Below are 250587 nucleotides of genomic sequence, written 5' to 3'. Positions count from 1 at the left end.
AAAAGGAGTAAAGATAAATCATCATTCTCATCACACAGTTTATCCTTTAGAAATTCAATCATCTTCTTGTTGTTAGTACAATTTTTTTTTCTCTCTCAAAAGTTATCGATAATAATTGACTCAATGCTCGGGGCTCAAGTTCGTTACTGGGAGCGTAAAAGGCACCCTGAACGCTATGGACCAGGCGATAGTGAATCTCATCAATCATATTTCGTCCCTCGTCTATCCAAAGATGGTCAACGTTACCTATTAATCTTTATACTGACCAGTCATCTTCTCACATTACCTCTATTCCATTATCTTGCCTCGAAGTCGTTTAATTTTGTCGACATACTTTTCAATTGGTTAACCTATGACATTCTTGTCCATGAAATCGCCCTTTCGATTGGTCTATTTGGTTCAATTACGGCCAAATGGAAGCCTTTAATTATCGCTATATTCCTTTTAATGGTCGCCATTTTATGTGACATCGCTGTTACCCGTTTTTGGACTCAATGGAATGCCAATGCCGCTGTTTCCATCTTCATGTGGGCTCTTATAGCTCTTGAAATCGCTTTAGCTCATTCGCTGGCTAAACATTATAAAAGAATTGAGGAAATGCCTCGAGAACCTTTGAATGGTCCAAGAAAAGGTAACCAAGCTTACCATTATGGTTGAACAAATGCCCCTCAGGCAAAATGTTACATGAAAAATGGATTTTGATTACATTCTAACTTGACCAAAAATAACAATTCTAATAATAATAATAATCCGTAACAATTTTAACGATAACAAAAAGGGATGAATGATAAAGATGAGGATGGAGATGGAGATGATGATGATGATGATGATGGTGATATGTTCATGGAATCAAAATCAACAGAGGAAATTAAGTGTAAAAGTGAAATGTAAACAATATCAAGAGTGTAAAAGTTAATAACAATCAAGAGGATAAATGGAAAAGTCAAAAGATCAACAAGCCCAAAAGCCAATAACGGAAAACTTGGATTCATTTATTGTTATGAAAATAAGACCAAATTTATATTATTATTATTATTATATAAGAATGAGAATTGAAATTGAAAAATTTATATATGTTATCATTGTTATGGTGATGATAGATGATAAAGGTGATGATAAACATGATAAATTATCATGATAAAAGAGTGAAAAAGGTAAAAGCATAAAAAATGTCAAATGGAACCAGAATGATAATTTAAATCGTGACAAAGTAACAATTTAATGGGTAGAAAACGCGATTCCCTTAATTGCCATCAATCAGTTAGCTAATTTTTTCCTCCTACAATTGTGATGATTTTGCACGCGAATGAGATGTTATAATATTATCATGGAATCACCATGTTGATTAAGACAACAAAAAGTTACCCAATTGTCATGAAAAATAAATAACTAAATGAGAAGACCAAAGTTTCAATAATCATCCTCATCATGTACAATCAATATTTTCAATTTACTTATCTTCTAATATCATCATCACATAATTTACTGTAATTTTATTAACCATTGGTGCCATCCAAATATTTATCCTGTTTTATCATCATCATTATTATTATTATTATCTTGATGATAATCATCATCAGCATCATCCATTAATCCAATGATCATCAAAATCAACACCATCAACAAGCAAAAGTAAACATTAAACTGACAATTTCCTCCAGCAATCAACCATCAACTGTAATCTTATTCAATTTTCTGGTTTATTGGTAATTATTATCCATGGCTTTTAATCATCTCAATCACACCACAGTTTGTTTATCCATCATCCAAGATGATCATCCTCATCCTTTCATCCTCATCACACACACACATAATCAACCAAACCATTGGATGGATTAAATTTAATTGTTTACCTTTAACCACAAATACAAATACAAACAACAACAACAACAAAGATAAATAATCGGGTATCAATGTCAATGATGGTGAATAATGAAATTGATTGAGGATAAATTCACTCTTGATTGAAATCTAACTATGATAAAATTCAATATCATGTTCATCATCATTGTTCATCATCATCATGGTAGATATATAAAAATGTTACTCTCCTTTCTTATATTAAAACCACCGTCACATTTTTTCATGTATTTATAGAGTTGAATATGAATTATATTTACATAGAGATACAAGTTAACATAAAGAGATAGAGAAAAAGTAAAAAAAAAAAGATGAAGAAGAAAAATAAAATCCAACTCAGAATTGGATGAATGAAATGTTAATAACAGTTTTTAGAAAGAGATAGAGAGAGAGAAAAAAAATAACAAAGTATATTACAATTCTTGGTGGGTATTCATGGTGAATGGATGATGAAAAGATAATAATTATAATAACATATCAACATCGCAACAGTTTCCATGAAGCTTTAGCTAAAGTGATGCTTGTCAAGTGCCATTACCTTTGCTTCACAAATTCTGATCATTTCCTTGTATTATCATCATGATTATAATCATTTCCACTCTTCCCTTAAATTTAATCACATTTAATCATCATGATTAACTGGCAGAGAGAGAGAGGAACACAATTTGGTAACAATTAAATCTCAGATGACAATTAATCACAGTATTTTGGATAATATTACTTTTCCCAATTTGCTTATTTCTGTTCATCTCTCATTTGTAATTAATCAATAATTGATGATAATTATTTATGTGAACCATACAAAAAGGGTAAATGATTAATTACCAACAATTTACACAGTAACAATTAACACAATATCTTAATCATGTCTTAACTTTAATATCATAATCAAAGGTAATTAATCAAAGCAAAAAAAATAGTGTTAAGTTTGTTGTCTTTATTGTTTTCATTTAACCTTTTGTTTACTTGACCTTAATTGTTGATTAAGGTTAATTGTAATAGATTAATATTCATTTTCATCATCATCATCATCATTGCTTTTAATTTTCCTTGTTTAATTGTCCTAATTCAAATATTGTTATTAATTGTCCATTGGAAATTATTATTATGTGATGTAAAAACCAAAGTAAATCATTTGTTACCATTACTAAATTTAATTGAAATCAAAGTTAATCAAGTTAATCTGATTAACAGTTAATCATCTCCTCTTGGTGCTAATCATCTCATACCAACCCAAACCTTTAGAATCCAATGATGATACAGAATTGAGATAAACTTTCCCGATAATTAATCTGCTTGATAATCCAATTAGTAAATTATATTATATTGGAAGAGATTAAATCTTTCCTTACAATCAAGACAAACAATTAACTGTAATAATGAATATTAAACAAGTTCCGTCGATGTTAAATTTTCCTAATTCAAGATTAACCAAAAGTTAATTGTTAACTCTAACCAAGTCTTCCGACACTTAATTAATAAGCTAATCAAATAATTATTACTTAATAATATTAGTTAATTGAAGTATTGCATCACTAGTGTTAGGTTAATTATCAACATTGATTATAATTGTAATCGATGAGGATAACAAAAAAAAAACCAAACTTCTCAGTTGTAATGATGTTGAAAATGAAATTATAACTCAATTAGGTAATTAGGAAATGATTCAGTTAACATGAGATAATAACAATGATAATGATAATTTTATATTCACCAATTGAAATCAACAATTGACTTCCAAGATTAGATTGATATTCACTGAGAATACTCAACAAAAAAAAAGTAAATCTTTCTCCCAGTGAATATTAACTGTTGAGTTAATATTTTCTGCTGACGATATAAGTGATTCAGCTGATTATCATTTTCAGAATTATCATCATTCCTCTTTCTTTATATTCAATTTATCATCTTCTCTCTCTCTCTCTCTCTCCCTGTTTATATCCTCAGACAAATTGAAACCAGAATCTAAACAGAATCTAATTGAATTCTCTATTCAATTATCATATATATATTTTCTGTTGGTTTTTTTTCCGTTTTTTTTTTCTTCATGTTGTTTTCAATTGTTTCCAATCCTTTTTCCTCATTGATAAATCACCTTCACCACAATACTCAAAGTTCAATTTAAATACATATACATACATGAATATCTATACATACACACAGAGAAAATGTATTAATACTCTGTAATTTAATGTTCCTAATCAATTCTTGTGAATATTTCAATGTAAATGTTTTGCTTTGTCTTTTCTGTTTCAATTTGCAATTCGATATTTTTCCGTTTCTATCCGATATCATACTTATTGTGTACTCTAATTAATACAATAAAACGTCTCCTCATCTGATTATCGTATTCTAACTGATTCAATTTCATATTCCATTGAATTTTTTTTTCTTCGAATAATCTTTCAAATCGGTATAATCTTTATACGGATTATTGTTTTTCTCAGTTGATATTTTCCTTTGTCTCTTGATAACTTTTCTTTTATACATTTTAATTTATTTTCATTGATAAGTTAATTACTTATTCACTTGATTAGATTGGTTCTATTCATCGAGTTGATTAAGGTTGATTTCCATTGAAACTTTTTAGAACAATTGGATTTTCGATCTTCTTTTTTTTCTTCTTGTTCTTTTCTTTCTTTTTTTCGAACTCTTTGTTTGTTTATGTTACTTGTTGTTTTTAATGTTCTACTGAATTAGATTGGCCTATTCAGAGGAGAAACTTTGATTATTCTGCCAACAGATTGAATTATCATTCCAGGGTAATCTGAATTCGTTTCCATTGTCTTTTTATAAGATCCAATTACCCTGAAAATGAAAAATCTCAGTTAATTACATGAATATTGGTTCCAAGTTAATTTTGTTCCTATTCTGGCTTATGTATCTTTTGTTTTGTTCACACTGGTTAATATTGAGAGAGAGAGAGAGGGGAGGGAGAGATATAATAACTTCATCTCTGTGTAAATAAAGGTGAGATTCACATGCGATATGATTAAATAATAACCTCATATTCGTGATTGAACCTCATTCATGTTTATCATGTCATTTATATAAAATAAAAGATTGAATCATGAATAATAACCCAATGGAAAATCATTGTTTACATTGAATGTGTTCAATCTGAGTGTTCATGTTGAAACCCATGAACAAGAAGGTAACACAACATGATTTGGTTTCCACCCAAACTTGAACCTGGAATCTTTTTTTCTTTCATCTTTTTCATCTTTTTCATCTCTCTCTCTCTCTCTCTCTCTCTCTCTCTCTCTCTCTCTCTCTCTCTTCATCTTCTCCATATTGATTTTGGCTTCACATCAACAACCATTAGAACATTGTGTTCACAGCACGAAGATAGATTAAGATGAATATATGAAAGGGTGAGAGAGAGAGAGAGAGAGAGAGAGATAATAAACTAAGAGCACAAGGATAAATTATTCTTAATTTAGTTACCATGATATTCAAAAGTAAATCAAGCTCAACGTGAAAATTGAGCATTTTATTGTAAAATTTTCTAGAATTCAAGTAATTATGTGTTGGAAGAGACAATTACGATTGACGCAACAATTTGATTAAGAAATTAGGGAAAGTGTAATATCTAAACTTTGGAATGATCATCAGATGATAATATAATTCAATTGTTTACATTAACTTTTCGATTTGGAAACAAAATCCAATGTAAACAAAGAATCAGATTAAAAGTAACAGTTAGTTCATGTTGATTTCTATTAGGAAAACAGATTAAAAGTCAACCGATTAAAGGAATCAAACTAAATAAACAAATCTCAGTTTCTTATTCAATCTCTTGTTTACCATAAAACTTTCAATCATTTTCATTCATCATTCTTATCTGATCATATTGGCTCGAAATCATTGAAATTTTTTCCATGATAATGAAAACTCTCTCATCGATCGTAACCATAATTTGGCACTTTTAATATTATTCAAAATTTAGAAGAAAAAAAAATTCGAAAATTCGAACTTTAGTAATTTTCTCATCCAATAGATGTCGTTAGTATGAACGAAATCCAAGTTCGTTCTTTTATAACAAATAAATACAATTACAAATTCTAATGATTAACAATCAAGACGAATCTTCATCAATCATGGAAATTGTTAAAGGTAAATATCAATTATCTTCATGAGAATCATTTGAATCTATGGTTCGTAACGAGAGAGAGAAAGATGAAGAGAATCAACTAATTACTATTGTAAGTCCAACAATTAGAACTTACAACTTTAATTGTGAGATTAATTCAGTTGTATGAGGCTCATCAGAGATTCTTCAATTGAATTGATTGGTGGTAATTGAAGAAACTGGTGAAAAGATTATATTTAATTTCTGATTTACATAAAATTCAACTTAAAAATAGTAAATGAAAGAAACAACAATTTATTTGATAATTAGATTACTTTCGTTGTACCAAATCAACCCAAGGTAATGATTAGCGATTGAAAGAAAATTAAACCAAAGTAATTAAGAAAAATAAAAAATTAGAGAATTGATTTAATAATGGAAGGCTCAGTTTTCTGTACGAAGAGCAAGAGAAAAGTTATCATAAGTTAATCAATCAGTTGATTAACTTGATCATTAAAGTTTTTTTTTTCCAACAGAAATTAATGATTTTGATTATGTATGTTTACTAATAATATATAAGATAATCAATTGTAACTATTAACTGATCATTAGTTGAAAATGATTAAATGTTTCAATGTGACTTAATATGTTTATTTGTTGAGTTGAATTAACCATTAATTGTTGAGATTTAAATTGTTAATCAAATCATGTAAATCACATTAATCTATCAATTGATAAATAAGGAGAAAACTTTTTCTTTCTGATTATCTGGTTAACCATTTGATACACATTATTAAATTGTGACGGTTTAAAATCATTGATTGTAGTGATTAACTGGTGATAACTATCAATTTTGTTTTTAATTTCTTAAAGTTAATCAATTAATTAAATTGGATGAGCTGATATATTATTTAGCAAACACACTAACTGTCAAGTTGATTAAGTGATTTGTGACTTTCACTGAGGATTAATTTTCTCGTATGTGTTTATTATTATGAGATTAAATATTTAGACACAATTTAAAATTAACCAGTAAACTAATTGCCCATCAAATGAATTAACACTGAGAAATAATTAGTAAACACAATTAAAGAGCCACAAATTAACAATCGAGACACCAAATCAGTGGCGATACAATTGACCGGTCAAATTAATGGTTTCAATTTAAATTGTGATTAGCCAATTATATTAATATTTAGGGAATCAGAGGAAAATCAAAAGCAAAAAATTAATATCAAAAATCAATTGAAATAATTTAAACGTTAACTTTAACAATTTGGTTACCTGTTTATATTTTTAATCAGCTAACAACAACAATTTAGCTACACTGGTGATACATAACAACAATTACACAGGAGATGGATCTTGATTGTTAACTATTTTTATGTAACAATCTAATTGTTAGAAAAGGAAACCCAGAAATTAAATATTGATTATGGTAAATATTATTTTCATCTCTAGAGGATTTTCATTTGGTGTAATCGTATGGACCTCATGCTAATATTAATTCACATTTCTGTCAATGAGAAATACAGAAAGTTATAAATATAATATTTTTTTTATGTATTCTCAAACCCCCATGAACCGGATGAACATTGAATTACAATTTTCTATTCATGATGGTTTCACTTTCAAAACGATAAACTGAACAAGAATAATGATCAGATTGTAATTATGTTAATTGTTATCATCGAAAGTAACTCTAAAGAGACTCTGTAATTATCATGAATTTTTTTTTCCTATTAGAATGAGAATTAAGTAATAATAATTTGAAATCAGAATTTCATCCGATAATTTCATTACGAGATTATCAGAGTTCCAATAAGTCTTATTGATTAGCAGATTATTGATTGTAAATGATCAAGTGTTGATCAATCAAATTGATTACGAATCATTGATTACTTTTTATTTTCATTGGTGTTTTAACCTCAAGCTTTTTGTTTTCACTTGACAGTTAAAAACTAATTGTAATTGTGTTTACTCATAATAATAAACGCACATGAAAACACGTACTATCCAAATGATGTAATAATAATGATGAAATTGAATTGATCTCATGCTGAGTTGACATTCCCTGTTGAGTAACCGATGACATTACCTATTTGACTGATGTGAACCATCAGCTAACATAAATGATAATAGTTAATTTGGTTTTGTTTTAGAATATGATTATGATTAGTTGGCTAATTAACAATTAGTAACAAGGGTACAGGTAAATTATTATCATGTATCATGTTGACTCGTGGCGTTTTGACGTTTACAAACAATATTGAGGAAACAAAAGTAGCAATGGTTAATTAATTTGTTTCAAATCAATCTAATTGTAAGTTGATTGATCACTTTGGGTCAATATTGAATGAATCAACAATCAGATTGGATAGTTTTCCAAGAACAGCAAATAATAATAATAATAATAATAATAAGATGAACGATGTATTGAGATGAAGATTAAGAATGAAATTGATGAGAAGTTGAGAAAGATATGAAAGGTAAGAAAGGAAGAGGAATAAAGGATGAGGATGATAAGGATGATAAAGAATCAGGTAAATAACAAAGGAAGACATAGAAATATGTAAATCTACCTGGAAGGAGCCGAAAGTTGTAAAGGTAAGAAGATGATGAGGATAAAGTTATTATTAATACGATTCAATCTATTTCTATAAATATATCATCGTCATCTCCATCTCTATCTCTATCTCCATCCTCATCCTCATCTTCATCTTCATCTTCATCTTCATCCTCTGTCTTTAACCAGGTTCAATAAATTTGAATGTAATTTGATTAAAATTTTGGTTAAATTAAAACGAGTTGTGGTTCCTTGATTATTACCTTTTTTTTAATCGTTTAAGTTGTGATTAAGGTACTTTTCTTAATCATACTCTTAACTAGAGTAACAATTAAAGGTTTCAAGCAATTTAGCTGATTAGTTAACTGGTGCCTCTGAGATAATAACCTGACATTTAATGATAACCATTAACTTGCTCATTTTATTATCAAATGAATTAAGATTCTGATATGAGAATCAGGATTTTGTTTTTGTCTTTTACACTTACCAAACTTATAATTGTTACAATTAAGAGTTTAATTTGATTTAATCTTACATAAAGTATCACCTTTTTGTTATGATTTGTTTACTTATTTTAATATCTTTAATTTGACAATAATCACAATTTAATGTACAATTATAATATCCAATAGGATTTACCTTTGATAATACAATCCGATTTTCAATTTGTTGTTATTATTATTTATAAATTGTAATTAGTAAGTAAATAATTAAATTAAAATAATCTTAATGATCAACCACAATAAGGCTTAAGGCTAATTATTAATTTAAATGAATTTAAATTTCAACCTTGATCACCAAATGTCCAGTTTGCTTTTGGATATCACAACAATTAGCGAAATTTAATTTAGTTATTAAATTTAACAAAAGTTTCGAGCAGTTTTTTACCTACAAATTGAACCTTCAACCTCCCACCACCTCCACATCATCATCGTCATCATTGATGAGGAAGATGATGATGATGTTCATCATCATTATCATTATCATCATCTTCTTATGGGAAGGGCGACCAAAATGACAGCCTTTTGGTTAGTTAATTGTTGGATTGATTTCTGAGAACACAAAACTTTGATGATTAACTTTGATTAGTCCGATGGCCTCACATGGGATTATTATTGATCATTTCAAATGATTATCTTTGTTGAATATTAATCAACAGAATCAATGTCCATTACCGTAGTTAATTTGAATAAATATTAGATTCAATTTATGCAAGAATTTAATTTGACCTGTAATTTAAATGATTATCATCATGTAACCATAATTACAATTAGCCAACAATCAACTATACAGCATCTGGCTCTACAATTATTATTAATAATCGTAATTACAATCAACGATTATCCAATTTTAATCATCATCATCATTGACTTGCAATCAAAAATTGATTTAAACAGAAAGTTAGGAAACTTTTTTATTTTTATTTTCGAGGAGAAAAAAAATTCTCATACTCACAATTAACTTAATTGTGAACTATTAACATTGACTATCATTTGTTACAATTAACTTTGCAGCAACTAATTACTCAAAAAATTGAATAGTAATCAGATTATTATGATTGGTTATTAACTTAATCCATCAATTGATTTGGTTTCAAAGTTTGATTAATTTGAACAATTTACTTGAATAATAATGATAATATTAATCTAATCACAATCCATCATTTAAATAGAAATGATTAGCAAATTAAATTCACAATCAAGGTTAACCACAAATTAGTTAATTGTGATGATGATAAGAAAACAAAATTATCGATGAGTTGTTAAAATGAGAAGATGATTAAAAAAAAGATGAGGATGAAGATGATATTGATGATGATGATGATGATGATGATAAAAGTGAGATTGAATTGATTTGCCTTAAGCATAAACGTGACAATCTAATTTTGATTTTTACACCAAATTGATTTAAATTAAGTTAATTGTTAACTGAACAAAAATTAAAATAGTTGATGGAGTAGGTAGAGTTGTTGAATTGTGATACAATTAAGACACGAGCCTTGAGGACAATTTGATTTGCCTTCAGCAATTTACTCGCAATTCATTCATTACTTTTTTTTTCTTTAATCTTGTTAATCATCTTCATCTTCACCATCATCATCATCATCATCATCATCATCTTGTGTCACCTGAGATAAAAACCCTTGCAGCTATTTGACAACATAAAATTAATTTAATTTTCATGGTTCTCAATTTCCGACAATCAATAATTTAAATGTGATTAAAAGGTGTGGTTTTAACTGTGATTAAATTGCGGTGACAATTTATTTTAACTGATTATCAAATAATCAACGCCTTATTGATTTACCTTTTCATTTTAATTTTCTCGCGGTGACAAAATTAACAAACTCAATTAATTGATTGATAATCTGATTCAGTTTAAGTTATCAAACAATAAACATGATCGGAAACAAATCAAATCATATTAACTGTTAACGAAAATGATTTTAATCGTTTGAATTGATTGTTAGAATACAATTAATCAACCAATTAATTGAAGTTCCAATGGCATGCAATTAGTAAATGATTAGTTAATTGCGAGACAAAATTGGAAACAAACTTGAGATGAATATTTAAAAATCTAATTGCCTAATAAATTGGTTTAAATTGTAAAGTAATCAATTGTTAGACATCAAATGATAAACAAGAGAGGAAACAATTAAATGATAAACACTAATTAAACCTTAATTGTTAGTTGTAAATCATTTTAACCATGAAAATAATGATTGGTAAAACATTTAACTGAATCCGTTGTCAAATATTAACGGTTGATTGTTAATAAGTAACATTTTTTTTTGGTGATTATGTTGATTATGATTAAGATGATGATTTCTGATTGATTCTGTAAATGCCAATCAATGAGTAAACCAATTGATGGACAAGGGAAACAAGTTAATTGTCAGGTTAACTCAGTGTGAACAATTCATTGATTGTAAAAGGAGAAAGAAATTTTTTTTTCTTATTACCTTAATCAACGATAACAACAAGATGATGAGGATGCTCTTGAAGAGATGAAGATGATTGTAGGTTTGGGAAACATTGTGTCCATCAATAATACCATAAACACAATTAACAATTACACTGATTGTTATTATCGAGTGGAAAAGGTATCATCAACTATTGGTTTTAATTGTTTCGTTGAAACGAACCACAAGAACAAATTGTTTCCAAACTGGTCAAAACAAATCATCTAATCATTAATCCTCTAAGAGCATCTCATCCTCATCCTCATCCTCATCCTCATCTCTATCATTATAATCATTCATCTTAATCTCTGAGGTTTCTTCTTGTTTTATCATATTGATCATCTTTTGATCATTTACCTGAAATAATTCACAATTTAACTAATTATTATTAGTATCATATTTTTTTGTACTTTTTTCCCTGTTTCAATTGAGTTAATTATGTTGAAATACTTTGTCACAATCAAAGGTAATCAAAGTAAATTTAATTTTCTTCCAGCAATTAGATGCAATTATTAACTTTTCTCAATGTTCATTGGTTATAATGATAATAATCATTTAAATGCTTACAGCGAATCTAAATTGTTGATATGAAATACACACACAATTAAACTGAATTTGTGTTGCTTTCTTTTTATTAAATTGTTCTGTAATTACTTTTAATTCAACTAATTACAATCATTCATCAAACAATTTACTAGTAAATATCAAGGAAAATTGAACAACTATTAATATCTAATACATTTGTGTTTTTGGATCCACAATCAAATTAATAATTTAAGTTTTTGGGGCAAAAATTACAACAAATTAAATGATGGAAAGACAATTAAATTACCAAGTTAATTGTGACAATTAGAATAATTTTCTGTAATTATATAAAGTATTTATTTCTATGTGATCGTTAATTGTGATCAATAGAGGAACCAAAATGTGTAAACAATTTAATTGAAAAAGTTTCTCCTCCGATGAATAAAAACAAAATCAGTTCCAAGTTTCATCTAATTTCATTTAAATTCTGATGATTAGTTAATCGTTATGATCAACAATTAATCCAATTGATCTCATCAAGTATTTGATTCCATTCTTGAAATCTTTACCTTAGATAATAATTAAGAGAAACAATTGATTTTAATCATCAAATCTTTAATCATAATTAACATCAACGTGATTATTTAAAAAACTAAAATGATGAATAAAAAATATCTTAAAATTAAGCTAATCCATCATTTAATTTAATCAATCATCATGATCATCACAATTAAAGAAAACAGATTAAATCAACTGACCTAATTAACATTGAATCAAATCATTTGTATAAATCTAATTGTTAGTAATAATTTACTTCCGACAGTTTAAATTTGTTTACAATGATTTATATCCATGGCAACTTGATGTCAATCAGTTTAATTGTTAACAGTGATTAAAAATAAACTGACAATCAGTATATACACCCAATGTTAATATAAACCGAGAGTGAAAAAACAAATGAGTTTAATTATCAAATTAAAAGTAAGCAAGTAAGAAAATGAAACAATTTGTTGGTTTAATTGAGATCTTCTCATTGACACAATTTAACTAAATTAGTAATAATTTACTCGTCTCACAATCGCGGTGAGGATTCAGCAGTTAAACGCGCAGTCAAAACAAAAATGAGTAAGGTAACTTATCAGTGGTGTTGTCAGTAACTTAGTGTGTAAATTTATTGTAAAGAGTTTCGTTTAAATAGAGAAAAGAAAACATGTCCATAATTGGTCACTTTCGTGTTATTGGTCGACTCATAATTAGTGGCAGTTGAAGTGACCTGGAAGCGATCAATGGACTCAGGATTATCAAGCTCATTAAGGACAATAAAAATAAAGAAGAAAAAGAAAGAGGATTAACTCGGAGACGAAGAGGTTGGAGCACAAAGAGAAGCGAGAGAATTGGATGGTCGCAATGGACGAGGAAAGGAGGACAAGTGACCATCATATGGATACCATTCAAAAGGATTACAATTAAGGAGCTTAAACAATTATAATCAAGATGAGAAAGAGTGAAAAAGCCAAAGGGAAAAGATGAAAAGATGAAAAGATGAAATTGGTAAATTAAGGTAATTGGTCCAAACGTTTGTGTCCATATCTCGGTAAGTAATTTACTTAGAGTTTTAATTTATATATATTTAGATTAAGCTAATCAAGGTCTTTCTAATGATATATAACTTTCGTGTGAATATAAACTAATTCACTAAAATTAGTGTCGGTCCCAATGGTTCACTTGGACCAGAAAAATGGGTAAAAAATTAATGTTTTTAGTTAATTGCTGCTCAACCAATTTACCGATTAATTTGGTTTATATATTAATCGAACCTACTAAACAAGACCTTTGATTTAGTATAAAACAATCTAACTGTTAATTGTTGTTAATCAAAAAGTTGACCGATTTCAATGAATCTCAATGTTAACTCTATGGGGAAAACCAGATATGTTGTTGTTGTTTCCCAATGGGACTAAAGTTGTAGTCGCGGCTTCTTTAGTAGTAGAATCATGAACTGAACTCGAGCTAATGATTGATTCAAACCAACACCTTCCCTTGCTCCAATCTCGGGTTAATCAATATTAAGGTAATTACAACATTTTCTTAATGACGGTGAACAAAGTGGCTTAGTAAACATATCTGCCGGTTGTTTCTCTGTTGGGATAAACTGAACATCAATTTGATTCTTTTCTTGATGATCTCTGATGAAATGGTAACGAACTTCAATGTGTTTAGTTCGTTTGTGAAAAACACTATTTTTTGATAATTTGATTGCTCCTTGATTATCACTCATAATTTTCGTTGGTAGGTTAATGGACACTTTTAAATCTTTTAATAATTGTTGATACCATAAAGTGTCTTTAGTACAATCAGCAATTGCCATGTATTCGGCTTCAGTAGTTGACAGAGCGACACTTTTCTGTAACTTCGATGACCATGAAACTGGTGAATCTCCTAAAGTGACCACAAATCCAGAGGTAGACTTTCTCGAGACTAAATCTCCTGCATGATCGGCATCACAATAACCAATTAATTGTAAATTTTCGGGTGTAGATGAGTAGGTAATGCCAATATCGATTGTACCTTTGAGAAATCGAAATATTCGTTTCACTGATTTCCAATGTTGTTCATTGTAACAACAATTAAATTGTGATGATTTGTTTACTTGATAAGTAATATCAGGTCGACTGATTATTGAAAGGTAAAGTAGAGCACCAACAGCTTCTTGATATGGATATTTTGTATCGGGAGGTTCAGGTGATGAAATTAATTTAACATTGGTGTCTCCGGGTGTCAACACAGGTTTACACTCTTCCATTTTGAATCGTTTAAGAAGCTCTTTGATAAATGTTGATTGTTTAATTTTGATTGTTGACCTGTCAGGGCTTTGATAAATTTCCATACCAACAAACACTTCCGGTTGGTGGACTTTAACTTGAAATTTTCTTTTCAAATCATTGATTAGTTGATTCATTTGTTGTACATTTTCACTTGCAATTAATCCATCGTCCACATAAATAACGCAAACAGTTAATCCATTGTTGAAATTGACAAAAATACATTGATCAGCTTGTGATTGTTGATAACCATGATCGGTGAAAAATTGAACAACTTTTTCATTCCATCGACGAGGAGATTGTTTCAAGCCATAAAGGCCTTTCTTTAATAATAATACACGATCAGTACCATCTTCTAATCCTGGTGGTTGTTCCATGAAGATTTCTTCCTTTAGTTCACCATATAAAAATGCAGTTTTAATATCGAATTGCATCAAGTGCATTCTACGAGCTGAACTGATGGCCAATATCGCACGGATGGAATCGTATCTCGCAACTGGACTGAAGGTCTCAAAATAATCGATTCCAGATTTTTGCGAGTAACCTTTGGCAACTAATCTTGCCTTGTACCTGTTGATTGAACCATCGGTGTTTCTTTTAATCTTAAAAATCCAACGACAAGAAATCAATCGTTTTCCTGGTGGTAACTTGGTGAGAACGTAAGTATTATTTTCTTTAATTGATTTCATTTCTTCCGCGATTGCTTTCATCCAATTATCTTTACTTTCACTATTAACAGCTTCTTCATAGGTTAATGGCTCGCAATTGGTCACGATCGCCTGGAAAATAATAGCGTTTATCGAGGAAGACCAATCAACTGATTCTGGAGGATTATCAATTATTTCTGAGGTATCACTTGCAGCATCATCAACATCATCATCAAAATCTTCATTATCATCATCTCTAAGCAAATCTTTTAGATTTTCTTCATTGTCAGCATCTTCTTCATCATTTACTTGGTTAATTGCTTTTTCAGCATCACAATCAGTTTCATTGAATTTAATATTTGTTGTAATGAAGATGCGACCAGTAATTGGATCGTAAACACGATAATTGTTAATTGTTTTGGAATAACCAACAAAGATCACTTTCTTTGCTTTAGGATCAAATTTCTTCCGTCCAATATCAGGAATTTTGGAGTAACAAACACAACCAAAGACCTTCAAATGTGAGTATCTTGGTTTTTCCTTCGCGAACAGTTCCAATGGAGTCATTTCAGTTTGACCTTTACCTGGAATTAAATTCAATACATACACAGCGGTGTTCATAGCTTCTGCCCATAGAAATTCAGGTAAGTTACTGTTTAACATCATTGTTCGCGCTAATTCTGAAATTGTTCTATTTTCTCTTTCAATTCGTCCATTTTGTTGAGGGACATAAGGGGCACTCAATTCATGATTAATATTTTTATTCTTAAGTAAATCAGTCACTCTAGAGTCAATGAATTCTTTTCCATTATCGGATCTTAACATTTTCACTTTATTTCCTGTTAATTTCTCAGCTTCATTTATGAATTTATCTAAATTCTCAAAAGTATCCGATTTAAATTTTTGAAAGTAAATTGATCGATAAGAACTTGATTCATCTTTGATTACCAATGCATATTTGTTACCATTGATCGAAGGCTTAGGCATTGGACCCTGTAGGTCACAATGAATCGCTTCACCTACTTCGACTTTTCGAGTAGGAACTGTTTTGAAGCTTCTCGAGCACATTTTGCCCTTCACACACCCTTCACAAAAGAAATTTTCGGGTTCATAATCAATTCTAATTTTAGGTAACAATCCATCTCTTGACATCTTGATTATTTTATGAACATTGATGTGAGCTAATCTTTTGTGCCATTCACTTAAAGTAGCACCTTTAGTAACAAGAGCAAATTTATCGTTCAATTTTCTTGGTCTTATCATTAATTTAAATGAGTTCCCTATTTTATTTGCGATTATTACTTTTCTATTGCTCTCAATGTGATAAATTTCGGTGGTCAATGATGTTGACTTCAGGCCATAGCCTTTGGCAACAGTTTGAGCCCATGAGAAAAGATTGAAATCGCCCAACTGAGGGACAAATAAAACATTGGTCAATCGACATTGTAACCAATTGGTACCATTGTAACACTCAACTAAAATGTCACCTTTCGCTATTGCTTCAATCTTCTTACCATCTCCAATTGTAAGTAAAATTGGTTCATTCAATTGTTGAAAATTTGAGAAACAATTAACATCACTGGTGAGATGATAACTAGCACCAGTATCTAATAACCACTGAGTTTGTTTTGATTCATTTTCATTTACTGTTAAACTGTAATCATCTTGATTATTAACAACAACTTGATTAACATTAGATTGATTATTTGATTGATACGAGTTGTTGTTATTGTTGTTGTACTGATTCTGATTATTTTGATTCATGTTGATCAAGTTTTGATTGTTCTGGTTATTCTGGTTATTTTGATTGTAATTGTTGTTCTGATTATTCTGGTGGTTGTAATTGTTTCTGTTGTTGAAGCGATTGTTGAAGTTTCTGTTGTTATTGAAGCGATTGTTTTTACCTTGGTAATTTTTATTATTGAAATTAACTTGATTGTTATTATTTTGCTGTTGATTATGATTGTTTTGATTATTGAAATTGCCCTTTGACCTGCATTGATTAGCTAAATGACCTTCACGATTACATTTAAAACATCGTTTTGTATTCTTGTTGAATTGTTTAAAATTGTTACCTTTACTAATCAAAGCTTCACCTTGTTTATTTTCTTGATTGGTTTCTTTTTGTTTCTCGACAATTAATAATTGTGATTTTAAATCGTCTAACTTTAAATTGTAACCAGAAATCATTGCTAATTGAGTTGTTTCACGAAAAGATTGGAAAGTCAAAGGTAAATCAGAAAGTATCTTCACGATCAATTCATCTTCATCAATTTTCATTTCTAAATCACTCATTTGTTTAACAACTGAATCTAATTCGGACAGATAACTAACCACCGTGTGAGATGTAGTGAACTTAAGGTTGGTCAACTTACTTCTGATGTTCCATTTATTTGTTGTTGTCCGTTGTTCTTTATGGTTGACAATTTTTGTATACATCTCAAATGATGTTGAACAATTGATGATTAAATCGGCATTTGTTTTATTTAATGAATTGAATATTATCGTTCCAGCAAGAGCATCACTTGCTTCCCAATCAAGTATTTCTTTATTTCTTCGGTTGACTGCAGCAGCGGTTGGAGGTCCAGACTCATCGGCCTCAAGTGGAAGTGGACACGGCTGTTGACCATTGGCGATTCTCCACACATACTTGGCCTTTAAAGCGCAAGCGATAAACGTTTTCCATTGTAAATAGTTGTCGGTCGAAAGTTTTAAACTGTTGGAATCGGAGGTTTCCATGTTGATGAAAAAAGTTCAATGATAATTTAAATTATGACCCAAGTCAAACACACACTAATTGACACGCAGTCAAACACAAAATTGACACTCAGTCAAACACACACACAAATTGACAAAAATTGACACACAGTCGAATACAGAGATTAACACAGTCAATTGGAAGATGCTGAGCCCATAACCTGTTGGTTTAATTGAGATCTTCTCATTGACACAATTTAACTAAATTAGTAATAATTTACTCGTCTCACAATCGCGGTGAGGATTCAGCAGTTAAACGCGCAGTCAAAACAAAAATGAGTAAGGTAACTTATCAGTGGTGTTGTCAGTAACTTAGTGTGTAAATTTATTGTAAAGAGTTTCGTTTAAATAGAGAAAAGAAAACATGTCCATAATTGGTCACTTTCGTGTTATTGGTCGACTCATAATTAGTGGCAGTTGAAGTGACCTGGAAGCGATCAATGGACTCAGGATTATCAAGCTCATTAAGGACAATAAAAATAAAGAAGAAAAAGAAAGAGGATTAACTCGAGACGAAGAGGTTGGAGCACAAAGAGAAGCGAGAGAATGGATGGTCGCAATGGACGAGGAAAGGAGGACAAGTGACCATCATATGGATACCATTCAAAAGGATTACAATTAAGGAGCTTAAACAATTATAATCAAGATGAGAAAGAGTGAAAAAGCCAAAGGGAAAAGATGAAAAGATGAAAAGATGAAATTGGTAAATTAAGGTAATTGGTCCAAACGTTTGTGTCCATATCTCGGTAAGTAATTTACTTAGAGTTTTAATTTATATATATTTAGATTAAGCTAATCAAGGTCTTTCTAATGATATATAACTTTCGTGTGAATATAAACTAATTCACTAAAATTAGTGTCGGTCCCAATGGTTCACTTGGACCAGAAAAATGGGTAAAAAATTAATGTTTTTAGTTAATTGCTGCTCAACCAATTTACCGATTAATTTGGTTTATATATTAATCGAACCTACTAAACAAGACCTTTGATTTAGTATAAAACAATCTAACTGTTAATTGTTGTTAATCAAAAAGTTGACCGATTTCAATGAATCTCAATGTTAACTCTATGGGGAAAACCAGATATGTTGTTGTTGTTTCCCAATGGGACTAAAGTTGTAGTCGCGGCTTCTTTAGTAGTAGAATCATGAACTGAACTCGAGCTAATGATTGATTCAAACCAACACAATTATAATAATTACAATTAACTTGAATGTGACATCAATATTGTGCCAAGTTAATTGGTTGATTAACTCAATGATTATGAATTAAGATTCTGTTACCGATCAGTCATTTACTCCAGAGGGTTACAAGGGTGTGTTAAGATGATAATGATGAAGATGAGGATGAAAATGATGATCAAATCTCCCAATTACTTTGTTAGAGGATAAATGATCAACATCATCTCTTTTTGTTGATCAAAGTAAAGGGAATAATCATTAAATTGTTAGCAATCAACAATTTGAGAATATGGATAATTAAGGGAGAAGTTGATTCATGTAAATCATTATCTCCATGATTATGTTAATCATTATGATTAAGATGATTATCATGATGATTATACTGATCATCTTGGTGATGATGATGATAAATTTACAATTAATTTCTTTCTGGGAGAATTAATAATCTTTTAATAATCTTTTCTCTCTCTCTCTCTCTCTCTCAATGATTTAAATCTCCATTGACACCTATTGAAAATGATCAACTTGATTCTAAATTGTTGGTTAATCACTTTGAATTAACTGTTACTATTAATGTGTGTTGATTGTGTTGCAGTTTTACTTGATTTTCCCAATGATTCTTGTAATTGTTGATATAAAACTAAACTAATCAGCGGGAAATCAAATGATTATTATAATGAAACTAATCAGACAAATGATCACAATCAATTCCCTGTTGTGATGATTATCTGATAACAATTTACATGATAACCAACTGAGCGAGATCTTTATGAAACTTAATTGTTACAATTATTGTTACAATTAAAGTTTTCTCACCTTTTTATTTTAAATTTGTTTCTTCACAATCACAATTAAAGTTAATCATCATTATAATCACTTTCTCTCTACTTTTTGTTTCATCTTAATTATCTTCAACTGAATCAATAGAAACACTCATTTGAAAATTTATTATTATTTCCTTATTTTTATCAATACAGTTAATCAACTGGATTAGTTAATTGTAATTGTTATGATTTCATTTCTCTTTTCATTTGATTAAACTTTTCCTTCAAATTAAAACTAAAACTTTTCCAATTCTGAATAACAATTAGACGATTGTAACAATTAACATAACTAATAATCAACAAGAAGCTCATTGATTTTGATTTTGATTATTAATTCATTCGTTGAGTTAATTGTTATAACCTTTTAGTGATTTAAACTCTAATCATCATGATCAAATAAGCGATACTTTGATTAACCAATTTTACGATTTAATTTAATCAGAAAACAAACTTTTAATCAACTATTTGTTTTCTATCGTTAATTAACCTTACCTTTACCTCTCAACAATTTAGTTCATTTATTTTACCCGCCGGTTGATTGTAACAATTAAAAAAACAACAATCGAGTTTAATTGTAACCTTAAATCCATCTAATCAACTTTTTTTTTTACTTCTTACTTTTAATTGTTATTGGAATTAACTAATAAAGTTATCCTCATTTACTTAACTATTACAAGAAAATGCGATCAACTTTTAATCAACAACAATCAACAACTCGCTAATTATCACAGTTAACTAATTATGCAAACTTTTAATTTAATAATCTGATTTGGGTGAAGAAATAATTTAATAACAATTAATAATCAAAGTCAACAATTAATTGTTTTTAAAATATCTCGATTACCTTGTTATCATTAACTTAATGATTTTAATTTAGTTTAATCACTGTCAATCAACATTTTAATTGTAATCCTTTTTTTCAGCAATTAAAGCCAATTGTTAAGTGGATATTTGTAAATTGTTTTGATTAATTTTAGTATCTCAAGTTGATTATAATGGATAATTAACTGAATTAGATTTTTTTTAATTTGATTACTAAATTAACCCAAGTGATCAAAAGTTAATTGTAATTGTAATTGTAATTTTAATTGTTATAGGGTAAACTGTAGTTTCTTGATTGGTTGGAAAAGTTCATAATCAACCAATCATTTAACACTATGATTAAGTTGATTACAAGGAAATATCATAATGATTAAGCTAAATTGTAAACTGAATTAAGTTGATTGAATAGTCACGATTTAACCTTAAGCAAAGTTATCATTGAGAAACAAGATTTAAACTAAATTGTTACTAAATTGTGCTTGTTGATTAACATTGTTATAGGTTAGACAATTTGCTTAATCAGTTTACCTTTACAATCAACAATTAACAATGAAACTCACGAAATGCTAATTGGAATTAATTGTAAAGTTGATCAGCAATCTTTGTCTCTATTGATTTAATAATTCAATATCCATAAAGTTAATTAAGGAATCAATAATAACCCGTATTAAATAATAAAAAGTGAATTAAATTTGATTGTAAATAATTAAATGAATTGACCTTTTAAAAGTTATATCAACTAATTTGATTGTTAATCAGATGGGTCAAGCAATTTAACCTTACCCACATAGAGATCATTTTAATTGTGATTAGATTAACAAAAATTAGTTACTTATTGAAATGACAATTAGATTAACAATTTGAATTAATCTTTAATTTTGATTAAAAGTTTATGTTAAACAATTTAATGTTTGATTGTTATCGTTTAAAGTGATTGATGATTTACTAATTGTTGTTGTTGTTGTTGTTGTTGTTTTTTTTTTCATGATAAATCAATGAACTTGATTGAAAATGATTCTTAATTGTTGCAAACCAATAACTACAATTATATTTTATTGTAAATGTAACAATTTAATTGTTGATTTAATCAAACAAATGAAACAATTATTATTATAAATACACTTTGATTGTAATTAGTTTATGTGGTTTAAGGTTTGGTACTAGTTAATAATAAGATTCCGGGATTTTCAGGTAACAATTAAGTCCTATAAGTATCAACAATTTACTCAGAACCTCCTCTTAATTGTTAATTAACCACAACGGAAATTGAGTTTAATTAACAATTTATTTTTCCATCACAAATGTTGTAACATAAATTGTTAAAACCACAAGAGGTTAGAGGTTACAGATTTAAAGACAATCAGACCGTTGATTGTTGTGGTTGATTAGTTGATTAACCTTGCCCTCTTTAATCAACTAACTAACTTTTTAATTAAATTGTCCACAATCAATTTACTCATAGTGATTAACTTTTTTTTTCCTAATTACAAAAAAAAATTACACCAGTTTAACTTAAACTATTACTTTTAATTGTTTACCTTGATAACGAGAGAGATGAACATAACAATCAACAATTAAGGTTAGTACAAACTAAATTGATTGTTAATCATTAACAATTAATAGCTAATCTAAAGCAATAACGATAATCCTAATCAAATGATTAATAATATATGACAAAAACTGTTGGAAAATTTTGCAAACTTTTCAGTGATAAATTTGAATGAAAAACGTTAATTTAACTAACGGAAGTTGTGATTAACTAATCCAGGTAAGTCAATTTGATTAGATATCCGTTTGTTATGACAAATTGTAAGTCTATCACAATAGAAACTGATTCTTCCGTTGATTTAAAATATTAATTGTAGTTTAATCATCAGGAAATAGTTACTAATTTGTTGTTATTTCCTCAGACCAATTATCATCATCTAAAGGGTAGGTTTCAATGTAGGTGAGGTTATTGGTGACTTTTCATTATTCACTTGATTAAAGCTTTCACTTAATCATTAAAATGATATTGGGATTAAATTTGCCTAATGATTAACTTGATATTCATTGAAAAAAAAAATAAATAAAAGAGTCGGAAGTTATGATCGTGTGGTCGGGACAAAGTTGATCTAAAAGTGAAAGAAACTTTTCTTTAACGGAAGTTCAATTTTACCGCCAAATTACTCGAATCACTTTTAAGATTAACTTTTGGATAAAAGTCAAATCGGGAAAATCAAGATTATCTTATGAAAATGTGACATCTTAATATCTTTTAATATCTTATCGAGAGATTTTCTATCAATGAGAGTTTGCTGTAATCAGAGTGTTAATTTAGTTTAACGATAGTTAATCATCGGTTGGTTTGTTTGGGTTTCGTGATTTTTTGTTTCATTAAGCGTCTTGTGGTAAATGCTGTTGAGTTAATTATGGAAGATGATGATAAGGATTAAGATTATCTTTGTTAATTTGGAAGAGAGAGAGAGAGATAAGTTATTCATTTTCACGGTTACAAATGAGATTTCGGCTCTGAACCTGTGTCAATAAATAGATGAACATGGAAATTGAAGTTCGATGAAAAGAAAGAGGTGATGGAGGTGGTGGATTAAAGAAGATGATGAAAGAGCGTAAACAATGTTTTCTAAATTAAAAGTAAACAATATTTCACACAAGTGAGAGAAAGAAAGAGAGAGAGAGAGAGAGAGAGAATAGAAAAAATCCTTGGTTATTTTTTCTTCTTCTTTGTTATCATTATTCTCGGCAAGTTAAATCCTCACTCGAAACAATTGATTATATTTCAATGATAGTTTTCTGTGTGTTGTTGTTGTTTAGATGATGGTCAAGTTGCTTGAGGCTCTAGTTGATGACGATCAACAATAACAACAACATTAACATGTTCCTTCTCACCTTCATCTTCATTTCTCGTCATCATCTTCTCTCTCTCTCTCTCTCTCTCTCTCTCTCTAAACTCTCAAAACAATCGATAATCGACTTAGTTGGTCAACACTTAGCAAAAAAAAAGAGAAGAAAAAACTTATGAAGATGATGAAAGTTTGAGTGTCCAGTTTGGAGTAAAAACTGACCTGGAGAGGATTGGATGGAGTATAAATGATAAGTCCGTGTGCGGCCTTAAGGGTATCGCTCTTAGTGGCCTTTTCGCTCGACCAGGGGGCTCATTGTATCCTCTCATATTCATTTAACTCTGTTTACCGAAGAGATTGGTTACGGCTTCAATTCTCTTCTCTTTTTCTCTTTTTCTCTTCTTCTTCTTCTTCTTAATTTAATTCCTTTCAAATGCCTTTTCTTTCCTTCTCATCTTTCTCTCCAAAAAAGATTGACCATCATCAACATCATCCACTTTCCAATGACCAGTCCAATTGTTCAATCATTTCCTATCATCATCTCTGACCGTTTATCAGCATAAATTTTCATCAACTTAACATTTACCTTACATTTTAATATTATCCCATTAATGCAAAGTAACAATTTCAACTTGACCATTTACTTGATAATTTCAAACTGACCATTGGACAGAAGAAGAAGAAGAAAAAAAAAAGTTTTCTCTATGTAAATTTTTCACTTAACCATCCCAACGACATTAATATCAAGAATCTAATGTAACAATTAAGATTATTATCAATTCGCTTAAATTATCCAATAACATTTCACTAGGCAACAATTGGATGCAAAAAAATTTAATTGCAATCATTTGGTAACAATTATCATTACAATTAAATCAATTTTTTGTTTTCTTTTTGTCTTAATCATCCGTTGATAGTCACGTAACCAATGTACTTGTGCCAATCAATATTTTAATTGTTCTGACAATCAACATGGTAAATATCATCTCACCCATAATGTGATTATATTTAATTGTAATTGTTGATGATCAATAAATTGTTTACAGTTTACGATTTCACGGTTATATTGATTTACTTTGTTAGCAAAAAAAAAACTGCGAGATGATTAAAGATTAAGAGTCAATATTTACAATTACAACAACAGTTAAAATAGACATCAAATGTTATCAGATTATCTTAATCATAATCTTAATCATCATTATAATAAAATCCTCTTGAATATCATGTTAATCATGATCAACAATGAAAACTATTTACACTTGACCTCAGTCTACCTTAAATTGTTAACAATTTACCTTAATCATAGATTTCATAATTTTAACTTGATTCATACATAATCATCATAATCAAATAATATTAATACAATCAACAGCAAGAAAAAAACAACAACAACAACAATTTGATGATCATGATGTTGATCATCATCGTTATTGTTATAACTTAATTTAATTCATTGAGGACAATTAAGTTTACACAGTTAAATATGATTAGGGATGCACGAGGTTAATTAACTATGTTATCCAACAATTAGTTAGGATTTTTCATCTGTTTAATTTAATGAACAAATGAATGGTTAATTTTTTGCTTTCCTTTGCCATCTTAATTGTTTTGTGTGGGTGTTGATTGTTGTTTCTGAACACAGCAATTAACAATTAACAATTAAACAATCATGGTAATAATAATTGAATAGGAAACACCATGAATACAAAAATACAAAGAGTAAATTAAAAACTAAACTTATGCTAATCCAAATTAAATCAACAATCAATTGTTACCATCAAGCTAATTAACATTTGAATAGTTGATTAGCCATTTACAATTAAAACTAATTACATAAATACAAGTTCATGTCTTATTTAAATCACAATCAATAGTCAAGATTTACAATTGAAAATCTGTTAATTGTGATTTAATCTGTAAATCCTATTATTTAAGTTACAATTTAATTGGTGAACATTAAATTACTTGTTGGTTATTGCTGATGATTAGGTAAATTAATCGGATATAAGTTAATCAGTTCGGGGAGTAAAAGTTTCAATGAATTAACAATTAACTTAATCACTTTTTGATCCTCAGATTATCGTTACCAGTGATTAGTATTTTTATCATTTGTAACACTTTGAACATAAAAAAACGCGAATTATTCAAATTAATCTGATTCCTTGTAATTCTGATTTTTAGATGTAAAGAAAAAGATTCAATTGAATTAAATCATAAATTGTTGATTATTCCAGTGGATTAACAATTTAAAAGCCAAAAGGTGATTAACTTGTCAGTTGGTTTTCATCAATGTGAAAACTTGTAAGATTATATGTTAACCTGAGAAGATGAAGATGAGGATAAAAGATGAAGATGATGATGGCGATGAAGAAAAGAAACTGTCATTTTCCCTCTCCCCTTCTTTGGAAGATGAGAAAGATGATGAAGAAGAGAGAAAGGTGATGAGAAAGGGTTGTACAGAGAGAGAGAGAGAGAGAGAGAGAGAGAGAGAGAGAGAGAGAGAGATGATGATGATAATGATGATAAAAAGATGCTGAAAATATCCCAAGATATTTGTGATAACGTTGACAAGAAGGAGTAACCAATTGATATTGTTAATTTTGATTGTTGGTCATTCACTTTTATTATTAACTGTGTATCTTTATGTTATTATTAATTTTGTTTTTCTTCCTTCCTTTAACTTGGTCACTTCCTCACTTTCTATGTAGTGACCAATACTTAAATCTCCCTTAAATTATATGTAAAGAGGCATGAGAGACTGACCTTTATAATGACTGATATTTGACCGATTAGAAATACTCTTGACCATCAAAAATGGAAACGGAAGAGACAAGAAAAAAAATATTTTGTTTGTGGTTTTGTATGTTTATTGTTGATCCAATTGATTCAACATATGTCAATACTGACCAATCCGTTACAACGTGTTTTTTATACTACCACTACTCACCAAACAAACTGACCATTGTCTTGACCTAAATATGTTATCATTATTATTGATTGAATGTTTCAATTTCCTCCAAGTACAATTAGGAAGAGAGAGAGAGAGAGAGAGAGAGAGAGAGAGAGAGACCTCTTCACGATTAGAACTTTTTTCTTCCATTTCGACAATCAATCCTTTTTTTTCTCAGATCGATCATAACTCCTTATCTTGACCATCTTATTGTGTCCACTTTCATATTGTACTTATTGATAATCATCATCGAGGAAAAAAAAATCTACCAATTGCAATTGTAACAATCAGGTAAAAAAACCTCGCAGCAATGATAAGGTAAGTAGCGAGTTGAATTAATCATCATCTGATTGATTATCAATTGCAATTTAAATGACAAAGTAATTAAGTTTCTTGAAGTAAATTTTAATGATAACAATAAAAAAAGAAGCAAGTTTAATGATTATCATCAATTAACTGTCACTACACAATTTCCGCATCAAGTAGTTACGGATTAAAATCATTGAAAATTGTAAGGTTGACATTAAAGTGTTTCCATTCAACTCTTATATCCACATTATACAAGTTAACCAAAGATAATAATGACCAATGGAATGACCCTTAAGCCATATGTGTACCCAGGTAAATGGTAGATATTGATACAGTGGCAATTGGAAAGGTAGCAAAGTCATAAAGCAATTGCGTGCCAAAGTGTTTTATCATTCATTCAATTCTGTTGATATAATAAATGTCTTCAATTCCTTGTTGTCATGAAATCGCCTTCATCCAACCTCCAAATACACAGTCAACATTTAAAATAATAAATAAAAACTTTTCTTTTTCTTTTGGCTCTTTTTTTTCCACTGGTCAATCTCTCGGTCAACCTATTATACTGCGGTGAACCGCAAACTTACAAACCCTTTACACCATTGGCACGTTAAAGTGTATGTCCTGAATATGGATAAGTTTTGGCTCGTTAACACCTTTTGTCTTGGTCAATACTTTGCATTCAAATGGGTTTTCTGCTCGTTCATTGACAGAAAATCCTTTCTTTTTCTTCAAACTGACCAATGCCAAATTTCAAATGTAAACAATGTTAACCTTCATTTTCACCTTATTTTTAATAGTTATTATCATTACTTAGCATTGAAATAATTTCTCAATGAAAGGTAATCAGTAAAAGGTGAAAAGTGAATCAATCATTTTTTATTCAATTGCCGTTGATTGTATTAAAATCGTATATAAATACATTGGAAATGAATGAATATATATATTACGATACAGTTTATTGATCTGTAATCTAATTGGTCAGTCTAATGGAAAGTCAATTGTTATCAATTGTTAAATTGTCAACAATTAAGATCCATTAAAGTAGAGAAAAGATTGAGAAAAACTATTGATTTTTGGTCAATTGTTTTCTATCAATTCAATGGAAAAAGAAAGTTTTTCTTATCAAATATTTTCTTCCAATAAAATATATTGATGACCAAAGGAATCAAAATAATTTCTGAAAACGGAAAGGTCAGTTTATGGGCGTTTCAGGCCAGTCCCATGAACATAAAGTCTCTATGACTTTCGACCATCTTTTCATTCTGTTCATCATCTTCTTCATCTTCATCATCACCAATTTCTATCTTCAAATACTGTCTTTGTATCTTTTCTGTTCATTTCTCTCTCTCTCTCTCTCTCTCTCTCTCTCTCTCTCTCTCTCTCTTGGCAAGTTGACTGGTTTTCTCTTCTTCTTTTTTCTCAAAATCTTCCAATTCAGGTAAGATTAACCCTGAGGCCTTTTTTAAGAGTTTACCTCAGCTTCTCAAGATACTCAATTGATAGTCCAAGACACTCCCAGAAATGATCTCTCTCTCTCTTTTTCATCATCTTCATCATCTTCTGTTCATCGCATCATTCACAAAAAAAGATATGATGTATATTTGAGATAACAAATGTATATTACATTGTGTTTCTCACATAAACATATCGACCTTTCATCCTCCTCTCAAAATCATCATCATCATAATGATTATCATCAGCAAGAGAAACAACAACAACAACATCCCTTTTATCATCTTCCTCATCATTTTTTTTTCATGATATTTTCTATATATGCTCATCTCTCTCATCATCATCATCTTACTCCTCCTCTACTCCCCCTCTCTCGTTGATTGTAACAACCTATCATTAGTTTAATTTGCTATCGATATGCATTCATCATTTGACATTCAATCCAAGGAAACTTACATAGATGATGATGATGATGATCAAGATAATCAAGATAATCAAGATGATGAAGATGATATAAAATCAAAGATATTGGGGAGGAGTTTTTCAGGGTAAGGCACATAAATGATACCAAACTGTTAATCATCACAATTAATGATCAACAATCAGTTGATAATAATTCACTTGGATTGAAGATCTATTAGCTAAACAAAAAATTTAGCCAATTCTTCAACAATCAACTAATTGTTATTACTTTTTCCCCATTTATCTGTAAATAGATTTAATTAGTCTTGATTTAATTTGGAAATTAAAAACAACAAACTGAATTAATAATGATATCATTTATATATATGATGGTGATGACCTGATTCCAATCAGATTTGAATTAATTTAATTCTTACAATAAAAATATTACCTATTTTGCTAATTGTTTGTTAATCATTAAATTGACCCTTTATAATTGTTTCTATTGTAAATTAATTAATTAACAGGTCAACTTGTTGATTTTCATTTACATTATCAAGTTTCCTCATTGTATTTTTAATTGTTCCAAGTAAAATAAAGTTAATTGTTGTTTATTAACTAACTGATCATCTTATTAAAAATATCATCTCAATTTATTCAGATTAATTTATCAACTTTTTTTTGTTCATCAAAACTTGTTTGAAACTTTTTGTTCATTCATTAATTTCAGATAAAGTTTCAATGATTAAGTAATGAAATCAGCATTACAATCACAGTTAACTAATCAGTAGTAAGTTAATTGTTGGAGAAACAGAAAAAAAATCAAAAATAAAACTGTTGACAATCAACTGAATAAAAGTAACGTTGTTGAAACATTAGTAACGAAATCGTTACAACGAAGTTAACATTTTAACGATTACTGATTCTGTTTTTGTTGTTGTTGTTTTTTTCTGGTAAATTGTTGTGACTTAATTTGATTAACTGTTGACTGATTGTAAGTTTAATTTGATTAAAACCAGTTAATCGCACCTTTAATCACTTTCATTTGAATTTGTTGAACGAGAAAAAAAAACAAATTTTTTTGGTTTTCACTATTACATTAATCTAATTGAACATAATTTAATTGTTGATGATTTAGGAGAGAAAACGTTTTACAAAGTGTTGACGCAATTAAGTGTTACAATTGTAAACAATTAACTGTGACAAATGATGGTTAATATAACAGTGAAAATTGGTAAAGGGAAACCTGTTGATTGTAAACAATAAGTATCAATGTTGTTAACAGTTTAAAGTTGATGATAAGGATGATGAAGATAAAGATGATGAGGATGATAAAAAAAAGAGCAGCAACAACACTGAACCTCATGCAGAGAGCTTGAATTCTGTGTGAGTTATTATCTATTACCAACGATTTACAATCACGATCATATCAAGAGGTGAAGTCACGATATTGCTTCTTGTTTTTAATTCTAGAACTTTTGGATTACCGATATTAAATATATCACGATCAATGAATCATATCAATCTTCATTTCTTTTCATCTTTATCATCTCTCGATATGAGTGATAAACACGATAAACTTTTATTTACTTTAGTTCGTGAGTAAAGTTACCAATCGTGTTCAAGCTTCCGTTCAAATGTTCAAACAATTACTCAACACCTTCAATTTTCAATTAACTAATCACTTTAATTGGCGATAATTAGTTTAATCTTAAATAACAGATAATTAATAATAATCTTTAGTTACTCTTTCATCATTAACTTTATTTGGCTCTACGTTGTATCATTGTAACTATTTTGTTTTTTTCATTGAAAAAAAACAAAATCATCCAAACTTTGATTATTGTAACAAGTTGGAAATATAATTAAGCTTCAAGATCATCTTATTAAATTTGATGAGAATGAAAGAGAAAACAAAATATATTAATGATTAAGATGATAATGATGATGATGATCATTATCATCTTCATCATAGATTAATGAATGTGACGATAAAGCCAAGCCCAAATCGAACCAGTTTTATCAATGGATTTTGTTTTATCATCAGAGATAAATGATCAGTTTAATTCCCGTAGAAATGAAATTCAAGTTAACAGAAAGAGAGGAAAAAAACTTTGTTATCATTTGAAAATGATTAACAATCATTGGGTTGGGGATGATTATTATTATTGTATTATCATTTACGATAAAATAATGCTAACAATCAGAGTGAATCTATGGTGAAATGGTTCAATAATATTACCATAGAAATGAATTGAAAGTTATCAAGTTGATTGAATATAATAATAGCAGGAGTGTATTAAGACAAAGATGATGTTAATGATGTTGATGATGATGATGATCAACAATTTAGAAATTAAAAGAAAAAACTAATTACAGGTAAAGGTAAAAATTTTGCGATAAATCACTTTCCATGTAAGAATATATTTTATCAGACTAAATTATAGCTTAAAACAATCTGAATATTATCAGGATTCTAACGATTAGTTATCATAAACTCTTGATGATGATGATGATGATCATCATCATCATCTCTCTGACTCCTCATCTTATTTGCATTTCAACCTCATTCCAGGTAAATTGCCTCAAGGACATTTGATGACTTAGAGGACTCATTATGATGATGTTTTGTTTGTTTCATTGAAAAATAACATATCCCATGGTTGTAACGTGCTAATAATAAACTATGTTATCTCAGGTAAAGGGCCAAACCTTTTTTTCATAATATGAATTAATTTTGAACCTGAATAGGAACAAAAAAATATCGATAACATGAAATTGACTGAATATAAGTTGATAAAAGTAAATTGTTTTCTCAGCTTCATGTAACTTATTAGATGTATCATCTTAAATATGAATAAGATAAGGTAGATTTTTCAGTTAAGATTATGCTCAAGCTAAAAGGAGTCTATGAAAGGTTAAGGTACCAAAAAATTCAGCTTAAAATCTTACAAAACGGAAAATTAGTCCCGATGGAATCTGAGCACCCATTCATGAAAAATTCAGATTCATATGCTAACGGTATTATTAATATCATGACACATATTTTAATTGTGATTATTGATCTTTAATCAACTGGATTTCAATTAGTTTGTATTGTCACTGATTAAATTGCTCTAAATTTCAACAGTCTATTCATATGATAATCTAACTCGTTTCGAGACTCGAATGTTATATTTTTTTTTGATTCTTTTGTGATAAATTCATTATTCCTCTTTTTTCACTGATTGAATCAATTAAATCTAATTGTTTCACTTTCTATCTGTTGATTTAATTCCAGAATAATTACTGTAAATAATTATTGCTTAATCCAATTGAATTAAAACCTTTTTCCAAATTCAATCGAAATGATTGATTTTCATTTATTGTTAAACTTTTCAATGTGATTAACTTTTTTCAGTCGTCACATTGTTTTCATGAGCATTTCATGTGATTAATGAATTTTTCACTTTAAATTGAATTTGAATTTGAAATTTCAACAATTGATTTCATCGCCACCATTGTTGTTACTCTTTCTGCTTTTATGATAATTTAAAATGAGAATTTAATTCAATCAGATTAGCTTGAATCTCTTACTGTTTTTACAATGATTTTTAGCGATAAAGATTCAGCAGATAATTTGGTAAATTTGTTCTCACCATCATTGACGATAATTTAGTATCTTCCATCTTCATCATCTTCTTACTCCTCATTCTCATCATCCTCCTTTTCTGTCATCATCATTGTCATCTTTTTCTCTTATTCTGTAATGGATTTTCTTGGTAAACCATTGGAACCTTAAGAAATCATGTAAACAAGAAATGCAATCAAAGCAAACTTTAGATCCTCATCCTTCTGGTCATCACTGGTCAGTCCAATCGATTCCATGCCAGTGAGTTAATGGATCAGCCCAATAACTGACAATGGATTAGTTTGTTTTTGATATTGTTTTTTTTTTCGTCAGAAATATTCATTCACCTAAATAACTTTTGATTAATTTTTCATTTTCACCGAAAAAAATTGTAACATTTTGAAAAAACTAATTAGAGAAAATGTTCAAAAATTGTCTTCGAAACCATTTTGATAATTTAACTAATTACTGTTTTTCTTTGCACATATAGATTAAAATCTAATTAATCAGTACCAATAACAACAAGAGATTAAGATAACAATGATACATATATAAGATATTAACAGTTTATCAATTGCTTGTTTACTTGATTATCTTAATCAACTTACCTCATTTACTTTCTTCTTATCATTAGTTTTTTATTTTGTGTTAATCATCAAATTGCAATTGTGATTAGTGTTTGTGGTTAATCATTTGAATGAACTTTTCATTTTCTCAACATTATCTATCAATCAAGGTGTAGATGATATATTTTTTTCTGGTTCTCTTTTTCATTCAACTGATCACAACAACAACAACAAATGAATCTATCAACATGATGAATAAAATGCCTGCATGGTTGTTGAGTAATTCAGAGAAATTGAATTTCTCTCATTTTGATTGATAAAACTAATTTAGATTGGCTAATGATTTGTTTAACTGATTGTTTCCATTTAACAATTATCATCATCATTCTGAATCTATCATTACAAGATAATGATGAATTTGATTTCATGAGAAATGAATGAAATAGTTATTGGAATCAACTAATCAATAATATTAATTGATAGTTAATCATTAGTAGTAAAAAAAATACAAAATAATGAGTGAAAATAATTGTGATTTAATTGTTTTGATTGACAATATTTCACCTTAATCGATATTTCTTGATTTTCAGATTCAAGGTGTGATCAGCAAATGTTAATATTTGTATTGGAATTTGATATTTCAGAAAATTTCAACAATTTTCATATTCTTTTATTTGTTTTCTTGGTGAAATTTGATCGATATTTATTATAATAATTCTCAGTAAATGATAAAAGTAATATCAGAACTCATGGAGCTCATCAGATCCAAGGTGTGCCCATGAAACAATGATAATAACGATTCCTAATGGTTAATCAACAAAAATTGAATCATCTTCTGGAAATCATAGATTTGGTAATCTTAACAATAAAATAATGACACAAACTAAATTAATTAATTTCATTCGAATATGTAATTGTTGACTTTTTGTACAAAGCGATTTTAGATCGGAAAGATTCAAACGAAATCTTTTTTCGAAAAAAATTCAATTCAATTCATCATTAATAGAGTGAAAAGAATCATTCACACTTAATTTTTGAATTAAATTGATAAATACGAATAGATTTCTAGTCAATGTTATTAATTTTCCGGTTTAACTTGTTACTTTTATCGACTAGGACGAAACTGTTGAGTCGCATATGGTTGTGGACTAGGACGCAACTGTTGAGCCAAGAGACTTCGTATAAGTGTTACAGCACTGGCCGAGTTAGACTGACTAACTCCTTGATCCTCGCGTACGCTGTTGCTTTGCTGCAATGAACTAGCCAATGGAATACTCACTGAAATGGTAAATGACACAAGCCCCATGAAACTTACGATGAACAAGAAACACTTGAAGCCCATTATTTTTATTGTAATAGATACTTTGAATTGCAATTAAATTAAAAAAAGTCACTTATTAAAGTTCAAATTGTACTCAATGGTTATTGATCATATACCTTTTATATGGTTTTCTCACAATAGCAATTTCTTGTTTCGACCTCGATAAAGTTACCTGAATAAACTCAAGAATGAATTTATTTATCTTCATGGTAATTGAATGTAAATAATTTACAAATGTCAACTATGATGCGTGATAAGTGATCCAGTTAAATTAACTGAAAATTAGTTTGCTAGTTGTTATAATTGAATTTAAATAGCTAATCAAACTCAAAACTTTTCACCAAGGTTGATGATATGTTGTTTTAACTACACACCTCGTATGAATACAATACTTTCAATGTTGTATGAATAATACCCAGAGTCTTGTTTATTATTATCAATTCATTGTCTATTAATCATATGAATCAATTTTTTTACTCTCCTTTTTAATTGTTAACGTGGGCGATTAGCTCAATCTTAATGATTAATAATAAGATTACCTCAGATTGATTAAATTGCTTCCAGGTTGTGAGTAATTAGAAGATGATATCACAATTATAAACCAGTGAAATCATATCATGAGTAAAGAAAAAATCATTAAATCATCACAATTTAATTGCTATCAAGATAATCATTGATTAGAAAACAAAAATCAACAAATCATTTGACATATTAACAGATTAATCTTAATCCAGATCAATCAAACCAATCGACCAATGAACTTTATTAGATAAATAATTTCTCAGCATTTCCATAGAAACGCTGAAGAGACTCTGAATTTCCGTTGAGAAAGTGCCAATGGATAAAAAAGAGATAATCTAATAGAAAATGATTAGAAAACTTTTTTCTCCATTAAGATATTGATCGAATTAAATAAATCCACTCGATCTCAGTGGGAGTGTTTCCGGTTTACCTTATTATCATTATAATCCATTCAGCGACTTCCGTAGTTGTTAAACCGAATCTTGTTTTTTTTCTGTACTTTCGATGAAAAATTTACCTTTACTTTTGAATATCATCGATAACGTGCTGATAATTTACCGGTTCATGTTGGTGTTTCTTTTTTTTTCATCATCTTAATCCAAATTGAAAGTTTTAACTTAATTAATCCTATGAAAGAGTAAACCTCACCTCTAAATCATTGGTTAATTTAGTTAATCAGAAGCTTAACCAAACCTTTCCTATGATTAACACACCTAAACATTACCATGAAAACTTTTACTTAAGTGAAACTTTTTTTCTGTTGATACATACAACCGGAAACCTTTAATTTCCCATTGAAAAAACGATGAATAGTAATACAATCAACTTATTATTGTTTTCAGTTAGTTAAACATTTTCGATTTCAGTTAATTTTGAAGTTCAAATTTTCGAACATTATTATTATGTAATTAACCAATACAAGGTTCAAAACAATTTTCGACTTTTCATCATTGATAGAGTACAACGAATCATTCAGACTTAATTGTTGAAATAAATTGATAGATACAAATAGATTTCTAGCCAATGTTATTAATTGTCCCGTTTAACTTGTTACTTGCATCGACTGGTGATACACTAGGACGAAACTGTTGAGTCGCGAGACTTAGTATGGAAGTTAAAGAACTGGCCGAGATGGACTGACTAGCTCTAACAACTTCTTGATCCTTGGGTACATTGTTGCTTTGCTGTAACAATGAAACAGCCAATGAAATATTCACTGAAATGGTAAATGACACAAGCCCCATGAAACTTAAGATGAACAAGAAACACTTGAAACCCATTGTTTTTATTGTAATAGACACTTTGAATTGCAATTAAATTGAAAAAAGTCACTTATTAAAGTTCAAATTTTACTCAATCGTTATTGATCATATATTAATACCTTTTATATGGTTTTCGCACAATAGCAATTTCTTGTTTCGACCTCGATAAAGTTACCTGAATAAACTCAAGAATAAATCTATTTATCTTCATGGTAATTGAATGTAAATAATCAACAAATGTCAACTATTATAAGTGATCCAGTTAAATTAACTGAAAATTAGTTTGCTAATTGTTATAATTGAATTTAAATAGCTAATCAAACTCAAAACTTTTCACCAAGGTTGTTTTAACTAATACATGTACCTTGTATGAATACAATACTTTCAATGTTGTATGAATAATACCCAGAGTCTTGTTTACTAATTTGTTTAATAACTATTGTGAACATATTATTGTTTTCAGTTAGTTCAACATTTTCGATTTCAGTTAATTTCGAAGTTCAAATTTTCGAAAAATTATTATTATGTTATTTCAAAGTTCGAATCTTTTCCCCTCTCAATATCGGCTGATGGAAATCAAATTAACTTTAATCTCTGTCATTAAATGTCATTGGTTATCAATTGATAATCAATCAATAGCTTTTGTTGAAAATTGTTGAGAAACAATTAACTAAATCAACTATTCACTGTAGATTGTGGTTAGATAATCAAATGTAAATTTTCAGATGATTATTATCCTTTGCTATTTGATCATTATTATCATTGGGCTGAATACTGATTGACCACAGATAGCCTGAAGGTGACCTTAAGCTGTAACTACAAATTAAAATGATCAAATAAAGAGATGGAAACTTAATTTAAATTGGAAACAAGTTACAATTAAAATTAATAAAGAAAAAGATAGAAACAAAACAAAACAGAAAATCAGCAAAGTTGATTATATGTTTGGTTTAAATTTTTCTTTCTCACAAATAATATAATAACCAACAATTAAGAACCATCAACGAATTGATTTAAAAGAAAGAGAGTGAAAAATGAAAACCTCACAATCGGTCAACAATTAACAATGATAATGATACAAATACAGTAATTGATACTAACCAATATTGTACTTAAAGGCCAAAACAATTAAAAGTAAATTGCAATTAAACTCAGAGAGAGAGAGAGAGAGAGAGAGAGAGAGAGAGAGAGAAATAAGAAATACAATTAAAAGGAGCAATTTCAAGTTCCAACAACAATTAATGAAATCTAATTGTAAAATTAACAATGAAGAGGAACAAGATGATGAAGAAAAAAACAATAAACAAGATGAGGATGAGGATGAAAAGATGAGGATGATAAGTTGAAAATCCTATAAATCGGGAAAACTAATTATCCTTTGGTTGATTAATTTGATTGTTAAACCATTTCAATTGGAATAGGTTTTGTTTGTTAGTTTCTTTTGCTTTTCCTTAATGAAAGTGTAATATTAAATGCACAATATAGGATTATGATACTGATGATGATGATGATGATTAGATGAAGATGATAATGATTATGATTATGATGATGATGAAAATGATGATTCCTAAGAATCCGGATCTATCTCTCACTCATTTGTTTTGATGGCCAAACCTTAAAGAGACCACGCAACAGTCTAATTACATTCCATTGGCATATACAACACCAAAGTGCCCAATACAACAGCCTCCAGGCACATTGGCACATCCCATTTATAAGTCACTTGTAACTTCACTCTCCATCATCACCATCATCCTCATCTTCATCTTCATCTTCATCATCTTTTTCACTTCTTTAACAATATATAATAAATATTTATCACAATTGTTTCAGCAACCAAACTGAATACAAAACCGATTCATATATATATCAATATAAAGACTCGTGTGTCCCATTATTGGTTATAAATGCTATAATATTTTGACCATCATTCGGTTAAATTATCGTTCTAATTGTTGATTTATTTATTTATTCACCTTAATTAAGAATCTAACAAACAAATAATAACAAGAGTTTAACCTTTGGAGTAAAACTTTTTCACCTTTTTCATTAGTTTCGATTATCATTTAATTGCTTTTCCTCTCTTACCTGTTTCTTGTTTGGATTTTTAAACGTTTATCAGGTAAACTGATTAACCTCTGGGTCGATGATTTAGTAATTGATTAGCCTGTTTAATGGTCACTTTGTGTGTAGTTTTGTGTGTGTGTGTATAAGTACAATTTACCTTGTTGATTAACTAATTGTAACAATCACTATGAGAAAATTGTTTCTTCAATATCTTTTTCTACGGGTTATTATGCGATTGTATTGATTTGTAATCTTTGCAATCACAAATCAACTGATTAACTTTTCTATTTATCTTTTCACGATTTACTAATTAATCAACAACTATAAGTATATATGAATTTCGTTGATATTTATTAAAGTAACTGAAATAATTTCCACATTTAGATTAATATAAATAGAGAAAAGTTTTAATAACATTTCGAGTTATGGAAAATCATTCAACTGTACCAATATTGTTACCAAATTGTTTCTCGATTTACCATCAATCATGTAAACATTAGTTTCACTTGCAAATTATGATCACAATTAACTTTAACAATCAATTTACTAACTAAAATGTTCATCATTATAATGATAATAACTATTGATGAATAATAATTTTCATATGAAACTTATTGTATTCCTATTCAGTTTATACTCTCATATATTGGTAATAGTAAATGTTACCTTTTTTTTATTGTTATTTATGACATTTTGTTTACAATTTATAGTAAATAATTTATTCATAATTTATTAAATTATCAATATGAATATATTTAAATTGTTTTCGTACCTTTGGATATATGAAGAAAAAAATAACTAAAATGAATGGACATCGTTTCATTGTCCACTTGATTGTTGGTTAGTTTCAGTTATGTATTTTGTTGTTGTTGTTCAGTTTGTTTTTTGCTTCTTACCTTTGCTCATAATACATGAGAGGAAACGTAGCGTGAAAAATGATTCATACATTTGGACATTAACTGGACACAGGTTGATTGTCATTGTGATTGACCATCGTCTCTACTGTCCACGAGTCTTCAAGCCTGTGATACTTTGTATTTTCAATTTTCGCTTAATTTTCTGTGATAAATTGAATTTCTAAGCTAAAATCATAAATGGTTGATTGTCACAATAGTTATAATAATAATAATGATCATAATTTTTGATAGTTTATTAATTGTTGGACAATTTTTTTCTATCAACCATTATGTTATTTTGGTTTCGTCCCTTTAACTGTATCAATAATTTGGATCTGATGGACTAACATATGAAATCGTTTCTATTTCTATGGATAATGTGATGACCGAAACTTTATCATTGAGATGACCATTACCGATTCTATCGACTAGAATAATTTGATTTTCTTAAGCTCAAAGGTAATTGATATTCGCCCCTTGGAATTGGAAACGTAGGAGGAAGTATAATAACTGATAAAAGTAGCATGAATTAAATGTTATCAATTTGATGAATTATTTAGTTTTCGTTTTCTATTAATATATTCATGATTCTAATCTTGTTCAAATCTCTGAGGTAAGATTAAGATTCATTTTTGAATTACGATAATTATCATTAGCATCGTTATGGTGGCGAAGATTATTATATTTACTCAGTGTTACTGTAAATATTAATAGATTTAGTTTCAAGTTGATAATTTAATTTAATGTGGTGATTAACTTGATTTTGTACATGAAATTGAATTTGCGTTTACGAACAATTTAAATTTTCAACTAAAACTTTTGAAAGAAAAAGAAAACTTTGAAAAACTATTGCAAGACCACCAATGAGAGACCTTAGGCCTTAAGATTTTACCTGAAGATGAGGATGAAGATGATGATGATGATGTCTATATGTGCGGGAGTAAAATAGGGATGATGATAAAGACGAAAAGCTGAAGAAAGATGAGAAATACTGATAAAGTGTCAAGTGAAAAAAAGTGATAAACCAACAAGTATTTATTACCTTTTCCATTGAGTTTAACATAGAGAGAGAGAGAGAGAGAGAGAGAGAGAGAAGGTCAATGAAGCAAATTAAAGGTATCAATGAGATGATGAAGATGAGGTTGACTAGAAAAAGACGCGTTCAACTATAAAACATTTATAATCCAAACGATTATCCCCGATTAACCAATGGATACCCAGCGGCCAAGCCCAGAATTCAACAGGTAAGATCCAGTCTCATATTTTGATCTACCCTGTTCAATGAGACGTGTGAGTAATGACATTAAATGCTCATAATAAACAAGGGAAACGGTAAAAAAAACTCCATAGGTAACCAAAGGTAACCCTAACTTGGAGCGACAAGAGTTTGTTGTCGAAACGATCTCTTATATTTATAATCCGTCTTAATAAGCGATTGCGATAAAATTAACCTTCAAATGAATGAACCGTTTGGTTAAAAATAAAGATAATCGGATAATCCTAATCCGAAGGGTGAAAAAAAAGAAACTTCTATTTCCCTAGTAGATTATGTTTCTCCATTAATTTACTCAATCTCGATTTTGTTATCCACCACAATTTATCATATTGAGTTTATTTGTTAATCCGATTCGCTAATCAATTGTGACTTTAAACTACCTTAAAATTTAATATCACCGGATTAACAGTTTTCTGCTTCTTACCTGATGAAAGTTTAACACCGATCAATGAATGTCAACAACACTTAACCTGTACGTCTAAGTCGCAAAGGAGGTAAGGTCAAAACTATTGGTCTTCGGTCCCGTTTTTACCTGGTGACCTTAACACCGGATACATTGATCAAATTTTGTTACGGCGTAAATCGTGTGCCTGTGTAATCATAATCATTTAATAACAGAGATTATCAATTCTCAAAGGTAACTATTAAATTATATTAGTTAATCATCAACCTTTTGTTGAAACTTGATTACAGGTTGTAGGTCAATCAACGTATCATCAATATTATTATTATCACAGTTAATAAAGTTAATATTGAATTGAAGTTTCCAATGTTACTCTTTGTTGGGTGAGAAGATTAAACCAAGATTAACTTCCGAAAGTTAATTTAATAATCTCTTTATTTATCTTATATTAATAGTTAATCTACTGGCAGAGTAATGATTAGTTAATAAACTGGAAACGGAAATCACGAATTAACCTTTTCTTTTACTTTTTTTCTAAGAATAACAAAATCTTTGGGTCAATCAGATCAAAACTTTCGGGATTTCATTTCCTTTGGGTCAAGAAAATTGAACAGTTTTAATTGTTGATTGTATAATATTGATTAATTGTTCACTATTCTTTATCACAATTGATATATTAATTTAATTTGTCGCAACAATTTAATCTTATTTTTCACACTCAACGGTTAGTATTCAAATCTAATGATTGTTGATTGTTGATTTAATTGTTGATTCTATTTCGTTTTGTCTGTTGGTCATTATTATTATTAAATCAGCAATTAAATTGCACGCTTATGATAAATTAAATATCTTTTCATTATTAAATATGATTACTTTTAATTCAACAATTTAATGATTAACATGATGATGATTTAATGATGATTACAAGGCACGAGCAAACTTTTTTTTTGAACTGGTTTAAATTTAGGTTATTTTTGAATTTAAATTCTAATATTAAATTGTGATGATTAACTTGTAAGATTTGTTTTCAACTAATTGGAAACAATTTAGTAAAACAATCAACCAATAATCAGTATGAAAAGTATATTACAACATGTAATTGTTTGATAAATTAAAATGAAAATCAGTTGATTGTTTGAAGAGTAATCAAAAATATTGTTGATATTGCCATTGATTAATTGTGTGACCTGACAATTAAATATCTTATATATAATATGTATGAGATTAGATGAAATTAACTCTTGTCAAGATAAATATTTGATGTATTATTATTATTTTTAATCATAACGATGATAAATAAACAACAATCAAGCAAATTGTTGGTATTAAATCAAGTTCAGGTTTGTAAAATAAAAACAACAACAAAAATTAAGGATAAAGTTGATTATGATTAAGTTAATGTATCAAAAATAATAGGAAGAGATGTCGTAAGAAAATTATTATTATACAATTGTTGTAATAATAATAATAATAAGGAGGCGGCTTCGGGTTGATTATGCTACGAAATGGGACTTACTTGCGATTCGGGGAGGAGCGAAAAGTAGCCTGACTAGAACGGCGGAGAGAAGGAGGAAGAGGAGGATGAAAGAAAGGAAAGAAAGAGATGATAAGAAGAAGAAGAAGATGAAAATGAAGAGAAGGGAAAGAGACGAGAGAGCGAGTTACAACGGCAAACGAAAAGTGACCTGGAAACTTGTTTCTCAGTTGCAAGTTTGATTATCTCGCATCAACAACACAAATTGCTCATTGAAAATTATACTCATCGAACTTGTAATTTACCTGTAAGTCAATTGGTAGCAAGTAGATCACTTTTTTTACCGCTCTCGCCCTTGGCTCTATGGATGTGCTAAGGTTACGATAGTAAAGTTATTAAATTATTAATCAATGTGCTAAGATTTTCGATCTGTTTTTTTTGATAAATTTTCGTGAAGTTTTTTTTCTTTCCTCCCTGTGACCATTTTTGGAAGTGATTTATATGTTATGGAAGTCGAACTTGATCGTCGATGTCCATCTAATCTAATTCCCGAGTGGACAGATAAACATCTATCCGCCGATATGCATTCACTTAATATTCAACAATCAATTAATTGTTTAACCGGTGCTGCGGTTCTACACCATCACCATCATCATCATCATCAAATCCATCGAAATGGTAGAACTTATTTAACCGATAATCGAAATGACTCTTCATACTTTGACCATTCATCGTCAGGAGGGTCAAATGGTACTTCGTCCAATGGTAACTCACAACATTCCCATTCGATTCATCCTCATCACCATTCTGCTCACCATGGACAGAATTCTCATTCTCACCATCCTCATCATCCTCATCATCCTCATGTTCCTCATCCTCATCACCCTTCATCATTAATGTTTGGACATCATTCACCATTCTCATCAATACCTCCCCCTCCACCTCCACCATCAACCTCAAGTCCAGGACTTAGTTCATCATCATCACCACCCTCATCAAACTCCCCCAACAGTTTCCGTGTCCCTGGAGGTGGCCTTAATCAGCCTCATTCTCACTCTCATCCTCATCATTCATCATTCCACCATAACCTAACCTCATCATCTTCATCCCCTTCCTCCATGGCCTCATCTTCAAGTCCAACCTCATCCCTTGTAAACGGAAATAATTACACCAATCTACTTGTACCATCAACTGATACCATGTGGGAAGATATCTCAGCAAGTATATGTAATGATTTCCCTGTTGAAGTGAAAAGTGAAACCGATAATATGAATCATGATCAACACCATAATCATCATCATCATTTATTAACAACAGCAACCAATCAGCATCAATACTCATTCCGTTCAAATCTCTCAGTCCCACTAATCCCAAGTCCTCCATCATCATCAACCTCATCAACCTCATCCTTTATCACTGCAACAAACAACAATAACAATGGTTCATCATTTACCACCACCACAAATAGTAATAATAATAACAGTAATTCCAATACCAATTCAAATTCTAATGTTCAAAATTTAAATGGACGACATCCCAACGGAAATATTAATTCATCGAGTGACAATTCTAGTGGATCAATATTTGGTAATCATGGGTCAAAGGGTAATTATCATCCATCGTCAACCACAACAACCTCATCATCTTCATCATCATCTTCAACTTCATCGACAAGTATGTTATCACCTTTACATGGACACAACCGAATGTTACTCTACATGCCACCCACTCCACCCAATTCCGAGCCCGGTTCACCTTCCAATCAACTTCACTTGGCCAATCATGGGAACACTGGACATCACTCACAACAACAACAACAACAACAACAGCAACAATTAAATACTCAAAGATGTGTAACACCAAACGGTGGCTCATCTACATCCGCCGCTGCCCCACCTCCACCTCCACCTTATAATCCGGCATCAGGACACCCGATGAACGGACCAATTGCAGGTTCTTCAGTACCTGGTCATCCTCATCTCTTATCCGGTCATCCTCATCATCCAATGCACACATCATTATGTACAACATTGGGAACATCATCATCATCCTCAACAACATCCTCATCTTCATCTTCATCACCATCAACAACAAATAGTCATGGTTTAATGGGTCATACAATGAATCCAGGTATTGGTGACGGACTGACCACAATAAATAATAATAATAATAATAATAATAGTACATCAACAAACACGGGTTCAATTATTTCACATCATCATAATCATCACTCAATGAATCACCATCATCCTCATCATCATAATCATCATCATCCTCAAGTAGATCTACATCTTCATCGACAACAACACTCACATCATCATCATCATCTTCTTCTTCACTGACTTCAGGTCAGTTAATTCTTGGCACACAAAAATATAATCGACGAAATAATCCCGAGCTTGAGAAGCGACGTATTCATCATTGTGATTATCAAGGTAAGTTGAAAATTTTCTCAAACAATCAAGAATAATTGTTGAAAACCACAAACAATCAACAGTTAGTTTAAGTTATCATATCAATTATCAAATTGTTTTGGTCAACATATATAAAGTTTTTAATTTAATTGTCGCACGAAAATTCAAATATAATAACAAGTTTCAAATCAAATCGCGTGCTCTCGTGTTTGATTAACATAAACATCCGTTGATTATAAACCATAACACTTTCAATTAATACGATTGACAATGAGCATAACTATTAACACGCAATTACAATTAAAAGTACAATTTGATTTGGTTTATTAAAGTGAAGAGTAGCAAAAACAAAATAAGAAAAAAATATTTTCATTTCTTTGGATATGAATGGAAATTCAAATTCAAATGAATATGATAAAACAAGGAAGATTTTTCTTGAAATGATGATGAGAGAGATGGTGGATAATGATGAGGATGAAGATGAAGATGAAGATGATGAAGGTGATGGAGATGGTGAACAAGTGAAAGAAAGTAAAGGAATCAAAGTTAGAGAAAAGAAAGATAAAAAGAAAGGGAGATAACCAATTAGAAAGACGCACCTTAAGGTGAAGTTTCTCTCTCTCTCTCTCTTTCCAAGAGAAACAAGAGTTTCTTTTTTAGTTTCAATATATTATTCAGTTAATTGGCCTCAGTCTTTTGCTAGGCCATTTTGTCGGACTCTTGGTTCCTCTAAGATAATCAACATAATCGTCGTCACCAGTATATCTTTTACCGACCGTTTTGTAGTTCAATTTCAAGCCTATTATAGGTGCTCAGTTTAAGTTTTTGACGAGTGTCTTTATCTGTGAGTGTGTTTGACCCTTGGTCAATCAAGCAATTTCATTGAGACTATTTCACTTTGATTTGTATCACACAATATAAATACACACTGTAAATCAATACAAGGATAACAAACTAAAGGTTATCCTATAAAAACAAGTTCTAGCCTCAGGGATAATTCAATTATTGAGTTAACAAGAGGAGTAAAGAGAGAGAGAGAGAGAGATAAAGAGAGAAGACAAAAGATGATGAGGATGAGGATGAGGTAGAAAAAAAGTCAAAGATAAAGCAAATTGTCAGGTAACAAAATGGTTTCCAGTTAATTGTTATTAAAGTTAAGGCATTAAAATAGTTTCTTAGTGTTTAGGACAATTAAATTTAAAAATTACCAATCAACATGATACCAAATTTGATGATGATGTTGACATTTGATCAGGTCAATGGACATAATATCTAAGTAATAATAATAATAATAAGTTACCTGGTGTAATATATTCATTTCCGGTTCCAGGTAAATGTAAAGACTAACAAAAAATATATTAAGAGAAACATGAACAGGTAACATGCAGTGAGAAATAAAAAAGTTTTTTTTTCTTTGAAGTAAAAGTGGAAAAAGTGAAGATTGAATTGATTATTTTAATGGAAGTTGAAATGGAAAAGGAAATAGTTAAATGAAAGAGAAAAAAAAAAGAAATGGTCAAGTGAAGGGAGTGAGAAAAGGAGTCAGAGGGTGGGAGTGAGAGAGGGTAATGGACACTAGTTAAGGTGAGCTAATTGTCTTGAGAGAGAGAGAGAGAGAGAGATGATGATGAAGATGCAATGATTACTTTTCCAATTTGATTGTTACCCATTGGTGAGATGGTTAAGCATTAACCTGTTAACAAATTACATGGTAAAGGAAAAGGTTTCAAGTGAGTGGATTATTAAATCAGATGATGATAATGATGATGATGATGATGGAGAACAAGGTAAAGGGTTAGAAATAAAAACATTTAAATGTTTGTGTAAGAAAAAAACTTGTTGATCTGCATCACAATTAAAAGTGAAGAAAATTGTTTTGAGACGAGTTCTTGTTGATTCCATCATCTTGACCGCACCTTAAACATCATCATTTCCAGTTTCGATTAAAATTGTTGACCATCAACATTCATTTCCCAGAGAAAGAGAAAGAAAGAAAGAAAGAAAGAAGTTAAATATAAAGATAGAGAGAGAGAGAGAGAATAAAAAATGATTACTAAATAAACAAAACTCATCTCATCTCATCACTGTAATTAATAATAATCAGATTAACTCCCAGGTCACGTGACAACTGCTAATCCTCATCAAGTTCAATTAGATTATGATTACAATAAGATTGTGATATAAGATTAACGTTAAGATCTTGTATTTGTGTATATTGATTGTGATTGTGATAAATGTTTCGTTGATTAAAATGATCTTGTTGATGTTGATTTTTTTTGTGTTGTTATTTTCTTAGATATTAATTGTATTCATGAAGGTGTGTTAACTTGAATCATTAATTGAACTGAATTAAACTGCTGTTTGAGAGCCGCTAGGCATGATTATCAAGAATCAACTAACTTTGTCTTCATCATCTTCATCTTTCTTCTTCTTCTTCTTCATCATCTTGTTTTCTGATGAACGAAAAGCCCAAGGACGTTTAGTAACGGAAAAACGTTGCAAGGTAATTGTAACGTGCGTACGTAGCATTGAACTAATAAGAATTGACTCTTTTTCTATTATATTCTTGATAGTTTCCATTGCCTTTTTGTTGTTTCTTTTTTCTTTCTTCTGTTGATACTTCCAAATGATGATAATGTTTACAAGAGAAACAAAAAAAGGGGAAATGACTCAGATGATGAGGATGGAGGAAAAGAGAAAGACAGAGAGAAGAAAAAAGAAACAAAATATAAAGGATAGTGAATGAACATGGAAAAAGAATAAGAAAACTTTTAAATCGTTAGAACGTAAAACATTAGTCTCATGGGACTGAAAGTCCACAGATTTCAACAGTATTATTATTCTGTGTTTTTTTGCTTAATAAATGAAAGTAGAGCTCAAAATGCTGAGAGAGAGAGAGAGAGATGAAGGTAATGATGATGAAAAGATCTCAAGAAGAAAGAAGAAAAAGAGAAAAAGAAAGAAAGAAACTGACAGAGTTGACAAATTAATCGTCCGCTGCGAAATAGCCTCATCTTTGTTTCTCTCTCATTCTTCTTTATCATCCTCATCCACCTTTTCCTCCTACTACTATTTTGCTCCTTGTTTAACTTTAACGATCCTATGAGATGATGATAATCGTTCATCTTCCTCCTCCTTTACCTCTTATTGTTTTCCTTTGATAATTAAGATGAACCTTAAAGACTCAGCATGAAACTTTGTTGAAATTTAGTTAATGATGAATTTTGATCCTCATTATCATCATAACTCATCAACAGGTATCATAATCATCATCATTACCAGTTGATTACAATTGTATCATTGAAACTTTCATTTACTTTCCATTGATCAATGAAATCTCACTCTCTCTCTCTCTCTCTCTCTCTCTCTCTCTCTCTCTCTTCCATCTCTGTATGTGAGTGTAATTCCTGACACTTTGAGATACTTGGGTGGTTCTTGAGGCGGGATTTTCGAGAGGCTTTTCCAAAGGGCTTAATGTGGTTCTTAATGAGTGAACCCGAAAGCTCAAAGGGTTAAAAACAAATACACAACAAAAAAAAACATTAACTTTCAACACATTAACTGAATATCAATTGATATCAACAGATAAAATCAAGTGTTTACATTGAAAACATGTAAACATTTTGTTTCTTACCTTGATAATCATTAATTGTTATTGAATATCAACGAGTTGATTCAATTCATGCAGAGCAGACTGTAAACAATTTCTCATCCAACAATTAAGCTTTTTACTACTTAATTAGTATCATGAACTGTTAACCATCTGCTTCCATTTAATTAACTTTAATTGATTGAAATATTAATTTGATTATCAGATAACAATGAAAACAAATAATAGCATATCAATGGATAAGAGTTGAAGGAAAATCAATTGAAAGTATTGGTAACAATTAGTAACCATAGAAACTAGAGAATTGGTTGAAAGTTGATTGTTTACTATGATTTAACATCAACAATCAATGGTTGATAAACATTAAGGTGAACAATTTATTTACAATCAAATCAAATTACAATGAAAATGATTTAGTGAAAACCTTTGGGTCAAACTTTTTGTATTAATTTTATTTTATTTTTTTTCCTTCTCAATGGGAAACAATAAGCTGACCAATGTTTTGAATAAATAAATCAACAGCAATTTATATATAACATGATAGTAAATATTTGACCAAATGATAATGATTAACAAACTGATTTAAATTTAATTGTTTGTTTACCTTTTAATTGTTAATTTTTGTACCAATTTTTCAATCTATTATTCAGGTTGCACCAAAGTGTACACAAAGAGTTCCCACCTTAAGGCTCACCAGAGGATCCACACAGGTAAATATATCGGTTAATCTAATTAATATTTAGTTAGACGTTGATAATAATAGTAATGATCAATTGATTGTTGTTGTAACAATTAGCTAACTAAGTTGAGTAAAAAATCCTATAAGTAAAATCAGGGTTGGTACTTAAGGTAAGTCAATGGATAAGTTGAAAGTCACGATTTAGTCTAAGGTGTTAAAGATTAGTAATTGTATATAAAGAGCTACTATTAGCACATGAAAGCAATTAAAGGTTAATTGTGTTTACAAAATGTTTCTAATTAGCACCTACGTATTAATTGTTCCCTTGTAAATTTCATTTCATTTCATTTTGCATGATGATGATGATTGCTAATTGTTTTCCATTCTCATGATGATCGTGATCATTTGTTTCCATTTCCGATTTTTTCTTCTTTCTATTTCCCTTTAATCGTTGCAACGATTTTCTTATTTTTCCATTTTTTTTTCTCTCTCTCCTTCTTTTTTTTCATATTCACCTTAATGTCTTGCTGATCACTTTTTGCTTCGTTATAATTTGGCTGCATGATTTTCGTTGTAATTGTTTACCTGCGACACACATTTCGATTGTTACATTAGGTGAGAAACCCTACAAATGTACCTGGTTGGAGTGCCAATGGCGATTCGCTCGTTCCGATGAGCTTACCCGACATTATCGTAAGCACACTGGAGCGAAACCTTTCAAGTGTAAAGTTTGCGAACGATCGTTCGCACGTTCAGACCATCTAGCACTTCACATGAAACGCCATTTACCCAAGAATCATAAATAATCGCCTTCACTATCATCCTCTTCATCATCACCATCATCATCATCACACTTTTTGCACGTCAACACGTAAAAGACAATCCAACAGAGTTTTTTTTCCTTGTCCCCTGTAGTAGCTCAATGAACATTTCCATTGGAAAAATCTTCTCACAAACTTCAGAGATTCAGCTTTGACCTGAGTGAATTCATTTTCCAGCCTGAAACTCCCGATTATTCAATTGGAATCATCTTCAACAGGATAGATACACCGAGAGAGCGAGAAAGACTGATAATGATAATTATAAGAAAATGTTTATCATCATCACCATCGTTTTCATATAATCATTAATTTCATGCTCATCAATTAATCCTAAAGTGAGATTAATGAACACAAAAAAAAAGATATTAAATAAAAAAAAAACAAATTCTGCTAACAGAGATTCCAATTCATTCAGAATTATATCATGACCACCTACATGTAAATATATATTAATAACTTACACCAACTCACATCATCAACAATCAGAAGCCAAGCTTGTCAATTAAATGATTATTTCAATTAAAATTAATCATAATTATCATGATACCATCATGTAGATATAATTAAATATCATCTCGATTCCCTAATCACAATAACCCAATGTAACCTTCATGTTTTTTTTTCAATCACACCAACACTTAATATCTTATTATTATTATCTTATATAATTTTAATAACATGATAATATTATTACTTGATTAATTGACTAATTGCTCGTGTGATTATTTCTCTATTATTGTGATTACAATTATCACGATGATGATTAACAAATGAAAAATGTGAATGATTTAAAATGAAAGGGAAAATAATCAACATCTCACTCGAAATACATACTTGATAGCATTTGCAATTAATTGATAACCATTAATTATTTGTCTTTTTCTCAAGTTAATTATTAATTGTTGGTTAATCATCGTCAATGAGAGAGCGTGTTAACAAAGTATAAATTATCTTGATTGATTAAATTGTTGACAATTAAGTATTAATCGATTGGTGAGAGGAAACATTAAGACAAGTCCTGAGATTAGAGATGAAGATGAAAGTGTTGATGATTATGTCGTGATTGAATAATTAAGTAAAAGGATTAAATTTGTTGCTCAACAAAATCTGATTATCTTAATTTTTTTTCTGGTTTTCTCAATGATTAACTAATGATTATTTGCTAAATTATTAATTGACATTAAACAGGTTCAGATTCAATTTAAACTTCCCCTTTGACTCGCAAGGGCCTCATCACCCTCTTCTCAGGTAATTCAATGAGTTACGGGTTTTGCAAGTTTAATATCAACGTTTAGATGGATTAAAACTGGATAAGGAATATGTTGTTTCTTTAATGGTTAGTTAATTAGTTAATTCTGAGAGAGAGAGATGATGATGATGAATAAGAAAGTGTGTCCTTCTCTTTGGCTATCTTCATCTTCCAGGTTAATTCAACCACGAAAAATAAGAGAGCAAAGAAAGAGATCTGAAAACCCTAAGGCAATTTCTTATTCCTTGTTACCCTGTAACTTACAGAGTATGTCACAGTGTGTAGTCCTTTAAATGCTGCTCTAATTTTGCTTTTTTTAGTCCAGGTAAATAACAGGTATCAATGTAAGAGAGAGAGAGAGAGAGAGACCTAGGGTATTGGGATAAGTTCAAAAATTGGACATAACTAATTAGCTCGAAACGTTTTCTGTTTTGAAAACGATTGCCGGCCTTAGGAAAACGTTGAGAGAGTGAGATGATAAATGATGAGGATGATGTTGTTGTTGTTACTCTTGATAATGATCAACTTCATCATCACCATCATTATGAATGATAGACGATATATTTCATCAAGTGTCCATCTAGTGATGATCAGATCAAAGACGGAAACATCCAAACGGATTTTGACCTTTGTTTGTTTAGCAAAAAAAAACCCAAAACTTGATAGTCAAAGTTTCAACTTCACATTGACTCTCACACTCTGGGTTTTTTTGACACTTCGATAGCATTATTATTATCATTATCCCAGTATTGACCATATCATGAAATCTTGACCCATATGTTTGCTTGGATAGGATCATCTTGTTATCATTGATGAAAATAATAATAATAATAATAACTGATCAAGATTAAGATAATCTTTTACCCTGATGGAAAGATTAACCCAGTTGATTTGGTAAACAAATGGACATGACATTTTTTTGATGGACACAACTGACACCTCAATTGTGTACACCTTTGACCCTTTGAAACCTTAAAACATGAACAGCAAACAAAAAGTAATAACCTTTTTCTCAATGTCCTCGAAAAGTTGAAGAAAGAAAATTATTATTATCGTGATAATTTTGTTCTGAACAATATTCAAAAAACATCGTCGAAACTGTTGATCCGTAAAAATAGTTTTTCATCTGTAACAATCAAGGTAAGTCAATTGATTTGATTCCGATTGTGTTGTTATCTTAATAACAATTTAAATCTAATCTTAACCCATTAAAGTTAATTCCTTTCAATTATGACAGATTCATATTTCTTGTTATTAACTTGATAGCTTATTATGATTTAGGATAATGATAACATCTGATTGATTAACTTGCTTTTTTCCTGATGATTAGATGATTATTAAGACGAAATTTAATTTGAATGGAATTGATTGTGATTAAAGCTCACAATTTAGTTAATAATTAAACGATATGTTTTAATAAATTGTTGGACTATCTCTTGTGATCATGATTATTTACCCGAGTTAATGATTAAGTTAATTGTGATAGTTTTTTTTATCTGATTTTGTTGAAACTTTTCAATATTATTGATCTTGTTGTTATTGATTTTAATCAATGAGTATTTGAACAATTAAGAGGATTAGTTTAAATATTAGTTGAATTTCAATGGAAATGTTAAAATCTCATTTTGATTGCTGACAAATGATTAGCTGATTATTGGAAAGTTAAATTGTTTTTCCCCATTAAAGATTAACGATAAGATTAATGATCCAGTGATTAAGATTATCAGTCATGGGTAATTGATGATTAAACACGTTTTTAGTATTTTTTTTCGGGAAAGAAAATCAGTTGATTGTGACCAAAGGAGAAAACAAATCAAATTAATCTGTGACCATTCAGTTGACCAGGTCAAAGGGTAAAAAGTAAACAAGAGAATGAGAAAGAAAGAAAAAAGATTGGTCAAGACTTAGGAAAAAAGTACATCGTACATGTCCAAGAAAGTAAAGGTCAGTGATGGTCAAGGGTAAAAGGTAAATTTGTGTGAGGGCTAAAAGGGAAACCATTTTAAAATTACAGGTTAGATTGACAAGGAATCATAGTGAAAATGAAAGACATTGAAATGGGTGAGAGAGGATCAACTATATGATGAAGATGAAGATGGAGATGAAGATGGAGATGAGGATGAGGATGAGGATGAGGATGCTTACATATTGGCATGTATGCTAATTGAATGGACCAGCATTCAAACTATTGACAGTCTATGGGAATTTGAAGATTGAATAAATTATTATAATTTATTATTGTTATATAATTATACGGGTTTATTATATTCAACGGGTATCCGGGTATTCATGTTGATTGAATTTGTTACAATTAACTAATTGTTTATATGTAATTTGTACTAATTGTATGTTAATTGTATTGGTAACTTGTTATGTTGGTGAAAAATGTTAAATAAAGTGAATTGATTTGAAAACACTTTTGGATTAGATTGTTGATTTGATAGTTAATCAATGAATAAATGTTTATTATTTTTATCTAATAGTTAATTGTGATGATTGTTAATTTGATTCAGTTAAAATCTCTTTGACCTTACATTTGATTATCATACTAATCAATTTAGTTAATTTTCATATCTATCAGTTGACCTTTTTAATTCAATTGGCTTTCGGCTATTGGTTAGTTTAATTAAATCATTTCTCAACTTGATTAATTTGATTCTCACTCTTTGAGAAGCAAAAAAAAAATATATTATCACAATTAACAAACTATCAATGAATATATTTGCAAGCAATTAAGCTCATTATTGAAATTAACGCGACGTTAGTTTTGTATTTTGATTGTTTGATTTAATTGTCACAATTAACCTAATTGATTCAAATTGTTATCATGTAACTCACGAGATATACTTAATTATTTCGTGTTAATCAAACAATTAAATTAACTTTTCACTTTCATCATTATCAAATAAACAATTAAAACATTCAATTTAGTCTAACAGTTAACTAGTTAATTAGTGGCTACCAGTTAATTAATTGTTTCAATTGTTAATTTAACCAGAAAATTTAATTTCCAACATGCAATCATCATGATTATCAAACAAATTTGCAATTAAAGTTAAACAATTAACCCGATACTAAAGTCAACACAATTTAATTGTGTCTGTGAACAATTTGTGATTTGTCATAATTGTTTAATTAAATTCTAGCAATTAACATTAATCATTTCATCACAATATTAACCAATTTAGTTTAATTAGTCAACAAATTAGATCAGTAAATTTACATTTTGACATCTTAATCTGAATGAATTGTGGCAAAAAGTTACAATTTAAATTGTTTCATAGACTTTTATTTTCGTTAATTTAATTAACAATTTAATTTGTGTTTCAAAACAAAACCAAAATTCATGCTGAGAAAAAGTAATCAGTACATCTTAATCACTGGTTAATTTAATTTAATGAATCAACAACAACAAATTAATCCAATTAATTGTCGTTACCAAGAGATGATGATGATAAAAAAATTAACTTGTTCAGGAAAAAAAACCTTGATTGTTGTTGTTTGTTAATTTATAGGTTCACAAGTTGATTAACTGATTGTTATTAATTAATTAGATTGATTTAAAGTGTGATTATGAGTTAGCATTCATTGAGTGTAATCGTCAAATTTAAGCGTCACAATTAAATTTATTATCACTGGTCAAGAGATTGAGTTTTACTCTCAATCACAATTAACTCATATGGTTATTGGCCTTTCCTTGTATTGCCAAAAGTTTGACAGGTTTTATCAAGGAAACCACAAATTTCTGATAATCTTCAGCATCCTCATCTTTAGACTCACTTTTTTATCATCATCATCATCATCAGTATCTCTTTCTCTCTGTCTATTTTATCATCATCTGCTTTCATCTTCTCTGTCGCACTTTTAAACTCATTCACTTAATAGGCACTTTAATAAGAAATCTCTTTCTACATTGACAGCGAAAGAAGAGAAAGAGCCAATCCCTTAGCCCGAAGAAAGAGGAAAAAAGTTTCATCTCACTTAGCATCTTTTCCTCATCTTCCTCCCTCTTATTTCTCTCTCTCTCTCTCTCCAAAGATTCCAAATTGGATAAATTAAAAGGCTCATTTTGATCGCGAATCAATGACAATTTTTATCTCCAACTCGACATCTCTAGACCTCCGAGAGTGAAGACAATCAAACACGTTACAATTACGATTCACGATTGAAATTGAAAAAAGTTCTGTCATTTGAAAGTTTGACTTCTTAACCAGGAAACAATTCAAGTTCCATCGTACTGAGTTTTATCAATAATTTCCAAAAATAATCTTTTAGGTTATCAAATTTTCGTTCAAGTTAATTTAAGACTAATGTTCAATGTAATAGTTTGTAGTTATTGAAGGTAAAGTTATTCATGTTAATTGTTATAATAACTTTTTCTTTTCACAACTTTACCTGAACATTTTAATTTGATCAGCTGTGATTATCATCATGAAATAGTCTCTTGTTTGTTGTTTTTCAAGGTCTGGTCACTTTACCTTGTCTCCTTTTTATCTTTGTCTTTGATAATAATTAAGTAATTACAACAGAGCAATAAAGTAATCAACTCACAATCATTTAACAATCAACTTAATTGACCTTACAAATTATGGTTAATATTACAATCTCAATGAATAAACAGTTCTATCAAAAAAGTGAATGATAATGTAATCATCCAGTTAATGATAAACTTTTTTAGTTTGTTTCTTTTGTTGATTGTTGATGATCAGCTGATCATCTTCCGCATTATCAATGAATTGGAAACTTATGATAAATGTTTTTTTCGTGATTTTTTCAGGTTATTTTAACTCTATTATCATTATAAATATCGTAAGGATGGGCAAGTCAATTAATTGAACAACATCAACAACAACAATTAAGATTATCCCTTAGATAGATTAAGGTTTTAATTATTATTACATTGAAAGGAATGAGAAAACAAAACGTTTTTATCATCAGAATATATTTGATAAGTTCATCAGTAAATCAGTTAATCGTTTACTTTTAAAATCATCAGACTGAAGATTATTAAATCAAGAAAAAGATAATCGATCGAATTGTTTAGAACTTTTTTTTTCTCTCTCTCTCTTTCTTTTGGAACTTACAATTTATGATGAAAATTTCGTTGATTGTTGCAAACTTTTAACGATGTTTCCTGTCATCAATATGATTACATATTTTCCCGCCTCCTCCTAAATGATCACCATCAACATGATGATGATGATGATCTTGATTGGGTTAAATGGCTTGAAGGCTCATTAAGATTTGATGGACTAATTAATGGTTCTTGTTCAAAGTAGGCTGAACCAGATCAATATCTTAACCTGTAATTGTTTATTATTGTACTTTGTTGTTCAGAGATACAAAACTGTACGAAAACAAATGATAACTTTGCTAGTTAATTGTAATGATCATGTTAATCATTTACCTGAAATAGTTGGTTACAAGTTCCGTTTACAAGTGAGTAACAATCTTCAAACAATAATAATAAACACCCCCAAGCCATTAATATATGTTATTATTTTTAAACTAATTTACTATTAACTTTGTAATGATAACTTTTCAAACAAAAAATAAACTACAAGTTCGAGAACGAAACTAATCAGAAGAAAAAAAAAGTTTTTATTTTTCGTTTTTTTTTACTTTACCTTTTACCATTATGATGATGATGATTATTATTATTACAATCAGCTAATTGTTTGTCAGTTACCAACAAATTGTTTCAAGTTAATTGTTCAATCATGTTCAGAATCGCCCACGAGTCAATTGAATTATTATTATTATTATTTATTTGAAACAATTATCATTGATTGACAAGTAAAAGGGTTGGACAAGAAACAAGAGTAACAATTAAAGGAACAATGAACAATTAATTATACCCATTGTCATTATATTGTAGCCAAATTAAATATTCATAGTTAACTAACTAATCGTTAATCAGTTGATTGACAATTTAACAACACTCAACTAATAATAATAACATAATCAACTAATCAAATGAGGAAAAATGTTCAATTTGATTTTTTTTTCTGATGCTTCATCATCATCATCATAAAGTAGCAATCAAAGTTTACTGAACAAACAACAATTTACTTTTTAATTGTTAATCATTACTCTTGATTGTTGTTGCGTACACTAATCATTATCATGAAATGATCAAATATTTAAAACTATTTATTACCATTATGACAATTAACTCATAGGTTTTACAATTGAAGTTTAATTTGATGTAATTTGAATAAATGATATTACAATTTTGCTGTGAGCTATTAATGTTATCTAGTAACTAAATCAAGGTTAGTCAAAAGATGATGATTAAGATGATGTTGATTATGATGAAGATGATGATGATAATGATGATGAGCAGTTATTTGTGTACAAAAAGCATGTAATTTCAATGTAAGAATCCTTAATCATATAAAGTGTATATTAATTGCCTCAGGTAATATGATAGATCTAAGGAGTGGTTAAGATTAACAATCAAAATAATCATAATAAAACAAAACAAAAATATGAGAAACTAATTATTTAACTAACGCTTTTTAATTCAATTGCAATTAAATTAAATATATACAATACATAGAGTACATAAAAGTAATCAAACAAAAGTAAAATAATATATTTTAGAGTAACAATCAACTGTCCATAGGAATTTAGATATTGCCGGAAGGTAAATTGATCTGAATTAACTTTAATTCAGTTCATTATTTACTTTTTTTTTCATACTCTTCCTTTAATTATCAATAAGATCCATGAATCTTAACAATTAACTAACTATTATATCAAGTTCATAATCAACTCCGTTGTAATATTTTCAACTTGATTCATTGTTAGCAATTTATATTGATAGGTTTAGTTAATTGTTTAGATTTGATTTTTCCAATTGAATTAATAACCGATGAACCAATTTAATTGTAAACTAATGAAATCAATAAATGAAATCACAGTCTAAATGATACGATTAAAGTTTTAATCCTTCATCCATATCAAGTGAATGGATTAACCATTAATCCTTTGAGTGTTTATCTCCATTGATTGTGATTAAGTTTAAAGATTCAATGAATTATAGTCAAGTTATTGTTAATATAATTTATGATTAACTAATTCTCTCTCTATGGTTAGTTAATTGTTACATTTAACTGATACAATATTGATCGATAATCAAATTTATGTAACAATTTGCTAAAGGAAAACTAATCATTTTTGATTTACCTTTTCCACTTAATCTTATGAGTGTCAAACAAAAGTTACAAGTTCATCTTTAAGGATAATCCTGAATAGATAATCTTTCACATGATAACTCTATTTGTCTTTAATTAACCATGATTATTGTTATTTATGACCAATTTAACTGATAAACTGTAATCTTAATCTACGTTTAAAGGTTTTCCAGTTTAAAACCTATTGGAAAACGTTGCGAAAAAAAAAGTTATTTACTCACAATTAACTTTCCAATTCTATGAACGTTTAACTAACCCAAGAATCTTGAGTTGTCAACATAAATTTTTCCTTGCAACAATCAAGGTTAATTCCTGTATCAATATCTGTATCAATTTACCTTTCATTTACCTTTTGAAAAGGTGCAAGAAAATTAACCAAATCTAAATGGTTCCAGGTAAATGGTTTCGATTTCAATCAACACATACAATCAATGGTAATACATTTCAACTGATTAACTTTTCTTCATTATGTTTGGATATGGACAGAGAAAACCTTTGGTCATCCTTTTGGTCATTGTTGATGTGTCGCTATTGAGTTTCTGACCTACTAACCAAGTTGATTATTATACTTTTTGGTTCTTATAATACTTGGTTAATCATTTTCGTCATTGTTAATTGTTGGTTATGATTGTTTATGCCGATTTAAAACATTCCAGTGTAATTTGATTACGATGTGTATGTGAGTTTCTTTAATCCGGTTACACTAATTTAACCGTTAAATTGTTGTAACAATATCAAGAATTGTATTTATGTGTACTGATTAGTAAAGTAAGTTTATTAATAGAATCAAATTTATGAATGAAAATAATTGAGACATCGATGTGAAAAGGATGAGGATGAAGATTGTATTTCTTATAATGATGCTAATTATGATTCGTGAGTATTATGTATATTGGATCAGTTAATTGTAATTGTAACTGATTAGCCAATTTAACTGTGTGTTTGTGTGTGTTATGTTAATTGTTGTTATCAAGTTGATTGTGAGAAAAAAAAATCGTTGAAAAATGTTTGATGGGAAACGGAAATTGTATTAAAAATGACAATGGTCAATGAAAGAAAAAAATGTCACAGGAATAAAGAAAGTACTTTTATATATTAATATAAGAAAGGAGAAGAAAAGAAAAAAAAAATGAAAGGGAAAAGGAAAAGGAAATGATGGGTTACATGATGATGATGATGATGACCAGAGTTGATGATGGAAAGGATGAAGATGATGATGATGATGATGAGACCAAAGTGAGGGTGGGTTATCAATATCATCATATCATTTACCTTTCTTTTAACATTCAACTTTGTCCATTACAATGTATTCTTTGACCTTAGCTCTTTCTCTTCCTGAGGTCAATTGGTCAGTTTTTTTTGTATTGACCTCTACCTATGATTAGCACATTTCAAGATTAACCTTTGACTTAAAATGATTTGAATTGTAAACTTGTGATTACATTTGAAGATTATTGATTAAGTCTGATAATAAATTTGATTTTTTGTTCAAAACTTAATTGTAATTGTTGTGATTAGTTGACTACATATTAATTATAAGACTTACATTGAATTATTAATACAATTAACCTGTTAATTAAATCAACAATCAACAAAAAATCTGAAAACTTTTTGTTGTTATTTTTTGATGAAAATCAGATTGAAGGTCAATGAGTTGATTTAATTTATACTATGACCTAAATAACCAGATTAATATTGAAAAGTTAATTACAATTGTGATTAATTTAATCATTAATATTGAGCGTTGATTTAATCAAGTAACTTGTAAATTGTGTTGAAAAAATCAAGTTAATCATTACCAATCTATTATTTACAAATAGAAATTAAAATTATCTCTAAAATTGTGGTTAAGTGATTGTTGTTATGTGATTAGTTAATTGTTGATACTCAAGTCACGTTAATTGTGGTTTCTTTTTTTTTATTACTCTACTAATTATGTCTAATCTTGTAGTAAATTTAAATTATCTTATTAAATTAAATGACCACAAAAAGGCATAGGTCAGTTATAGGTTAATTTCCGTTTCGTGATTAACAAATTTGATTTGGTTCCTTGGGGACTAATCATCATTATTTGGGATTAACAATCAAGGCAATAAGATGACCGGAAGTAAGAAAGTGATGAGGATTAAGGATGATGATGATGATGAAGGTGGAGGATGACGAGTAGGAGGAGAGGAAGGATGTTCATTATAATTCATTGTCCTTCGAGTTAATCAACCTGAAAATTTTCATTGTTAGTTAATTTTGTTAGTTAAAAGTTAATCACGATTTAATCATTGGGATAATAGTGAACACATAAGCCACAAATCCCTTAATCATCAAAATGATCAAGTTAATTGTTGATCGTGTTTGCTTTTATTAAATAATCATGGTTACTGTTATTGAGATGGAAAAACAATTTTCATTGTGATTAACTAATTTGGTTTTGTTTTTCTGATCACTGATTTAGTTTATTAAGTCAATTAAGGCTGATTGATTTTAATTGTTCAATCAAATTGATTATTCAAATCTTATTAGTTGTAACCAATAAGCTTAATCATAATATCACAAGGAAGTTAATTGAGATTAGATTTTGATATTTGAAAGTTAATTGTTCTGCTAATTGTTATGATTAACCTGGAAATGTCAAATTGTATTAATATATTAATATTTTTTTTTTCTCTCACTAAATGAAATTAAATTTAACACTTTGATTTGTTATTTTGATTATTTGTGAACGGAAATCAATTAACTGATTGTTAAAAGTTGTGAGAAAATGAGAATTGATATAAATCAAAGTTTAATTGTTGACAATTTTTAACCGGTTGATCAGTTGACCTTATTTTTCAATGTAAGTAAATGATAAACATTAAGATTTGTGGGAGTTTGTTTTGTAAATTGAAATAAATTTCATATTTATTCAATTATGATTATCACTCCTTCATTCATGAGATATTATGATTTATGTTCAGGTAAATGATAACAATGAATAATAATAGTAATGGAGGCCAATGAATACCCTTTAGCACCCAATGACTTTTGTTAATTTTGTGGGCGAAATTAAATTTACCAAGAATGAATTATTACCTGAGATTAATAGTGAAAGGTTTGAGCTTGTTAGGAGGATGAACAACAAGATGATGATAATGAAAATGATGAAGATGAAGATGAGAGAGAGAGAGAGAGAGAGAGAGAGAGATAATAGTGATGTTGAAGACGAAAGAGAAGATAGTAAAAGTTGAGAAAGATGTTGGTTATCATGAGAGAGAGAGGAAGATGAGGAAGATGAGGAAGATGAGGGATGATAAGAGTATGACAGACGAAAGGGCAGACCTAAATAGACAGAGAAATAGACAGAAAGGGAAGATGTTCTTAAAAATTTTCTTTTTTTTCTCTTCCTCTTTGATCATCTTTTTTAACTAAGATACCAATTTAAGTTTACCTGGTGTGAGGAGTTAACGTTTAATTGCAATATAAAAGTTAAGGTTAAGCCCAGTTGAGTCCATTGATCGTGGGTGTTTGATACCTGAGGCTATTTTTCAAGATCAACAGAAAGAGAGGGAAAAAAAGAGAGAGAATGAAAAAAAAACGTAAAGAAATGATTCATTTCATGTTATCAATAGCCAATGGTCACTTTGACGCTAATTTAATTCATTGATAACAATAAATTAGCCCAATAATGATAATGTCATACCGATGCTCATCTTCCTCTCCCTAATAATCATCATGACCATCGTCCAGTTGAATATAATCTTGAATAAAGTTGGTCAAGAATCAGATGAAAACAATGTTAACCCTTTTCATACTCTCTCTTTTTGTTTCATAAGTAAACATATTATTCAAATGATTGTTTACACTTTGTATTTGCAGATTTTCTGACCAATGGTCAGTTAAATTGTAATAAATATTACAAAAGGTAGAAAACAAGAAGAAGATAAAGAAAAAAAACAATATTCTATCATAGAAAAAGAGAGAAAATTTTCTTAATAAAAACTTTTTTTTTCTCCAACAAAGTTTTCTATTCTTTATATTTGAATGAACAACTTAGTTTACGTTTTTATTATTATGAGAATTACTATTTAGTATTTGATAGATTTCATGATGAATATTGAAAATCCGCTTAAATATGATAATCAGTTTTCTAACTGTTTAGATTTGTGGTCAAGATTGAAATTAGAATTAAACAATTGTTGTTGTTTGGGATCAACGTTAATCCCTTAATACAAGAGATACCAAAATGTAGTAAAGGTAAATTGTTATTAGTTCACAAATTGTTCTGTTTCCTTTATTACCTGGAAATTTTTTTCTCTCTCATTTTGTTTACACATCATTTTTGTTTTCTCGCCCTCCAAATTCAATAATAACAATCCTTTTGGCAGATTATCTCCTACGATTTGTTTTCACCATAATCAACATGATTAAAGGAGATTATCTCTTTCTCTCTCTCTATCTCTCTTTCTTTGCTTCTTTTCCTTTCACTATTTACTTTATCCTTTTGTTGATCGCAATCAATTTTATCAAAATATTATCATCACTGGTCAGTATGTTTATCGAGTTGTTGTTGTTGCTATTACATTTTTCTTGGTGCTATTGGTCAGTTTTGTTTTGTTCCCATTGCATTTTGATTATCTTCTTGATTCATTTCTTTTCAGATCATAACAATCAATTTATTGTATCCAATCTAATCATTTAAATTGTTAAGTTGACATTTAACTTGTTATTTATCTAAATTCATGTGAAATTATTATTATCCTTTTCCTTGGATTAGCTTATTATCCGAGCAGGGATTAAAGGTGATTCCTCATTGTTACTAATAATATTATTATTTTTATCATTTGGTTAATCGTAATAATAACAATGATACTTATCATCATTACGAGTTGGAATTTCAATTCAATTCATTTTCTTGCCATGTTATTCATGTTATGCTTGTCTAATATGCTTTAGATTATCATTTGATTAACGCGATTAACTATTATCCGTTTTTTTTATATCTCTCAATCCATTTTCTTGATATTATCTTCACCTAAATATTATTAAAGATGATGATGATGACCCATTTTTGCTGTTGTTGTTGATGATGATCAACTTATCTGGTCAACAAGCGATTCAAATTGTATTTAGAGTATAATCTTTGGTTCTGTGATTAAGTTGATCCATTTTGGTTAAATTATAAGCAATTGGTTTATTGGAATTGGATTAACGGGTTAATCGAGCTACGGAGTTTGTTGTTGTTGTTGGAAATTCTGTCCAGAAGTTATTGAAATTAATGAAGATTTTGTTGATCTTTGGTGATGTTGATTAGGATTCAAAGGTAAGAGATGAAATTGTTTCCAAGTTTCCGGTTAGATGATGATGATGATGATGAGATCGGTGGGAGGAAATATCAGTCATCGATGGTTTTATCAATTAAATTGATTCAATTGGATTGAAATGATTGATCAGATTCTCGGTTGATTGGTTAAACTTTTATGATGATCCATATGGTTAATTGTTACCTGTAGATGTTGATTGGGTGGGTTGATTATGTAAACCACCCACCACACAACAAGAGGGACAAACTTGTTAGGTGATATTGGTTAGTTGTGGGTAAAATTGCTGGTGAACAATCTTGTCAAATTGGTGTCAAAATTTGACAGGTTAAAGGTTAAACTGAATGGGTGTTGACAAGGGATCCGTTACATTTCATTGAATTTCCTTATATATTTTTACCTTTGTTTGTTTGTCAATCTTGTTAACAGATTTACAATGTTAACTTTTTTTTTATGTTGATTAACAGGTAATATTTTCACCTTCACACCAATGGTAAAGACAATTATCAGGATGATGGAGGAAGAAAACAAAATGATCAACAAGTAGCCTTAGAACTTAACTTTTTGATCAATCGTGAGGATCAATCACGAATTTCAGCTTCTCTTTAAAAATTGATAACTCGATCGGATAAGTTGACCTTAAGGTTGGCAAAGGTTAAATGGATCATCGTGATTACAATTTAGTGGAAAGATTTTATCAACATAGAGATAAAAAGAAAGAGAAACAAAATATCAACAGTAAATTAGTTGAAAGGTCAGAAAGTTAAACGAATCAACTGATTACCGATTAATTATAACAGTAATTATTCAAGGTAATCGGATCAACGAAAATTGAATTTCGGATTAAGGATTTTCATTGATTTTAATAGGTGGTTGTAGTTTTGATCTTCGTATTGGTGGTTGACAAATCTTTCGATTTTGTTAGTTACTCAAATTACAAGATCTTTTTTCTCGCTCCATTGTTATTGTGCACTTTTTGGAAGAACAAATTTAGATTATTGGAAGGTCACGAAAGGATCGAAGATCGAAGATCGTGGATCAAGGTAACACGGAACAAGGAACAAGGAAGTGAAGATGATGATTGAAAGGATGTTCCATAGGAGTGTTACCAAGATAGATGAGGGAGGTTTTCCCCTTGGCCGTCTTGTCCTTTTTTGACAAAATGTCAACGGATCATCGAGAAAATTGGCCTTGATCCATTGGACTCTTCTAACGACAAGGTAAGATATAAAGGTAATTGGTGAGAGAGAAGAAAATATCAGTCACAGATCATAGATAAACAGGTAGCTGATAGTCAACAACGGGAGATTTCATGAGAAACCCTAATGTAAATTGTTATTAACATTTTAGATAGAAAATGATTGTATCAAAAATTATCGATTAACATTATGATCGTAGCAAATCGGTTTTAGACCTTTTTTTTTGTTATCTATGTATCCGTGATTGTATTGACCTTACTGTCCACTCACTGACTTCACTGCCTTGACCACTCTATTGAGCTATTACAAAAAAAAGAGAAAGAAGAAAATAAAAGAAGAGGAAAAATAAGGAATCAGTTTCTCGTCAATTTTATTCAAAATTAGATTCGAAACTTTAACCCGTGAAGGGCAGAGAATGAGACATTTTTTAGAGTAGAGGGTCAAGTGTGGTTCCTTGTTCCTTGTTCCTTATTACCTTTCATCAATCGAACATAGAGAAAGGGAGAGAGAGAGAGAGACCGTTTCGATGATCGGACAGTCTGTCTTGACCAATACTCGATACCTGCCAATCATAAACAATTGTTACAATGTTATTCGTGTTCAACACATTTTTTTGCTCGAAAATCTTATTTTTTTTTGTTGTTTGCCAAAAAAAGCTCTTCCTGGTTCTAATCTTTTAACTCTCTCTCTCTCTCTCTCTCTCTCTCTCTCTCTCTCTCTTTGCAGATTGACCATTGGTCACTCTACATATGTCAATGTTGACGCGCGACGATGACCACTACAATATTTGGTTACAAGAAAATCACATTGATACACTGATTGGGAGTAATGACCAACAAATATACTTTATGTTACATTGACTTTTACTCTGGACTTTTGTAGTGGTCAAGATTTTTTTTTATCAAAAAAAATGAAGTATTGACCATGGAGATCTGATCGATTAATAATTTATCTCAATTGATCATATTTTTTGGATATCAACTAATTATACAAAACAAATTAAATTAATTTCTTTACTTTTACTATTATTAATAATATCATGTTCATTGATGAAAACTTGAATAACGATAAAAGTTTGGCAAGTCAATCGATTGACCCCTTGATTTGAAGTATCTCTCAAAGGTTAACTAGTTTGTCAGGTTAAATTGTAATCATGAATCAATTGATTTCCATGTTAAGAGAAAGAAGGAAAAAAAAAGAAATTGATAATTTGAATGATTCTAAGGTAAAGAGGAGGGTTGAGAGGAAAATTAAGTAATAATTTTGGCCTGGAGCGGGTGGAATCAAGTAAAGATGAGGAGAGTAGGACGATGAAGATGATAAAATAATGATGATGGGGAAGATGAATTGATGGCGATACTTTTGAAAATGTTCATTGATAAATTAGATTTACTATAGAGATTGAAATTAATAGATGAATGAAATTGATTGAGAAATTTTTTTCTAATTTTACCTTGGAGCGATTTTAATATTGTTGATGTTTTACCTTTTCCAATGATTTCCATTGATTTGATTCGCAATTTTCTAAAGATTATTTGATTTCTCTAGGTGATTGACAATTTGAATTTTTGAATTCAGTGAATTATCGGCAAAATAACATGAAGAATCCATCATGAGATTCAATTAAAATTCATCTCTCGCTTAAGGTGAACTTTTAATTTCTTGACATTTATCAAATTTTCAAGGTTAATTTAATTCCGAGAATTAAATTCTATGTGTAACCCTTTGCTAATTTAATCAACAATTTCATGTATCAAATTGATTGAACTTCAATCATTCTTGATTAATTACCTGATCATAAGATTATTCAATGATTATCTGTTTCTTTTCAATGATTTACTCATGTCAACATTTTCTCATTTAAATCTGAACTTTTCTCGTTTCTTTTTTCTTACCAAAGTTTGTATCAAATTCATCACTTTCTCAATTAATTACAATTAACTTTTTAATTTAATTCCATTTGGGATACAATCAACTAATCAACTGATTAATTCAATTTCAATACATTATCAAGGCAGTTCAAATACAAAGTCTCCATCTAGTGAGTAGATTTGTGGTAAATTTTGAATAGTTAATTGTTGACGATTAAGAGAAACAATTAATTTAATGTTTAGTTGAATTGGAAATGACAATTAGTACAATTAGTGAATTTAGCTTAACCAAATCAAGTGTACAAATAAACTGATTAATTAATCATTCATTTGAATATTATTTTCTCTCAATTAATAATATTTTTTGATTGATCAAAATTAATTTACAACTTAATTGTTGAATCAATGAATCAACAATTGTCATGTTTGTTTAATCAGTTGATTGTTTTTGCTGAATAAACATGAATCAATGAGTTCCAATTGAAACCATGATAAATTTTAATCCAATATAATGTGGGCATATTCCTGGTTACAATTAACTTTGTATTTCCATTGATTTTGATTATGATTAAGTGATTTGATGATTAATCAAAAGAAGGAAAAAAAATCAATCAAAATTGCAGAAAATGAGATTTAATTAAGTAAAGATTATCATCTAATAATAGACATGAAACAATTTCAATCAATTCCAATTGATCTTGAGAAATAATCATCATTATTTGATCATTTCTATTCACAATTGACTCTAATTAACACAATAAATGAACCAATTTACTCAAACAATTTAGAAGAAAAATTTTTCGAATCAGTTTCAATTTAAATTACGAAAAATTAACCGCGTTCACTTTTCGTTGGCTGGTACAAAGAGGTGACCACATTGTTTACATTTAAGAAAATCTTTTTCCAAGTGTACTTAATTGTTAGTTAATTGTGATAACCATGTTGTGATTAGCTCCATGTAAGTTGAATTTACTAATTAACTAATTGATTACCTGATTTGATTGAATGTCTCTGAATAAGATCAACAATTGACTCTATTGTTTCATCATCGCCTTTGTGGTTGATTCTTGTTGTTGATGTTGTTGTTACTCACCGATGGCTAATTGGTTGAGTTAATTGTTATCAACCTTGATCACTAATTGTGTGAATTTGTTTTCCATCACTTGATTGACTTGATTATGTTAATGTAAAATGTTAATCAAAGCTAATTTGTTTTCTTCCTTTTCCCTCCAATTTGTTTTTCTACCTTTTTAATGTTTTCTCTTTTGCTTTCTCAATGTTTATGTATTTAGACATTTAGATTACGTAGAGAGAGAATTAAATTATTGGCCATCATTGGAGTTTCCAAGCAGAATTAACAACAATTAACAACAAGGAAATGATGGAGCGAGTGGAGGTGTTACCAAAATTAAACGATGAAACTTGTAATAGCACAACAGTGGCTTCTTATAGTTCATTTATCAGTGATGACGATTCAGTTTCATGTGTAATTTATAAAATGAATTCAACAGATTCAAATGAACCGAATGGTTTCACAATTGGGATTAAGGGATTAGAAGATGGATCATCCATTAAATTGTATAAGAAGAGGTTTTTCATTCTCACTCTTTTCTGCCTTTACTCAGCTTCCAATGCATTCCAATGGTTACAATATTCAATCATTACCGGAAAAATTTCCACCTTCTACCAGATTGATGATCTATCAGTTAATTTAACTTCAATGATTTACATGTTTGTTTTTGTACCTGGAATGATTCCCGCCTCATGGTTTCTTGATCGTTTTGGCCTTCGATGGTCGGTTCTCCTTGGATCTACTGGAACATTTTTAGGATCACTGATCAAATGTGCAAGTTTAAATCCGAATCGATTCTGGTTAACGATGATTGGACAAACTGTGGTCGCTATTTGTAATCTTTTCGTATTGAATTTACCCCCAAGATTGGCCGCCGTTTGGTTCGGTGAACGGGAAGTGTCAACGGCCACGTCAATAGGTGTTTTCGGGAATCAATTGGGTGTTTGTTTTGGCTTTTTCTTACCTCCTTTAATTGTCACCGCATCGACTACCAATGGAATAGCTCAGCAACTTTCTTACGTTTATTATGGATTAGCGATTTTCACTGGACTATTACTTATCTTTATCTGTTTGTTTTTCGAGGATAAACCTAAAAAGTGTCCCAGTAACAGCGCCGCTCGAGCAAACGTTTATCAAGAAGACTTGAATTTCTTACAATCTGTGAAAACGCTAATCACTGATCTTGATATGATTCTGTTAACACTCAGTTATGGAATCAATGTCGGCGTATTTTATGCCATTTCTACCGTTCTCGATCAAATGATCTCTTCAGCATTTCCAGGCCAAGAATCTGCCGCTGGTAATATTGGTGCTGTTATAACGGTTGTTGGAACATTAGGTTCCATGGTGAGCGGTTACATTCTCGATAAAACTCATCGATACAAGGAAACTGTTTTCTCTCTTTACTTATTCTCGCTAATTGGCCTGATCGGTTTCACTATTTCGCTCAAATACAGCCTGGTTTTGGTCTTTATCGTCTCAGCTCTTCTCGGCTTCTTCATGACTGGTTACCTTCCCATCGGGTTTGAATATGCAGCTGAAATAACTTATCCCCAACCCGAAGGTAACTCAGCCGGTATACTAAACGCCTCAGCTCAGGTAACGCAACAATTTTCCACTTCCAATATTCAAATTAACTCCATAATCCAAACTAATTATTTTTTTTTCTTCGCAATTTCAGTTCTTTGGTATTATTCTGATCTTCTTATCAACGCTCACCGTCAATAAATTTGGACACACCGTTTGTAATGTAATGTTTTGTCTCTCCTTATTGATCGGCTTGATTCTTACCGCATTTACCAGTGGATCTCTTAAACGACGAGAGGCCACTTTAAAAAATTCTACAATTTAAATTAACCACCAAATGTGCCATCAAAACAATTGAATCAACTAATTGATTTTCTTACCGTCCTTCATTTACCTGCAACTAACCCACTGATTAATTCACCAATTTAGCAACTGTAAATGTCTCTCTGTGATGTGCAATGATGAAAAAAAAATCCCACCAGGAAAATCAACTAATTAACTTTCCCATTTATCATATTTAGGAAATTATTTTCTCAATTACCTTGACTAGTGTTGATCTTTAATTGTTCAAACAATCATTATTGTGTAATTATTGTCTTTATAATTAAGATTTTTTTAATAGAAGGGTTTAAATTTCTGGCTTCTACTGGTTTGATATGTATTAAGAATCTGATTTCAATCAAAATGATTTATTTCTCGAAGGAAAATTTTCAATTGTTACGTTGATGATTAATGCTCAATCAAAGTTAACTATCGTTATTATTGTTACTATTTTTCACTAATTGTTATATAAACTCAACACTTAATTGTTCAAAAACCTAAATTAACTAAATTTACACAATTAAATGAATCTCATCTCTTCCAATCGCCTAACCTTTAAATAACCTTTTGAATCTATTGTCAATTTATGGGAATCAATTACAATTAAAATGGGAAATCAATATAATCCAATTGAAAAAGTTAATAAATCAAATCCTTCAACAATTAACAAAAGTGAAACCAATCATTTAATCATACGATTTAATTGAAGTCGTTTCTTAGTTGACATTTGATTAAAATGTCCTTCCAAAAGTAAATAAAAAAATGGAATCAAATCCAAACAATTTAGTTCGTTTCATTAGAGATTTTAATCTCTACAATTGATTAACAATCGACAATAATCAAATTAGCTTAATCTTTGATAGGAAATCGAGTTGTATCATTTTCTTTTTAAATCAATGATTAGATTGTTACTGGTTGTTGATCCTCTCGATTAACAAAATGATCAATTGTCAGGAAAATAGATCGGCTTGAAAATCCAAAGGTCAGGGTGACCTTTGTGGACTAATTGGTCTCTTAGAGTGAAATTTGACCAAGAGAAAGGAGGAACATTATCGTAAGTTGGCCCACTAATTGCGAACATTTTCAACTTGTTGAACAGTTCAAATGAGGTCACTTTGGTATCGATCGCTGCTTCATTGATTACTCCTTGAGAGGGAATTGCATAAATTCCCGACGGATCGTTAAGGTCACCTCGACATGCGAGACTCATAGATGCTGAATAAGGTGGAGTACAATTACATTTAGATTCTGGATCTTGGGTGTAATTGTTGTAACGAAGCAATTGAAGAAGTGATTTATGATCAAAAGCTTCGATGTGCTTTCGTCTGAACAGTTTAGCACGAGGATTAAGTTCGTGGATATAAAAATCGCCATATTTGTTTACTAATTGAGGATAACCGGCAATGTGATAAGTTTTCTGGAAATAAGGAATATTGTAACTTGCCCAATAACCGTTAGTAATTAAGGTTGATGACATATCATCGTAGACGACGCTTCCGGGCATTTGTTCAATAATCCATAGGAGATCGGTGGGTCTTTTTGTCGATCCAGGTTGGAACTTGTTATAATCGACGACAATGAACTGATTATTGTAGGTTCCGCTGTTGAACTTTTCGAAATTTTTTGCCCAAGATTTACCATCACGAGCTAATCTATTAGCTACCATGGTTCGAATCATGGTTAGAACACAGTTCGTTGGGCGAAGTAGATCAAAACTTGTGGCGTTATGATTACCGTTCGTTGTCTCAGCGACTGCTAATCCAGATGAGATTAGATAGAAATCATCAATTGAGAAAATAATCCCTGGATAAGATGACATGGAAATCATTGATCCTGGTACAAGTTTACCTGCGGACGAAGTTGTTTTAAAATTGAACTCATACTTTTTCAATACACGTAACATGTAACCAAATTGTGTCCAAGTATTGTGACCAATTAGCAAATCATTTCCAGTGTAACGAACCAAAGAAGAGCAAAAAGACTGACCAACAGCAAGAGTTTTAACTGTCCGGTTAAGGGCACTTTCTAAATCCATTATATCGGCCACAGTGTTGACCAGATAAACTTTACCCGTTGTATTAACACGATAACCGGGATGGTAACTTGATCTCGAGTTAATTGCTTCTTCCATTCCAGTTAATTGGTCTAAAATCAGACCAACCTGATTCCAGTATGGATCAGTATCTCGGTTGGCGATCGCTTCTCGTTCAATGTAGGCCTCATTCTGAGCGAAAAAGTCAAAAGCTCGACGGCAAAAGGCCATTTCTCCGTTACAGTATTTTTCCCATAAATTGTCATAATGCATATTAATTAAATCCTTGGTTAGGTAGCCCTCAATGTAACCAGCCAAATAGGCCAGAGTTGAATCATTGTAATTAGATTGAGATTGAGTCCAAACGTGAAGTTTTGCCCATCTAAATTTTATTAATTGTGGTGGTAAATAGAGAGGAATTGATTAATTGTTACTGATTAAGATGTAAGACTTACCCTGTTTTATTGATTTGATTACTAAATGAAGCACAAACTGGATAAGAGCTTGTTAACCAATCCTCCTTAGCAATTGATGATACAGAAATTTTCTGATCATTTGCTAAATCAATACAAATTTCATCTGATTTAATGAGTTTAATTAAGCAAAATGTAAGAAAAATTAATTTAATTAGCATGTTCGTCTTGTTAATTGCTTGGAAAGCAAGTGAATAACTAAAAAAAATTGTCAATATAACAAATTGAATTCATCTTATCGTTCAATTGTTGCCACTTCAATTGTTGTTGATTAATTTGATTTCCAATCTTATTGATTATGAGACAAAAGTTGTTGATCTCATTGTGATCATTGACAATAATAAACACGATGATTAGTTGATTGTGATTAGTGTTTTGTGGGTTTTTTACCGATATTTATAGATTACTATTAGTTGATTAGTCCAAAGTGTTTAATTTGATTAAGAATCGATTAAGTTTATATACAGCTCAGAATTTATATTTCTTTTACTTGTATTTACACCGATGGAACTTTAATTGTTGGCTAATTGTCCAGTAATTAGTACCAACTATTCCCATATCGTCCACCAAATGTACTCGATCCTCCATATTGATTAAATCCACTGTAGGAACCAAAGTTCCGTCTCATTCCGTAGCCCGGAAAACCGAGGCCAATGTTGATCCAACGATCTGAATAACAATCAAATTAATAATTAGAACCAACAATTTGACAATTAACTAATTTCTACATACATCCTCTTCTTGAAAAGGATCTTTGTTGGTTATAATTATCATTAAATCCTCCACCATAGAATTGACTTTCCACACAATTAAAATAAACGATTAACGATAAGATAATCAAATGAAACACTAAACACAATTTAATTTGATCCATGGTGTTGATTAGATTGTTGTTATTGGAAATAAATTTAGTTTGTTGATCAATAGTTTACAGTAAATTGTTGATCATATGAAACAATTTCCAACTATTTATATTCAACAATTGATTTAGTTACAATCTCCTCATGAATTGTTAAGTTTATCGTTCCCGGAATTGATTAATTAAAACTTGACATTTTCATGATTAAAATTTTTCTCTGACCGTTAATGATAATCATTAATTAGCCGTTCAGTTAATTGTTTTCAATAGAAATCCTTTCAGTTTATTTAATTAGCCAAATCCAATTTAAGAATTAATATTTTTTTTTCATTATAACAATTTAATTGTTGATTGTTTATCTTTTATATTTAAAAAAATTGTAAACAAATAATTAATAAACAATTAACAAAAATACCTGAATAAACATTGAAACAATTTAATTTAATTGCTGGTGAAAAAAAACAAATAATTATCATTGAAATGAATCATCTAATTATGATATTAATCAATATGAAAACAGTTTCTTAGGAAAAAGTTAATTGTTAGCAATTAAATTTCAATGGAAAATCAAATTAATTGGAAGAAAAAAATTAACCCAAAGTTTTAAACTTTAACTTTAATTTTATTTTCATTAAAAAATAATTAACTCTCTTGATTAACTTAACAACATTGAACAATTAGTGTCCTTTAAAACTGTTGGAAAATCAACTAATTGTCAACAATTAGCTTAATTGTAACCATAACTTCCGTACATTCCGAATCTCCTCATTCCTCTGTAATTATTATAAGATGATCTTCCATAAGGCATTGACCCATAGCGATTTCCGTATCCGTAATTGGGTTGATATCCGTATCCATATCCACCATAACCTAACAATTAAGAATTAAAATTAATCAATGAACACCTTTGATCAGAAATTAGTTGATTTAGTTACCTCCAGCTCCATAGCCACCATTACCATAACCTCCGTAATCACCTTAACATGTAATCAAAATTAGAATTGATTGTTTGGTGTTTTCGAGTTGATTCATTTAATTAATTTACTTACCTGATCCATATGATCCCCATTGAGCTGAACAATAATCAATAATCATTGAAACAATTAATAAAACACCAATTTGAAAGATTAGATTGATTGAACTCATTGTTGTTTTTTGTTTTGATCAATAGATTTAATCAAGTGATTAAATTGTTGTCAATTGAAATATTAATTTGATGATAACAATTTGGAGTAAATTATTTAAGTGATTTAAATTGTCATATTAACCTCCTTTTTATACAAAGTCGATATTCAAAGTTAATTAAGCCACAACCAGATTTTTAATTATTTACAATTTAATTGTTTCCAATCAAATTGAACAAAATTTTTCTCATTCTAAAAACTTAATTGCTTTACAATTAAAGGATGTTTTTAGTTAAATTTTCTACAATTAAGGGCCATTCATAATTATAGAATTAATTTGATTATAATCTAATCTATGAGTTAATAAGATTCTCTGATTTTCTTTAAATTTAATTTGATTGTTTGATATTTTCTCTGATTTTAAATAATCAAGGATGACAATTAATTAATATTGCATTTTGTTTGCTTAACAATAACCTCGACAATTAACGATAATTACTTGATTGAAAACCTTGATTTTTTCGTTTTATTGACAAAAAAATTCCATTAATTACCAACTAATTATTCCTAAATAGTCTAGAACAATTTAATTTTCAATCGAATTACAATTAAACTTAATTTGTCGAGTTTTGCAAACAATTGACCGAATTTTCTTCCTGCAAGTAACTTTGAAGAATGAATTTTCCGTTAAGATGAACAAGAGACTTTGTTGAGTTTCTTGAATTCACTAATTAGTTGTTAATTAATTTAATTGAGACAATTTAAGTTTCGAAAATAAATTTTCATTGAAAAATTAGAGAAAAAAATTCTTAAACTGCGCCATCTATCGATTGTAGAAGTAACTGTTTAAAGAGAATAAATTTTGTTCTTTTTTTGAATTTTCTTTTCCAATCTGTTCAATTGTTGTCAAGTTAATTAGTTTAATTGTTATTTCTTTGTGCAAATTGAATTAAATGTCTTTTTCTTCTGAAAATATTGAATTAGAACTTGGTGATTATAAAATTCTTATTGACGAAGGTGATATCGTTGTTATTGGAATGAGACATGATGATGATGAAAATGATGAAAGAGTCAAAAGTGACAAAGGTTATGAAAGTGATCAAAGAGTCGAGATGGATCAAGGTGGTGGAGATGATGAAAGAGTCGAGAGTCACCAAATTACCGAGAATAATAGATGGGAAAAGTACCAGGATACCGAGGATGATCAAGGAGACGAAGATGATCAAGGTTCCCAAAATAGTGAAACATTGGAAAGTGATGTGAATCCTGAGCAACTTGTAGTGGTAAATGTTGATCAAGACAACGAAAGTGATCAAAATGATGACATGGAAACCGAAAACCTTAAACCGGAAAATCAATCAATCTATGGAAGTGACCAGGAAAATGAAATAATAGCTGTTCATAGTTATGAAGAAAAACTCTATGACTTCGAGATGGATTTAAGTGACGATAAAGAAAACCACGATAAATATGACAAATATTATAGATTGAAAAATCCCGTTCTACGATCCGGCCTATCGAAAAGCCAAAAACTAAAGAATCCTCTTCATAAATATTTATACAAACAAAACAGAAAAGAATCTACAAGAAACTTGTAAAAGTTGCTCTCCATGTAAAAGTGAATTCACCGAAAAGTCTAAAAAAAATCAAATGTACAAGATACACAAAGGAAAAACCTACGCAAATAGAAATTGTTGATTAAAAGAAAAAGGATATCAGGTAAAATACATTTCAATAACTTCTCTTCTTATTTATGAAGGTAAACGATCTTGATTAAATAAATTTAAAAAAATATCCATCGATGGTACAATAGAGACAGAGATAAACAGAGAGGAGGAAAAAGAAGAAGAAGAAAAGTAAGAAAAGGTAAGAGAAGGAGAAAAGAAACAGAAAAAAAAGAGAGAAAAGGTTAAAGCAAAAGAAGAAGTAAGAAAATGTGAGTTCGTGATGGTCAAGGGAAAATCGCCAATAATGTTTAATCCATTGAATCGTTTCCATTGACACTTTACAAGATCCATTTTCTTTTAAATTTTGTGTCTCCGATTTTATAGCAAAAATAAGAACTTTGAAAATGGTTCACGAACAGCTCATCATTGCGGATGTTTCAGGGAAATTTATTGTCGAATTGCTATAAAGAGCTGGTGCTTTCATTGAATCATTTATATCACGACGGAATAAAGATAAATTTTGGGTGAATCTGTGAGGAGAAATGAAGGAAAAACAAAACAAATGGATCAGAATAATTAACTTGGAAAATTGATTGGATCAATAAATTGTTTACCTGTCTCTGTTTTTGGTGAGAAGGTTTCTTTCAACTCCTCTCATTAGATTGTCAAACCATTGAGCCATCACTGGTTGTTTATCGGGTGGTTGTGAGGAGATTAATTGTTGTCTTAATTGTTGGAAATAATCTTCATTGAGTAAAATTAAACCCAACAAGGGTCTTGACATTGACCACTGATTCCTACAATCTTCAAACATAATAATATTCAAAATGGTGGCTAACATTTGCTGTAAGATTTCCGGGCTCATTTTTAAAACCTTAAGGCAAGTTTCTTGCTCTCTACCAACGGAACTATTCATCTTGGATAACAATTTAAATAAATACGACACAATGTAATCCAGTGTTGAACAACATCCAGTGCAAACCATAGTGTCAAGAGCATTAAGCCCTTCGGATATGGATGAAAGGATGTACAGGAAAATGTGTGGTTCTAAATGGGCAAGGAAGTTCATGTGATCTTGAGCAAGACATTCCAACAGAATGTAATAGGTTTGGCTTAACTTTGGATAGTTCTGAATGGATAAGAGAAATAGTTGGAAAAAAAAACGATTGTTAATAAAACGAAAGGTAAACTCAATGAGTGACCCATAGAGAAGCTTTTTCATGGTTGTTTGGTTCGCCAATTCAACTTACAAGTAGATCGGTTTGCGATATTGAAAGGAGTAATTTGATGAATATATTTAATGCATCATCCAAAGCTGCATCACCATAGATTCTGAAGACACCAAAATTAACATAACCACCACAAAGAGCGGATTTAAGCATGGAAAAACAGATAGAAACACCTTTCAATTTACGCTGGTAAATTTCATCTTGTGGAATCTCGCCCATGGTTAAGACTCGACTTCCAAAGTTGACTATCATTTTACTTGTTTCTCTGAATAAAAGAACACCATTTGGAGATGATACATCAAATTGGAGCCTTTGAGAGCGATTTTGAACAAGTTCAGCCATCAATTTAAGAACTGGTGTAGTGACCTGATGTAGATGATACCATAGATCGATGGCTCGGTGGAAAATGGGAGTGTAAGCAGGATAACTAGAATAGAATAAGAAAAATAATAATAATCATAATTAGGACAATTTACGAATTGGAATAAAAAAAAGATTTTTGAACAATTTTACTTACATCCAATTAAAGAACATCATATAATTGGTTTTGGTATTGAATGCATAGACAAGGCCACGAAGGTCTCTGGCTATTCCAATTAAAGCTTTCTGTAAATTAGATTGATATTGATTAATATTTACTGGAAGATCAATTGTAATGGTGAATTTACCTTTGCTTCCTCTGTATCATAGATTGAGGGATCAGGTGAAAGAAGCATTGATCCAAGAGCATCGAAGGCTGCGGTTAGAGGCCTCATGAAAACTTCAAATTTCTCCTCATCTTCACCGAGATCGATCATCAACAATCTACCCAATGATGTGTAAAATGTTGATCGACATCGCATCTGATTGATTGGAGCAGCGTTGCTCAGGAATGGGAAATGATCACTTGCATGGTTGCTTAGGATGAACTGAACTTCCTCTAGTTTGACCAGTTTTCGTACACTACTGTAGCCGACGGATAAATCATTGAGAATTTGTAAAGTTTTCGAGATGATCATTTCACTGACACCCCAATATTTTAGATTTGTGATTATCTTTCTAACAAATATGCTGAGAACTTGAGTTTCCTCGCTTAGTCCTAATACTTCTGATAGGCGACGATATACTTTTGATGTTTTCTGAACTTGATCTCCAATGTAAATTTTACGAAATTGTTCAAAAAAGCTGAGAATTGCCAACTCTAACTCCTCACAAAAGCCACCTTGAGCTAGCCGAGCATCAGTTAACTGCATCAACTGTAATACTCTGCAAGCCAATTCGCCATCCATTTGATCATGTTCTTCGGTGCTATTCAAAAAGACTCTACCCCCAATAGCAGCACCAATGATATAAACAAGCCATGTGAGTTGTCCTTCAGCAATTGTCACTTCAACTCTTGGTGATGGATTAGCACGTAACAACTCTTGGTATGTTTGTGCGGTTTGATCAAACAATTGAACGATGAGTGCACAAGTTTTTTCATATTCACAACGAGCTATGGTCGATAATTGCTCTAATTGCTGTTGAATCATTCCAATATCTTCAAAAGGACTTTCTAAACCTTCATTAACAATCCGAGCTACTGCATCTAATCTTGACGTAATGTAGGCTCGGGTCACTTCCGGTGTGTAAGTTTCAAGAAGATGCGGTTCTTGGGCCTTAACGTAAGGTACAGATGCCACCATTCTTTGCCAAAGATTCAACAAATAATGAATCGAATTGGGTGGACATTGGCACATCTGTAAACTTGTTACGGTGAATTTGGTGATAAGTGCGATTGTTTCAGCATAACCGTCGACCTTGACAAGCTCACTAAGCTGGAAATTGGATTTTAGACGAGCTAATAAGCGACAAAACTCATGATAACAACTTTGATCTGATAGTCCATTAGGATTTTCCAATATGTATCGAACACCATTGACTAACTGCATCAGAAATTTGGCACGTTCTTGATTGCTGAACAGTGATCGGCGGACTGAAGCAATTTGAACCAAGCAGGAGAGAGCCTATGAGATAATGAGATAACAATTAAATGGATTTAAATGACTTCATTCTTTTTTTTGATAATTAATCAAACAACTAATTAAACATCTAAGAAGATATTATAGCACAATTAACTTACTAAAGGTGATAAAGCTGACGGTAAGCACCGGTAGAGATCAAAAAAGAGTTGAAGAGTATTAAAATCCAGGAAAGCTGGTTTCCAGTTTGTTGGTATCTGGACCGTCGTAAGGTCATCAGAAGACTCATCAGGTGAGGTGCCAATGAAATCAAATATTAGACACGAAAGCGATAATCGGAGAAGTTGATGGATCAATGTTTTTTGATTTGTATCTTCAAAATTGGTATTTTTCCAAATTTCCAAGGCTCTTCTCAAAAAGTCATGAGATATTTGAAATATTTCATAAAGAAGTGTATCTCGAAAAGAAGAGGCTATTTTCCTTTGTTTTGCTATTGACCGACTTGCCTCATCTCCACTAATTTGATTAACTTCACATGTTAATTGAGATAATATTTGGACACCAATGATACAATATTCAACTGAATTTGATTCCTGGTTAAGAAGAAGAGAAAAAAAGAGAACCGAATGATTGTTTCGCTAAAGTAAAAATGTAAATGTGATGATTTAAATGACATAAGAATCTTACCTGTAGAAAGGGTCTTATCTGAGGTAAGACATTTTTAAAGACACATTCATCCTTGACACATTCAAACCAGCCTGTTTTGGTGATTCGCGCATATAACTGAACCAAAGCTTGGGTAACAAAATGAGCAAGTTTACCCCGAGTGGCTAGATAATTAAGGACATAGTTTCGGATATCTAATCGCTGTTGAGGGGACAGAGCACTGGGTGTTCGGCTGACAAGTTTTGTCAATGTCGTAGCAGCCAATAGTTGAGCATAAGAAGACTAATTATAAAAATCAAACATGAACCATGCCGATAAATTGTGACCAGTAAATTGTGAACAAAGGATCATGGTGTCAAATTGGGTGTTACACAGGTAATAATGATAATATTTTTCCACACATTGGATCATTTTTATAGGTGTATATATATAAAAGAATGAGAGAGAGAGAGAGAAAGAGAAAGAAAGAAAATGAGTCAAGTACCGGTAAATGTGAGATAGGCTTAAAAGAAAATGTAAAGAAATTAGTTAATTACCACTCCTCTTTCCAAAAGTAATTGACACTTGTTAAGACAATCAGGTGAATTGCTAAATGCGACCAGAGATGCTTCTGCTTTAGTTCGTTCCTCGGTGTTTGTCGCTTCGTATAATTGCTTACACATTATCTCTAATTGTGTTAGTTCCTGTTGGGGAGAGAGAGAGAGCAATCAAAAAAGAAAAGGTTACAAACTCAGATATTAGGGTGGATACCAAAGAAAAGGTTCCAAGATTAAATTGGAAGAACGGATAAATTGAACCATTAACAATATTCACATTGATTGTCATGTTGAAGGAGAGAAACGGAAGACAATGAATAGATCACAAAAGGAAAAGGCTCATTAAAGGTTTAGAGTAAACAAAAGAGGGTAAACCCTGAAATGAGCTCAGACTTTGAGACAGAATGACCTCTATAACTCACCTGTTCATCAGCCATTTTGTAATCAATTGTTTAACCAATTAGATATAAAACATTAGACGATTGACCAAGAAGATAGACCTGAATTAGAATTAAATCAATTGAGAAATAAAGACAGTATATTAGAAAAAAAAAGAAAATTTGGATGCAAGAGTGAGAGAGAAAGTGAGAAATGAGACAGAAGATGAAGGAAGAAAGAGAAAGCAAGTAGAAGAAAGAGAGAAAAGAGAGACAGAGAAAAAAAAAGTGACTGAAGAAAGAGGAAAAAAAAGGAAAGAAAGAAATGAAAAAGTAGAAAGAGAATTAACCAGTTTAAGAAAGAAATTGATTGTTGATGATTTTCGATTAGACCAAATAGAAAACTGTTCAAATGAAATATTAATCTGGAAGAAAATAATTAAACAATTAAGTTGACACAAAATTTAATTAAAACTTTTTTCTTGTTTAATGAAAAGTCACATGAGTTTTAACCGTATGGTTGTGGAAAGTTACATTTACTTCACAGAGATGGAGTTACGAAAATATTGAATCGAAATGATTAACAATTTAATGGAATTGATTTTAGATTCGAGCAATAAAATCAATTTTTAGTTTTTCGCTTGATGTAATATTTTTTGGGCTGCCGTTGAATAAAACTGAAAACAAATTCGATTATATCATTAGAAATACCATCGGATTGAAGACGATTAGAACGTTGGTTAACAACCACTTGTTTCCGATCTTTAGAAATAATATCGGCGGCGTAAAGGTGCTGATAATCAGAGGGAGCGATAGCCACTGTTGGAGTTTCACTCTTATGCATGAGATTGGCTCGTCTTCCCCTTTGATTTGGCTCCTCGACAGCTACTTGTTTCCGATCTTTAAAAATCGCATCGGCGGTGTAAAGGTGTTGATAATCTGAGGGAGCGATAGCGACAGTTGGCGTATCACTTTTCTTTCTTAAATCAGCTTGTTGACTTCTGCTCGCTCTTTTCGGCTCCTCAACAACCACTTGTTTCCGATCTTTAGAAACAGTATCAGCGGCGTAAAGGTGCTGATAGTCAGAGGGAGCGATAGCCACTGTTGGAGTGTCACTCTTATAAATAAGATTTGCTTGTCTACCAACTTGTCTCGACTTCCCTCCAACCACTTTTTTCGGCTCCTCGACAACCACTTGTTTCCGATCTTTAGAAATAGTATCGGCGTAAAGGTGCTGATAATCAGAGGAGCGATAGCCACTGTTGGAGTTTCACTCTTATGCATGAGATTGGCTCGTCTTCCCCTTTGATTTGGCTCCTCGACAGCTACTTGTTTCCGATCTTTAAAAATCGCATCGGCGGTGTAAAGGTGTTGATAGTCTGAGGGAGCGATAGCGACAGTTGGCGTATCACTTTTCTTTCTTAAATCAGCTTGTTGACTTCTGCTCGCTCTTTTCGGCTCCTCAACAGCCACTTGTTTCCGATCTTTAGAAATAGTATCAGCGGCGTAAAGGTGCTGATAGTCAGAAGGAGCGATAGCCACTGTTGGAGTGTCACTCTTATGCATGAGATTTGCTTGTTTACCAACTTGTCTCGACTTCCTCCAACCACTTTTTCGGCCTCGACAACCACTTGTTTCCGATCTTTAGAAATAATATCGGCGGCGTAAAGGTGCTGATAATCAGAGGGAGCGATAGCCACTGTTGGAGTTTCACTCTTATGCATGAGATTGGCTCGTCTTCCCCTTTGATTTGGCTCCTCGACAGCTACTTGTTTCCGATCTTTAAAAATCGCATCGGCGGTGTAAAGGTGTTGATAATCTGAGGGAGCGATAGCGACAGTTGGCGTATCACTTTTCTTTCTTAAATCAGCTTGTTGACTTCTGCTCGCTCTTTTCGGCTCCTCAACAACCACTTGTTTCCGATCTTTAGAAACAGTATCAGCGGCGTAAAGGTGCTGATAGTCAGAGGGAGCGATAGCCACTGTTGGAGTGTCACTCTTATAAATAAGATTTGCTTGTCTACCAACTTGTCTCGACTTCCCTCCAACCACTTTTTTCGGCTCCTCGACAACCACTTGTTTCCGATCTTTAGAAATAGTATCGGCGGCGTAAAGGTGCTGATAATCAGAGGGAGCGATAGCCACTGTTGGAGTTTCACTCTTACGAATAAGATTGGCTTGTTTTCCACTTTGATTTGGCTCCTCGACAACCACTTGTTTACCATTCTTAGAAATATCATCGGCGGCATAAAGGTGTTGATAATCAGACGGGGCGATAGCGACAGTCGGTGTATCACTTTTCTTTCTTAAATCAGCTTGTTGACTTCTGCTCGCTCTTTTCGGCTCCTCAATAGCCACTTGTTTCCGATCTTTAGAAATAGTATCAGCGGCGTAAAGGTGCTGATAGTCAGAAGGAGCGATGGCCACTGTTGGAGTGTCACTCTTATGAATAAGATTTGCTTGTCTACCAACTTGTCTCGACTTCCCTCCAACCACTTTTTTCGGCTCCTCGACAACCACTTGTTTCCGATCTTTAGAAATAGTATCGGCGGCGTAAAGGTGCTGATAATCAGAGGGAGCGATAGCCACTGTTGGAGTTTCACTCTTACGAATAAGATTTGCTTGTCTACCAACTTGTCTCGACTTCCCTCCAACCACTTTTTTCGGCTCCTCAACAGCAACTTGTTTACGATCCTTTGTAGTGCTACCGGCGGCGTAAAGATGTTGATAATCAGAAGGAGCGATAGCCACTGTTGGAGTGTCACTCTTATGCATGAGATTTGCTTGTTTACCAACTTGTCTCGACTTCCCTCCGACCATTTGTTTACCATTCTTAGAAATATCATCGGCGGCGTAAAGGTGTTGATAATCAGAAGGAGCAATAGCCACTGTTGGAGTGTCACTCTTTCGAAAAAGATTGGCTTGTCTTCCACTCTGTTTCGGCTCTTCGACAACCAATTGTTTACGATCCTTTGTAGTGCTACCACCGGCGTAAAGATGTTGATAATCAGATGGAGCGATGGCCACTGTTGGAGTATCACTTTTCCGTTCCAAATCAACTCGTTTCTTTGATTTATTCTTCATAATCAAAACAACTAAATAAATTGATCACTGGAATGAACAGTTTCGTTAAACAAAATAATTTATATTGAGAAGAAAAAGACTAACAGTCGCGAAATCATCAATGTCCAATTTATCATTGTTGGTGGTAAGTTTTTCTCTTTCGAATCCATTAATTTTTACAAATTAATTTTACTTTTCAAAATTTGTAGAGTTGGTAACTCGAAGTTTAAAGAATGGATTATCATAGGATTCGAAGAATCAGTTTTAACAGTTGATTGTTTGGAAAGGGACGAGGAAACAATTTTTGATTGATCAATCAAATTACTAAATATAAGTTGATTATTCTTCTTATATTTCAGAATTGACGATGAAATATGAGGTTCCATAATATGATAATCAAAAGGGTCAATCATATTTTGCAATTTCTCCTTAATTTCAATAGTTGATTGATCCAGAGAAGCCAATTCATTTATAAAGAGAATATCGAAATTCAATTGAATTATTTGTTTTTTTTGAATATTCTTTGGCACATCCACAACTATTCTCGCCAGCGTTTTGTCATAGAGATTGATGAGCTTCAACATGATCTCCATTAATACATTTTTGATGATTGTTTTGTTCATAGTATGAGCACCAACCGCATTGATTTCGCTGTTCAGCTTCCTTAATAATTGATATAGCGGATTGGAAGCTCGAACCGGAATTGTTGTTGAGACCATTTGGTCAATTGGAAGCTCTTCCCAATTGGAGTACATTTCCAAAAATTTTTCCAAGCTTATAAAATTCATTTGATCAGAAAAATCTTGGATTAAATCAGTTGATTGTTGAGAAAAATAATCAAAGAAAAGTTCATTGTAGGTCTTTTGTAATAGAAGGCGAGACCGACTCCAACCAATTTCATGATGAGACCATAAATTGTGGACATTTTTAAATTGAGCACATCCAAATACGAGAGTTCGATAAATATTGGCCATCACAAGTAACTTCGAATTTTCTTGACAAATATTCTTTCGTATGAATTCTTCCAGCTTTGATGTTAAAATTGAAGTGAAAAAAGATTGTAATCTCTGTTTGTCGTTACAAGGGATCAGTCCTTTTGGATGGATTAACGATAATTGATCCGAAATCATATTAATCTTTTCACCAAACGGTTGACATATTTTAATGTTCTCTTCGAAAAGAGCGAAAGCTTTCCGATCGAAATTTCCTTCTTTCCAAACCACATCGACTTTCAAACCTGTTTCTTTATCGATAGTAAATTGCGATTCAATCGATTTTTCCAGTGATGAATAAGCCTCGTTCAGACCAGAGGTGATTAAATTTTTCATCGCTTCCATGGTTACCTTTTTCAGGAAAAAGTTCCAAATGTTAATTTTATTATCAAATAAAATTTCGTTTATTTGCTCCCAGTTTCCATATTCCAGTCGAGAGTTGACACTATCCAAGGATCTCGTCAAGACGACTATTGAATTAACTTTATTCACAGTTTCATAGAATCGAGGCATAATATTTTTCACAATTCTTTCAATCCAATTGTTGACCATTTCCCTTAATTTACATAGAAAATCGGCCAGTTCCATGTCTTCAATGAACACTAAATAGGACAATCGGCAAGTATCGAAAATATTTCCAAAAAGATTGGCACAAGTCGATTCGAATTGATTATCGAACAATTTAACCAATTGTTGGAATCGTGTTTCCAAAAAAATTTCCAATAATTGTTCAGGTTTGAGAGAAAGTAAATTTGAACAACAAGTTAAATTTGATCGGATTTCGTGTTGATCACAAGGTGGGTCGACATATTCAATATTTCTGGTGATTCGTTCAACCAAAATGAAAGAGAAATTCTTGATAATTGTTCCATATTGAGCTATCTTGTTTGGCCCTTTTAATTGATTTTCGGAAATTTTCTCCAAATCTTCGAGAACCCAACATACTTGTGAATAGTGTCCAATTGCTGATTCTATTTTATTATTATCTAAATAATCCCAAATCTGTGAACAGAAAAGAAAACAATAAGAAAAAAAGAATGATGATTTGAGAAAGTGAAAGATCATTCTAACCTTGGATGGAGCTCTCAAAATCATTTTAGATTTGACCATTAAATCATATTCCAGTGTATGATTTTTGCGTTTGTGGTTTTCTCTTGATTTGAAATGATTGATCGCCTTATTCAGATTTTGTGATTTTTCAACAATATCACAGGTAAGAGCCATCACTTTTAAATTATCTGAGATTACAATCAAATCTTTATACTTTTCCCTGTGAGAAACCAAGAGAAAATATTGATCATATTAATGATTAAATATAAAAAAGATTTAAAACTAATTACTTACCCAAGAATCGACTTAAGATCATCTTTCTTTTTCTCTTTTTCTTTCAAAAGAGTATTTTTGGCCAAAACAATTTGATCGATTGGAGATCTTTCAAATAAGATCTCAATGTTTTCCATTTAAGTAATTACTAAATGATATTCAAAGACAAACAGATTAGAAAACGTAGATTTTGCTAATCAGACAAATGCCTACAAGATAAATTAAACTCTATCTAAATCACCAGCTGATTGTAAGTCAATACATTGAGCTGCTTTTGTCAGTTCAAGAGAAGCGGCTTTTTTGAAAAAGAATAAATAATTCCAAAGTTGACTATCATTTTACTTGTTTCTCTGAATAAAAGAACACCATTTGGAGATGATACATCAAATTGGAGCCTTTGAGAGCGATTTTGAACAAGTTCAGCCATCAATTTAAGAACTGGTGTAGTGACCTGATGTAGATGATACCATAGATCGATGGCTCGGTGGAAAATGGGAGTGTAAGCAGGATAACTAGAATAGAATAAGAAAAATAATAATAATCATAATTAGGACAATTTACGAATTGGAATAAAAAAAAGATTTTTGAACAATTTTACTTACATCCAATTAAAGAACATCATATAATTGGTTTTGGTATTGAATGCATAGACAAGGCCACGAAGGTCTCTGGCTATTCCAATTAAAGCTTTCTGTAAATTAGATTGATATTGATTAATATTTACTGGAAGATCAATTGTAATGGTGAATTTACCTTTGCTTCCTCTGTATCATAGATTGAGGGATCAGGTGAAAGAAGCATTGATCCAAGAGCATCGAAGGCTGCGGTTAGAGGCCTCATGAAAACTTCAAATTTCTCCTCATCTTCACCGAGATCGATCATCAACAATCTACCCAATGATGTGTAAAATGTTGATCGACATCGCATCTGATTGATTGGAGCAGCGTTGCTCAGGAATGGGAAATGATCACTTGCATGGTTGCTTAGGATGAACTGAACTTCCTCTAGTTTGACCAGTTTTCGTACACTACTGTAGCCGACGGATAAATCATTGAGAATTTGTAAAGTTTTCGAGATGATCATTTCACTGACACCCCAATATTTTAGATTTGTGATTATCTTTCTAACAAATATGCTGAGAACTTGAGTTTCCTCGCTTAGTCCTAATACTCTGATAGGCGACGATATACTTTTGATGTTTTCTGAACTTGATCTCCAATGTAAATTTTACGAAATTGTTCAAAAAAGCTGAGAATTGCCAACTCTAACTCCTCACAAAAGCCACCTTGAGCTAGCCGAGCATCAGTTAACTGCATCAACTGTAATACTCTGCAAGCCAATTCGCCATCCATTTGATCATGTTCTTCGGTGCTATTCAAAAAGACTCTACCCCCAATAGCAGCACCAATGATATAAACAAGCCATGTGAGTTGTCCTTCAGCAATTGTCACTTCAACTCTTGGTGATGGATTAGCACGTAACAACTCTTGGTATGTTTGTGCGGTTTGATCAAACAATTGAACGATGAGTGCACAAGTTTTTTCATATTCACAACGAGCTATGGTCGATAATTGCTCTAATTGCTGTTGAATCATTCCAATATCTTCAAAAGGACTTTCTAAACCTTCATTAACAATCCGAGCTACTGCATCTAATCTTGACGTAATGTAGGCTCGGGTCACTTCCGGTGTGTAAGTTTCAAGAAGATGCGGTTCTTGGGCCTTAACGTAAGGTACAGATGCCACCATTCTTTGCCAAAGATTCAACAAATAATGAATCGAATTGGGTGGACATTGGCACATCTGTAAACTTGTTACGGTGAATTTGGTGATAAGTGCGATTGTTTCAGCATAACCGTCGACCTTGACAAGCTCACTAAGCTGGAAATTGGATTTTAGACGAGCTAATAAGCGACAAAACTCATGATAACAACTTTGATCTGATAGTCCATTAGGATTTTCCAATATGTATCGAACACCATTGACTAACTGCATCAGAAATTTGGCACGTTCTTGATTGCTGAACAGTGATCGGCGGACTGAAGCAATTTGAACCAAGCAGGAGAGAGCCTATGAGATAATGAGATAACAATTAAATGGATTTAAATGACTTCATTCTTTTTTTTGATAATTAATCAAACAACTAATTAAACATCTAAGAAGATATTATAGCACAATTAACTTACTAAAGGTGATAAAGCTGACGGTAAGCACCGGTAGAGATCAAAAAAGAGTTGAAGAGTATTAAAATCCAGGAAAGCTGGTTTCCAGTTTGTTGGTATCTGGACCGTCGTAAGGTCATCAGAAGACTCATCAGGTGAGGTGCCAATGAAATCAAATATTAGACACGAAAGCGATAATCGGAGAAGTTGATGGATCAATGTTTTTTGATTTGTATCTTCAAAATTGGTATTTTTCCAAATTTCCAAGGCTCTTCTCAAAAAGTCATGAGATATTTGAAATATTTCATAAAGAAGTGTATCTCGAAAAGAAGAGGCTATTTTCCTTTGTTTTGCTATTGACCGACTTGCCTCATCTCCACTAATTTGATTAACTTCACATGTTAATTGAGATAATATTTGGACACCAATGATACAATATTCAACTGAATTTGATTCCATTTGATTGAATTTTTCCAAATTTCAAAAATGGGTAAAACAATAATTAATTAATATGAAGAGAGAGATAATGACAATGATTATTGTGGTGGTCAATTGATTATTCTTGATTGCTCAAAAAATCCTTATCACGTTTGTAGTTTGGTTCTTTGTGAAATATTATCTTGATGCAATGGAGAAAAGATATAACTTTAGCTCGTACAAAGTTGCTGTCTTCATTCGAAAATTCTTCATTCCTGGTGATTCTTTCTACCAAAATGAAAGAGAAATTCTTGATAATTTTTCCATATTGAGCTATCTTGTTTGGCCGTTTTAATTGATTTTCGATTTCTCTAAATCTTGAGAACCTAACATACTTGTGAATAGTGTCCAATTGCTGGTTCTATTTTATTATTATCATAATAATTTCAAATCTGTGAACAGAAAAGAAAACAATAAGAAAACAAGAATGATGATTTGAGAAAGTGAAAGATCATTCTCACCTTGGACGTAGCTTTCAAAATCATTCTAAATTTGACCATTAAATCGTATTCGAGTGTATGATCTTTGGGTCCATCTAATTTAATGACTGTCACTTGATTTTCTTTAAATTTGAAATGATTGAAAGATTCAGTCAGATTTTCTGATTTTCCAACAATATCACAGGTTTGAGCCAAAACTTTTGAATTGTCTGAAATAACAATCAAATCTTTATATTTTACCTTAATGAAATTTCGATGATGCATTTTTTGCGATTCTTTCAATTCAATTGTTGACATTTTTTTAATTTAGTTAGAAAATCGGCCAGTCCCATGTCTTCTATAAACACTAAATATGATAATCGGCAAGTATCGAAAATATTTCCAAAAAGATTTACACAGATCGATTCGAATTGATCATCAAATTATTTAACTAACTGTTGGAATCGTGTCTCCAAAAAATCTCCAAATAATGTCCAATTGCAGGTTCCATTTCATTATTATTTAAATAATCCTAAATCTGTGAACAGAAAAGAAAACAATAAGAAATCAGGAACACTCATTTTTGCAATCAAAATTAAATTAAATAATAAAATTATAATAATTAACAAAATGATCTTTGCGTTCATCTAATTTAACGATGGTGACTTGTTTTTACTTGATTTAAAATGATTGAAAGATACATTCAGATTTTGGGGTTTTCCAAAATATTTTTTGTGGGAATATTTTTGTGATTCTTGCTACAAAAATGAATGAGAAATTCTCGATAATTACTCGATATTGAGCTATCTTGTTTGGCCCTGAAAATTTTGAATGGATTAACGATAATTGATCAGAAATCGTTTTAATCTTTTCACCGAACGGTTGACATATTTTAATGTTCTCTTCGAAAAGAGCGAAAGCTTTCGAATCGAAATTTTCTTCTCTCCAAACCACATCGACTTTCGAACCACTCTGTTTATCAACAGCAAATTGCGATTCAATTGAATTTTCTAGTAATGAATAAGCCTCGTTCAGACCGAAGTCGATCAAATTTTCTATTACTTCCATGGTAATATCTTTCAGGAAAAAGTTCCAAATGTTAATTTTATTATCGAATAAAATTTCATTTGTTTGCTCCCAGTTTTCATATTCCAGTCGAGAGTTGACACTATCCAAGGATCTCGTCAAGACAACTATTGACTTCACTTTATTCACAGTTTCATAGAATCGAGGCATAATATTTTTCACAATTCTTTCAATCCAATTGTTGACCATTTCCCTTAATACAGTTGAAAAATCGGCCAGTTCCATGTCTTCAATGAACACTAAATAGGATAATCGGCAAGTATCCAAAATATTTCCAAACAGATTGGCACAAGTCGATTCGAATTGATTATCGAACAATTTAACCAATTGTTGGAATCGTGAACAGAAAAGAAAACAATAAGAAAACAATAACGATAATTTAAGAAATTAAAAGATCTCACCTTGGATGGAGCTCTCAAAATTATTTTAGATTTGACCATTAAATCATATTCCAGTGTATGATCTTTTCGTTCATCTATGACATTGACTTGGTTTTCTCTCGATTTAAAATGATTGACAGCCTTATTCAGATGTTGTGATTTTACAACAATATCACAGGTAAGAGCCATCACTTTTAAATTATCTGATATACCAATCAAATCCTTATACTTTTCCCTGTGAGAAACCAAAGAGAAAATATTGATCATAATGATGATGATTAATTAGAAAGAAAGAGAATAGAAAATCAAATTCCTTACCCAATAACTGCTTTAATATCATCTTTCTTTTTTTCTACTTCTTTTACGAGAGCATTTTTGGCCAAAATAATTTGATCGATTGAAGATCTTTCAAATAAGATTCCAATGTTTTCCATATAGATTTTAGACAATTATTGAATTCTCTTCATCCACAGTCCTACTCTAATTGTTACTCTAACCCTTCCCTATATGAAAACTTTGAAATTTCAAACTGTTCTCTTAAGCTTTAATATCGATGGTATTACTAATACTAATATTAGTAATAGCCAATAATAATAATTGTAATAATAATTGCTAGAATATCTTAAAAAGCAAAATTTTAGCAAACTGAATGAAATACATTTAATTAGAAAATTTTACCATTTTTTAAAATTTTTAATTACTTAATGAGTTGAACTCAATCTTCACACAAAAAAGGTTGAATTATCATAAAAATATTGAATTTCAACATAAATATTCATACAAAAATTTTAATGTCAAAAATGCATCTGCTTTTCTGGTATTTTTTTTTTATTTTATATGGTTAGTCTGATAACTTAATTGCTTTGAAAGCATATCATCTACATCAGGTCACTACACCAGTTCTTAAATTGATGGCTGAACTTGTTCAAAATCGCTCTCATCTCTCTCAGAACCATTTATTCTTTTTCAAAAAAGCCGCTCCTCTTGAGCTTACAAAATCATCTAAATGTATTGACTTATTAGCTTACAATCAGCTGGTGATTTAGATAGAGTTTAATTTATCTTGCTGGCATTTGTCTTAATAGTAAAAGTTACGTTTTCTAATCTGTTTTCTTTGATTATCAGTTAGTAACTATTCAAATGGAAAACATTGAGATATTATTTGAAAGATCGTCAATCCATCAAATTGTTTCGACCAAAAATACTCTTTCAAAAGAAGTAGAGAAAAAGAAAGATGATCTTAAAGCAGTTATTGGGTAAGGAATTTGATTTTCTATTCTCTTTCTTTCTAATTAATCATCATCATTATGATCAATATTTTCTCTTTGGTTTCTCACAGGGAAAAGTATAAAGATTTATTATCAAGATTTGAAGAAGTTTACAAGTGTGTATGGTTCTTCAAGATTTGGAGAAAATTTCCAAAAATCAAATGAACGGACCAAACAAGATAGCTCAATATGGAACAATTATCAAGAATTTCTCTTTCATTTTGGTTGAACGAATCACCAGAAATATTGAATATGTTGACCCACCTTGTGATCCACACGAAATAAGATCAAATTTAACCTGTTGTTCAAATTTACTTTCTCTCAAACCTGAACAATTATTGGAAATTTTTTTGGAGACACGATTCAAACAATTAGTTAAATTGTTCGATGACCAATTCGAATCGATCGCTATCAATCTGTTTGGAAATATTTGCCGATTATCGTATTTGGTGTTCATTGAAGACATGGAACTGGCCGATTTTCTAACTAAATTAAGGAAAATGGTCAACAATTGGATTGAAAGAATCGCGAAAAATATTATGCCTCTATTCTATGAAACTGTGGATAAAGTTGATTCAATAATTGTTCTATTGAGATCCGAGGACAGTGTAAACTCTCGTCTTAAATATTAAAGCTGGGAGCAAGTAAATGAACGTTTGAAAATTTGATCGACTTCGGTCTGAACGAGGCTTATTCATTACTAGAAAATTCAATTGAATCGCAATTTACTATCGATAAAGAAACAGGTTCGAAAGTCGATGTGGTTTGGAGAGAAGTGAATTTCGATCGCAAAGCTTTCGCTCTTTTCGAAGAGAACATTAAAATATGTCAACCATTCAGTGAAAAGATTTCTTTAATTATTTTTCTCAACAATTAACTGATTTAATCCAAGATTTTTCTGATCAAATGAATGGTTCTTTGAGTATTGATATTTCCTTTAATTAAAATTCAAGTTTTTTTGTTTAATTGACTTATTACTTCTACATTATCAAGTTCTTTGCATTTTTCATCTATCAAAAGCCACGAGCTGCCATTTCTTATTAAGAAAGTTACTTTAAGCTTGTTAATGAGAAGATTTACAAGATTTCTACAACTATAATCTTTTAAAGGGTGTGTACAGTAGTTTAAAAACTGAAATTAAGAGATAAGAAAATCACAAAGACAAAGGTAAGAAAAAAAGATAAGCTAACCTTTTACCAGTTATTTTCTTATCTCTAAATTTCAGTTTTTAAACTACACACCCTTTAATTTATTTGGTTCGATCAGTCAGGTAAACTTATGAATTTATTGAAACATTTATTTTCATAGCCATTTCTTATTGAATTTATAAACAAAATTTTTACGATTTATTGAACTTCATTCTTACATGATCCGAATCGTTATTTCCAGTTGGAGAGATTGACTCACGTTTGGTACGATTAACATAGCTAGTGCTTTGATCAAAACTATCAATAGATTTTTTGCTATTCGAAGTCATCTCTACAATGGTTTTTTTGGCTCAAATTCTGTCCAAATTTCAAAATTAGGCTTTCTGCAAACAACGAATTAGGATTAGTTGCATAAACAACCCCTTGAGGCGTGTGGTACATATAACCATTGCTAGTGGCGGTCTGGTTGGTACATAAAACAACATTACCTGTATAAATAAAATTGTCAAGTTAAAATATGATTAGTAAGAATCGACAATTTGATTACAATTCATTTACCAGTGTTGAACAGCGGCGATGTTAACTTAGATGATAACCTTTGATCGGACAATGAAGATGCCCCGAACTCAGGTATTTTATAAACTGTTGTTGAATTCATTGATCCATTCGATTCATGTGACTCTTGCGAGTTTGAATTCCTATTCGATAAAGTTGATTGAGGTAAAATCCCTCCTAATAATGAGATAAAAGTAATAGATGACATTTATTTAATGTTAATACAGTTGATTAAAAGTTGAAATCTCAATTCATTTCAATTGTTACGTTAAAGATAAGATTGTTCTAATTTACTTAAACCGTGGGTGAATTTTATTGTGGGTAGTTAATCAGAATAGCGAAAGTGTGATAACTAATGAGGATGTTTAACAGGAAAAAAACATCGATCTAGATGATCGCAAATCCTGTACGAGGGCGAATTAGTTAGAAATACATTAATGAAGGTTACTTATTATCATAAAGACTACGAGTGACTCGAAACGTTTAAGATCATGAATAAATCTATTGACCAGGAAAAGTTTTGACAGATCAATTATTAGTGATGAGATTACCCTTCGATAGGATGAAGTATAGATTAAATATAATCCTTAAGCTAATCAGTTGCACGGTTAATTGATCGAATCTTATATGATAATTATCTTGTGATTAAATTCTACTAACTATCAATATGTGACTGAGGTTTTAATCAAGAGTAAGGAGATTCTTTACTGTTCGCTTTCAATTTAATAAAATCAGCTTGATAATCAACGAATACAATTTTAATCAGTTCTAAGATGTGGATGAATTAACTTTCCAAGTTAATAGTGAATTTTAATTTTGTCTGACAATTTACTAATAGAAGATGACACAATTGAAAATTTTCTTGGATTCGGTTCAAGTAAACAAGTCATATTGTCTTAGAATCTGGTTCTTTAAATAATCAAAGATGAATGTATCTCCAATTGAATTAAGATGATCAATTAGAAGTTTCAATGATACCAACAGAAAATATAATAATTAGTCGATTCTAATTTATCAATTACCTAAAATAGCGGCAGTGAAAGTTGTTCCCGTGTTATTATCATTATGATTGTTGGACAATCCAATTGAACGGTTGATTGTGTTGGTTGAAGTAGTTAATTTAAGAGGTAAAGTCGTTGCTGGTTTTGAATCAATCAATGTAACTGTCGATGATAAATTGTGATTACTGGCTTGATTAGATGATTTGGTTGAACAATTGTTTGGCATAATAGATATTGAAGATAAACCTGATGGAGATGGACTTGAGGATGAGGATGAAGACGAAGATGAGTTGATACAATTGCCTTTGGTTGTTGTTAATGCAAGTGCAGTAGTTAATTGTTGCTTTCCTTGCTGTTGTTGATGATAAAGATTAGATAATGAGGACGAGGACTGATTATTGTGATTACTGTTGGATGAATTTGATGTTGTTCCAATGGCTCCTGTTGAAGATGAGAAAATACCTTGGGATGATGACGAATCCTCTTCATCCTGATGAGCAAAATGAATCAAAATCATGAGAAAAGAAAATGAATATCACAATTAATTATGTTTTGTGTCTGTTGTTTCACAATCATTTAAAACATGATTATAATTGTGCAACAATTGGATAACCCTGATTAAAATGTTTACTCAATCAAAGCCCATGATAATTAGGTTACAAAAATAAACAATTTGAAAATTTGTTTACATGGTAAAAGATTAGCATGAAAAGGGATAATTTCCCAACAGAAATTGAAAATCTAATCCTAATCCTAATCCAATTGATGTTATAAAGTAAATTAAAGCTCTTCTCTTGATTAAACTATTCTAATGTCAATCAATAATTATCATGATTTTTGCCACTTTTTTTTACATTGAAAGTTAACTTATATTTGAATCTCTGATTAAACGTATCGAGATTAAGATAATAACTAATTAAAGTCAAGTATGTATAAGATTATGATCAGGAATTGATTGAATCAGTCAGGAAATCTATGTGATCATGTTTTGATTTCCTCCTGAAAATGCAATTAATTAATTCAATCAAATGTTAAACACACCAATTAATAATTTAATTAGGTAATGATATGATAACTATTACCAAGGATTATCACCTTGATTCAATTAAACATTAAACACCAGATTATTATGGGGAGAAAACAATCAACTGATTAACGATAAATAAACAATTAAAATTTCATAACAATCAAAGTACAATTGAAAACAAAAAAAAATTCTCATCAAAGGAAGATTAATTAACCAAAATTTAGTCTGTAAAATGAATTTAAATTGAATCTAAATTGTCAATGCAGTTTCATACTCACAATAACAATCAACAAATGGATTTACAATTAATCACATTTTCTTAATTAACTAGGCCAGAATCTTATAGGTAAGGTATTAAGTATCATCATTAGTTAGGATTTTCATTTCAAATTGATTCTATAGGATTTTAATTGTAATCATGTTGTTATTTGTGTAGGTGAATTCAGGTTTGTCTTGATTTGAACTGGTTTACTTAACAATTTGATTGGTTAATTGTGATAGTGTGGGTGTGAGTGAAAGTTGTTGGTAGAAATTGAAATCATCAGGAAACAGAAAAAAACAACAAATTAATGATACAATCAAATTTTACGATTTAATTCAGTTCGATTGAATTGAAAAATCGAGGGAAACTTTTGTCTCCATTGAACATGTTACGTTAGGTTTACTTGATCATCGATAGTAAAACAAATTGATGGTAAATAATGTATTCTAATTGAATATGATTGTGTGAGAGAGAGAAAAAAAATTAATTTAATTAAGTAACATTTGATTAAAAGAGTGAAATTAACAGTTAACAATTGATTTATGAATGATGAATAAGTTTTGTTGATGATAAGCAATCATGCAATTGGGTTCCTTTTAAAGCTCTATCAAGGGTGTAGATTTAATTGTTGCAATTTGTTGTACGAATTAAATTAATTATTATCATGGTCAAGATATGTTTATTGTAGATTTAAATATCGATTATCGAGTTGGTCTAATATATTATATTATATTGCTTCTTGATTGAGATTAACAAATTAAAGATGAAAATGGATACGAGCATGTTAAATCATTTGTATTTGGAGCATCGGTTAATTGTGTTTCAGGTAAATCAATATTAATTGTTATCTGTTGATGTAAATTGTTATTCACAATATTGTGATGATTAAGTTGATTAGCTGGTTGCAGTTGGTCATGTTGATTGGAATGAGTTGATGAAAATGAATCAAGATGTGATGATGAGCTATTAACTGGTGAAAGATGATGCGGATGATTAAGATGATTAAGATGACAATCGTCGTCAGGATGATGATGATGATGATGATGATGACGGTTATTATTATTGTTATTACTATTGAAATGTGCTGTTAATTGATAGTTTTCATAATCATCGGTTGCTGGTCCTAGGAATGGATCGTTCCGAAGGGTGGTAAAGGAAGGTTTGTTGAGCTATTTATATTGACATTCATCGTTGAATTGTCACAATTTAAATTGTCCAAGATGTAAAGATAATTATTATTGGGATTTGAATTATGATGCAGTTCAGATGATGTTGAATCCGGGAATTGAATGCAAGCAGATAAATTATAATTCGATGTCGTTGATAACTGTTCTCAGGACAAAAGTCGAGGTGAAGGGAAAAGGGTTACCAAGGAAAAGAGGTTGCATAGGAATTATTATTATTATCGGCGGTGGAAAATCATTACACAGATCAGGTATCGTGCAACAGATATGATAGAAACAGGGTGAGATATGGATAAGTCGCCAATAGTTGATAACGTCGACAATCATGGGACAGGATGAGGAATAGGATATGACGGTTGATGAGAACAGATATTAAACATTGATCGAAAAAAAAAGAAAATAATGTGAATGAGTATATTTATTGGTCAGTTTTTATAACGAGAAAAACATTAATTGTGTTAATTTATTAGTTCGTAATTATTGTGTTAGTTAATATGAAAGTCACAAGTAAACTTTGGTAATGATGCTCGTCTTTTTTTATTATTTGTTATCCAACTGAATATCTCTCGTAATTGTATAATTATTTCAACTATTCTAATTAGATGACAATAAAAAAAAGCCTAATTATATAACAAAAATGTAATTAACTTGTGCGATTGATTTTATGATTTGACAATTCAACACCTACAAGTAGAAAAAACCTCAAACTAATTAACGTGTAGCAGCCTACGGTTTAAGGAATGGGTGTTGTTCAGAATTATTTTATCAACACAATTATATGAATTAACGGCCTATCGTAACTGTACTTTGCTTATCATTTAAACGAAACATGGATGCAGAAATTTATATTACAATCACCATTGTAAAAATCCTCTGATTGTTCATCATTTATTAGCGAGTTATGAATATTTTTTCTCGCTCTGTTCTTGACTATTATTCATTGATATCAGAATATCGAGAAGCAATTTGAGTTAATTAGAGAAATGATAACAGAAATACTCGAAAAACTTAAGAAAATCAGTTTCGAAAATGAAAGAATTATAAATAATTAAATGAATGAAAGTAAAAACTATATCTTAAATAGCCTACATATCGACACCTACGATTATATTTTTCGTTTCCGTTTTTTTTTCTCGCTAATTATTCACTTCGTCATTCATGATTTAACAACCTACGATTATTTGATTAACAATTAACTTACATGAGTACGTATCATGTTAACGTAGTAAGGCTTACGATAGAAAAGTTCGTAGTAATTACAATAAGTATAAAGAGAGTAAATTTTTTTTTCTCAATGAAAATTTAGGTAAAAAGGTGAAAGGAAAGCGAATCAAAATTTATAGTATATAACATATTGTAGTTGATTAATAAGATAAATGATAGAAAACCTGATTGTAAATCTTAATTCAGTTTACTATGTTCACCTTTTTGTTTTTAACCACATGGTAACTAAATTGTATTTAATTAGTCGTAGTTATTAACATTGAAAGTTTTGTTCCATATCAATCTATTAGTTTTGATAAAACAAATTAACTTATCGTAATTAAAATTATCTAACTGACCATTGGGGCTCGTTAATTGATCGGATTAACCTCGAATGGTCAAAATTGTTATTATTATCAAGTCAATAGATTTACTATAAGTGAGTAAACAGAAAACAAGACTCAACTAACAAGTTAGTCAAGGTTGGAGAGAAATCATCTTACCGATGAATCTGTTTAACTTTAAAAAAACGTTGATTACAATTAAATTGTGGACAAGTGAAAGTTTAGATGAGCCTTTTTATTATCGATTTACAATTGAGGTAATTTGATTAACTGGATTTCAAATACGAGTAAAATAAACTTTCATATGGACACAAATTAATAATAGACCTTTTCTATCTTGTAATATTTAGTTTAACTAATTTATATTTATATGTAAATTTGATTGGATTATCAATTGGGTTGATAATTTTGGATGGATTTGGTTTTAATTTAACAATAGAAAATAATTCTAATGCAATAGCATTTTAGAGATGGTGGGTTAGGTGGTTCGGTGGTGGTGGTGGTGGTGGATTAACAAGTGTAATTAGGTTGATAATTGTAATCATCGGTGGGGTTTTAATGCTTTGGCAGTGATTTGATTTTCGAAATCAGTTTTTTTTTATTATTATTATTGTTTGATTATCGTTAATCGAACACCCGAATCAGGTTGATTGTGATGTTAATTGATTGAGATTAGAGATTTGATTCTAAATTTTTGCTTTTCTAGTCTTGTGACCAGAGGTTTCAGGTCTTGGAGAAAAATATTCGACCTCTGAAATTCCAATTCCAGTTTTATTGAGAAATAGAGAGAGAGAGAGAGAGAGATAAAGTTCAGTTTCAGATATTCAGTGTTTTCTTTTCAACAGAGATAAGTTTCAATTCTCAAAACCAACCGAAGACTTCCAGATGAAGAAAAGATAGAAAAATGAGAAAGAGAGAGAGAGAGAGAAATTAAATAAAGGAAAATATTAATTAATTAGTTAGTTAGTTGATTAGTGAAGTTATATTGATAATAAAGGCGAGAACAATATGTTAAAGGTAAATCAGTGATACTCAATGACTTCCGATTATAACAATTTATTAAAACTCTTAGTTCTCAACAACTTGAGTCAACAAATTATTACATTAACATACTGTTCTCGTGGGATTAAAAGTAATAGATGAAGATTAAGGTGTTAATTGTTGTGTCATTAAATTATATGGAAAAATAGAGGTTGAATAAATAAATCAACCGGTAGGATTTTTGTTTTGTCTTTTTAATTGTCTGTTTGTTTTTAATTGTTCCACTCAAATCGCGAAATATGGGTTAAGGCTCACCTTTTCAGACGAATCATCGTTAACAGAATAACTTAATTCCGTCTCTTCGTAACCAGTTGATGACATTCTAGGATCGTAACCATTGGTCTGTGGTTCAGGTGAGAATAGGCAAGTCTTAATTAAGGCTTTACCTGTGTCACTGGTTATCATTGGTTTCAATTTTTTGGTTGCAAAGGTATAAACATGACCAGTTTCACTTGCTACCAAGAGCATGACTTGGGTTCCCGTTAGGGTTGATAGTTCGTAAGCCTGAAGACAAATGAATGACAAAGATGAAGAAGATGAAAAAGATTAGCAAGAGATGGTAAAAAACAAAATACGCTACAGTAGTTGACAAATTTTGCTTTCCTAAAAATGTGAACAAAAAAAAAATAAAGAGCCAAATGAATAAAAGTTTCAACAGTCAAGGATTATCCCGATTAAGATTTGTGACATTTTTACAACTTGGATCAACTTTTTTTTTTCTCAAAAAAAAAGTAATCATATTAATTTATTGTAATCCTGTTATTTTTCATTCATTGATAAGCTGAATTGATCATCAGAATGGTGATGATCCAGTTGATTATGTTCATATGGTTGTTGATGATATTGAGTGATAATGATGATCATCATCAACATCAACATGGGTCTTGGTGGATAAACAACTTTTTTTTGTTTCTTCTAATCATCAGCATCCTTATTTTTACCATCTTCATCTTCATCATCTTCTATCATGCAACGTTAGACACACCGGGAATTTGATGAGGTATTGGTAGTGGTAAGTTGTTGTATCGAGTTTCTGTTGTCAGTTTATCTTGAGAACACAGCCTATGGTATTTTTATCCATTTCATCTTCAACGAGCTTTTCGAAATTCTTGTTTTTCTTTTTTTTTCCTTAAGGAAACAAACTTGGAACTGATTCAAGTTTCACCACGAACTTTGGTGAGAGGCTTCAGTTTTAATTTTTTTTCTTCTTCTTTTTCTCGAACATGGAAGATACATGGAAAAAAAAGAAAACATCTAAGCTTAGCTCGTTCTCCTCTTCTTCCATTCTCTCTCACAATGAGCTATAATTGCTGCTTTAAGAGAAATATCTTCATCCTCATCATCTTCTAACTTTTACCCTCTTTGCAGAAACGATTTGTATAAATATCTTTAGCATTTCTGCCTACCTTACCTCATCATCTTCTTCCTCCTCTGTCTATTTTTTTTTTCTTGCTTCACTGGGTCTCTAGTCTATCAACAATTATAATCCAATTGCCCAATTGGATTAAAATTGTTGACAAAATGCTATTTAGCTTAGAGTTTTTTTTTCTTCCTCTCATCAACTGGCTGGCTGTGTGTGTGACTGTTAAATTAACTATCATTGGACAAATGAATTTAAAATGACAAAAACAAAAGTAGAAAAGTGGTTAAAGTGAATCTAGAAAATTTTCATTTACCTTTTTCATGATTCCTGATTTTCTTTTACTGAACGTAGTGTATCGTCTCAATTTATTATCAATAAACTCCATTTTGATCTTAACTCGACCTTTAGTCTTTTTACCATTGGTATGTAACTTTTTGGGCAGTGGTTCAGAACTACAAGTGTCATTGACGGAGCCATTTTCCGATATGTATTCGGTCAAGTAACGTTTAGTTATAGTTGGACTTTGTCTGGGATTAGAAACAGGGGATAAGGTGTCAGAATGTTGTTGTTGTTGTTGTTGTTGTTGTGATTGTTGTGATGATTGTTGTTGATGATGGTGTAATTGATGATGAACTAACGATAGTGTTGTTGACCCATTGGTCCACTCAGTTGACGATTGTTGTTGTTGTTGTTGTTGTTGTTGGGGTTGGGGTTGTTGATGTTGATGTTGTTGATGCTGATGTTGCTGTTGCTGTTGCTGTGATTGGCCATGATCAGGGATACACAAAAGATTGTTTTCTTGTGATAAATAAAAATCAACACTGTTTGTTGTCATTTCAAAATGAATCAAATACAAAATCCAATGTACTCACATATGAGAATAATTTAAAGTGATGATGAGGATGAAAAAAACCAAACCAACATCAAGAGCGTGTTGGTGATTCAAAACAAGAATTGAACGAACGCCACCTCGTGTCTGTCTACCGATTTATTTGCCATTTCTTTCGAAAAGAAAATTGAATGAAAAAAAAAAGAGTAACCCAAAAGTTACCATTAGAAAAAGAAAGAGCCAAACAGGATGATAAATTCTCTTTCTTTTCCTCATCTCTTTCTAATTCTCTTTCTTTTCATCATCTTCTTTTTCCTCTCTTAGGTTATGCTGTTTGTTATTTGTTATTCTCTGTGTTGAAATTTTGTTCACTTTTTGCAAGCAAGTTCAACGTTCATCCATTTACCTTTAATCTTCTTCTTCTTCTTTCTAATTATCTGATTTACTTTACAATTAATTCAATTGTTATTGACCATCACACTTAACCAATTATCACCTGTTCACCTTCAACCTCAATCAGAACTTAGATGTCATCTTGATTATCTCCTTTTACCGGTCATCATCACTTACATCAGAAGCACTTTGTTCATCTTGATTGGCAATTTGTTTTGTTTTTTTTTTCTAATTCTGTTGATAGACTTTTACAATCACAATGCCAGTTAATTTCGATAAATATCAACGAGATCTCGTTTCATCATGGAAGGAGGTTGTCAATGAAAAAAGTGATACTAGTTGGTAAGTGATTAGTTAATCATTTCTCTTTCAATTTAATCAATTTCTCTCTTCCCTTTCCTATCCGTTTGTATCTCTCTTGTAATAGTTTCTCTATTTATTATTACCTTTTATAGTCATCATCTGTTTTGTTTTGTTTCTATTCTAATCAATCTAAATTATTATTGTTATTTACCTGATGAGCAATTAAGCTAATCACTCACCTTTATTATCTTTTTTTAATTTTTTTTTTCTGCATCTAGGGCTGTGTATGGTTACGAGAATCAATCGGATTGTCTTGAATTGGTTGCAAGTGGAAATGGACTTGAAGATTTGGCTGATCAATTTTCCATTTCTCGGATCATGTATGCCTTCTGTAGATACCAATCAGCTAATTCAGATCTTCCAAAATACTTCATAATCAATTGGGTTGGTTTCTTATTCTGTCAATCAATTTACACTCATATTCTTTCAATACTTTCTCTTAATTCATTGGGTTTCTGATTTAATCTGTTGAAGCTTTTTTCTTACTCTCTCTCTCTCTCTCCTTCTTACTACCATGAAACCTTCATGGTCTATAACACCAATTACTTTAATTGTTGTTTATTTTATCTTCAGTTAAATAGTGAGTTTAGAATCACTTGTAGATTAATCTATTGATGATATTGTAAAGTGTTGAAGGATATGATTGTGTTTCTGATTCTCAAATGATTCAACGATTTTATATACTCTTTGGGCGTCGGCTCTGGTTGAACAAAATTTCGCTTAGTCATTTGTTTGTCCACGTATATTCAATTTAATCAATCTGTTGATGATTACCAGTTAATAGAAGATGAGATTTGTTTTGTCTCTGACCACATAGACGGTTTTATCTCTTGTCAAGATGATTAATCTTTTGTTTACTTTTTCCTCTCTCTCTCTCTCTTTCTCTCTCTTTGTTCATCTCCATTTAGCAAGGAGAAGGAGCTCAACCAGCTCGTAAAATGACCTGTGCCAATCATATCAACGATGTTGCCAAATTTTTCCGTGGAGCAAACATGACAATAGAGGCAAGAAATGAAGATGACGTTGAACCGACTAGTATAATCAAAAAATTGGAAAGAATTTCTATCCATTCATTTAACCTTAAGGAGAGATCGATTGTTGAGAATGTTAGTCCTGTCGGTACCAATTATAAAAGGATTCAACCACAGAAAGAGATCGATGTAGTCAAACGGGAAACTTTTTGGAGTAAAGTACAAGAAGAAGATAATAAAAGACGATTCGAGGAGAAAAAGCGACTTGAGGAAGAGAGATCAGCTCGAGAGAAAATACTTGTAGAAAGACAATTAGATGAAGCATCTGAAGAGAAAATCACTATAATCAGATCAACGAAAACTGAGATCAAAACGGAAAAAGACATCAGAAAGGAGTTTGATCGATCTAAAATAGGAATAAGAAGTGTCGCCGATAACCAATGGATTAAAGTGAAAGACGATGAAATCGCAAACGGTCAAAATAATGGATCAAACTCTGAAGAAGCCAAAGCTTCCAGTTATGTTAAAAGTCGAGTTGAAAGTTTCAAGAAAGCGTTCGAAGAAGGTAAACCCCCGATCATGGCCGAAAAACCTTTAAGAAAAATTCGAGATCCCCTAATATTATCTAAACAAAATTCTAACAATGAACCACAAGATATTAAAACTCAATCCATGCACAAAACCACCGAGTCCAGTGATCAACAACCTGCTCAAAATTCAGCCGATCAATTAAATGGTAAGTAAATGGCTAATCTATTCCAATCCAATACTGAACAATTTTGTTTTTTTTCTTTGTCACCAACAGATACATTTAAAGCGAAAGTTAAAATCATTGACGAAATTGACCAAGAAGTGAGTGAAAATAAAGAGATAAAAGATTTGATGAATGGAAAACAACCGTTGGAAAAAGAGACTCAAGTTTTGGAGACACTTAAAGTGGATAAAGAATCGACACCAAAATCAAATTTGCCTTCCAAAACTGAACAAACGCTCAACGTTGAATCAACTGTTATCACAACTCCATCTCCTGAACCTGGACTTGATCATGGTGAAGATAATCTGAACGCTGAAATTCATGAGACTGAAGAAGAGCTTAATGATAAGCAATCTGAAGATATACTTAATGCTGAAGAATTGGAAGATGAGGAGTTTGATGTATACAAAATGTGGAAACCAAGTGATTTAGTTTTCTCATCAACTAATCTTGAATCTGATGAGAATCATTATTTCACCGTTAAATCTTCATATCTGGACACTTTAGAAGATATTGCAGAAGAAGGTGAGGAAAATGCTGAAGAAGAAGAAGAAAAGCCAACTGAACACACGGAGGAACCTGAAGATGAATCAGAAGCAGAAAGAAAATTCCTCGAAGAAGCCGAGAAAAAGTTCCCTAAATCTGAGTATGGGCTACGTGCACGTGCTTTATACGATTACCAAGCAGCTGATGAAACCGAAATCACTTTTGATCCTGATGATATAATTACTCATATTGAACAAGTTGATGTTGGTTGGTGGCAGGGAATGGCTCCCGATGGAACCTATGGACTTTTTCCAGCTAATTATGTTCAACTAATCGAATAATTAATTGCCCATCTCAAAGTTCCTTTTCCTTAATTTGCTTTACCGATTGATCTTTCGTAACAAAACAATTTTCTCTATTATTTCTTTTCATCCTCATCTTGTTGCTCTCTCTCTCTCTCTCTCTCTCTCTCTCTCTCTCTCTCTTTCATCCCTTTTCCTGTTTTACTTAACAAAATCCTTCCTCTCTTATTTCTATTAATTTATTTGCTATTTTGTTTATAATTTAATCATATTCCTTTTTGCAGCGATCGTGGTGATTAATTGCTATTAGTTGAAAACAAACCACCACTTTGACAATTAGTCTTAAGCTGTTAGTTCCTTATCATCTCATATACTCAATCTAATCTTCTCCCTATCAAAAGTTTTTTTCAATCATTCGAAAACCTCAACTATATAATTTATCATATTTCACGCAATTCAATCAGAATAATAGAAGATTAATCCTGAAGATCTGAATGCTCCATAATCGAACCATGTCAATGATAAGTTTCGCACATTTTGCAATATTTGCTGCTCACTTGTTCCTTTCTCTATTTCTCTCTCAATCTTCCTAATCCTTATTTCATCCACAAATCAACTCTAATCTCACTTATCCATTTTTTAATTTCCATTATTTTCCTTTTCTTCCTCCCATGATTCACTTAATTAATCGTTTCCTTCGTCCTTTTTTTATCTATTGTATTTTGTTTTACTTGTTATCAATTTGCTTCATCCACCGATCAACTCGTTAAAACAAATCCATTCACCGATCAATTCGTTACTACAAAAAAAAAACAAAACTCATTCACTAAATCAGATTTGTTTTCTTTTTCAGGGTAAACTTGAAACTACTTGTTCCTTTGCAATAAAGTTTTACTCTGTTGAGGTAAAAATAAATTAATAATTGACAAGACGAAAAAAGTTGTAATAATGATTGGAAAACTAACTGTCAATCCCAGTAAATGGAAACTCTAATGACACTCATTCCTGGTTCTCAATTAGTAACCAATCAATTCACTTTGATATATTGATTAGATTGTAAATAACATTATCAATGATTTTACAGAATTTTTTATAACACAAAAATTAGTTTTACTTTTGTCAACTTTTCTCTCTTTAGAGATCAATTGATTGAGTGGACAATTTTGAAAAGGAATTCAAAATCTATTCCATCACCTTGTCACCATCTGAATAAGAACACTGAAAGTTTTGAGAATTTAATCAAACCAAATTAACGATCAACTGATTAAAGAAAATTAATTGGGTTTCTGCGCCATCTTCAGGTAATATTACTAATCAGTTGCTTCCAAATGGAAAGATGAAAGTGGCGACAATGTTGTCGAATCATTGAAACTGTTTCTCTTTCTTTTCTCTCTCTTTGCTCTTTAATTCTTATGTATTTTTATGTCATCAAACATTTAATTCAATTTGTTAGTTAATTTATCTTCTTGTTTTGATTAGTGATTTTTTCTTTTTCCAATGTAATTTATGATTCTGGTTCAATGGAATCAACATGTTTACCTTTTAGCTGAGAATCTTTTTCACTTTTTGTTTCATTTTCTCCATGAAAAAAGTGCTCAACTGAAAACCTTTACAATTCTTTCCTGTATTTATCCTCTTTCGCTTTCTCTTTCTATCTCAATCTTTTTCCTTTTTTACTCTTTCTTTTTTTTTCTTTTTTCTTCTTCTATTTTTTGTGTTGATTGAATTTCGTTTCTCTTTTTTTTTCTCTATCACCATCTCTCATTTCTCATGTAATCGACTGAACCAGCTCTCTCTCTTTTTCTTTCTCTTCTTCTCTCTCCCTCTTCCATTTTTCTCGCATCAACACGATTTATTTTCTTCACCGTTTTTTCCTGCTATTTTTGGATGACTCGTGATGAAAATTGTACGACAACCTCTAGGCCTGTTTACCAATTCAGTTGAACATTTAACTTCAATGTTCAATATTGAACATCTGTTTTTCCTTATATTCTATTCATTTTTTTCGTCAATTGACTGATTTCTGTTACTTTTACCTATTTTTTATCTTCTCTCTCACGTCATCTTCTTTTCTAACTCTCTGTTTACCAAATACCTTGTTTTTCTATCACCTTCATTTACTCTGATAATTTGTTGATCAACATTGGTTTTCGATTTATTACCAATGTCACATTCTCGCAATACAACTTCAGTTCAAAGTCAAACCGAACTGACCGATGAAGACTCTGATGATGATGGCGATCAAACTTCCGCTAGTAGAAAGATAAGAAGCCGTTTACCTAATAAAAAGTATGCTCAGGTTATCTTGCGACATAATAACAATCAGAATGGTGCAGATAAAGGTGATAATTCTGACAGTGTCCATGAAAGTCAAGCTGATTCATCATCTGATTCAGAAGAATCAACATCAGATTCAGAGTCTGAATCTTTTGATTCTGAAGGAGATTCAATGGAAGAAGAAGAAAATAACTCTGACAATTGTGATGATGATGATGATGATGATGACGATGACGATGGTGAAGTTAAATCCGACAACGAATCTAATTGTGAATTATGTTGCCAATCAAAGACTAATTTACGTAGTGCAAATGTTAGTCATTCAGAAATGATTCCCAATGGATCTTCATCATCAACTTCTCGATCAACAATAAGTTCATCAAATGCAACATCTAAATCAAATAACCAAGAGATTAGCAAAGTAGTTAATAAGTCTTTTGGAATGAAAAATGTGCGAAGTAATCAAGTGCAATCATATTTAAAGGATAATATCAAAAATTTAAATTCATATCCTGTTAAACACTGGATGAACATTGGTAAAACCGTTTTCGTAAGGTGGACAAATGGACTTTATTATCTGGGTGTAATTGAGAAGATTGAAGATGATAAAGGACTTTGTTTAATTCGTTACGAAGATGATTCAAGATATTGGACTCATTTTAAAGATATTCATACACAATTATCGGCCAATACGATTTTCTCTGATTCAGATATAATCTGCAGTGAATGTCGTGATGGCTCCTCTAAGTCACCCAATGAGATAGTCATTTGTGATGTGTGCAATCAAGGTTATCATCAATTATGCCATAAACCTCAAATACCTGATTCCGTATTGGAACCTGATGCCCCATGGACTTGCCGTACTTGTCTTTATGCCCTTGGTGCTCGAGAAGGTGGAGCAGAAAGGGATACAGCGGTTGGTGAAGCTATGAAATTAACGAAAACAGTTTTCCATTATGATTTAACAAAATTAACCTGGAACGATTATCATCAAGCTAATAGGGAAAATATTTATTGCTATTGCGGTGGACCTGGACGGTATCACTCTCGAATGCTTCAATGTCATAAATGTTTACAATGGTTCCATGAGGCTTGTATTCAAGAGATAGAATCACCTTTCCTGTATGGGGACCATTTTTATCAATTTACTTGTGGTGTTTGCAATAAAGGAGATGAAATTGTCGAGAGACTTTCAATGCATTGGAGTGATCTGGTTGCCATTATACTGAATAATTTAACTCTACAACATAGGAAGCGATTTTTTGACCTGTCAAGTGAAATTGTTCCATTTATTATTCGAAATAATTCAAAATTTAAAACCAAAGGATATAATCTGATGAAAATGGGTGAAGATGAACTATCTCAAAAGGTTCTCTCCGTTCTGATGAAGTACAAGAAAAAGTTCATTTGTGATCGAGATCGAGAGAAATTGACTCACTGGGCTTTACGAGTTCCTTGGCCTTTTCCATGGCCCCAATTTTATGCTCCTAAAACATTTTGGTCAAATTGTGATAAACGTGTAACTCAGACCATCAACAGCAACAACAACAACAACAATAATAATAATAATAATAATAATAATCTCCAGTCAATCAATTCTATTCGATCAAGGTCTCCACCCGCTTTTCCTCTTATCTATGGAGCTTGCAGGAAAGGGGCTTCCATATATCCAAAACCAGCAAGTATGAGACACTTAGTGAGACACAAGGAAAGAAAAAGATCTCGTCGTAAATCTCAGGAGAAAAGAAAATCAAAAATAAATCTGCCTGGTGTAGGTAATATTAATCATGATTCTACAGATAAAACATCTTCATCTACATGTAATATAAGTGCATTAAAAGAAATAGCGACAACATCATCTTCCACCAGTTTGCCAGGAAAAGATGCTTTGAATGATAGGAATAAAGAGCATCTTAGGACAAGGATCAAAATTACCACAAATTCTCGTTGGAAATGTAAGAGGCCACGATCAGAATTAAAAGATCAACACTCAGATGACGTAGATTTTGGTAATGATGGTTCATCTTCACAAGAAGATAGCACTGGAAATGATGATAATGATAATCATGATTTAGGGACAATCGACTCATGTCTCGAGAAAGTAATACCATTACCTGAAAATTTCGAAGGACATAATAATCCTTTTTTCGATATAAATGAGCAAAGTGAATCGTCAACTTCATCTATTGTTAACTCAGCTGATAAAGTTAATCAGTTATCTTCATCTCGTATCATTACTACCAATGATACAAATCACAATTCTAATCAACACGAGAGTGGCTACCAAATTATACGAAGTGGTACTTGCTCCAAATTAACTCTTAAAAGGATAACCGGACACCCAATGGATAAAGAATCTCCCAAGTCACCAATTAAATCACCTGAGGTGGAGGCTAAATCTCCTGTTCATGTGGAAACACCGAATGATTCAATTCCTCGAAAGTGTATAATTAAAGCGCAAAGGTTAACTGCTGATGGTAAACTTGAATATTTACTAGAATGGGAATAATAATTAATAATAATGTATAAATCAGATTTATTGGAAATTAAGGAAACAATAATTGAAAGCAAACCATTAATCAAATGATGACAATATACATCATGTATATAATATAAGCTTTCATCAAATCAACATCTCCAAAGACTTGAACATATTTAGTCCAACAAGACTTACGATGCCATCATGGAAGATTTTTAAAATTAACAATCAAGCAAATTTAGAGCCGATTAAACCAAGGGGCAATCTTACAATCAATCAGTAAATTGCTGAACTGAAAGTAAACCAACTCACCAAAAATATTTACCATTGTTCCTTCATGGATTTTTTATATCCAGGCGATAAATTATTATCTAAAAATCTATTGGCAATTTAGCTGCATTTCATTTTGACTTAATTAGAATCAAACCATTGGAATTTAATCAACCTTCAGATGAACAATTGATCAATCAAATGGATCACAATCAAATGAATTCACAAATAGGGTAAATAATTGGATTGCTGATGATCAATGTCATCAAGCAGCTTGTTAATAATCAACAACAAGATTTAAATTGACTATTAAACAACTATGGCAGAATCGACAATTTAAATTAACACCCTTCCTGGATATTGATGAATCTTAAGTTAATTATCATGAAACGCTTGAGGGTATGGCCAGTATAAAAATCCTGTGCAAATGATTAACATACAAAACTTTAATCATCTTTACTATGAAAAAAACGCAAATTATTGTTTGTAATTTAATTTAAAAAACAACATCAACAAAAGCTACAAAAAAAATCAATTGATTCACATCAACAATCAATGGAAATATTAATTTAAACTCATTGATTTCATATTCATACAAAAAAAAACGAATTACTGATCAAATCATATAGTTTAACATTCAAATATAAAATTGATCATAAATTGTAACTCTAATTGTGAAGTTTGCAATATCCTTTCAATTGTATTGATTGGAAAACTGTAAAGAGCAACCAAAATACGTAATCATGAAGCTCCCACTGAGTGGGTTCAGCTTTCATCTTCCTCCCCTTGTAACTCACCTTTTTCATCTCTAATGTTCATCAGATTGAATAAAAAACAAACTGAAACAATATCTTGTATAATTATCAACAATTAGTTTATTTTTTACAATACGAATTAAGGTTGAACGACAGTTTGATCAACTATTAATAGATCCAATGATCAGGTGTAAATCTACTTGATGTCATGGAAAAAAAACTAAAAAACAATCGGATTTGTTGAGAATCAAATAACAAACATGATTAGTGAGTGAAATTAATCAGCTGATCATCAAGTGATCGAAACGAGAACAAATTTAATTTCCTGATTTTATGCAATTCTATTAGTTATAATGAGCGAAAAACCAACTAAATTACTCTAAAGGAATTATCGAAAAAATTAACGACATGATCTCTTAATTTAGTACTAATTTCGTGATGAATGAACTTATTATCATTTCTCTCTCTCTCTCTCTCTCTCTCTCTCTCTCTCTCTCTCTCTCTCTCTCTCTCTCTCTCTCTCTCTCTCTCTCTCTCTCTCTCTCTCTCTCTCTCTCTCTGATCAATCTTAAACACGGTACGAATCAAGAGGAGACTAAATCGAAAAATCTTGAAAAGTTTTGTTCCTAATTTCAACTGGAACCTTTTTCTATTATGATCAATTCAGCAGTAAACTAAAAATTCCCCTTGGAAATTAACTGACAATTAAAAAACAAAATTTAATTGTCTAAACAAAAATCAGCTCTTTAAATTTGTTCTGTCATTCAAAACAATCAAAACAATCAATTAATTTCATTCTAAATTGATTAGATATTTGAATAAGAAACAATCTGAAACAATATCATCACAAAATATTAGGTTAATTTAATCTAAAATGATGTTGATTATTGTTGATTAGCTATTGACAAACGTAAAAAACAATCAGTTGTTAATCTGATTTTGCTATTGATCTAAAATGGTAAACAATTGATTTGTTGGTTAGCTTGAAATAAAATGACGATGTATTTTAATCAGAAAAAAAGATGACAATTTAACCAGATCTTATCCAGAGACGAAATTTTGCTCCGGGTGGACCAAAAAATCGAGGAAGTGGGTTCGGAGCCAAAGAGAGGCCAAAATTACCAAGAGATGAATTATTCGGTTGTAAAAAAAAAAAATTCGTTCTGTAATTAGTTCTAGGATTGGCTTTCACCAGGTCCACTCTGAAATTACTATAAAACTGATTATCGGGAAATGGAGAGCGATAATCCATGTATCTACTAATGTTGTTCGCCGAATTGACTGACAAATAATGAGGATTCGTAACATTACTACCGAATTCCAGCTCCGTCCATCTCAGCAAACTCCATAATTGGCTAGGCTCTAGAGTATTTCGTAACTGTAAATAAACGTAACCCAAGGGAATTATTCGTCCTAGAAACTCAGTATCGGTTAGTGGGCTAATTGGGTTCGATACAATATTGGAAAATATTTGATAATTTCTAGTGAATTGTCGTTGCATTTCCTCATTTTGTGTTTGAATAGTTGCACAATCAGATGACAATTGAGCGTCATTTCTATTGTAATTTTGCCATGAATTTATGCTATTTTCAATTGAAACGACACGTGTAGATAGAGGTAAGAAACTGTCTTTGATCCTTCGAACGAATAAAATATCTTGAGAAATCGCGGTCACTTCTTGTTGTAATCTTGCGCTCGTTGAGTTAATTGAAGAGTTTATTTGTCTGGCCAATATTTCGTATTGTTCAAAATCAGAGTTAATCTCTTCTTGAGAAGTAATTTTTTCAATTGTCGATGAAAGTGAATCAAATCTATGTTTAACCATTAGCATTAATCCTCCAATACTTGCAGTTAATATGACCAAAGAGAATCCAAGAGCTGCGAGAATCCAAATAGCTGTAGTTGGTAGAATCACGAATTTTTTTGATCTCCGTTTCCGTCGAGCTATTACTGATTTGAAAGACATTGGAGAAAAAGATAAACAATCCGATGAGAAATTAGTTGATTGTTTTCCTTGAGAAAATTAGAATCCTTTTTCATTTATATTAAGGATCAATGAGAAGTAAAGATTGAAGGTTCTAATTGTAATGCTGATTATCCAATTCTACAATTAGTAAAAGTATCAAAACGAGGGATAATAAACTTAGAACTCTTTGAAATTTGATAGCTTAGAATTCAAATTTGAATCGATGTTAGAAATAAGAGTCGAATAAAAAAAAAGTTCTATTAATTTAATTCGACTTTTAGTTCCACCACAATCGATAATAAATCGCCGATAAACTTGTAGATTAATGAATAGAATATCAGCTCGTTCGATTATTATTCTAAGATTCGAATTAATTCATAATCGAAAATCCCTATTAATTCATGATTCAATGGTGAGAAATTTTTCCAAGTATAATCAAAACAAAAACGAAATTAAAACAACAATTAACAAGATTTTGATCGAAACTCAATTGAAAAAAAAATGGAATACATGTAGCGACCCCTAAGACTGTGGATTCAAACTAAATTTCGGTTATATTTTCTCCTTTTCTTCATGACAAACCTGTGAATTTAAAATTAAAATTTTGTGTTATTATTATTCATCTTATTACATGGATCAAGTTGATACCAAAATTATGATAGATCAACAGTTATCTTAGTTTTTTCTTTGTTACCCTTAAAACTGAGCTATTATTGCGTCGTAATAACTTCAACCATTTTATTTTCTCTATCTCAAACTTATATTTTTTTTGAAAAGATTAAAATTCTAATTTTATTTTATTCTTTTCTCCTTTTTTTTATGAAAAATCTAATGAGTCAAACTATCATTGGAACTAATTTTCCCGTCAAACAAACGGCGACTATTTCAACTTTACCAAATAAGAAATTAAACTCAAATGAAATTCAAATTCAAATGAAATTAAAACTCAAATGAAATTAAACAAAACCTCAAAAACAAAAAAAAATTTCTGTTAATTGAAGTTCAGTTATTGAACGGTCAGTTCAGTGTCCGATCAGGACCTTCAGGTTATCCTGACTCAGGATTCCTGAGGAATAATGTACAATACATTCACCAGATGGCGCAAGAAAATGTTCAATTTGCTTTTCCAATTTCACTTTTTGTTTATCTTTACATTTGGATGTTGATTTTGTATTTTGATTTTTCCTTAATTGTCAATGTAATTTTTTGGACAACAATTGTTACTCAACTAGATTTGACTGTGATGGACAATCTTTGTGTTAAATAGTCTATATCCAAGTATAATTTACCTGGTTTATCATATCATTTTCCGTTCTGTCCTGGTCATATAAACGCCTCCTTGTTATTGTTTCAATTGATATTCATAAATAACTTGAATCAATAAATGGCTGCCAAAGAAGTGATTGGATCATTAATTAGTAAGTATTAATCATATCTACAATCTATAGTCTAAATATATTGATTGAAATGTATTCCTTTCTCCCTACTGTTGTGGCCTGTTTTCTAAAAACAATTTCTCTCTTCCAATTGCAGATGAATTAACTGATTCTGTCCTCCATAAATATGGATCATTTTTAAATGATTTTGATTGCAAACTAGAGGAGCTTCATAAAGTTAATTTACAATACACTTATAGTTCAATTGACTATGGACCTTACAATAATCCAGGCCTGGAAGAATCTGTTCATGAAAGAACTGAATTTATTGAGTTGTTACGTACCTGTGGTAACATGGAACTGAATCGAGTCTTATTGGTATTGTCATCTCTTTGCCGTGAAATGAGTGATTTATCACATATTGGATTGAAAGAATTCATTCAAATAATAGCTTTGTATGGAGAAGATAAGAAGAAGCAAAGTTGGAAAGAAGAAGATTCCAATTTAACCAAAGATTCCAAAGATGAAGCTGGTGAAGAGCTTTTTTCCATGTCAAGACTTTTACCGATTCTTTTCAAACTTCTCTGTTATATCAAGAGATGTTGCGAAGTAGTTCGTAATCTGACTATTCAAATGCAAGAACTTTTCACAAAGTAAGTACTCACCTCGAGATATACCAAAGGTGAACATCAAACGGAAGAAATTAATGTTTGTTTTCTCTCCTTATTCTTAGAAATGGTAAAAGAACTAATAACAAATCGAGTATCGAAGTCAATGATGTTCGATTTGATGCTTTATTCCAACATTTGGGACAATTAGCGGTTACTATTGTTAATATCGAGGAATTGTTATGTAATCAAACAGTATTACGTAAAGATTTTGTTAACTTTAAAAGGACTATGGAAATTATCACCGCCAAATATGATGAATTTCAACTGGAAGCTTATGATCATCAAAAGATGAAGATTCTTCATGCTTTAACCATTCAAATTGAGAAGGAAATAATTGATGGGAATATTTTCCGTCAACTAATTGAAGCAATTAACAGTGCAACCAGTGAACCAATACCCACTAATTTAATCATTTGTGATCATCTTGCTTTGTATATCAAAAATGCTGTTCAATTTCATGAAGGAGACACAAATCCAATCAAAGATGATAAAAAATGGTTAGCAATCAATACCCTGTTGATTATTTATATTCGAGTGGCTAAACGTGATGATAGAAAACTAATTAAAATGGTTTTCGAGTCTCAAAAGAAGATAAATTGTCTTTATATTCATCTGAAAGGAAATTGTACCATTTTTCCCGATAAACTAATGGCCAAACATCTCTCCAAAGCTCGAGTGGAAAAAAAGACAATCGATTATTTCAAACAGATGAGAGATAATACTCTGAAAATGAACCTCATTGATAAAGTAAAAACTCTCAACGTTCGGGTTAACCTTTGGATGGTAAAATTTGACGATCTATTGGGCGACGTTGAAGATTCAACGCAAGATTTTATCGAAGCCTTACACAAACAGTTCAAAGTGATCGAAGAAGGACTTGATTTGGCTCTTCAATGTTCATCAATTAGTAAAAATTTTATTCACCAGCACAATTATGCCAATAAATCATTTTCCAGATCAGATTTAAATTGTATTTGTAAACTAGTTGCCATTTTAAAAGGTATTGAGCTGACTTATTTACGGAGAAAAGGTGAAATCCTTCAAATTCTGGCTCGATCAACTCAATATAATTCCTACCTCATTCTTGGTGCTTTAACTTCATGTAAAAAGCGTCTGATTGGTGAAGTTAAAAAATACTCTGAGAAAAAATTGGACGTTCTTTCCGCGATCATTTTGGGCTCGAACTGTATCCATGGACCAATATTATGTTCTGAGAGACAAATTTTAGCATCACTATGTTTCTCAATGGCTAATCAATCGATGAATGAAAGTGAATTGGCCAAAGTTTATTCTGGTTTTAAGCTCATTCGAAGTTTTTGTTTAGTATTTAAAAGACTTCAAGATTGGACTAATTGTGATTTCATCTTTTTTAATCGCCATCATATTGGTAACTATTTCCGACACTCTGTCAACTATGAGCTTAACAATATTTTTGAACTTCGATATTTTTTCCAATCTTTTACTGATTTTGTGCCACTTATTGAAAACGCCTTTATCTATGATGACAAAAAGCGAGATGGATTAATGAAAAGTATCGATGATGAGCTATATTATTACTTTAAGACAAATTATTTGGATAAATTGTGCAGCCTATTGGAAGAGCAATTGCGAAATGAAGTTTCCGGAAATTGTCTTGGTGAAAATCGTACGAGCTTAGAGATGAATCCATTCAAAAATTCAATACCCAACTTATCTGTTCTCATCTCATGTGAACCTTTCAAAATTTTAACTCGAATGATCTCAATCAAAGAATATATCGAACAATATTTAAACGAAATGGCTTATAATAGTACTACTAATGCACTTTATGAATGTAAAACCTACGAATCAATGTTACTTTTGGCTCGACATAAATATCATTTGGATCTTTTAGAAAGTCAATTGCCGACACAAACATTGGAACAAGGACTGGATGTGCTTGAAGTTACTCGAAATATTCACATATTTGTTTCTCGATACCTTTATAATTTGAACAATCAAATGTTCATTGAAAAATCATCTGAAAAAATTCATCTCAATGTTTTACTGATTCGCCATGTTGCCAATTCAATACAAACCCATGGTTTTGGAATCATAAACACTGCTGTTAATTTTACTTATCAATTTCTCAAAAGGAAACTCTATTCATTTTCACAATTTCTTTTTGAAGATCCACTCAAATCAAGATTAATCAAAGATCTTAAACACTTTCGCCAATCAAAAGATGGTAAATTTCCTTACGAAAGAGCCGATGCTCTAGTTAAAGGTATTCGAAAATTGGGATTAACCCCTGAAGGTTACACGTTACTTGATCGATTTCGCCTTTTAATCACCGAGATTGGTAATGCTCTTGGATTCGTTCGGATGCTACGAAGTGGTGCCTTACATTGTAGCTCGGCTTCCGTTAGTTTTGTACCTGATCTGGAAGAATTGAATAGCATCTCTTTCAAATCAATGGTCCTAGAAGATGGTTTTGGAAATGAGTGTCTAAAATCCGCTCAGAATTTAGATAACATTTTACAAACATTGAATCGTAATTTCAGTGAATCAACTGATTACTACAGTCTTTTAGTCCAAGTTTTCCAAGAGATACTCAAAGGAAAGGACAATTATCACCTTCGAAAATTTTATGTCATTCTCCCAGCGCTAACATTAAATTATGTCGAAAACAGTATTATAAGCAAGGAGAAAATGACTCGAAAAAATAAAACTGGAGCTGCTTTTACCGACGACGGATTCCCAATGGGTGTCGCTTATATCCTAAAGCTTTTGGACCAACACTACGACTTTGATACTTTACAATGGTTCGCATCGGTTAACGGAAACATCAAGAAAGAAATGGACCAAGCGCTGAACGTGCGTTCATCAAATTCATCGGTTACAATTGACGATAAATTATCGCAAACATTGAAATTAACAGAGAAACGTTTAGATATGTTACAAAAGGAATTTAATATTTTGAATTATAGCTTAACCAGTTGTCGAATATTGTTCAAAGCCACTAATCATGGCACTCGAGATTAATTCTAATCGTGGGATCATCAAAGAGATTTTTATTTATCTATTGTTAACATTAATCAAGATTTCTATTCATTCAAATCTCTGTGATATTATTGGAAACAATTAACTCCATCAAAGTTGTCAATAAACTTGTAATGACAATTAAACGACTAAAATAAAAGTATTTCTTCAATTTAATTAAAAGTAGATAATTATCATCAATTTAATAGAGAAATCAATTTACATTTAATAAAGTAAATGCTTTTCCAATTGAAAATAATCAACAATTTATCGGATTCTCATTTGAGATGATTGATTTACTTGATTGAATTGAATTAATCAAAAACTAGATTGATATTTATGATTCAAGAATTTGGTAAAATAAATTAAGCCATTTAAATTAAAAGTTGATCTAATTAACTGATTATATTGTTCACACAAAAAAATCAATTTATTTTGAGAATGAATTTTTTTTGGTCAACAGTTAATTGTTCAGGTTGATTCAATTTTCATCTCATCAACTGAGTTGATAGTATTCAGTATGAGAAAGTTAATATTTCATATCAATTAAAGATCAGATCACATTTTCAGGGGACATTGAAATCAGTGGAAAGATGAACAACAATTATCACAGAATCAAGGAGTTTATCTAATTAAGGGTTCGATTGAGGATTAATTGGAATAAGTGGAAAACCCCAATTGGCATAATTGAAATGAGAAAATTTTAGTAGACTGAATTTTTGGTTTTTACTGTTCGATTTCTCGTTCCAAATTTTTGAGCAAAGTGATGAGCCATTGGCGACTTGTCTTATCGGCATCAAGTATCTCGGCGAATGTCTCATCCCTTAAGGGCATCGGTAAACAATTGCGAAGAGCCTCTCGAGCCCTTGGATTATCACTTAATCGTAAATAGCATCGGAGAACATGTTTCAAAAGTCTTGGCGACGATTCTTTGGCCAGTGCGATGACCATTTTTCCAAGTATCATGGCGACGTGGGAGAAACGATCATAAGTTTGACAAATGTAACTCAAGCCCATTTCATCGAGTAGAATCTTTTGTAAGATAAAAGTGGCCACAGTCTTACTGAGGTCACTTCCGTTTTCCATGATACGTAAACAAAGTGGGATAATTTCAGTTGTCAAAAGGAAACTGATAACTTGTTGTTCATCGGTTTTAACCAAAGCTCCGATAACACCCAAACTGGTAAGACGTAGATACTCAAAGGGCGAGTCTTGGAATTGGATGATGATGTGGCCTGAAGAAATGGATACAAATATAACGGGATATTAGCGGCCAGAAATTCACCTCGGGTTTCTTGGTGAGAGGCGACACATTGAAGTAAAGCAAGAGCGTTACAAACACGATTTGAATGATGAGGTGACAAAGTCGCCGGTGTAAGGGTCGGGTAAACACTGACTATTTCGGCGAGAAGAGCGGAAATGGCACCAAATGAATTCCATAACATGGTCGCCAGGTCAGGGACAATTTCCCGTTTCTTTCCCAATTCGAGTAATGCGTTTTCACGAGTCTCGACACTAGTTAATTGTGAGATCCATTGGAAAACAAGCTCCTTCTCAAGAGGTTGATTATCTTTACTTTCATCAATTGAAGGTTTTCCGTTGACTTTAGTCTCCATTGACCTCCGGTGATTATTGGAAAATAATTAAAACAATTAAAATTTAAAAGGAAAAAATAATAATTACAATAAATAAAAAAAAAGAAATGAAATCAATTTAATTTCACTGGAAGATTTTAACCAAATTAAAGACTAGATTTTTAAGATAATCGGAAAACTGAGTTTGAGACTGAAATTAAAAAGTTGAATTAATCTAATTGTGTTGATTAGTTTAATTTCAGGTAACCAATTCGTCTCACCTATTGTGTAAATAATTGGTTGATGGTTATTCAGCTGATGGAAAATCAATGGAGGGAAATTAAAACAATTAGAATCATTTAATTGTTGATTCGTTTTCTTCTTTGTTGTTGTTTCAATTTTTTTTTTTCTCTGGTCAATTTGATTGGAAAATGTTTAAGGTTGAAAAACGTAATTAATGGAAATTTGATTCTTTTAATTAAGTTTTATTCTTTTGATTTGTATGTATAATATTTATAGTATAATATTTATATCAGAGAAGTTCATCTACATTGTACATGTAATTACGTAGTTTATTAATTTGATTGTAATTAAATGTTTCGAATTTACTTTTGTTTTCGTCTTGTTAAATGTACATTCGACTGCAGTTGATCACTTTAGGTGGTTGAAGATTTATGCCTGAGTTAAATCAATTAAGAGATTAATTTAAAAATGAACATTATGAAAATGGATTGAATTAATTCAATTTAAAATGAAACTTAAGATAGAAGGAGGATAGAAGAGAGGACAAGAGAGGATTTGATAGAGAGAGAGAGAGAGAGAGAGAGAGAGAGAGAGAGAGAGAGAGAGAGAGAGAGAGAGAGAGAGAGAGAGAGATTGATAGACAGATATAGAGAATCATATTTCTCTAAATTAAGAAACTTTCATGATAAATTTGTTTTTCTCATGATCACATAGTCAGATTTTCATTGCTCAGCTTCTCGTTCCAAGTTTTTGAGCAAAGTGATGAGCCATTGGCGACTTGATTTCTCTGCATCAAGTATCTCGGCGAATGTCTCATCCCTTAAGGGCATCGGTAAACAATTGCGAAGAGCCTCTCGAGCCCTTGGATTATCACTTAATCGTAAATAGCATCGGAGAACATGTTTCAAAAGTCTTGGTGATGATTCTTTGGACAATGAGATGACCATTTTTCCAAGTATCATGGCGACGTGGGAGAAACGATCATAAGTTTGGCAGATATAGTTTAGGCCGGTTTCATCTAGCAAAATCTTTTGAAGGATAAAAGTGGCCACAGTCTTACTAAGGTCGCTACCATTTTCCATGATACGTAAACAAAGTGGGATAATTTCAGTTGTCAAAAGGAAATTGATAACTTGTTGTTCATCTGTTTTAACCAAAGCTCCGATAACACCCAAACTGGTAAGACGTAGATACTCAAAGGGTCGAGTCTTTGATGTGGATGTTGATTGAAGGAATGGATATAAAAATAATGGAATATTAGCTGCCAAAAATTCACTGCGAGTTTCAGGATGAGAGGCGACACATTGAAGTAAAGCGAGTGCATTACAAACACGATTGGATTGATGAGGTGACAAAGTAGCTGGATTAAGAGCAGGATAAACACTAACAATTTCCTGTAAAAGAGCAGATATAGCACCAAATGAGTGCCATAACATAGTTGCCAAATCAGGAACAATTTCCCGTTTCTTTCCCAATTCAAGTAAAGCGTTTTCTCGAGTTTCCATATTAATCAATTGGGTTATCCATTGATAAACCTTTTCTTTCTCAAAAGGTTGATTATCTTTACCATCATCTTTGATGGCCTTTCCTTTGGCTTTAGTTTCCATTGAGTTGATTAACTTTCTTTCCAAAACACTAGAACAATTAAAATTTAAAACAAAAAACAATTACAATTATCAATTAAAAACAAACAATTTTCTGGTATAGACAATAACAAATTAATGACTAATCAATCACTAAATTGGAAAAGTAAAACAATCCAAGACTCGATCCAAAGCTCTCCCATAGAAAACACCAGGATTCAAGAATAAAAGTCTCAGATTCGAATCTTAATTTTATTCTAAAACAAAGTAGCTCTACTTGCGCCATCTCTTGACTTGGAATTGAAGCTTTTTGACTTTTCACTTTGATAACATTAGTTGATTAACTTTGATTGTTGTCAACATCTTTCATTCAATTGATATTTTATTGTTTGGATAATGAAATTTACGAAACTTTGGAAAGTTAATTGTTACAACATTTGAAATAACTTTTCACATTTAAAAACTTATTCAAAGTAAACTTTTGGATTCTTATTGAATCGAGAAAAATTTTATTCCATTAATTAGTTGATGATTTTGTTTCTAATTTATTATGAATAAACATTAGTTTCTATGACTTAGTATAAACAAATAGAAAGAAATTAATTGATTTTTTTCTCAAAGTTACAAAAAGTTGATGATCGAAATACATATCGAGAGAGAGAGAGAGAGAGAGAGAGGTTTATACAAGTATTTACATTTTGATTGTTTCAATGAATAGAAAAAGTTTTTGTTTCAATTAATGATGTAATACAATTTGTCGTTTTGAAAATAATTATATTGATGATGATGATTATTAAGTTTATAATTTGATGGAGAAAAAAATGAGGTGAGCACAAGTCGTGATATCGGGTTTATGTCCAATTAGTCCCTGAGGTAGTAATTAAAGATAGATAAAAGTTGAAATTCTTTCTTGTTTGACTCGATTGTGTTGAGCTTTTTTCGTTTTCCTGAATTTTCATTTGATTTTGAAAAGTTGAGATGATTAATCAGTTTCATTCGAATTATTTCTGATTAAACCTTTAACTCTTTCCAGAACACAACTCGATGATATTCGAGCTTCGGCATCTTGATCCCAACATTCTTCGATTGTCTCACAGATCTCATTTAGTCCACGATAATTTCTCCAAATCGCTTTGATCTCTGGTCTCTTTTTCGCCTGACAAACGGCTTCCTGCATATCCTCAAGACTCGGATTCCCTCCGACCTCTTCTTCAAATGGAAGCATCAATTTACCAGGAATTAAAGTTCCATCTTCTCCCTTGCATCGAGATAATATTTCCCAAAGAACCAAACCACAAGCATACATGTCGATTCGAGTCAAAGAGTCCAGTGTAAAGTTCACCGCACCTTCGAGTACTTCTGGTGCCATATACCGACGAGTCCCGACCTGTCCTAATCCAGAGGGTAATCGATCAGGATAAAAGATGAGACAAAGTCCGAAATCAGCGATTCGTGGGGTTAGGTCACTTTTTAGAAGAACATTTTTCGACTTGAAGTCTCGATGAGCGATAGCGGGCTTATTATTGATACTTTTAGTCGACGGAATCTCATCATGAAGATGAGCCAATCCTCGAGCAATACCTTCACTTATCTTCAGCAACTCATTGAATCCGATGGTGTTATGCTTAAGGTAATCGTACAAAGAACCAAGTTCATGATATTCACTGATAATCCAATATTCAACACCGAAAGGGACTCCATCATTTTCTCGTTTCTCGAATCCCAAAAATGGAAGAATATTTTCATGTTCGAATTTTGGCAACATGAATACTTGTTGTTCTGCAAGCCAAGAGTTTTTCTCTTGCGAAGGAAATATTTTAACGGCCACCCATTTCTCGTCAATGAAACCATTTTCATTCGGTAATCGGGCTTTCCAAACGGCACCGAAACGACCTCTTGATCGCTCTTCAATCATCTCCAAATTTTTAAACCGATAAAACGACTGCTCGTTAATGGGAACCGATTCATCACTGTTACTCAATTGATCACTAAAAGCTCGTGACTTGTTCCGATGATACCAACTGATGATTAAAACGATTCCCAATAAGATGATTAAAGATGGGATAGCAACATAAATTGATAACCATAAGAGATTTGAATCGTAAGTTAATGTCGGTGTTGGTTGAGCAGGTGATTGTTCAATTTTACTCGCTTCCGGGACTGGTAAATGATGAACATCATAATTACAAAGGTTCGTTGAACAGCAGCAGAAATAATTACCATTAGAAGATTTTCGGTTTCTTTCAATGCACCGAGAATGATCTTCACAAACAATATCTTTACCAGAGATACAACCAGATGAACGCAGTTTTATACCTTGAGTTGTATTATTCCAAACAACATAACAATGACGAGGACCAACAGTATCATTAGGATTAGTACATTTCGTAGCTGTTCTATCAGCACACTCATCTCCTACACATCCACGTTTAGAAGAGAAACATTCGAGATCTTGTGTAGGTGATTCAGAAGATTGTGTAGTCAAGGAAGGAGATGAAATATACATTTTACAAAATGAACAAAAGAACAGAGAAACAAATTGAATATCAAAATGCGAAAGAAAAAGCAAATGGTGACTTATTTAAGGTAAACATTAACCAAATACAGAAAAGAAACATAGGAAACAAATGAACCATTAAAGTGAACTGAACACACTTATTGAGATGTAGTAGTAAATAGAGAGAGAGAGGAAGAGAGAGAGAGAGAACAAAAAAAATATTGAAAGAAATGAAATGAAAACGATTCAATGATAAAAGAAAAGGCTAATTGTCAATAGCCTGAACACACATTTAATCAACCACAAGTGACTAATGAACCAATTAATGAACACAATTTAAATTAAGTGTCACAAGTAACAGAATTTTTAATTCATTCAAAATCTGAATCTTGAATTTTTCAAAAACAATGAAAACAAAACAAAAACAAAGAGAAAACCAAAAAGAAAAACTGAGCTGCGCATGCGCAGAAAAGGTGTTATGTTTTTCTCTCTCATCTCATGAGCTCTGAAGTTCTTGTGATGATTTTTTTTTGTTTAATTTTGTCTTTTTCTTGATTAATCTGTTTTCTGTTGTCCATTTTCATGGAATCAATTAGTAAATCAAGTGAAGATGAATCACCATTAATCTATGGTTTGGAACATCAATCTCGAGCCTTATGCTCTCAATCTGTATCAACAATCGGTGCTGATGTTTCATTTGTAAGATTTTTAATTGGAACTCAATCACTTCAAACACCAAATCAAATTCATCTTGTTGAATATTCTGAAGAATCTAATAGTCATTGTAAAGCTATATTTAAACATGAAGATGGTGAAATTTGGTCAATCAATTGTTGCCCCAAGAATCCAAGATTAATTACTACCTGTTATTCACCAACATCTTCATCAAGAACTCGTGATTGTTTATGTTCATTATACCAACTACCAAATGATATTGTTGAAAGTCTTGCCGATAAAGATTACAGTTCACCATTACCATTAACTAAATTAAGTGATTTCAAATCAGGTAAAAAGTCAATTAAACCTTTTTTGTTAAAATTCATTTGTATACCAATAAGTACAGGTAATAATTTGCCTCTTCTTTAAATACTTAGGCCCTAATGTTGGACGAACCTCAATTTGGCAACCAGAAGATGGTAATCAATTAATGACGTTTGAAGAAAAGAAAATTATTCTCTGGGATATAGAAAGTAAACAATCAACTTGGTCCACAATAATTGATCCAATTTCTTCATCAAACAAAGCATCAAATAAATTGTCCAAAATAACGACAATTAGATGGAGTCCACATTCCAATTGTTCAATAATCGCTGCCGCTTTAGGTAACAATGTTTACGCTCGAGATATAAGATGTAAATCGTCAGCGTTTGCATTCAGTTTATCAGCCCATAGTCAACAAGTTCGAGATGTGGATTTCAATCCAAATGCTCAATACTATATGGCGACATGTGGGGACGATTGTGAGTACAAATTCTGGGATGTTCGTAAGCCAAATATTCCAGCGATAACTATGGCCAATCATTCCCATTGGGTTTGGTCAATTAGATACAATCAATTCCATGACCAATTAGTATTAACTTGTAGTAGTGATTCTCGAGTTAACTTGATTCGTATCAATAGTTTGGCCTCTCAACCTTTCGGTCAATTGGGTGATCCAGATGAAAGTGATCTCGGTGATACTCTTGACCAGAATACAGAAAAATCTGTCAACACTAGTCAGCATGTTAATCGTTTAGAAGATGAATTAATCTGTTCATTTGAAGAGCATGAAGATAGTGTTTATGCCGTTGAATGGTCATCTTCAGATCCATGGATATTTGCGTCATTAAGTTACGATGGTCGATTGGTAATTAACAAAGTTCCCAAGAAAGAAAAGTTTAGTTTACTTTTTTGATTGGAAAGAAAAAGAAGAAAACAAAACAATAATATTAATCTATTCACATTGTACTTTTTACATTTTAATTATTTTCCAAGATGAAATCATCAAAAGTAATTTATTCTACATATAAATTGATTAGATTAAATATCTAATATAATTTTCTCAAATTGATTGAAGTTAACATTTCAACAAGATGAATAATTATCAATGACTATCGACCGGTATCTCTAATCCTTGTGGACTATCTCACCGATGAATTTGATTGTTCATTTCTCTTGTTTTGCTTCTCGCCCATTAATTGTAATTCTTGGTCAATTCTTTCCTTAGCTCTTACTACCTGTAAAGAAATTAAGACAATGATTGATGGAAAACAGATAATTAGATATTTAATATTATACATATGTTTCAACGGGAATTGGTAATGGTTTCATTTCATGCCAGGCAATTGTCCTTTAAAATTTTCAGGTAAAACAGTTTTCAAAATGATGGAAATCAAGGAGGATGTTAATCCCCAAATTCTGGGCACTTTTCGCCCATCGAATACATCATCATGATAAACTGGTGTAATCCAACCACTTTTCCAGCGAGTGTAATTCCAATTATTGGCATCACATGCTTTCTCCAATGGTAATAAGATCACTTTTTCAACTTCGGAAGGATTAAAATTATTGAGAGTTTGTTTGGAGAAATCATTATTCAAATAGCCGAGGATTGGATAAACGGATGAATTTTGATTAGTTCTAATCAAAGGTTTAAGAGCACCATAGGTTTTCAATGATTCTCGATTAATACCAAGCTCTTCGATTGTCTCTCGAATTGCAGTTTCAACCATATCTCCGCCATCTTTCCGACTCTCTTTTCCACCAGGGAAACTCACCTCCCATTTATGGCTGATTAAATTGCTTGATCGCAATGTTACCAAGATACAAGGTTTTCGCTGTTCATTTAAGCAAAATGGTACAAAAACGGAAGCTCTTCGTAATTTGTCATCACCCTTTGAACCTTTACCTCGAGTTCTAGAGGATAAATCTAAGGCAGAGAGAAGCTGGAATGCTCGTTTTAAGCTTGAATCGGAAATAGCTTTAGTAAAGACATCCTCTTGTTCAGCGGGATTTGTTGAGTAATAGCGTTTGGGTGAATATGGAAACGACGAAACATCGACCAAATTGTACAATTTGTCAGAATTTGCATTGGCATAAAATCGAGGAAAACCTGAGGTCTCAAGTTCATAGCTCACCTTTGACTGAAGATAGAATGAGCCACCTTTACTTCTATCGTTAACCTCAAATAAATGATTATATTTACTCTCTATTTCTTCCTTATTAAGTTGTTTTTCAATATTCAATATTCTTGTTGCTTCCTAGAAAAGAAAATTGTAGAAAAAAAAAGACAAATCATTAGTTGAGAATTTAAAAACAAAGTCCAAGCTACAAAATAAATTGAGACAAACCTCTAAACTAATTCCGTGTCTAAGGTCTTGAGTTGCACTTTCTTGATTGGCTCCAGCTGAAGTAGCACGTCTTTGAGCTGCTTGTTGACTTGCTGAAAGACAAAACATCATAATTAACAATAAACAAAAAAGAAAAACAATTAATAATTTAATCACAATCAACGAAAAGGTTACCTTGCATTTCTTGCTTAAGAGCCCTAGCAAAAGCACGACCAACAATTTGAGTTCCAGTGACAATCATCTGGTAAATGAACTTTGCCTATTAACAAGTAATGAAAGTATCGAATCAATTAATCAAGATAATCATCCAATAATCCACAAAAAACTTACCATAATTAAAATTAATGACAATTTATGAAAACTACAAAATCAAAAAATGAAAATTTCATCAGAAAAACATGTGATCAATTCGGGGATCGTATTAAAATAACAGCGAGAAAAAAAATTCCAACAAATTTTTAATTTGTCAATTTAGAAATGAAAATTATTAATTTTGTTAATTTAATGAGTTACAATTACAGTCTAAGGTGATTGAAACAATTAAAAGTAATCAAATTACTTGGAAATATAATATATGACAAAATTGGGAAAACAAATGACAATTAATGAGTCAAATTAATCTGGTAAATCTCAACGATTCTGATGGTGAAAATTTATTAATAGCAATTAGTTAATCAGTTGCATGAAATGAAATAATAATAACCTATTGTCCTTATGATACTTTAACAATTAATAAATGGTGTATAATTTATTGATTGATTTAGGGTTTACAAGATTAGCAAGAGAAATGTCAACTTATTGTAAAAGTAATATAATAAATTGATTGTTGGTGAAAAATTAATGTCAATAGGAATTAGTGTTAAGCAGATTTAAACAATTACCAAACTAATACAATAAAGGGAAGAAAAAATTAAAGTCCAATTGTTTGACAGCAGATTGTTGATATTACAAGAATTAAATCAAGCTTATCGAGTTAACTTTTATCAACCATGAAAAACAACAATCAACTTATAATGATTAAGCTTTTAATCTGAATCATCGTCGTTTAATCATCAACCTCAGAGGTTTGTTAAGGTTGATTGTTGATTGCGACTCATATGCTGTCTCACCTTGATAGTGATATAAGTTAAATTGTAATTACCTTTCATTAACTAATTTAAGTTTTAGGTCGAGTAAATTGTTACGCTTATCAAGCAGAAACAAAATTTTTCCAATGGTTTTCATATGTTATTTTTTTTTCATCCAATGATTATTATGATTATATCATGATAATTATCATCATCTATCAATGCTAATCTCATGTCAGGTCAAAGGTGAGACATTTTTTTGAATGTTAATCCTGTTTCTCTGTAGGTCAATAGCCTGTTACGAGGTCAAGATACAACAGAAACAACAACAACAACAACAATCAATTCATTTCCTTGATTTGTCTATGTAATCAGGTAACAATTAACCTAAATAAAAAACTTTGTCCCAAATATTTAACAATTTAAATGATAAAAATATCAAAGATTCAAACTAATTGTCCAACTTTTCATGATTACCTTGTAACCCAATGAAATTAATTAATTGTAGCCCAACAGCCCAAACCTTTTGTTTATTATAACACAAATGAAACAATTAACTATTGTCCAGTTGATAAAATAAATTGTTAACCTTGAATTAAATTGTCTAAATCCGGAATTACGAGTGAGTAATTCATAATTAAAATGACAATTAAGACTTTTGTTTACTTTTTTTTTATTACCAAAGTTTTACCAACAAGAAATACAATGGAAAAGGTAAACAAACAAAAGGATAGAAAAACTTTTTTCGGGTGTTAATGATGATTAACTAAAGTAAACATGATAATAAATGACAACAATTGAAAAAAGTAATTTAATTTTGGAAACAATTTGATCAGTGATTAAAGTTAATCGGATAAAAAAAGAGAGATTCGTTCCTATTCCGATGAGAATCTCCCAAGAGTCTCGATTAAAATTCATTGGATGTAATCATCATGATTCAGAACTTTTGTTTTCTCGTAATCAAAACTGCAGAAAAAAAAAGTTAATCTTTCACAATTTGATTGATCAATCATTTAGATAACAATCAATTGATGTTAATTTCATTTCAAATTATGCTCATAAAATTGACATTGATTCTTAATTATTAATACAAAAGTCTAACAATATAAGTAGTATAACTTTTACAATGAATGGAACCAGAATGAAAAGTAAAGTAATCAAGGAAAGTGATGATGATGATCAACATGATGATGATTATTATGATTATCAGAATATCGTTTACAATATAAATATAATAATAAAAAGCGTGACTTTGCATGTGATAGTTTAATGTTCATCAGAATAGTAACAATTAGAGTCCAAACAATCAACTAATCACAAGCACCCATTAGAAAAGGTAAAAACATCCAACGGCCATTGCCTCTTAATCATTTCCATTATGTAGCATTTAAGATGCATTATTATCAAAATGATTAACTCATATTCACTATTTTCATCCTGATAATCATCATCATCATCATCATCATCCTGATGATGGACAGATGACCTTGTCATTTTCATCTTCATCTTAATAGTAAAAAACTGAATTCTGATTGAGATGAAAATTCAATGTGAGTTATTAGCTTTTTGTTTATTATCATTGTTACTTTCATTGAATTATACTTTCACTGATTGTTATTAACTTGACCATTAACTTGACCCAAGTCAATTAGCCTTTAATTTAATGATAACAAGTAAAAATTAAATGAATGATGAAAAAAAAACAAAATTTACTATCAACAACCTTGAATTTGATTACATTCCCGTTTTGATTGTTTGATTACAAATCGTTAATAATAATTGTTTATCAAATGAAAAGGTAACCAACAATTACCTAATCTTAATGATTTAATTCATTCAACCTTATCATTGTTAAGATTAACTAAAACGTAATCAAGTTAATCAATTCAATCTTGTGGTTTTGATACAATTAAATGAACAAAACAAAGCAAAAAAAAATTCCAAATTTCTTTTCAACAACAATCTCTCATTTGATGATTGTTTCTGTTGATTATCATTTCATCATTAAATTATCAAACTGTCATTTAATTAAACATTTTATCACAATTAGCAGACATGCAAAAAAACATCAACATTAAATGAAAGTAATCAACCCACGTTGATAACTCTATTAACTTTTGGTTGTAATAAAAAACAAAGTTAAACTTTTTTAGGTAAATATTATTAGATTATTCAACTTTCAGTTTTCATGATAGATTCAGAATCTGTCATGAATCAAATGAATAGAGAATGAAAAAACCAGAATTTAATGATTATACTTTTGTGTATTAAGTGATTATTATCTCTCTCTCTCTCTCTCTCTCTCTCTCTCTCAATGATATCATCATAGTGTTGAAGGAAAAATAATATCATATTCAGAGATGAATGGAAACTATGAATAAAATTACAATGTTACCATGAAGGGAATTTCAAATTTTGGTTTTGGCCTGATCGTTAGGTGTGTCTATTGAACGATAGACTAATTTGATTTGATTAGAAGCTATTGATTGATGAAATAATCTTGATTTAGTTGACTTTCTGGATGAAGGATTAAGTTGATTGGAAATGAATCTGATTGTTTATCATGGGGATGAGGATGATTTAATTTTGATAATTATAATTAGTGAACAAAGCTCGATATTCATGTTTGACTAATTTATGTTATTCTGTTGACAAATAATAACAATTATCTGTTGACGATTATTATCATAATTAAGATGGAACTATTATTAAACAATAAATTCCGTGAGATTTTATTGTTTTATGATAACAACAAATTAATATTAACAGTTAGTTGATTTAAATTGTTTACTGTTGGTATGATTATGATGAGTGAGAATTGTGGAAAAGTGGAAAACCATCATCCTCATCTTTAACTATCTTTAGCCTTGTTAACAATCAACCCAATTGTTTTCTCACCAAAAAGGTAAACTAATTATGATTGTTACTGTGCAAGTAGCTAAACTCAGGTAACATGAACATCATAAGATGATGCTGATGAGAGATAATGGTGATGGAGATGATGAAAAATAAACGTTGCATCAACAAAAATAACGGAAGAAGTAAATAAAGCGAAAAATTTGACCTCAAGCGATTTCAGGCCAACATTTAGTTTCTATCAACAGCTAAAAAAACTAACGGTTTTCAAGCTAAGAAACACACTCGATAATCATCCTCATCACTATCATCTTCATCTTCATCTTCATCTTCATCTTCATCATCACTTTTTCACTTAGTAAAACTTTTCATCATCTTCACTCTGATTTTTGATGACAAAAACTACGATAAAAAAGTTGTTTCAGTTTCATTTGAATTGGAAAAATTTTGATTAATCATTAATCCAATTTAGTTAATTTCGATGTAATTAAAATCAAGATAAATTGATTTTCTTTCGTAAACAATTTATTCAAGTAATTAAAATACAATATCAACTGGAAAGCTATTTAAAATTGATCGACAATCAAATTTTGTGATCAATTTGATTGATAAAAGTATCAGATAAACAAAAAAAAAAGATTCATAATCATTAAGTTAAGTAATTCATTATGCATATAATTAATTACCCTGATGATGATCATCATCATCGTAATCATGATGATGATGGTAATCACAACAATCAATTAACTGAACTAATCTATTTTCAAAACTAGATGTTTAAAGCTTAATTCCTAATCACTATTTACGCCCTTTGAATATGTAAAACTAATGATTAACTTTGATTCGTTTGTTTTAGTTTGATGAAAAACAAACACAATTTAATTGCTTGAAGGGAGTTGATTTCGTGTTAATAATCAAGTTACAGTTGGATTGATGTTACAATAACATGATTATCATCATGATTATGATTAGTATTACAATTACATGATGAATGGTGTTAATCAACAAGAAAGAAAATGTTGAAAAACAAATTTTGGATATAAAAAGTTGATTGATTTCAATTGATTCCCTTATTTGATGTTGATTACATTTTATCAAATTAGCGATGATTTTCATTTTAACTTAATTGTAACGAGCATTTTTCAATAATTTAATGAACAATTTAATCGTTAATCAGCTTCTGTGGACCCTTTTAATCAATGGGTTTGGTCAATGAAATTAAACTAAAATAAAATCAATAAAATTTGTTGTTTTTTTTTGTTGTTGTTCATTAATTAAGATTTGGGTTTGACTGATTGATTGATTTTCAATAATATTGAATTACAATTAAGTCAATTGTAAATTGCCCGGCAGCTTATTTGTTACAATTAAAACTTTCAATTTTCAACTTTCATCATCAGTGTCTCTTGTTAATCATATCAATGAAATTAAGTTAATTGTTCAATCAATTAAATGGCCTGAATTGGTTTAATTGTTAAACTGTTGAGAATTGTGAATTGATTAACAATTATGACATTAATTAGTTCATGGTCAATAACAGCAATTGATCAAAATTAAAGGTTAATCAGTTGATAATTTAATCACTGGAAGTTAATTCATTGACATGGTTATTTAATCTGATTAGATAATTATTATTAATATTGTATTATAATTAACAAAAGAACAATTAACAAACAATAAAACAGAATTAGATTAGATGATTAATCAAATATACTTAATCACGATCATTGATTAACTTTGTTGATTGTCAGATTTACTAATCAGATATGATAATTGTTAAACTTTTGATTGTTGTTAAATTTTGTTTTCACTTTTATTAATATTGGTTATTGATTAGTTAACTAATACACTTTGAATATAAGGAAAAATGATTAGCTAAAGAAAATAATTAACAAATAGCAAATTATTAACTCCTAATGGTCAAAATCAAGTTTCCTAATCAAAGTTAATTGTGATTAAGTATTTGACTTTTTTGGGTTCCAATCCAGTAAATTGTTGACTGATTATTGAATTAACGTTTAAATTGTAATGAAGAGAAACTATTTAAAAGGTGAAACCATTTAATCAGAAAACTAAATGATAAATCATGAACGAGATTAAATTGAATTTGGCTATCAAATCAATTGGATTTGTTAACAATTAACGGATTATGATTAAGGTAAACAACAGACAACAGGAAACAAGCAATGAAAGTTATGAATAAATTGTTAATTAACTGAAACAAAAAGTGATTAACTAATATGATTATCTCAAAGTAATAGTTTAATGTATCAATTGATTGATTTTAAATGAAACTCATGAAATTTGATAACATAAAATCAACTCATGAAACTAATGTACTAAATGTTATCTTGTCCTAATTACGCCTCGGGCTCTAGGTCATCAATATATTTTTAAGTGTATATTTTGTATCATCGTTTTCAGAATCATCAGGATTCGTTAAGATTATTATTATTATTATTATTTAAAGAAAATGTTCAAAACGAAAAATTAAACTCGAAGAATGGTCAATATTTTCTGATCGACCGATCATTTTAATTGCCGTTTAAACAGTTAACAACTGATCGGGTTCGTTGTCGTTTATTTTCAGGTAAATAATAATACGATTGATAATAAAATGGTCGTTATAATGACCATCGATCGGACCTAATCTTATCCTAACAAGTGATAAGGTAACTTAACGGTGATACGATTTATTTTAATATCGATGGCAAGTTGAACCTTTAAACTTTTTCTTTCTACCTGTAAACAGTTTCGTAAATCAATTTGTCATCTGATTTGTTATCAGCGAGAAAACAAAATTAACAGACTCAATTTTTCTCAACAAATCAATTTGGATCGACAATTAATCAGCTTTACAATTATTTCTGTCTCCATCATCATCATCATCATGGTTATCATGATATTATCTTCTTATATCACAGAATCAGGAGAGTTCAATTGATTGAGAAATTTAGATATGGTTCATCATTGAATCAGAATTAAAGAGATAATTATTTTTCTGTCTGAACGGTCCAACCAAAAGTGAACATATTTAAGACCCATTATTTCAGGTCAACTTTTTTTTCCGTTCATCTTAATGCTCACCAATCCTCGAAGAGTATTAAATGTTAGTGACATGGATATCATCTCTCTCTCTCACTCATTCACTTTATCTTCCTCCTGCTCCTCCTTTTATCCTATTAACTGGTCAGTTATCTCATCTGGCTATTTACTCCAATAATGCTAATTGAAAAGTGTGACAGCAAATACAATATAATATCAGTTGATTGTTTTCCTTGATTCTTTATCTTTATTATTATTAAATTCAGTTGTGATAAACTCACAATAAGATAATGAATTGAATTGATTTAACAACAGGTAAGAGAATTGAAATTTTAACAAATTTTCAGGTATTGATGAAAATGACCTTTTCTGTTAAAATAGATTCTGATTCTTGTGGACGGCGATTGAGTGATTACCATGAAATTAAAGTTTGACGCTGTAGAAAATTCTGGCTGCCCACCTTGTATTCAATTCTTTTCCTTTCACTGAATTTATTCAGTTCATCTACAGATGTAAAAAAAAGAAAGAGAGAAAATTCTTATGAATAGAATTTACTTTTTTTCTTTTTTTCTTTCTCTCTCTCTCTCTTTCTCTCACTATTTTCGTTTTGGTTCCAAGGTGAAAATCTTATTCTTCTTCATGAAATCAACTTGATCCACCTAAAATTCATCATCAGATTGATTTGAGTAGTTCTCTTGCATATTAACATCATGATATAAGTAAAACAAGAAGTGATACCGATGCTGATTCTTTGGGGAAAAAATTATCCATTGTTCAGTAAAGGTAATCACGGTTATCAGATGAAAAATTTCCGACAGATTAGGGCGAACTCATGCTGATTTATTTTTCTCCATGTAAAGATAATTATCTCTCACTTCTGAATAGCTGAGAATATCATGAAATGGATAAACGTATCAACGAAATGTTGAAAACAAGTTCCATGGTAAATTCATTGACAGGTAATAACAAGAGACTCAACACCAACATGAATTTTCATCAACCAAACTTTTGACACTTTTCCTGTTGATGGAAAACAAGTTATCATGTTGAGTTTACTTGATTATCTAAGTTAATTTAAATTTAAAATCATCTATTAGCCTGATACCATTAAATTTGATGGTTATTGTTATGATTATCACTCTATTTGGACATTTACCTCGAAAGTGTAATAATAACAGTCTGATGATTTTCCAAATCGATTCAAGAGCCTACAAAAGTATCTCCTCCATTCATGGTTATTGAAGATAAATGAAAAAGGAAATCAGATCCATCATTTAATCATAATTGTTGATTAGAAATTAATATTTAATATTTGATTGTTCAAGGTTCGACTTTAACGAAACGATCAAACTTTTCAAGTCTATCGACTTGATCTCGATTCAATTTCAATTCAACCAACGAAAAGTATTTGCAATTAGTAAATTTGATCTCTCTCTCTCTCTCTCTCTCTCTCTTTCTTTCTTTCTAATTCCATCAATAACTAATTAAGAATCATAATTATCAATTGATTTTCGATAACAAAGTGACAATTAATTGTATGAAAAGAAGAGTAAAAATCTTTTCCATCTTTTCACTTTTCACTTTTTCGTTTGATTATTGTTACATTCATTATCCTTTTTTTAACTCTTACCTGACAATTAACTAATCAGGTTGTTCATTAGTATGAGGAAGTTAATCAATTAAAATATTAATCAGGTAAATGATAAAATTCTCACTCACAATATAATATGTATAAGATTAAGTATCATCATCATCTCATCATCAACATTAATCATCAAGTTTTTTGTTGTTTATTTTGATTTTTTTTTCTTATTGTTAATATTTGTGAACAATTCACATTAATTGATTTACTACGATCAAGCTCATCAACAACAATCAATTCAATGATTAAACTTAATGGTTGATTGTGTCCAATAGGGTTGGGAAGTGATTATCTTATTCTGTATAATATATAAATTGTTATCTTTCAATATAATAAAAAGATTCACATTCTTATTGTTGATTATCATGTTTTCATATGATCAATACAACAACAACAAAAAAGGTAAGACAAGAAAAAGTTACATCAACAATAACAATTAACTAATCATTTGAAATGATATTAATGTTTGTATGTTTCAATGAATGGAAAACAATAATTTCTATTCATCATCTCCAATGAATCAGAAATTAGTGTGATAATTAACCTTAATTATGTTATATTATTATCACTTTATGTCTCTTACCTTTGATTATTTAATTACTACTGATGACAGAAGCAACAATTAACTATCTCATATGGTTAATCTTAAAAGTTGATTAAATAATTTGATAATTTCACATTTTATATTACCCTTTTGAAAACCCACGCCAATTACAATTAGTTAATTAGCACCACAATTGGTTATTAGGGCGTGAGAAATTAACTAATAATAATTTAAGATGATGATGATGATTAAGATTAATTTAACTTTTCTCTTCAAGATAATCAAACGCCTTTGACGATTATCTGAATTAATGATGATTCTGAATACACTCAATCGGAAATTATAACAAATTAGACAATCAATTTAAGGTAATTTATGATCTTTGTTTTAATTGTTGGTCATTAATTTACTTACATCGTAAGGATAACGTGTTTATCATGAGTAGGTGAAAGTTTTATCACTCGTTTAATTGTGATTAGTTTAAAAACGTGTTCAAGTTTAATTGTTGACGATATTAACTAAATAGATATGCTCATTATCATTATCATCAATCAACAAATCAAGGTACAAATATAATTAACAATTGTCAAGATGTTTAACTAACAATTAGAATCCGTCACAGTATTTAACTTAATTTATTGTAATGGTAAATTGTAATTTGCTTAATCATTTCACTTGATTATGTTAACTAACCAACAATCAACTTGAGGAAGGATATTTGATTAATTCAATATAATTAAAGGTATCTCAAGGATTGTAGACAGTAAATGATTACCTAATCATCATCAATAATCATCATTAGATGTGATTAGTTGTAAGCAAACAATTTATTGATTTAATGATAAGAAAATTAATTTGCTTTTTCAGTTAAACAATTGACCTTAACCATTGGAAGTGTAAAATTAATTATTGATTGTTGTTGATTACAATCAATAATTACTACCAATGGTTAATGGGAACCTTGTTGTTATGATTAAGATTTCGTGGATTTTGATCAAATGAAATTAATTTTAATCATTTGTTGATTTTACTTTTTGTATTATTTACCACAGAAATGATTTTAATTGTAATTAAATGATTGGCCTTTTCTGCTGTGTTTGAATATGAATGTTGATTACAATTAGTCATTTAATCACGATTCTTGATAATAAAAGTTAAATTAGTTGATTATTCTAGTTAATTTCAGGTCAGTTAATCACGATTTCAACTGTTTTAATCAATTCGTTTCTAACAATTACAATCAAATGATTAAGTTTTTGATTAATTTCTACAATCGATTTAATTGTTGCCACAAATACCTAGAAAATAAGTTAATTTTTTTTTAATTATCATGTTAATTGTTGAAGAGAAAGGTAAAACTAAACAGGGTAGCACAATTAATCGTTGAAAAATTAACACAATTTAATCACCAAAACAGTGAAACAATTAAACGTGATTCAATTTTGGGTGGAAAATTAAATAATAAATGATTAGTTTGATGATACTTTTAGGATCAATATCATTTTAATCATAACTTTAATTGTTGTTAGTTTAAATTGTTTCTCACCAATTTAATAATCTTCAAAGTTAATGATTCGTTTAAATAAACATCATCTTCTTGATTGTAATTTAAACACATAATCAGTTGGGAGAATCAGTTGAATGGGTTAACCAATAAGTTTTTTTTTTCTTTGCTTCTTCTTGATTGTTAATTCATCTTGATGATTATCATTACAATCAGTTAATAGTTATTATTAGTTAATCACAGGTTGAGAAAAAAACTTCCGGATCCATTTTTCTGGTAGCAATTAAGGCTCATCAGTTGACTGAATATCTAACAGTTAATCAGTAAATCAGTTGAATCGTTTCACGAATCAAGGTGAATCGTAACTGATTCTAATTGTTAATTCAACAATTTAAATTAATTGTAAGTTTACCTTTTGTTTTATTAAAATCACATAACCAAATAAAATGATTTAATCAACAAAGTAACATTGATTTTGGCTTGATTGTAATCGCGATTATCGTAATTGTTGCTTTAAATTGTAAAACTTTAGATTATAACAAATAACGGTAATTAAAAGGTAAATATAATCAGTGAAAAATTTAAATCATTACAGTTAATTGTTAATGAGAAGCAGCTTATTTATATTACCTTTTTATTAATAAACTTTTTTTTCTGCTCGAGTTAATTGTTGTTGTTGTTTGTTGTGTGGTATTCAAATTAACTAATCAAGTTTATTAGCAATTTAGTAAACATTAATGATTATGATTAAACGCCTTCAATGTAAACAATAATAGTAATATGATCAATTATGATTAAAAAAAGAGTGAATTAAAAATTTACTTTACAAGGATTTAATTGTTGCAAAAAAAAAACAATAACAAAACTGAAGCAATTAATAAGTTAATTACTATAAGTTTTTGATTTTCATTTAAATGGTTAAGAAATTTGCTTTTGCATAATTAGATTAAATCAATTACCTGAAGGTATTAATGATTAGGTGATAAAAAGTGATTATTATTAACATTTACCAGAATAGAATCAATTTTGATTTAGTTTGCGATTCTTGATTGGGAAATTGTATCAGGTGAAAATGAATGAATCGCTGAAAAGAAAACTAATCAATTAATCATCATGATAATTTCCATGATTGTCAAGAAGAAGATGAGGATGATGATGAGAAAGAAGAAGAAGACAAATGTCAACTCTTTAAGTTCTAAATTTTTGTTCTTTTTTCTTTTTTTCTTTTCTTTTCTTCTTATTTTCTTCTTAAATATTATCATCAGTTGGAATCAGTTTTCATCTTTTACCTGGAATTTCAATGTTATCTTGTTCATCATGAAATTAACTCTCAACAGGTAAGATGAATAAGAAACATAAACTAAATGAAAAGTGATCATCATCTTGATGATCACTATTTTACTTTTTCATCCTCATCTTCATTAGCATCATCATGGCCTTGGAAAAGTGAAATAAACACACATTCCAATTGAATTGAGGTAACAATTAGCAAAGAAAAGTCTAGTTTGTATATGTAGAGCACCTCGATGGCCCTAGAGGATGAAGAAGAAAGGAAAAGATGATGAGGATGATAATGATGAAGATAAAAAAACTGTTTATTCGTGAGGATGAAATAGTAAAAACAAGAGAGAGAGAGAGAGCAAAAGAAAGAGAAGATAAAAGATAGAGAGAGAGAGAGAGAGAGAGAGAGAGAGAGAGAGAGAGAGAGAGAGAGAGAGAGAGAGAGAGAGAGAATTAGTAACCACGCCAGTGACTCACCTTCTCGCTTTCATCTTCCTCTAACAATCAACATCATCATCTTTCCATCCCTTCCTCTTTTCTCCCTCAATAACTCAGCTCTCCTCTTCTCTCTCTTTCTCATCATCATCATCTCTTCTTTATTCATATTTATTCAGAAGGTAAACTGAATTAGACAAGTAAAATTTACCTGTAATATTTTCACTCATCTTTCAAATTCTAAACGTGGTTTATTACAACCAACGAATAACTTTCCAAACTGTTTGAAGAATTAAAGTTTTCTTTTCCTCTCCTTTTATTATAATAAAAACTTACCCTTTTTATCGTAAGTTTAAAAAAATTCATCTTCTCTCTTTCTCTCTCTTTTCCCTCCATCGTCCTTGGATCATTATTTCTCTTCATCTTCATCTTCATCTTCTCTCTCTCTCTTTCTCTCTCAGCTCTCTTGTAACGCACTCCCTTACCTGTTTCATTTCTCTTCTTGTGAACAACAAGCTAACATTTTGAGCGCGCCTTATATACTTAGTATATTTTCTTATACTTCTTCTTATATATTTTATCTTATACTTCATCATCATCATCATCATCATCATCATCTTCATCTTCATCTTCTTCTCTTGCTTCTTGTTGTGAGTAAATTCCTGTTTAAGGTCATTGGGAAATGGTTCTTGTGAAAATGTTGCTTTCCTTTTGATTTCACACACTCAATACAATCTACAAATTGTACAACAACAAACAAGTGAACGTCAACACATGTTAATTTATAGTATTTTCCTATGGACTCAATTTCTGTGTTTATGTTGACCAATAAGTGACCATTGAAAAGTGATTTTCGTGTATCGATCTCTCTGTGTGTTTTTTTTATTGATTAACTTGTTGATACATTTAAAGGAGAAACAAAGAGTGATCATGTCTTACCTTTACCATGGACGGAGCCCAACGTCCCGAGGACAATTTCCCATAATTGTGACCAAAGCTAAAAACATTTTACCCGCCAAAAGGACACCATCCACATCATCATCTTCTCGTCGATCTGGATTAAGCAAAAGTAAATCATCCAGATTAGCAAACATTGCAATCTTGAGTCAAATGAATAGTCATCATCATCATCATCATCATCATCTTAAAAGTAATTCATCAAGTCCAAGTAATGGAAAGGGAGCTTCAAATGGTTCACCAACCAGTGAAGTCTATGGAAGTGTTAATCGAAACGGTTCATCCGCTTCATATGGTTCATCTTATCGTGGAAGTGATAAAATGTATACACGAAATAATACCCGATATAAAAGTAATTTAAATGAGGAAATTAACCGGATGTATATTGAGGAAGGCCTTAAATCAGGTCTTTTGGAAAAGACTAAAATCAAGAAACCTGATGAAACTGGAAATGGTTCTAATGGTGTTGGTGGTTATAGTGAAACTGATGGTGCTTCTGATGGTACTGGTCGTTCAAATGGAAAGTTAATTAAGGGTAAATCATGTTCATCTAAATCAAAATCACAATCAAAGGGAAAAAAACGAACCTCCAAAGAGTTACAAACATTTATCATGAGACGAATCCTTTTATGTACAAACATAGTTACTCTGATTATCGGTATAACAACATTGGTCATCGCTGGAATCCTTGACCCACAACCTCTTCACCGAATCGGTACAACAGGAGGTCAAATTTCATTAGCATCGATATACATTATCTTTGTTTCCCTCGTTGGCCTCTATGGTTCTCGGTTGAAAAATTATCGTCTTCTATTCATTTTTGCTTACACTCTATTAACTGGATTAGTATTGAGGTCGTTTGCAGCTCTAATCTCCGTTTACATTTATCATAATGCTAATCGATTAATTTTCTCAATGCTTTTCGCTATCATTGAGGTCATTTTAATATTCATGGGACTTGCGGTTGCCATTGACCTGAAAGAGGAGCACATTCGTAAATTAACCCAATCAACGTCACCCAATTCGTTTAAAGTTTGAAAATTTGTTCGCAAAGTTTTTTTAACGACAATTTAAACTTTGTTGCGATTTTTTTTCTATACTTTTTTTCGTCCAAAATTCATCCATCATGTGCCATTGAGGAAAAATTGGAAATTCTATCCAGTTTTTTCTTTTTCTTCTTCTTCTCTTCATTTCTTACCTTTTCTATTCCCAATTCGATTCTAATCATCAGGAAAACCGAGTTACCTCAACCACGAACATACAACACAAATTCACGTCCTCATGGATCAGTCAATTCATTCGTCAATCATTTACCTGGTTGACATTTTTTTTCTCTTCTTCTTTTCTATTTCTGTCATTTGTTATTCTCTCTGCTCTTAATTTCCCTTCTCATGAATCAATATCTTCTACTTTTTTCCTTGTAACGATCGTTAGAACAATTTGTTGAATCTTCTTCGATTAATCGGTGTTTACTTTACACAGAACGTAAATATTACTTCCTTGTATTGGAAAGTTAAATTATATATTTTTCTTTCAATGATAAATCAACAATCGTCAACGAGAAATTGATCAAATATGAAAATTACCTCAAGGAAACAATTAAAGTCTGTCAACATAATGATCACTAAATTAGCAAAATTTATTAACATCTATCCGATCTCAACTAATTATCATCAGAATCATCATTCAATTACAATGCAATCGGAATAATGAGTTCAACTAATCAATTGGAAAGGTAATAATTTACCTATTCTTGGCTCTCTGTAAGTTAATCATCTTGATTTCTCTTGATTATACAATCAACTAATTAACTTTTTGTTTCTTCAACTTTTCCAGATAAATTAAAGTTCAAACAATTAACTTGATCGATTTAATTTTTCCATGACCATCGAATTGCTTAAAATCTGATCTGATCTCAGATCTGAATCGTTACAAATGAGCTGCTTAATTTGAACGATAATTAGGCCTGGTAAATTGCAATATTGATCTCCGACAATCAATTACAATCTCCAAAGGAGTAAAAAAATATCACACAATTAATCAACCACTTGATTAATCATAATTTAAATGATACAAATGATTCAATCTCTAAAAACATAGCATGTTAATCAACTTAAAGTCCAACATAATTTCATTGATTCTGCAAATTATAAAACCTTAATTAGAATTAAAAATGAAAAAAAAAACTGAATGATCAACTCACTACATTCATGATCCATTGATATTGTTAAATGAATGTAGTTAAATTAGTCAAGCCAACAATTAATTGAACAAATTATCAGCTAATATGTAAAATCGTAACATTGGAAAAACTTATTTTCATATTTGTTTTTTTGCTAATCAAATATTAAAAAACAATTAAGAGAAAAATTTTAATTTCATCAACTGTAAACAATTAAATTTTCATCTTCTCCTCTTGTATCATAATAATAACAACAATTAATGAAATTCTTATACTCAAGATTAAATTCACTATTAAAATATACTACCAAGTATCTCGGTTTCTATCAAATGATTAACAAACAACTTCGTCAACAATTTAACTCTAAATCGTTAAGCCTTTTGCTTGAGAAGTGATTAACTCTGTGGAGAGAAAAAAAATCTCATGATGAATTAAATTACCTGTTGATAGTTAGTCTCATGACCATGAATCTAATTTCCCTCCACTTTTTTTTTCAAGAATTAAATTGTTAACCTTGAATTATAATTATCGTTGTGTTGTAAAGGCGTTAGTCAAGTTTATAAATCAACAATTTCACTTGTTAATATTAGGAAACATAATTTGCAGATGATAATTTAAATAATACAATTACATTCATCTCATGATTAGGAAAACAATCAACAAAACCGAGATTGATTGTAAAAACTTTTCACCAATTTCAATTGATTGATTACATATGAAATTACCATTTTATCATCAGATGAGCTTAAATGATTGATTCAAATGGTAATTAAAATGAACGGTTAGGTTTGTTACTGTTTTACTTAATTTAGTGAATTAATATTACTAAATTAACAGGTTTGGTTTGGTCGGTTTGGAAACAGTTTTTAATTGAATTTCAACTGGACAAGGGAGAAAGTGATCAAAATAGATTTGATTAACACCGATTTTGAGGGGAGATCGTTTCAGTAATCGGGAAAATGATTAAGACGATACAGGTAAGCGTATCCTAGGTTGTTTGCTAGGGCGATATAACCGCTATTTGGTGAGATGTCAACTGCGTTTACCCGTCTAAGGTTGGAAAAGGAAACGGGAAAATTTGAGAAAATAGTACAACTTGGAAAGTGAACTAATTTAACACAATTATCGGCGTGACTTGATGATATAATGGCCAATTCTGAGCTGTTGTTAAATTTAATTGAGTTGATCGGTGTTTTCAGGTTGGTGAAATTTTTTATCGGCTTAGGATTCTGGTTGGTCATGACGTCTTCATATTTGTAACAATTGACAAGGCCCGATTGGTCTCCAGTGATAAAATATCCAGTATTTGGAGAAATTGATAAAGATTTACAGCTAATTGCACCATCATCGTAGAAACGGTGGAAACATCGCTTAGTTTGTCTCACATCATAGCAATAAATTAAACCTTCATCACCACCAGCAAATAGTTTAGTTGAATCGGGAGAGAAACATAAACTATGAACTTCATCATTTAACTGGAATGAGGTGATGATCTCTTTAGGTTTCATACTCATAAGGTAGAAACTATTTTTACGACCAGTGCTGGCGAGATATTGTCCATTGGGTGAGAGAGTAAAATCTTTCAATGCAAGCCGATCTTTACCCATTAATAGTGGTACTCGTGAATGAACACTGGTTCTCATATTGTAATTGTAAAAATAGCCAAAAGTTGTCTTGGATCCAATAATTATATCTTCTCCGTCAGTAGTGAAACAAGCTCGATGTAACTGGAAATTTTCAAGTAACACTGAGTTAAGTTTCTTATTATCGTCTCCATCTACATTTACAATATCGATTTGTCCATTCATCCCACTGATAAAGGTAACGTTTCTATCTGGATGAAACTGGACACTATTGGCAATAGTCTAAAAGGAATAGAAAAAAAACAGAGATCAATAAAGATATTTCAATGTGATTTTTAAACTGAATTTCTTACCGGTAATTTAGTCAAGTGAGTGCATTTAGAAAAACCAAGATTAGTCTTAGGAAGTCTCTTTCCATCAGTAATTAAATCTCCAGCCTCAGCAAGAACATCGAAATCTTCATCAGCAGATCGTTTGGCTGCAGCTCTAGTCGCCCAGTTGGGTCGACCATAGATGGTCTCAAATTTAGAGACTAAATAAGATCGATAGTCGGTGAATGGAGTTACTTTTCTAGGGAATTTAGAGCTAGGAAAACCTTCGACGGCACTGGAAAAGAAGAAAGGAATTGATTAGGTATCGGTGAATAATTGGATTTCCAATGGAATTACTTACATTATGTCGTCATCAGTATCAGCCCAAGCTGCTTTTCTCCAGCGCTTTGGTCGCTCATCTGTTTCTTCTCGTTGTTTCTTTTTACGAGGTTCACGAGGTTTTTGCGGCTCCACCAGTTCTAGAAGTCCCTTGTCCGGAAGAGTATCGATAGTGAAACCATCCATGATAAATGAAATTTGAATTATTTAAGCAAAAAAAAGAGAATAGGAGTAAAATATAAAGAGCCTCAAAGTTGAAATGGGTGAAAAACAGAGAGGTTATTAAGCAAATCAATTAAAGTTCCTTGGTATGATTTAATCTACCACGATGATTAAATGTATAAAAAGATGGCCGATTCTCTAATGTTTCACAAGTTTTTGATTTTAATTCACTTAGAGCTCGAATCTCTTTAAAACCATCACACAAAGAAACAATTCCAAATAGAGAAACAAAAAGACTAAACAAAGATTGGAAAATTATATCAATCGGTAAGAAACCATCAAATTCTTGGTCAATCAGTCTAAGGTGAGAACGATACTGGGCAGCAGAATAAGCACAATGAATAAGTGAAAGAATACCAGTAATAATTAACACTTTAGACATAATTAATTAATCAACAATCATAACAAACGTGCTCTCAACAATCAGCCTGTTCCAATGCTCATTAACCGAAAGGCCTTCAACATAGAAGGGACCGTATGCTAAGTACGAACCAAGAAAAAAAATTCTGATTCTTTTTTGGGTTAATTGAATTGTCTCAAGTTGAAGTTTAATTGTTTGTGAGAGATTTTTAATTTGGTTTGAGAAACGACAACAATCAGATTTAATGGTAATCGTTAATAGAGGACAGAACAGTACAGGTAAAGAAAATATTAAGATATTTAAATAATAAGAGATGATTGATCTTCTCATTTGAATACATTGAGCCTTCGTTATGATTTGGTTCACATTTGATTAACTTGAATTACCATGGAAATATTTATATTAATTGTTTATGGAGGACAAAATTAATTGTTTGATTATTTGATTCACTTTTGAAGAAACGGACACTTCCCAAAATGCAATAGGTTTTATAGGAAAATATTTACAGTCACACAGAAAATTAAGTTTTTTTTTGTTTGATATTCTGGTTAATTGGAATCTTCGAGAAAAATAGTTTCTTTAAAATTGATCATTGAAACGATAGAAATTGATTATTTTCAGGTTAATTAAGAGATGTTTTAAAAAGTTATGAAAGATTGTGGTTTAGATGAGCGATTTATGATTTATATCGGGTGGTAAACTTAATTTCTTGCTAAGAAATTGCGTCCAAGTTTAAAATATCGACGATACAATGACGATGTTTTTTTTTCCTTCAAGTTGATACCATTAATTGTGATTGACTAATTGAGAACTTTGATTCTTGAATATTGCAAATCGACGCTTTTTAAAAAGTTGAGATGATTAATCAGTTTCATTCGAATTATTTCTGATTAAACCTTTAACTCTTTCCAAAACACAACTCGATGATATTCGAGCTTCGGCATCTTGATCCCAACATTCTTCGATTGTCTCACAGATCTCATTTAGTCCACGATAATTTCTCCAAATCGCTTTGATCTCTGGTCTCTTTTTCGCCTGACAAACGGCCTCCTGCATATCCTCAAGACTCGGATTCCCTCCGACCTCTTCTTCAAATGGAAGCATCAATTTACCAGGAATTAAAGTTCCATCTTCTCCCTTGCATCGAGATAATATTTCCCAAAGAACCAAACCACAAGCATACATGTCGATTCGAGTCAAAGAGTCCAGTGTAAAGTTCACCGCACCTTCGAGTACTTCTGGTGCCATATACCGACGAGTCCCGACCTGTCCTAATCCAGAGGGTAATCGATCGGGATAAAAGATGAGACAGAGTCCGAAATCAGCGATTCGTGGGGTTAGGTCACTTTTTAGAAGAACATTTTTCGACTTGAAGTCTCGATGAGCGATAGCGGGCTTATTATTGATACTTTTAGTCGACGGAATCTCATCATGAAGATGAGCCAATCCTCGAGCAATACCTTCACTTATCTTCAGCAACTCATTGAATCCGATGGTATTATGCTTGAGGTAATCGTACAAAGAACCAAGTTCATGATATTCACTGATAATCCAATATTCAACACCGAAAGGGACTCCATCATTTTCTCGTTTCTCGAATCCCAAAAATGGAAGAATATTTTCATGTTCGAATTTTGGCAACATGAATACTTGTTGTTCTGCAAGCCAAGAGTTTTTCTCTTGCGAAGGAAATATTTTAACGGCCACCCATTTCTCGTCAATGAAACCATTTTCATTCGGTAATCGGGCTTTCCAAACGGCACCGAAACGACCTCTTGATCTCTCTTCAATCATCTCCAAATTTTTAAACCGATAAAACGACTGCTCGTTAATGGGAACCGATTCATCACTGTTACTCAATTGATCACTAAAAGCTCGTGACTTGTTCCGATGATACCAACTGATGATTAAAACGATTCCCAATAAGATGATTAATGATGGGATAGCAACATAAATTGATAACCATAAAAGATTTGAATCGTAAGTTAATGTCGGCGTTGGTTGAGCGGGTGATTGTTCAATTTTACTCGCTTCCGGGACTGGTAAATGATAAATATCATAATTACAAAGGTTCGTTGAACAGCAGCAGAAATAATAACCATTGGGAGATTTACGATCTCTTTCAATACACCGAGAATGGTCATCACAGGTAATCTCTTTACTTGGAATACAACCGGACAGTTTTACTTCAATTCCTTCAGTTGTATTGCTCCAAACGACGTAACAATGATGAGGTCCAGTTTCATTCGGATTGGATGAACATCTAATCACCTTTTCTTTAGGACAATCACCACCAAAACATCCAGATTTCGACCAGCATTCAAGATCATTTTTGTTGGATTCCAATGATGGTGTAGTAAGTGACGAGGTTGCAATGTACATTTCACACAATAGGATAGAGAAAGAAAATTACAATAGAATTAATTAAGTAAGAGAAACATAGAAAATGAAATTTTTTTTTTCTCGCTTGAAGTGAGTAAATCAGATAAGTAAAAGGTAAACTTTCAAAAGCATTCACAGAATAGGGAAAACATTGGATGATGATGATGATGATGAGGAGATGAGGAGATGGAGAGAAAGAGATAAAAAAAATATAGAGAGAATCTGAATGATTCAATGAGGGATTAAAGATACTGATCAATGGTCTCTATAGTGATTTAATCTACCACGATGATTAAATGTATAAAAAGATGGCCGATTCTCTAATGTTTCACAAGTTTTTGATTTTAATTCACTTAGAGCTCGAATCTCTTTAAAACCATCACACAAAGAAACAATTCCAAATAGAGAAACAAAAAGACTAAACAAAGATTGGAAAATTATATCAATCGGTAAGAAACCATCAAATTCTTGGTCAATCAGTCTAAGGTGAGAACGATACTGGGCAGCAGAATAAGCACAATGAATAAGTGAAAGAATACCAGTAATAATTAACACTTTAGACATAATTAAATTAATTACGACGAGAAAAAAAGATAAACATTGAAAAGTGAATTTAAATTCACTTTCTGTTTGTTTACATTTCAATGAACACGCATGTACATCTAATCCCATCTATGGGAAAATCAAAGCACCAAAATTAGAAACACAAAGTAATTAACATTTTTTTGCAATTTTCTAACAATTAAAGTACAATTAGTTAATTTTATTATCTTATTTATCTTTAAATCTAAACATTAACTTTAACGTTGACTGAGAAAAAGAAACAAATAAAATTATGTCCACCGGATTTACTTTAATTGTTTTGATGTTTTTTAAACTTACAAGGTTGTGATGGTCAGTTGATTAACTTAATCATTAAAAATTATTATTGCTATTGATCTGATTATAATTTCATGTTATCAATTAATTGATAATTAATCGTGATTGCAGTTTAATTGTGAAGCGGATTTCAGAAATTTATTATTGATTTTCTGTTGTAACAATTTAATTTAAAGTAAAGTTTGATTGAGCTAATGTGTTAATCAGTTTGGTAATTTGTTGTTGTTTTGTAACATAATTAAATCATTTATTAATCAAAATTATTGGCTCTTGTGATGTTTAAATTGCTTTTTTTGTTTGTTAATTAAATTGAATTAAGTGTTACAATCAATTGAATTATATTTACATCTTAAAATTGATCAAATTAATTGAAACAGAAAATCTTAATATGAGAGAAAGATGAGAAAATTGAAAGATTGTTAATTGTTGTGACAATTTAAGAAAATACTGATCATTTGATTATCGTAAAAATGTTGATTAGTTGATTATTTTGATCGTCGTTTACCAGAATATTTGTTTACGTAAGAGGCATAAGTCGAATCCCAATCGCGATAAAAGATATCGAGAACATCTTTACGAAGATTTCGGACTTTTTTCACTTCGGCGAAAGAAGCGACAAATGAAACTCCAGCGGTGTTGACGAAATAATCAGCTGACCAGTTCGAAGTTCCAATGTAAAGCAATTGGTCAGTTATCATGTATTTGTTGTGATTAACTCGAGCATAGGGAATCCGTTGTTGTTCATCGGTACCTGGAACGGTGAACAGTTTAACCGATAAAGCGCCTTTACCAGGATATCGACTGAGTTCATTAAGAGACTTGAGGAAAAGTACTGAAGTGTATTTTGTATGAGTCCAATTAGCGGCCAGAAATTTAACTTCAACACCTCTTTCGACTACTGCTTTACGAAGAGCGTCATCGATAACTGGCCAATATTCGGGTTTCGATCCATACAAAAAGGTTGGAGAATAGTCCATCACAGCGATGTAAACAAATCTTTTAGCGGTGTTAATGGCCTCAAGAACAGCTTCAATATCACCCGTTCGTCCTCTAGGACTGAATTGAGGTGGTGCACTGGCCATGAAAACCTTAGCTGTGTTACCTTCGAGTGTTAAATTAACGGGATTTTCGAGGTTAATTGATGTTGCCAAATTATTAGGCCATTGTTCAGGAATCGATGCATTTGATTGTCCAAGAGTCCAGTAAACATCAAAAACTTTAGCTAAATCACCTCCTAAGGTGGGACAATTTTGAATATAAACACCAAGCTCTTTAACGTGAGTCAACGAGCGCCAATCCATGTTAGCACTTCCCAAGTAAAAACTCATATTGTCAACGATAATAAACTTGGTATGTAAAATCCCAGCACCAATAAGCCGATCAAAGTCAAGGTTAGCAATTAGAGCACCAGCATTTTTGAGTAACTGTAAATCAGGATCAGCGGCAGTTTTATTATCATTCCCGTTAACAGCGATTCTCACAGTAACACCTCGATTAATTGCTTCTTTTAAAGCGTTAACAAAACTTTCACCGACTTGACAACTTTCTTTGATTGGATTTTCAACATCGCTACACATTAAAGTCCAATAATACGAACCAATATCGATTGATGATTTAGCGGAAGAGACAAGTTCAAGCCATGAAGATATCGTCGAGTTAAAAATTGGACCTTTGTAACTTGGGAAAACCAAACCAACGGGAATAGTTTCAACGATTTGACTTCGACAGCCCGTTATTTCCGTTGTACCATTGGTGACAACCGTTGGTTCACTCGCAATAATTGACGACAATGAACATAACAAAAGAGCAAAAGAAAACAAACCGAAAGATAAGTTTTCCATTTTATTTGGATAACTGGAAACGAGAAAATTGGAAACAATGTAACTAAATTAACGAAAGAAATTCGTATCACCAACTAACTCGAACAATTAAAACTTTAATCACTTTTATAATGAAGACAATTAACGCCACCCTTTTGATTGTCTTTTAGTTGATGAATGAAGAGATGACCTTCTGAACAGAAAAAAAGAAACAGAGACGATAAAATGAGAGAGAAAAACTAATAACTTTTTATCGGTTTTATTCCTTCAGCTTCTTATCGGCTAATTGATTAGATTAATTGTCGATTTCGATTCTTTCCCAATCAAAGTAATCAACACAAATATGATGCTCTTTGTTATTGATACTTTAATCATCAATCTATCCCAAGTGATGGTAAATTTGGCGATTAATCTAATTGTTAACTAACTAGACTTTGACTTTGATTGTTGTTGATCATCAGAAAAATTTACTAATCATGTTTTTGGAACCAAATATTTCAATATATTACAAACACACCTCCTAATTTAAATGATTATGATTAAAACTATTGTAACAAATTGTAATCAGCTAATCAAATCTATTACTTTAAATTGTCTCAATCAACAAGCTACTTTGATTATCTTTGTACTGACCAAAGGTTATATTGTTAGTGGACATTGATTAGGATTAATTAAATTAATTAGTGGATTCGTTTTCTGTTTTGTTTTTATTTTAATATAAAAAATCAATGGAAATCAATGAGATACAAATCAAAAGGTAAATATTAAATTGATAAACTACTTGTTGTGTTCCCATGTTGGTTGAGTGACACAATTTATTATGACAATTAGTGAATCAAAGTGAATTAAAAGCGTCTATTATATATGTCGATGAACAATTTAATTCCAATAATATCTTGATGATAATTATAACTCATAAATCAGCACGAGGTTAATTACGAGATGACGTTAATTGTATTATTGATTTCCGGTGTTTCAATCAATCAAGGTTGAATTAAGAAACAATTAAGACATAATTAGCTACTTGACAATAGTTAAGTTATTGATTTAATAACCATGATCATGATTGGGAACACATTAAGAGATAAAATTAGTAATAACAATCAGTAAATTATTAACTAATCCAGTTGATTTTGTTTTTCTCTTTCCGTTCAATTGTAAACTGAATTCAATTTTTTTTCCTTCTCAATTTGATTGACCATTTATTGTGATTTATTAAAATTGGTGATAAACATTAACATTAATCCAGCATTTTCAAGGAGATACTGAAATTAGAATAATTAATTAACATTAATTACTAATCACATTTGAACTTATCATCTAATCTGAAAAGTTTTAATCTCTTTCTATGAGTATGATGATCTCTAGAGGTAAACATCTTATTTAAATCAATTAAATTCAGTTATCAATAAGTAACACTGATTGTGTTCAATTGGAAGATCAATAATCTTGAAGAAATTAACTAATTATCAAGATATAATTACCAATAGAAATGTATGTGAATCCATGGTGAAGATTCCGCCGAGGGTGAATGAAATGAAGAAAAAAAGTTTTCTTTTATTAAATAAACCGAAAGCTAATCATTAATATTTCATTATTTACATTTAATTAAGACATGCGATGATCATTCAACGATAAATCATACAATTAGAAAGTTAATTGTTTCTGTCAATAGTTTTTCAACTTTTGATAATTATAACTTTAATTTACACTTCTCATACCATTGAGATAGTTAATTAATTAGCCAACATGATGACTTTGAATTTTCATCTTTACTTGATTTGCTTAATCATTAGCAATTACTATTGAATTGACTGCCATTTTAAATCATCATTTGACTTACAGTTATGATTACAGGCTAATTGTATTTAGTTAATTGTGGAAGGATTTTTTTTTTGAAAAGTTGCGCTTAAATTGCTAACATGTGATTTTGTTTTGCTTTTTATTTCTTGTAACAATTTAATTGTGTCAAGTTTAATTGTGCTAATCAGTTTGGTAGTTGTTGTCTCGTTGTTTTATATTGATTTTGTTTCAAGTTTATTTGCTTATCACTTTTTTTTATGATTTGGTTATGATTTTTGGCTGACAATGAACTTGAAACAATTAGAATCAATTTTGGATGATTTTGATGATTTCGATGAACCAAATATACTCTTTGAACAATATGTGACACCAGGTTATGTCGCTGCTCGAATGCTTCATACGATTTCCCTTGATGATCACATTAAAGGTAAAACAATCGTCGATTTGGGAACTGGACCTGGAATTCTTGCCATTGGATCAGCGCTTTTGGGAGCCGATTATGTGGTCGGTGTTGATTTGGATGAGAATGTTTTCCAAATTGCTAAATCAAATCTAGAAGAATTAGATGAACTTTTTCCTGGTAAACCTCCGATTGATTTTGTCCATGATGATGTTACAAAATGTTCACTCGAGAAAAAAAGTTTCGATGTTGCCATTTTTAATCCTCCATTTGGTACCAAAGGTAATTCTGGAATTGATATTGAATTCTTGAAAGTTGCTCTCAATTTAACAAGAGAATCAGTTTATTCATTACACAAATCAGCCACAAGATCTGTAAGTTACTTCTGATAAATGATGAGAATAATAGAATAATAGAAAAAAAAGTTGTGATCAATAATTTAATCTCAATTTAATCTCAGTTATTGGCTACATGTGAACGAATGAATGTCAATCAGATTGGTTTCACCCTCGGCGGAATCTTCACCATGGATTCACATACATTTCTATTGGTAATTATATCTTGATAATTAGTTAATTTCTTCAAGATTATTGATCTTCCAATTGAACACAATCAGTGTTACTTATTGATAACTGAATTTAATTGATTTAAATAAGATGTTTACCTCTAGAGTTCATCATACTCATAGAAAGAGATTAAAACTTTTCAGATTAGATGATAAGTTCAAATGTGATTAGTAATTAATGTTAATTAATTATTCTAATTTCAGTATCTCCTTGAAAATGCTGGATTAATGTTAATGTTTATCACCAATTTTAATAAATCACAATAAATGGTCAATCAAATTGAGAAGGAAAAAAAATTGAATTCAGTTTACAATTGAACGGAAAGAGAAAAACAAAATCAACTGGATTAAATAATTTACTGATTGTTATTACTAATTTTATCTCTTAATGTGTTCCCAATCATGATCATGGTTATTAAATCAATAACTTAACTATTGTCAAGTAGCTAATTATGTCTTAATTGTTTCTTAATTCAACCTTGATTGATTGAAACACCGGAAATCTGAATATCTCATTGATTTCCATTGATTTTTTTATATTAAAATAAAACAAAACAGAAAACAAATCCACTAATTAATTTAATTAATCCTAATCAATGTCTACCAATATAACCTTTGGTCAGTACAAAGATAATCAAAGTAGCCTGTTGATTGAGACAATTCAAAGTATATTTGATTAGTTGATTATTATGATACAAGAGAGAAGATGAAAATTTAATTGTTTACAGTTTATGAAAATTTTTCTCTTAATTGTTTTTTAATATTTGATTAGCAAAAAAAAAACAAATATGAAAATAAGTTTTTCCAATGTTACGATTTTACATATTAGCTGATAATTTGTTCAATTAATTGTTGGCTTGACTAATTTAACTACATTCATTTAACAATATCAATGGATCATGAATGGTGAGTTAATCATTCAGTTTTTTTTCATTTTTAAATCTAATTAAGGTTTTAAAATTTGCAGAATCAATGAAATTATGTTGGACTTTAAGTTGATGTGAATGATTAACATGCTATGTTTTCAGAGATTGAATCATTTGGATTATTTAAATTATGATTAATTGTGTGATATTTTTTTTACTCCTTTGGAGATTGTAATTGATTGTCGGAGATCAATATTGTAATTTACCAGGCCTAATTATCGTTCAAATTAAGCAGCTCATTTGTAACGTTTCAGATCTGAGAGCAGGTCAGATTTTAAGCAATTCGATGGTCATGGAAAATTAAATCGATCAAGTTAATTGTTTGAACTTTAATTTATCTGGAAAAAGTTGGAGAAACAAAAAGTTAATTAGTTGATTGTATAATCAAGAGAAATCAAGATGATTAACACAGAGAGCCAAGAATAGGTAAATTATTACCTTTCCAATTGATTAGTTGAACTCATTATTTCGATTGCATTGTAATTGAATGATGATAATTAGTTGAGATCGGATAGATGTTAATAAATTCTGCTAATTTAGTGATCATTATGTTGACAGACTTTAATTGTTTCCTTGAGGTAATTTTCCATATTTGATCAATTTCTCGTTGACGATTGTTGATTTATCATTGAAAGAAAAATATATAATTTAACTTTCCAATACAAGGAAGTAATATTTACGTTCTGTGTAAAGTAAACACCGATTAATCGAAGAAGATTCAACAAATTGTTCTAACGATCGTTACAAGGAAAAAAGTAGAAGATATTGATTCATGAGAAGGAAATTAAGAGCAGAGAAGAATAAAAGACAGAAATGGAAAAGAAGAAGAAAAAAATGTCAACCAGGTAAATGATTGACGAATGAATTGACTGATCCATGAGGACGTGAATTTGTGTTGTATGTTCTTGGTTGAGGTAACTCGGTTTTCCTGATGATTAGAATCAATTGGGAATAGAAAAGGTAAGAAATGAGAGAAGAAGAAAAGAAAAGAAAAACTGGATAGAATTTTCAATTTTCCTCAATGGCACATGATGGATGAATTTTGGACGAAAAAAGTATAGAAAAAATCGCAACAAAGTTTAAATTGTTGTTAAAAAAACTTTGCGAACAAATTTTCAAACTTTAAACGAATTGGGTGACGTTGTACATATACTAATATATACTAATGCTAATTACTCAATACTAATCCAGTTAATAGAGTGTAAGCAAAAATGAATAGAAGACGATAATTTTTCAGCCCAGAACCATAGAGGCCAACGAGGGAAACAAAGATAATGTATATCGATGCTAATGAAATTTGACCTCCTGTTGTACCGATTCGGTGAAAAGGTTGTGGGTTAAGGATTCCAGCGATGACCAATGTTGTTATACCGATAATCAGAGTAACTATGTTTGTACATAAAAGGATTCGTCTCATGATGATGACTATTCATTTGACTCAAGATTGCAATGTTTGCTAATCTGGATGATTTACTTTTGCTTAATCCCGATCGACGAGAAGATGATGATGTGGATGGTGTCCTTTTGGCGGGTAAAATGTTTTTAGCTTTGGTCACAATTATGGGAAATTGTCCTCGGGACGTTGGGCTCCGTCCATGGTAAAGGTAAGACATGATCACTCTTTGTTTCTCCTTTAAATGTATCAACAAGTTAATCAATAAAAAAAACACACAGAGAGATCGATACACGAAAATCACTTTTCAATGGTCACTTATTGGTCAACATAAACACAGAAATTGAGTCCATAGGAAAATACTGTAAATTAACATGTGTTGACGTTCACTTGTTTGTTGTTGTACAATTTGTAGATTGTATTTGTAGAGTGTGTGAAATCAAAAGGAAAGCAACATTTTCACAAGAACCATTTCCCAATGACCTTAAACAGGAATTTACTCACAACAAGAAGCAAGAGAAGAAGATGAAGATGAAGATGATGATGATGAAGTATAAGAAAATATACTAAGTATATTATTTCATGTATAACTTTTATCACTTCCACATCCATGTATTCATTCCGTGTATACATGAATTGAGACTAATCCATAGAAAATGTGGTTAAATCGCAGTTAATTCTCAATAGATGGCAGTAAATTTTTTCTATTCTAACGCCACCTACCGTGAATTAACTGCGATTTGACCAACAGTTGTTGAGAGTTAATTTTTTAATTGTTTAAACTAATTTGCCAATAGATTGGTAACTGTAGAGGTCCAAGGATGTCTAATTGCTGTTGCCAAATCTACTGAATTAAAAGTTCTATTCATTAAGGCAAAGTTAGTTGTGTCCGGTGAATTGCCTGAGGGATGTTGATTGGGGTATCTGAATGTGGCCACAAGCAGCAGCGGCTGCTGCAGCCACCCCACTGGCTGAAGAAGTGAACCCAGGATAGACTGGTGTGAAGAGCTGAAGCTTTAAAGGTTGAAAAAGCTTTGGACATATTGGGTAAGCGATTGTCGCAGAGGTGGCAGCGACCGCTGAAGCCGATGAACAGGGTGAGACTGTTGACCGATGATTTGAGCCAGAGGTTATAATTGACGATGGTGGAGTCGTCGGCGATGAGGCGGCAAGGGAGGGTGAATCCATGGAATGAGTTAAATTACCCGAACCAGGGTAAGTGTAACTCGAGTAAAGGGTGTTGTAAAACGAGACGGGACTCGACTCGGGGGCAAAAGAGACTATTGTGGATTATTGAATCGATTGGTTGGCCTGTTGATGGATGGTGATGATGATGAGTTAAACTGTTTTAATAAGGATGATGGTGATGGTGAAGAGGTAAAGTGTAATGATGATGGTGTGGGTGGTGAGGATGATGTGTTATTGACGGCGGGCCTCGTTTACAATTGACGTAACCATTGGTGTATGAAAGGTTAGCGGTTGAGGTTGTTAAAGGTGATGAGCTTGATACAGATGATGAAGATGATGACGAAGATGAAGAAGATGATGTAGAAGATGATGAAGATAAACCGTTATTTCAGCTCTCAGGAAGCGACCTATGCTACTCGAAGAGGGAACATTTGATTAATGACAAGTTCCCTCTTTGAGAAGAGCCTCTCTAATCTCCCAGTCAAATATTCCAGGATCTTTTTTCTTTAATCGTCTGATTGCAGCAACGACTTGACAACACAATTAACAAATTGTAACGAATTAAAAACAATTCAATAGTCAACGAGAAGAAAAAAACAAGAGAACCAATTCGACGATTACGAAAAAAGCAAATCTACCATTTCGTTACGTTGATAGTATGAGATGAAAAATTGTCGCAATTAGAGGTCAAACTATTTCCACTCTATGAGGTTAAAAGTAAGTGTAGTGAAATATTAGCGCTTGGTTTTTGCTACTTTTCTACAAACACTGAGGTCTCTTTGAGTCCTATTTTCGGCTTCCATGTCCCCAATTCCCAATTCCATGGCCCCAATTCACCTAGAGTAGATTACTGTTAATTGTGGTTTATTCATCTTGTTAGTAAACAAAATGAGTGATATAGTTTTCAGTATGGTGGAAATGTGAGAATTATGTTGTTGCTTAATTGCTACTAGAAAATTGTTACTACTTGTATTTGCTACTAGGATTAGTGATTTATTCACCTCTTTGTTGAAAACTCTGGGTCTGGAGCCACCGATGTTCCCTGGAGAATTATGTTGTTGATTAATTGTTACTACTTGTTGCTTTTCGAATATGATAATTGTTGTTGATTTTTCTATTCAAAGAAAATAAGTTCTTTCCAGGAAGAGAAAATAACAGATTGTGTTGGTCGAGTATATCGGGTGAGATCTGATGATCTGATCTGGTGAGCGGTTGATCCAGTTTCAGCAAACCGGGCTAAGATTTAAGAGACACAACCATGTGCCTTGAATCTTCCCGAGATACCACAAGGTCGAACTCAAAGATGAGATAATTCAACGATTTATTCCGAATTTCACTTCATTTCCAACCATTGACGAAAACCAAGTTGACCAATTCCCCCGTGAATTTGATTAACTCGAGCTGAAGAAAATAGATTACCCACCAATAGAATTAATTTAAGAAAAAGATGAAATCCATGATAAAGGTGATTGTTGACACATAAACATGAAAAGTTTGTTGAGTCTCGAGGCACTGATGATAATCCAAATCCGTTGATGATTGCAATTGATTGTCACAGAAAAACACACTAATCACTCGTGAGAAAAAAATTTCTCAAGTTACTTTAAATTGTTTGAATATCAACCGGCATTCAAATATAACGGGTTCAGATGATTGAGACTAAGATGAAGATGATTCCTGATGATTTGGTTATATGGTCCATAGATTTAGCACAATTAAACACAATCAACACCAACCAAGTTTATAAAACTACTGTGAATGTTGGCTTATTGCATAAAATTGCGGGTTTAACGACAACGTATTAACACTAGGTGGCGTGAGAATAGAAATATGGACTGTGGAGGATAGAAGAAACTAACGCCATCTATTGAGAGTTAACTGCGAGTTTGGAATATTTTTATGCAATAAGCGAACATTTACTGTAATTGTAACATCAATTAAGCCATAATAATTATACAATACCTCAATAAAGTATTGTTAAAACTGCTTCAACTTTCATACTTATGTTTGCTGCTGCTAAAAGGTAACGATCACAAGGATGTTTTATCACGAAAAGTGATCTATTGTTACCTGGCACTGAAGTAGAAGGTGGAAGATTCGAGGGCCCGGGGCTAGTAAGGGAGTAAAGTGTAGTAGCTGGTGTGGAATAGACAGTATTAGATGATAAAGGAGGTTCAGAGGAGCGAAAGAAACAAAGAAGAAGAATGTGACAAGTTAATCGAGCACCAGCTTCGGCATCTTGACAGCCTCCCCCAGTCGGACTAGCGGCAAGAAGTGAGGAGAAAAACATCGACGTGCTATGAGAATACAGGTGAAAACTGCAATGTTATCGTGAAGAGAGATATCAGAAACGCAAACTTGAGTAAGAACTTCAGCAAATCCACTATTCTGTTTGTAAGAACAGCAAAGAGCTTTCAACACTCCGAGCCATTCACTTCCTAGGGCAGGACACCGAGAAGATAGTTCAGCACAAAAGATGGAAAGGTCATTCAAACGGTTCGCATCTTTAGCGGTTGAAACAGCGTGAACAGCGTTACAGACAAAACTGTACCTGAAATGTGCGTTTTCGTTGAGCTGATTAAGATGAGTTATATCAATTTTCATCTTAGGATTGTTGATATATTCGCTCATGCATGTTGTGTTCCAGGAAAGTTTTACGGATGAAGGTTCTCGCGTTGAATGGATATTCTGTTTTACTTTTTGTCCAATTGAGTTAAATAAATCAAAGTATTTCGACTTCAAATGACTACAGTTGGTGTAAAGATCATAAAGATAACATAATATACATCTTTCAGCGGATGAGCAATCAGCAGGATTAGAAACACTTCTAACAAGTTTATAAAGTCCTTCGAACACTGTTACAGTCTCTTCTTGAGAGACTAGTAAACATGACTGGTACCTGTAGAGTACACCGGTGATATAAAGACTAATTAGAAGAAATAATTTTGAATACTGGAAAATAGTAAAAGAGAAAAAGGTTGAAATAATTACCAGTTTGATCATTCATATTATTTTGTTGTCCTTCTTTAATATGTTGTAATAATTTATCTAATTCAGAATCTAATTGTGCATCGTCCATTTCCAATTGTTGTATATCTCAATTACCCATTTGATCAGATCTGGACATGAGTACGTTTTTTATTGGCGGTTTCTAGAAGAGAGAAAAGCAGAAACAAATCAATCACAACATCAGTATATTCTCAGATAAATTGATTGGTTAATTTTACTTACCAGATTATGCTATTGAGTATGCTGAAGACATTTTTAAACCAATTAGCTTTGAACATGGGAACTGGAATTATTATAATTGAAGAAAAATTTCTTCTTTCTTATTAAATATGGGCACATTTCGCGAGAGCTGAGCTAAATAAATAGATAACAATAAAAAAAGCGCTTTAGTAAAGGAAGAAGAGAGAAAAGATTGACATTTGAATGATTCTATCACATACCTCTTTTTGTTTAGGTTCTTGAGGATAAACATCAGATGGACCTAATTTTGGCTTTTTCAATGATCTCTTCTCATAAAGCCAAGAACTCACTTTACCAGCCATGATTGTATCTTAATAATTAACACAATTGATAAGTTAATCCGTTACTTGAATCAAAACAAGTTGACCCTAGTCATCAATTAATTAACATATAGAAAGTCAGGAAATAAGTAAATCTCTAGAAGAAGAAGAAAAAGAAAAAAGAAAAGAAAAAATTGAAAACGAAAGAAAAACAAATAATTATTAAGGTAAAAAAACGATTGAAGCAATGATTTAAAGAAAAATAATTAATTAATTAATTGTAAATGAAAGGAAAAAGAGAGAGAAAAAAAGATAATTAAAATTAAAAAGAATTGAGTTGAGTTGATAAATAAGAGAAAAAGAGGGAAAAAAGACAGAGAAATGGAAGAACACAAAGAAGAAAAAGAGAGAAAAGAAAGAGAAACAAATTGAGTTAAAAAGCTCTTACCTTGTTTAATCCTATTTTTCTAGAAAACTTTTCTTTAAACGCATCTTGATCAGTTAAAGTAGATAATTAACAACCGATTAAATTACAATAGGTTCAGCTTCGTGTAGTTGGTAATTTTCTTAACGGGATTTAATTAAACTAAAATAATAAATAAATTAAAAATTGATTGAAACATTGATGACATTTAAAATGTCACATTTTGATGATAATTCAGCTCGGGAATAAGATTGAAGATTCTGCTGGTGGGTGGAGCCATCGCCGGCCATATTGATCGGCTCGCGGAGAAACGCGGGCTTTTCAAACTGTGCGATTTCTTAATCAAAACTGGAATTTAATTAAGTCGATTAGTAAAATTGAAAGAGAATTTTATTTAATTGAATTTAAACATTTGTGCTCAGATGTGGACGAATAGTTAGTGATTAGTGAGAGCTGTTGATTGGGCAGGTTTTTGATTAATTTACAAGTTTTCTGATTGGTATTTATGTTTGTTTATGTTTGTTTTTGTTGGAAATTTGATTCAATTATGTTTGGATGTTGATTAGTTGATTAGTTGATCACTTTTTGTGGGTAAATCGGAAAAGATCAACATCGATTGTTTTGTTGGCTTTTGTATGTCGAGCATAAGTTGCAGGTAAATCGTATGAAAATCGTCCTAAAACTTCAGATTTTACACCAAATTGTTCACCTTTTTTCAGAATAAACTGTAAATAAGATTGAGAAGTTTTTTATTGATTATTTTTTTTTCTTCTATTCTCATCATTTATCAGAAGTAACTTACAGATCTTGTGGCTGATTTGTGTAATGAATAAACTGATTCTCTTGTTAAATTGAGAGCAACTTTCAAGAATTCAATATCAATTCCAGAATTACCTTTGGTACCAAATGGAGGATTAAAAATGGCAACATCGAAACTTTTTTTCTCGAGTGAACATTTTGTAACATCATCATGGACAAAATCAATCGGAGGTTTACCAGGAAAAAGTTCATCTAATTCTTCTAGATTTGATTTAGCAATTTGGAAAACATTCTCATCCAAATCAACACCGACCACATAATCGGCTCCCAAAAGCGCTGATCCAATGGCAAGAATTCCAGGTCCAGTTCCCAAATCGACGATTGTTTTACCTTTAATGTGATCATCAAGGGAAATCGTATGAAGCATTCGAGCAGCGACATAACCTGGTGTCACATATTGTTCAAAGAGTATATTTGGTTCATCGAAATCATCAAAATCATCCAAAATTGATTCTAATTGTTTCAAGTTCATTGTCAGCCAAAAATCATAACCAAATCATAAAAAAAAGTGATAAGCAAATAAACTTGAAACAAAATCAATATAAAACAACGAGACAACAACTACCAAACTGATTAGCACAATTAAACTTGACACAATTAAATTGTTACAAGAAATAAAAAGCAAAACAAAATCACATGTTAGCAATTTAAGCGCAACTTTTCAAAAAAAAAATCCTTCCACAATTAACTAAATACAATTAGCCTGTAATCATAACTGTAAGTCAAATGATGATTTAAAATGGCAGTCAATTCAATAGTAATTGCTAATGATTAAGCAAATCAAGTAAAGATGAAAATTCAAAGTCATCATGTTGGCTAATTAATTAACTATCTCAATGGTATGAGAAGTGTAAATTAAAGTTATAATTATCACAAAAGTTGAAAAAACTATTGACAGAAACAATTAACTTTCTAATTGTATGATTTATCGTTGAATGATATCATCGCATGTCTTAATTAAATGTAAATAATGAAATATTAATGATTAGCTTTCGGTTTATTTAATAAAAGAAAACTTTTTTTCTTCATTTTTTGGTTCATCAAATGTACAGTTAGAATTTACTATTTTTATCGTATAGACTGAGAATCGAAAAGTTCATTAGAAGTTTCTTTTTTCTCAATGGAATCAAATGAAGAATAATTAGTAATTGATATTGACTTCATTTCTTTAATTTCAGTAATCATTTAGACACTTGAACTGTTCATTTTCACTCGACGAATTGTTCAATAAGATTATTGTGTTAGGTATGTCTCCATATAAATATCGTGAATTTAATGTCCATGGAAAAGTTAGTGATTCTTATTGGACAAATTGGTTGGAACGGAAAACGACAAGAGAAGCGGCAACTGACCTTTTGAGTGTCGTTGAAAGATCAGGTATCCGTTGGTTATGTATAATAAGTGGGTACGAACAGGTTAACCCGATATCTAAGGGTCGATTGGTTCTTGGACATTTCATCAATCTAATTGGAGCGATAACCATAATCAGAGGGTTTTTCGTGGTCGCATTACCTTACGATTATGTTCAAATCGCTTTGGGTGATCTGTTCATTGGTTCACCAGTTCATGAGATTCAGAATATGTTGATAACCATGTTACTAACACTTTCCTGTGGTCTCAAGTATTGTGGGTTTTCAGCTGAAAGACGAGGACCTATTCAAGTACTCAAATTGTACCATCGCTTGAGGTCAACAAAATTTGACCATAAACAGTTTATGTTAACACCGGACGATTGTTCAAGTATTAGAAAATCGTTTTTCTTTCTTTCTTATTTCTATCTCTTTGTAACTCCGTTAACCTGCCTGGCGATCGCGGCCTGGTTGACCTTTGCTTTCCTCATCAATCCAATAAACTACGAGAGTTTATATAACATCCTTGTCATCGGCATTTGGACAATCGTCATCTCGAGTATATTTACTCTCGGTTCTTACCCGACAATTTGGCTTTACATTCAAAACACGATGATTATGTCTTATGTTTCATTCGCTCTCAATTCTAATCATCTTCATGGTCAATTATTGGTCAAATCAGAATCGAAAGCCGATCAACAAGAACTTTTCAACTATTTTTCTCAACAAAATAAAATCTATAATTTCATCAATAGATCAACTGTCGATTTAGGTCAAATGTTATCCTACGGAATAATAGTTGTATCTGGTGTCGCCGATTTCACCATGTTTGTCAGTGTCTTCATCGGCACGGGCAGTGATCTTTTCAATTATATCATCTTTTCCGTGGGAATCATGGCCTTCACTGCGATCGTAGTGATCAATATACTTTCCGCCTTTACCGTTGTAAAGGTAAGTCCATTCATAACAATAATCAATCAATTAACTGGGTATTAATAATTTCATTTTTCAGGTTTCGTTGTGTCATTTGGTTAATTATCAGATTGCAAGGCGATGCAAGTTAAATTTATCCACTCAATTAAAAGTAAATTGTTATTAAGAATCAAATCAATTGTGATCAATAATTTAATCTCAATTTAATCTCAGTTATTGGCTACATGTGAACGAATGAATGTCAATCAGATTGGTTTCACCCTCGGCGGAATCTTCACCATGGATTCACATACATTTCTATTGGTAATTATATCTTGATAATTAGTTAATTTCTTCAAGATTATTGATCTTCCAATTGAACACAATCAGTGTTACTTATTGATAACTGAATTTAATTGATTTAAATAAGATGTTTACCTCTAGAGTTCATCATACTCATAGAAAGAGATTAAAACTTTTCAGATTAGATGATAAGTTCAAATGTGATTAGTAATTAATGTTAATTAATTATTCTAATTTCAGTATCTCCTTGAAAATGCTGGATTAATGTTAATGTTTATCACCAATTTTAATAAATCACAATAAATGGTCAATCAAATTGAGAAGGAAAAAAAATTGAATTCAGTTTACAATTGAACGGAAAGAGAAAAACAAAATCAACTGGATTAGTTAATAATTTACTGATTGTTATTACTAATTTTATCTCTTAATGTGTTCCCAATCATGATCATGGTTATTAAATCAATAACTTAACTATTGTCAAGTAGCTAATTATGTCTTAATTGTTTCTTAATTCAACCTTGATTGATTGAAACACCGGAAATCTCGAAGAATATCTCATTGATTTCCATTGATTTTTTTTATATTAAAATAAAAACAAAACAGAAAACAAATCCACTAATTAATTTAATTAATCCTAATCAATGTCCACTACCAATATAACCTTTGGTCAGTACAAAGATAATCAAAGTAGCCTGTTGATTGAGACAATTCAAAGTATATTTGATTAGTTGATTATTATGATACAAGAGGAGAAGATGAAAATTTAATTGTTTACAGTTTATGAAAATTTTTCTCTTAATTGTTTTTTAATATTTGATTAGCAAAAAAAAAACAAATATGAAAATAAGTTTTTCCAATGTTACGATTTTACATATTAGCTGATAATTTGTTCAATTAATTGTTGGCTTGACTAATTTAACTACATTCATTTAACAATATCAATGGATCATGAATGTAGTGAGTTAATCATTCAGTTTTTTTTCATTTTTAAATCTAATTAAGGTTTTAAAATTTGCAGAATCAATGAAATTATGTTGGACTTTAAGTTGATGTGAATGATTAACATGCTATGTTTTCAGAGATTGAATCATTTGGATTATTTAAATTATGATTAATTGTGTGATATTTTTTTTACTCCTTTGGAGATTGTAATTGATTGTCGGAGATCAATATTGTAATTTACCAGGCCTAATTATCGTTCAAATTAAGCAGCTCATTTGTAACGTTTCAGATCTGAGAGCAGGTCAGATTTTAAGCAATTCGATGGTCATGGAAAAATTAAATCGATCAAGTTAATTGTTTGAACTTTAATTTATCTGGAAAAAAAGTTGGAGAAACAAAAAAGTTAATTAGTTGATTGTATAATCAAGAGAAATCAAGATGATTAACTTACAGAGAGCCAAGAATAGGTAAATTATTACCTTTCCAATTGATTAGTTGAACTCATTATTTCGATTGCATTGTAATTGAATGATGATAATTAGTTGAGATCGGATAGATGTTAATAAATTCTGCTAATTTAGTGATCATTATGTTGACAGACTTTAATTGTTTCCTTGAGGTAATTTTCCATATTTGATCAATTTCTCGTTGACGATTGTTGATTTATCATTGAAAGAAAAATATATAATTTAACTTTCCAATACAAGGAAGTAATATTTACGTTCTGTGTAAAGTAAACACCGATTAATCGAAGAAGATTCAACAAATTGTTCTAACGATCGTTACAAGGAAAAAAGTAGAAGATATTGATTCATGAGAAGGGAAATTAAGAGCAGAGAGAATAACAAATGACAGAAATGGAAAAGAAGAAGAGAAAAAAAATGTCAACCAGGTAAATGATTGACGAATGAATTGACTGATCCATGAGGACGTGAATTTGTGTTGTATGTTCTTGGTTGAGGTAACTCGGTTTTCCTGATGATTAGAATCGAATTGGGAATAGAAAAGGTAAGAAATGAAGAGAAGAAGAAAAAGAAAAAGAAAAAACTGGATAGAATTTTCAATTTTTCCTCAATGGCACATGATGGATGAATTTTGGACGAAAAAAAGTATAGAAAAAAAAATCGCAACAAAGTTTAAATTGTTGTTAAAAAAACTTTGCGAACAAATTTTCAAACTTTAAACGAATTGGGTGACGTTGTACATATACTAATATATACTAATGCTAATTACTCAATACTAATCCAGTTAATAGAGTGTAAGCAAAAATGAATAGAAGACGATAATTTTTCAGCCCAGAACCATAGAGGCCAACGAGGGAAACAAAGATAATGTATATCGATGCTAATGAAATTTGACCTCCTGTTGTACCGATTCGGTGAAAAGGTTGTGGGTTAAGGATTCCAGCGATGACCAATGTTGTTATACCGATAATCAGAGTAACTATGTTTGTACATAAAAGGATTCGTCTCATGATGATGACTATTCATTTGACTCAAGATTGCAATGTTTGCTAATCTGGATGATTTACTTTTGCTTAATCCCGATCGACGAGAAGATGATGATGTGGATGGTGTCCTTTTGGCGGGTAAAATGTTTTTAGCTTTGGTCACAATTATGGGAAATTGTCCTCGGGACGTTGGGCTCCGTCCATGGTAAAGGTAAGACATGATCACTCTTTGTTTCTCCTTTAAATGTATCAACAAGTTAATCAATAAAAAAAACACACAGAGAGATCGATACACGAAAATCACTTTTCAATGGTCACTTATTGGTCAACATAAACACAGAAATTGAGTCCATAGGAAAATACTGTAAATTAACATGTGTTGACGTTCACTTGTTTGTTGTTGTACAATTTGTAGATTGTATTTGTAGAGTGTGTGAAATCAAAAGGAAAGCAACATTTTCACAAGAACCATTTCCCAATGACCTTAAACAGGAATTTACTCACAACAAGAAGCAAGAGAAGAAGATGAAGATGAAGATGAAGATGAAGATGAAGATGAAGATGATGATGAAGTATAAGAAAATATACAGCCTCGAAAATTAAGATCGACTACACTTTTAAATGGAGATACGCATAGAAGTGTTATCTTATTATTTTCAATGTAAATTCATTACTAAATTGTGTAGTCCATTTAAAAGTGTAGTCGATCTTAATTTTCGAGGCTGTATAAGAAGTATAAGAAAATAGCAGCCACTGGCTGAAGAAGTGAACCCAGGATAGACTGGTGTAAAGTGCTGAAGCTTTAAGGGTTGAAAAAGCTTTGGACATATTGTGATAAGCGATTGTCGTAGAGGTGGCAGCGACCGCTGAAGCCGATGAACAAGGTGAGACAGTTGAAGGTGAACAGGGTGAGACTGTTTGAAGAGGTTGAAGATGTGGATGAATTTGGATGATGATTCGAACCAGAGGTCGTAATTGACGATGGTGGAGTCATTGGCGATGAGGTGGACAGGGAGGGTGAATCCATGGAATGAGCTAAATTACACGAACCAGGGTAAGTGTAACTCGAGTAAAGGGTGTTGTAAAACGAGACGGGACTCGACTCGGGGGCGAAAGAGACTCGGGACTATTGTGGATTATTGAATTGGTTGGTGGGCCTGTTGATGGATGGCGATGATGATGATGAGTTAAACTGTTTGAATAAGGATGATGGGGGTGATGTTGAAGAGGTAAAGTGTGATGATGGTGTGGGTGGTTTGGGTTATGATTAGGATGATTATGTGCTATTGGTGGTGGGCCTCGTTTACAATTGACTTAACCATTGGTGTATGAAAGGTTAGTGGTAGTGGTTGAGGTTGATAAAGGTGATGAACATGATACAGATGATGAAGAAGATGAAGATCAACTGTTTTTTAGCTCTCAGGAAGCGACTTATGCTACTCAGAGAGGGAACATTTGATTAATGACAAGTTCCCTCTTCGAGAAGAGCCTCTCTAATCTCCCAGGCAAATATTCCAGGATCATTTTTCTTTAATCGTCTGATTGCAGCAACGACCTAACAACACAATTAACAAATTGTAACGAATTCAAAAAGATTCAATAGTCAACGAGAAGAAGAAAAAACAAGAAAACAAATTCGACGATTACGAAAAAGTTAAGTCTACTATTTCGTTACGTTGATAGTATGAGATGAAAATTTGTCGCAATTAGAGGTCAAACTATTTCCACTCTGAAACTCTGAGGTTAAAGGTCAGTGTAGTGAAGTGTTAGCGCTTTGTTTTTGCTGCTTTTCTACAAACACTTAGGTCTTTTTGAGTCCTATTTTCGGCTTACATGTACACCAACATATGAACCAAAGATAAAGTTAAACCACAAAACCTCATAAAGAATAAAAATGGAATTTTCTTCAGTTATTGAAGCCGGTTGATTTGATGGTGAGTGGCAAAGAAAGGCAAAATTCAGCTTGGCTCGAGACGGCTTGAGCGGTTAGCCAGAAAAAATAGTTCGCTCGGCTCAAGGCAGCTCAAATTCTTTGGCGCTAACTTTTGAAAAAGGAAAAAAATTATGAAATTCCAGAGGGATGATTTTTGTGATGAGGAAGAGAAAGGAAAAAAGAAAAAGAGAAAAAAGTGAGAAAAAAGTAAGAAAGCTAATTAGCCAAGCGGAAGTTAATCAACTGATGTCGATTTGAGCCAATAATCAAACATTTCGAGCTAAACACCAGTATGAGTGACTTAGCGATCGGCTAGCCTCGGTATCTCTATATTTCTTAGTAAATCTCTAGAAAAAAACTGGATGAGGCATAAGATATGTCCGTCAGCTCGATATTTTCACTTTGAGCTGATTTTTCAATTGTTCAGTTAATTGTTTAAATTAGGTTAGGTCTTCGCTAATAACAGTCAATATGATCAAAGGAATGCCCGGAGGGCCTGAGACAATCAAACTGATCTTTAAGCTGAGAAAAAAATTAGCTGAAAAACTGTAAATAAGTTAAATAGAGAAAATTTCAGCTTTTTTATCGAGGATCAGTTGATTAGGTTGTTTAAAATTCACCTAGAGAGCAGATTACTGTTAATTGTGGTTTATTCATATTGGTAGTAAACATAATGAGTGATTTAGTTTTCAGTATGGCTTTTCGAATATGATAATTGTTGTTGATTTTTCTGTTCTAAGAAAATAGTTCTTCCCTGGAAGAGAAAATAACAGATTGTGTCTGTCGAGTGTACAGTGGTAAGAAAGTTCGTGTGAGGGGAAATGGGGGTTAGAAATGAGCAGATGAACATTTGTATTTATAAATCTGGTTTGACCCCCATCCCCTTTCACACGAACTTTCTTACCACCGTGTATATAGTAGATCTGCGAGTGATTCTCAGGTATTTTCATCGAATTTGGAAAAGATTATTTTATAGATTGTTGATCGTTTAGATTAGTCAAATTTTAGTAGAAATTATTGATTAATTTACCTCTTCGATGGAAACTCTGAATTTGGAACCACCGATGTTCCCTGGAGCGATTGATCCAGTTTCGGCAAACCTGGCTAAGATTTCGGAGACACAAACATGTGCCTTGAATCTTAGCGAGATACCACAAGGTCGAACTCAAAGAAGAGATAATTCAACGATTTATTCCGAATTTCACTTGGAAGAGGTCCACCATTGACGAAAGTTTGTTGAGGTTGTTTACCAGACCCGTGGTTTAGAATATTGAAATGTGAATCGTTTTTATCGAAAAATTCAAAACTTAATTTCTCTTTTTTCTCATCTCTTTCTCTCTTTGTCTCTTTCTTTCTCTGGCTTTCTTCGGCTGTCTTTTTAAAATGCGCGCTGTAAAAGAAGCTTCTCTGCGTATGCGTACATAAAAAACGTTGAGACTCAAAGTTTGAGTCAGAATTCCTCATGAACTGCAGCTCAGATTTTGTTCGTACAATTTTTCGTAACTGTAGTATTCTCCGCTCTATTTTTAGTACCTAAACATCTCATAGAATCTTTGCTATCTTGAGCATAATCTTTACTCAAAACTCGAGCTTATCTTATTCAAGTTTGTATAACAAAAATCAGAAAACTTGTAAATTAATCAAAAACCTGCCCAATCAATAGCTCACACTAACCACTAACTATTCCCCCACATCTGAGCACAAATGTTTAAATTCAATTAAATAAAATTCTCTTTCAATTTTACTAATCGACTTAATTAAATTCCAGTTTTGATTAAGAAATCGCACAGTTTGAAAAGCCCGCGTTTCTCCGCGAGCCGATCAATATGGCCGGCGATGGCTCCACCCACCAGCAGAATCTTCAATCTTATTCCCGAGCTGAAATATCATCAAAATGTCATCAATGTTTCAATCAATTTTTAATTTATTTATTATTTTAGTTTAATTAAAACCCGATAAGAAAATTACCAACTGTACGAAGCTAACCCTATTGTAATTTAATCGGTTGTTAATTATCTACTTTAATTGATCAAGATGCGTTTAAAGAAAAGTTTTCTAGAAAAATAGGATTAAACAAGGTAAGAGCTTTTTAACTCAATTTGTTTCTCTTTCTTTTCTCTCTTTTTCCTCTTTCTGTTCTTCCATTTCTCTGTCTTTTTTTCTTATTTATCAATTCAACTCAATTCTTTTTAATTTTAATTATCTTTTTTCTTTCTCTCTCTCCTTTCATTTACAATTAATTAATTATTTTTCTTTAAATCATTGGTTCAATCATTTTTTCTACCTGAGTGTTTATTTGTTTTTCTTTCGTTTTCAATTTTTTCTTTTCTTTTCTTTTTTCTTTTTCTTCTTCTAGAGATTTACTTATTTCCTGACTTTCTATATGTTAATTAATTGATGACTAGGGTCAACTTGTTTTGATTCAAGTAACGGATTAACTTATCAATTGTGTTAATTATTAAGATACAATCATGGCTGGTAAAGTGAGTTCTTGGCTTTATGAGAAGAGATCATTGAAAAAGCCAAAATTAGGTCCATCTGATGTTTATCCTCAAGAACCTAAACAAAAAGAGGTATGTGATAAAATAATTCAAATGTCAATCTTTTCTCTCTTCTTCCTTTACTAAAGCGCTTTTTTTTATTGTTATGTATTTATTCAGGATGAATTGACAGCTATAAATGTGAAACAAGGTTTTCTTACCTTTCCATCTATACAAGAAGAATATGGCTCGTCAAGGAATGCAAATATTACGCCCAATAAGTTTGGTGCTTTTTTCTCGGCTCTTTTATCAAAGAAACAAGAGCTCAACACGTTACAAGATACAGGAAGAAGGAAGCCACAAATTAATCCAAAGGATAACATTTGGTTGGTCACCCAACGATCAAAGACTATGGTTGATGCTTGGTTTCGTGACCTTGCCTCTGGAACTAAAACATTAGCTCAGCTCTCGCGAAAAGTGCCCATATTTAATAAGAAAGAAGAAATTTTTCTTCAATTATATGAATTCCAAGTTCCCATGTTCAAAGCAAATTGGTTTATAAAAATGTCTTCAGCATACTCAATAGCATTATCGGGTAAGTAAAATTAACCAATCAATTTATCTGAGAATATACTCATGTTGTGATTAATTTTTTTCTACTTTTCTCTTCTAGAAACCGCCAATAAAAGTAAAAAACGGCAGGTAATTGATCAATCTCAAGAATGGACTGGTATATTATGTAGATTTTTACGTGATTTATATCAAAAAATTTGTGAACACTATCATGGAAGTACATCAACAGCTACACCATCACCTTTTTCTAACAGTGTCTCTCCAAGCTCAGCGAATATAAATATTGATGTTGTACAAAAACAATGGCAGTACTGCTGTCAATTAGCCCGATCACTTTTTGAAGAGGGTCTTTTAGATAAACAAGAATTTCTTAATTGGATTTTAGATATTCTAGAGAAGATAAAAACAGCTGATGATCCTGTGGTGAGAGTTGTGGTTACTTTAATATTACAATATATTGAAGATTTCACTGAATCTGAGTTATGCTCTCGTAAGCTTGCTTATCAATGTGCCATCAAGCTTAACCAACTTGTATCAAGTTTTAGTGTCTCACCTTTAAACTCATCGAACACATCTAGCTCATCTATATCTTCACCTTCACCTAACGAAAGTTCATCTTCCATTGTAAACGGTCCTATTTCAAATAGATCAATGTCTCCCACTTCCTCATCCACAAATTCCAATACACCTGTTGAACCATTGATAACTAGTTTTCGTGATCTCTTGAGCTGTCCTCATCATCGTAACATGGCCATTGGATTATCAGCTATCATTCAAGTGATAACTTTAAAATGTCCAACTGCAATGGTCTGGCATGGGGATGGGCGTTTATCTCCAGCTCTTAATGGGTCACCTTTAGATCATCTTCCATGTCCTCCTTCCGTTTTACCTATGCCAGCTCGACCTCATAATCGTCAATTACGTGAAGAGTTGAGAGCTAAAGAAGAGGAAATAAGAATACGAAGTCGCTCTGTAGAAAACAAATGGTGTTCTGATAGATCTCAACAAACTGCTCCAGGCGTAATTATAAATAGACTTTTGAATACACTAAATTCATTGGATCGTCATTCATTTGAAAAAGTTGAATCAAATAATTCAATAGAAACTCTTTACGCTGCAATATTCAAGAATAATCAATCGTCTGCTCTAAAATCTGACCTTTCAGAAAAGTCTCTTAAGAAAATCATTTCAGAAGATGAATCAATTGTAAAATTGCTCTGTGAATGGGCGGTAACAACTAAACGAACTGGGGAACATCGAGCATTGGTAGTGACAAAATTATTAGAAAAACGACAAAATGAATTATTAGCTGAAAAAGAAAATGACAAACCTGATGACAAAGAAATTGACTCAACTTTAACAAACGGATGCAAAGGTGCAGATTTATCTTCACCAAATGTTGAAACTCCACAACAAATTTATCAAGATCTATTAATGTCTTTTCTTGATACTCACGCTCCAATTTGGGACGATAAAAATTCAAATCCAGAATCGAAATTAGCATTTTCTAACCTTGTTCTACTATTTGGTGAATTGATAAGATGTGATGTATTTTCTCACGATGCTTATATGTGTGCTCTTATTTCCAGAGGACAATTTGCTAATTCACCGAGCACTTCATCCGTGTTACCTCAAATCTCTGACATGAAAATTACGAACAAATCTGAGCAATCAAGTTTAACCAATTTTGTTCCAAATTTACCTTCGGCTAGTATATTGCCTTCTTTAAGTGGACCAACATCTAACATGACAGGTTCACTTGATGTTAATACTCCAAATAGATCATCTGAATCGTCTCTTCCCATGTTCGAACCAGTCACTGATCCATCCGCAAGTGCCAGATCTGATCAAATGGGTAATTGGGATGTACAACAATTGGAAATGGACGATGCACAATTAGATTCTGAATTAGATAAATTATTACAACATATTAAAGAAGGACAACAAAATAATATGAATGATCAAACTGGTAATTATTTCAACCTTTTTCTCTTTTACTATTTTCCAGTATTCAAAATTATTTCTTCTAAAAATTTGAATTCTTAATTTTCTTAACTTTCAACAATATTCATCAACTTCCCTGACTAACACTGATACTAATTGCATGTGATTATTATGGCCTGAAAATGCACCTTCATACTTATTTCACCTTTTTTTTCTGGTATTTTATTATTATTTTTCATCATTGTTTTTACCTTTGGAGTTTTAAGTATTATTATTGATTAACTTGATTCTATCCTTTAACAGATATTCTTTTACCAGACTCAGTGAGCTCAGAAAAAGAGAACGAAGCTGGAAATCTCCTTGCTAATATGGGCTTTGGTCAACAACAACCACAACAACAGCAACAACAACAAGAAACTGGACAACGGACTCATGTCCAGAGGCATCTTTTATATACAACTCACTTCCCTTTACCCCAAGATGAGTCTACTAATCATGATTGTAATCAGCGGCATGTACTTTTATATGGTGTCGGTAAAGCTCGTGACGATGCCAGGCACATAGTTAAAAAGACTACCAAAGAAATATTGAAATTATTCAGCCGAAAATCATCTATGGACATTAGCGAAGGAGCAAAAGTAAAGAAGAAAGAAAGTTTCAGCTTCGAAACGGCTTTAAACAAGTTTCAAAGTTTGGCTTATTTTGATCAACACGTTGTTACATCTTGTTGTGCTGCTGCTTGTATTGAAATGTTTGAAGGAGTTGCAAATGGTACTTCCGTTCATTTACCTTTGATTGAAGCTATCGCATTTTTATTTGATCTTATGGAAATGGCTCTCAACATTCACGGGCTTATCGATTTCTGTATACAACTTCTTAAAGAAATGCCTGATGTTGAATTGAAGCTCACTGAAAAATGTCCCATTCTTGTCGGTAATTATTGTGCACAAATTGGTCTTTATATCACCGGTGTACTCTACAGGTACCAGTCATGTTTACTAGTCTCTCAAGAAGAGACTGTAACAGTGTTCGAAGGACTTTATAAACTTGTTAGAAGTGTTTCTAATCCTGCTGATTGCTCATCCGCTGAAAGATGTATATTATGTTATCTTTATGATCTTTACACCAACTGTAGTCATTTAAAGTCGAAATACTTTGATTTATTTAACTCAATTGGACAAAAAGTAAAACAGAATATCCATTCAACGCGAGAACCTTCATCCGTAAAACTTTCCTGGAACACAACATGCATGAGCGAATATATCAACAATCCTAAGATGAAAATTGATATAACTCATCTTAATCAGCTCAATGAAAACGCACATTTCAGGTACAGTTTTGTCTGTAACGCTGTTCACGCTGTTTCAACCGCTAAAGATGCGAACCGTTTGAATGACCTTTCCATCTTGTGTGCTGAACTATCTTCTCGGTGTCCTGCCCTAGGGAGTGAATGGCTCGGAGTGTTGAAAGCTCTTTGCTGTTCTTACAAACAGAATAGTGGATTTGCTGAAGTTCTTACTCAAGTTTGCGTTTCTGATATCTCTCTTCACGATAACATTGCAGTTTTCACCTGTATTCTCATAGCACGTCGATGTTTTTCTCCTCAAGATTTTGTGATCCATTGCGCTCTCCCCTCACTTCTTGCCGCTAGTCCGACTGGGGGAGGCTGTCAAGATGCTGAAGCTGGTGCTCGATTAACTTGTCACATTCTTCTTTGTTTCTTTCGCTCCTCTGAACCTCCTTTATCATCTAATACTGTCTATTCAACACCAGCTACTACACTTTACTCCCTTACTAGCCCCGGGCCCTCGAATCTTCCACCTTCTACTTCAGTGCCAGGTAACAATAGATCACTTTTCGTGATAAAACATCCTTGTGATCGTTACCTTTTAGCAGCAGCAAACATAAGTATGAAAGTTGAAGCAGTTTTAACAATACTAAAAGCAATTCTTGTGTTAGGTAAGTAATTTAATTAATCACAATTAACCATAACTCTTCTCATTAATTATCAATGATTTTTTTTTCAAATTTAGGCGACTCAATTGATGCAAATAGAGAGAATAAAATCAAGATTGAAAACTCGAGCTCAAAAGAACTTAATCTAAATGAATTCTCCTCGCTTATGGGTGATGAAGAGTACAACGAATATGATTTTCTGTAAGTTAACCACAATTCTTAATTTTATGTTTTTTCCATAACTAATCACGTTTTTTTTTGCTTCTTCAATTTAGCAGTTTAACTGGTAATAAAACTAAAGAAAAAACAGAAAGTGTGGTTGAGGCTGCAGGTCTCAATGAATTTGCCAAACACGTTCTCCGACAGATTAGTAGTCAAGAATGGATATTAGAACGATGTCTTAGAGATCCTGATGTAATTACGAAGCAAGATGTATTCCTTGATCCCAGTTTAACTCCAGAACAAGCGTTGCAACTTTTACAAATGATTTGCAACCCTAAATCTACTACACCAGTTGACAAAGACTTCGAACCAAAACAGCAAATCACGAGAGTTTTCCAAAATCTTGACGAATGGACAATTAGACAATCTTGGCTTCAATTACAATTAATGTATGCACAATGCTGTACACCAAAACCGCCAACTGATGTTGGTAACTGGCTGGATATGGTGGCTAAAGCGACCATAGATTTTTTCCAACAATCGAGCGAAGAAAGTTCTAAAAGTAACCTTAATCATGAGAGTGGTAAAAGTGAAAAACAAGGCAATGAAGGACAATGGCAAAGTAAAAGTACAAGAGTGTGGCTGGTATCACCTTTAATATCTAAATTACCTTCATCAGTACAAGGAAAAATACTTAAAGTTGCTGCTAATGTTTTAGAATCTGGTAATTGGATGTCTGCTTCGAACTCACAAAACTCATATTCCTATTCTAAGAATAAAGATCGAGGCTTCTCTCAGCAAAAAAGTAATAGCTCTGGAAATGGTAATAATCCCTCTTCTTTGCTAAGTTATCCTCCTTTCTTAGCATTGGTGCTCATGTGCCTCCGTGGTAAAGATGAACAAAGAGAAAGTCTTCTCAATTCTTTATTCTCACAACTTCAACAAGCTGTTCACGATAGAGATGATCCAAAAGTCCGTGTTACAAACATCCAAGAGGGATTACAATTAAGGTTGAGCCTAGTTGGTGGAATGTTCGATATGATTCAAAAATCTACTTCTCTCATTAACGATTGGGCAGTTTTATTCGTACAATTGATCAGTAATGGAGTTGTTGAAACACAACAAAGTTATGAACTTTTCACCACCGTTTTAGACATGTTAGCTGTGTTGATACATACAACTCAATCTTCAGAGACTTCTGAATCCAGAGAGGAGACAAGAAAACAATATCAAAATCTTATCAAAAAACTTAAGAAAGAGTTTGCTTTCGATAAAGTTGGTCTTGGAGTTGATCTTTTGAAACAACTTTTACCTATTAGTAAACAACAATGTGAAGTTATTACATGTGAACCAATGGGCAGTTTAATCGATACCAAAGGTAATAAAATTGCTGGATTCGATTCTATCGACAAGAAGCAAGGTTTACAAGTAGCTGAAAAGCAGAAAGTGTCACCTTGGGATCTACTAGAAGGTCATAAGAATCCTGGTCCTCTTAGTTGGTCTTGGTTTGGAGCTGTTAGAATTGAAAGAAAACCATTAAGAGGTGAAGAGAATCACAATGTTCTTGCTTGGCATACTCACTCTTTCAAGCAACCGACATCTTATTACCTTGAACATCCTCCGTTACCTCCTGAAGATGCTCCCGAACCCTCACCTGTTCCTCCGCCTTCCATACTTAACGATATCAAACCACCAGTTGTGCCTCCACCAATCATTCCACCTCAACCTACTCTAATACCGATGTCTATTCCTGACGATCCAATAAAACGAGAAAGAGACACTCCGGTCGAGGTTTCTAGTCCACGTGCAACTGCAGCGAAGAAACCAAAGACCACTAGAAAGAAAAGAACCCCCAAGAATGCTGTCGCTGCCGCTACTGGTCCAGTTGTGGTGGGAAACTCTATGACTCCTCCATTAGTACCTGTAAATGTACAAACTCCTCCAATGAGAATGACCGGTGGTTATGAAAATTACGTTCAACCTGGTCCACCTCAACATCAACCGCAACCACCACAACAATGGTATAGTCATAGTCAACAACAACCTGGTCCACAACATCCACAGCCTCCACCTGGACCACCTCATCAACAAAATCAATCGTTCTTCCATCCAGGTCCAATGGGACCAACATCTAATCGTTATGAGAGACCAATGAGTAAACCAAAGGCAATATTAAACAGTCAAATAAAAAGTCGACAGCCAACACAAGCACCCAATATGAACCAAGGTTACATGCCTCAAAACAGTGGTCCAATACCAAATCAAGGACCAGTTCCCGTACCAATATCAGGTCCAGTTCCAGGTCCAGTTTCAGTCGCAGGCCCAGTAACGGTTCCCGGTGTAGTACCTGGACCAGTTCCAGGGTCTGTACCAATGGGTCCAACTGGTGGACCTCCTCCAAATCAAGGTCCACCTCAACACATGTTCCAAAGAGGCCAAATAATGATGCAACGGCCAATGAGAGCCAGACAACCTCAACCACCTCCACAAGCACCACCTCAAATGGCTATGGCACAACAAAACCAAATGCAAAGCAATCAAATGTACCAACAAATGGCTCCAACTAATCAAATGGTTCCACAAAATGTTAATATGCCACCAAATCAAATGCATCATATGCCCAATCAACCTCAAAATAACTACGGAGGGCCACCACCAAACATGACTTACTCCAATTCAATGCAAATGCAAGGTATGGATCAACAAATGGGCGGACATGGTATGAATCAAGGTTACCCTCCACAAGCTCCGAATCAGCAAAATCCAGCAATGATGAACTCGGTGATGAGGCAACAATTACATCCACAAGCAGGACATCATCCTCAAGGTCAACCAGGACCTCCAATGGCTCAACAACAACAACAGCAGCAACAACAACAACAACAACAACCTCCACCACAACATCATCCACAGCAACAATACATCCAACCAGGACAAATGAATTCGTATATGCAGTGGTAGCACTGTTTAAAACAAAACTCGTGATAGCACTTCATCTTTAAGAGTAGATCAAAACTACCAATTTCATCATCATCTTAATCATTTTCATAATCATCTTCTTCATTGAAAAGGAGACACATCCGCTAACCTTCATTTTACTACTTGTTATAAATGTTTATCAAATACTACTGAAGGTCTCATTAACTTCTTATGCTATGAAGGATGCGAAAAATACAAAGAAAGCTTGTTTATTGTAAATTTTCATATTGAATTTGATTCATCTCATAAAAGAGGTTAATCTGATGTAAACCATATTTAATAATTTCGTTTGTTTTTTTGCTATTCTTTGCCCATTTCTTTCTCAAATTTTTCTCTATAAAATGGATGATCAATAGATTTACTACTTTGGAAACTCATTTTCACTAATCTCTCTCTCTCTCTCCTTCCATGAATCCCAATTTTATCATCATTTCCATTTTGTACACTTAAATCATCATTTCTATCAAAAATTCTCTTCGCTGTCTAATCAAGATTCTTCATCATCTTCATCATCATCTTGATCACCTTTTTGGTTGCAATAAAAGTCGCTAGAAGATTAGATTACGGACCAAATTGTGATGATCGACTGTATCCCCACATAATTGTGTCATTTCAACCAATCAATTATTCAACAATTGTAAAAGCTTTTCCAACAACAAGTAAAGGCCTTTGTTAAATTATAGTTAGTAAATTTTTCTAATCCAATCGGTCAACAATTAATTATGACGATAAATAAACTGTCTTATAAAAATCAACTTTTCCATTTGTAACTAATTCATATTTTCACCCAAATGACAAAAAATGCTCACATGAATCAAGTGAATAACAATTATTGCTTTTAATAGGCGATAATAGTTTGAAGCAACTAAGTTAATTTAGCTAACAATTAATTAGTTTATGATATTAACAATTTGAAAACATGGTAATTTAACATAAGTAAAACAAAAATTGATTCAAGAAAAATAAACATAAAAATGCAAACAGATTGATAATTATCATATAATTTTGATGATCACGTCAGTTTTTTAGTTGCAACAATTAAAACTTTAAGAGTTTCATTCAATGATTACTTTGATTTTGAACATTAATCAATCGTTTATTAGTTGATCAGTGTCTTAATTTTCCAAGGCACTTCGAGTCGGTTCAATGTATTAATAGTTATGACGTTTAACTGAATTGGTTACTCTTCAAGTTGCACTTTTTGTTTCCTCAAGATTATCATGATAACAAAGATGATTGTTATTGCTTTGCAATTAAGTTAATTGGTGAAAATAAATTATTTTCTATTCAACAAAAGGCGAATTCCAAATGAACTATATTGTATATTAGTTTGTTGACTAGATTCTAAACTTTTGTCTCTTATGTAACCAGCGATTATATCAAGTGATTTAGCGACACTTCCTGGTCCAGGTAAAGTTAAATCGTAAACATTTCGGATAAAATCCTCTTCCAACATTAGATTTTTACATTGAGATAATTTAAGATGTTCCAGTGAACCTTTCAGAGCGGTTAATAGGCCGATTACATGGTTTTGTCGAATGTCAATCTCTTTAACTTCCATAATTAAATGGGTCAAACTGTGAAGTCGAGTTAATTTAAGAAGATCATCTCCCATTAAGGGTCGTCGACGTTGAGTAAATTCATCGTTTAAAGCTAATCTTTTAAGCTTTGGTGTTACGTTGATTAGATTTTCGAAAAAGTGTCGACGAACATAAAAGTTTGTCAACGAAAGATTTTGCAAATTCTTAATTGGTGCCAAGAAATTAATTAAACTAACATCGTTTCCAAATGATGTTTCTTGAACACAAACGGATAATGTTAACGAATCAAGATGATTAAGAACATGAGTCTCAGGTAATCTGAATGTTTCATCGGATAAAAAGATTGTCAATTTTTCCAGATTAGGTAATTTACTGCAAATCTGATGAAATAAATTGGTTGTTGTGGTTGTTAATAGTAGATGAGTTAATCGCTCGCAGGTTAATTGTTGATTAAGAAGCGGACAAAGTATTGCAAAGTTACTTATGTCATCAAATCCAAGGTCTAAATGAAGTCCTTTAAATTTAGTTCCCAGTTGATTGGGCCAATCATTATAACCTGTAATCAAAATACAATTAAAAGTTTAATTAATCATCAAAGCAAACAAAATACTATACAGAAGATTAGTTAATCAATTGAGTTTCTAGATTTCTCCAACAATCAAAAATTTCCTTCAATATCCATCAATAGTCAACATTGGCAAATTAATTGTAAACATATTGACTGATTAGATACACTGAATTTATCATCATTATTAATTTGAAACAATTAACTCAATTCATATATACAGAGACATTGATATAAAATGTATTAATACATATTAAATGATTATAATTGAATCAGTTAATTGTTATTTTTAAGTAATCGTTTTGTTTTTCCAAAAACAAATCAATCATTGATTGAAAACTTTTTTCAACAATTTAATCGTAATCATCATAAACTTGATTGCAATTAAAAGCATCACGTTTTCAATATCTGATCATCATCATCATCATTAAGTTTTTAATGACAATTATCAAGTGTAGATGAAATTAATTTCTATCAAGGTAAATCATTTTTTTTCTGTAAAATTCAATCAATGGGAAAAGTGAGAAAATTGATTAAAATCAATTAACTAATTAACCGTTTTTCTTAAATAAAATCTGGTTAACCTTGAAATGGCTTTAATGACCAAAAGCCCATAAGCAGAATCAAAATTGTCAGATCATGAAAACAACAGAATAACAAATTAAATATCATGATATTAATCGGTAAACACTGATTCCATCACAAATCAAGGTTGAAAATGATCATTTACAATTAACTAACAACAATTAACATTAAACTTTGAACAAATGAACAAATGAACGGTCTAATTTAACTTTTTTCTTTTCGACAAAACTTTCCGCATATAAAACAAGAGAGAGAGAGAGAGAGAGAGCAAAAAATTGAATCAACTGAATTTAAATTAACATAATCAACTGGTTAATAACGATTAGCACTTTCTCTCTTCAACAATCAACAACAATTTAATGTTAATTGAGGTGAGACATCGACCTAGATCAACATGATTCAATAGACGAACAGCATGAAATCAACAAAGTTGAAGGCTTAAGGCCATCATCAATTTCATCATTATCCTGATCATCTTAATCGTAATTATCATCACCATGATCAAATCGTTTCTTAATCATAATGATACCAATCAAAAACTTTAAAGGTTTAATTGGAAAACTCATCCAACAACAAACTGACCCAAAGTTTGATATCATTGAAATCAGTTAGTTAAGTTAACACTTACAAGTAAATCAATTAGATGAAGATTGATTAACTAAATTGTGAAGAGAAGCAGAAAAAAAATCCAAAATAAAAGTTAATTCAATGATTACAAATACAATTAACCATAAAAACAAAATCAATAATAATAATATTAATATTAATACAAATACAAAATTAATCAACACAAATGAAAGTGAAAAATGATTAATATCATGATGATTTAATTGATAACTGTAAATATTGAAAGTTAATAACAATTAAAATACAACCTGACACACCCTTTGATCTTGACAAGGTCAATTGAAATTTCCCGCTATTCCAACGATATTCAAACAAATTGTTAACTCAATCATTTGATCACTTTCTCTGATTGTATTATAACAATTAACAAGTAACAATCAAGTTGATTGTTACGTTTACCTTTTTCATGTTATTTACAATTAATACTATTTACTCATCAGATGATTAATGAATATAAAGTTAATCAATGAACAGTATGTAAATCAATAAATTGAAAAGGGTCAATTGGAAAATTAAATAATAATAATAATAATACAATTAATATAAAATCAGTTAATTGTATTACTTTGATTACTTGTAATGTGATTAATTTAGTTGGAAAAGTGTAAGTTTTGTATGTAACATAAAAACAAAGTAAATATTAGGGAAAACAAAAAAAAGAGAAAGTTTAATTTAGTTGACAAACTAGTTTCGCAATTAGTTAATAAGGTTACAATTAATTAATTGTATTGATCACTGATGAGAAATAATCTGTGTCAACCTTCAAACAGAATTGATGATATTAGTTATTACTTTTAATAGCTACGATTAAAACACTCAACTTATTCACAAGATTCCAAGGTTTTAATTTCCTCGGTTTCCTGAGTTTCGTTGATACATAACAATAGTAACGAAGTGATTAAGATGAGCAATTTCATTGTAATTAAATTGGTCAAATTTAACCTCCAAATTGTTGACTCAACCATCATCACAATGATCGTATCAATTTTTACATCTATTAAATGAGCAAGTAGAAAAATATAATTTCCGTTCCATTGAGTTATCATGTTAAGAACGTAAATATATTTGATTCATATGAGTAAAAAAAAAAGAGATAAAAAAAATAATAAAGATGAATGAAAAATTTTTCGATGAAATTTTCGTTTTGTTGTTGTTGTTATTGTTGTTCTTTGTCGTTGTTGAGTTTTCTTTCTGAGATAAATCATATAGATGGAAATTCAATGTCACATCGAATGAGGTGATGTGAATAGGGCGTTGACTATGGTGATCATCATCATGTTAATCATGATTATTATGAAATCAATTGGAAGAGATAATCTGATCCATCAAGGTAAAAATTGTTGCAAAGATTAAAACAATATACTGATAATGTCAATTGTTAGACACACGACAAGGTTTCATAAGAAATAATAATAATAATCATTCATCATCATCATCATCATCATGTTCATTTGCATTCAAAGACAATAACAATTGATAAGATAATCAATAATTGTGCTGAGAGATATTGGTTGATAATATTTAAAGAGAAGGCAACAGAAACAATTGGATGAACTTCATGGGGAAAAAAATGAGAACAGAGAAAGTTGGAAATTCTTATCGTTACTCTCTATCTCTGTTTGCATGATGTTGATGATTAAAATAAAAGTAAATTGATTAAGGTAAATTGTTCTCAAATATATTATATTATATCAACTATATTGGTAACGAATATTGGAAAATCAAGAATTCCAATTGATTTTCATTCGTTTTCAAAGGAGAGATTTAAAATATTACTTTGCAAATTTGTATCATGAAAAGTGACTGGAAGGAGGATAAGACCTAAATTCTGGTTCAAACTGATGATAAATTATCAAGATGAAAATTTTATTATCTTGTACTATTTTTATATCGATTGGTTTACTTTTTTTTTCTTGTAATGAAAAAAAAAATTATATTCTAGGCTTCGTTTTGTAATTGTGTGTATATAATTCTTGGTCTAATTATATGAGTATGATGATGATCATTTGAGAGGATATTTAAAATCAACTGATTGTTGATTATTATTATTACTTTTCACTGGATAACCTTACCTTGACATTGAACGACCTGTCCATAGATACCAAGGAATTGAAGGTTAATCAATCGTTTACTTATTAAATTAAGAGTCTTCTCACTAATATTATCATTGATTGATAAATGTCTTAATGATTGGGAATGAGAATCGACAATTAATTGTAAACATTTTTCAACCGCCAAAGAATCACTGAAATGAGGTAAATGTAAACATTTAAGGTGATTTATGTTAGAGATGAGAGATGATAAAATACCAAGCCAACCACCTTTACCATTTAAATTTGATGACCAACAATCATAATCATCTATACGGATAACAGTTAAATTGGAACACCATTTGGTTAAATTAACAATTGAACTTGGATCACAATGAGATCTCAATGAGACAATATCAGTTCGATTTGGTTGATGATAATCATCGAGACAACATGAAGTCGATGGGAAACCAGAGAATGATGAAAAGGCAGAAGATGAAGTTGACGAAGATGAAGATGAACAAGATGAAGATGAGGTTATATTAAGGATACTTTGTCGATCAAGTATTGAAGCTGTAAGGTTCATCCATGATTTAGAAATTGTTAGACAATTCAATTTATCGGGTAAACTTAAGTAAGAAAATATCTTTTCTAAAACAAGAACAGGTAAATTATCCATGGTAAGAGTTTTTTCCATCCTTGTTTTCATGTATTTTACAGAAGAAGAGAGGAAGACAAAGAAGAGAAGAAGAGAAAAAAAAGAGATAAACAAAAACAAAGAACAATAATAACAACAATGGAGAAAAAGAAGAAGAAAAAAAAGTGAAAAGATAAACACAGAGAATCTCAGATGGAAAAGAAAATCAGAGAAAGAAGAGAGAGTTTAATTCCAATACGAGGCGAAGAAAAATATACTATCCAAAAGCGAGAAGATTTAACAACATTAATAAGTAACATTAATTAGAATTAAAATGAGCAACAATTAAGAGAAGATTAATTTATTTAATAACAAGAAATAAATGGCAATTGAACTCGGCGGTAAACAGAATCAGTTTGTTTACAATTTTCTTCTCTCTTTTTCTCTCTCTTTTTTTCTTTTCCCTTTTTTCTTTTCCCTCTTTTCGCTAAAAATCACACTTATCATTTTCTATTCTTTTTTTGATTTTATTCAATTTTTTCTCTTTAACTGTTAATCATCGTTGGTTAATCTGAATTTGTTTTCTTTTCTTTTCAATTTATTAATTATTTCCAATCAACTGGATCAATAGGTGTGCCCTTTCTCTGGCTTTGGTTAAGAATAAAACTCAAATTATTATCTAATTTTTTTCTCATCTAAACTAATCAAGTGATCTCTTTGCCTATCATCATCTCTTAAGTATCTTTATCCCAATTGCCATCTCTTCATATTGTTGATCTTATTGATCATGATTACGGTGAGTTTTATGTATTTAATTGATTGTTTCTTAATAGTTTTTAATCTAATATGATGTTAACATGATCTCATTCTCTCTCTTATATTCTTTGTCTTTTTTTCCTCTTATTATTCAGATGATATGGTGACTTTTTCCATCACTTGAAGGGCTTGTTGTTTGAACATTTTCCAAGGGGATTCACGATTTACCATCAATTTGGAATCAGTTGATTATGATTATTGGCAAATTTCCTTTGGTTTTAATTGTAAAAATTGCCAAACAGGAAATCTACTTGCAATTATCTATCTGATTGCTGATTCGTACCTTGCATTTTAAAATGTCGCTCAATTTTGATCATATCCTATCAAGAGATAGTTTTACCATCACTCACAATTTATTTAATTCAAGTGAAAAGCAAGGACGATTAATTTGAATCTGCTACTGTTAACCAGCTATCACATTAATTATTGAATTGATCAGAGGAAAGTGTTTTCAATTGTCTTGAAAAGTAATTCAATCAATTGTTTGAAGTACAAAAAAACTAACTCATTACATTCAGAATTTCAATCAATAGATGGCACCGTTTACACTTTAATTGTAATTGTTGTTTAGTTACTTTCTAAATCAACCTAATCAATCAATTACTCAATTTGCTTGTGGATTAATGAAAATACCTCATTAATTGACATATTTTCCGACTAAATATTTTACAATTTAGTTTATACGGAATGACAACAATTGACTCATTACTTGTTGTTAATCATCAATTTCCACCGATTACAATTCAGATTAATCTCCGGAAACTTAATCACTTTGATGATTTCATCCTGTCGCCAATTTTTACAATTGATTAAATCAATTTAATGAAACACTATTCACAATCAAGAAACAGTTTAACTAATCCTTTTTCAAGAAAACAAAACTGACACTAGATAATCAACAATTTCAAAAGTAATTTAATCAAAGGTAGTCCAATAGTTGATTTAATATTTTGATTAAATAATCAACTATTAACTAGTCAATCAAATAATTCTTGGGATTATCAAGTATCCCAACTTGAAAATAATCAAGTTTAAATTGTGAGTTTACCCTAATAGTTTAATTATATACAAATATCGCCAATTAATCATAATTAATAACAGAAATTGAATAGAAATTGTAATAACAATTAACTCTAAGTGAAAAACATTATTGATGCTCAAATAATTAACAGTTTTTTGTTTCTTTATAATTTAGTTTCCATTGTTTTGGACAATCAATGTTATCTTTTGGTTGATTATGGATGACATGATAATCATGAATGAATGAATCAGAAAAGACTAATTGTCAAAAACTTAATTATTAATCAAATTTTTGATAATGAAAACTTTTAAATCATATAACATATTTTTTTTCATGTTACAATTAATCAAATTGTTTGAATGAAAAATTATGTTCAAATCACTCGAGTGTAAATTTGATTAATACAAATTTCAAGATTCAGTTTTTAATGTTTACAGAATGTCAATTAATATTAATATTAATTGTTGAAAATTGTCAATTAACTATTACATTGATCTTTAAATAAGATTCTTAATTGATTGTTAGGTAAATCACTTGATTTGATGTTAAATTATCTCAATTAGTTTATCATTGATTCTTTGAATCAATGAACAATTAGCAGAGAGAGAAAGAGTAATTTTCTGCTGATTAATCAAATCAACGATAACAATTAAAGAAAAGGATTAGATTAAACTGTTTGAACCATCGGAATTAATCTGAACAATATTGATCAACGATTGAGGAAAGTTCTGAATGGGAATCTTTCTCACCAATTACTGATTAATTCTGATAATAAAAATCAATTAAAGGAATTAAATCAATTAATCAATGATTAGATTTTCCAATGAAAACATTTTCCTTTTTTTCTCAATTATAATAACAATTAAATGTTGATACATCGAGTCTTTTATTTTCCCCTCAAGCAAATTAACCAAATGTGGAAAAGGAAAACAATATAAATTATTAACAATTAACTAATTGTACATAAATAATCAGTTAATTAAATAATGTCTCATGAAAGTTTCTCCATGTAAATTTACTTAGCAATTAGCAGGTTAATTTATATAAAATTGATACAATTTGATTGATGGAAGTAAATTAAATTTACTTGTCATAATCAAGTTAATTGTCTACTCAATCATTTAATTGTTTTTTAATGTTCCGTAATAAAAAAAAATATTAGGATCTAATTTGTGGTTAGCTAATGATGATTGTTTAAAATGTTAATCCAACAATTAAGTGACATTTAGATTTCAATTGGTTGTTTTTTTACACTCATCAACTAATTACAATAAACCAGAAAAATTTAACAATCAATTGGAAGCAGAAAAAAATCAAATGGAACAATTTAAAAATTATTCTGATACTTTATCATTAATAAATGTTTCCTGAAATTAACTGTTAATTGTTGGATTACATTTAAGTCAAACATGTTCAAATATCTACAATTAAGACTAATTCAAATTAACAATCAAAAAGGTTTTGGGATAATGTGATTACAATTAACTTTTCAAAAGGTTCAGGGTTGAAATTTACCAATAGTTAGATGATTGAGTTTACAATTTAAACCGGAAACTCAATTAAATCATATTATCGATGATTAAATTTTAATTCTTACCGTTAATTGTAAATCATATACACATGATAATAGTGATTTATTAATACAAATTAAATCTCTAATGATTTATGATAATCAACCACCAACATGAAACTAATAACCATGAGGATTAACAATTAAGATTGAATATCCGATAATGTCAATAATATTAAGCATTGGTGTTAAATTATGTTCATTAATTACAATTTAATCCAATAATCTGATTTATTAAATAAATTGGTAAATATTAAAAGTTAATTATAACTGTTACAATAAACTATTAAGCTGATTACTACAGATTGATACAAAAAAATTAACTGATTTGATATTGACAATCAAAGTAACGATGACAATTTAATATTAAAAAGATACAAACTATTATATTTTTAATGGTTTGAATTAACTTTTAATAGATTCCGATCAACAATCAACAATATCATAATCAAATTACATTAGATAATCAAGTTAATCAATTCAATTGTCTATCAAGCAATCAAATTTATTAATACAATTACCTTGAAAATAAAATCATTAAACTCAAATCAAATGAGAAGCCAATCAAATAAACAATCAATTGATTAATTGTGGACAAATTTATCCACAATTAAAAAGTTTCTTTCTCATTGAAATTGAATACAATTTAATGAAGTAAATTAAGCAATTGTGATAAGTTAATTGTGATCAAAATGAGCAAATTAATTATATAAATTAAACCCAAAGGATTTTGACAAAAGTAAACAAAAGTTTTGTTGTTACTCGAGTTGAAAAGTTAATTGTTTTCAAAATCAAACGTTTACTGTCAAAGTTAATTAGTATCATCAAGTTGATCATTCAACATGATCATCTTAATTATAATCATCAATTGTTGATGTTTCTGATCATTTTGTCTCTTTTTATCTTGACCTTGTTAACTCTTCATTTAAATCTTAATCCTTTTTGCTTTAATTGTCATTCAAATGGTAAAAGTGATTAAATGACAATTAACTATCAATGAGCTGGAAACTTAACATAAATACATTTGATTGTTTACTGATTCTTTCAGTAACCAAAAAAAAAAGAGAAACAATTAAATTGACTAAATCAAGATTAATTAACAAATGAGAAAAATAATACTTTTCATATAATCAACTAATCAATGAATCAAGATGACAATACAATTGGGTGCGGATGAGAAAAAAAGTCAGCAACTTAAAACTAAATTAAAAGTCAATCGCAATTAAATCAATCATCAAGGAAGTTTACAATCAACAAATTGCAAATCATTTGATGTCTTCAATTGTCAATTAATCAATTAAGATCAATTTGTAACGAAGATATAACTGTTAATGATTAAAATCAACGATTGTTAATGCGATTAAAAAAATTTTTTTTTTCGTTTAATTGGTTGATTACAGTAATTACAATGGTGATTAAGTTAAATTAATCAATTTAAGATGATATGGAAACAGTATTGATGATTAAAACAGCTATTTGGGAATAGATTACATTTACAATTAAGAGATAGAGAGATTGAGTAGTGTGAAAAATTAAGGATTGATTGATTGGCAATAATTAGTAAATAACATTAGGAGAGCAATTAACTGATTGTTGTAGGATAAATTTTCAATCGTAATCAAATTTGTTTGCTCCATAAGAATAGTCATCAAAAGGTAACTTTTTATCATGATGATTAAGTGAATGTCCAAAGCTAAATTGTGGTGAACTTTGATAAGATTCCTTGTGATTAGTTGAATAACCGTAGGGATTTTCAATGTGATTATGATGATTAGTGTAGGAATTAGGATTAGAATCATATCCATTTGATTGATAGTGGGAACGATAACCAGGGGACACTTGATCATTTGGATAAAATTTCTCTGAATCTTCCTGATCCCTTGATCCTCGATATTCAGATGAATCTGAACCATATCGTCCATACATCGAGTCACCTCGATAATCGTTGTTACTATTGTACACTGATGGTCCATCTGAATCTTGTTCATTACCTGGCATATAAGCGATTCCAAGTGAATCATCATGATACATTCTGTTACCATTGGCTGAGCCTCGACCAACGAATCGTTTCAAGTGTGGATACCATTTAGCAAGATAAGCATAGGATCTGCTATTCGGAGGATTTGGTGGATTATCATAACTCTTTGGATTATATTCATCATTGAATTCTGAATGATCACCAAAATAGTCGTCACATTTTATCATGGAAACAAGTAAAGGTAAAATTAACACAGAAAGTAACATAATTTTATCACAAAAGTGAAATGTGAATACGATGATGAGGAAGAAAAAAAAAGTTTCGTCAACACTAACGATAGGAAAATGGAAACTGAATTCAATTCTTGAATCGTTGAGACGTTAAAACCAATCGATAAGTGAGAGTGTTTCATGTTCCCGTAATGTTTAACTGTCTCACTCGAATTTTTTTGGCCTCACAAGGCGGGAAACAGTTGATTCAAAATGCATGAGTGCAGAGTTATGGTTAGAACGTGTTAAAGTAGTTCGAACGTGATTATCCATCCATGAAACGATATCATCATGTAATTTTCATGTTCAGATTAGATTGTAAGACAGAAAAAGGGAGATTAAGAATGAGAGTGAACCAAAAAAAAAAACAATATTGATCTGCATTAATCGGCACGTTCGTGATAAAATGGCCTTAGAACAATACTTATAATTAAATCGACAAAATGACCAAAATCGAATCGATTTATTTCAATTCAGTTAATATGAAAGATCAATTTAGTCCTTAATCCGTTGATTGTTCATTTATTAATATAATTGAGCTTTTCGTTTTCATTTTCGCAATTTAACTTGATTAGTTGGGTTAATATTTTTCTCTCCTTCTATTATTAATCTTAACGGATTAACTTACAATCAGAATAACAAATCTACTGATTAGCTAATTATTGATTAAATCCAGTTCATTTAAGATTATTATTATTACTATTACACTAATAATGTACCTTGGCTAATTTGTTAATATGTAATAATCCATTTATCTTATTAAGATATACATCATTTTAAACACAATTAACATGATTGATCAAGACAATTGTCTTGATCAATGTAAGATTAATGATATTAGATTACAGGTAATTAAACTAATCAGACTCAACATGAAATATTGGTAATTGATCACGATCATGATGTTTATCTGATTGAACTTTTTTTCTTAATCAAATTGAGTCTAAATTATGTTCAAGTTTCTTTTTTTTTTCATTGTCAACTAACAATTAAAAATAATTAGTATCTTGATTAGGTTGATTGTTACTTTCACACACAATGTTAACTTGTATCTACATGATTAACTGATTGTTATTAATGATTATCATTATTCACTGAACATAATGAAGGATTAATCAATTGATTATCAATGAATTCAAATGAACATGATAATCTTGAAACGATAATCATTTGAATCATGAAAGTTAGGTGAATTCATTGGACCATAATGAAAGTCCAATGAATCAAAGCTTAATAATTGGATTAAATTAAACCAATAATTAATTATTTACATTAATCTATTTTAATTTGATTCAATAAGAATGGATTAAAATTGAATAACTTCCGTTGATTGTTCATTGATCCAATTCAGTATTTAAGGTAATAAAAATTAATCAACATTGACCAGATCATGAGAGTAAATTATTAATTTAATTGTGATGAGAATGATGAAAAGATGATCAATTTAATTGAGAAAATGAGAGAAGGAAAATTTTCTCATTCAATCCAATTGAATTGTAGATTTTGATTCAGACATTTATCGTTGATTCAGATTAATCTGACAGATTCATGAAAAGAAACCCAGATAACTGTTAATAACATTTTCTTTTCTTATTTTCTATTCTCATTGTATATATTTTATCTTAAACCGGAAGCTTAACTATCGTGTATCAATGTGCTCAATGAAGATGAACTAGTGACCGGAAATCGGGATTAAAATGTGGCCATTTTTTTTGTTTATTTGTTTGATGCAATAAAAGTTTAGGAAAAGATTTACTTTGACCGGAAGTTTTTCTAGAAATCATTCAGCGGAAGTTGAAATGTTTTTCATTCATTTAATTCAATCTTAAGTATGTCTAATTCATCATGATTAGTTGTTTATATTAAGAGGTTCGGATATAAATTTTAAGGTCAAATTGTCAATCGGCTTTAAGATCCTAAAATTTTCTCCTATCCTTTATCATTGAAGATGAAAGTTCTGTGAAAAAAAAGTTATATACATTTTTTGGTGTTGGTGGAAACGGAAATGATGAACATAACCGAGTTGATTAACTATTAAGATTTCAAAAGTTATGGTCAAGGGGAACAAGTTTGACAAATGGTGACAGCAACTGAATGATAAACATATCAAAACCCCTTGAGAGTTGATTAAAAAACTTGATTAACTTTGATTATTTGAGATAATCCTTAATCACTCAACCTTGATTAATCAGGCATGGAATTGAATCAATGTTTTAATCAGCATTTTTTTTTCTTGTTACAATCTCGAAGCTCAAAGTAATCACTTTTTATTGGTCATTTACAAAACTTTGCAAAAACTTTTTCGATAACTTTTTTCCCTGATAAAAATATTAATCCAATTACCTTGATAAGGTCAACTAACAATCAATTTAAAGACAATTAACTATTAGATTAACGTACAAAAAAACTCGGTGAAAGTATTAATAGTTTTAAGGTTGTTTTCGGTACGATTAATGTTCTAAGAGAAATTTAAAAAAATCTTTTCGATATCGAACTTGTTATCAGACCTTTCGATACATTTAACCGGTCACTTCGAGTCGTTGGTCAGTAAGGAGAAGATGATTTTTAATTATTATCATTAAATTTTATCGTATAAACAGTAATCAAGCAAATTGAATTATTAATTAACTTTAAATCCCTAATGTATTACATGTGATTATTAAACTTTATTATCACACGATTTCCATTAAAAATTAAGCCTCTTCTTTTAATCATTAATCCATTTGGCTGAAAATTAAATATCGGATAAATTAATCAATTAGATGACGAAACCAACATTTAACGAGAAGATCGGTCAGTTGATTAACGAGAAGAATTGACAAACAAATTGATTACGATTAATTATCGTTTCGTTCAAATGCTATTTCACTAGTTTTAGTTGGAAATAATATTCCTAACAATTAACTAATTACATATTCCATCTTAATGAAAGATGTAAATTTAATCCTGTCTTTTTGTACAGATTAAAAAGTAATTATCATTAATTGTTGTTTTAAACTTTTACCATCAAGTAAATGTCTCACACAGAACCAATTAATTAATCCAGTTACTAGTTTCGTTAGTAAATATATATTTAATCATAGTGATTAATGTGGCTTCATTGAAAGTTCATTCAAATTTAGATATTCAGAAAGTATCATGAACAATGAACCATTGAAAATGAGCTAATAGTTACAATAAATCATGATAAAAGTTGATCAATTTACTGAATTTATCCTTGTCTTTTTCAATCAAATCTTAATGACGTTTTAAAAAGTAATTGTTATCGATTAAGAGAGAGAGATGATATTATTAGAAATTTTAATTCATCAATGGCAATTTACTAACTGTGATCAGATAATTTATCTACTGGTAATCATGGATTATCTGAGTTGACAGAATCTCAATAGACACAGAATTGAGTTTATCTGAAGCGAATGAACAAAAAAAAATCTAAGAGAAAAGTTGAAACTAATTTATAATGATTTTCAACTGTTGAAAACATGAAGATTATATCATGGAATTAATTTGAAACTGAATTAAGATAATGATAGTGATGATTAAACAGAATTTTATCTTCTTTCCTTTTTCCTTTTTTTTCTTTCTTTGCATCATCATCTTTATTTCAATTCTCATCTTCTTCTTTTAATTCATTTTCTATCTCAATCAACATCATCATGGAAATAAAGTTGATGTAAATTTGTAACTTTATCATTTGTTAATCAGGAAGAAGAAGGAGAAGAAAAATAAAAACTGAATTAAGTTTCTTTCAGAAATAATAACCAGTAGAGAATAATTTTCTTCTCTGAACATCATGTAAATATCATGGTGAAAATATGAACATGTTTTCGTCATCAGTTTAATCATGACTTTTGATCAATAGAACTTTTCATTCAATGACTTAAAATTCAACTAAACGGCCTTAAAATATTATCTTTTTAGACCGAGAATAACAAGGAATCCGAATTAATATGAGAACGAGTAAAAGATAATCTATTTAAACTGAATCTTTATGTTATTTTTTCAATTCTCTTTTTCTGAGCTACATGTTTTTTCACAAGAACTTTTTTCCTCTTCTTTTTATCTTCATTTTGGTTGCTTCCTTTTTCCTTGTTCATCATCATCATCATCATCATGTTGTTGTTGTTATAATACTTTTCTCTTTGTGTACAACATGAAAAAAAGGTTTTGATGAAGAAACATCAAAGTGGAAAGAGGAAGATGAGGAAAAGAGTGAAAAAGGATAAGTAAAGGGTAGAAGATGATGGAGACTGCAAGAGAGAGAGAGAGAGAGAGAGAGAGAGAGAGAACATAAGAAGACGAGGAAGATAATGCTGATGATGATAGAGAAAAATAAGATAAGAAAACGACTCATGGTAAAAAAGTAACATGAACAAGGTTATTTTAAGGTTAATGCAGCGGAAGTTTTCACTGGTCATGAATATTTGTCATTCCATCTCCTGAGTACAAAAATTTGATTCAGATTCTATTCATTCAACTGTACTTATTTACTGAACTTTATCTGCCCTCAGGGTAGATTATAATAAATTTGGTAACATAATGATCGTAATGAACTATTTTGTTATTATTATTGATCAACTAATGTTGAAATGAAAATGTTATCAAGATTAAATCTGATGAAAATATTTCATCATGATCATTTTAATCAACTTGAAAATGTAATTGTGGTAATCTGGTAACTTTATTGGTTTCTAGCAAATTATTACATTGATTTGATTAACATTAATAAGAAGCTCTTACCTTGCAAAATTTCATGATATCAATATTTGATTCCCAAGAATAATGATTTTTCACTCTGAAAATGTTCAATTGTTGCTGATGAAGCGATAATAATAATAATAACAATAAAAGGTCAGAAACTTAAATTGGATAAAGTTTTAACGATTCTAAGGTTTTGTGATATTATCTTTTTTCAAGTATCGTTGTCAGAACTTTTGATATTTATTCAGTTTATTAGATTGTTATATCAATTTGTTAGATTACCAGGAAATGATTGATAATCGTTGCAACAGATAAATTATTGAATTGAACGATTTTTTTTCATCAATATCATGGTAACAAAAGTTTCTCATGTGTCGAATTGGAATCAGAATTGTTATTGCTACTTAAAGACTATGTTTTATTTAACATAATCGATGTTGAGGAGAGCAAAAAAAATCGATGATTTTTCAGAACTTTGAAATATTACTATGTAAATTCTTAGAGCACCGAAACTCAGAGTATTATATACAGATTAAGATTCAGTCTATTTGAGTTACTTGGGAACATTTTGCTTGGTTGAAATTTCAATCTTATTTTGAGAGACATTTTGAAGTTTTTTCTTATCATTGTAACTGTTTCTCGAATGTCCAAATAAATAATGTTCTTGAAATAATCGAATATTTATTCATATCTAAGTAGGAAAAGTTTCTTAGATATTCAATCTCATGTTTACTTTTTTCTCATCATCATCATTCCTTCAAGATTAATAATGTAGCTTCCCTATGTTCTTATCGCATGGTGAGCTTCACTGGGTGAGAATTATTGAGTTTCAATCATGTTCATGAGAAAAGTTCATGTGAAAAATATTAAACTTAGGAAAAAAAGTTTGATGAATATTGAACATAATTCAAATGGAAACGAATAATGTTTACAAATATCAGTCATCATATTCAAAGCTTAGATCAATCGACTCTCCACCATGGGAATTGCAATCAAAATGATCTTTATATCTTGTACCATGGTGATCGCTTTCAGGACAAACTGTTCGCGCCAAATCAGAACATTTGAATCGAAATTCTGAGTTTCAAGTGATTCAGCTCATCATTAGACTTATTCAAAGTAATCAGATTGGATTATTATTTCTGTTGATAACATCTAGCTATTATTGAAGTAATCCAATTGATGAATCAATTGATAAATCAATTGGATTACTTTTATTGAGCTGATTAACTATTGGTAAGGTAAACTGATTTAAAGTTCATTTCTTAATTATTGATTTCATTTCGATGAAAATAAATTTACGTCTAATTTAAAAGTCTAATTGAATATTCTATCACGATAATTAGATGGTTATCATTATTTACACTAAATCACTTCAAGTTTGCAAAAATTTCTTACAAAATTAAGTTTTTTTTTCAAATCCTTCAGAATTCAGGTTCAGAATCCTAATGAATTTACAAATTAAACCAGAAAATTAAAAGTTCAAGCCTCGGAATAAAGTTTTATAACAAACATCGCTCATAGATAATAAATTAATTGAGTAATTAAAGAAAAAAATCATTACAATTAACGAGATTTCATCATTTGAACTTCAATTTAAAACGAGATTATTTCTCAGTTACTCAATTCATCCCTGAGGGGTTTTCCTAATATGAAACTAAGTTTAATCACCTGAGATATAATCTTAAAACTCTGAATATAACACAGATTATTTATTTATAAAAAAAACTCCCTGGTTAAGGTGTGACGATGATCCATTTGCAACAATCAAGTAATTTGTTAATCATAATTGAGAAATAACTTTGGATTCATTTCTAAACTTGAATAACTTAATTGCCATTGAACTTGTTGTTATCATCGGTATAATCTGTTATTATAATAATATGAAACTATTGAATAATTTAAAAGGTTAACTTTGGTGTCTATTCAAAATTCTGACTCTTAAATCATTAATCTTGCTTTGAAATGGAAAGATTCATGATTGTTTATCATGTATTTCAATTCCAATTTATGTAAAAGTTATTATCTTCCTCCTAGAGGCGATATTAATTCAATATCTAATTATTCAGATAAATTATCATCTTCATTTTATCAATCCAATGAGTTTATCAGAATTATAATCAACTCTGGAACCATGAAAGGTTTATGAATATTTTTCCACCGCCAAGAACAAGATGAAATATATAATTAGTTGATAAGTTTTTTTTCCAGGGATTGATTTGCATAAATTTTAAGTTCTTATAGAGGTAAAGAGCCTGATGGATACTGAACTAATCTGAAATCAGGGAAAATCAATGAGCCGCTATGTGAACATTCATCGTCTATTCAATAATATCAGAGAAGCAGAAAAAGTTCTGATAAAAGTTCAAAATGATATAAAATATTTTCTTCTCAAAAGACAAAATATTAACAGAATGATAACATTGAGTCATTTTTTTTTTCTTCTTCTTCTTATCCTGACAATGAAATTTCATCTCATCTTGGAATCACTTTTATCTTTTTCATCTGATTTTCTTCTTCTTCTCAGAACTTTACAAGTAGAAAAAAAGAGCAACCATAACAACAAATAGACTCGAAAATAGATTTATCCTGAAAGAGAAATATTCACATCCAGAGAATTGGAAAATCTACTCAATGTCCTTATCAACTTTTAGAATATTTCATTATTGATAATATTCTATAAATGGACATGATAAGCATCATGATGATGACCATCATAATGATCATCACCATCATGATGAAGAGGAAAATGCAAAGTGATCAGAAAATAGTAATTTGAACAGAGTAAAATTCAGTTGACATTGATTCATGGTTGTGATAAAATCTTAATTCAGTCTTTATGAAACAAATTCTGGAGATAATGTTACTATCGAGTAATTCATTGAACTCATCATGGTGGTTGTTTTCATATAATAAACAGTTAATTGGATAACATTAGCTCAATTGTTTCTCACCACCATCATGGTGGAAATGGGTTTTATTATCGTTAACTCATTTTCTCAATTTTATTAGGAAAACCATGAGATTGATAAAAACAATTGGTAATAATAATAACAATAATGATATTTATTATTGTGGGGGAAATTCTGAGATGAGGAGGTTAGATGATCAATTTGAGATCGATGGATGTGATTGAGATAAAACTCGGAAAAGTCTTTAGACTTGAAGGCAAGAGTTCAGAAGATTTTCGGTCCCACAAAAATACCGAATACACGATTCTTTTAGGATCCCTGAGTTTTCACAATACTTACGCTTTGTGTTTTCAATTTCACTAACAATTCTAAAGAATTTGGAATTGGACAATTAAACATCAAATGTCTAATTAAGAAGGTTGAATTTTAGGAACTTGAGAGATGGATGGATTAGATCACTTAAAAGTGCAGAATCACCGTAATTAAGAATTGAGAGATTAAAGATGAGCAAGTTAACTATTTTAATGTTAAACATTGACTGAAGATTATAGAGGGAAAATTATTCTTTTTAGAATAAAAGAAAAGGGGGTAACAATTAAGGGATATCAATTAATGATGATAAGGGGTTACAATTAAAATAAAGGGGAAATCAAATTAAACAAATTAACCAAGTTAATCATATTAGTGATGAGGTGAAACTATTGTTACAAAGTAACTTTTTTAGTCTCTTAGTCTCGACATTATGAACAATATGGTTAACATGTAGAGAAGATAAAAAAGATAAAAATTAACCAAGATAAGTCTTTAGACTTAAACAATGGTAAAAGCTAAAAAATAAAAGAAAGAAAAAAGAAAGAGGGAGAGAAAGAAAAATTCGGGTCTCTTACTTTTGTTACCAATTTTTGGTCAACTTAAAAGTTGAAGAGATTTAGATAGAAACAATTAAGAAAATTAGTTAATTGAAATTAACTGAATCATCTTTAACTATATCTTTAGGTATAGAATTGAATTTAGATCAATTTCCATTGGTTAATTAGTTGAGAATATTGTAAATTCTTAATCAACTCAATCAGTTAATCAGGGATACTAATTAATTAGATTGGTTAAGAGTAATAATTAAGAAATTTACAACTATAGTTGTGGGAGTGGGAAAACTAATGTTAACAATGGGAAATTAAGAAACAAAATTTAAATTGTTGAATTTATAAAAATGAAAATAAAAAGAAAAGCACAACAATTAACTAATTGTTGAGATGAAGAAAAAGGAAATTAGAAAATTTAAATTGATTCCAAATCATGATAGTGATGGAAAAGGAAGCCTGAGGATTTCAAGATTTTCTACCCTTCAGTCCCCAGCACTTTGATGAAGATACTTCTTCAGGGTTTCCTTTGGAATCCTATTGTGATTTGGTGGTGATGGAGATGAAGATGATGATTGAACTTCGGGAGGAGATGGAGTGTTCGGCCTAACATGGTGTGGATGGAGCGGGTTTTTCCTTGGATCTTGAGAACCAAATGATAAGGGAGGGTCTGAGAGATTATCCAATATGTATTTTACTGAAGAATCCAGGGCTTGATTAGGTAAGGTAGACGATGAGGAAGATCCTGAGGGAACATTTTCAAAAAGCTTTTTCATTTCCGCTTGAGAGACTAATGGATGAACAGTTTCATCGAGTCCAAGCTGATAAGCAACGGGGTTATTGTTTTTTCTTTGGGATGAGTTCGGAGGGTGAACGATATTGAATAGGGTAAATGGTGAAGGTTTTTCATATGATGATGATGTTGGAGGTCTCACAATTCTTGTTGAAACCATTGGTGGAGGTGATGAGGATGATGATGATGATGGAATTGGTGATAGTGCGGGGGAAACGCATTGGAATGATGAGTATTCCGGGTTCTCTCGGTGATGTTGATGGTATGACCAGTCGAGTGGCCACTTTGCTTTTTTCGAATCTATCAATTCAGTGAGTTTCTTGTGTAAATACGAAACTTTTTCATTTCGCACGTAGAATTGAATAGATTGATTGTGAATTCCACGACCAGTGGACTTGACTTTTTCCTCGATATCTTGCCAAAATGCCATATACATCCTCATAGCGGTAAGAGCTTCGACGGCGGGTGAGTGGGGTCTGTCTCTAATTGTGTATCCACTGAAGATGATGAAAGCAAGGAGAGATAATGAGGCGGGTGTAGTCCGATAGGGAGAAATAAACAGTGACATCTCGCATCTTAGGTCGAAGAATGTCGATCTCATCAGGGAAAGTTGTAGACATCTTAGTAGAGATACAAGTCCAGCACCAACAATTTGTTTAGCACAGGCCAAAAGCAAAGAACTTGATCTCTAACTGAAGCGAGGTGTTTGGCGAATTTTAAATCGTCTTTTGTTAACCCATGAAAGTGGGTATCCATGAAGTGAATGTCCTTATAGTGGACTAGGGTCTCGTACACGACATCACAGTTACCGTCAATGATAACAATCCAAACGGGATGATGTACGATTTTCCGAACTCCTTCGGCGTTGAAACGAACTATTCGAACATACGAAGCGTTGATCGAATAAACATTGGAAGGATCAGGATGTTCACTGATTTGTTCGGCCAGAAATTCTTTTTGATTTGAAGAAAGATCTTCGACTTGTTGATCCACCAGCGCATTGAAAATAGCAGCGGCTTTATTTTTTCGGTTGACTCGATATTCAAGTCGTAGCGGGTTAGAGGTGGCGGAAGATTTTGTCAGGGTTACCAATTCTCTTAGGGATGGAAACCATTCGGAAATTTTATTTTTAACAACATTTTGCTCTTCCAGGGTCAATCTAGAAAGAGGGTTAATGGCAGTGTAGGGGGTATTTGGTTGACCAGCATCAGGGGATAACCTGAGAGGTGAGCAAGGAAGATCATGTTTGGGTCTTCCCTCGCTGAACTTTAACCATTCTTCCGAATCTTTTAGAAGATAATGGGAACGGATTTGACTTGGTTGACCAAGTAGTTCGAGGTCGAGAGGGGCAGGAGCGTAAGAAACTACAGGAGGAAAGCCTATTGTTCGGACAAATTCTTCATTTTCGGATAGGGAAGAGGGGTCTTTTCTTTTATTGAAAGATTCCCAAAACCTAATCTAAGATTCGCATGAGAACGAATGCTAGTGTCCGATAGGAGAGGGTCAGTTGGATTTTCTTCTTTGTTAACCAAAAGACAGGCATATAATTCAAATTTTTGTTCGAAATTGAACTCGTGGGTTGAGTAGGAAATTTGCGGAGTGGGTGCAAGTTTGATGTGAGGAGGGATGAAGCTAACTAAACGCTTTGGATTGATGGAGGAAAGTTCCTTTACAGAGGAGCCTTGACGAAAGATTGGAATTGATTCGAGATCCACTTCTTCCCTAAACAATCCTAATCGACATTTTGATTCGTGAGCCGAAAGTAAATTAGGACTTAATTGTTTAGCGCAGAGAGTGTACCTACAATTAAATTTACAGTTTCGATAGTTAACGTAAGTTGATGAATAAGTAATCGAGCTGTAAGTGGGGTAGTCATCGATGGAGGAAAAGTTTCTTAAACATGATGGAAAGAGGCAAATGAATTTATTGGGTTTCGACGGTGGGGTTAATTTCAAAATTGCGATCAAATTTTGCACGAAGATAACGCAATTGGTACAATACCAATGCTTACAAAAGTCGCATTCGATGGGGATAAGAGAGATTTGCTCACAGAAGAAGCAACGAATTTCATTAATAAATGAATCTAACTTTTCATGGGTGACTGAAGATTTTGAGATACCTTTAGGTATTTTCGGAAGAGGAACTGAATAGATAATTTCATCATGATAAAGGTTTAGAAAAAGTTTTTCTCTAATCATCTTTTCGAATTTCTGTCTGATATTTTTGAAATTCTCATTTTTCATTAAGACTAATTGTCTAACTTGCTTGTATTTATCGATCGAAACATGATCGGGAAGTTCAGTCGGAAGAGGAGCAGGGATTTCATTTGGGAAGAATTTAGGAAATTCACCGGGCTTTGGGTATTTATTCGTTTCGGAAGAAGTTGATGGTAAAAAGTTAGAGAGGTTCGACTTAACAATGATCTTACCTTGAGTTTCTTCTTCCATTTGATTCCGGAGAGAAATTTTCCTTAATTGGTTTGGATGAGAGGAAGCGATTGAATCTAAAGATTCAATTGAAACTGAACGTTTAAGAGTTTGTTGGGTAACCAGAGGAGATTGAAATTTAACAGTTTTTAATTCAACAGTTTTTCTTGGTGGTGAGTTGAGGTCGATGAGGGGATGATCGGGTTCGGTTGAAGAGGCAATTGGTCCAGGGATGTACCAGCAATCAGGGTCACTTTCATAACCACAGTTTGGAATAACAGATTTCAAGAGATGAGAATTAGCACGTTTGTTGGAGAAAGAAACAGGAACACTAGAAGGTGTGGGTGGTGAGTTCGGGTTTTGTCCATTTTCACTTTTGGTTAATTAGCTTTTTGACGCTAAATTGTTGATAATGGCGATGAGAGGGATGATTAATCTTGAGATGATTAATTTGATGAAGGCACTTAAAGGCACTTTGAGTCAACAGTTCGGAAGCACTTTTCACTTCACTGAAGATGGCGGAGGAAATTTTAACACTGAAGTGTTGGGGTGATGAAGGTGGAGAACAATTTAGTTGAACTTTATAATTTTCACAATTCTCAGAATTCTGGTGAATTACTAATAATTGAAACAAAATTAAATCTAAAGATTTTACTAAATTGAACAAAGAAAAATTTTCAAGGTGGAGATGAGAAATTAGGTTAATAAAAATCAACTTGACTCTAAATGACCAAAGAGTTAAATGAAGAGGAAACAAAGACAAAGGCGGGTAAAGGTAATTAGCGAAACTAACGCCTTCAACAGAGGAAAGGGGAAACTTAAAAAGAATAGAATTTTTCTTTTCAACAGATGTTAATCTAATTTCGAATTTAGAACAATCTAAATCACTAGAATGATCGAAATTAATTTTTCTGGAAAATTTTAAATTCTTATCACTGTAGTGATCAACTTGAGAACAACAATTAAAGTTAATTAGAAAAATATTCTCATTATCATTTTCTAATAATAAAAATTAAACAATACAAAAACTTTTTGGTTTCTTAATTGTTGTCTGGTTAACATTTTTTCTTGATTGTTAACAATTAACTTTGGCTGTTCGATTATCTGTTGATCAGATGTTCGATATTTTCTTTTGTTTTGAGGAATATTGTTAATTAATTCATCACTGTAGTGATCAGTAATTAACTGATTGTTACAATTAGAATTTTTAATTGGAGAGGAAGGAAGATTTGACTGAGGAAGATTATGAATAAAATCATTTAGATTTTCATCATTATTTGGGTTAATTGGGTCATTTGAATTTTCATTAGGAATTGAATCGGAATTAAGATCTTCATTTTCAACATAATCATTATCACTGAGTGATTGAAATTGGTTGTCAGTAATTAACTCAATTTCGGGGGAATTGAAGTCTTCATTTTCTAAGTAAGAATCGGGGTTGAAAAAATTTTCTCTGAGGTTTAACATCTTTGTGGTTAACTTTCCTGTATATTTCTTTGTATTAGAAACATTGGAGATGAAGAGATTAAAGCTTAGAGTGTCTAATAACATAAGTGCACCTTTCTTAAGACCACAAACTAAATAAGGGCCATGATAGCGATTTCGAAGTTTTTTAGAAATTGTTGAATCTGGAGATTCATTTTTAACTAGAAGATAATCTCCAATAGCGTAGGGAGATTGAGGATGAAGGGATTTGGTTCTGTTAATCTGGTAAAGTTGTTGGGAATTAAGTCGCGTAAGCAATTTTACGGGCTTCAGTTACGGTCACAGGAATTGTGGTTAATGGACAAGTAATTGTCAAGGGGTTTGTTAGGCTCGCGACCAAAAACAAGGAAGTAAGGACTGAAGCGAGTAATCTTGTGGACGGATGAGTTGATTGCATACAGAGATGCTTGGAGAGCGGAGACCAAATTTTTTGTACCTTTGGCACAAACATAAGCACGAAGTCTTTCTGCAATTGTGCGATTGCATCTTTCGACAATGCCTTGGGATTGAGGGTGGTAAGGGGTACTGGTGTCATGAACAATACCATGTTTTTCTATGAACTTTTTAAATTCATCCGAAGTGAAATTTGTTCCTAAGTCGGTTTGGATGTGGGTTGGGAAACCGAAGAGATGAAAGAAATTGGAGAGAAAGTTGATTACAGTTGTAGCTGTTTGGTTGAGGGTCATTTTCGCGTACACAAATCGCGATAAAACATCGACGATGACGAGGATGTATTTTTTAGAATTTCCAATTGTTATCGGGCCTTGAACATCAAGTTCAAATCGGGTTAGAATTTCTTGAGGAATGGGTTTGATGGAGGGGTCAACATAAATGATGTTGGAAGGTTTTGCTAAGTTGCAAACTAAACAGTTTTCACACAACTTTTTCACTTCATCATAGAGGAATTTGCACCAAAATCGTCGAGCGATATTTAAGTAGGTTTTTTCTGTGGCGAAATGTCCACCGAGGGTTGATTCATGCTCAAGTTGGAATATCTCTTTTAAGATTTCAGGATCAATCACGAGTCGAGTTCCAAAGGGGGTTCGTGAGTCCTTTCTGTAGAGAAGATTGTCCTTTAAAACATATCGTTTAGCGGCAATCGAATTTTGGTTGGAAAGTTGAGAGATGAGCGATTGAACATCAGGGTTGTTTTTCTGAGCGGTTCTTACTTTTTCCTTCCATAAGGAAAATTCTTGAGGAGATGATTTGGAATGAGGTTGAAGATGTGCTATTTCTGAGGTGACTGAATATAAAAGTAGAGGAGGATCTTTGATTTGCTCGTAATCGAGAATAGGAGCTTCAAAGGAGAGGTTAATCAAATTCATTCCAATATCATAGTAGTGATGGAATGATGGGTCTTCAACGTATTCATTAAGAAAAATTTTGTCTAAAAACTCTTCTTCGGGATCGATAGTTTTTCTATGGTCCCATTCGGACTGATAACGGGAGAAACAGTCGGGAGGATGAGTTAATCCTTTTTTATAAATGACCTTAAAATTATAAGATGAGAGCATAATTGACCATCTTTGGAGTCTAGAATTTTTAAAATTAATTTTTGGGAGCTGACACAGGGCATGGTGGTCAGTCTCGATTAAGAAATTTTCACCATCGAGATAGTGAGAGTACTTGTACACACCGACAAGAATTGCTAGAAGTTCTTTTTCTGAAACACTATAATGAAGTTGATGCTTCAGTAATTTTTGAGAAAAAAAGGAAATTGGGAGCCAATGGCTTACGGTTTCAATTGGGTTTTCCGGATTGAAATCTTCAGATTTGTCGTCTTCCTGTAATAGGATTCCACCAACAGCAACATCAGATGCATCGACGGAGATTTTACGACGAAGTTTAGGGTTGAAATGTACCAAGAGAGTGGTATTGATGAGAGATGATTTGAGAGAATCGAGGGCTTGTTTGTCAGCGGGAAGAATTTTGAATTTTCGTTCTTTTGAGATTAAACGATAGAGTGGAGCGGCGATGGAGGAATAATTTTTTATGTACCTGGAGAAATAATTATAACATCCTAGGAGGGATTGAAGTTCACGGACAGTTTTAGGGTATCGGAGGTTAACTAGGGCTTGAACCTTTTTAGGGTCTGGACGGATTCCTTCACCTGAGACTAAATGTCCTAACAATAAGATTTCGGTTTCACCGAAGTGACACTTTTCTGGCTTAACTTTTAGATTGTATTTTCTCAATCTTTCTAACACCAATATCGTATTAGCGATGAGATCGGAAAAAGTTACACCAACAACAGGGATATCGTCAAAGTATCCAATACAATTGACATATTGTAACCCTTCAAGAACTTTGTTCATGAATCGCTGGAATATGAATGGAGCACCGGCGAGTCCCATGGGGAGTCGTTTGTACTGATACTTACCATCCGGGGTTACAAACGCTGTTTTCTCTCTTTCGGAAGGAGGAAGTTCTATCTGGTGGTAACCTTGAGCCAGGTCGAAAAGGTTGAAGAATTGTCCACCTCGAACGACTTCGAGACAGTCGTCGATTCTGGGCATGGGATGTCTCGGAATTTTAGTGAGACGATTCAAGAGACGATAATCAGTTACCATCCTATGAGAGCCATCTGATCGAGGAACCAATAATGATGGTGCACCTCCAAGCGCATCCGAGGGTTCGATCAGGTCATGTTGGATCATGTCATTAATGATCTCACGAAAAACTCCACGGCGATGAATGTTACAGTTGTAGGGTTTTTGGTACGGGATAATTTGATCTTCTAAATCAATTTTCACTGGACAAACAGATGATGAGACAAATCCAAGATCGTTTTTGTGTTTGGAAAAAACATCTTGATAGTTTTCGAAAAGTTCGAGAAGTTCATTTTGTTGAGATGAACTTAAATTTGGGTTGATTCTTGACTTAATCTTGTCAAGAAAGGATTGAGTTTTTGATTCGGTAATTTCGTTTTCACTAACGAGCATACACCGAGCGATTATTGATTGTTGAGGAAAATTTTTGAATTTGTTTTCTTCAGATGGGAGTTGAATTGTTGTTAGATTTGGATGATGAGTGGATGGAGTTGAGGAATTGTTAATTGTTTGAGTTGAATGAGTTGAATGAGTTGAGGAGAGTCAAGATATAATCGGAAGCAGCATTACCAGTAACTTTAATAGAAGTTTCAATGATGAAATCAGTTTCATCAGGAGTACAGAATCGGAAATAAAAGTCAGGGTTATTTAATTCAGGAGAATTGGGGTTTCTTTGACAGAGATATCATACTCATTTCCGTCAGAAAGAATTTTCATGTAAAAACATGAAGGAAGGCATTCTAACAAAATACGGGTTCAAATTTTCACAAATTTGGAATTTGATGATGCGATTCGTCCATACCATTATGCTTAAATATTGCATACGAAAAACCAAAAGAATCTACATAGACTCCTGATGCAATACCTTTTAGGGTTCTGTTCACCTTTATAACGTGAGCTTGAAGGAGGGAAGCTAGACCGGCATCGATAACACAAGCTGACGCTCCGGTGTCTATCAACACTTTACCTTCTTGAACACGAGTTTTATCGGGCAAGCAGAGGGTTAAGTTGACTTGAGGCATATGAGAAATTGCAGTGTTTCCAATTTGGGAAATTTGCTTAATATCTTTAGATATTGCAAATCCTACATTTCCTCTGAGTCCGCTTTGCATAGGTTCGGGAGGAGAGGGTGGTCGGTTATCTAACTGTATTGGATTAGTGAACATTTGGGGAACTGAGACAATAGCATTAACTGGTTGCGGAGGGAATTGAATTTGAGGAACTGGCTGATCTTGATTAACCAAAGTGGTTAAGTTAGTTGGGGCTGCTGTTGAGTTGAATGGTTGTCGAACGTAATTTTGATTTTTTCCCTGATAAGGAGGTTTAATTCCTGCAGCTTCTTGAGCTTTTCGATAAGCTAACTTAGAACAAACATCAATTGTATGATCATCACCTTTGCAATAATTGCAAAATTTAGCATCTTTAGATGCGGATGAAGATGCATTTGGTTTCTCTTATAGTTAGAGTTAGATTGGGAATAATTAGGATTATTAGTTTTAAGCATTCGAGCAACTGAAGATTTATCATTGGAATGATTTGGGTTAGGGTTTTCGAGGAACCGTTTTTGGACCTTTGTCTATTTTGATTATTTTATAATCAAAATGAATTCTAGTAAGATGATTGTAAATTCTCGTACGATCATCATTAATACCAAGGGTATAAATATCATCTCGGATATTTCGAGGATATGTTGGAGAACAAGATTGAGAAAGAGGAATCGTTGGTTGGACCAAACGCTTTGGTGACCAATCTTCTCATATCGGAAGAATTTTCCGGTGGAATTCGGGTTGTAACGGCAGTTTCGGAGCTCAAAATCTGCACTATATTGACTTTCGGGAGTCTTCAATTTTCAAAAGGGCATCGACGTATTCCTGGTAATCGGTAATATCATCTAAACCAACGGCACTTGTTTTTTTCGTGGGCCATAGACTTTGGAGAAGTCTGAGTCTTGTTTCGTCATCCACATTCTCTTTGGATAAACGATCCTTGGTCTTTACCAGCCAAGAATATTGGTCCTCACCAGAGCGGAATTCTGGTACATGAGGTCAGTCTTCAATTGTTTCATCAATTCGAAGAAAGTTGATGGAGTAAGATTGTCATTGGAATTGACAGAGGGTGATAGATGAAGGTAATTGCTCACTAATATGAGCACCAAAAGAATTTAAAATGTTCTTTATTTTGTTGAGAACACCAAGAGGAAGAGGAAGAGCATAAAGCTCAGAGTGGGTTAGATTAAAGATGGTCTCTTCATCACGACCGATATTCTTTAAGAATATTTGTATTTCCGCTTCGGAAATATTTTGGGTTCAAATTCCAAAATCCAATTTGGAATGGGTTGGTTTTGATCTCGTTAAGATCGAGGTTTTGAATATCTTCAATGGTTACATTTTCACCAATAAGAAGAAGATGAGTTGAGATAACATCATTAAGCTTTTCGTAGCCAATGATCTGATTGGAATTGGAACATTCCACTTATTAAAGTTCGAGAATCTCATGGTAAGAGATCTCTGAGAGATTTGGATTTTGAATGACTGTAGAAACACGAGTCGGGGTCTAGGGTTAACTGGGGTAAAAGTATCTTGAGGTGATGGAGGTGGAGGAATGATTGTATCATCCTCGGAGAGTCCTGATTCAGCATCAGTTAGATTGAGGATCGGCGGGTAGCCTTTGCAGCTTTCATGGCGCGAGCAGCAGCAATACGAGTAATCGCAGCAACACGAGAACGTTTAGGTGGCATATTGATGGAAAGGAAAAGATAATTCAATAGAATGGAGACGGAAATAAAGAAAACACAAAACACAAACACGGGGAAAAACACAATGATCCTGCCTGGGTCGCCAATTTGTGGGGGAAATTCTGAGATGAGGAGGTTAGATGATCAATTTGAGATCGATGGATGTGATTGAGATAAAACTCGGAAAAGTCTGTAGGCTTGAAGACAAGAGTTCAGAAGATTTTCGGTCCCACAAAATACCGAATACACGATTCTTTTAGGATCACTGAGTTTCTCTATTGTACTTACGCTTGTGTTTTCACTTTCACTGATAATTCTAAAGAATTCAGATTTGGACAATTAAACATAAAATGTCTAATTAAAGAAGGTTGAATTTTAGGAACTTGAGAGATGGATGGATTGTAACACTTAGAAGTGCAGAATCACCTTAATTAAGAATTGAGAGATTAAAGATGAGCAAGTTAACTATTTTAATGTTAAACATTGACTGAAGATTATAGAGGGAAAATTATTCTTTTTTAGAATAAAAGAAAAGGGGGTAACAATTAAGGGATATCAATTAATGATGATAAGGGGTTACAATTAAAATAAAGGGGAAATCAAATTAAACAAATTAACCAAGTTAATCATATTAGTGATGAGGTGAAACTATTGTTACAAAGTAACTTTTTTAGTCTCTTAGTCTCGACATTATGAACAATATGGTTAACATGTAGAAGATAAAAAGATAAAATTAACCAAGATAAGTCTTTAGACTTAAACAATGGTAAAAGCTAAAAATAAAAGAAAGAAAAAGGGAGAAAGAAAATTCGGGTCTCTTACTTTTGTTACCAATTTTGGTCAACTTAAAAGTTGAAGAGATTTAGATAGAAACAATTAAGAAAATTAGTTAATTGAAATTAACTGAATCATCTTTAACTATATCTTTAGGTATAGAATTGAATTTAGATCAATTTCCATTGGTTAATTAGTTGAGAATATTGTAAATTCTTAATCAACTCAATCAGTTAATCAGGGATACTAATTAATTAGATTGGTTAAGAGTAATAATTAAGAAATTTACAACTATAGTTGTGGGAGTGGGAAAACTAATGTTAACAATGGGAAATTAAGAAACAAAATTTAAATTGTTGAATTTATAAAAATGAAAATAAAAAGAAAAGCACAACAATTAACTAATTGTTGAGATGAAGAAAAAGGAAATTAGAAAATTTAAATTGATTCCAAATCATGATAGTGATGGAAAAGGAAGCCTGAGGATTTCAAGATTTTCTACCCTTCATTATTCAGTTCTGAATTCAACACAAGATAATTTATCTTTAATCTATTATTCTTGGTGATTGGATAGTAGAGGTCAGAAAAAAGCTGACCTTTGGTTTGCGAAAGTTATTATTAGTTAATCTTGATTAAAGTTTCCATTAATGGAATCAATGATTTATTATGATTAATGAAACTCCCTGATAACAATTAAAATGTAAACATGAAACATTCTGAGTAAATGTTAACCCAGAATAACAATTGTAAATTATTGACCCAATTACAGAGATGGAAACAAATGTGAGAATTAATTTAATTGAAAAAGTTCATGTTCAATTATCAAAGGTTCAGTTTTACTAGTATTATATAATATTTACTATTCAGTTCATTCAGAGTTATCATGAGTTGATGATTGTCTTCATTTTTCTGTTGAACTTTGCTCAGTCAAAACAAAAAGACAATACAGTTCAAATTATCTGATCGTTAAAAATTTCACATGAATTTAATTGAGATAAACTTATTGTATATTCAGTTAATTTTGGATAAAATCATCAGATCTGACAAACTCATGATTCCAATTCTCGAAGATCAGACAGTTTATACATCGATATTCAGTTGTAGGAATTTAATATCTGCTTGTAAACCACAATGAGGAGGTTTTCATGATACTAATTATCATATAAATTGATAATTAAATGATTAACAGAAATTCAGTTAACTCTTCTTTTCCCTCATACTTATAATCGTCATCATCATGCTCGTCATGATGATTATATCATGAAGAAAACATATTCACTGGGAATACAACTTTTCTCCCTGTTAATCTTTCATTTTATTTTCAGTTCATCTGATTAAATCGATCCAATGTTTGCATGATTAAGGTGATATAATTACTATCTCATGATATTTATTCTTGATTTATGCTAATAATTAAATAATTTTCTGAAAATATGAGATAATATTTAACTCGTTACATAATGATTTAGCTTAATAAGGTTCTCGACCGCCTATTCAATTTGCATCATAATCGTAATCATGTTATTCAAATGATGAAAAGAGTAAAAAAAAAAAGTCATTTCTAAGTAAAAAGTAAAACAGTTAAATGTTATTCTATTAAGAACTTTTTTTTTTATTCCTTTCTCTCATGTGATGTGTATCATGAACACTGAAGAATCTTGTAAGTCTCTTCTGATAACAATCTTATTCATATTTAGTAAATTGCAATAGAATCTCAAGTTCACAAGTTCTTAACCATTCACATGAATATAACTTTCATCGTCTCTGAATTATCTCATAATTTGTCTCAGCATTTGCATGAGTGTTTTGTCAACACACATATGAATCAATAAGGATGGAAAACAAAACTCAACATTTTATCCTCATCATTAATATTAATAATGTGCAATTATGATAATAATATCTTTTTATTCAGCAACAAGTCACTTCTATCATGAAATGAACCTTCTGAATAATCTCAACTGAATAGACCTTTTCAGATCAGAACTTTTTTTTTCTTCACATAATATTTCATTTACAATCTTGTTCCATTGAGTTCATTCATTCAGTTGGCATTTTTTTTAATGAATAAATGACCCATGAAGATCACCTGAGAATGATCAAAATCGACATGATTATAAAAGATTTGGTAGAAGAGAAAAAAAATTCTTACTTCAGAATCTGAATAGTTGCCTGATATTGGAATGAATTGAGTGTCGATTGCTTTTCAGTTATTTCCATGAGAAGTGAATATGAATATAATCGTCAATGAGAAAAATGTCCTCATTTTCTATCTTTCATCATGTCATTGAATGAGAAAAGGTGTAATTCCAACTGGATTTCACTGAGAATCTTTTTATTTTGCTTCACCTCTTTTCAGAGACTTTTATCATCTCACCTTTGAGATGAAAGTTAGAACAATCAATTCGAGGATAGAAAAGAATCAGGAATAATACTCAGTAATTCAGATGAATATGAGGTGAGGATAAAAGGTAAAAGAGATTGAAGTAATCATGACCAAATCAGGATTGAGAATGAATCATGAAATAAGCTGATTCTTACCAAAAGAATGCTTTTCGAAAACACAATATATAATAAGTATTATGTTCATTTAAACGGATAAGAAGCTAAATTTCCATCAATAAGTTGAACAGAATAGTAAATTGTCAAAGGTAAATGTTTAATTCTGTCAGATTACAAAGGTTTATGTAAAAAAAATCTATTCCAGGAATAGAGTTGCTGCTCAGTTTTCGAGCTGAAAGTCGATAAAGTTCTGGATAATTTTCAGAGTTTGCTTTTTCTTTTGGAGGGTAAAAAAACTTTCTCTGTCTTTTTTCTGAATAGTAAAACTAATTCACTTTAGGGCAAATAGATTTCAATACATATTAACACCTTATCCCTGATTATCATGTGTATTTATCTCTGAATAATGTTTAAATTTTGTTTACTTCAGACTCCCTGGTGTTTTCCATGTTTTCTCATTGCTGGAAAGTCAAAATGCTAAACAAAAACAACAAGAATTATTAATAGATACAAAGATAAAAGATCAATAGAAGGTGATGATTACTCTTTTCAACTTCATACTGGAATCAGATTCAATGGAAATCATTTGCTTATATTATTCATCTTATTCAGTTAAATGAAACACTCTCATATCATATGATATCATTATCGAGATAATATTTTCAACTTATGTATATACATAAATCCGTTTTCTGAGTAATATTATGATGCAAACATCTTCTTCCTACTCTTTTCATTTCCATTTCCGGCTTATCTAATGAATTGATACACTATTATGATGGAAAACCACAAAAAGGTCAAGTAAACATGAAACATGATGAAAGTCTCGATGAAATGATTTTAACGTTAATGGTGAAAATATTCAACTTCTCATGATTAAGGTTACTCTTGATCATTGGAAACAATTTGATAGTAAAAGTTTTAGATCAATGGGAAGTTTTGAAAATAATACATGAAAGTGACAAGAAAAATGTTCGTTTTTCAGAATTTCAATTATTAACAATATCATTTGTATCTAATTTTTTACACTTAACATAATTGGAAAGTTATATTTCATATATAACATTTTCCTTAGACAATATTAAAGTCTATATATATATGTTGTAATTGTGATAAATTCAGTTCCAGGAAATTAATTATTTCTTCCTTTATAAGTTACTGAGACTTTACCATAAGTTATATTTATCAAACGGTTCTATGATCTGGTAACCATGGAGATGAAAGTTACTCAGGTAAAAGATTTTCTCATCATAACCATCATTTATACATCATCAATATCTCACTCAATCTTGATTGAATTTCATGTCATAACAAATGTTAACCCATGAATTTTACATAGAAACAAATCACTTGCATTCTCAGCTCAGTTTCCTAGAGTTTCAAGTTTAATGATATTAAAAGATTAACGAAAAGTTGACTTTTCAAAATTATATTCAGTCTTCAACGAAATCCAATCAAATCTACTAAGGTCACAAGGTGAAAAGTTGTGTTATTATAACTCAGTGATTTCATGATACTGAATTTTACTTTATTAGTGGCTAACTATCATTGAGAATATCATATTCTCAGGTTTGATTCATTGAATTATATTTCTATCTTTCCAATGGATCAATTGATTTCTTGATGCTTTTCAATCATGGAAATATCCTCATTGAATTCATGAGAAATCAGAGTCAATTTTGTTTCGAGACGATATCATTATCTAGAGAGATGAATCTGAAACATTTCTGAATAAAAGTTCAAGATAATGAATATGATATAATAATAACATGGTTAACAAACATGAAATATCAAATTTTCATCGAACAAAAAAAAGAATCTTGAAAAGTCAAATTTGACAAATAATTCGCTATTCCTGGAATCATGATAACAATTCATGAGTATTCTGTAACTGATTCTCATTGAAATATTCTGAATTAACCCTCTTGATGGATCTTGAAATTAAATGAAAACTTAAAATTAATGTTTCGTCTTCTGAGTAGCACATAATTATTAAATGTTCTGAATGATTCCGAGCATGATGATCTCGAAACTTTTTTTTTCCATTTAATAATAATATTAATACTCATGAAAGTTATCATGTTATTTTTAAATCTATTATTAGATAAATCATCTCAACTTATGATGTGATTTCTTATGATATTTTATCATGAATTCTGGAGGAAAAATGATTGTTTTCTTTGGTTAACAAGGTAAACTAATATGAATTATAATTTCTTGTTCAAGAGTTTCAAGAATCACTTTGCTTTCCTCACCCTTTTGATGATAATTTGATTTAATCATGTTTACATTACTTTTCGCCTCATGATCAACGATTGTCTGTCAACATTAAACTAAATTCAGTCAACTATCAATGTAATTTAAGTTGAAAATTCAGTCCATTGGTTTTCATGGATCCATTTGGCCATTTTTTTATTGTTATTAGATTTCTGAACCATTTTTATCATCGTCTATTAAAATCCTCATGTTAATATACTTGAGGTTTAGTAGATAATAAAAGCCTCAAGGTTAACAGGGAAATTGTCACCTCAATGATATTTTAAGATACTACAAGAAAATTTTACTCCCTGAGTTATCAAGATTACCTGAACTGAATTAGATATTGAAAAGTTTTCCACCAGCAATTTGAATGATTGATGAAAATTACTCTTGGTGCTACGGAATTTGATTGTAGATGGTGATAAAAGGTCTGAAATAACAACAGAGATGAAAATTTAGACCAATGCAAACGATTTTATAACAAATTAATGAAATTTTATTACGAAAAGTAAATTGAAATTTTGTTAGTAACTTTCAAGTCGATTGTTGAAATGATTAACCAAAAAGTGGGATAACAGTAAATCCACCGACTGGACCATTAGGACCTAATCCATAGCCACCACCGTAGCCAATTCCACCTCCAAAAGAGCGGCCAAAACTAACTCCATTTCCAAGTCCACCAAGTCCACCACCAAGGCCACCGCCAAGCCCTAGACCACCAAGTCCACCTCCAAGGCCACCACCAACTCCGATGGGATTACCTGTCGACAAAGCCAAACTAATCGCTAAAACAAGAAACTTGAATAAACAAAAAACAATGAAATTAATATCTGATAAACAAAGATTAACACAATAGAGATTTAAATCAACACCGTGACCATGGGTGTAAAATTGTGCTCTGATGAACTCAGGACATGAGAGAGAGAGAGAGAGAGAGAGAGAGAGAGAGAGAGAGAGAGAGAGAGAGAGAGAGATGAGCATAAAAAATGAAATGAAACAAAAAGATTAACTGAATTGATAGAATTGACTAAATCTCAACAAGTAATCAAGATCCATTCAGTTGATAATCCCAAAAGTTTCCGGTAAACTTTTCAGGTATCACTTGACTTTATCTCTTTATCACATAAGCCAAAGTTTATCACAAATAATCAACATTCACCAGCAATCAATGTAACAGTATTATTATCATTATCCTTTCTGATACCTTGCTGATTAACAATAGATTTTGTTTTCGTCAAGATTAAGGATTATAATTGATAACTCAAAGAGGATCAATGTCATAACTGTTTTCGTTCATTGTCTACTTATCATCATGGTGTGTAAGGTAATGTTAAAAAGGCTTCGAGTTATTTTGTTTCAATCTCAGTGGTTAATTTAATTCAATGAAATCAATGTACTAATTAGTTATATCAATTAACAGTTAACTTCAGGCATAATTGTAGTTTGTTCACTAATGTTGATCAATGAATTCATAGTGAAATTAAATTATTTATACACAATTCATATTCATTAATAACCTTAATCAATGTTATTGTTTCACTTTGATAACAAAATGTTGATTATTATGTTGAACATACAAACTAAAACTTATTCACAAATTGATCAATAGCACGTAAATCCATTGATATTGAGAAGATCACAATTTAGTCAATCACTTTGAGAGGTTCAAATTTCACAATTAAACGAATCATGATAACAAACAATCAACTAATTGCTATCATTTATCGATTCATAAAGTTAGCACATAGTGTAAAGTAAACCATTTAGAATGAGAAACAAAACTTACCATGTAAAATTTCATGATGATTGTTTTGTGTGTTGATTGAATCAATTGAATGAGAGACAGAAAATTGTTGAGATACAAAATGTTAAATGATCAACGGTGTAAATATAAGTGACAATAAATTGTGATTTGTGAAACTAGTAAATCACAAATAGTGAGCTAAATGGCCTAGTGAAAGTCCTTGTTTATCGGGTTAACGAAGCAAAAATCCCGTTCAAGTGGTTAAATTGTGGCAATTAAACTGTTCACTTGTCATACCTAATCTCATGGTCAGGTAATACTGTGAACCATTTTCGCTACTATTATTTGTCAACAATCAGCAATTAGTCTAATCATTAACGATTTACGGTGAAAAGGGAAATGAAATTTTCTTTATTATTGTCAAGGTTTCATTCATTTACTAATAAACGGAAATCATCATCATTCACATGGAGAAAGATTGAGTTAGATATTAGTAGCATTAGAAACCATTAGAAAAGTCATTTTAATTGTTCAACCATCACAATTAGTTAAAGTTAATATGTTTCTATCTCTTTGATTATTATCTTTTTCTCCTTCGTTCTGGGTTAATCCACCATCATAATAATTGCTCTGATTCATGAAACTTACTCACAATCTAAATTCACCATTGATACCATTAAAATCTGAGACAATCTCTTGTCTCAGGATCCTCATTATCATCTATTTCTGTGTCATCACAATCATCACTATTAGTAAATCAAATCTTTGGATTTATCTTTCATCTTTTCGAGAAAATAATTGCCATTTCTGAGGCTGACCGAATGACCAAATGTCTCTCTCTCTCTTTCTTCACAATTGAATCACTAATGGTCAACCAAAGGTACATCTTTGCTTTGTCAACCTGAATCCATAATCTTTTACTATTATTGTGACAGTAATTATTTTCCTTGCTCTTAATCAGTAAGATAATCTATCAGCTTATTGATAATACAAAACAAATTGAATCTTTGAAAAGTTTCCCCAACTTAAATGGTTTCAAATTCAGATGACTAATCAACTCAGACAATTAACCATCATGGAAAATATCATGACAATTATGAAATTGTTATTGGAATTGATGATATAATGACAAATCAATTTGAACTTGATACAGAGATTGAAGAGGAGAAGAAGAAGAAAAAAATTGTTACTGAGATTTTTTTTTCTTCATGAGAATCAATTGTGAAGAGATTGTTGATAGAAAAGAAAAAGGTCAAAAAGAATCAATGAAGAAAAGATGAGGATAAGGATGAAGATGAAAGATGAACATCATCATGTCAACAATGGAAGATGATGATAAAAAATGACACACCTTGACTTTCATTGTCAACGGAAGTAAACAAACCAAAAAGACGACAAAAAATAGTTACCTTGTTTTTTTATGCTCTTTTTGTAGCTATTAGATGATCACCTTTAAGTACAATGATAATTAGTGATGAAATTATGTCACCATGAAAATGGAACCAGAATTTTAAAAGATTATCAAAACTGCTGATTTTGGTTTTGGTTGTTAATTGTTCAAAATGATTCACTTAATTTAGTGACATTTAACTGACCCAAAGATAATTAAATATATTGACGTTTACGTCAATCGTAATTAGAGTAATTACTATTTACTCTTACATAAAGTTTTATTTCAAATTAATTACGATTAAGTAAATAGATGAATCCATTTGACTGAACCATTTTTCAATCAACTCACTTAGAAAATCATTAATTGCAGTTTCAATAATTAATCGAATGGTGATATTTTTAATCGCCCTTATATTCAAATGTTATTATCATTATTTACTCTGTGTCAGGTTAAATTCAGTTGATTAAAACATGATAATCAAATTGAATCTGATTCTCTCATGTAATTAGTTGAATGTGTATTTATCTTTCATCTCGTTTTTCATCTTAGTTCATCTCATAGGGATTTCAATCTCAATCTTTGCTGCTCTTTTTCACCTTTTCACCAAAGTTCTCATTCCAATTCACTTTCCATGTAGATTCAGAGTCTCATCAGCTTAGTACATGTATGTAGTTTCCTTTTATTTTTCTCATGAAAATGTTTTCTCAATGATACTCACAATCAAATTGAATGTCCATTGAGTTTCTCAATTAATCACAATCAACTAGTTGAGATTATATGAGCAACATTACCTGTGACAAGTGAAACTATTTCCGTATTTTCATCAAGTCTCTCGATTTGCCACAATTAACCCTCAATGAGAATTCATTTGATAGATTAGTTTAATCAGACACTTTTCAATCTGGATCAACATGTAATCAAGATAAAGACTATTGGGCCAATAGTTGACTATTTTCATCAACTTGTCTATCTTAAAGTTTCCAAATCTTATATATAGATAACCTTTCATGAGGATATCATGATTCAATCAATGGAGATAAGTAATTAACTTGTAAATAAATGGTATTAAATATTGAAAGTTAATCTTTTTATTATTTACAATATTTGTCTTCGATATTATTTTGTACATAATTTACAGTTTGAATTGATCGCCGAGTTCAAATTAATTCGTTGGTTTCAGCGAGTCCCATGTTCCCTCCGGTTTTGATATTCTAGGAATATTATTTTCGTTATTAAGAGATGATCCATTAGCTTAATTGAATCGAATCGATATCCCGTTCGTATCTTGGATTCATATTGAGTTCGATTGATTATCGATTGGTTATCGTCTTCATCTCAAATTATTTGGAACTTTTCAAGAAACGATTATGAGATCTTATATATATTTAACATGGTAAACTTCTGGAAAGATAAGATAGAAAAAAATATATACAGAGAATAAATTAATTCAGTGAATTAATGATCAATTTAATTTCACAATTATTTGTTTATCAAAAAAAAAATAGATCGTTAATTAGATTAACTAAGAAATAGAGGAAATCTTTGTGCATAAATATTCAATTATCAGTGAAAGAATAATGAGAAACTTGAAACTCGATAAAAGTTCTAATAGAACATAACTTTTACATGATCGATAAAAGTTTCGAAAGTAAAAGTTATCATCAAGTCGATTATTCTGAAGAATCGGGAATAACTATTCAGATTGAAACGCTAATCATTAATCATGGAATATAATTTAGTAAAATATTATGTCAATGAACTTGAATTTAAAATTATCTTAAATATTCATTACTCAGACTCTCTGAGTTGTATAAACGTTTAATAGAAATCAGGGAATGGGCTGAATTTCAATATACGATTATCAGGAAATATCGAATTGAACTTGCAAAGGTATTTGGATATTATAATTATCCTGAATCGAGTTCGAAGTTCTAATGAAAAGTTTCAACTTCCTGAAAACGGAAATAATCAGAAAATTTTCGTTACTTTGTGATGATAATTAATTAACTTTAGCATTTTACTTCAATAGCTATACAATTATTCACAAAATGTTTTTCATGTAGACTCAAGTTTATTCAGAAAAGTTCACCAGGAAAAAAAGACTCTATTCAAATAAGATGTGAATGTGAAAAAGTTACTATTATGGTTGATTATTGGTAAGATAAACTAGTGATTCAACTATGGTGACATTGATACACCTCCAGGGTAATTATCGAAGGCTAAATATGAGAATGAGTTACAAAAAAAAGTGCTGAATGATATTAAATAGATAAAGGAATTGAGTGAAATTGTGATGATATTCTGTTGATATTATCCAATGATATTATCGACGATAAAGAAAAGGTAATACTCCGGAACTGAGAATAAGGAATACATTATCTAAGATAATATGATCTTTTTGTTGGCTCTACTTTTTTTTATATTATTATTGTATCGTTATTACATCAAGTGAAAGTCCAATGATTTGGAACCAGGGAAAAAGTGACAATCATGAGATGAAACAAAAGAGATGATCATGAAAAAGGCTTTTCTTTCAAATGACTGAGTAAAAAAGTAAACAAAAGATTATTGAAACTTTTTTTTTGTTTCCAAATAGAAATAAAGTGAAATACTTAAAAGAAAAATAGAGAATATAAAAAAAGGAGATGAAAAGATGATGAGTTCTGTCTTTATTTCTCATGATGAGAATGATAAAGATGAGGAGTATAAAGATGATGAGGATGACAAGGATATAAAGAAAAGAGGAATCAAGGTAATCCTCATAAGACTGCGGGTTGTTTAATCTTGAGCATCCTAAGAATGGTGGTTGACCCTTTAGGCATTTAATTCTGATGAAATTGAAATTGAAATGATAATCAGGATGAGAATGAAATCAAGGGGTTGACAAATTTAATCTTTAAACAATAACTAACTATCTCAAAGTCATGAGCAGATGAGAGATCAACTTTTTTACCTCTTTGTTCAATACTAAATTACTTAGATTCTTATATTGAAACTTATTAAGATATCAACAAAAATGTCAGATCAAAATTCTGGCTTAATTGGACAGAACTTTGAGCTTACTGAGTATTCTCAATGGGAGTTATTATTGAAAAGATACAATGATAATTTTATTGTACGAATTTTAAAAATTGAGTCTCAATATTTTAACAAAACTCCATGCAGATTCATAAACATGATATGGATGATCAAAAATGAAAATATGATTTTCTTTTGCTTATAATGTTTAGGAATGGAACTGAAATTCAAATATCATAATAAGCCAATTATATTAATACTTATGAGGATTGAACATTTTAATAGAAAAATTTTCTTATTACTAATAATAAACTCTTCATGTTAAACAGTCAATGAGTATTGGTACTTGACAGAATCTTCAGTTCATATCTCATGTTATATTCACAGTTATTATTACTTTTGTTTCACAGAATTTACCAAGATTTTTATTGGAAACCACTTGGATATCATTGATTAGAAATTGATATAGATGTTCATTGAATGAATTAACATGATAATTGACATGATTGCTATCAGAGGAATTGTTTAAAATGCTTTTATGTATATTCAGATTATATTATAACAATTGACGATTCGGATGAGAAAAATCAAATAAAGAAAATGTTAGTCGTGTAAATCAATCAATGTTTTTATCTGAATGCATTTCCAATTGTTAAAATATTATGTACATAATATGATAATGAAAAAATATTCATGATTTAATGGTTGTAAATCAGAATAATCGATTAGAATTGAATTTATATGAATTTATCTCAATTGAATCATGATCTTTTTTTATCACCAATACAATTGATTATTTGATTACTATTTGCATTATGAGCTAAACTAAAGTTTTGATTATCAGGTAATCATATTAAACAGTTGAAAGGGTTATCCTGTAAGTGTGAAAAAAGTATTGTGAAATTTTTTCCAATGGATTCTTAAAGTTTCCTATCTCAACTCAGTGAAAAAAGATTTCCGTTTTCATGACAAAGTTGAAACCTATCATCGTCTAATACCTTGATTCAGTTTCAATTCAAAGGTAAACCAATTTTAACTATTATTGATTCTTGACAAATTTTGATTTGATTTTGATTCAGTTGAATGGATAAAAATACCTGGATATTGATAAATCACTTTTTAACCCTCATGATATTTCAAGATTTACGACGATGAACGTGACTCGAAATTGTTGATTCGTTGGTTAATTTTTGGCTGTTAAATAAACTAAATTATCTTGGAGATTTAATTGAATTGCAATGAATTGACGAAACAAGCAATCGTCTGGTAACTAATTAAAGCTCAACTATTAATATCGGTTCAATGATTGATCACAATTTTATGGGAAAAATAAATACATGGTAACAATTTATTGTTACATTGATGCAATTATTTTTATCATGAATCTCATCAGCTATTCAAGAATCAGTGAACAAAGAAAATAACTTTCATGTACGACAAAAACAGTTACAATACCAATTCATGAATTCAGTTGAACACAATCCTGGTTAAACTCTAGTAAATTGAGTGATATTGGAATTATTAATATCAGTTCAGAGTTATCATGATAATCCATGATGCTATTATCTATTCCTTAAGATAGCATATTTCAACAATTTCAACATTATATTAATAATAATGACATAAATTTACATATTATACAGACTTTATAAGACAGAAGTTATAGATCTGTGAGGATTTTTTCTTTGAAGCTATCTCAGTACATGTATATCGACATGACTGTAATTGTTATGACATTTTTGTTTGACAAACTGACCATAATACCAAGTTTACTCAGTTTCAGGTGAATCAAGTTCTTTTGTTGACATGAATAAATGTCATCATTATTTTTAAATTCATTTTATTATTGTAACAATATTTGAAAGAGCTCAGAAAAATATGAACTTTTTATAAGATTTATGACAATCCATCACTTAACCGTTTTGATAGTTTTTTATATAATGAGAAAGTTACGGGATGGGGAGTAACTAGGACTTTTATCAGTCAAAAAATCTCTATAAAAACCGTTGGCTTTCATTTTATTTCAATTGTTGATTGCGACTCGATGGCACGTCAAAGATAAAATCGGGCTGGGATCGACTGATGGGTCTTCGAGTTCAATACGGTGATAGATTGTCAGTTAGATCAACACAATTGAGCTTTGACTTATTATCATTATTATTAATTTTATTATCTGTTCCCTTGTTGTTCTTCTTCTGCCTTTCATTTGAGTCAATTTTGAAGCTTTATGCACAAAACTATGACAAACGTTACAATTCTCTTTTTTTGATTTCACCAACTTAATTACAATCAAAATTAAATCAACTAATTGTGTCGATCAATTGATCAGCTGAAACTTGATAAATGATTGATTTAAAATAAACTCTGAAAATAAAGAGTAAAATCAAGTTAAACATTACATCATCAACTGGATTGATTTATTAACAAAGAGATAGGGTTAAATAGTAAGAAAGCCGTTTAAAATGAAAAGGTAAAAATTATTATTGTAACTGGATAAGGATCATCATCTGCTGGTGCTTCATCAGATTCATCATCTGGCTCAACTAATAACTCTGGTTCATCATCCATCTTATTGGTCAATTTGAAGTGACCGTTTGGTTGAGTTTGTCTGGGCTTCATTAACAAATAAAAGTGACAAGCATTAAAGTGCAAAAAGTAATGATTAGAGCTTAAGAGCATATCAAGGACCAACAAGGGAAAAGGTAAGTTTAGAGTTTGAAGCGCCAATCCACCATCTATAGCGCCAGTCTAATGGATCAAAGATTTAAGGGTAAGTGGTAAACTTAATTTATTGTCTTCTTGATGACCTTTAATCAATTATTATTTTCTATTATACAATTTTTAGCGGGATCATGAAAAGAGAAAAATTAGTTAGAAGAGAAAGAGAAATCTTATCCTTTGGTTTCTCTTTCTAAAAGTTGACTTTACATTATACTGTGAGGGTAAAATTTTGGCCTCCAAGAACAAGATGGGTTGGAGGTGGCAGATGATGAGAGAAGAGGAGGAAAAGGATTAAGTTCCCATTAACCCCAAACTTTGCTTAATCCTTTCCTTCCTCCTCTTCCCAACTTAGGAAAAGAAACCCGAAACCTTTTTCTCTTCATTTTCTTTTCTATTCTTTTTCTTTTCATTTTTGTTCGGAAACAAATTAATTGTGGTTGATTGGGTTTGTTGAAAAAGGCTCTACCAAGGCTAAGGGTAAAAGGTGAACCCTTTCCTTGGGTAGAGCAGGAAAAACTTAAACGAAAATAAAATTAACAAAGGGTTGAAAGAGAGAGACTCTTTCTTTCTCTCTCTCTCTCTTGACCCATCAAGCTCTTTCTTTTTCTTTTTCTTTTCTCTTTCGACATAACCCGAGAAGGGGTATATAAGGAAGAGAGAAAGGGACAAGGGAGAGAGTCCACAGTTTTGAATTGACCTCCGTCATCTCAACATCATCGTCATCATATATTTTGTTTTCCTCTCTCTCTCTCATCGACCAAATCATCAAGCTAACCTAAGTGTGTTTGTTTGTTTGTTTGATATTTCATCATCATCATCAGCACCATACAATCTAGTTTAGATTGTTTCGTCTCCATCTTTGTGTTTCCGTTTTTCCTCATCACCTTTTCCTTTACCTTATCTCCATCCTCGTGTTTACCTTCATCACCTTCTCCTTTACCTTATCTCCATCCTCGTGTTTACCTTTGTCTCCATCCTTGTGTTTCCTTTACCTCTTCATCTCCTTTACCTTATCTTCATCCTTGTGATTTCTTTCATCTCCATCCTCGTCTATCTCCATCCTTTATCTTCATCACTACCATCGGCTGCTCAAAGTATTGACCTCCTCCCAGTCAGCATCAATTTGTCTCGAGGGTAAGTTTTAGGTACATGTACCGATCTCGTTTGTTTTTCCCTTCCATCTCACTTTCCATGTACCAAACGTTTATCTTTATGAAGCTTTCCTTTTATTCACAAATATACTTAACCATTAAACATAATCTCACGTATTCATAATTATAACATTTAGCGTAAGACTAAATCACCATAGGGTTTAACTCGATTCAGTCCAAACTCGACTCGTATACTTAAGTTCATATCTCGTTGGTAACTCAGGTCACAAGGGGATGTAGGTAATTGTATGACTATAAATCAACAATTGGAAAGCTTAGAGTTGGTCTTAAATCAGATAGAAGAACTTATTAAAGAACTCATAGAAATATTAATCATACATCATCTTTCTATAACTGGTCCAGAGGATTGGTTCCTCGAACTTTTATTATCAGAAGAGATACCACCTTTAGAAATAAATGATGAGATTTAGCAATGAACAAATAGAGCTGATGAAGAACCTTTTAGCTACCAATATCTCATTTAACAATCTTATCACCTTGTACATCACAACTTCTGAACGATTGGAAAACGCGGAGGATCAACTTGTTCATATCGATACTCCTTCTACAAGTCGAGATATTCTATTGGATTTCTTTACACGACAAGAAGACTCGGAATAATCTAAGACTAAATTCAATACCTCACAATACATTGTAAGATGCAAAAAGAGTAAAAGAGAGATGAGGTTGTTTACTTTTTTGAGCACTTTTATTCATAAAAATAAAAAAAATGTCGGAGAGAAACTAATAAGGTCTGTCATGCCTTCACAATCTTATCTCTATTCATACTAAAGAGTATTGGTGATGTCCTAAGTGTCTCCCTCTAGTTTGAATGTTAAATGATATGCAGTGTGGATGAAATTTTTGAAAAGGGATCGAGAGTTATTTTTAAAAACACATGCCATCGTTTTATAGAAATATAAGTGATTAATTGTTAATTCTACAGGGCGTAACAACCAAATATCCCTACTTTTAACTCCTTCTTACTTGTAGGCCATTTTTCGGGTTCGATTTTTTCTTTACGGCTCTACAGACAAAATGTGAAAGTTTAGCTACGTTTTTGCTCGAAACTTTTTTGTGGAGCCATTGATGAGCAGTGGCCTCCAAAAGTCTGAAAAGAGGTACATTTCGATAGGAAATTTTTTTCGGTTATTAAAAAGTGCACTTTTAGTAAACAAACTGAGCTAATTAGCTTTTGACTTTTCGTTCAGACGTAATCTAATGTGGGTGCGAATTCCGATGCCTTTCATGGGAAATTTGGACTTTTTGATTGTCTTGAAATTAAGGCCTACTAAATATCTGATGTCAAAAATGGAATTGGAGATTTTGATAAAAATTAATACAAAAGGAAAGTCGGCTGTCCACTGTAACAACCAATATAATAAACAAACAAGTAAAGCAGAATCGTCTTAAAAGGCCTTTCAGTATATTGTTAAAGTTAAGGCCCGTATTCACCAACCGTATTAAATTTGAGTCTAGGTTTAAATCAGCTGATCATAGCTTTTGTGTTTAACCAACTATGATAAAGTCTTGACCTCGAATCAGATTTAAGTTTAGGTCAATTTAATTAGAGGATTAAAAAATCTTGTTTCACCAAAATCATCTTCAATTGATATCGGAAGTCTTGATCAAAATTACATCTTGATAAGGATCACGATTAACTTTTGATTATGATTTTTTCTCATTTTTCCATTTGTACTTATTTATTCATTTTTTAATTTTTTTTACATAAATTGATTAATATCGTTATGTCCAATCATTTTTTATAATTTTCGCTAGCGTAAAAAAAAATTTTTTTTCTTAAAAAAATATTAAACAAAGATACTAAGAAAACTTGATCAGTGTAATCATATAACTTGTTAATTGTTTGGGAATCAATCTTAATTTCAAATCTCTCCATAAATAATTTATTAATTTACCTTTTTCAAATTTACCGCATTTGTCTTAAGAAAAATATGTTTTCATTGTTTTGACCGTTGTTATAATTGATGATGGGCAGGTTAAAAAAATTAATTAAAAATTAGGTGTAAAAATGAAAAAATAGGGCAAAAAGACAAAACACGCCTATTTAGGGACAATTTCCTAATAAAATTAATATTTAATTGATTTGAATCAGAAAATCAAAAGATCGGGCATCAACTAATCGAGCTTGGTGGAACGAATTTTTAGTCTAAACTCGGAATCGGTCTGATCTCAGGATTAGTTGATCACTGCTTTTAATTACGGTTAATGAATATGTACCTAAATGATTCATTATTATCCTGACTTCGATTCTACGACCCCAGTTTAAGCTAGATTAGTTAATTTTGACTAAGATAGGTATTCACCAACCGAGATCAAATCTAGATCTCGGATCAAAGTTAAACTCGGATCAATTTGATTCTAGAATTAAAAAACATGTTTCACTGATCAATTGATCTCAGCTTAAATTGCTGTTTCACCAACCGAGATTAAACTTAATTGATTTTAGAATCAAAAGAAAGTCAAAATCAACCTGCAAACTAGAATTTTCATCAATTCTTATGTAGCCATAGCATTTATTTCCAATGGCCAAAGAGAGAAGTGTTACCGATGGATCATTAGGGATCTCTACGATTGTAGTGAAATGAAACTTGATCTGCTCGGATCCTGTATGGTTTCTGTTGAACGAGCAGAGAGATTGGTCAAGTTATAATATTAATATATTATATCTTTCGTTAGCGAATATCCTTACTAAAGTTTTAATGACATGTTGAGCAAGAAGAGGAAAGAGTGTGCGCAAGTGCCAGAAAATATCCGAATACCAATGCGTGTTGTTTCTCCATACACATTCCCAATGTAATCCTGAAGATAAAACAAAAACACAAACATTGCTTACAATATCACAAAACTTAACAAAAAAGCTTAAATACGCTAGCAAAATGCTTACAAGCATTTTTGGGCTTGTTCTGTATGTGAACGCGACCACATTTCCAGCATCATTATCATTTCTGAAATTATAATGGGTTCCAGATTTACAATGCACGCGACAACATTTCGATTGATTTTGATCTTGGCAAATATTTTTTTTAGGTGAATAAAAACTCTTTATTTATCAATTTGTGTTGTCTATCCAATTAATAGGACCGACGCTGGTTACATTGTTGACGCTGACGTCAGGCAACTGACGTTGACACTGACACCAGCGTCCTTGGCAAATATTGGGATCCCTTTGACTCAGTTTTTTTGAAAGCTCAAACCCAAAATGGCAAAAGTAAAATGAATTAGTAAATATTAACATTGGGCTAGCGAATAAAACTTACTTTTGCCATTGATTTCCCAAATCGATATCCAATAATCCGGTTCGTTTATGCTAAGCTTCATTTCATCTAGTCACATCTAGGAATTTGCAACCTATACCATAGCAAAATCTATTGTTGATGAAATTTATGCAGAAAATTACGGTAGCAAAATAAAAAAAAATGAAAAAAAGGTTAAAATGGTGAAAAAGGACAAAAAAGATTAATCTTACTCTTTTATATATTTCTGAGTAGCCATATTGACACAAACAGATCATATATGGTTGATGCTTACAGAGAGAGAAAGAGAAAAACAAAAAAAACGCTAAAAACTAAAAAACACCCGATTTTCAATGAAATTGTTAATATTAACAACAATAATAAACGGTAAAGTAAAAATGTAAACAAACACCAACCGAGGACAATGTCGCAATTTACGAGAGCGAATTGCCCCTAATTTGAGTTAAACTTTAAAAAAATTAAAGTCGGGCCCAGTGATTCCGGAATCAACTAATCAGGCTTGGTGAAACAACACGATGAACTAAATGCTTCAAACTCGGAATCAGCTTGATGTCAGGATCAATTGCTCTTAGCTTTTAATCTCGATTCAATACGAGCCTAACCAATCAAATTGTTATTACAGTGATTTCAGTTTGACAAGACCGGTCGAAGACAATAAGAAGACGGTCAACCAAAATGATAAGAGTAAGCCGATGTGAGAATATGTTAATTTTTATTGTTTACACAATGAGGAGACAATTCAACAAAATAGGTAAACTACTACATCATCATAGATGCATATTGTGAAAATGATGGCTTACCAAATTCATCAACAGTGAAACATGTTCAACTAATTCTTCGACCGATGTCTTCAGTCTCTGAACTGTGTCAAAAATTCTGAAGAAAATTCAAATTTAAAGAAAAAATTATTGATGAAAATCAATATACTAAATCTTTGTCCACCGCTCATCATGTGTATTGTCTCCTCGGTCTATTTTACATACTAATTTACTTATTCACAAATTCCAACCACAGAAGTCTTCATTGAACAATTACAATACCAGATTGACCCGAAGAAATGTTGCGATAACAGACGAAACAACTTCACAATACTTCTACATGAGAGATAGCAAATCATGCATCGCTTCATTTTAAAAAACAACAAAAAAATCTTCAGCGCTGGTTCAGCTACCGCCCTTTCGAGAAACACATTCAGCCTACTCCTTAAAACTTACGCAGCTGTACGCTGGTTAAAATTCGAAACGACTATCCATAAACAAATATTTTCGCACGAGTTTGTGTTTCGTGCATTTTTGTCCTGAATCCCTTTACTTCCACGCCTTGGAATTTAAATATCAACAAAAATGGATTTACATTGTTTAGACCATACTAAAAACCATGCTCTATCAATGGATATGAAGTTTTTTGCCTACCATTCTTTTGTTTATTTTTGTTTATTTTATATTTAATCAAAAATGGTTCGAATAATGATTACGATGTGGAGATTGGTTTGAGCTCTACGAATTATACGATAAAATTCAAAAGGAATAAGAATTAGGTAACTCTTGTTTACTTATATCTTATATAGTGATAAAGATGATTAAGACATTGATAATTATGTTCGTCATTGACCAAATTAACAAATTAATTAAGAAATTGTCAGAAAATGGACAAAATGATCAATGATCAATCGAGAATTGGTCAGCTGTCAATCAATTATCATTAATTAAAGTTTAAAAAGTTTTAATCATCTTCAAAAAGTTTCACTATGCCTAAGTGATTAAACGATCGGGTAAAAAACAACGGTTATTGAAAAAATCTTATGATATAACAAAAAAGAGAAACAGAACTTTTCGAAAAATTTAAGTGTAAAGAACCAAGTCTTGTGTTAACTCCTCTGGAATATGTTCCATCAGCAAAACGAATTAATGTGACCGAAGGATATATTAAAAATCCATTTTTCATCGATGAACAATCATCAAAGGAAATTCAACAAATCATTGAGGAATTAAATGTACTCCAATCTGAAGAAATTCGTGAATACAATGATAATTTTGTTCGATTACTTGATGAATGTTCGGTTTCCATTGATGAAATTTTTCCAATTGATGAATTCGTCGATTTTGTTTTAAAAATGATGTGAAACCAGTTCATGATTTCGATGAAATCATGACTGATGATTTAATCAAATTTTAATTAAATTATATTGAATTTAATCATTTAAATATATGTATTTTTATTTTCGGTCCTTGGTGAGAGAGAAAGAGAAAAAGAAAGAGTAAATTGGTGTGCCAGAGGGGGCATATTATTACTACTCAATCGTTATTGGCCATCACACTTAACCAATTATCACATGTTCACCTTCAACCTCAGTCAAAACATAGATGTCATCTTGATTATCTCTATAATATTATATTATCTCTATTATTGGAATAAGAATTAGGTAAATCTTGTTTACTGTTCGACGGATGAAAATGAAAAAAACCAAACCAACATCAAGAGCGTGTTGGTGATTCAAAACAAGAATTGAATGAACACTACCTCGTGTCTGTCTACCAATCTATTTGCCATTTCTTTCGAAAAGAAAATTGAACGCAAAAAAAGAGTAACCCAAAAGTTACCATTAGAAAAAGAAAGAGCCAAACAGGATGATAAATTCTCTTTCTTTTCCTCATCTCTTTCTAATTCTCTTTCTTTTCATCATCTTCTTTTTCCTCTCTTAGGTTATGCTGTTTGTTATTTGTTATTCTCTGTGTTGAAATTTTGTTCACTTTTTGCAAGCAAGTTCAACGTTCATCCATTTACCTTTAATCTTCTTCTTCTTCTTTCTAATTATCTGATTTACTTTACAATTAATTCAATTGTTATTGACCATCACACTTAACCAATCATCACCTGTTCACTTTCAACCTCAATCAGAACTTAGATGTCATCTTGATTATCTCCTTTTGCCGGTCATCATCACTTACATCAGAAGCACTTTGTCCATCTTGATCGGCAATTTGTTTTGTTTTTTCCTAATTCTGTTGATAGACTTTTACAATCACAATGCCAGTTAATTTCGATAAATATCAACGAGATCTCGTTTCATCATGGAAGGAGGTTGTCAATGAAAAAAGTGATACTAGTTAGTAAGTGATTAGTAAGAGCTAATTTACAACTTCAAAACTACAGGCTTTTTTCAGTCGATTGGCTTTTCAAGCTATTAGGTAAACAACTAAGTAATGGCCAAAATTTTTTCGACCTTACATTTGGCTTGATTGTTAGAAAACTTTAGATTTTTGGTTAATAAATTTAAATAAAATTTGAACTTGATCGTTTTAATTGTTCGAAAAACGAAAAAGGAAAAACAAAAATTCTATCACTTTAGATATAATTTAATTGTAATTAAACTAATCATCATAAAATGATCATTTATGTATCATGTTAAAGCTTATTATCTAACCTCTCTAATTATACTAAATTTATTAATCAAAAATCTAAAGTTTTCTAACAATCAAGCCACATGTAAGCTCGAAAAAATTTTGGCCATTACTTAGTTGTTTACCTAATAACATCTTGTAAGATTTACAACATAGTAAGTAACTTAACAGTTCTTTCAAATTTCATGACTTAACTGGATATTGTTCATTATCATGAAATCGTTTTTATGTAAACTTCAAGTCATGAAGCTCGAATTTATTAATTATAATTCAGATAAAGAGCTCTTTATCTAAATTAATTCAATTTTCACTGTTAACTTTGATTAGATTACCTCTTTATGCGAAATTGATATAATTTTGGTTCTCGTCTCATTTTTCGTGGCTGTATATCTTTTTCTACTCTAATCAAATGTCTTTAACAATAAACATGTATTAATAAGTAAGGAGACATTGAAATTCGGTTGGTTAAGTTGATGATTTGCTAATAAAAATAATTAATGATCTTATCAATTTTGTCCTTTCATTTTCATTTATAATCTTTAGCACAAATCATTAGTGATCATAAGTTCAAACTAAATGAAAATCAGATATATTGATTGATTGATCAAAATGAATGTTATACCTGATAATTTATCATTCATGTAATAATAAATATCATGTTGTAATAATTCAGCTAAATAATAAATGATTAATTGACAATGAAATTTTATTAATTAAAAATTATCATTGAAATGTAATCAAGTGATGATGCTTCTATTTGATTGAGTTTAGTTCAAATGCCTATTTTATGTTAGTATAGTCTCACTCAAATCGCTAATCTATTCGAACGAAATTGACTTGGCCTAGTTGAAGGTTATCATATCATTTCCAATAACTGAGGAAAAATAAAATATCATTATTCATTCAAATTGATGTTATGTTCACCATGAATCATTGACTTTTCCCCCTGACTCTCACATGGAATATATCTTAATTCATTCTGACATAAAGTGAGCAGCAAAGTAACAACTTATACATGTATTATGATGATAAAAGACAGAGAAACTTGAAGCAATTGACCTTAGTTGTTTTCAGTTTCATGGTGGAAAATATAATGTGAATAAACTCACTGAATATAAGTGATAAGGATCATGATAACTTAAAGTTTTCAACGGCAACCAGATGATTTAGTTGTTGAAACAATAATGTTTAAATTTCATCTTCCAATTGAAATAATCAATCAAAATCGATGCTCATGGTGTTTAGGTGAATAGCAAATTTGTTAATGAAAGTAGAGAGAGAGTATGGTAAAAGTTCAGATATATTGAATATTATCTTCAGAACTGTCTTAAGCCTACAACTTGATAGCAATAAATAAGTTCATGAGATTGAGATTGAGATGCTGATTGAGAATGAGAAGTTAACAGTTGATTGCAATTGACAAATTGATGGACTATCCCAATGTCAATCTGGACAACGAAAAAAACTCCCATGTATAAAGTTACCGAGTAAAAGTTACGATGATCATTAAATTCAGTATTCCATGCTAAAAATGAAAGTTGAATCGATCATATATCATGATGGTAATTGATTTAATTTCATTGGTAGACTCAGAGTTGGGTTAACAACTGAGAATCGAAATGAATTTCTGAAGGAATGAAATGAACAAGTAACTTTGTTACCTTATCAATGCGTCTCAGGTAATTGAAAGATAATTTATTTTCTTGATTTAACATTGATCTTTTAACCGATAAAAACATTGTCCTGTTTATCATGATTAACCATCGTTAATTGAAATGAACTAGATGATAGTTGATTAAATAGATTGGATGGAAATGAAAGTTAATCGATTTTGTAGATTAGCTTAAGGCTTAAATGGAAGCAAAGAAAAACAATTTTCATCTTTTTTCCTTAATCATCATGTTGATTGTTTCTCTGTCCAGTTAATACCTTTTACCATGCTAAAACTCACTTTGACCAAAATAAACTTATTAATTGTCAATGATGAAGCAAAATGGACATTAAATCCTTTCCATTTGGGTCAATTTATGTCAATATGGGGAAAAAGAAGGTAATTATTATTTAATCTATTAGTTTAATCTGTTGTTGTTGTGGTAACTCAATTTACCTTAAATTGCAATCAAATGTTTGATTGTATTTACAGAAAACCACGTTAATCAATATTGATCATGATGTTTATTGAAATTTTCAATCAACAATATTAATCATTTACAGAATGATGATGTAAACAAGGTTGTCAATATGCTAATAATAAATTAATTAATTGTTGTATTCAATTATTAATTGTCATGCTTGTTAATCAGCTAATTTTCAATGAAAATTTATCATATTCACCTTCGATTGTTGCTAATCTATTAATACTTTCCTTATACAGTCCTCGGCAAAAGTTTAAGGACAATCAATTGATTATAATGTATATTTAGTATATGTTATTAACATCGTCACTGTTTTGACCTCAAAATCTATCAAAAGAATCACAGAATTTTTAAGTCATTGAACTCACCTCTCTCATTTATTGGTAATAAATTTCTTGAGTCTAGACCGCATATTATTATCAATTGAGGCCAATTTTCGAATTTTGCAACTATCGAAACTCATCATGAACTTCAAATAACTTGAGAAAATAAATTTACTAGGTGTTTCTAAAGGTCAAAAATGATAAATTATCACTTAATTAGCTTTTCCTAATAATTTTACTATTTTACTTTGAGGTCATTTCGTAAAATACGAACTTAGGTTCGATTTATCATTTATTTCGTTTTTGGCCTTAAAATGTCTCAAGAGGAAAAATCAACAAAAACTAATGCATAATCTTGAACAATTATGAATATCCAAAAATAAAATTGACCCTTTCACCAAAAAGACCCAAAAGCCGTTTGTCCTTAAACTTTGACGAGTTTATCGCTATGCAATGTTAATAATTAATTAAATAATTAATTAATAGAAATTATATAAAAAATTTCATTTTCAAAACTACTACCAATGACTATTATATTTGTGAAAAATTTATAAATTTATCATAACCAGAACTCGAGTTATAATCAATTGATTGTTGTCCTTAAACTTTTGCCGAGGACTGTATTATAAATCAATATGAGAACAAGATATCAAGTTGAAAGTTTCCATCTCAAATTTTGTAATATCAATTAGATGAATGATTAATTGAAAATCTAATTAATTGCTGCTAATCTGTGAATTGATTAGAAACTAATTTGCTTTTAGAAATTTTCTCTTCTTCTTATTACCACAAACTAAACTTGTCAACTGATCTTTGAATATCATTCGTTAACCTTGATTGGAATACAATCAATTTCTATTATTAAACTAAATCACTATGAGACAAACTATCAATTTACATGTTTACGATTAGATTAATATAATTATCGTCGTTCATTGAGTTTATTGTAATCAAAATTTCACTTTGTTTATTCATATTCTTTAATTTGATTAGCCAAGTACTTTGGCAAATTGGTTATTTATTAAGAGATGAGGATTAAGCTTATGGGTTAAATGTTAGGTAATCATTGTATGGGATTAATTTTATATCTGATTATCACTGATAAGAGTTAATTTAGTTTGTGAATATCTTGATTAATTTGATTTCTCTGCTTTAGTTTTAGTTGATTTTCATGATGTGTGATATCATTAAAAATGGATAAAAAAATCTTTGATATTGATTGAATATTTCATGTAGTTGATTAATGATTCAATCTAATTGTTACATCTTAATATATAACTGTTATAACCTTGAATGTCAATTCGATTATAATTTTATTAAACTTGATCAATAGTGATAAATATTATGTTTGTTTGATTCAATTTGATTATTGAGCAACATTGATTATGATATTTAAGCCAATCAATCAATCAGTGAATTTGATGATTAACTAAATAATAATTAATCAACTTTCGGTTTTCAGTATGACGGGGAAAAAATATCAACTGCCCAATAGTGAGAGAAAGTGATTCTAATGATCTTGATATAAGAAATTGATTATCTTATTAATGATGGAAAACTTTTAATATAATAATAAACATGACAATTGAGACGGTTGATAAAATCGCAAGTTATGAATACGATCAACTTGTTTGATGAAAAAAGTATTCAAATGAAATAAAACTGATCCAAGTTCACATTTAATTCACTTATTACGATCAAAGTAACGATATATTGATTGAATAAAACGATTCCAAGTGCTAGCGATTGAAAACTTAAACTCGATAAAAAAAATAAATCGATAATCGTTTTAATCATTTGACAAGATTATCCATTTTCTTTTTACTTAAATAACAATTTAAAGCTTTAATGCTTTTGCCATTTGAAAAGTTGCTCTTGTTGGGATATTTATCATCAATATCGACTGATGATCAGCAACAGAAAACTTAACAAACTTTTAAAAGAAAAAGTTTCAACCTTGAATTGGCTGTAAATGAAAAGATTGTGATAAAATCTGATGAAATTTTTAATTTCATGAATGATTTGATTTGTTTTTTGTTTCTGTCGATTCATCATCATTGTAATATGTGCATCACCCTGATAAGTTTCAGGTTTCTTGTTGTTATTTTCATGATACTAATAAACATGATAACATTAGTCTTTCTCTTTCAATATCTTTCGCCACTTATTATTTTTTGCTCACCTAACCCTGGATCAGATTCATGGACGATGAGTAACAGTAGAAACAATAACAACACTTATCGTAAACAATGAATTGCTGATTGAACCATGTCAACGATACTAATCAACATGAAGAGAGCAAGAGAGAGAGAGAGAGAGGAAATAAATTAACTAGATGAGTATTAACTTACCAATGGTTTTCATGATTTGTAGACACACAACATGATAACATGAACGTGATTCTGATGGTCAATAATATTATCGAGTGTTGGTCAATTAACTGATGAGTGATCATGTTTTTGGCACAGTTTGTTTGCTTGTAACCATTAAGATTAGTGGTCATTTCTGTTGACTATGGTTTACCGTTACATTTTGTATTAAGTAGTCGTTGATTGTTAAGTAATTTTGGACTCAATTTTTCACTTTACGGACTTTTGTTAAATTGCACTGATTTTGCCTGTTGATGTATCACAGATAATTTCAATATTATCTTTTATCGGTATTATGTCCATGTAACCCTTTACCCCTGATGTGACCTCTACCGGTTTACATGTGAGCAATGCTGCACATTTAGATGAACTTTGTAGACCAGCGGACATCATTTTAACACCATAAGCACCAGTCACAGGTAAATCAGGTGAATCCATCCTATGGTGATTCGTTGAAAGGTATCGTCCAGTTGAATGGCCATTTGATGGTCTTTTAGACCAAGAATCTGTTTTCTCACCAAATGAACGACACCAATCATTATCACGAACTGATAGTAAAATTTTCCTAAATGCTTCTCGAAATTCAGTGTTAAATATACTATAAATTACTGGATTAAGAGCTGAATTAAGCCAACCCAGCCAAGTTGAGGTTTTGAAAATTAACTCAGGTATACATGTTTTACAAAAGGCGGCGATTATGTTAATACAAAAAAATGGAACCCAACAGATTAGAAACACTCCCATGATAACACCGAGAGTTATTGCTGCCTTGTGATCCATAACTGAATGATGAGAATGATGAGATGATGATCGTGCTGATGATGAACCTGAACAACCATCATCAGGATCAAAGTGAAGAGGTTTGGCCATTGAGCGAATGTGTTGAACATGTTTACGAGCGTAAAGATACAATCGAGTGTACAAGGCGATCATGATTAGGCAAGGAAGATAAAAACTAATCGTTGAGCTGACCAGAGCGTAGAGAGGTGTAAGGTCAAGAGCACATTGATATTCATCTGGTACCAATGGTTGGGACAGATTAATTGTTAATGGTGTTGTTGTTATAACTAAAGATGATGACGATGGTGGGGTAGTTAAGGTTAGTATTTGGTCAGTGCTAAGGTCATCAATAATGTTGGACGGTTTATGCCAGCCCAAACTTACAGGTACAAATGAAATCAATCCCGATAAAAGCCAAATCAATGCTACCGAAGCGAGGACAACCCTTTTGGTCATCCATTGATTATATCGAAGTGGATCTTTAATGTGAAGAAATCGATCCAATGAAATTGCACAAAGATTTAAAATTGATGAAGTGCAACACATTATATCAAATGATATCCAAGCTTCACAAGCTCTTTGACCAAATACCCAATATCCCATTAGATTTGCGGTCAACTCAAGGGTCATCACAAGTGATCCAACGAAAAGATCGGCTAACGCAAGAGAGACAAGAAATAGATTTGATAACTTACGAAGTCGCCGATCAGTATAAATCGCAATGCAAACCAAAAGATTTCCCAAAATTGAAGCTAAAATGATCACAACTAAAGCTGAATTAACGGCGTATCTTGTTAACATCGTTGTAACTCCATTAGTTGTACAAAACTGACCAAGAGAGTTATCATCATTAAAGGTCAATCTTTCATTGTTATCGGGATCATTCAAAGTACAATTGATGAAACTTTTATTCATAACTTGATAATAAATATAAATAATTGATGATTGACAAAAATCACATGTACAATTCAGTTGAAATCAAAGTGAATCTATTTCGTGAAGTTAACATTTTTACACCAATCGAATCACAATCACATTATGCTAACGAAAATCAGAATTAATTACCAACCGTTTGAGAAAGATTAATATAATTAAATGAGAATAATCAAAAAGATGAACAATATAAAGCGAATGGAATCATTTTGAAATGTTCTTTGAAACTTGTTACCACTAATAACTTGACAGTTCGTGGAGCAGATGAACAGTCGAATTACATTTTTGTAAACTGTTGCTCTCTCAGTTTCTCTCTCAGTCTCTCTCTCTCTCTCTCTCTCTCTCTCTCTCTCTCTCTCTCTTACTCATCTTCTTTACTCTTCCATTGATTTTTTTTCTTCTCATTTCGATTCAATCATCACTTTGGACAAAAAGTTTTCGAGAGTAGTAACGCCATCTAATGAGAGCGAATTTCTTTAGTTAGACTAACAATTTAAAGCTCAATCATCGCTAATTGTAGGATCTCAATGATAAGAATGAATTTGCAATTAGATGAATTCGGTAATTGGAAAAATCGTAACATTTTAATTTCAGAAAACGAAAAAAGTTCGCAACACTTGAAGATCATTTTACCGTTAGCGTTTTTACCGATCATTTTTTTTAATAAATCTAATAGAATGGGAAGAGAATTCAATAGGTACCAATTGTGTTCGATATTCCTACATCATGAAATTATCTTTAGTTCATAACGAATAAATGACTGTAGTTTTATCCAAAAGATGGAGCCTAATTCTTTGTGAAACTTTAGACAAATGAGAAAAATTCTGAATCTCAATAAGCTGCTGATCATTAATTCAAATCACAAATTCACCAAATGTTGACCAACTAATTCGTCAATTAGAAAAGTTTGAATTCTGTGGATCATTTTCTCCAATATGTAACCATGATTGGGAAAGAAATCAATCAGTGAATCAGGAATTCCAATAAAAAATAAGAGAGAAAAAAAATCAAACAAAAAGCAACAGAACAATTTGACAACTTGTGAGAATAGAATCGATAATAAATTGTGTAACATCTTATTGTCTTTTCGATTACTGATAATGATGATGAAGAAAAAAAAAGAGAAGAAATAAAAAAGATAAAATTCGATATAATTCTGTTTAGATGATAAGAGAAGAAGAGAGAAAAAAAGAGAAAATATAATCCATCCCAGGTCAGCATTACTCTCATTCCTGTTCCTTTTCCCTTTTCCTCCATGACTTTTGATAGGAATTCAAAACGTCTCCTGAGAATGAAGAAAAGCAAAGCAAGCGAAAACAAACAAATAGCATTGGAATGATGAGGATGCTTGAGATGAAAAAGGAAGATGATATAAAAAAAGAAGATAAGGAAGACGAGAATTAGGTAAAGATGATAACGAGTCGCACGCCCAGTGAATTGAGTAAAATATATTATCTCAAAGGAATCTTGGAATTGTTGTTCAATCCATAATAATATCGATAATCGAACAGAATCTTCTGGATCAGTTCAAATGAATAGAAGAAGTAAAATAAAAATCGTATTTGCAATTTTCGGCAAATGCTTTTATCTCATTTCTCAAGATGATATGATTATTTTCTGTCAACCCTTTTACTCCATTGGATTAGAGGGAAATATATGTGTATATAAGTGAGAGAGAATAATCTACAAGATAATAAATAATGTGAGAAGAAAAAAAAATAACAACAGCGAAAAACTTTGAATTTAAAATCGATGAGAGTAAATTTGTTACCATGAGATGAACGTGAAAACTTTGATTGTTTTTCATTCCTTCATAACTTTCATGTTAAAGTCTTTGATAGTTTCTGGTGGAGCTTCATTGCTTTCGGATTAATAGTGAGTCTCAGATTCATTTCCAATAAAATCTATCAACTGAAAGATAAAAATAAGACAGTAGGATGAGAGAGAGAGAGGAGTGAGGAGTAAAATAATGATGAGGATCATCATGATGGTACCAGAAGAGGCTGATGATACAGAGAATGTAAAAGATAGAGAGTGAGATGAATAATGAAATGTAATGATGGTAAAGAGCAAGAAAAAAAGAGGATTAAGTATGAAGAAAAATGAATTACTTTTGAGGAGAAAACATTTTCTTTGAAATAAAAAGTTAAAATTCAAAACTCGCGCCTGAAAGTTAGTTTATCATCTTAATATTAAGATGATATCAAAATTTGTTAATAATTGTTATAATTGTGATGGATCTGATCTGAGAAACACAAGGAAATGATTGATATTAGATAATATTGATTTTAACATTTACTTTTGTTTTCGATAGTGTTATAAGCCCTTAGGGGGAATCGACTGTAAAAATAATTTTACTTATCCTTTCGTGGGTAAACATGGTAAATATATAAGGTTTATCTTTGTGAAATTAAATGTTTAGCAAATTTGAAGAGACTTGGTTGTTCAGAAAAGTTCATCTTGTTCGTGGATCATGAAAACAGTTTTAAACTCTGCTAAAACTGAATTGAATTTCATGGATCAATTGAACAATTTCTGTGAGTTCCATTGACGAATCACAATTTCAACCCTTATTTTTTGTTTCTTTTGAGGATTTGATTCTCTCTCTCCTCTTTATTTACTAACAACTTCAATAAACATACACATGAACTTGTCGATTATATTTAATTAGCTTGAGGCGTTACTAGAATTGTATTACCTGATAAGATGCTCATGAAAAAGGAAAAACTAGTGATAAGAATGAAGAAATATAATATAAATAGTAAATCTATCGATGTAACCAATTGTTTAAATGAATTATGCTCACTTTTTATATTAATATTAATAGTTACATTTACTCTGGAAGATTCAGAATTCCAGATGAAAATAGTTAGTGGATGAATGGTCATTAGATGACAATGAGTATGCTGATTGTTATTATCATGATGATGATGATGATGATGATGATCTTAAGGTAAAGATAAAATGAAGAAGAGACTGAAAAGATAATCGTTATAATGATTATTATTATAATATAATAATAAAGTTAAGGTATGATAACAAATCTAGTTAAGAAAAATGTTGATGCCCTCAAGTTATATTCATTGAATTGAGCTTCTGTCTTGGGTTAATCAAACTCAAACATTGTACCTTGAATGATGAAACAATTGTCAACTAACATGATAGACACAAATAGTAATTGTTATAGTCATCATAATAATCATCATGATTATATCTCATCCAGAATTTACTTGATATTATCGATACAACGTTCAAATTTGTAAGTCTTTTATATTGATTTTGGTTCATCTTTTGTTCAGGGAGAGAGAGAGAGAAAAAATAACAAAAAAGTTTCCATGAAATTATTGAATAGGAAGAGAGGAGAAAGAAAACTTCCTGCAAAATTGAACTTGAATTTTCAGTTCTCTGAAAAAAGAACAGATTTTACTTGAACTTTTTTTCTAAACTTGATGTAATTTGATTACATTTTATCCACTTGATTGTAACAAGTTTAAGGTTATCAGCCTTTTGATATTATCTTTAAATTGAGTGATTAAAATATAGCAAGAGCTTGTTAATTGCTATCATGATGATAATTAACACGATTAAATTCACCAGAGATCAAGGGATGAAAAATTTCTGACCAATAATTAACATTAATCATTCCAATAGAAAGAAAATTTTACTTTATATTAAATTCACAATTAACTGTGTATACACACACTTTATAACTTTAGCTTTACTATTATTAATATCATAATTCATGATAATGATCACCAAGTGATATAATTATTATCTAATATAATCTTAACAACATTATCTGTTAAACTGATAATAAAAGCCTGGTGAAGATATTAAATTGTAGATGAAGTAGCTTAACATGATATCATGAACAGGGTGAAAAAAAAGGATTCAATTTAATTCAAGGTAAAGTCTATTTGGTTAAGTGAGTTTATAGTTGGCAGTTTATATTGTTAACCAGGCTTGAAATGTAATCCAATTAATTGATTGTCGTTGGCTAAAGGATAAGTTAAGTAGTAACAATCAAGTGATTCTTTCCCCATCTTTTATTATAACGGTAAAAAAACAACCAACCAAATGGGGAGTTAAATGAATGATTCCCAAACCATTAATCACTGAATTTTTTTTTTCTCTCTCGCTCCTTCATTCAATCAACTTTATCTCATTTTCCTAAGTCTGTTTTTTTCCTCACTGTTTTCATGGTAATTCAAAAAGGAAACTTTCAAATGCTGGTGAATAGTAATAAGAAAACAAAACAAGTAGGAAAACAATAAGAGGCAAGAAAAAACAACAGAGATGTTCAAGATTATTCAGTGAGAGAGAGAGAGAGATGAAAAATCTCATTATTCTGATGAACAATCAATTGAGCTTTAATCTGATTCCAATGAATGTGTTGACTAAACACCGATGATGAAATGATATTGAACTTTTTTACTCTCTATCAGCTTGATAATCTTTCAATTGAGATTCCATTGGAAAATTTTACTACAAATTGAATTGAAGATACGAATCAGTTGAAATAACGGTTAACATGATAACGATAAAGATTATGATATTATATTGCTGATAATGATGAAGATAAAAAGTTCAAGTTAAAGACAAGAGTAGATTGAGTTTCAATGAAGATTCTGTTGAAATCCAATGAAGGTTAAATGACAGCAGTTTATTGGTGTTCATGTAACTTTCATCATGATCATGTTGTATAACTGTATCATCATGATAGCCTTAAGTTGACAAAAAAAAAGGTCAACACAAGTAAATTGTTATTATTATTATCATTGTAATTGTTGTTTCTTTTATTTCTTCCCATTGATTAACAATAATAATGCTCAAGTATAATATTAAAAGTCTATGGAGTTTTTTTTCTCACTCTCCTATGAAATAATAATAAAAATCAGGAGAAAATATAATTCCAACAGAAACTCTGGTTATCTGCCAATATGACTTAATCTAATTCATTTTCTGATAACTTATTGTTAATATAAATTTGGCACAATCGATGATTGATGTTCCAGGATAACATTTCATTCCTAATCTTTTTTCATAACGATTATCACCCTGTTCACCCTGTGATTCTGTCACTTGATTGAACTTTTTTTTCCCTTCATCTCTCATCAGATGAATATGATAATGGATTCAATTTTTTGGTTCGAAACTTTTTTTTGCTCTTCATTTTCTATTCATATTTATAATATCATGAAATAAGTGATTCTTTTTATATTAACAATCATTTTTGTTTCAAGTGGAGGAAAAAATTAACTTAAATGATAATATAGCAATTATTTTATTCTCACTTTTGGTTGACACTTTTGCAAATAGTAAAAGGAGAAAGAAAAACTTTTCAGAACTTTTTCTAACTTGTTCTTTTTTCAACTCGATAAAGTATCAAGATTGAACTTTTTCCCCCTCTCGTTTAAAGATCTGTTATTATAATGAATTAAATCCACATAATCTGATAATAATAATGAACTTTATCTTCTTTTTTTTTGATTCCCTTCTCATCTCTTAATGACTTTTATTTGGATTCACGAGAGTTCAAATTGATAATAGTTCCTCTTGTTCACAATCTATTCAATGTTTTTTTAACTGAATTAAGAAAATGACATTAAAGAAATTGTCTGATTGTTCAGTTTCAACTATTATTATTAGTGTAACGTTTTTATATTGATAAGAGAGAGAGAGAGTAAGAGTGAGAGGGTGAGTGGTCATTGTTGGACAATAAAAGAGACAATTTTGAACGGACTCTTGGGGATTTTTATGAGCTTATGACCATCAGGATATGAGACTGATAATATGAGATTGAGAATGACAGAAGAGAGTGAAACTGTGGTTGACTGTTTATACTTAAGTCAAATGATGAGAGAGAGAGAGAGAGAGAGAGAGAGAGAGAGAGAGAGAGAGAGAGAGAGAGAGAGAGAGAGAGAGAGAGAGAGATGCAAAGGCTTGAATAGATTCTCAATCAGAGAAAAACAAGAAGAAGATGGAAGATAAAAGATGATGAAAAAGACGGAAGACAGACACACAGCAAAAAGCAAAGAAAGGAAATAGGAAAAGATAAAGAAGAAAGATTGTGAGATAGATAAATAGATGATGATGAAGATGAGGATGAGGATGGAAGAAGAAGAAGATAAAATGAACTGAAGCATAAGAAAGATTCTTATGTAAGATTGGAAAGTTTGTTGAAAAAAAACTCAATTTAGAAGAATATAAACTCGATGCATCAATATCGATTTTTCAATTGAGCCAATCTATTGATGAAGAATAAAAAAGAAAGAAAATGAGAGAGAGAGAGAGAGAAATAAGGGAGTGAGAATAGATGAGATTGAAATTAGGGAGCAGAAATGAGAGACATGGATGATGTTGTGTTAATAATAATAATGATGATGATGAAATTGAGGTTCATGTTGAGGCTTAAATTGGGTCCATTTGAGGTATCGTAAGCACAACAGAATTTTTATATCCATAGGGAGACACCGAGTTCTGTTAGAAGAGGAAAAAAACTCATGAGAATCATGATGATGATGAGAAAAAAATAAGGATAAAAAGGAAAATGAGAAAAATTCAAATTGAGAACAAAATTTGCGTTAGAATATTTTTTTCCTCTCCTTCGCTTTTTCTTTAAAGGGATAAGTTAGAGCATGGAAACACAGGAAAGTGATGAAGATAAAGATGGAGATGGAGATGATAAAGACTGAGAACAACAACTTCTTGGTATCCTCCTTTTCTCATCTTATATCGTTTGTATTATAAAGTATAAAAAAAAGTTCTTATGATGACAAAATCAGATGAAATCCTTTAAAATATTATGGAAACATGAAACATGGTAAAAGATGAAAATCTATGGAAAATATGAAATAAATTATTTAATGTTTATCTTTACATGTGATTTTGATCTGGTTGAAACGATTACTTTAATCAAGAATCCTGAATAATAATCGTTATCGGTTTTTTTATCCTCATTTGCTTGTCCTTCCTGATATTTCAACGCTCATGATCATGAGCAATTTATATTTGTTTTCCCTTATGATATAATTATCATGAAAGATGAGGAATCACTTTATTAAATAAAGTTAACAAAGTGAATGAATATCATGATCGATTATGGTTCATGATAAAAATAATACACTTTTTATTGAAAAAAAATAGAAGAATAAATTTGATAAATATTAGCTTAACACTGGGATTCAGTTCTGATCAGGAGATAACTTCAAGTTCAAGAGGTAGCAGGGAGTGAAAAATTATCAAGAAATCATGGTGAAGAAGAAGAAGATTTAAAATGATGAGGATAACAGGGAAAGAAGGAGCAAGAAGATGATGAAATGACTTGAAACTTGGAGATAAAGTGAGATATTGATAGAGTGAAAGATGATGAGGATGATTAGGATGAGAAAGATGCGATACTTGGGGAGTTGAATCAAGATTTCCAATTTCATCAGGTGAATAGCTTAGTTGAACTCATTTGGAATACCAATTGTTTGTGAATCATTTTCATCGCCATTTTTTGTTCGCCTCTCGATATCTATTCATCTTTAATATAAATACAATCCATTGGAAACTTGCCAGAAAAAGTAACTTACCGAAATGGTGAAAGGTCATGAAGAGTGTGTGTGAGAGAGAGAGGCTGATTTCATGGTGAATCATGAAGAGGGGAAAATATTATATGATAAGTGAGTGTGAATCGCTTGGAATACAATGTAAACTGTGAATGAGGAAAATGTGAAAGTTTTATTTTTCATATTTCGTATTTTTTTTTATTTATATTCACTTTAAATATTATTCAGTATCTACTGGAGTTAATGTTGGGCCTGAATTTTATCTCGTACTCATTTATACATTCATCACATGAATTTGATACAAAATTCATGCCACTGAATTTGATGATGAACATTGAACTGTAAATACAACTGAGTAGCTTGTATCAGCTCAGGGAATTGGATTTTTACTCTACCTTGTTTTTATTTTTGTCTCAATCATATCAACTCTCAGTATTAAAGAGGATAAATTTCAGAATGAAAACTGAACTTGGAGAGATAATTTTTCATTGATAAATTATGTTCACTGAGTTTGAAGATTATTACAATTAAACTCTATCATTATCAAGTTGTTAATGATCATGAAATACGATAAAAGAAAATATTATTCTCCATTGTTTCTGATGGTAAATGAGAGTAGAAAAATATTTAGCAAATATTCAGGAGAGTTTTTAACAAATTGGTAGATTCAATTGAGATTGAGTAAAATGATACCTTGGAACTTTTTTTCTTCCTCCCATGAAAATGAACAGAAATTAAATATGAACAAATTATACTAACTTTGATTTACAAGAGTGAGAGGAGAAAAAAATTCAGTTCCAAATTGAGTCTAGATGACTTCTTGGAATGGTAAAATTATCCTTCATTTTCATGATGGAACTTTTGAATTTAGGTTTTGTTTGTTGTTTCAATTCATAAAGTTCTGATCTAATTCATGATAATGTTATTATTTCAAGACTTTTTTTCTCATTTTTTTTGTTTTGTCCGAATTTATTTCACTCTCTTTTTTTGTAATGTTGATCTAAAGCCTAACAGTCATTGAAGGTTTGATGTGGCTGATTATATTCAGTTAATGACCCATGAAAATATATAATCAACCTTGCGAAGAGAGTGAGTAAGTGAGTGAGCTAGAGAGAGAGAGAGAGGACCAGGAAGAGGAGGAGGTAGAAAGTTGAAATATTTCAGGAATAGGTCAAAGGACCTCTTGCATTTTCAAGGAGGAAATGATTATCATGTTCAGCTGAATAGCGGTTGAACTGAATATAAGATTAAACAGACTCGGAAATTGTTTTGGATCTGAAGTAGAAAAGCAATAACAATCATAATGAGAATGATGATTAGAAATCTGAGTTGAAATGTAGATTAAGCTTGATGATGGTGAAAGTTGTGGTGATGAGAATGAAAATGATCAGAGTTCATGATGAATACTAAAGGATAAGAATAGTAGTATAGTAAAACAAAAGAAGAAGAATATAAGTCTGATGATGACTTTGGAAAGTTGGTTTTAGGTCAAGAAGAAAAGGAAGATGATAGAGAGAAAGAAGAAGAGAGAGAAAAAAACAGAATAGAAGATAAAGAAAATCATCTCTAGTAACATTAAAATTGAAGAATAGCTTGAGTCTAGTGACTCCCTGTGGGACGATGAATGACCAACATAATCTTCATGGACAATCTTCATCCTTATTCTTTATCATGGAAACATGAACCAATTTCCATTTTCAGGTTTTGGGTTACACACCAGATTCATGAGATTTTTTTTTCTCTGCTTCTTTTTTTTCGGGTTTACTCAGCGAAATAAAGATAAAAGCAACTAAAATGATCCCTCTTTTCATAGAAAATACTTGCATGGGTTAGTAAATAGCCTGTGGACATTCAACCCCATGGGTATTTTCAAGTAGCTACATATACTTTTTTTCTGCAAACTATACATGAATCAAAAGTGATCCACGTTTTCCATACCAATCATGATAAAGAGACTGACAAAGGCAAAGAATTGAGTTCAATAGTTAACATGATGGTTTCCATCAAGATGAGGATGATCATCATCATAGTGGTAAAGATAATGAAAAAGATAAATCTAGATGATAAAAGAAACTATCAAAGATGAACATGAATCAAGGTTATGAAAGTAACAAGATGATGAAAAAGCAGGGGAAAAAAAGTTTTCTCACAAAAGTGAGAGGAAAACTCTGAATTCTGATAAAAGTTTCATCCTGATTCCATATCATTTTCATTGGCATTTTATCACTCAAACAGTTGCCATGAAATCAAAAGTAAACAGTAATTATACTTGAAATTCATGTATATATATACGTTTATATAACTTATCGGTTCATACTCGGAATTTTTTTCATGATAATTTTTAGTTGATGAAGCAATTTCACCTTTTGTTTCATTTTATCAAAATGTTATAACATTTTTATTAATAGGAAAAGGAAAACGTAAAACTATAAGTCAATACAAGAGGAAAACGATGAATGAAATTCATCCACTCTCAGTACTTTCACTCCCAGAGTTTTATATTATATTGACTCTTGACTTTGATAACTATAAACAAGATATTTGAACAAGGAAACAAAACAAAAACTACAACATGATAACAAGAAAGACTTGAATCATTTCACAGAACGAGATTCAATCAGATGATCAGTCTAAGTGAGTTGATGTGATACCTTTCTGCCACCACCTCAGCCTCATCTCGCCAATTCCTGACTACATCCAACAGAAAAGACCCAAAAGTTTGACATTAAATGTCCGTTCAATCAACAATATAAGAGATATAAAATATGAAATAAAAGTTATTGCCAATGAAAAGCTATCATATTACCGATATAATATCAGGGTGAAAATATATCTACATCTATCTATTATTTTTGTTCCTCTTATAACAATATTAACAAAGAAAATGAAAGTAAATATCGATCCATTGGATATAATAAACAATCTCAATGTCTACACAGTTTACCGATTACATTTTATCCTTTTTTTTTCCTCCTATTCTTTAATAAAATCTTTCAGTTGATCGAATCATCTTGTTATTATTTACTTGAATTTTCATCATGTTCCATCATGTTCATTAGTTTGTACATGAACTTTTTCCTCAGTGATAAAAGCAACTTGATTATTGATTAGCCAAAGGAATGGATTAGATGTTTATGTTTTTAACATTTTTTTCTTCTTCTTCTCTCTTTCATAAGTTAAATTAGTTTATCATTCACGATGATGAAGATGATGATTACCGTTATTTTCATCATATTTCACTTGATCAATGAATCTCAAGTCAATGACGTTGATTAGATGTATGATTGATAAGGAAGCTAATATTTTATAGTTAATGGCAATGGAATCAAGATCAATTTCATGAAATAAAAGTGGCAAAGAGAGATAATCTTTAAGGGGAAGAAAGGGTGTTCGGAAGAGGAAATTCAGGGAATCATCATGATGAAGGATGAAACAGAAAAGAAAACGAGAAAAACTTTGATGGAATAATATGAATCGGCCAAGAAGATATTATCATGATTCTGATAGGATGCTGATGATTATGATTATGATGATCTTATAAGAGATGAGGAAAGATCTTTTTCTCAACATAGGTATTTATCCATTGTAACTCATTTAGAATCTTCACCCCACTCCCACTCTCTCTCTCTCTCTCTCTTTCACTCACTAAATGAATGAAACTGAATCATTTTGAGTGAGAGTAAAAGTCTTTCCTTTTCCTTTACTTCTCATCTTATCTTCTTGATCCTCATCTGATCCCAGGTTTTATCTCCTTTTTGCTGAATCACACATTTCGCCATATTATTCTTATCTTCATCGATTCCCTGTGTGTGTATCATATTATTTACATGGATTCAGAATAACTCAAATTTTCACCACTTTTTCCCCTTTACTCTTTAACTGATAAGATTACCATTCAACTATGAGATAAGCTTAATCTTTAGATTATCTTTGCATATCTTATAATAAGTAAAATGACAAATAATATTTGGATATTTAAAGAAAGGGAAAAGGTGAAAATGACTTGAAATAAGATTCTCATGAGAAACTTGAAATCCAAGTAAATGTTGTGTAAGTTTCAAGTGAGCAGATAAAAGGGAGTAAAACGATGATTAGGATGATTACTATCAAGTTTTTGTTACTCGAATCGATCTCTTAAAATTACGTGAGAAAAGGGAACCAGAGAGGAAGAGAGAGAGAGAGAGAGAGAGAGAGAGGATGAAGATGGAGAAGGAGAAGATAAATCCCTTTTCCTCCCTCTGTTCAGGGCAAATTCAGGGATGAAATAAGAATATTAACTTTGCCTGTCATTGGATAAGAACCATTTTAACTCGAGAGAAAGAGGACAACATCTGAGTCTGATTGGAACAACATGAAACATGTTAAGATTAATATGTTACCATTATAGAGGAAAAGAGGGCGAAAGAAAAAACCTTAGACCCAAAAAAAGATCAATTTAAAGGTCATTTTATGAACAAGAAATTGTCGAAAATGAATAAAAGTTTTCGAAATTATTTTCAATCAAATGATTTCCATGATCAATTTAAAATAAAGTGTCATTTTGTCAACCTTAAGGAATGAACAACATGAGAGTAAGTGAAATAAAAGACTAATCTGAATTTACCATGTAAAAGTTGAAAAATTTTCATCACGAGTTTGAGGTCACATTGAATGAAAAATAGTATTGGTAATAAAAAAAAAAAGTTTCTTCCAAGATGAGGGAATCAATTGATAGTATTATCATTATCATCATTCCAATCGTATTCATTCATAGATTCATTGATCAATGTCTTTTTATTACATGTATCAACCATCATCATCATCATCATGAATCCTGAGAATCGTTTGGAATTTTTTTTTCATTCCTTCATCCCCTGAAATGGAAGAGGATGAGGAAAGAGAGAGAGAGAGAAATATTCTTAAAGATGAGGATGAAAAAAGTTCCAAATGCTTTGGATTATATAATGTTATTGTTGCCTGATAAAAAACCATTAACAGCAACAATGGTTGAGATTTTTTCCTCAATTGCTGAATAAAAAAGAGGTCAAAACATTTTCATACTTTTGCTCAATTGTTATCATGAGAAATTATCATATCATGATAATATCATGAATGAGTTGAAATAGTGAAAAATTGACAATCAAATTTCATTACAAAGGATAAAGAGAGGAAATAAAAAAGTTTCCATCTTTTTCATTCAATTGCTTGTTAATCATTAACAATTGATTTCGATTGGATCAATATTATTACATTTATTTAAATTGTCGAGTGAATTAATTGCGATGACGATTATCGTTAAATTAGTTTCAATGATCATCATCATTCTGATAATCATAATAAATGAATTGTAAGCAATTATTTGTATTAATTTTGAATGGAAAGATGATATTGGGAGAGAGTATAAGAAAAAAGTTCTAATCAGATTCGAGGAAAAGTTAACTTAAATGATAAATGGTTCGAATATAATTTTTTTTCTTCTTCTTTATCATGATGATGATCACTTTCTTCATGGTATCATCAATATTGTTCAACATATTAGTGATCTGTTCAATCGTTATCTTTACATGTTTTATCTTACACCTTAATCTTATTTGAGTTTATCAGTTGACACCATGTTTATATCTTTTAGGAATATCATTGAGTCTTTTTTTCATGGAAAAATGTTATTATTTCATATTCTGTGAATATTATGGGAACAAATTTTTACTTCGTCAAGTGCTTTGTCTAAACAATATCAAAGTGTAGACAAACTTCAACATATTGATGATAAGGTTCACTGAATATATTTATAT

The 250587-nt window shown here is 30.9% G+C and overlaps 29 protein-coding genes, 1 long non-coding RNA gene and 3 pseudogenes across 34 annotated transcripts; 11 read left to right on the top strand and 22 right to left on the bottom strand.

Moving 5' to 3' along the window:
• Positions 1–42581: 42581 nt before the first annotated feature.
• On the top strand, positions 42582–50463 carry LOC128390113 (Krueppel-like factor luna). Its single transcript, XM_053349785.1, is given in 4 exon segments — positions 42582–44664; positions 44667–44828; positions 49068–49127; positions 49712–50463. Coding segments are annotated over 4 exon segments (2178 nt in total). The 5' UTR covers positions 42582–42899; the 3' UTR covers positions 49903–50463.
• Positions 50464–67487: 17024 nt separating this feature from the next.
• Positions 67488–70198, top strand: LOC128390089 (uncharacterized MFS-type transporter C09D4.1-like). The gene is made up of 3 exons (XM_053349755.1): positions 67488–67684; positions 68019–69397; positions 69480–70198. The coding sequence occupies exons 2-3, from the start codon at positions 68105–68107 to the stop codon at positions 69648–69650; spliced, it is 1464 nt and encodes a 487-aa protein (XP_053205730.1). The 5' UTR covers positions 67488–67684; positions 68019–68104; the 3' UTR covers positions 69651–70198.
• Positions 70199–70309: 111 nt separating this feature from the next.
• On the bottom strand, positions 70310–72361 carry LOC128390088 (putative phospholipase B-like 2). The gene is made up of 2 exons (XM_053349754.1): positions 72134–72361; positions 70310–72060 (listed from the first exon to the last, which is right to left on the bottom strand). The coding sequence occupies exons 1-2, from the start codon at positions 72310–72312 to the stop codon at positions 70590–70592; spliced, it is 1650 nt and encodes a 549-aa protein (XP_053205729.1). The 5' UTR covers positions 72313–72361; the 3' UTR covers positions 70310–70589.
• A 1250-nt stretch (positions 72362–73611) lies between these two features.
• On the bottom strand, positions 73612–74261 carry LOC128390085 (keratin-associated protein 19-2-like). The gene is made up of 3 exons (XM_053349751.1): positions 74060–74261; positions 73946–73987; positions 73612–73880 (listed from the first exon to the last, which is right to left on the bottom strand). Exons 1-3 carry the CDS (start codon positions 74154–74156, stop codon positions 73738–73740), a joined length of 282 nt encoding a protein of 93 aa, XP_053205726.1. The 5' UTR covers positions 74157–74261; the 3' UTR covers positions 73612–73737.
• Positions 74262–74958: 697 nt separating this feature from the next.
• Positions 74959–75861, top strand: LOC128390123 (myelin transcription factor 1-like protein). Its single transcript, XM_053349798.1, has one exon. It carries the CDS (start codon positions 75088–75090, stop codon positions 75730–75732), a length of 645 nt encoding a protein of 214 aa, XP_053205773.1. The 5' UTR covers positions 74959–75087; the 3' UTR covers positions 75733–75861.
• On the bottom strand, positions 75860–81038 carry LOC128390117 (exportin-7-like). Of its 2 annotated transcripts, XM_053349790.1 has the most exons (10): positions 80900–81038; positions 80595–80672; positions 80173–80319; positions 79658–79918; positions 79132–79563; positions 77699–79015; positions 77548–77636; positions 77052–77457; positions 76416–76930; positions 75860–76331 (listed from the first exon to the last, which is right to left on the bottom strand). In XM_053349790.1, exons 2-10 carry the CDS (start codon positions 80607–80609, stop codon positions 76211–76213), a joined length of 3303 nt encoding a protein of 1100 aa, XP_053205765.1. In that variant the 5' UTR covers positions 80610–80672; positions 80900–81038; the 3' UTR covers positions 75860–76210. The 2 variants fall into 2 exon arrangements, with proteins under 2 accessions (XP_053205765.1, XP_053205764.1); XM_053349789.1 differs by lacking the exon at positions 80900–81038 and having other exon boundaries at positions 80595–80780.
• Positions 81013–83653, bottom strand: LOC128390124 (uncharacterized). Its single transcript, XM_053349800.1, has 3 exons — positions 82181–83653; positions 81903–82145; positions 81013–81729 (listed from the first exon to the last, which is right to left on the bottom strand). Exons 1-3 carry the CDS (start codon positions 83630–83632, stop codon positions 81172–81174), a joined length of 2253 nt encoding a protein of 750 aa, XP_053205775.1. The 5' UTR covers positions 83633–83653; the 3' UTR covers positions 81013–81171.
• Positions 83654–83672: 19 nt separating this feature from the next.
• Positions 83673–86276, bottom strand: LOC128390119 (uncharacterized). 2 transcript variants are annotated; one of them, XM_053349793.1, is made up of 4 exons: positions 86140–86276; positions 85948–86074; positions 85675–85873; positions 83673–85605 (listed from the first exon to the last, which is right to left on the bottom strand). In XM_053349793.1, exons 2-4 carry the CDS (start codon positions 86061–86063, stop codon positions 83788–83790), a joined length of 2133 nt encoding a protein of 710 aa, XP_053205768.1. In that variant the 5' UTR covers positions 86064–86074; positions 86140–86276; the 3' UTR covers positions 83673–83787. The 2 variants fall into 2 exon arrangements, with proteins under 2 accessions (XP_053205768.1, XP_053205767.1); XM_053349792.1 differs by lacking the exon at positions 86140–86276 and having other exon boundaries at positions 85948–86133.
• On the bottom strand, positions 86137–88561 carry LOC128390120 (exportin-7-like). Its single transcript, XM_053349795.1, is given in 5 exon segments — positions 86137–86438; positions 86529–86617; positions 86680–87095; positions 87098–87995; positions 88112–88561. Coding segments are annotated over 5 exon segments (2073 nt in total). The 5' UTR covers positions 88547–88561; the 3' UTR covers positions 86137–86203.
• A 4481-nt stretch (positions 88562–93042) lies between these two features.
• Positions 93043–101792, bottom strand: LOC128390122 (serum response factor homolog). The gene is made up of 5 exons (XM_053349797.1): positions 101159–101792; positions 99738–99986; positions 94443–94911; positions 93424–93597; positions 93043–93353 (listed from the first exon to the last, which is right to left on the bottom strand). Exons 1-5 carry the CDS (start codon positions 101678–101680, stop codon positions 93181–93183), a joined length of 1587 nt encoding a protein of 528 aa, XP_053205772.1. The 5' UTR covers positions 101681–101792; the 3' UTR covers positions 93043–93180.
• Positions 101793–101887: 95 nt separating this feature from the next.
• Positions 101888–105882, top strand: LOC128390121 (drebrin-like protein B). The gene is made up of 4 exons (XM_053349796.1): positions 101888–102409; positions 102649–102814; positions 103339–104137; positions 104207–105882. Exons 1-4 carry the CDS (start codon positions 102327–102329, stop codon positions 104980–104982), a joined length of 1824 nt encoding a protein of 607 aa, XP_053205771.1. The 5' UTR covers positions 101888–102326; the 3' UTR covers positions 104983–105882.
• On the top strand, positions 105864–110819 carry LOC128390118 (uncharacterized). Its single transcript, XM_053349791.1, has 2 exons — positions 105864–105999; positions 106082–110819. Exon 2 carries the CDS (start codon positions 107108–107110, stop codon positions 109727–109729), a length of 2622 nt encoding a protein of 873 aa, XP_053205766.1. The 5' UTR covers positions 105864–105999; positions 106082–107107; the 3' UTR covers positions 109730–110819.
• A 3008-nt stretch (positions 110820–113827) lies between these two features.
• LOC128390147 (WASH complex subunit 4-like) lies at positions 113828–117920 on the top strand. Its single transcript, XM_053349826.1, has 3 exons — positions 113828–114108; positions 114224–114719; positions 114800–117920. The coding sequence occupies exons 1-3, from the start codon at positions 114075–114077 to the stop codon at positions 117738–117740; spliced, it is 3471 nt and encodes a 1156-aa protein (XP_053205801.1). The 5' UTR covers positions 113828–114074; the 3' UTR covers positions 117741–117920.
• A 220-nt stretch (positions 117921–118140) lies between these two features.
• On the bottom strand, positions 118141–119606 carry LOC128390150 (CCR4-NOT transcription complex subunit 9-like; annotated as a pseudogene).
• Positions 119607–119858: 252 nt separating this feature from the next.
• Positions 119859–121291, bottom strand: LOC128390151 (CCR4-NOT transcription complex subunit 9-like). Its single transcript, XM_053349830.1, has one exon. The coding sequence runs from the start codon at positions 121159–121161 to the stop codon at positions 120277–120279; it is 885 nt and encodes a 294-aa protein (XP_053205805.1). The 5' UTR covers positions 121162–121291; the 3' UTR covers positions 119859–120276.
• Positions 121292–121662: 371 nt separating this feature from the next.
• LOC128390148 (activin receptor type-2A-like) lies at positions 121663–124014 on the bottom strand. The gene has a single exon (XM_053349827.1). The coding sequence runs from the start codon at positions 123641–123643 to the stop codon at positions 122120–122122; it is 1524 nt and encodes a 507-aa protein (XP_053205802.1). The 5' UTR covers positions 123644–124014; the 3' UTR covers positions 121663–122119.
• Positions 124015–124112: 98 nt separating this feature from the next.
• LOC128390149 (EARP-interacting protein homolog) lies at positions 124113–125680 on the top strand. The gene is made up of 2 exons (XM_053349828.1): positions 124113–124640; positions 124729–125680. Exons 1-2 carry the CDS (start codon positions 124217–124219, stop codon positions 125526–125528), a joined length of 1224 nt encoding a protein of 407 aa, XP_053205803.1. The 5' UTR covers positions 124113–124216; the 3' UTR covers positions 125529–125680.
• LOC128390152 (mitochondrial import inner membrane translocase subunit tim16-B-like) lies at positions 125563–127435 on the bottom strand. The gene is made up of 5 exons (XM_053349831.1): positions 127294–127435; positions 127138–127222; positions 126964–127055; positions 126751–126873; positions 125563–125850 (listed from the first exon to the last, which is right to left on the bottom strand). Exons 1-5 carry the CDS (start codon positions 127294–127296, stop codon positions 125755–125757), a joined length of 399 nt encoding a protein of 132 aa, XP_053205806.1. The 5' UTR covers positions 127297–127435; the 3' UTR covers positions 125563–125754.
• A 12059-nt stretch (positions 127436–139494) lies between these two features.
• Positions 139495–141915, top strand: LOC128390156 (uncharacterized). The gene has a single exon (XM_053349835.1). It carries the CDS (start codon positions 140268–140270, stop codon positions 141330–141332), a length of 1065 nt encoding a protein of 354 aa, XP_053205810.1. The 5' UTR covers positions 139495–140267; the 3' UTR covers positions 141333–141915.
• A 1399-nt stretch (positions 141916–143314) lies between these two features.
• Positions 143315–145032, bottom strand: LOC128390155 (U3 small nucleolar RNA-associated protein 18 homolog). The gene is made up of 3 exons (XM_053349834.1): positions 144732–145032; positions 144413–144665; positions 143315–144341 (listed from the first exon to the last, which is right to left on the bottom strand). The coding sequence occupies exons 1-3, from the start codon at positions 144893–144895 to the stop codon at positions 143421–143423; spliced, it is 1338 nt and encodes a 445-aa protein (XP_053205809.1). The 5' UTR covers positions 144896–145032; the 3' UTR covers positions 143315–143420.
• Positions 145033–145478: 446 nt separating this feature from the next.
• LOC128390153 (activin receptor type-2A-like) lies at positions 145479–147928 on the bottom strand. Its single transcript, XM_053349832.1, has one exon. It carries the CDS (start codon positions 147672–147674, stop codon positions 146154–146156), a length of 1521 nt encoding a protein of 506 aa, XP_053205807.1. The 5' UTR covers positions 147675–147928; the 3' UTR covers positions 145479–146153.
• Positions 147929–148813: 885 nt separating this feature from the next.
• On the bottom strand, positions 148814–150562 carry LOC128390154 (5'-3' exonuclease PLD3-like). Its single transcript, XM_053349833.1, has one exon. The coding sequence runs from the start codon at positions 150392–150394 to the stop codon at positions 149039–149041; it is 1356 nt and encodes a 451-aa protein (XP_053205808.1). The 5' UTR covers positions 150395–150562; the 3' UTR covers positions 148814–149038.
• Positions 150563–152210: 1648 nt separating this feature from the next.
• LOC128390082 (rRNA N6-adenosine-methyltransferase METTL5-like) lies at positions 152211–153502 on the top strand. The gene is made up of 3 exons (XM_053349746.1): positions 152211–152950; positions 153037–153126; positions 153346–153502. Exons 1-3 carry the CDS (start codon positions 152462–152464, stop codon positions 153406–153408), a joined length of 642 nt encoding a protein of 213 aa, XP_053205721.1. The 5' UTR covers positions 152211–152461; the 3' UTR covers positions 153409–153502.
• Positions 153503–153879: 377 nt separating this feature from the next.
• LOC128390086 (uncharacterized) lies at positions 153880–154841 on the bottom strand. The gene is made up of 2 exons (XR_008325578.1): positions 154478–154841; positions 153880–154405 (listed from the first exon to the last, which is right to left on the bottom strand). It is a non-coding gene; the product is annotated as an uncharacterized LOC128390086 (long non-coding RNA).
• A 293-nt stretch (positions 154842–155134) lies between these two features.
• Positions 155135–160199, bottom strand: LOC128390092 (uncharacterized; annotated as a pseudogene).
• Positions 160200–160240: 41 nt separating this feature from the next.
• On the bottom strand, positions 160241–162007 carry LOC128390145 (rRNA N6-adenosine-methyltransferase METTL5-like). Its single transcript, XM_053349825.1, has 3 exons — positions 161384–162007; positions 160606–161306; positions 160241–160314 (listed from the first exon to the last, which is right to left on the bottom strand). Exons 1-2 carry the CDS (start codon positions 161870–161872, stop codon positions 161160–161162), a joined length of 636 nt encoding a protein of 211 aa, XP_053205800.1. The 5' UTR covers positions 161873–162007; the 3' UTR covers positions 160241–160314; positions 160606–161159.
• A 182-nt stretch (positions 162008–162189) lies between these two features.
• On the top strand, positions 162190–164425 carry LOC128390144 (uncharacterized). The gene is made up of 4 exons (XM_053349824.1): positions 162190–163700; positions 163762–163833; positions 163896–163985; positions 164205–164425. The coding sequence occupies exons 1-4, from the start codon at positions 162648–162650 to the stop codon at positions 164265–164267; spliced, it is 1278 nt and encodes a 425-aa protein (XP_053205799.1). The 5' UTR covers positions 162190–162647; the 3' UTR covers positions 164268–164425.
• Positions 164426–164575: 150 nt separating this feature from the next.
• Positions 164576–168946, bottom strand: LOC128390091 (paired box pox-meso protein-like; annotated as a pseudogene).
• A 1064-nt stretch (positions 168947–170010) lies between these two features.
• Positions 170011–179138, top strand: LOC128390142 (mediator of RNA polymerase II transcription subunit 12-like protein). 3 transcript variants are annotated; one of them, XM_053349822.1, is made up of 7 exons: positions 170011–170367; positions 170646–170862; positions 170950–171364; positions 171443–173311; positions 173605–175245; positions 175320–175443; positions 175518–179138. In XM_053349822.1, exons 2-7 carry the CDS (start codon positions 170761–170763, stop codon positions 178363–178365), a joined length of 6999 nt encoding a protein of 2332 aa, XP_053205797.1. In that variant the 5' UTR covers positions 170011–170367; positions 170646–170760; the 3' UTR covers positions 178366–179138. The 3 variants fall into 3 exon arrangements, with proteins under 3 accessions (XP_053205797.1, XP_053205796.1, XP_053205795.1); XM_053349821.1 differs by having other exon boundaries at positions 173590–175245; positions 175521–179138; XM_053349820.1 differs by having other exon boundaries at positions 173590–175245.
• Positions 179139–179197: 59 nt separating this feature from the next.
• LOC128390143 (uncharacterized) lies at positions 179198–184762 on the bottom strand. Its single transcript, XM_053349823.1, has 2 exons — positions 183774–184762; positions 179198–180480 (listed from the first exon to the last, which is right to left on the bottom strand). The coding sequence occupies exons 1-2, from the start codon at positions 184438–184440 to the stop codon at positions 179660–179662; spliced, it is 1488 nt and encodes a 495-aa protein (XP_053205798.1). The 5' UTR covers positions 184441–184762; the 3' UTR covers positions 179198–179659.
• Positions 184763–189383: 4621 nt separating this feature from the next.
• On the bottom strand, positions 189384–190019 carry LOC128390090 (uncharacterized). The gene has a single exon (XM_053349756.1). The coding sequence runs from the start codon at positions 190017–190019 to the stop codon at positions 189384–189386; it is 636 nt and encodes a 211-aa protein (XP_053205731.1).
• A 24471-nt stretch (positions 190020–214490) lies between these two features.
• On the bottom strand, positions 214491–215958 carry LOC128390084 (uncharacterized). Its single transcript, XM_053349750.1, has 2 exons — positions 215804–215958; positions 214491–214815 (listed from the first exon to the last, which is right to left on the bottom strand). The coding sequence occupies exons 1-2, from the start codon at positions 215816–215818 to the stop codon at positions 214573–214575; spliced, it is 258 nt and encodes an 85-aa protein (XP_053205725.1). The 5' UTR covers positions 215819–215958; the 3' UTR covers positions 214491–214572.
• A 2264-nt stretch (positions 215959–218222) lies between these two features.
• Positions 218223–237558, bottom strand: LOC128390116 (dopamine receptor 1-like). The gene is made up of 2 exons (XM_053349788.1): positions 235533–237558; positions 218223–218555 (listed from the first exon to the last, which is right to left on the bottom strand). Exon 1 carries the CDS (start codon positions 237243–237245, stop codon positions 235779–235781), a length of 1467 nt encoding a protein of 488 aa, XP_053205763.1. The 5' UTR covers positions 237246–237558; the 3' UTR covers positions 218223–218555; positions 235533–235778.
• Between the last annotated feature and the right edge of the window lie 13029 nt (positions 237559–250587).

The sequence above is a fragment of the Panonychus citri genome, unplaced genomic scaffold (assembly GCF_014898815.1).
Source record: "Panonychus citri isolate SS breed McGregor unplaced genomic scaffold, ASM1489881v1 Contig00115, whole genome shotgun sequence".
Taxonomy (NCBI): Eukaryota; Metazoa; Arthropoda; class Arachnida; order Trombidiformes; family Tetranychidae; genus Panonychus; species Panonychus citri.
Note: the sequence above shows the minus strand (reverse complement) of the source record. Positions and strands in the feature narration are given on the sequence as shown.

Bases quoted from the DNA above. Each gene is read 5' to 3' on its own strand.
- LOC128390089 (XM_053349755.1), top strand. From the start codon at position 68,105: ATGATGGAGCGAGTGGAGGTGTTACCAAAATTAAACGATGAAACTTGT. The intron at 69,398-69,479 runs GTAACGCAACAA...TCGCAATTTCAG, and splicing joins TACTAAACGCCTCAGCTCAG to TTCTTTGGTATTATTCTGAT.
- LOC128390088 (XM_053349754.1), bottom strand. From the start codon at position 72,312: ATGCTAATTAAATTAATTTTTCTTACATTTTGCTTAATTAAACTCATT. The intron at 72,061-72,133 runs GTAAGTCTTACA...AATAAAATTTAG, and splicing joins AATCAAATCAATAAAACAGG to ATGGGCAAAACTTCACGTTT.
- LOC128390085 (XM_053349751.1), bottom strand. From the start codon at position 74,156: ATGAGTTCAATCAATCTAATCTTTCAAATTGGTGTTTTATTAATTGTT. The intron at 73,988-74,059 runs GTAAGTAAATTA...TTACATGTTAAG, and splicing joins ATGGGGATCATATGGATCAG to GTGATTACGGAGGTTATGGT. The intron at 73,881-73,945 runs GTAACTAAATCA...CTTAATTGTTAG, and splicing joins TGGTGGCTATGGAGCTGGAG to GTTATGGTGGATATGGATAC.
- LOC128390123 (XM_053349798.1), top strand. From the start codon at position 75,088: ATGTCTTTTTCTTCTGAAAATATTGAATTAGAACTTGGTGATTATAAA.
- LOC128390117 (XM_053349790.1), bottom strand. The intron at 79,919-80,172 runs GTAATTAACTAA...TTTTATAATTAG, and splicing joins TACTTTTGGAAAGAGGAGTG to TCTTCTTATGCTCAACTATT. The intron at 77,637-77,698 runs GTAAATTCACCA...TCTAATTTACAG, and splicing joins ATGATACAGAGGAAGCAAAG to AAAGCTTTAATTGGAATAGC.
- LOC128390124 (XM_053349800.1), bottom strand. From the start codon at position 83,632: ATGAAGAATAAATCAAAGAAACGAGTTGATTTGGAACGGAAAAGTGAT. The intron at 82,146-82,180 runs GTGGTTGTCGAG...GGTTGGAGGAAG, and splicing joins TTTCTAAAGATCGGAAACAA to TCGAGACAAGTTGGTAAACA. The intron at 81,730-81,902 runs GCGATTTTTAAA...GTTGTCGAGGAG, and splicing joins AACACCTTTACACCGCCGAT to CCGAAAAAAGTGGTTGGAGG.
- LOC128390119 (XM_053349793.1), bottom strand. From the start codon at position 86,063: ATGGAAAACATTGAGATCTTATTTGAAAGATCTCCAATCGATCAAATT. The intron at 85,874-85,947 runs GTAAGTAATTAG...GGTTTCTCACAG, and splicing joins GATCTTAAGTCGATTCTTGG to GGAAAAGTATAAAGATTTGA. The intron at 85,606-85,674 runs GTTAGAATGATC...TTCTGTTCACAG, and splicing joins TTTTGAGAGCTCCATCCAAG to ATTTGGGATTATTTAGATAA.
- LOC128390122 (XM_053349797.1), bottom strand. From the start codon at position 101,680: ATGACAACAAACAGTGTTGATTTTTATTTATCACAAGAAAACAATCTT. The intron at 99,987-101,158 runs GTAAATGAAAAT...ATTTGTCTTCAG, and splicing joins AATCAGGAATCATGAAAAAG to GCTTACGAACTATCAACCCT. The intron at 94,912-99,737 runs GTGAGCCTTAAC...TTTGCTCATCAG, and splicing joins ACGATGATTCGTCTGAAAAG to GATGAAGAGGATTCGTCATC.
- LOC128390121 (XM_053349796.1), top strand. From the start codon at position 102,327: ATGCCAGTTAATTTCGATAAATATCAACGAGATCTCGTTTCATCATGG. The intron at 102,410-102,648 runs GTAAGTGATTAG...TTCTGCATCTAG, and splicing joins GAAAAAAGTGATACTAGTTG to GGCTGTGTATGGTTACGAGA. The intron at 104,138-104,206 runs GTAAGTAAATGG...TGTCACCAACAG, and splicing joins TTCAGCCGATCAATTAAATG to ATACATTTAAAGCGAAAGTT.
- LOC128390118 (XM_053349791.1), top strand. From the start codon at position 107,108: ATGTCACATTCTCGCAATACAACTTCAGTTCAAAGTCAAACCGAACTG.
- LOC128390147 (XM_053349826.1), top strand. From the start codon at position 114,075: ATGGCTGCCAAAGAAGTGATTGGATCATTAATTA. The intron at 114,109-114,223 runs GTAAGTATTAAT...TTCCAATTGCAG, and splicing joins AGTGATTGGATCATTAATTA to ATGAATTAACTGATTCTGTC. The intron at 114,720-114,799 runs GTAAGTACTCAC...CCTTATTCTTAG, and splicing joins ATGCAAGAACTTTTCACAAA to AAATGGTAAAAGAACTAATA.
- LOC128390151 (XM_053349830.1), bottom strand. From the start codon at position 121,161: ATGGAAACTAAAGCCAAAGGAAAGGCCATCAAAGATGATGGTAAAGAT.
- LOC128390148 (XM_053349827.1), bottom strand. From the start codon at position 123,643: ATGTATATTTCATCTCCTTCCTTGACTACACAATCTTCTGAATCACCT.
- LOC128390149 (XM_053349828.1), top strand. From the start codon at position 124,217: ATGGAATCAATTAGTAAATCAAGTGAAGATGAATCACCATTAATCTAT. The intron at 124,641-124,728 runs GTAAAAAGTCAA...TTAAATACTTAG, and splicing joins ATTAAGTGATTTCAAATCAG to GCCCTAATGTTGGACGAACC.
- LOC128390152 (XM_053349831.1), bottom strand. The intron at 126,874-126,963 runs GTTTGTCTCAAT...TTTCTTTTCTAG, and splicing joins GACACGGAATTAGTTTAGAG to GAAGCAACAAGAATATTGAA. The intron at 125,851-126,750 runs GTGAGCTATGAA...ATTTCTTTACAG, and splicing joins CATTCTATCTTCAGTCAAAG to GTAGTAAGAGCTAAGGAAAG.
- LOC128390156 (XM_053349835.1), top strand. From the start codon at position 140,268: ATGTCTTACCTTTACCATGGACGGAGCCCAACGTCCCGAGGACAATTT.
- LOC128390155 (XM_053349834.1), bottom strand. From the start codon at position 144,895: ATGGATGGTTTCACTATCGATACTCTTCCGGACAAGGGACTTCTAGAA. The intron at 144,666-144,731 runs GTAAGTAATTCC...CTTCTTTTCCAG, and splicing joins GATACTGATGACGACATAAT to TGCCGTCGAAGGTTTTCCTA. The intron at 144,342-144,412 runs GTAAGAAATTCA...TATTCCTTTTAG, and splicing joins CTCACTTGACTAAATTACCG to ACTATTGCCAATAGTGTCCA.
- LOC128390153 (XM_053349832.1), bottom strand. From the start codon at position 147,674: ATGTACATTGCAACCTCGTCACTTACTACACCATCATTGGAATCCAAC.
- LOC128390154 (XM_053349833.1), bottom strand. From the start codon at position 150,394: ATGGAAAACTTATCTTTCGGTTTGTTTTCTTTTGCTCTTTTGTTATGT.
- LOC128390082 (XM_053349746.1), top strand. From the start codon at position 152,462: ATGAACTTGAAACAATTAGAATCAATTTTGGATGATTTTGATGATTTC. The intron at 152,951-153,036 runs GTAAGTTACTTC...ATTTAATCTCAG, and splicing joins ACAAATCAGCCACAAGATCT to TTATTGGCTACATGTGAACG. The intron at 153,127-153,345 runs GTAATTATATCT...TTCTAATTTCAG, and splicing joins ATTCACATACATTTCTATTG to TATCTCCTTGAAAATGCTGG.
- LOC128390145 (XM_053349825.1), bottom strand. From the start codon at position 161,872: ATGAACTTGAAACAATTAGAATCAATTTTGGATGATTTTGATGATTTC. The intron at 161,307-161,383 runs GTAAGTTACTTC...TCTTATTTACAG, and splicing joins ACAAATCAGCCACAAGATCT to TTTATTCTGAAAAAAGGTGA.
- LOC128390144 (XM_053349824.1), top strand. From the start codon at position 162,648: ATGTCTCCATATAAATATCGTGAATTTAATGTCCATGGAAAAGTTAGT. The intron at 163,834-163,895 runs GTAAATTGTTAT...ATTTAATCTCAG, and splicing joins ATTTATCCACTCAATTAAAA to TTATTGGCTACATGTGAACG. The intron at 163,986-164,204 runs GTAATTATATCT...TTCTAATTTCAG, and splicing joins ATTCACATACATTTCTATTG to TATCTCCTTGAAAATGCTGG.
- LOC128390142 (XM_053349820.1), top strand. From the start codon at position 170,761: ATGGCTGGTAAAGTGAGTTCTTGGCTTTATGAGAAGAGATCATTGAAA. The intron at 170,863-170,949 runs GTATGTGATAAA...GTATTTATTCAG, and splicing joins AAGAACCTAAACAAAAAGAG to GATGAATTGACAGCTATAAA. The intron at 171,365-171,442 runs GTAAGTAAAATT...TTTCTCTTCTAG, and splicing joins ATACTCAATAGCATTATCGG to AAACCGCCAATAAAAGTAAA.
- LOC128390143 (XM_053349823.1), bottom strand. From the start codon at position 184,440: ATGAAAACAAGGATGGAAAAAACTCTTACCATGGATAATTTACCTGTT. The intron at 180,481-183,773 runs GTAAGGTTATCC...TTTTGATTACAG, and splicing joins ACAGGTCGTTCAATGTCAAG to GTTATAATGATTGGCCCAAT.
- LOC128390090 (XM_053349756.1), bottom strand. From the start codon at position 190,019: ATGTTACTTTCTGTGTTAATTTTACCTTTACTTGTTTCCATGATAAAA.
- LOC128390116 (XM_053349788.1), bottom strand. From the start codon at position 237,245: ATGAATAAAAGTTTCATCAATTGTACTTTGAATGATCCCGATAACAAT.